The sequence below is a fragment of the Amblyomma mixtum genome, chromosome 10 (assembly GCF_055824585.1).
Source record: "Amblyomma mixtum isolate Tamu chromosome 10, ASM5582458v1, whole genome shotgun sequence".
NCBI classification, from domain to species: Eukaryota; Metazoa; Arthropoda; class Arachnida; order Ixodida; family Ixodidae; genus Amblyomma; species Amblyomma mixtum.
Genome location: NC_143021.1, coordinates 137,475,838 through 137,764,195, shown reverse-complemented (window position 1 = coordinate 137,764,195; position 288,358 = coordinate 137,475,838). Strand labels below are relative to the sequence as shown.

General features: G+C 48.4%; 4 protein-coding genes and 1 pseudogene across 4 annotated transcripts; 1 reads left to right on the top strand and 4 right to left on the bottom strand.

The window, feature by feature from the left end:
• Positions 1-3,069: 3,069 nt before the first annotated feature.
• Positions 3,070-4,377, top strand: LOC149327066 (uncharacterized). The gene has a single exon (XM_089564775.1). It carries the CDS (start codon positions 3,070-3,072, stop codon positions 4,375-4,377), a length of 1,308 nt encoding a protein of 435 aa, XP_089420901.1.
• Positions 4,378-9,709: 5,332 nt separating this feature from the next.
• On the bottom strand, positions 9,710-20,033 carry LOC149327065 (alpha-tocopherol transfer protein-like). Its single transcript, XM_089565047.1, has 5 exons — positions 19,772-20,033; positions 18,488-18,727; positions 16,774-16,967; positions 11,061-11,171; positions 9,710-9,940 (listed from the first exon to the last, which is right to left on the bottom strand). Exons 1-5 carry the CDS (start codon positions 19,926-19,928, stop codon positions 9,710-9,712), a joined length of 933 nt encoding a protein of 310 aa, XP_089421173.1. The 5' UTR covers positions 19,929-20,033.
• Positions 20,034-72,781: 52,748 nt separating this feature from the next.
• LOC149327062 (retinaldehyde-binding protein 1-like) lies at positions 72,782-282,952 on the bottom strand. The gene is made up of 5 exons (XM_089564773.1): positions 282,583-282,952; positions 270,451-270,702; positions 91,569-91,762; positions 78,692-78,802; positions 72,782-73,018 (listed from the first exon to the last, which is right to left on the bottom strand). Exons 1-5 carry the CDS (start codon positions 282,737-282,739, stop codon positions 72,782-72,784), a joined length of 951 nt encoding a protein of 316 aa, XP_089420899.1. The 5' UTR covers positions 282,740-282,952.
• Positions 80,868-84,755, bottom strand: LOC149327064 (uncharacterized). The gene is made up of 2 exons (XM_089563425.1): positions 83,930-84,755; positions 80,868-81,364 (listed from the first exon to the last, which is right to left on the bottom strand). Exons 1-2 carry the CDS (start codon positions 84,753-84,755, stop codon positions 80,868-80,870), a joined length of 1,323 nt encoding a protein of 440 aa, XP_089419551.1.
• On the bottom strand, positions 240,879-248,709 carry LOC149327063 (uncharacterized; annotated as a pseudogene).
• Positions 282,953-288,358: the final 5,406 nt, after the last annotated feature.

The window sequence follows — 288,358 nt, the reverse complement described above, 5'->3', positions numbered from 1 at the left end:
AGTCCGGCACCTGTATTCTTTAACTTTAACTTTATTCTTTAACTTTAGAGATAATTATCTCTACGTAAAGACACGTAATCAGGGTTGGCTATATATTTGGTTCTGTCTATTCCAGTTCTAGAATGAAATATATTATGAAATAATTTTAAACGCATTACTTTCCTACGTTTTTGAAGTGAGTCCCACCCCAAAGATTTTTTCGCGCTCGTTACACTAAAATATCGCCCATAGTTATTGAAAACAAAACGAACGGCCAAATTCTGAACTCTTTCTAGCTTTTGAACGTCAAGCAAGGTTTTCGGATCCCAGACTGTGCAAGCATACTCAAGTATGCTTCTAACGTTTGTATTATACAGCAGTTCTTTAGTCTTTAAAGGGAAAAGTTTAGCGTTACGTCGCAGGAAACCTAAAACACGACAGGTTTTGGCAGTAACGAAATGCACGTGACGATGCCAAGACATTGAACTTGTTAAATATACACCAAGATATTTAAATTCCAACACTGAAAGCAGTCTGCTATTATTTATGTTATAAGTGAAAATATGGGGAACCTTCTTTTTAGTGAAACACATATGTACATATTTTTGTAAGTTAATATGCATTCTCCAGTTCTCACACCACTGGGCCAACAGACCGGATATTTCTGAGTAGGAAGCATTTTCAAATGCTGAAAACCATGAAGCCATCTCTTGACCAGAGCGCACGTGATGTGAACCGATAGCTGTAGCTGATTTTAGTCTTAGTCGTTCGCTGGCCCAGATTTACTTGCCCAGCGAATATCCTAAGATCGCTATACCGCGATCAGCAGCAATAAGCTCCCCATGTTTCTTTGCAAGCTCAGTTTCATTGGCTTTCGCAAACATTTTCTCCTCCTGCGGGAAATGCCCTTCCTTTTGCCTTCAGTCCGGAGTTGTCCCAAACGAGACAGTGCATGCTGCGAAATGAGGCGCCCTTGCAACTCATCATATCTGGTACTTATCCTTGAAGTGAATAAGCACCATGTTGGTTCCATAGACTTTTAAGCAATTCTAGCGAGCCTATACCTTTGACAGAGACTGGTGCTGATACCGAGCCCAGTACTGTTTTGTTCGAAGGCCCACTATAATCTACGTATTCGCTACATAGTATCTGTCTTTAACTTCATCGCAACTTTTTTCTACTTTAGTGTCGCAGTAGTTGCTCTTTAGCTTAGCAGTTTTGAATTCACATCAGATTTGATTCAACATATCGCGCCTGAACTCGAGGTTTGTAAAATTATTGTAGGCAAAACAGAATAGAGCTTGTATCAATGAGAATGTGTTGTACCAATAGGTTCGTAGTGCTTGTTATACACTTTTTCTTTAATGTTCTTTCGTTTCTTTACTGTTCTCTAGTGAGCGTCTCTGTAATCACCAAAGCGTTCCATGGCATTCAGGCTGCTTTGGTCTCTCCAAATCTTTCTTCTTATTGTGTGCGGTATAGTCGGCATTCATTGTACCTGATTTGTACGTTCATACCATCCGAAAAAGCGCCAAACATGGGTAGAGCTTTATAGCGAGAAATAAATCTATTCATCATCATCATCAGCCTGACTACACCCACTGAAGGGCAAAGGCCTCTCCCGTGTCTCTCCAATTAATCTTGTAATAAAGAATGTTTGCGCCAGTGATTATTGAGAGATAATTATTTTAGGACCAAGCCACATGTGGGGCAAAACGCCACGCTTTCACATTATAAAGATATTAAAGCGTATGTAATAGTTTTATTTGTTTTTTTATATGTAAATAAAAATAAAACTGTCACACACGTTTTAATATCATTATAAGGTCAAAGCGTGGCGTTTTTTCCCACATGTGTCTTGCTCCTAAAATAATTATCGCTCAATAATCTGTGGCGCAAACTTTCTTTAAACGGTTCAAATGATAACAAAGTTACCCACTATTATAATAACAAAATAGTTGCATTAAATAATGACGCCAGCTTTGATTTCGCTGGTCAGTTTTTCGAAAATGCGGAGGGGGTGAATTCGCCCATTTTTGTGTCTACTTTCTCGTTTACCAAGACTCAATTCTCAATTTTTTCCTCGGCATAAAATAGTCGAGTCTGGTCAATTTCCAACTCAGTTGTACGAGACATGAGCTGGCTTATGTCACCCAAATATCAAGTTGATACGCTTATTGTTTTAAAACATAGTGGGCGCTAAGTATCGAAATGTCGAATTTTTCCCGGTGTCGTGCATTTCCTTACTCTTGCCTAATCATTGTACATTATAACAAGCAACCGCATTGGTTTACGCTGAAACTAGTGCTAACTGCTGTTTTCTTTTCCACCTCTGTTTTATTCCCTTAATTTATTTTTTCTGTCCTAATCCTTAAGGGCACTTATCCTCTGTTCTTGCAGCCTTGCTTTTACTTTAGAATTCGTTGCTTTTTTTCTCGCAGTCACCATGGTCTCGCTGTAGTCTGCTTCTATCTCCGCGGCGTGAGCAATAACCTGCAGCTCCCCGTACCAACAAAATCATAGCAGCCGTCGCCATAGTTCTCCTTGGAATTGGCCTGTTGGTACTCTTCGCATTTATTCGTGGCTGGCACCACCGTACTTCCCCACATTGCGTAGAGCCTGTGTGCAAGGAGTTCTCCAAGCTCATTGCAGAAACCGTTAACCATTCCATCGACCCATGCATCAACTTCGACGCGTACGTGTGTGGCGGCTGGCGGGCGAGACGGAAGTATTCGGTGCACTCAGAGCTTGTCTCCAACGCTCTAGACCAGATGACAGAAGCTGTGATCAAAAATACTGATTCCCCGGTCGCCGGTCAGAACCTCCTGCAGAAAGCAAGCCTCTTCTACCGCTCCTGCGACGTGCTCTGGCGAGGAGAGGGCGACGAGCTCCCCGTAATACGCGAGTGCTTTCGGCGGGCGGGAATCGTGTGGCCACGCCGGTCGCCGGCACCCGACGTGATGCGCACGTTGCTCAGCCTGAACATCGACTTCGACTGGGGCCGTGATCATCAGAGTGTGGCAAGTGGAACAGACGCTCTGGGTATTCGTGGCGCCCTCTTTCGACTTTGCGGCGGAGGAGGAACGGAGGATGGGTGGCCTGGAAGGAAAACGCCGCAGCTTTGAATTCCTCCGAGCGCAGTTCTCCGAAGGTGGCGTGGAAACGGCTGTTACGTTCGAAGAAGCTAGAGAGCTGGAAGAGTCTCTTTTTCGTCCTCTTGATGACGAAAGAGTCCACAACAAAGCTGAAAGGTTGTCTGCTGCTAGCCCGTACGTAAATAGGTTGAGTCAGTCACTGGCGAAATTCAACGTTACCAACGTGTCCATATTTATGACCTCCAACTTGAAGTTCCTCACGAAATTCTTCGACCTCTGGAGAGAGTTCGGCGATGATAAGACACATGTTTTCCTTTCGTGGATGGCGGCGAGATACGCCAGCCTCTTCGCAAATCGTGACTTAATCTCCAACTACTACGGCACAACAAATCAGGAAATGATTAAATACCAGCACGGATGCCTCTGCTATCAGCTCCTGTACATGCATCTCGATGACTATCTTTTCGCTCCATACAATACAGAGGTCTTTCAGAGTGACTTGCGTCAAGATGTAGAACGCGTCATCCTATCGATCAGAAACGAGTTCGGTGCCCGCCTTGCCTATAAGCCACCGTTCGCTAATGACTCCACTATGACCGTTCGGTGGAGCTCATTGGACACCGTCTTGAGCGCACTGACCAGAACGATACCCCGGGATGAGAACGCAAGCAGTGAGGCTAATTCGCTGCTTCCGGACATGAATGCCTCGCTTGTCAGAAACTGGGAGGCTGCATGGAAAGGGTCGCGGATAAGGACCAGAAATTCGGCGCCGCGCACTCTCGGCTGGTACACAATCTACAAGTTCTCCGCCTATTCACACTGGTACGACGACTTCGTGCTCGCTCCGTATGTCCTCTCGTTTCCCCTTTACCACCCGACCCTCGTGGACGCCGTGAAGTACGGGGCCCTCGGAGCACACGTGGCCAACGCGTCCGCTGACATCGCCATCGCTCACTACAGCAATATCAACGCAACGACCGGTGCAATTAGAGAAGCCCTGAAGTGTGCCAACAAGCAGAACGCCACAGATAAGTTGGTCGCACTGTCCGACCTGGCCTCCTTGGATGTTCTGGCGGAAGCTTTTCAGGCTCACGGCTCCCACGGCACCCTAGAAGTCACCGACCACATGACCGCGATGCAGCTGTTCTTCGTTTCCTGGTGCTTCATTCGGTGCCGCGGATATACCGAGAGACTTGGCGACAAATGCAACGCGGCAGTGCAGCACGTGGCTGCCTTCAGCTCAACTTTTTCATGCGCTGTGGGCAAACCACTCAACGCGGAGATAAAGTGCATTGTCTTCTAGAGCGGCCAACAAGAAGCGCCTAGTGTACTGCAGCTTTCCCGCAGTATCGCTTAGGATTCTTAACTTTTTTGTGAAAGTGCTTCATATTGGCCTTCTTGTCTGCTTTTTTTATCTTTTAAACCTCATCGAGAAGAGCGCTTGAGAAAAAAAAAGGAGTTTGTTATCTAAGACGCGTATTGGGTGGTTGAAGTTGCAGCGGTGTCACGTAGAAACTGTTTTTATTGTGCGAATTATGGCTTAAGGTCAATAAAAAAAACTTCGTTACGTAGATGGTACGTTGGTGCAAGCGCTTCAGTCTGCTGTTTTTCGAAGTAGTCAACAACTTTTCCATTGACCCTTTTTTTAAAAGCCTTAATTGAAAAGTTAGGTAATTAGGCTTAACAAATTATTAATTGAAGGAAAAATACTTCAAACTGGGTCATGCGACTCTAAATAATTATTCAGTTGGTTTCACGCGGCTAGGATATTGCGGGTTTTTTTTTAAATGTTTGGTTACATTTAGCTGGGACACCTGGTCCCTAATTTTTAGCTGGAACAGCTGGTATATAGCTGGTTGTGTAATTGTAGACATGCACATCTACATATATATATTCCACCAGTGCTCAGAGTTGGATGTCAATGGAAACTCGAAATACAGTCGAAAGCTTACTCTGCACAGTAGGGAGGAAAAAGCGTTGGAATGACCAATCATGGAACTGCGAGACCCAAAGCAGTGTACGCCACCCAACCTCGGCAAAGGCTAAGTGTCGTGCGCTCTTTAATTCGTCGATAATGTTTGGTCAGCGCCTCCTCTATACTTTCTGTGCCTGGGCGAACGCTCTCCTCAGGCCTTCGGGCGCCGGCTCCGCCGCCGCTCGCGGCTACCGCAAGGAGGCGCTGTGTGAGTAGAATACGTCGCGCGCGGCGGGTGCCTTGATGTCCGCGCTCCTCGAGAATACGAGAAGCTCGGCTACTGCTGATCGGCCGCGCATACTACGATTCTTGTTTCTTTTTCAAGCATCAGGCTGGGCGCACTTCTGCCGTGTCATATTCAGCTGCAGGGCCAACCATTACGTTCGTGAAGAACGTTTATTGGTGGTTCGTGCTTCACGGCTCAGCAACACGACGCAGCACATACACCAACATTTTCCGGATGCTCGCCAGTTCGACGACAGTGCTGATCCGCGGCTTGAATGGCTTGAAGTCACTTTCCCTATGTATTTAGAAGGGCTAAAAAAAAGATCTGGGCATACCCGTGAATTTCTCACAGACGAAACATATCAGGCAATTCTGATCACTAATCACTACCTATTTATTCTACAGTGGCGTGTGTCAAATATCTGCAATATGATCGTTGCTGAATTTTCGGGTGGGGACGAAAAAGAACTCTCAGCATGCAGACTTCTGAAAACTTCTTTTTCGTCCCCACCCGAAAATTCAGCAGCGATCCTATTGAATCGCTGTTTGGTAGTTTGCTAATGTCATCCGGGTGTAACATGTTGGATGTTCGGGCTGCATCGTCAGGTCTCGAAAAGCTACTGAAGACCGGGATCGCTGTGTCTAATTCAGCATCCAATATTGCCCACAAAGAATGTGCTTTGATGCCAAGACTACCCGCTGACGTCCTTTCTTCTGCGCAACCAACTTCTACTTCAGCTCCAAAGCTTCCTCTGACGTCGACTGTGCAAGCAGCGCCGAAGCTGTCAAGAGCAAGATTGGTGCTTCTGAGGCTTACTACCACAATTTTGCCACAGCAACTGCCGTCGCTTCAGATCTCGGCTACCGCTTATGTGGGCGGTTGCATTGCACGAGTTGTTGGCGAGCATATGGATTGCGAGAACTGCTTTACTTTGTGTACGAAGCCGGTTAGCAACCAGCCACTCCTTCAGTTCACCCGCAGCCAAGACCGAGGTGGGTTGCTTTACCCGTCATTCAACTTCTCTTCTTTCTCGACACATTAAGAGCTTTTGCTGACCGCGCCCTGCAGGACGATCAGACCTTGAAAAAGCCTATCACTACATTAGTAGAGCACGCTGTCCCAGCCCTTTGTGCTTCAATGTTGCTGAAGTGCAAGAGCGATGGCGTCGACGAGCTCATGAACCTTATATCGGTTCGTTTCCTGAGGCCGCTTCTCTGCAACTACGCATTCAATGCCAGTGACAAGCATGACGTAGTTAAACATTTCACAGAAAAGCCCCTTTCGCGAAAGTACGCGAGGCTCTGAGGATGGCCTGATATTGAATGTATGAACCTCTATATCTGCGCAGCGTTATGTGCAGGCAGATGATGCAGCGACTGACAGCAGGGCGCATTTTTCGCGCCTACCATACACGCTCAAGTTGAGCGTCAACGATGCGACTCGAGACACCATGCAGTCTTGCAGGAAGTGCGCGGCAGATCAAATGATGAAACCAGTTGGCAAAACTCCAAATTTTCTGGCGCCAACTCTGGCTTCGGTGGCGACAATGGTAACTCTCAAAAACATTACGAAGGAAACGCGGGATCAGGTACCGCTTTACGTGCTACTTACATGAGTAAACAACAGCACGCGACGGAGCTCTTTCAGAGCCCAAGCTTTAAGTATTAGCTGCTGCTAAGCACTGCTTTCAAATAACGACCCTCAGACAAGCGAACTTAAAGGTGACAGAGCAATTTTCCACGCAGTGGATTTAAGCAGGCGCGCGCTGTCATATCAGCGCAGCAGACGACGCGCGAGCGCATTGCACAGCAGTAGCAGCGAAAGACACGACTAAAATGGTCCGGTTACCCTTAGCGACAAGTGCTTCTGAGCTCCCTTTTAAAAAAAGTTTTGGTTGTACTTGAAACGACATGAATGCAGCCAAACACTCAACGACAGAACAGCTGCGAACGGTCTGCGTTTCTATGAGCGACGGTGCGGCAGTGATCCTACTCCGGTGGCGGCGCGTGGCGGCGAAAGGCCGTACTAGCCTCGACGGCGGGCTCCCATTGTTCGCCTCTCGTTCTCCCAGGCACAGAGAGTAGGTTTGGTTCACGCCTGAAGTTGGAAACACAAATATGTGCGTATGGTGTAAATTTTGTTCGGGATTTTCGAGAGCTTTCGGGATTGTTCAAAGATACAAGTCCATGGTAGACAGCCCTTGGCTTGCGACAGTGAAGATCTCCAAGCAAGGCATTATAATCTAGGCTCTGCATATCCAACATTCTTGGACAATAATTCTGAATATTCGAAAACTGTCAGTTACTGGTGCAGGAATATCTAAGGTGATGCTCCGCTCTTCCGGTATATAGCAATTTGTTTGTGTTTCCGTCACTCGCATCGAGAAGTTGACTGCCATAAAAAACTACTGGCGAATGCTTTTGACGTATGCATAAATATTAATAGCAAAAATTGGCTCTGGTTTAGCCCTCGCTAAACCTGGAGTGACGCGAGAGCTCCTTCAAGCTGCCTATTTATACAGCTGCGACAACTCTTCCGCTCTCCACTACGCCCCCCCCCCCCCCCCCCCCCCCACCTCTCGACACGGCCAATGCGCACAGGCGTTGTAGCTTGGTTTCGCCGGTGCGCCGCGCCGCCGGTGGCAGCGGCAGCTGCTCCGCACCACGTGACCAACCGGCTCAAGGCCACGGAGCTCAAGGGGTGCCACGCTGAAGGCTCGAAGAGCTGGCGTAGTGTAGTTCTCGCTGCAAAATATGTAAGCCTGCCTACGAGAGATGTGCGGGTAAAGTGATTGTTTTAGGAAAATTTGAAAAGCAGCAAAAAATTGCGCTCATAAACTCTTTGCCGTTCAAAAATAATTTTGTCCAGAATTATTGGGTAGTGGCATGCCACGTAGAGTTTACTCTCCCGAAGTTGCACATGATCTATGATAGACGCCGTGTTGATGGTTTCAGACTGAGTTAGACATCCTAGCAATACTTAACAGGCTCTACAATAGCATACCACACGGGCGTTTCTGCTAGTCGATTGCATCGAAATGCAGCCGCTGGGCCGGGAATCGATCCCGCCGTATGCGCCCGGCCGCCATGTTCGAAGCGCCGAGCCACCGATGCACAGAGGAAGGGCATCGCAAAACGACGAGAGAAACCCTGTGAGGGGCAACTTTGCATAGGACAGTTGCGTCGTCAGTAAATTTTTCGCAGTATTAAAGTAGTCAGCTGGGTCAGGTAGCTCGCAGTGGTAATTAAATGCTGATTCCATGCAGCAGAATCGCCGCTCCAGCGTTGGACCGCTCATTGATTTCTCCCTTAAAATTTTTCTTCCTCATGGGCCATGCAACTGCACTGACCTGTTTTTGCTTAAGTACTGCACAACGTCCTCACATTCATGGCAATCCACAACAGCAGCCGGAGCCATCACCCTGACATTGTTCACGGGCAGATTAGCAACAGTCGTGAGGGCAATGACGAACAAAAATAAATTAGGCCCTCAGAGCTACTCCCAAGGGGCACTATTGTGTTCTATTCTTGAAAGGAGTTTCAGTAAAACGATCTTTTGGGCAAATCTGTTGCTTTTCTTTGAATTAACTGCAGAGCGAAACTTTAAACGATTTCTTAAATCTAGCCGCCTCTCTTATTCCGAACTGAGGTAACTTGTGGAAGGTTGCGATGCTTTAGTGTTTAGATTAAGAGGCTGGTACAAAAGTTACCCCTGCATAAAGACGCTGCGAAAAAAAAACTGCAATGTATGGAAAGAAAATGCGATTGTTGTTTGCTCAATTAGTAGAAATGTATTGATACCAAACATTGATTCCAATTATACGAAGTTCAAGTTGCAGGAAGCCTTTTATTAGTCTTGATATGCATGGGAAAACACAATCAGTTCGACCAAGCTGTTATTCGAATTAAGCGAGTTCGAGCGGGTGGTATCACGCGGTGTTAGCTTAAAGGGCAATTAGACGGGAACTTGAAGCTCTGCATTTCAGCTCCCTGGAGAGAACACAAAGCCGCAAAAAAAGCACTATTTCTCTAAGAACTGGCAAAACGCGGTAAGTAGGGGATAAGGGAGGGATCGTCAGCTTCTGCAAGCAATTAACTGACGCGCATCACCTCGGTCATTCAATTTGACTTTCGAGGAAAAAATAGCGATGATTAGCAAGCCCCATCTGCGTTGGAAAACAGCTTTAATTACATATCTTAAGCAGATAAGAAAAGAGCGCTCGGGCTCAAACCTAATTTAAATTTTAGTTATTAAATTCACTGCATGTTGTGTTTATTTTCAGGCCTAAAGTAATGAACGGTGAGTCACAACAAAAAAAAAATAAGATCTGGCATATATTTTTTTTATTTTGAAGGTCTGAGGTGCTGGCATTGAATGAACATCTGCAAGTTCGACACACACCTCACTCTTCGCCCCTCATTCTCTTTTTTACTCTTAGAAAAAATCCAGGTCTTTTTCTATCTCATCACGTGTGGCGAAATTTCCATTATACTTGTTTGAGTAGCCGTAGCGGTTATCAGCTTCGAAGATTTTTTCTAGCTTTTCCATTTCATTCCAGAATCCGTCGTAATCCAATGGTGGACCATGACCTCCGAACTGTTGCGGCAAATATTCCGGCGAAATTTCCTTGTGAAAGCTTTGGAAATTGTGTCCATGGAACCGAAACTTGCAAAGAAGAAACAGAGCGGTAGAACACCGGTATTAACAACCAGGTCATCATCAGGCACGGTTAACTCGCAAAGAGTGGATGAATGTTCCTAAATGGTACTGCTCGAGGAAGATCGTACGAAGGAAACGAGTCTGACGATAGCTGTGAGCAGTAAAGGATCAAATATTGTGTGCTTCCTGTTCCGCGCTTTGAACCCGATTTCATTCCTCCCTCATAAATATACAGCCTACCAACCCAGTGATGCGAGCAAGTGCGAAAATAAAAAAAAAGCATGCGCGGTACTGGAACCGCTTTTTCTGGCACACCGGTCATGCCCGTTGTAAAGAACTTCGCATTTTAGAATAATTATTACAGTGTTAGTCTCACGTCACTCTCAAGGGAAAGCTTGGTAGCTGATTAATGCATACTAATATCAAGTTCATCAAACCTGGTAGTTGATACAAAATAATAGCAGTCACAATATAATGTAGGTTAAGAAATTGAGCGTGTGTGTAAGTCGCACGCGCAGTGCTATGGTTAAGTGTATTGGTGTGATGTTGGCTGTTAAAAGGTGCACAAACCACTTCAGCAAGCTCAAACTTCCTCAAAGCATTTTCAGGCGCTCAAGTGTTATGATTCAAGGGCGCGTGCTGTATTCAGGGAACACGGCATAGCCGCCAGGTATAACTAAGACAGGTAAAGGAACAGGCGTGCCACACTGTCGCGCGCACAAAGTACAGCGCGTGCTTTTAAACTGCAGACGGCGAACTAACCTCCGTCTTTGCATTGCTAGCGAGAGTTTTGATATTCAGTTAACGATCATCGTACAAGACACCAACGGACAACCTCATCTTTATACCTGCTGCTGCGTGTCTGACTTCTAGGTAAATTTTCTTTTGGGGCTGATCACTGCAACTTGGTTTTTTTTATTTTTGGAGGAGGAGGAGGGGGAAGTAACACTGATGTTGTAAGTACTGTTATTCACTGCTAGTTACTGTTAGGACGTATGAGCGGCCAGCTGGATTAGAGGGTCCAGTGCGCAGGCCCCATTTGCTGGAGGCGGCTTTGGTGTTCGGCCAGTAAGACTACTTAATGAGGAAATAATATTTGACGCGCTGGTTTCGCATTGATACCTACCCGTCCGGCCAGCTTGCTCTTCAGAAAAGGCTTCATGATGGCGTAGAGTGCATCAAAGGCATGCGCTTCTCGCACAACATGGACCAGCTTCAACCTCAACGGCATGCAGTCCTGAAGAGTTCCACAGGTTGTCGGTCGGCAAAAAATAAGAAACAAAACAAGACAGCTGCTAATTCGCTTGTTTCAAGAAATTGGAAAATGGTTTTCTATTTTATTACATTGAACGCTTCCGAAACGTCCAAGCTGTCGTAGGCCGACTATCACGCTACATATCATCATCAACATCATCATGATCAGCCTGACTCCACTGCAGGGCAAAGGCCTCTTCCATGTCTCCCCAATTAACCACTTTTTTCGATAGTTCTTCCGTAGTTCTTAACGAAAAGTACGCGAAGTGATGTCAAGTGATGTCAAAACGCGAAGTGATGTGAAGTAGGTAACACATTTGCAGCTGGAAATAACAAGACCACAGGTCATTTTCGGCGCACCTTATCTGCTACCGAAACAACAGGCGGAAATGTGCACTGCATGCTGCTTATAGTTCTTTCACCGGATCATTTTAAAAATGTTGCGCACATTGAGTCTGAAGTGCTCGCTTGCGCGTCAAATGAGAAGGCGGTCCTTTATCCAACGTCCTTTAGCGCGAGCGAAATGCTCATTGCGAGGAAGTCGAGAAACGACACCCACATGAGCCGAGTAAATGGGCGTGCAAGAGCTATTGCCTGCAGATGAAACAAGGGTCTACAATACATCAAGATGTAGGCGCATGCTGTTGCATTCACAGCGCACGTATGCGCAGTTCTTGCGCTATTTGCTGTAAGATGCGCACCACATCGCCTAATTCCCGCTGTCTCTTGTGTTGGGGGGGGAAATCTGACTGTGCAGCCTGCTCGTGGCCCCCCCCGCCACCGAATACGGGCCGGTGTAGTTTCGGCTACTAGGCTTTGTTTCGGTGCAATGCCAGCAGTGGGGATGGGATGGCCGGGACCCATCCTCTGGGGATGCAAACCCCCAATGGGAGTGGCAGCGACTCCCAGACGACTGTGAGGGCCAGTCGTGCACGTGAGGTCCGATGCCTGAGCGGAGGCAGGCCTGGGTTTATACTCAGGTTGGACCCACGAAATCCGGCCCGGAAGGCATGTCAAAACGCCAAAAGGTTTTCGAATACATGCTACCTTCCTTCCTCTGCGCGCGGGGGCGTGCAAGTCTGGCTACCGACGCGTCGGTTTCTGGTTACGGAGAAACCAGGTCCGCGCGGGGGTTCATAGTGGCCAGGCTCTGAGGACCGCCGCCCCGGGGAAGCGGCCTTACGGCCGGCCGCAGGCTTAATCGCCTGCGGGATGCCGGGGGATGAGGGCTTAGTACTGCCTCGTAAGAGTCTGGCGAAAACCGAAGATGTGTGGAGTACCGGTGGAGTAGGCCCGGGTCATCTCATCCTAAGCCACGTTCTTGGTTAGTGGCCCGGTCGCCCAGCCTTGAACACTCTCTCCTCAGTAGGAGAAGAGTAAGCTAGGAGAGGAAATAAGTGCATGGATGGTTGGAGGAAGCACAGATGGGCCCCCCGGAGTCTGACCGGTTCTGAGGCCGCGAGGCCGTTGACGAACTGGGCGTCCACTGGCGAGGACAATCACACATACTTCCGGTGTCCGAAAAACCGCGAAAAACCTTCAACGGCTAGTAGCCGGCAGGTGGGAAAAGCCTTCTAGTGAGCGATGAGGAGCCCCAGGTAGCTACTGACCCCGTGTTAGGTTTTCCTGTCTCCGACGGTCGGAGCCCGTTGCGTATGGTGGGTGGTCGGGCATCCCGTGAGTGGGGCCGCACCATTGGGCAATCTCGATGCTCTCCCTGCCCTGGCCAGGCGGGCCAGTAATGGAGTCGAGATAATTGAAGGATCAGAGCAAAAATCTCGCTGTCCCCATTCCCTTCCCACGTCCCATTTCCCTTTCCGCTACTTCCCAGGGGAGGTCAGGGGAGCCTCCCCGGGCCCGCTCTCTCGGCTGTGGGTCGCTAATGTAGCATTATCCCTAATATTTTATTTTTCCACCCACGGGTGGTCAAATTACAACTTGCCTACGGGCATCCTCTTTTATTTTCCAATTGGGTTAAGCCTGTTGTGTGTAAACGGTGCAGGCAGGGGCCTATTATTTTTATTTCCTTTTCGGTTGCCCCAACCTATTCAATGTCTCTTGTGTTAGCCCGTTGTGTCGTATGACGGTTCGGGCAGGGCACTTTTTTTCTTATTCCTTTTTTAAGCCCAAACTAATATCTGTCTCTTGTGCTAACTTCGTATGTCAGTCTCTTCTGCAGCGTAGAAGGCTGTCCATTTGTTTTTTTTTTTTTTTAAGCGAAAAGCTTCACTACACGCAGCACAGCCGCGCTTCGCGTGAGCCGTCGGAGCCAAGATTTGCCACAGCTGCGCATGCGCGAAACCGAGTGACGTCACAGGCGGCACAAATAAAAAATAAATAAAAGACAACGTGAGCCAGGAAACTCATTTCTCGGTGGACACTCGAACCGCGCAGTAAGGGATGGGAAATGAAAACAAGATTGGTTTTAAGGAAAGGAAACGACGCCTGTCACACTTATATCTCGCTGAACACCCTAACCGCGCCGTAAGGGTCGTAAGGAAAATGAAATGGAAATTAATTTTAAGGAAAGGAAATGCCTGTCTCTCATATGTTGGCGTACACCTGAAAGAAATGGACACCACAGTACATGTCTCTAAAGCAACCTTCTAAGACAGCGCCGTATTCACTACACGCGCGTCTCCTCCTCCGCCTCCGTACAGGCAGTGGGTGGAGGGCCGAACGCCTCCACCGTTATCGTGGTGCTCCCAGTCCATTGTTCGCGAACTGCGACAGCCATGACGTCAAACCAAGCACAACTACAGCTTTTCGCTTTTATATCCAGGCTTAACGAAAGCTAAGCCACTGCCTAATTTTGAAGCGAAAAGCTTCACTACGCTAGTCAACACCGCGCTTCGCGTGAGCCGGCGTATGTCGAAGCACGAGTGACGTCACGCACGGCGCAGGCTACTGCGCATGTGCGCCGCCGCCTCTCCTCCTCGCCACCGTTGACCTTTCGCCGCAGCTGTGCACACTGCGCATTTGAAAAGAGGTGAGGCGCACTTGCCCACAGAGCAGGCGCACGCTGCCACGCGCTATGCGTCATCATTTGACGTTCGCCGCAAGCGCGTGTTTACCGCGGATCGCCGCAGCTTTTCGCTTCGAGATAACCAGGCTTAACCTTAGCTAAGCCCCAGCTATTTTTTTTGTGACCGATATGACGGCCTATGCTAACACACATTCCTTGCAGTAGAGTTTCAGGGAGTTCAGAGAATGTCAGTATATCAGTGGGACTTTTCACGTGCAAGAAAACTTCAACAACCGGTAACTTAATTTTTAACTTTTTCTATGCAGGCATGCGTCTGTTTATGCGCATGTCCGGCCTGCGCTGCTTGAGGCTTTCAAGACATTAAATATTTTGTTATGTTCCAGCACTGTCCATGTGTATTTCTTCGCCGTGTGAACGCGTCCTGTTTTGATGGTTTTTCTATTCCTTTCTGACGTTCCTTTGGTTTTTGTGAAGTTTATTGTAATTAGGAAAAGTTCAAAAATTTTCCAGTAAGCACGAATTTTAGTATTCGTGCTTACTGGAAAATGCAATGCAACCAAAGTTTTAAATAAAATTAATCGAAAATTTTTTCTGGATCTTATTGGGGGGTCAAAATTTTTTCTGCATTTCTAAGCAGAATACTACCCGCATAATGATGCTTCCTTCCCAAAGTTTTGAAAAAAACTTCGTGTTTTTTTTTCATGTCTCGTTGACTGCTACCGCAATGAGCGTGCAAATTGTTGGTCGTTGTCTTTAACTCTAATGTACGTTTTTGTTGCATCTTTTTGCTGCAAGTATCTGGGTCGGTTGCGAGACAACAGCTCAGGGTTACCCCAAGTTTCATTTTGCGCGCTTTGTTCGTATCACACAGAGATCAAAAGAGATGATTGAACCAATACAGTTGGCGTAATCGGTGAGATATTGTTTCGTAATTCTTCTCAGCCTTCCACCGCCTTGCTGAGAGATTCTTTATAACCGTTTCTCTGAAGAGGCAGAGCACCTGTAGTCTCATTCAGAAATGCAGAGAAAGAGGTTGAAATAAGAAAGGAAGACGTACAAGGAAGTTTAACCCTGCATTTATGCTTGAAGCTGGGTATAGAAATTTTCTATCTTGTTTGATGTATTATTGCTATAGATAATATTGTTTCCGGAGCACAGAAAAAAGCATGAAGATTCAAAGACAGAATGCTTCTGCAAACACGCATGCATTTATACGAGCTAAACAGTTGAAAACAACTCGAGGACTTTTCAGTGCTTTTCAGTGCACGCATTCGTCCCTATGATGTCCGCGAAAGCAGGTAACCCTTCGGCGTGTTACTTTTCCGCTGCTATTAGGTTTACAATGCCCCACAACCTCACCTCGTTAGATTTCTACGGGCGACAATGTGGTTGCTTCGTAACTGTTTGTTTCCTGCCATTTTATTGCCACTGCTCGCACGATCAACAACACATACATGGCCTTTTTTGATCATCGCACAAGTATTTATCCGGGGTCGCCACTAGCAATTCCTAGTTCAACTAGTAAAAAGGACCACTATAATTGTTGCTATATTTTCCAGCCACCTCCAGCCACGCAGCTCAGCTCCCGTTTCGGTTTTCTGGTGCTGCAATTAAAAATTGTCTGTTCACTATTTGAAAATGTTTTCTTCCTGTGCAAAGAAAAAACTGCGCCCACGCACTTATGTCTAAGTGAACTGACTCGTGCCGACTGTTAGGCAGGTGATGGTCGCCCTTCTAAATTCTCAACTGAGAACCCGAAAAGTAAATATTTTGGCTTTCTCCTCCAGAGAAAATTTCCTCCTCCTGAGAAAGTGTTAAGGACACAGCAGAGATATCAAGAGATATCGCTGTTACAGTTTCATTTGTTTTTCTTGTAAGAGATTGTGAATCGTACACGTTCTAATCATAGCGGAATCCCGTTACCTGAAATCCCACCGTCATTGTTTGCTATATATTTACAATGCGGATTCAAACTACTCTCTCTGGAGTACATGGTAGAGAGAGGGTGTGGTAGATGGTCCTCGACGATCACAAAATGAACAAGGGAGGGGAAAACCTCAGGTTGCTTGAGCCAACGTTTCGACAAGGGGACTTTTCTTCGTCTGGGCAAAGCGTTCATCATTGGCAGGGATTAAATAGGGCCTTCGTTCCGAGGAGGAAGGCCCCGGGGGTGGGGAAGGAAAGTGGTGTGAGAGGAGAGGCGTGTCAGGAAGGGGAGGGAGGTGAATCTTGATTCGTTAAGCTGCTATAGTGGGAAAACTTATACCCAGGGGGTGTGTAATGAACAAAGGCTTTGAAGGGGCTGCGACGGGGGGCAGGCGCTGGGTGTACCTGGAAAACTCAGATAAGAGGATTAGTCAGCGTGGTACAGGGAAACGAGAACAAGGCAAACAAAATAGGCTGGCACTGGAAGAAGAAAGAAAGGGAGGCATTTCCAAGGGAGGACAAGGCAGGGGGGGGGGGGGGAATGGCTCGAGTTCAGAGAAAGCCAAAAGTTGGGGCGGAGGGGGTAACAGGAATGTCATGGTTTCCGAGAACTGAGTGGCTTTTGTAGCACATTATAGCGCTCCATTCTCCCCCACTGAGCCGTTTTGCTTACCTGAATGTACTCCAATCCTCTCTTAACGAGTCCGGGCTTGAAACACAGCGCGTTTTCTGCTGCAAACTCGCTGCAATCCATGAGCATGACAATGCCCAGAGCCTGAGCTGAGGAGTCAGACGCCAGAAGTTCAAGGCATAAGATGCAGGCCCGCTGAAATACGGCTTGCGAAATTCGCCTAGGCGTCCACGCTCCTGAAAAGGAAAAAAGAGCAGCAACGCCAATGCTTTTGTCACTGCTTCCAACAGCTATTACATCTGTTTTTCGAGCGAAAGCTCTACTCTTCGCACTACAACTCCCAAGGTGAAGTTTGGTGCGCGTTTGAAGTTGAGCAGGCGGAGCGGAGGTGTGGCAAGTGACGTCATACCGCGTGACTTGTTGTGGTAGAGGCGCTGCAGCTGCGATCGCTCGTAGCCTCGCTACAGCGGTAGATACCACCAGCTTGGGGGGGGGGGGGGTATAACAGCTGCTTTTATGGCGCTCGGTCGCTCAGTCTAGCGATGGATGAGGCGCGTGCCTGACCGACTATGGCGTCATACTATGTGGTAATCATGCTTAACACAGTTTTCGATCGTATCACTAGGTTTAACATGCGCTAAACCTCTCAGAATTTTTGTTCTACTGATGCATGACGAAATAAATGAAGAACACCGTTGTTAAAATGCTTGGGCGACATCAGTTTTTCGTGTCGATGAGCCGTAACAGTGCTTTTGCATTACATCTGATTGTGGCAGTCAATGTTTATTCTGTTTGCTGTCAGATTAAAGCAATAAAAATACATGGCACAAATGGGCCCTGTCCAGGCAGCGAGGTTACTTATTAACAAGATTTAAATGTGGTGGAAAAAGTCTAGTCCTCAAAAGAATTCTCCATAAATCGAATCGTCGAGATTGAAAGGGGTCATACTAAATCGCATGATTGCAGCATGGATTAATGCTATCCCTATACCCAGGCATACCCCACGGCCCTAGTTGTATGTGCGGACATACCGTGGCTCTGGTCGGGAGCGGTAGAGAGCAAGACAGCGTATGTGTCAGTCTCCAAACAGGTGGCATGTAAATCCGCTAAAAATTCCTTCTGTATAGTTCTTCGATAAAGCCCTTTGTGTCTTCCCACTAACAAGGCAATTCGTCCTGAAATCCCTTGATGCGAAGCATTGTATGGCTCATCGGCAACGAAACCCAGCGCCGGCTTTGGCCAGTCGCTCCTAAAAATCATAGATGACGTCACCATGGTGTCAAATAAGAATAAAATTTCGAAGACGATGGAAATTACTTTCAGTCAGCCAGACGAGCTCGCAGCCCCTAACTCCAAAACCGCGTTGCTTAGGGCCGAACAAAGTTCAACCCAGTATACCCACCGCCTTACAACTGAATGCCAATGACTACATGTGTCATTAGAAAGGAAGAGAAAAATAGTGAAATAAATAAAAGGGAAAGAGCAATAAAACACAATGCGTTCGCTTTCAAAGCGCGTAAGTAGTCTTAAGTGCCCTCAGTAATTTTTTTTTTGTTTTCATTCTTGAAGAAGGAATCATGAGCTGCGGTTGAGAGAAGTAAAAAACCAGCGTCGATGTAAAAACGAGTGTAGCGTGCTTCGAAGCACACGTGCTGAAGCGGCTGTGCTGGTTCCTTCCCGAAACGTCCTGTATTAAAGATATTTTTTGCGTCGTTGCACTAATTCGACCAACATGGTAAAAACTGATTGTACTTGCCTAGATTACAGAGAAGTATGCTGCGTCCTTGCACGTCCTTTCCTGGCATCACCGTGATCAATTTGCGAGCTTCAGCGGGCAGCGTCGACGGTAGGAGATCAAGGTAGAGCGATTCGCAGGTGCACCGATTGTAGTAGTAGTTTCTGATGGTCTGCAACGCGGCCTCCACGTTGTACTTCCTCACTCGCAGGAAACGGAGGAGGAATTCCGTGTCTTTTCTCGAATTTAGATCGGGCTCCTCTGCGTTCAATGTTGGTTTGCAATCGTCAGATCAGCACGGCGCCATGCTAAAGCATCGGACATGATGGCGGTTCCTTGCCCAAAGTTGATAGGAATATCTTGAAAAAACATTTCAGCGATGAGTGCTCCGCCTTCGAAGAACGGACTAGGAACATCGTGCCAACTGGAAGAATTATATCTTGCCTAGGCTGATGATCTTATTTACCGGGTCACGAAATGCTATGCCCCACTCGTTTAAGTGAAATTCAAGGAATGTAGCAAGAGACAGTGATTGCCTACTGGTTGAGCATCGTCTTCGAAACTTCCGCGCCATTTCGTGTCTCTAAGGAAACTTGTGAAATCGCTAATCTGTGCTTAGGAGTTTTTTTACATAAGGCAGCAAGCGCTTCCATGCGGCAACAAAGGAAAGCTAGACAGCTGTCCCAGAAACTTCGAGGTTCAAGAAAAATTCATCCTGGTGGGTGCTCGCACCTGGCACCACCGCCTATGCCGGACAGTCGCTCTACCATCTGAGCTAATCAGAACGGCTTGCATATCAGATGGTACGGTCAGAAGGAATCAATAAACTACTTGAAACGGAAGTGTCGTTGGTCCAATAATGAGGGAAGCCCCCAAGCTGGAGCACGTTTCAAGTAAGGGAGTAATTTTTCATTAAGATCCAGCCAACCGCACCATACGACTACACAGGAAAACTATTGAGCTTTCACGGAAACTCTGTTGATAAAGAAAACTTTGTCTTGCTACATGATACATTCATTCATTTTTTGTTGTTCTGCCTCATTATGAAATACTATTGCATATTTGCAAAACAGTTTACTTCCGAATGAGGAAAGAGGATCAGAGCAAACGGATCACGTTTGAGCTATTTCGCATACCATTTAAAATTCCTTTCAATGCCAGTTTTTTGCGTATTTTCTTAGTCTCGCGTGCAAAGCAATGTGGTGGTTACAAGAGGTAATCGTTAGTGCCGCTGACTTTCCATCGAAAGAAAGAAAAAAGGAAAACGATGCCAAGCATTCACTGCAGGTACTTCTGGTGGCTTACCTGATAGAAGCTGTGCGAGTTTCTCCACTGACTCTTTTCTCCTAGCAGGAGTTTCGCCGAGGTCGTCTTCAGCGATGCATTGTAGATGAAAGGGAAGCGCTCCTGCGGAGGTGTCATAGGTGTCTTCGCTTGATTTCCTCCTGTATATCCCCCGCATTGCGGATATGCAACTACTTTGCGGAACGAACGCTGCGATTCGCACACTACTCTTGCAAATCTGGTTCTCTTGTGAGTGCGAGAGTTTACACGGTGAATTTCTGAAACTAAGTATTTTCACAATTATCATCCACCCTGTGCCCGCGGTCTACTTCGCTACAGTGTAGGCCGATGTGGAAAAGCTCAAAAGCCCCGTTCTTCAGACATCTGATGACCTTTGTGCGTAGTGAATTCAGAAAGAAAAATACCTTATAATTGTGCCCTTACCTCTGTAGCCCGACATGCCACATGTGTGCATCGAGCTGTTCACCATGTAATTGGTTTCTGGTCTACGTTCTAAAAGGACGCCTTTATGGTGTCTTCTAATTCTTTTTCAGAACTTTATAATTAGTTGGTCTCAAACACACGCCCCGAAGCCCATCCATTTCTAGCGGTGCTCAGTGTAACGCACACGGCCACGTTGGAATTTCGAGTATTAGTTCCAAAGTCATGCGCACGCTGTCCATTATGAAGGGTCTGTGCTGTCAAGTTTTAGACCGCGCCTGGCTGCCCAATTACCGGAAGCCTACATGCTGTGCGAGGCACCGGGCAGCTACTGACTTACGAGCGTTCCCTGCATACTTTTACGCAGTCATAGCTGAATCACCTGCTTGTCTCATTTCCTAAGGAAACATTTTAATTTACTGCAATCCAATCATACACTAGCAGCTATGCAGCTGTCGACCACTAAGGTCAATCTTCCTGCCTTTACTCTTATTGATTTATTATACTTCTGCCTCTTAGACTTTCGCTCTAAAATGTTTGGTTTGGTTTATGGGGTGTAGCTTACCAAAGCAACTCAGGCTATGAGGACGCCGTAGTAAAGGGCTTTGGAAATTTCGACCACCTGAGGTTCTTCAACGTGCACTGACATCGCGCAGTTCAATGACCTCTATAATTTCACTCCATCGAAATTCTACCGTTGCGGCCGGGATCGAATCCGCGTCTTTCAGATCAGCGGCCGAAATTGAATACGGGAGTGTTGGTTCAATTCAATTCAATTCAAAACTTTGTTTCAAACGACTCGTTGGGGCTCATGAAGCAAAAAAACTGCCATTCGCAGCTTGCGGGTGCCTGATGCCCGTACAAGGCAGCTGCATATAGCCAACAGAAAATTCTGAACACGTGTGCAGTTCCACTTTCACACAAATTGACTGATCGAAACAGATTCGAAACACATCAAAACACAGCAAGAAAGCATACAGTAGGAAAATTTGAAAGGCAATGAAAATACAGTGAATACCATTAGCTGCACAAAAACTGTCATGAGAAAAAAATTTCACGCGTCTGTTTTGTATTACATGCGCTTAAGTCAAAATTTTCAGACAGGAATTTGTTAAGCAAGCATAGCATGTTGTGCGTCAGCGTGGTATCAGCCACGTCTCAGATCCACGGGTGCGACAATCACTTTTAGGTTTCTGCAACTGCGAAAGGTATCTTATGAGGCTCTTCAACTTTTCATCGGAAAATAAGTATAAGTACAGTAGACAGAACTCGTACATTTTTTCGACGCTTATTATGTTATATCGTGTGAACAATGGTGCAGATGAATGTAAATAGGACACATTTACAATGCAACGAAGTGCTTTCTTTTCAGGAAGGAGCAGTGTTTGAATATTTGTTTGCGTGGTAGTGGCCCAAACAAGTGTGCAATAATTTATGTGAGAAGAAAACAGTGTATGATAAATCTGAAGTTTTGCTCTATCTGGAAGAAAATGACGGCACCATGGAAGTGCGCCGTCTGACGTAGATAGTGTTTTTGATAACGATTGAATGTGATGATTCCATGACATGTCAGCAGCAAAGGTCACGCCAAAAATTTTGTTTCTTAGCAATTTCTATGGGTGCATCTCCAAGAACCAACCTTTCTTCTATCTGTGCTTTCTTCCCTCTAGCCATGAATAATATGGCCTTAGATTTATTTATTTATTTATTTATTTATTACAATACCTTCAGGGCCCCAGTGGGGCGTTACAGAAAGGAGTGGATAAAAAAGTAAAAACAATGCAGCAAAATGAAAACAAAAAGTAAATGGAAAATGTAATGTAATACAGCAAGGAATGAAAAAACGTAAGCTTGAACAAAATACAGATCAGATTACGTAAGAAAACAGCCTAGTCAAACACATATTTTTCCGGGGCATTTTTTAATAAACAGATGTCAGAAATGTCGGCAACCAAGGTGGGCAGATGGTTCCAATCGCTCGCCGTCTTGGGTATGAACGAGTTAAAATATGCATTGCTTCGGCAGTATGGAATGCGTACCTTGTGGCGATGATCCGTGCGAGGTGATATGGACGATGGTTCAGATAGAAGATCCCGTTTTGGCTGATGATTGTGGTAGTAAATGTTGTGAAAAGTTAGTATTCGCGCGAGTTTTCTACGAAGGGAAAGGCTAGGAAGGTTCAAAGTATTTTTCATTGTAGTTACAATAGCAGTGCGGGAAAAGTTAGACAAAATAAATCGGGTGCTACGATTCTGTACTGACTCTAACTGATTAGTAAGAGTTTCAGGTCCCGGGTCCCACACAGAGCACGCATATTCTAATTTCGATCTGACTAAGGTTTTATAGAGTAGCAGTTTTAAAGAAGATGGAGCCATGGAAAAATTACGACGCAAGGAGCCAAGCATGCGGTTAGCATTGTTAACAATATAATCAACATGTGCCTGCCATGAAAGGTTAGCAGTTATATGAACACCTAAATATTTATATGTGGTAACTTGCTCAAGGAGAGAACCTGAAATATTGTAGAGAATAAGATTTTCGTTAGCAGACCGGTGTGAAATACGCATGACCTTACACTTGTTAGTATTCAGTCTCATGAGCCAAATATTACACCAACTTTATACCTTATTTAGGTCACTTTGAAGTAAGGATGAGTCTGAAGCGGATTTGGTTACTCGATATATAACGCAATCATCTTCGAAAAGCCTGATTGTGGAGTTAATAGAAATTGGTAGATCGTTAATGTATATTAGAAACAATAGCGGCCCGAGCACGGAACCTTGAGGCACGCCGGCGGTAACAGAGCATGGTGAGGAATCAGCGTTATTTGCAGTGACGAATTGAGTTCTGTTACGCAAAAAACTCTCGATCCATGAAAGAATGTTTGGGTCGATGTTTTGTTTACCGAGCTTAAAACAAAGTAGCTGGTGATTAACAAGATCGAATTGTTTCTGAAAATCTAAAAATACACAATGAAAAATCCCTTGTCTAATGCATCAAATAAATCATGGGTGAAGAAAATGAGTTGCGTTTCACAAGAAAATGATTGACGAAAGCCATGCTGATGAGGGGAAAAAACGGATGATTTTCTAGAAATTTAACTAGATTAGAATAAATGACATGTTCAAAGAGTTTACACGGGACACTCGTTAATGATATGGGTCTGTAATTAAGAGCACAATGAGCATCACCAGACTTGAATAACGGTACCACCTTACCCACCTTCCAGTCCCCGGGTAGCTGTCCTGAATTCAAAGATTGCGAAAACAGTGCACACAAGTAAATGGAAGAATAAACACTTGTATTCTTTAAAAATTTTGTATTTATGTCGTCGATTCCCGAAGACGAAGAAAATTTGAGATTATTAATTAGACTTTCTATACCAAGACTGTCAAACACAATTGGGTCCATTAATGGATTCTGCACAGGCTGAAAAAAGGGCCGAGAAACAGATGATTGCTGTAAAAAAGTATTAGAGAAGGCATCGTTTAGCACTTGAGGGCACTCTGATGAAGGAATGGCTGCGCCGCTGCTATCGTTCAGAGCTATTGCTTGATGCTTGGGTTCAGAGCTATTGCTTTATAATTGCTATTCATTTTTAAACAGTTCTTACTTGACCAATCCCGAATTATTGCAAGCTCTTTTTTGGCTTCTGTTAATAGTTCGCCTACATTTTTACCGGTGAAAAAAATGCTCGTGTCGTCTGCGTAGAGGACGTATATTGCATTGCTTTCGTTTTGCACGATATCGTTGACGTAGATATTGTAACGAAAGGGCCCTAAAATACTTCTTTTGTGGTACGCTGGAAGTTAGTAATCTGTGTGACGAGTTATATTCAGCGATAAAAACGCGCATCTGACGATTCAAAAGAAAAGACTTAAGTAAAGCGAAACCAACTCCTCGGATACCATAACTGAGCGGGTTGTCTAGATATATTTCATGGTATAGGCGATCTAATTCTTTGCTGTAGTCAATGAAAATTCCGACGGAAAGTCTGCCTTCATGAATATTGGAAACTATTAATTACTTCTGAGTTAATAATGCTGTTTCCGTTGAATTTCCTTTGCGAAAGCCATGTTTACCGTCTGAAAGCATGTTATGTTTAACGAATAGGCTCTTCATGCGCAAAAGAATAATGTTCTCTAAACCCTTAGAAAATAGAGGAAGCACTGAGACAGGTATGTAGTTGTTAACGTCATTTTTATTGCCCCCCTTAGAAATAACTGAAACTTTTGCGATTTTCATCCTGTCCGGGAAACAACCAGCTGTAAGAGCCAGATTGAACATGTATGCTAGATGCGGCGCAATAATATCGATAACATATCTCACCGCCTTTATCTGAAAGCCGTCAATATCGCTGGCATTGCAGTTTTTCCAGTTTATAAATGTGCGATAGATTTCTGTTTCATCCGTTGGGTAAAGAAATAATGTTTGGTTTAGTTTATTAGGGTTTAACGTCCCAAAGCGACTAAGGCTATGAGAGACGCCGTAGTGGAGGGCTCCGAAAATTTCGACCACCTGAGGTTCTTTAACGTGCACTGACATCGCACAGTACACGGACCTCTAGAATTTCTCCTCCAAAGAAATTCAACCGCCGCGGCCGGGATCGAACCCGCGTCTTTCGGGTCAGCAGCCGAGCACTATAACCACTGAGCCACCGCGGAGGCGCTAAAGAAATAAGGTCTCCTTACACTGGTATTGAAGCAAAGCGCTAGTCGAGTTGTCGACTGCTGGCTTTGCTACATTGACAAAGTGCTCATTGAAATACTCGGCTAGAGGAATTCTGGATAATTTTTTACCACCTATTGTCAATTTAGAAGTGTGTTCTGGTGTTAATTGTCTATTTAGGGCTTCGTTGAATATTTTCCAAACTTTGTCCGGGCGCTCTTTTCTTGCAGTATTGAAAAGGTGGTTGTAGTAGTACTCCTTTGCTCTTCGCAATTACGCGTTTAGTTTTGTTCCGATACTTCTTAAATATTTCAAGTTTATCTAGATCTTTTGTCTTGAGGAAGGCTTGAAAAAGAAGGTTTTTTCAGTTATCATTTTTATGTGTTCTAGTCTCAGCCAAGGTTTCGTTATTTTTTCCTTAAGTTTAACATTCTGACATGGAAACGACAACTCATACAGCTGACGGAATATTGACAAAAACTCACATTAGGCGTCACTGCTGGAGACCTTGTCAAAAACGGATGACCAGTCCGCATTGAATATTCGTCTGCGAAACGTTTGATGCTTCTCATTTGACAAGCATCTGTACTTTATCCTGTTTGAGCACTGTTTTTGCTGACTGTATTGATAGAATAACTGATATATATTGGACAATGGACACTGATATCAGTACTGATTGTACCAGCCGCTAGAACAGGTGTGTCTGTATTAATAACAAAAAGACCGAGAAGTGTATGATTTGTCGACGTTGACGAGTTGGCGTCGTTATGACGTTGTGGAACCTAGAAGCAAGAAACTTGTTTCCTAATTCACGAGAATGTTGACTATCAGTCAGCATGTCAATATTCATGTCACCGCCAAGTAGCAACCGATATTGGTGAACCGAGGCATGTTCAAATATTTCTTCTAGAAAATTTATGAACCCGTTGCGATTTCCAGAATGAGGGCGGTAGATGACAAGAAACAGTTCAAGGCCGCATGTCATACACAGGGCTTTGTAATAAGTTGTGGCACGTGTGAATTACTTGAACGCCTCTGTTGACATGCACCGTTTAACATGTAGTACAACGACCCCTCCAAGCATGCCTGTTCTGTTGAGTTTGTAATGGGCGTGGTCATCTATGATAATTACAGGGCTGCTATTTTGATAGCAGGTTTCCGAGAACATGATGACGTCAGATATGAAATGGAGGTTACTTAGGAACAAAGCGACCTGGTCTTCTTTACAAGTGAGAGAGCGTGCATTAATATGAATAGCAGAGATGCTATTCTGCGTTTGACCACAGTGAAGTGTAATGTCGAAGGGTAAGGCGCATTTCTTATGCATGAATAGGGGGTAAAAACTTAGAGAAAAATACAAAGAAAAAAACGCTCAGTCAGTCTTACATAGGACCCTATCAGAAGCAATCTGTATGGCATCGCTCCCCTCTTCTTTTCGCTTATAGACCTTGCCGTTCCGCACCCACATCCGCGTTCAGTCTTTTTTGTGCTAGCTAGGTGCAACAGGCGTTTCAGTGCAGGACACAGGTGTTCATTTACGAAGACCCACGCTTCATTTTGGGTTTCACTTTGGATTCCGAGCTGGCTGTGCTTGATTACAGTTCGACGTGCCCATTCAAGAAATGCACCTCTCCTTTGTTTGCCTTTGAACTGCACCAGTACATTGCTCTTTCCCTCTTCTCGAGGCCGCCACGGTGGCTCAGTGGTTACGGTGCTCGGCTGCTGACCCGAAAGACGCGGGTTCGATCCCGGCCGCGGCGGTTGAATTTCTTTGGAGGAGAAATTTTAGAGGCCCGGGTACTGTGCGATGTCTGTGGACGTAAAAGAACCCCAGGTGGTCGAAATTTCCGGAACCCTCCACTACGGCGTCTCTCATAGCCTTAGTCGCTTTGGGACGTTAAACCCCATAAACCAACCAACCAACCTCTTCTCGAGTTGGTACACGGTGACACACCTCGGTGTCGGCAGGACTTACAGGCTCGCCTATAATGTCTCATCCTGTTTCTCTTGGATGCCTCGGATTTCTACGTTGGTCCTACGAGAGTACTGCTCACACTGAACCATTCTGCTTTCAAGTCGTTTGAGGGCGGCGTCGCTTTCCTGGCATTTAGCGTGTAAACTTTTATTTTCCTTCCTTAGAGCAAACGTTTCTGTCCGCGCCTCAGCCAGTTCGTTCTTCATGCTCTCAAACTCGTCGCTCATGAATTGCACGCTGTCTTTCACCGTATTAATCTCTGCACGAAGCTCGAGCAGGTCGGAACGATTGTCCCGGTCTCAGGCCTGCGATGGGTTAGGCATTGCCACTTGCTATGAGGAGATGCACAAGCCGTACAAACAAAAAGATCAATAGCCTCAATAGCACTGCAGAATAAACGCAAGCTTGGCAACAGCAACAGCAAAAATAAAAAAAAAGCTAAGCAACCAGCCACAGGATAGCTTCGCACCAACCTGAAGTGCAAAATGCGCTCGATAAGTCGAAGTGCCGGCGCCCGTGATCAATCGACGTCCGTGAGAACAGGTTTCAGAAAAGCGCCTCGCTCTGCCAGCTTCAAAAAGAATTTTGCTCCCGCTTTTTAATTGTGCCAGCATGATCTTTTATGGGCAATTTTAGTCTGGCAGTTTCCTACCAATGCACCTTTGCTCTTCAGCGCGCAGTTAGAAAATTGTAAAAAACAAGTCGTGAAATTCTTTTCGTGTGAACATTACCGCACAATAAAAAAAACATTAATTTTCAGTTAAGAAAGTCCTTGAGGTGATTTTTTTAGCAACGATGAAGCAAACACGGATATGTGAAGGGCGGGAAATGAGCTGGTCTTGGAATTAAAGTTACAAAGCTAGAGTCATTTTTAATGCGAGATCATTGCTTGCCTCGTTGCGCTAAAACTCCGCGGTCGCTAGAAAGCACAGGCAGAAACACGGCACGTGAATGAGGTCATCACCCTACCTGGTGCAATAGGCCACCACAAGGCAGGGGTAGACCGTGAAAGCCAAGTCGACTTTCGCTATGGGTGAAATCAAGTTTTGAGGCACCCCTCGTTCTCCCTTCAGTGTCTACACAGTGTGTATATATATATATATATATATATATATATATATATATATATATATATAAGGAAAGAGTTGAAGTACACTTCTTAGAGAAACATTTATTTACCGACGGTTTCGGATGGTGGACCGTCCTTCATCAGGGTAAGGTCTACCCTGATGAAGGACGGTCCACCGTCCGAAACCGTCGGTAAATAAATGTTTCTCTAAGAAGTGTACTTCAACTCTTTCCTTATGTTATCAGCAGTCGAGCAAGTTTTTTCATCGTAGTATATATATATATATATATATATATATATATATAGAGAGAGAGAGAGAGAGAGAGATTTTCTCTTTTTTTGCTGCATTATATATATATATATATTGAATTGTATTGAACGCGCCTGAACCTCGATGAACGCGCCTCATGTTGCCTCGATGGCACACGAAGAAATTGACGACGAAGGGGCGGCGCGCGGCTCAAGGTCTCTGGCTGTCTAGACGGACTGATTTTGCTGCCGTCCGCTAAGCTGTTTTGTTAACTGTATCGCCGAGTTCACTAGTACACGAACCCCGTTTCAATATACATATGTTGTCACGTCGTAGTGACGGTAGTCCAGCGGTCAGGAAGACACCAGCAAGACTAGGAAACGAAGCTCTTTATTTGGGCTGACTTGCGCCCGCAAAAGTACTGAATCACTCGGCGGCGTCGTAAGCAACAAACGGGCTCGTCAGTCGTCGAACTACGAATGCGCGCTGCTCGCGGCATCGTTCAATTTAAAGCCGGCAAAGAAACTTCGAGATAACAGGTCGAGATCATCTAGAGTAATCTGGAAACTCGTAGATGCCGCTCTTCATGGCTGTGATTAATCGAGATTAGTCCGGTCGCTTCTCGCGGCACGAACAAAAATGATAACACCCCTTTCCTGCGGCCTTGCGCGAACGAACGAACACCTCAATGATACATGGCAATGTATACATTATATACCAGGTGTCCCAGCTAAATGTAACCAAGCTTTTTAAAAAACACTGGGTGTCCTAGCCGTCTGAAACCAAATGAGGGTTGTTTAGAGTCGCGTGACCTAACTCCAGTATTTTTTTCGTTCCTCAAGGTTGATTATTAGTTAAGCCTAATTAGCTAACTTTTTATTTATTACTTGAGGAACAAAGTGTCAATGGAAAAGTTGTAGATCGCTTTGAGAAATGGCTTGCTGGTACCCTTGCAGCAAATTAATATTAACGTAAGGTAGTTTTTTACCGGCCTTTAACCATAACCCACACAATAAGAAAAAGCTTCCACATGACAACTGTGCCACTTCAACATTCCAAGACGCGCATTAAACAATAAAATCCGTTTTTTCTGAAGTCCTCTCCTCAATGAGACTTTGGGTACACATTGGGGCAGAGAAGTGAGCGAGCAGCTGGTCACGTGACAACTTTCTTGTAAGGCCAATAAATGAAGCTACGTAAGTCGTAACTTGACAGAAACAGCACTACTAGCGCTTTTTCGAGGCGATCTAAAACTTTTTCATTGGCACTTTCTTCCTGAAGTCAATAATTAAAAAGTTAGCTAATTAAACGTAACTAATTAATTTACTTTGAAGAGCGAAAAAATACTCAAGACTAGGCCACGCGACTATGAACAACCCTCAGTGGGTTTCACTGGACTCGGACACTTCGCCTTGTTTAAAAGTTTGGTTACATTTAGCAGTGACACCCGGTATATATAATGTAATAATGCGGTAGCAGCAGGCGACGCAAGCAATGAAACTAGGTCTGGAGTGCTACGAATTTGCTGATATTTATTTCTGACTGATGCCAAGTGCACGGATACCAGCACAAACACTACAAGAGAGGAAGCAACAGTTCTTCATGGAAGAAGCATTCATCTCGGTGGGGTTGGTTCGGAGCCAACGTCATTAGGACACATAGTCGAAAACGAACCGCCCAATGGCGCGGTGCGCTTCTATTGAAGGTATTAAATTGTGAACAAACGTTGTGGTTCCCTGAAGCCCGTCTTATGCCGTCGCCGAGCTGTCGATGAGCGGCGCCTTGCTCCGAGAAGAGCCTAATATACGTCGATGTATAGAGTCGAATGCATGTCTTCGAACTATAAAGATACGTAAAGGATATCTCGCTGCTCTCTGCAAGGGAGATCGTCAGCGACGACTTGAGCGTGTCCTATATTGACGAGGAGAGACCGACGTTTATTTATTTATTTATTTACCCTCAGGGCCAGAGGGCCTTACAGAGGGGAGTGGGATACACTAGACAAAATGAGAATTGAACAGCAGCCACTAGTGACACAAAACGTGAAGAAAATATGGCTGGCGCAAATGAGTAGGTTACAGCACATACAATGAAACGAAATAAGTCATGAACACGAAATTATGAGCAGAGAATAAAAGTGAAGTATACCACATAAAAAATAAACACAAGGAGCATTTTTTGAAATAGGCAGGAAAAAACAGGTGCACATATTCTGCCATGCCCTTAAACAGCAGAATTTGTGAAGAAAAAAAAAGACCAGGTTTCTTTGAACCACTACATGAGCTGAAAAGGATAAACAAATAGCAGTCCGCAAGAATTCCATATACAATGTTACCATCAGGTTAGTTAAAGCTGATTTAAACACAGAATGGTCATATATTTCGACGACGGATATAGGAAGGTGATTCCATTGTGGCGATGTGCTGGGGATGAATCAGTTGTAAAAGTGGCTTGTTTGGCATTAAAGAATACCAACTTTATGAAGATGATCAATCCGAGCTGAAACGTAGCAAGGGGGCATTATAAATTTGGTCTTAAGGATGGGGTTATCATAGTAAATCTTATGAAATACACAAAGCCGGGATGTATTTCTACGTTGCGACAGTAGTGGTAGTGATAAGGTTGATTTCATGGCACTGACACTAGAGTTACGGTGATAATTCGAGAGAATGAACCGGGCCGCATGGTTCTTTTTGGATTCGAGTTGGTATATTAGTGTCTCCTGATAGGGGTCCCAAACGTATGCAGCATATTCGAGTTTAGTACGAACCATCGACTTGTATAGAAGTTTTACGGAGCTAGAAGAAATAATAAAGTTACGGCGTATTTAGCCCAGCAAGCGGTTAGCGTTGTTGCTAACATGATCTATGTGTACTTCTAAGAAAGATTATGTGAAATGAAGACACCTAAATAATTGTAAAAAGGCACAGACTCAAGGCTGCAGTAATTATGACGATCTGAAGGTAATGTGGTGTTACGACGAGAAACTCGCATGTACTTGCACTTTTTTATGTTTAGTTTCATGTTCCATTTGTTAGTTCACTCAAGAGCATGATCAATACAGATTGAGAAATAGCTACGTCAGAGTCACTGTTAATTTCGCGGTATATCACGCAGTCATCAGCAAAAAGATTTTATGTTGAACATAGGTGTTCAGGTAAGTCGTTGATATATATAAGAAAGTGCAGGGGCCCTAGAACAGAGCCTTGTGGCACTCCAGATCCAACCGGAGAAGTGAAGGAAGAAGCATTATTAGCGGTGAAAAATTGTGAACGATTAGTCAGAAATGAATGCAGCCACATAAGAACGTTAGAGTCGCGGTTAAGTTTACTGAGTTTAAGAAAAAACAGTTGATGAGAGACCTTGTCAAATGCCTTTGAAAAATCGAGGAATACGCAGTCGACAACAAAGCCCCTGTCCAGAATTGAATTTAGATCATGCGTGAGGGTTAAAAGCTGTGTTTCACAAGAAAACATATTCCGAAATCCATGATGACTGACAGTAAAAAAAGTATTAGAATCAAGGAACGATGCAAGGTGAGAGTAAATAACATGCTCTATAATTTTACAAGGAATGCTGGTAAGTGAGATGGGTCGATAATTATGCGGGGAATGTTGATCACCAGACTTATGCAGGGGAATCACCTTCCCGACCTTCCTGTCATCAGGTATGCAGGCTGTTTCGAGAGATTGCTGAAATATGTGAGAAAGTATTATTGCGCTGTACACTTTTGCTTTAATCAAGAACTTAGAACTAATGTTATCAACACCACATGATGAAGAAATCTTTTCTTTTTCGATTTTTTTTCCACTCTAGCGGGATCAAAGACAATAGATTCCATCGGTAAAAAGTCAGCACTGGTATAAGTAGGGGTTACAGAACACAGATTTTTTGAAAAAGCTGAAACGAATACACAGTTTAGGACATTTGCACATTCATTAGGTTGGATAAGCTCGTCACTGGAGTCTTTAAGGCTGATGGATGAATCGTCTTTTTTGTTAACTATACTCCAAAATTGCCTAGGGTTATTTATCAAATGGGAATGTAATGCGTCATTAAAAATAAATATTTGGCATCCTTGAGTGCACTTCTATATTCAAGGGCCGCGGCCTGATAAGCAGTGGAAAGTTTTAAGAACCGTTTATTTTTGCAGAGCGGAACATGCGTTTTATTTTTATTACAGAGCCGTTTGAACGATTTAGTGAACCATGGTGATTTACGGTTAGAAGTGATGACTAAGCGTGGAACATGCTTTTCAGTGAGCGCAGCAACTTCTCTCTAAACAACCTGCAGTTAGCATTCACGCAGCGATCATGAGAGCTTAGTAAGTGATAGTCTAGGAAAACAGACAGTTCACAGTTAATCGCAATAAAATCAGCCATTTTGTAATCATAGAAGTATTTATTGTGGTTCCGTTGATGGGGAACTGCGCAGGTCAAAGAAAAATGAAAGAGTAGATGATCTCTTAACCCTGGCAAGTATGATATGGGCTGGAAAAGATCAGGCGATGGGGTGAGTACCAGATCGAGGATATTAGACGCAGTAGGTGAAATTCGAGTTTTTGTATCACAAGCTGGGAATAGTTAAAATCACTCCACAAATTCAAGAACATGTCGCATTCACTTGAAAAGAGATCACAATAAGAACCTACATTGGACCACACTATATTGAGGAAATTAAAATCGCCCAGTAAAATAAAGGGACTGCTGGGATAACGGACTGTAGTCATATGAATGACATTATGAAGATTGTTGAGAAAGGTGGGGGAGGTAGACGGCGGACGATAGCAAACGCCCACAATCAATTTCCTAGAGCATATGCGAATTTCGACCAGGATAAGTTCCAAGGAGCTTACAAAATGAATCGGAAGAGATATAACAGTACCAGTAACAGCTAGAAGCCTGCTCCGCCACATCTAGAACCCCTGTCGCCACGATAAATGTTATATCTCTTTTTACAGGTAAGCAAGGTTTCAGTCACACATACCATGTCATTAAGCATAGAAAGTTGGGCTAGTTTGGTTGGGTTGGGTTTTTATTTTTTCACATGTATCACAATAGTAATACCATGTCAGAATCGCAAGCATCAATAACAGAACAAAGATCATCGCGTTTGGGTATTATGCTACGAATATTTGTGAACGAAAAAGAAAGTAGGGTAATGGCCGGGGACTTAGTTCCACTGCCACTCGCGCAGTGCTAATCGATAACAGGTTCGGTCGGTGGCGTGGAGGCGCTGTGGGTATCATTCGTAGGGTCCTCAGAACGGTCGGTTGGCAACGGGAAGGCGCTTGCGATTTCATGAACGGAGTTATCAGAGTGATTGTAGGAGCATCATTTATTTTTTATGTAAAGCTTATTGAAGCGAAGCTTGAAAGTGAGTGGCCGGGATTTGCCAAATTCGACCAGTTTTTTTCTAGCGTGACGAGTGCCGAAAGAATAATCCTCACTAAGCGTAATTTTTTCATCTGTTAGCATGGAACTATTAAGAAGTATTTTCTTCTTTTCCTTGAAAGATGAAAATTACGCAATAATTGGTCTACATTTTCCCGATGCGAACCCATGGAGCCTGTGTGCTCTATCTATCAAAATTTCAGACGACGGAATTGCCAAGCAGGATGAAAGAACATTGACTAGCTTTTCTTCAGACTGTGCCCTGGACTGATTGCGTGTCAAGTATGCCATAGAATAAAAGGTTATCGCGTCGCTGCCTGTCTTCAAGCTCTAACAGGCGTGCGCGCTGTTGAGCGTTTTCACTTGAATGTTGCTCAACTAACAGCTTAAAAGGATGTACTTCCCTCTCGACTACGTCAATGCAACAGTTTTGCGCTCAACGTCCGTTAATATATTGTTCATTTCGATCCAATTTTCTTCTAATTTTAGCTGGGACTTGTTAAGTTCATCAACAGACTTTATAGAAGCCTTTTGGTCCCGTTGCATTTCCTCAGTTCGCGTGTTCACAGTTTCTAGCATTGCAAACATAGAGAGAGAGAGAGAGAGAGAGAGAGAGAGAGAGAGAGAGAGAGAGAGAGACTCTTTAATGAAGAGCAGAGAATTTGGCCGGCGTTTAAAAATCGCTGGCATGCTACTCTGCGTAGGGAGGGTAATTTGGGAGATAAAGACGGAAGGAGAGCAGAGTGGAAGAGGTAAAAAAAGAACGAAGATAAAATGCGGCCATGAAATGGGTAGTAAGGATGCAGTAGCGAGTATTGATGTAACCTATGGAATGATGGAGTGCATAGTCCGTCAAATGGGCTGACGAAGTTCACTGCATGAAGAATGCATGAAGGTAACGTGCAAGTGAATTTAGAGCTTATCGAGATGTCCAATGTCTTTTAAATATGTGAATAGAAAGTTCATTGCAAGTCTCTGTTGCCTAAGGCAGACTAAGGGACCTAAAACTTTGTCCATTGTTAGGGGCACTGAGCAGAGCTTCTGCATGCAATGTTCATAGTACGCACGCTCGTTAGCATACGCAGGGCACTCAAGCAAGATATGCTCCACAGTTTCTATCGCGGCACAGTTGTCAAAGTGCGGACTGTTCATTTGTCTAAAACGGTATCGTAAGCCGTTTGTATATGCAGCATTCAGACGAAGTCGATGGTAAAGTGTTTCCAGATGTCGAGGAATTCTGGGTGAGAGTCATGATCTAAGATGTGGGTCGATTGAGTAAAGAAATTGGTACTGATGTGTCGGCAAACTGCAAAGCCGATACGATTCTTTGGAAGCAAAACTTTTAGCCATCTGGGACGCATCAGATTTCGTGAAAAAAGTTGTAATGTATTTATTTATTTATTTATACAATACTGCAGGCCGTTAAGGCCCAAGCAGGAGTGGGATAAACATACAGAGAACTCCGACGACCAGCAGAAGACGACGCCAACAGCAGAATGCAGTAGAAGCGATACGGAGCATGAAAATAAAACAAGTCGCAACAAACAACAAACAATAGTTAACGGTCAAGTACTTGTTCAATGGCGGAAAGCACATTTTCGGGTACAAACACATGAGGGGGTAGGTTGTTCCATTCTGCTATAGTTCGAGGAAAGAAAGAATATTTAAAGTTATTGGTGCGGGCAAACAAAGGAGATAATTTATGCGGATGGCAATGCCTTGTTACTCTAGTTGTTGAAGGTTTCACATACAATGAAGGGTCAAGACGGAACTGAGAATGGTAGAGTTTAAAGAGGAATTTAATTCTTGCTAGCTTTCTCCAGTACTCTAAGGGTTTGATCTTGTTGATTCTCATTAATTCAGATGGGGAGTCATGTCGTCGGTACCGGTTATATATGAAGCGAACTGCTGATCTCTGAATCCGTTCAAGTTTGCTAATGTCTTTTTTAGTGAAAGGGTCCCAAACCTCGCATGCGTACTGCAATCTAGATTTGATCAGTGTGTTGTAGGCCAGAAGCTTTACATGGGAGGGGCTATATTTGAGTCGGTGTCTTAACTGGCCGAGTTTGCGGCGCGCCGAGGAGGAGATATTGTCAATATGAGCGGACCAGCTTAAATGTTCTGTAATCGTTACACCCAAATATTTAAAAGAGTTAGTTTGAGTTATGGGGATCTGCTTGATAGTGTACTGGTGAGCAAGAGGAGACTTTTTGTTTGTGATACGCATGAAAACAGTTTTATCAGGATTCAGTTTCATATCCCAGCGATCACACCAACTGGAAACAGCATTAAGACTTTCATTAAGCGCAGCCTGATCATTGATATTTTTAACAGCCTTGAAGAGCAAGCAGTCATCCGCAAATAATCTAATACTGATGCTTTCATGTATGACGGAGGTTAAGTCGTTTACATAAATTAAGAAAAGAAGAGGGCCTAGGACGCTGCCCTGCGGGACACCAGAATTGACAGAGAGGACGTCGAATGGTGCCCTTCGAAATCAACAAATTGCTGGCGCTTATCAAGATATGACGATACCCAGTCAACTACAGTTCGTGGCAAACCCAGCTCGTCCAGTTTGAATAACAGACCGGAATGAGTAACCTTATCGAATGCCTTGCTGAAGTCCAGGAATATAACGTCAATCTGACCGGAACTATCGAGAACGGAGGAAAACGAATGAATTGTGGAAACTAGTTGTGTGGTTGTCGACAGGCCTTTGCGGAAACCGTGCTGGAAAGGAGAGAGTATGTTTTTACTATCGAGGAAATCAGTGATGTAGTTGGAAATGATATGTTCCATGAGTTTGCATGAAGTGCTGATGAGAGATATCGGTCGGTAGTTGGTTAACTGAGAGCGGTCACTTTTCTTAAATACAGGCACGACACGTGCGAGCCTCCAGTCAGATGGGACATCGGCACTAGAAAAAGACAAACGAAAAATGACAACAAGAAACCGGGCAAGCGATTCAGCGTAACGGCGCAAGAAGGCGTTTGGAATACCATCAGGGCCGCTCGATGATTTAGGATTAAGATTTAGGAGCATAGAAAAGATGCCCTCATAGGATATAAATTCAGGGCTGACACTGCTCGTGCCGTTAAAACAAGAGGGTCGGGGGCGGGAATGTGAAAAAACTGACTGAAAGAAAAGATTAAATTCTGTGGCTATCTGCGGCTTGTCGCCTACAGTTTTTTTGCCGGTCTTGATGTGATCGATGGATTTGCGTGTATCAGAGGTAAGGTGGCGCCAGAATTTGGCAGGATCGCTCTTGATAAACTGCGGTAATGTGGAAGAATAATAAAACTGCTTACTAGAGCGAAGTTTTTCTGCAAGTAAAGGTCTTAAGTTTAGAAGCGCAGGGTTGTTCTTCGTGTGCTTTCTGAGCCGTTTTACTCTGCGTAATAAATGAATTATTTCGCGGCTGATCCATGGGTTTTTACGACGCACATTCTTAGTTTTGCTCGGAATGAAGTGTTGAATACAGAAATGGCAAGCAGATTTGAATTTATACCATAGATTATTGACATCATTTCCCGTGAATTTTTCTAAGGCCATTTCGAGGTAATCAAGAACTGACTCATCGTTAGCCCTACTAAAATCTTTAACTGTGCTCCTGTTTCGAGTAGACGAGTTATTAGATGCGTGTATTCTGTATGTGAAAACTACAAGCTTATGATCTGATATTCCGTCTTCAACTGCAACACTAACGTCATCGAGAGATCTGGTATGAAAGATAAGGTCTAAAACAGATGATGATGTTCCCTGCACTCTGGTTGGAATATTAACCGCTTGGGTAAGGTCACAAGCTAGCATGATATCTGAGAGGATACTTTCATGGAGAGAATTTGATGATATGTCGGGCCAAACAATGTCAGGTAGGTTGAAGTCTCCGGCTATTATTATGCAACTTTTACTTTTGCAATATTTAATAAGGTGGTCATGCATTTTGTTCAGGAAGTCTATGGACGCAGAGGGCGGACGGTATACTGCAAATAATATAAATGAGTGTCCATTGTAGTTTATTCGTAGGCAAAGACTTTCATGGTCAACGACTTGTTCTAGCAGAGACGCTTGAACACCGGAACTTAGAATGACGGCAACACCGCCACCACGGGAAGGCCTGTCTCTCCTATAAATACTATCAGAATTTGGAACCAAATCCTGGTCACTTATCTCTTCGTGAAGCCACGTTTCAGTCACTACAGTCACATGGGGATCGAGAAATGACAGTATACTTTCAATGTTGATGGCCCTTACGGGCCGCTTCATCTGCTTTTTCATTAGCCTGAATGCCACAGTGAGCAGGTACCCACTGAAATGTTATGCAGTGGCCTGCAGCAATAGCTAAATTATGTAGGTATCCGATGTCCAGGGAAACTGGCTGGTGATTCGTTTTCTTCAGCAGGTTGGCTAGGATCTGCGGAGATGCTTTCGAATCGGTGAAGATAACCCAACGGCCGCCGGTTCGGCGCAGGATGTAAGAAACAGATTCCTTAATGCCGTGAAGCTCAGCTGTCGTAGAGGATGTCCTCCGCTGCAGCCGGTAAGAAAGGGCATGGCTTCTTGAGGGCACATAAAGGCCACATGAAGAGGTTTCTTTAGTAGTTGAACCATCGGTGAAGATATGGGTGTGCTGCCTATATTCCTCCGTTAAGTAGGCGAGAGTAGTTTGCAGAAGCGCTGCCTGTGGCATGCGGCTCCTTGCATTCACACCTGGAACAAACTTCTTCACCTTTAGAGGAGAGAGTGTCCATGGAGGAAAGGCCAGAGGTAGTAGTTTCTGTGGCTGATTAATAGTAGGGATGGGCAGGAGCTGCACTGCCTGGCCAAAGCTAGAGTTGCTGTGAGTTAGGTGGACACGGTGCAGGAAGTGCTTCTTCCCTTGGAGAACATGGCGGAGATGGGTACGCATAGTTTCCTGGGCGGCAATCACCTCTAGTGGGAGACATCCTGCCTCCGCTATTGTTCCTGATGCAGAGGAACCTTTTGGGAGGCCAAGACATATTCGCAGGCAGTTGTTCCGTGCGGCAACGAGAGACTTATTGCTTGATGTAGATAATCTTTGAAACACTGGTAGACAGTAGCGCACGGTTCCTTCAACGTAGGCTTTTTCAAGCAGAAGCATTGATCGGCAGTTGCTACCCCACCTTGTTCCCGCCATGAACCTAAACACTTGCGATGCTGCAGTGATCCTCTCGCGGAGTTTTTTGATCTGAGGTGTCTATGACAGATTATAGTCGATTACAACACCCCGGAATCGCTGAGATCGTACATATGGTAGCGATCGTCCGCCTAGGAGCAGCGAATATCGGGTCATCGTTTTTCTTGTAAACACCATTGCAACACTCTTTTCTGGTGAAAGACGAAGACCTCTGGAAGCCAGGTACATCGAAATGTGCAATAGCGCTCTCTGTAGACGTTACTGGGTGATATAGCGCGAGCGTGATGCGGTCCAGATGCAGATATCATCAGCATAAATTGTTATACGGGCCCCTCGCGGAAGGTTTCTTCTTATGTGTATAAGGGCAATATTGAACAGGAGAGGGCTGAGCACCGCTCCCTGTGGTACGCCCCTCTCCACTGCGTGAAAGCGTGTTGGACCGTTTGGAGTGGTCATAAAAATTTGCCGTTCTTTCAAATAATGCCCAATCCAATTGTATAGCTTTCCTCCAAGGCCAAGACTGGCAAAGGCGGCGAGAATTGCATGGTGAAAGACAGAGTCAAAGGCGGCCTTGATGTCTAGGAAAACGGCTGTCGGGATGTACCCAGCATGAAGGTACTCCTCAATTGATGAGACGAGGGCGATAATATTGTCAGTCGCAGACCTGTTTTGACGGAACCCGTTCATTTCTTGGGGGAACTCATTTCGGCTTTCTAGGAACCAAGTTATGCGTTTGCAGATCATGCGCTCCATGAGCTTACCTACGCAGCTCAGTAGGGCAATGGGCCGGTATGATGGCTTGTTGGCTGCTTACAGGGTTTCAAAACAGGCACAATTTTCGCCAGCTTCCATTCCGCGGGGACCTCACCAGTCATCTAGGAAGAATTGTAATACTCCAGGAGTCGAAGACGGGAGGTGTGGGGTAGCTTTGCAATGGCTTCATAGGTCACCTCATCATGACCCGGAGACGTGTGTCTATTTGTCTCCGCGATAGCTGTGGATAGTTCTTCCATTGTGAAAGGCAGGTCTAACGCTGGCACTGCCGCCTTTGGGATGCCTGATTGACCATCTGCGGAGAGTGTCGAATGCCCTGACCCTGCCGACAGTAGCCTGCAGTATTCTTCTGAGACTTCTTTTATAGGTTCTTGTTCGTGAAGGGAGAGTGCGGCGAAGGGGTGGAGTTGTTAAAGTGGCGTGCGCATACCTCTAACTATCCGCCAAATATTGGTTACTGGTCGGCGCACATCCAGCGTAGAACAAAAGTCACGCCACTTTTGCAGACTCAGTTTATCCATATAGCGTCGAATGTGACGTTGTGCCCGTCGGCATGCACGTAGGTCATCGGGGCTTTTTATGCGCAGAGCTTTCCTTTCAGCTCCCCTGCGTATACACGCTTTACAGCGGCGTATCATGGGGGCTGCCATCTTTGATCACGTGATCACGCCGCCATTACTCGCCTCCTGACCGCTCGGCGCGCGCCTCGTCGCGACGGCTGCTGCATCTGATGTTTCGGTTCCCGCAGGCAGTGTGTCGGCTGATACGGTTGTAAAGGAGTGGGAAGACGACACTGTGGTTGGTCCGAAGCTTCGAAGGACATGTGAAAACCCTAATTTGATCACTTTAGGCGTGAAAACGTGATCGGGCTTCATGTCGCGAAGAGCCGCTGAGCTCTCCGCCTGATCGAGGCAACGGGTGGATCGCCTGAATGCCGCGGAAGGCTTTGCTTAATATTTTTTTATTGGTATTTATCTAAAACAGCAAGGTTTAATGACCCTGCGGCTGCGCAGGTGGTTGTTGTATTGTGTACATGGATGCGGAGACTGCTCTAAAACGCTCACATGCACATCGTACTCATTTGTTTACAACCTGTTAAAGGTGCTTAGGAAGCCTAAAATATTTTCTGTTGGTTTGCTAAACAAGGGAAGGCGACAAAAATAAATAAACAAACAAATGTTACCCAATCATGTAAGCAGTACCATGCATCAAGCAGCCATCACAAGCTTGCATGCAATAGTTTAGAAGGATTCCGCGATATAATTGTTATAACGCGCGCATGGTAGAGCGTTCACTACAAGAAGTTCACAATTATATCAGCCTCAGATAGTATAAAATTGTGGCACGCTACATGCTCGATATGCGGACATGAAAATGTTCGAGGTCTCGTTGGTTGAAAGTAATCACCGGAGTCACTTCTAGTGACTGTCTCACGTGGATCGCGAGGAAGTGACAACCGGAGAGCACAGAGCACAGCTGCCGTAACACAAATGCGTTATTCCGATTGTGGTCCACGAAAACGGCGCTACTTGGAGCGAAGTTCAACAGTAGCACCAAGACGGTGTGTAATACACGAACTGACGGTAAGCGTTGTCCGCTCGCACGGCTATGCAATGCAGTAGCGGTATAGGAGCGTAAGTCGTTTTTTTTTTTTTTTTGTGCCGTTTCGGTGGCGGGACAGCTTGTTCATGCGGCTATGTTGCGCACTTACCCTCGCAGATTTTCGAAGATCGAGACATTTCCTTCTATATTCGCTGTCTAGCGCTGGCGAGCATGTGTGTGGCGTTCGCCCGTTTGGAAAGGGTGCACGGCGAACGGGCGCGAACAGGGGCAGTACGTTCTTGTACAGTTCGGTTCCGTGAAGCTTGCAAACGATCGCATCCCGCCCCTTTAACTGTTTGTCGCAATTCTTGCAATGCACAACAGAGCATGTATTTTCTCTTTTGCATTTCCACTGCTGTGTCGAGGCATACACGCCGGCGATTTACGAGGCAAGTAATGACGCCGTGTTCTGAGCGCACCGGTGGCGCCATCTGGTTTCAAACGGAAGAACTGCGCGCTGTAAACGGTCTATAGCGCAGAGCCTTTGAAATGTGTCATCATTTGAAGGTAGGCTATCATTTTTAGTTGTAATTTGTGTACTCGCTCTCAGGCAATACGCCATTGTCGATGCTAATTCCTCATTGCGAGTTGCCGCAGTAACTCCTCTGCTTGCAGCGTCCTTGTATGCGTCCCAGTCTGTAGATTTTTTAAGGAATTTCTTTGGGTTCCTCTGCGCATGGAAAGCTGATATGAGGATTGGGTAATGGTCGCTTCCGCGTGTCTCCAAATCAGTGCACCAGCCAAAGTTGTGGGCGAAAGAACTTGTGACAAATGTCACGTCGATGCTGCTGGTAGTCGTCGGGCCTCGGAGGTGGGTGATGCTGCCGTCATTTAATGGCTGAACTTGGAGAGAAGTTTTGCAAGCTTGGCACCTCGGGCACATGTATGTGAGCTGCCCCAAATTTCATTATGAGCATTGAAGTCTCCGCAAATAATATGCGGTGAGGGCGTCCTTGCTATCAAGTTATCAAGTCTCATAGCATCAAATGGCGTGCCTGGCTCAAGATATGCTCCAATCAGAGTGTACTGTTGTCCGGCAATAACTGTGACAGCGCACACGTATTCATTGTCGCTGTGAGGCAGGATATCAACCGATGTGGCTGGGATATCCTTGCGAAAGCCTATCAGCAATCTGCTGACGTTATCTGGTCGTTGTGAATGATGGAAATAGTATCCGTGGAGTCGGAAAGTTTCCTCGACGCGTGATTCACAGATGACTATGAAGGGGAAGCAGTACGCTCGCACGAGCTGTCGGAAATCTGAGAGTTTAGAGCGTAGCCCGCGAGCGTTCCACTGGAAAATGGTGCATGTACGAAAGATGTTGTGGATTGTCAGCTGCGGCGATGTTCTTGCTGTTGAAGCCATGATTACTGAAGTGTGGTATTACGCCCCTGCGGAGCGTAGGAGACCGACACCAACGGCTTCATTGCAAGGACAGCTTCTACTTCTGGGAGTCCTCCTGACGAGGGGTTTGCACGGATAAGAGCCTTGATGGCTGCAAACAGCATCGGAATGAGTAGGCTTGTGATATTTTGTTCAGAGCTTCCGGTTTGCTGCCTGTCGCTGATCTTCCTGTCATGTTGTGGCGCCTTAGGCTCAGAGCGAGCGACGCTGTTTGTCGGGTCTTGTGCAGTGCGCTGCAGCAGCTTTGATGAAGGAGAAGAACCAACGAACTTCCCACGCTTCTTTTTTACTGCATCTGCGTAGGCCTTGGGAGCTGCTTTGCCACGCTGTGTTGACTGATTCTCGGAAAGAGGTGCCGTAGTCGTGAAAACTACGTCGGGGTTAGGTGGTGGTTCATGACGCTTAGGGGGTTTCCCTTGTGTTTGCTCTGCGGTGCGAGCAACTGTGGCTGCTTTCTTTTTATAACACCCTCCATAGGAAGCAGGGTGTGGGCCACCACAGTTAGCGCATTTAGGTTGTGCTCTCGAAGTGCATTCGTTGCGCGAGTGGGGGCCAGCACACACTTTGCAGCGCACGGGGCCGTTACAGTGTCTTGATATGTGGTCATGCCTTTGACATTTATAGCACTGAGTTGCTGCTCCGACGTATTCAGTTACAGGGTAACTACAGAACCCAAGCGTTACTCTTTTTGGTAGCGGTGCATCTTTTGCGAATTCCAATATAACTGTGCGACGGCGTACCTCTGATCTTTCCACCATCCTCAGGAGTGTAGGCGGTTAGCCTCCTTGCTGAAAGGACACCTTGGTCGCGTAGATATTCCTTCAGATCTTCGTCTGTGTAGGTGACATATTGTATTTTGCCATAGCTTGCCATGTAAGAGTATGGGACTTGGGCCTCTACGGCCACTCCAGCTAGCTTAGTTACCGTGAGCAGACGGTTGGCGGCGGGCAGCGTCGATACTGCAACCATCAGGCTCCCATCCTTGTGAATGCGATGGCTGAGGACTTTTTCTTGTGCCGATGCTACAACCGCCGAAGCCACAGTGTTCGGGTTGGCTTTCCATAGGCTTCCGCCTTCCTCGGTGGGCCTGAAGACTACAGGAACACCGGTAGCACTCTTTTTCTTGTACGAGACAACTGTGAACGATGCTTGGTCCATGTCCTCTGGATGGTCGGTCAGAGGCTCGTTGCTGGCTTGGTCGTTACGCAGCCTCTTGTTTGCCGGGCCCTGGTCTGTAGCCGCAACTACCCGCCGCTGCCGCTGCTGCCATTAGTGCAGCATGGAGTTCAGCTGGTGGTGATGTTCCGTGCCGGCGTTGATAGGGCGCACAGCGCCGAGGAGGTCGCTTGACGTGCTTTTGCCGGCGGTCAGGGACCCCCAGGTCGTCGCACGTCGAGAACACACGCCACAAAAAAACTGAAAAACTTCTGAAGTGAGAGAATAAAGCCGAAAATTACGGACCGGTGTCAGACAGCCGGCCCACTAATCATCGTCTTCTTCGTCTCCTTCAGCATACCGTGAGCTATGCCTGTGTTTACCGTGACGCAGCTAGCGCGATTTCTTCTTGCAAACACATCTTCCAACTGTTTAGAATGGACGTCAGGAAGAGAGCCCTATACCTGGTGCTTCGTGTTAAGCCCAGGGTTGAGCTCGACGTCCCCGAACAACGCTAGCAATTGGTTTGCAATATGAAAGCATTCACTGAAAACACAAAGCAAAACTCCCGGGCGTGGGAGGAGCAACAGCCACACGTCATTTGATTTCTTAGCGTACAGGGAAGTAACAGAACTAACCTGCACGAAGAAGCAGAGCGGATTAGCTGGCCGCATCCTGGTGCTGTTCTCGTGCCACTTTCAGGTCTTCAAGCTTCTTTGTTGCTGCTTATGCACCAACATCGTTATGGGGGAAGTCTGCGTGCAGCTTCCGGTCGCCGAGGGTGCATCGTGCCTTTTCCTTCCATAGTTCTCTCGGGGCATAAGTGGCGTGACCTTCGCGGCTAGTCGTTGTTGTTATTCTGCATCATTACCCCACTACGTTTGCTTTTTCTTCTATAGGCATTTGTAACATCCGCACTGAAATGTTGGTACGAGAGAGCCACTAGATTACCCTCCTTCTCGTTTTTTCATGTTGCGCGCGCCCTCCAAGTACGAAAGCCCGAACGCTGAAACCGGGCAAAAACTGCTCCATAGAGGCATCATTTGTATAAGCATATTAAATGCCGGCTCTCGACTTAATTTTTTTTTTGTTTCTCTGATTGATTTTTATTTATTTATTTATTTATTTACAATACTGCTGGTCTTATTGCAAGACCGTAGCAGGGGCAATTAGTACAGTGCAAAAAACAAATATAAACATGTTATTCAAAGGTAGCAAACATGGCATAAAAGCAAAGGTAGGGAAAAGTGAATTGGCCATAGCAAAAGGATATACAGAACAGATCTTCGACAATGGTAGGCACAATTTCAAAATGCACTCAAAATCGCATACATGACAAGCTAGAAGGGGTTGCCTTCTTGCCTAGATATGCAGTCACGGTTGCTGCATCGCCACTGTGCATTACGACAAATGCTCTATCTGTGACACGAATGATAATAAGGATTTAGTGCAGGTGATGTTACGATCCAAGCGATTCCATTCACTAATGGAGAGAGGGAAAAAGGAGTGCTTAAACGTGTCATTATGGCACAAATACTCGGTTAGTGCGTTCGTATGTTTGTGCCGTGAAGGTGGCGATTGTGAGTACGCCACGTATTTTTTCACATCTATCCTGTACTGCTCGTGTAATAATTGAAACAAAAATTTTAAGCGCGCTTGTTTTGCTCTTGCGGATAATGTTTGGAGACCGGATGAAGCTGCAAGCAATGTTGGGGAATCTGTGCGCTTGTATTTATTGTGAATTATTCGTAGGGCTTTGCGTTGTATAGCCTCCAGTTTTGTGATGTTAGTTATTGATTGGGGGAACCAGACTGTGTTCGCGTATTCTAAGACTGGCCTTACAAGGGTTTTGTAGGCCAGGAGTTTAGAAGATACTGGTGCGGACCGCAAGCGTCTCCTGATAAAGAGAAGTTTCCGTAAAGCAGTAGACGTGATGTTAGCAATGTGAGAGTCCCACCTCAGGTCAGAAGACAGCGTAATACCTAGATATTTATGGTGTTTAGTTTTCACTAATGGAACGCCGTTTACAGAGTAAGAAAAGCAAAACGGGAATTTTTTTCTTGTTACTGTCATACAAACGGATTTTTTAGTGTTTATTGTCATTTGCCACGTGTTACACCATTCTGTTATTTTTTTTAGAGATCTGTTTAACGACAGATGGTCTTCGCGGTTGTTAATAGTTTTGTAAAGAATGCAGTCATCTGCGAAGAGCTTAATGTTGCAATCAATGTCATTAGTTACGTCATTGATGAAGAGCAGAAATAACAATGGACCAAGGACTGATCCCTGAGGAACGCCCGACGTTACTGGAACTGTTTTGGATGAAACATACTCAAAAACCACAAACTGAGACTGATTTGACAAAAAATCTTCTAACCAAGATAGTAAGTCGCCTTCCCCAATAACAGTTTTTAGTTTTCCTAGCAACTTATTGCGTGATACAGAGTCGAATGCCTTTGAAAAATCGAGCAATATTATGTCTGTCTGGCTACAGTTATTAATATTAAGTGCTAGATCGTGTACAACCTCTGTTAGTTGAGTAACGGTTGATAACTCGCGTCGGAATCCATGCTGATGGGGTGTCAATATACTATTGCGCTCCAGGAATGAGGTTATGTGCTTCGAAATTATGTGTTCCAAAATTTTACATGATGTACTTGTAAGAGAGATTGGCCTATAGTTTGAGGGTGAGGTAGTGTCCCCTGATTTATGAATAGGTATGATCTTTGCCATTTTCCAGTCTCTGGGCAGCCTTGATGATGAAATAGACTTGCGAAAGATAATACCAAGGTACTTGCTACACCATTCGGCATATCTTTTTAAAAACTCATTTGGAATATAATCCGGACCTGCTGATTTTTTTGGATCTAGGTTCAGCAGAAGACTGAAAATCCCGTCATCGGTAATTCTGAGAGGTTCAATATTTAGCAGGGGCAAATTGCAGGTGTCGGTGATGATGCCGTTATCTTTAGTAAAGACTGAAAAGAAGAAATCGTTGTACATATTAGCAGTATTGGCCTTATCTTCTACAGAGAGACCGGACTGCACCGTTTTACGGCCACGAAAATGGCTCCAAAACCTGTGTGGATTATTTCTCAAAAAACTTGGGAAAGTTACGTTGAAGTAGTAGTCTTTCGCTTGTTTCGTGAGCTGTTTGAGCTTTTTAACGGCACTGCTTAATTTAGATTTCCTCAAATGACTACCACCTTTGGTCTTGATAGCTTTGCGTAACCTCTTTACATGACGCTGCGCGTGAATGACGTCTCTAGTGATCCAAGGGTTATTTTTAGCGATGCGTTTGATCATGAGTGGGACAAAGTTAGTCATACTGCACTGTACAGCGCGTTTAAAGATAAGCCATGTAGCGTCTATGTTTGTAGATCTATCTGATGCGCTCTCGGCAAAGCTGTCGAATTCATGGGCGAGATAAGTTAGGATAGCTGCGTCGTCTGCCTTTGCAAAGTTTTTTATGGTGGTGGTTGGACAGTGGCATGTCATGGTACATTGTAGCGGTAATTCACAAACTGGGATTTTATGGTCTGAGATGCCTTCAATGACGTGGGTTGCAACACGATGGACGGGGAAATGTTCCCTGATTAAAATCAAATCAAGAATGTTTTTTGTTGAGCCTTGTACGCGTGTAGGATCGAGAACTATTTTATGGAGGTTAAAGTTTATCATCAAATTAATTACAGCGTCGGAGATAATTGAAGTGTGATGCATGGTAGTACAGTCGACATCTGGTAGGTTAAAATCGCCCATTAGAATGATTCGCGAGTTACAACAGTATTGCTGGAGGAAATCTTGAATTACCGATATGCATTCGTGTCCAGAAGAAGGGCTTCTGTAGAAGCTGCCAATTATAATGTTGGTGTTGTTGCAAATAACTTTGCAGAAAACAGCTTCAGCGCCGGTTACTTCAGGAAGCATGACAAATGGCATGCGCTTTTGTATCATAAGTGCCACGCCACCACCGCGGGAGGCGCGATCCTTTCTTACAAGTTCGTAGTTCGGTGGAACAATTTCATCGTCGCTGACATCTTGGGAGAGCCAGGTTTCAGTAATCGCAACTATATCTGGTTCGTGCTCAAGCAGAACAGTCTCTAGGGATACGACTTTATTTATAACGCTTCTCGCATTGATGTTGATAACCGTCAATTCTTTGACCGTGCTCCCCGTCGAGTCATTGGTGGGCTTAGATCGGTAGAGTTTTTTTCCAGAGGTGGTTGTTTGGTCTTCCCATCATGTTCCTTCAGAGGTACTCGATTATTCTTCTCATAGTCCCAGACATATGCACGGCCGTTGATGAATAACTTGTCGAAGGCCAAGGACACCTTTTCTTTTCTGTCGCGTTCTTCTATCGCGCTCGCCCAAAGATTTTTCCTGATTTCACGAATTCTGGGGGGGAAAAACTTCGCCAATACAGAATCTTGTGTCCTTTAGCTTCCGACCGTTCTTCAATATAGCTGTCTTCTGTCTCGAATCTCATAGTTTAAAGATAACCGGGCGGATCTTGTTGCTCTCTGGTCGTCCTAATCTATGAATTCGTTCGATGGCGACCTGGTCAAGCCCCAGAGTATCTTGAATAATTTTTTTGTTAACAGCCTGCTCTAGAGTTTCGCTGTTCTCTTCCTCCTCCTCTTCTAAGCCATACACTATTAGATTCGATCTTCTGCTCCGGTTTTCCAAATCGTCAATCCGTCTTTCTAGTGTATCAATAATTTTAGTCATGCGGGAAACTTCATTCTGGCAAGACGTAATCTTGGTTTCTAACACTGACAATGCATCCAGTTTCTTATCTATTTCTGTGAGTCGTTTTTCTTTTATGTCGCAAGCAATGTCCTTTAGTTGTTTTGCAATCTGCGCAAGTTCAGGGCCAGGGTTAGTTTCCACATTACCTCCTAAAAGCAAAAATTTTCCAAGAAACACTGCAGTATCGTGCACTATACTCTGAAGCTGCGGGCAAGGCAGCACTAGTAGAAAGCGGTCATCTGAACGGTAACAATTTCCAAATTCTTTTCTTACCTGCACAATGAAGGCAAAATGATTATTCCACCGCATGCCGGTAGTGCCGCCGTGCCCAGTGACAGCGTGATGCTCGGGGAGGCAGTATATACTGTTGATCTGCGGTGGCGCTGGTAGCGATCCGTGCGTGCAGTGGTCCGCGCATGTGCCGGTAACGATCGGTGTAGCCAGTTAACATCCAGATGCGGTGTCAGCGCGTCTCGCACGTGGAACTTGGCGGTGGTGATTCCGCGATCGAAGGCATTTTCCTCGGGCAAGTGGCTGATGCTGGCGCTGGTCGGAGGCAGCGCTCCGATGACCATCTGCACAATGAAGGCAAAATGATTATTCCACCGCATGCCGGTAGTGCCGCCGTGCCCAGTGACAGCGTGATGCTCGGAGAGGCAGTATATACTGTTGATCTGCGGTGGCGCTGGTAGCGATCCGTGCGTGCAGTGGTCCGCGCATGTGCCGGTGACGATCGGTGTAGCCAGTTAACATCCAGATGCGGTGTCAGCGCGTCTCGCACGTGGAACTTGGCGGTGGCGATTCCGCGATCGAAGGCATTTTCCTCGGGCAAGTGGCTGATGCTGGCGCTGGTCGGAGGCAGCGCTCCGATGACCATCTGCACAATGAAGGCAAAATGATTATTCCACCGCATGCCGGTAGTGCCGCCGTGCCCAGTCGTGATTTCACATCGTTTCTGAAGAACCGTAGGGGTAGCTCATCTAATAATACTAAGCAGAGTTTTCAAGCGCTGTTCAGGTTCATACAGCTCTTGGCGCAATCAGCCTGAAGTATGTCGCGGCCACAGTCGTGCAGCATATTTAAGCGTGTTCTTTAAAATTAAGATAACTTTCAAGTTGTTCCCGTTTCCTCTGTTTCAATAAATGTTTGCTCACAGTTGAAGTACCTATGCTCTCGAAGTACTGCTGATTAGCTGACCTTTTTTAAAGCAATGACTGCTTCACAAAAATTTTATTTTAGTTCCGAAGAAGCGTCGAACCAACCGTTTCAGTGAGTTAACGCAAATTGCTCTGCTCACGCATAACACGCGAGGATAGTGTACCCAATGCCTAGACGCAAAAGCGCGCTGTCAAGCCGTTATGCAGCAAGTTCTTTTTGAATAATTACTGGCCACCGCCACCTATTCATTGCACACTGCGGCCTATGGGTGGCGCTGGCATCGCGACCTTCACACTGCGAAGCCTAGTGCGGCAAACTCGGCGATCACAGTATCACCTGCCCGGGCTGGTGATGCTTCCCACTTAGTTTATAGTACACCGTTTGCGCTCTACCGAGGCCACGGAATGTGTTTGCATGATTTATTAGTAGTTAGAAGGAAAGCTGTCTTGCAATTGGTGGATAGATGGAATGTCGCGTAAAGAAAGTTATTTAGCAGTCAAAGGGGCAGCTATTTCAGAGCACTGACGACGGCTACACTCTTTCTCGATGAATTTAATGCCCTATACTGTCGTTAACAGCCGTGTCGGCAGCCGTGTGGTGTCCGCGTTTTGATGGTCGTCCACCGAGATATGCGAGACAGTTATGCGTAATTTCCTTTCCTCAAGTACAATTTTTAGTTTTTTCATTACGGCCCCTCTTTCTCTTTCATCCTCGACTCCCACATCCTCCGTTCCTATACGGTGCGGTTCAGGCGTCCATCGAAATGACAGAGAATTACTGCTCCATTTCCTTTCCTCAAAAAGCGTTGCGTTCAAAGGGCAAGGCATCGCGCCTAACGGGTAGTGGCGTTCCGTGGACTGCCTGGCAGCGCTACAACACGCTTTCGCGTTCCACTCCGAAAGGCGAAGCTTAAGAGTCATTAATTAGCAGTCAATTAGTATTTAGTCATTAATCAGTAATTACCCAAACATTAATTATCATTAATTCGTCATGAATTATGTGTGACGACATCCAGTGGTGACGTCACCAGTGTCACATAGGCAAAGTGGAGCGGAAAACGCTTTCGCCTCTACGCACTTTAGACAGTCAAAGTGCCCCCTGAATTTTTATTAAACATGTCATGGCCTGACCAACTTTGTACCTACATGAAAGAAAATTTCAGAGCCACCCCACTCAACTTCTTTTATCACATAGCAACCTATTTTAAGAAGAATGCAAACAATTCATTTCTTTTTATTTTTATTTTTTCCGAGCCGTAAATACCTCGAGAAACAAAAACACGCCGGATCGCGGCGCACACGGCATGCCAGGCTCTGGGGCACAACTTATCAAGCGTAATAAGCTTCGCAGCTATGATTGGCAGTTCTGTGTAGCAGTCCTGACCGGCATCATGTTTTTGTTTTTTCTGAGGCTGCGTTTGTCTGTAAATTTTATCTGCTATGCTATATCAAATATTTCACCTCTGCTGTCATGTTAAAGAAACATTCCAGGCAAAGCCAGGTGCATCACTTGAATTGGTCTTCTGATTGGCCTTTATATTTTGATTTATTTCTCCCTTCTCTGCTTAATGCAAGTATTTGTTGTTGTTGTTTCTTCACTTCTGATCGCGGCCTATGAACAAGAAACCAGGTGTTCGCAATAATTATTCTGACAAACTGTTCATATCTCGAATGGCTTCAGATTGAGCGTGGGGCCACTAATGATTTCAAGGCATATGGCTTGAAATAATGCAGCGAAGCATTTTTTTCTGCGCTGGTTTCTCTCAATAGCAGTCGTTTGCCTATTTTCGCCCCACACTGGGCATTCGTTGTAGCGCATTGTTAGAGCGAGTGAGAAGTGCCCATTGAAAGTAACTGTTTCATCTGCGTGTTGCGTTGATGCAACCAGCTATGAAAACGAATGGTTGGTTTTACTGAGTACTCATTTTATAACATTCAAGGTATTATCTCCGAATACCTCGTGTAGAACCCGTGTTACAGACATTCTAGGGTGCCGAGAAAAAGTAAAATAATCGATAAAATGAGAGCCACTTCCATGGTGCCAAAATTCGTTATTTCATTTGCTCATGCGAGCACCTGAAATACCTCGGGAAGTCAATGACCGCTGTTTTTTGTTGAGTTGTGATTCTTTTGATCCTTACGGGCCTAGACAAGCTGGATTGCGGACGAAGAATCCACGGCTTCGTCAAATTCTTCCTGTCCGAAAGAACTGCCACCATCGGCATAGGAGACCTTCGATCGGACAAAATTCGCACTCCAAACAAGGGAACACCCCAAGGGTCCGTTATCTCACCCCTACTCTTCAAAATAGCTATGATAGACCTAGCTCGAAAACTAGAGAACATCGAAGGCATCAGGCATGCAATGTATGCTGACGATATAACAGTCTGGAGAAACACGGGCTGTCTCGGAGAGAAGGAAGAAAGGCTACAGCAAACGGCCTCTTGTGTAGAGCAATACCTCGCAGAAAGAGGACTCGCATGCAAGACCGAGAAATCGGAACTTCTGAGAGTCTGGAGAGGCAAGCAAAACCGGATCGTCAAAACCAACGAGGACCTAAAACTCGACGTCTACCTAGACGGGACACCCATACCCGAAACGACAACAATAAGAATTTTAGGCATGTGGGTTCCATCCAACCAGCGCAGTACTCACACTTTTACTCTCAAAGCAACAACGCTACAAGTCGCACGCATGATCACCCTCATCACCAACAGGCGACATGGCATGCGTGAAGAGGACGCACTAAAACCAATCAGAAGCCTTGTAGTTAGTCGAATCACGTACAGCCTACCCTACCAGTGCCTCAACAAAAAAATTCGCTGTGGCTTAGCTTGGTTAAGCCCGGTAATTGCGAAAGCAGTATCCGTACGTACGCCATGGTACAGCTGGTAGTGTAGCTTTTGGTGGTGCTTGTGGTTAGACTTGTGGTGATGCATCGGTTATATAATCCAATCCACTCTAAAACAATCCAATCCAATCCACTCCACTCCAATGCAATCCACTCCACTCTAATCTAATCCAATCCACTCCACTCCAATCCACTCCTGTCGTATCCAATCCAATGTAATCCAATCTAATGTAATCTAATACAATCCAATCCAGTACACTCCAGTCTAGTCCAATACAGTCCAATCCAATCTAATCTAATCCAATCTAATGCAATCAAGGCCGAATGAAGGTCAATGGTGGTCACCGCGGCACGATGGTGGTCACCGGCCGCGGCACGGCAAAGGCGTGAAAGTGCAAGTAGTATTGCTTTCGCAATAAAACGAAATACAACAAGCGGATGCCCTGCTACGCAAAGCGTATAAGACAGCGCTCCGACTACCGCCCAACACGTCTACAGAAAAACCTCATGGCCCTGGGATTACATAACACCTTTGAGGAGCTACGAGAGGCGCAGTTTGAGTCGCAAAAACTCAGGCTGTTGCAGACAATGACTGGAAGAGCGCTCCTGCAGAGGCTCGGATACCGCGAGCAGATGCGAGAAATGACGAGGACGGCAGCGATCCCCGACGAGGTTCGCAAGACCCTCAAGGTAGCGCCAATACCAAAAAACATGGATCCCAACCTCCGTCGAGGCAAAACAATAGCGAGGGCCGAATTCATCGAGAAAACATACGCTCCTCAAGCCACGACCGTGTATGCAGACGCGTCTTGGAGAGGAGGAGACGCCAAAATCGCTGTGGCGGCGGTGGTCGATCCGTCTTTACGCGAAATGACCAGCGCGTCTCTCCCAGGCTGCACAGCTGCAGAGTCCGAGGAAGTAGCCGTTGCTCTAGCGGTGGCGGAGGGCTACAGAACCGGGCGGTCGCTGACAATACTCACGGACTCTCAAACAGCCTGCCGAAATTACATGAATGGCAGGATAGGCCGTCACGCGCTCCGTATACACCTCACAGCGAGCGACAGAATTTAAAACCAGGGAGAGCAAAACGACAAGATCCCACACAAAATTGTGTGGGTACCGGGGCTCTCGGGGGTGGCAGGGAACCAAGAGGCCGACAGGATAGCTCGAGGATACATTACTTTCCGAGCATCCGACGAGACCGCGGAACTCGCGCCAGCACCCAGGGAATACTCGGCCATACTACAAAACTATAGAGGCAGAAGAATGCGATATCCCCCACCGCACAAATCTCTCAGCAGAGAGTAAGCTTTCACTTGGAGACAATTACAAACAGGCTCTTTCCGAAACCTACACAAACTAAACAAAATGCACCTTACGATATACGCGGACAAATGTCCCTGGTGCGACGAAAAACCTACTCTCTATCACATCACATGCGCCTGCCAAAAAATAGACGTGGTCCACAAAATACAAAACCCGAGTGCGGACCAATGGGAGACTCTGCTGTCCAGCGACCGTTGTGAAGACCAACAAGGTCTGGTACAGCGAGCTCAACGGACGGCAGTGGCCAGCGGAGCCCTGGACTGACGGCAACCGACCACTGATTAGAGGCGGACGACTTCGACAGAGAAGACTCCTGGGGAAAGAATCAAGGAGAAAACGTCTCTGAAGATGCCCCCAAACCGCACGAAAAAGGACTAGAGTAAAATAAAGTTTTCCCTTCCTTCCAAAGAGCATATTGACAGCCATTTGACGGTCTCTTCAGTTCGTAGTAGTGTGAAGCTAATAAAAATTTACGCAATCCGCTCCACTTTCTGTGTCATGAAACGAATTTCAATCAGTTTTCATGAAAAATTCTCTGTCACGTACTTGAGTCTGGTCATTCTGCATCAGGAATGCTTACAGATTCGTGTTAAGCGAGCAGGCAGGTGCTTTAGAACCCTAAACTCGTGACTAATAAAGGTAGCTCATATGAAACAGCAAAAAAAAAAGTAGAAAAATCGCTCTTAACTGTTCAAGTACAACACTGATAACGTTCGAATGGCATTGCTTCATCGAGTATTAATAACAGTCTCAGTTGAACGGCAGAAAACATTACAACGTTGTGAGGCGTTTAAATGGTGCTGATTTTCCGACTCACGGCAATATTCCACGATGACAAGTACGCATTAGCCTGGAGAAAACGTTCGCACCTTTCACTTATTGCTCTGAGTAATTCTCCAATCAACTGAAAGTATAGAATCAAATTTCTGTATAAAAAATCTCCGATTTCTTTAGGCATACGAGAAAATTCTGGACTACTCACAACAGTGTTATGCTATACTTCGGAACTTCTGTAATAGATCCTTTCTTCCGGTTCAAATTTTGCTATTTCATGAGTCCTGTCTACTGTTCTCTGTCCAGCTCCCTCATGACGCTTACCTCTCAAGGCAAAAAGATCTCCTAAACAAATTATCTACATGAATACTTCAAACTGTTTCATGAGGCTTCGTTGCTGCTTTAATAAAACAGGTCCAATTGTCAAAAAAGCATCCATGTTCACGTTTTCCCGCTTTTTCGTCGCCTCCTAAAGCGATTGTTTTGATCAGCTGATTTCCGAAATGTTGCTTTAAACAGTTACGTACTGTTCAGCTTTTAATGAATCTGGTTGCGTTTTATTGATGGCTGCAAGATATTCAATATGATTAATTAAAAGCAGCGGGAGCGGCATGTATTTTTTACCACATTCGATTCCAAATTGTAAAAAATTTTCATAACAAAATTAAAAAAAAAGCATCAAACACGTCGTCGACGCATTTCTTGGTGCGAATTCCAGACATAGTGGGAATGGACTTGCTCTCAGAGTCACTGCGTGCGGGTGTGATCGCCGAACCTGCTCTGGAAACGCATTGTCGCTTGGCCGCAAATGTACCGATTGTGAGAGGCGAAAAACAGCGAGCAGGTGGCCACGCACTCCGCTGTCGAACGCCACTGCTCATCTGGCGTGACAGACAGGGCTGCAAGGAATACTGAAAAAATCAGTAACGTATGGCATGCCCTTAAATACAACGTGCCGCCAGCAGCAGTGCGGACCGCAGCATCACTGCGAGCTTTCTCCTTAGTGAAAGCCACGTTAACTCGCGCTTATTCAACTGGTAGTGCCACTGTATGTGAGGAAGGGTCACGCTGTAATCGCTAGCGCCTTGGTAATGCTGACAAAAAAACTGGCACTGGTGGCGTTGGTCGGCTCGTGAGCGGGTATGCTTTCGTTAATTATTGTTCGCTCCTATAAAACTCCTAGAAAGCTAGAACCCTTTTAGCTGTTATGAAGCGATATTCACAACACAAGTTTCGGATTAAAGCAAGAGGTGTAATTCCACGAAATTTGCCTCCATCATTTGCTTGAATGCATCTGCTCCTATTCGGACAGAGTAAACTCCTCAAATTCGTCTACAGTACCTTGCTTAGTAGCTGCTTCCCTATTGGTGAATATTACGGACATAATGCGTGAAAACAGCAGTGACATTTTGTTATTTTTACAGAAATCATCAGGACAACAATACGTAGTGAATAAGTGCGCTGGGGGCAATATGAGGCGGCTTAAAACGAAATTATTGCGAATTAACGCTTCATTAATCATGATGTGGTATCTTGTTATTTCATCATGCCCCAGCCTAACGTCATTAAAGAAAATATGAAGTCAGTTTTATGTTCAAATTTAGGACTAATAATTTGTATAAGTGGGTTTAACGTTGAGCTGAGCTGGTTAAAAGAAGAAATTCAGGTGAGCATAGAGTACGCCCGGTCCCTTAAGTGTAAGGAAAAGATGCCTCAACTGGACCTTTTTAGCAACGGTTTCATTGTTCCAATTTGTCTTGAGGTTAAATGGTTTGGGCAAGCACTGCATAATTAAATCACAAGTTCTTTTAACAGAACAATGTTTTTTGCTGCCTAAAATATTTTCAGGGAAGTCGGCAGGACCCCAGAAAGCGCCATTTGTTTTAAAAGCACATGTTGCTAAAGGAATGCTGTGGATCAATTGCAGCTGCCCTCTATTGAATAAATAGAGGTGAACCGACCATCTAGATAGTGCAACAAAACAATTGTACACAGGTTTCGCCATAGATGGAAATAGATACAAATAAATGCCATTTCCTGAGCAATATTGGAGTCTTCAGTTGTCGGGCGACTATGAGCATAACTAGAAACAGCATGAAAATCTATTATTACTTAGAAAAATCATTGGTTGGATTTAACCTTAGTAGTGTTATTTAGTATTTTTATTTATTCCTTATTTATTATATTTATTATTATTTCTGTTTATGATTATTTATTTATTTATTATTTACTATACTGCTATATAGAAGAGGTTAAGTAGTGTACCTATTGAAAATTTTAAATGCAACTTCGCGCAGAATGCTTCCGCTTGTATTGAGGACAACGAAAACTTATCACACAATATGTAAGAAAAGCACTAATTGCTGAACAGAAGCATCTACACTATGTATTGCTTGCAAAGAGGACCAAAAAGAAAAAAAAAAGTAAGTAATGCTACCATCTGCACCAAGCGGACCTCAATAGAGCGGACACGTCACATACAAGTCAAGCACGCATAGAGTTTAATATTATGATGCCGTGGAAGTAGGCGCACATGCCAGCTCGCAGAAAAGGCATTGCACCTGCAGCATTTTTAGCAATGAAATTGCATTTCATCACCGTCAAAAAAAAGAGAAAATGCGACCGGCTACCGTGACATTCTTCCCATTAACTGACAGGGTCATGACGTCACGCACCACGTGTTCAGGGGAGGCTCGGGGCGGGCGATTCGGCAGTCGGCAGCAATGTGTGGACGTTACAGTGTCTCCGTTTGCATGCAGCCAGAAAGTGAGGCGCTGCACGCTATGGGAAATCCTCGCAAACGGAGTGGGTTTTGCCTTTATGCGTTGTGTGATGCACTAGCAGTTGTTTAATAGTCGCACGGAGTAGCTATGCTCTCGCATTGTCACATGTATTGATAATTATTCACCCCCCCCCCCCTCCCAAGTTTTTTTTTTCTGTGGGATGGGGGGAGGGAGCCAAGAAGGCCTTCCAAGCTTCTGTGCCATAAAATACGCGGAACACCTCCAAGTTTGTTTGTTTGTATTTTCTGTTGTCAACTTTGGTATCGAGGCATATTGTAAGAATGCAGCGAATCAGCTGGTAATCACTGCGGTTCCACTTCGGCGCATTCTTGTGATGCCTAGTATCAACCATTCGTGACCACGTTATGCCGAACAGCTGGCCAACTCAGCACAAAATGATGCCGTGGAGCGCTACCACTACTCCCCGCTATCACGAATTTCGCCGGGGTCTGTCCCAAGCCGCACCGTGATCTTGAAAGGTAGCCACGCTCGGCTTAGCCACTGAAGTGGCGGTGCAGTCGCACAGCTGCAGCCAATGAGAAAGCAGCTGTATTGAGGCTGCGGCCGTGTAGCGCCCGTCAGCAACCGTTCAGAAGATGGTGTGGGATCCTCGATGCGGACTCCGGACGGAGAGGACTTGTGTCGAACGCGCTCCCTCAGGCAGTGCTATCACATAGGCTTGCACTCAAAAAACCCGGCAGAGAACTGCTCGGAAAGATCTATATTAATCTGCCCTATACGACAGACCAAAGGTAAGAGGTACCACGCGATGTGAGGAGACGCATCAACGTGTACCCCATTCCGCGGAATCTGCATCCCGCATATAACACCGAAAGAAGAAAAGCAAGAGGGGTAGCCCTGCACAAGAAATAGGACGAGCATCGTAACACCCTTTACGTGGACGCAGCAGAACCAAAGCATGGAGTGATGACTATTGTGGTCTCAACGCCTTCAGGATCGATGGTGAAGTGCGCATCGATGAAAACCTCCAACCCCACTTACGCAGAGGCGGCAGCCATTGAATTAGCTGCAGCATCTAACCTCAAAGCCGTTGCGCTCACTGATTCCTAGAACTGGTTTCGCAACTTCAATAACGGATTAATTCACAGGTCAGGGTTGTCAGTGCTGCTTAAGCATCCACCCAGCCAAGCCTTAGTCATCTGGTTTCCAGGTCACCTGGAACGACCAGGAGGAAACGAAGCCGCTCACAAGCATGCCAAAGCTCATCTATACCTGGCGTTTCCCTCTGATGACCATGAAGGGTGCTGCGACCTATTAGCTTCAGCAGTGTATGCTGAAAATCTCGCGCCATACAGAACAGCCAGGAAGGAGTACCCAACACCACATAAATCCTTCAATAAGTTAAAAGATAATAAGTCGCCCTTCAATAAGTCGCCCTTAGGCGACTACAAACCAACGCATATCCAACGCCGGTGTTACGTCTCGCCTCCGTCGTGGGGAAGACAACGACATGGCAGCAGCGAAACGCCGACAAACCCCGAGACGCGCGTTGGGTGAGCGCCTGGATTTCCACGGAAGCCGCGTCCGTCTGCCCGGTTGAGCGAGCGTTTCCCCTCCACCGAGTGTGAACGCGCGTTCGTAATGCGCGGGAACGCCGCTCATGGACATTCCGGCGTCTGCGCTACGGTGATGGCATCGTTTCCCCCTCTCCCAGCGCGTGACGGCGGTGTGATCTCTCGGGAGTGAGTGAGTGCGTGCGTGTCTGTGATTGGTGCCAGTGAGAACTTCCTTCCCCTGCAGGCCCGGCCCCCATCTAGGGACCCTAGGGAAGGGAACTCTTAAAAACCCCGACAGCGGCACGGCAGAGGAGTTCTTTGTCATCGAATGGTCTCCTGTTGAGCTGTCGTCATGCAGCGTTCCTGCAGCTCACTTGTAAATATGTAAATTCCTGTATAAAGTCATCCCTCATTGCCTTTTTCCAGCAGCCTCGTCTCAGACGTCCCTCATTCCCTCTCCGGCACACGACCATGCTACCTCGTCTTTAACAAACTGGTGGCAGCGGTGGGATGCTGCTACCTCGTATGTAACAAACTGGTGGCAGCGGTGGGATGCTGCTACCTCGTCCTTAACAAACTGGTGGCAGCGGTGGGATGCTGCTACCTCATCCTTAACAAACTGGTTGGCAGCGGTGGGACGCGAAACATCGGACGCCAGCGGAGAGTTGCGGACAATGGGATGTGAAACATCGGACGCCAGCGGAGAGTTGCGGAAAAAGGGACGCTGAGCAGCAGAACGGCGAGTCGGAAGCAATGCAACAGCCCTTTGTGATGACTGGTTGCCTGCAGCGGAACGACTGCGCTGGATTCTTGGCTGCGAGGTTTGGTGAGTGCGGGACTTTCTTCTGCTGAGTTTTGCCAGGCTTTTGTAAGTGTCAGGAACAGAGCTGGCAATTGGGTTGTCGTTGCTGCTGGGTTAGTTGCAGCAAGACAATAGCGGGCAGTAGAGAAGCAGCACTCGGAGCAGCCATGGATTTGAAGACGCTGCGCATACCAATGTTACTGGAGCTTGCGAAAGAGTTGGGTCTGGAGGTATCAGACAAACTCAGAAAACCAGAACTGCTGAAGGCTATTCTTCCGTTAGAGGCTGAAGAGGACGAGCTTGCGGAATGCCTTAAGACCATTGAGGAGAGAGAATTGGCAAAAACAGAACAAGAGGAACTTGAACCTAAAGAAAAACAAGAGAAAGAGGAACTTGAACCTAAAGAAAAACAAGAGAAAGAGGAACGTGAGCGTCAATACGCTTTGGAAATTAAGCGTCTCGACATAGAGATGGAACGCGAAAGAAAGCTACGGGAACAGGAATACCAAAGAGAGATGCGGGAACTCATGCGTGAACTTAATGCCATCCGAAGTATGAGAACGCGATCTCGCTTAAGTTTTTTGAGAAAAGGCGAAAATTTCAGAACTTTTCTAGAAAATTTTGAGAGAATTTCCATGGAGGAGCAGCTTGACCAGAGTTATTGGCCAACTGTGTTGATGGGATTTCTTCCATGTGAACCTTGTAATGTCTGGGCGAGGTTGTCTGACGAGGACGCCCACAACTATGCGATAACTAAAAGTGCGCTCCTCCGATACTTTCGTATTCCCGCGGAGGCAGATTTGGAAGGCCAAATTGACGGTGGTAAGCTACACCGCGATAGTGTCAGGGACCGAGTTAGAAGCTCCGCTCAGTCGCCGGATGACACGAGTGCTGTGCAGAAGTGGCGGCATAGGATAGGTTTGGTCCAGGAAAGAAAGGCCACTTCGGCAGCGAGGACCGAGGAGTTCGGTCGAAAAGCTAGCGAAGAGTGCAGATCCACAAGCCGTTAGGGCTTGGGGGATAATGCAGGCACTAAGGCTAGCAACGAGGAAGAGTGCAGATCCGCCAGCCGTGAGGGCTCGGGCGATAATGTAGGCACTGCTAAAAATAAGGAAAGGGGCAATGCGTTGGTTTTGAGCACAGAGAAGCATGCACTTTCCGGGAAGGAGGCTGATTGCTGCGATCGAGAAGGTAGTACCCAGGACAATAACGCTACGTTAGCCGAACAGCGTCTCATAGTTCAAGTTCCGGGCAAGAGCGTTAGGGTAGTAGGATCGATTAGGAAGCCTCAGGAGAGTAAGTTATGCTCAGCAGGAGATAAAGTGCTGTCGGAACAGCTGGCTACTGCGACCTGCGGTGACTCACCGAAAGCACGAGCCGATAATTCGAACTTAAGCGCGTCGAACTTAAGCGGTAAATACGGCTCGGTGCTGCGCCAAAGAGAAGATGCGGAGGGTGAGGACACCGCGAGAAATGGAGGCGCGCAGGGCCGTTCTGCGAAGGCAGTTTTAAGAAGGCGACCACGCGCAAGGAGAGCCAAGACGAGGGGTGCTCTCGAGAGAACGGACGAAGTACGGGCCGAGGACATTGTAAAGTTAAAGGCCGGCCAGCAGCGTAATCGTCCGAGACTGTCACCGCGGCACGCCAGACGCGATAAGCGCCAGCCACGTGACCCATTGTGGCGACGCTGCGGTAGCAGGACGCGTAAAACTCGGAGCGGGCCACAGAGAAGCCCGCACAGCTACCGTACGAAAGAACGCCGCAGAACGCGCTCCAGACGAAGGACATTGCCGAATCAAGAAAAGAGTTCTCGTAGGCGTTTCCTTCATGCGCGACCGTCAACCCCTCGCTTTCAACTGTTCATTGGTTGGTAAACATTTATTAAAACAGTCAAGGGGCCGAACGCCCAGATCTAGGGGTCGGCCAAGACTCCTTGGAATCTGGCAGCCTCTAGAGCGAGACCGATGAGCGTTCGTTGGTCGTCTAGGGTAGAGCTGCGTAGACGAGCCTCCCAGGTATGTTGTGTGGGTGTTGGCATGTGTTGTCGTGGACAAGTCCAGACCATATGAAGGAGGTCTGCTGGGATATTGCAGTGTTTACACATCGGCATATACCGTTCAGGAAATATATTATGGAATCTTTTGGGATTGGGGAAAGTGTCCGTCTGGTGTTGGCGCCATGTGACGGCCTGTGTCTTTGTAAGTTCTTGGTGCGGACCTGGATAGAGTTGGCGAGAAAGACGATAGTGCTGGAGCAGATCGCGTGAAGTGATTATGGTGTCCTTCCTGACCAAGGCGGGCATGTTGGGGGCGGGGTGATAAGCTGCTCGGAAAGTGGGCCCTCGAGCTAGCTCATGTGCTCCCTCATTACCCTTCAGACCCATGTGGGCTGGAGCCCATATCAGTAGGGTCAGGTGTTTAGGAGGATTTGATACGAGTACGCGAAACGCTTCGACTGAAATACGGCCATGAGTAAAATTAAGAATGACGCGCTGTGAGTCACTTATGACTACTCCAGCTTTAGAAGTGGACAGCGCGAGAGCAATAGCTACTTCCTCCGCTGTAGTGATATGTGAAGTGCGTACGGAGCAGGAGGCATGAAGACTCATGTTCTCATCTGTGGCAACCGCTGTTGCAGCAGTCCGAGTAGGATGGTCTGCCGCGTCTGTGTAAAGCACGTCAAGTGGGCCAGCATATCGCTGCTGGAGTGACGCGGCCCGAGCTTCTCTGCGATCTTGATGATGAGTTGGATGCATGTTGCGGGGGAGAGGGAGAGTCTTGATGTTGGCCCTGATGGCAGGTGGGAGATTGACCACCGAGGATGGTGGACGGAAGGGAGCGATGCGAAGTCGTTCGAGGATAGCGGCCTGCGGAAGTTAGGGAGAGGCGTTGGCGCTGGGCCAGGAGGGCCGCCTCAATGAGCTCGTCAACCGTGTTGGAGACACCAAGGGCGAGGAGCTTGTCGTTGGGAGTAGAGAGAGGAAGACCAAGGGCTGTTTTGACGCCGCTGCGGATAAGGCAATCCAGGCGGTGCTTCTCCGTGAGCGTGAGACGTAAATACGGAGCAGTGTAAGCAATACGACTTACTACAAATGCTTGAAAGAGACGAAGGAGATTCGCCTCCTTCATGCCTTCCCGCTTGTTGGAAACGCGCCGTATGAGACGGGCTGTCTGCTGTGTGTATCGATGCAAGCGTTGTATTGTGTTGGTGTTGGCTCCATTGGCTTGGAGGTGGAGGCCGAGAATTCGGATGGGTCGACCGTAGGCACGGGAAGGTTGTTAACAGTGAGGCGGATATTTGGAGATGTGGGGGGTTTCCGGGTGCCGGGATAACGCACAAAGAAGAGCTCAGATTTTGCTGCTGAGCACTTAAGTCCTTTCAACTGTTCAGACGCCGCTCGGGTGTTGATGACACGCGGCCGGGCTGCGGAACAAATCGTAGTTGCATGGCGTCTGGGGCTCGTAGGTGTCGAAGAGCAGTTGATTTTTGTCGATTGTCAGCTGCTAAAACCACTGTTGGTGTGCGACCGCGCAGGGCGCGGTTGAAGATTACGCGACCCCTTTGAGCCGCAGCGCGGCTCGTTAGCAGCGGATTCCGAGGATGTCTCTGCTGTTTGCTTTTTCTCTTTTGAGCGATTCGTGCAGACAAAAAGTTTTGCAGAAAAAAAAAAGTTTTGAGCAGGAATAGGTTCCCGACGCGTTGTTTGTATTGAAAGCGTTTCTTTTGATAAAGATTGTTTCGAAAATTGCACTAGTGGTGCCCACGTGTAGCAGCGTCCGTTAAAACGCGAAGTGCTAGCCATACGGGCCATTTAGGCCACTAGCATAAGCGCCTGGAGTCGCTTGATTTTTTTGGAATTTGGGAAATTAAGATGACTTTGGCTTCGATGTTGAGCGAATCTTTTATTTATTTATTTTATTTATTTCGTGTACCCTCAGGGCCAGAGGCATTATAGAGGGGAGTGGTTACAAAAATTTCAGAAAAAAAATGTACAGTGCAGCAAACTAATTAGTAATACAAAAATGATTGCTCCTAGTTATACATTATTAACTGTTGGGTTCTTGGTGTGCTGGTTAATAATATATAATACACAAAATACAGCGCAGCAATACAGTGAAAAACAGTGGGATATGCAATACAGTGGGATATGCAAGGTGACGGCAGTATGCTGCTATGCAGAATGAAATGTTGTGGTCATTACTAATCGGAATACATCACAAAAAGGGGAGTCTCAAAGGTAATGCCTGTAAGTATGCGCACTGTCATGTTAACACGTGCCCTTACGGTACCAAGTGCGCATGCTCATGCTTGTACCTGTCCTTATATAAGCAGCCGCTTGTCTGATAATAAACACACTTTGTTCCCTGCCTCCCGGCCGTTCACATGGTGTCAGCAGTGGGGCGGCGACGCGTTTCGCAAGCCGCGTTCACCGCTGTTCTTCGCCGCCCCCTCGTCCAGCTGCACCCGTAGTACCCTCCAGAGAAAGAAGCATGGCCTCGACGGTTCTTCCACCGCCAAAGCCACTGGAAAGTACGGGTGACGCTTACCAGAATTGGATCATCTGGAAAAGTGAGTTTACTCTGTTTTCTACGGCGACCGGACTAAGGAAACAGCCTAAAGACGTTCAGGCAGCAACCCTTCTTGTGACGATTGGAGAAGAAGCAAGGCGGGTGTTCTATACCTTCGATTTCGCAAATGAGGACGAAAAGAAAGACGTCGATAAGCTGATTGAAAAATTTGAGGCCCACTACAAACCAGCGAAGAATTTAACATTCAACGAGTTTCGTTTCGGCTCCCGAGATCAACGTGAGGGCGAATCTTTTAACGAATGGCTAATCGATATCCGAAGTCTTGCTCGCTTGTGCGAATTCGGAGAGCTGGAGGACAGACTACTGCGCAGTCGAATAATTCTAGGAGTTAAAGACAAGGACCTGCAGCAGAAACTTCTGTCTGAAAATCCGTCGTATGCCACAACAGTGGAAATATGCCGAGCAAGGGAACAAGCGAAGGAGCATTTTAACGAGATCAGGGAGGCAAAAATGAGCGGAACAGATGAGGCCGCCATACATGCAGTGAAATCGAAAGCTAGCCTCGGAATTTGCCCGAACTGCTGTTTCACGGAGCACGGAAAAGGAAAGTGTCCTGCGCAAGGACAGCGCTGCAACAAGTGTGGAGGCCGAAATCACTTCGCGCGTGGATGCCGTCAACAAGCAAGACCGAGGGGCCAAGGATGCAAGATAAAACAGGTCGAAATGGCAGAGGACGAGGGTTACTTCCTTCAAACCTTGGAAGTCAATGCAATTGATAACCAAGACCGCTGGTCAGCGACTGTCGACATCGCAGGTTCCGCCATACGCTGCAAAATTGATACTGGAGCCAACTGTTGCGTCATGCCCGAAGCGACGCTCAGTAACATAACTACGAAGCCAGCACAAGACTGCTGCTCCTACGCTACGGTCGTTTTTCGGGCACATAGAAAAGGCGACGAAGAAGATTGCGCTTCCGGTCGCCAGTACAACGCAGGCTACCACTGCGCTATTCTTTATCGTTAAACAAGCAGTTCCTGCTACATTGAGCGGCAAGGTGGCTGAACGCTTAGGGCTGATTGGCCGCATAAACACCGTGGACGCCTCAGAAATTAAGGAAATAGTAGAAAGATTTGAAGATGTTTTTCAGGGTTTGGGAGAAATCAAGGACGTAGCCTACCACATGGAGCTGAAACCTGAAGCTCGAGGCGTCGTCAAGCCAGCGCGACGAGTCGCCATCGCACTTCAGGAGTGCGTCCGAGCTGAGCTGGACCGGATGGAGCACGACGGCGTCGTTGCTAAGGTAACAGAACCGACTTCCTGGTCTAGTCACATGGTTGTAGTGGTAAAGAAAGAAAAAGTACGCATATGCTTGGACCCTTCTGACTTAAATAAGGCACTTCTGAGGGAGCACTACCACATGCCGACGTTAGAAGATATCCTACCGCAGCTGCATGGAGCGAAATTCTTTTCTACTCTTGATGCATCATCAGGATTCTGGCAGATTAAGTTGGACGAGCCGAGCTCCCGCCTATCCACAATGAGCACGCCCTACGGGCGATACAGATTCCTGCGCATGCCGTTCGGCATCGCTTCAGCACCGGAAATTTTTCAGCGGGTGATGCACCGGGTACTAGAGGGCTTGAAGGGCGTTGCTGTCGTTATGGACGACATATTGGTTTGGGGAAAGTCGCGAGAGCAACACGACAGCAATTTAGTAGCTTTGCTGTCCCGATGTCGCGAACACAACTTGAAGCTCAATAAGAACAAGTGCAATTTCCTCCAGCCCAGAGTCCGCTACATGGGCCACATTCTGACTCCAGAGGGGCTGTGCCTGGACCCGAGCAGAGTCGAAGACATCATGCAAGTTCCTCAACCACAAAACCGTAAGGAACTGCAAGTTTTCCTCGGCATGATCAACTTCGTGGCGCGGTTTGTTCCTAACATATCCACGTTGTCAGCGCCGCTTCGCGAGCTGTTGAGAAAGGACGTCGCGTGGGTCTGGACAGACCAGCAAGATAGCAGTTTTCTTCAGCTTCGAGCGACTCTCACGAAGGCGCCAGTCCTTGCCTATTTTAACCAAGAAGAACCAGTCACCTTGTCAGTAGACGCCAGTCAGCATGGTGTAGGAGCCGTTCTTCTACAGAATGGGCAGCCAGTTGCGTACTCATCCCGTTCGGTAACAGAAGCACAGCAGCGCTACGCGCAGATCGAGAAGGAAACATTGGCAATTGTTCATGGTTGCACAAAATTTCAAGATTATATCTTCGGGCAATCAGAGGTTATCGGCGAGTCTGATCACAGGCCTCTGGAATCTATATTCAAAAAGCCACTTTGTGAATGCCCTCTACGATTGCAACGCATGAGGCTTGTTTTGCAAAGATTCCCAATCAAGGTGACCTTCAAACCAGGAAAGGAGTTGTTTCTAGCCGATGCGCTTTCTCGCTTCCCGAGTACTAAGGAACTAACCGACGAGACAGAACAATTTCAAGTCAGCGTTGTTTCATCGCTTCCTGTGTCCGACCAGCAGCTCGAAAGTATTCGGCATGAAACTAACAAAGACGCTAGTATGGCTGAACTGCGCCGTTACTCGAGCACAGAATGGCCGGAAATGAAGGACCATGTGCCGCATGCCCTGCGTCCATACTGGTGCTACCGCAACGAGTTGCACGTTGAGGAAGGCCTGCTACTCAGAAGCAACAAAATAGTCATTCCTCCTGCCAAGCGACCGGAAATTCTGCGATTGCTGCACACCGCACATGGAGGCGAAGAAAAAATGAAGATGAGAGCTAGAGAAGTAATGTTCTGGCCCGGCATGAACGCAGACATCTCATCTCTAGCTAAGTCATGTGCAGCGTGCGAAAAGTACAAGCGCAGGAACACTAGACTGCCTATGCTTAGCCACGAGATACCAGGCCTGCCATGGCAAGTAGTAGGGCTTGATATTTTCCACCACGATGACCAGTCCTACCTAATCCTCGTGGATTTCTACTCGTTCTTTTTCGAGGTTCAAAAGCTACGTCAGACAACAGCGACAGCGGTAAACAATGCGTGCATGCTCGTCTTCGCGACTCATGAAATCCCGGCAAAGCTGTGCAGTGATAACGGCCCACCTTTCAACAGCGCCTGTTTCCGCTCTTTTGCTGCGCAGCTAGGAATTGCCCACGTAACGTCAAGCCCGTACTATCCTCGTGGTAACGGCATGGCGGAGCGTGCGGTGCAGGAGGCGAAAAAACTGCTCACGAAGTGTCCTTTCGCAACCCTGGAATTTTACAGCGCCCTGCTGGAGTGGCGAAACATGCCAAGGGACGAGCAACTGAAGTCTCCCGTTCAAAGGTTGATGGGCCGCCAAACAAGGACCCAGTTGCCGGTTCTTCCCCAGCACCTCGAACCACAAACTGTGCCATCACAATCCGTTCGCAATCGCCTCCAGGAAATAAGAGAAAAGCAGCGCGTCTTCTACAACCGAACAGCTAAGCGTTTACCACATCTTCGCAGCGGGTCTCAAGTATCGGTGTACGACACCATACGCAGAACATGGTCGCCAGCTGTGGTTGTAGGCCCTGCAGGAACACCTAGGTCATACACCCTACTTACAGACAGCGGACAAGAGCTGCGCCGCACCAGGGAGCATCTCAGTTCCAAAGAAATGCAACCAACGTCGGACCCTGAAGCGACCATTTCTCCGGAGTCTGTATCCCAGCCTGACCAGATGGCGGAGCTACAACCTGAGGGCATCCTTCGTAGAAGTGACCGTCAGCGTAGACCGCCACAACGTTACCCCCTGCCAGAGAGACCGCAGCCTTAGGTCCCTGACATGTGAATTTGGAAACTGTTTTTCATTTTTTTTTCTTGTTTCTTTTTCTTTCTCTTCGAAAAGAAGGAAGATGTAAGTATGCGCACTGTCATGTTAACACGTGCCCTTACGGTACCAAGTGCGCATGCTCATGCTTGTACCTGTCCTTTATAAGCAGCCGCTTGTCTGATAATAAACACACTTTGTTCCCTGCCTCCCGGCCGTTCACAATGCCGATAGCTTAAATTGGGGTCCCTAGCGCAAGAGTCAGCATCATAGTTGCAGTTTGCTGGTATTTTCTTCCTGATGTAGGATTTTGCACCTATTGGTTTTGTTTATTGTTTTAAATTGAGATGCGCTTTGTGGTGTAATGTGCCGATCTGTGGCAGTTTTCTGAGTGCTGCTGGACCACCCCCAGGGACAAATTGGCTTTGTAAGAGGGAAAGAGCCTGGCATTGCTTAGTGGGGATTGTGTCGTGCTTGCGGACTGAGCGGTTGGGTTTTCGGCGTGGTTCTAATGCTAGCGGAGCACGAGTCACTTTGCAGTGCCCTTTAGGAACCTGCACCTGCAAAGGAAGACTTCGGGGTGCGCTGAGCTCCAGAACCGCCGAGAGAGAACCGACTCCGGTTGAGACCAGCCTCAAGCAACATCCCTCCGGACAGCGGATGCTGTCCCCTGTCCATCGGGATCTACTTCCCCCGGCGGGGCAGTCTGTTACGCCTCGCCTTCGTCGTGGGGAAGACAATGACATGGCAGCAGCGAAACGCCGACAAACCCCGAGACGCGCGTTGGGTGAGCGCCTGGATTGCCACGGAAGCTGCGTCCGTCTGCCCGGTTGAGCGAGCGTTTCCCCTACACCGAGTGTGAACGCGCGTTCGTAATGCGCGGGAACGCTGCTCATGGACATTCCGGCGTCTGCGCTACGGTGATGACATCATTCCCCCTCTCCCAGCGCGTGACGGCGGTGTGATCTCTCGGGAGTGAGTGAGTGCGTGTGTGTCTGTGATTGGTGCCAGTGAGAACTTCCTTCCCCTGCAGGCCCGGCCCCCATCTAGGGACCCTAGGGAAGGGAACTCTTAAAAGCCCCGGCAGCGGCACGGCCAAGGAGCTCTTTGTCATCGAATGGTCTCCTGTTGAGCTGTCGCAATGCAGCGTTCCTGCAGCTCACTTGTAAATATGTAACTTCCTGTATAAAGTCATCTCTCATTGTCTTTTTCTAGCAGCCTCGTCTCAGACGTCCCTCATTCCCTCTCCGGCACACGACCATGCTACCTCGTCTTTAACAAACTGGTGGCAGCGGTGGGATGCTGCTACCTCGTATGTAACAAACTGGTGGCAGCGGTGGGATGCTGCTACCTCGTCCTTAACATCGGCTAGGTTACACCAGTGGTACCGAACACTATACTCTCCGCAGTGCCCACACTATGGGTAGGTAGCTAACCTCTACCACATGGTGTGGGCATGCCAATTTAATCCCATATTTGACCGCATTCCAAAACCCTCAGAGAAGCAGTGGGAGGCTATTCTGCTCAGCGATGATCCTGACCGTCAACACTGGCGGTTGGGGACGGCCAGCGCAGCATCATTAACCAGTGGACTACCGGACTAGGCGGCTCACCCACATGTTCTACGAATACGAAAGATGTTTTCAATCAATCAATCAATCAATCAATCAATCAATCAATCCGTGTGCCCCCCCCCCCCTTTGGTTTTCCTCCTCTGCATGCCCTCTTTAGTTTCTTGGCAAGATGCGCTGAATCGCTTCTGGACCTAGTGTGGGAAAGCCTGCTACACGTGCACGTCGTTGTTCTTTCTGAGAAATGTGTGCTTTTCTCAGGGAGCACCTTTCTCTGTAGGCGTTCTGAAGACGCATAAGGACAAATGTCGGCTTGAAAGAATTATAATGTAAGAAGGGGAATGGCGGAAAGTCTTTTTTTTTTCAGTGAACGTCCAGTCCAGTCTTTGGGCATAGTTTTTAATGGGGGGTGGTTTTAAAGGTTTTTAGGTACGTGGACGATTTTTTAGTGCTTTTAAAAAAAAAGCAGACTTCCTTCACCTACCCCTCTACAGTAGGTGAAGTTTTAAATGCTTTTAACAAACATGGACTTCGGCTCACGTTCACCCATGAACTTCCTGACACTAACGTCTTACAATTTTAGATCTAAAACTAACCTTTCTTGAGAGACATGTTTGCTGGGGCTATTACCCGCGCGCGAAGAAAGATCTTTTGCCTTATGATTCTACGCACTCAAAGACGGTGAAAAAAGCAATAGCGTCGCTTTGCTTGGAGTCTTCTTTGAAAAAGTCGTGCCCGCATCGGTTGCAGGCTAGCTTCCAGAATCAGGTGAGCCGGCTTTCGGCGGCTGGGTTCCCCTGCTCAGTGTTGACTGCTGTCTGCGAGACCCTTCTAAAGAAACTTAAGCAAGGAACACGAAGAAACTCCTGAGAGGATCGTTGCAGGTCACAGAAGCCGTTGGTGGTGCCTTACTTGCACAAAACTGCTCACAACTTGAAGAAAGTGGCCAACAGGCATGGGGTGAGTGTCGTTTTTTCCGCCCCCAACAAGCTGAAAAAGCTGTGCCCCCGTATTTGCAGCTCAAGAAAGCGGGGTTGCCAGATAAGGCACGACTCTCCATTCATCATGTGTTCCGCAGGAGTGGTCTATGCTATCCCCTTAACGTATGGGAAGACCTATGTCGGCCAGACTGGGCGTTTCATCAACGAGCGCTTGGGGGAACATGCCCGAAATTTATCAGATTTAAAGGATAAATATGCACATTTGGTAGCGCATATTATGGGTTGCGACGGATGCGAGGCACGATTCAGTCAGACTAAGATTCTTGGCAAAAGCGCATATAAGAAGGCACGTGAATGTCTGGAGGCTTTTCACATAAGAAAACTTGGCAATAGGTGTGTCAGGACCCCATCTGTTACACTTTTTTCAACCGAGTTCGAATTCTTAGATGCCACCCTGAAATAATCTTTGTTAACTTTTTTCTTTTTGTTTTGGTTACCGCTTGCTCATGTGTGCTCGCTGTGATGGTCGCTTTGATATCTTTACCTTTCCTGCCCTCCTCCCTCTTTTTCAGTGAAACTTCGCCATATAAAGGCGCGGCCTGGTTTCAATAAAATTAGTTGTGAGTTAGCGCTTTGTGTCTCGTCCTTGTCTTTTCGTGGTTTGCATGCTCTGGCGCTATTTTCTTCAAATCAAGTATACACCAACTCACCCAAGAAGAAGTGTTAATGCCGAACAAATGTCCACCCAGTCACCAAAAGCTAGCCCTGCTTTCTTCTACGTGATTCAATGTTGTATAGAGGTCGTAAATGTGTGTGCAAAGAATGGTTAGATTGCCACTAACAGTGCAAGCCGCCAAAAGGGGCAGCTTAATAGGATCATATGATCGTTAACATGTGTAATTAGATTTGTCTGCATGCACGCCTCTCAAGGAGGTGTGTACAGTTTTGCAGAAAAGACTGCAAGAGGAGTGCAGTCTTGCACTACCTTCTATAAAGAGTTCGTAAAAGGACAGCTCACACTAATTTTATACTCATATAGGTGTATTCGTGTTTAGAGTTTCATGCTCCTCGGTGTTGCAGAAAACTTTTCCTCTGTATTGCACTAATAGTGAGGTGAATACACATTTCGAGTGCCCGTTACAACGCACGCTCATTTTGGGCGGAAGTGGCGGCGACACATAATCAGGTAAAAGGCGAATGATCTTTTTACCAAGAGTATAAGTTTAGAGACTGTCTTCTGCTCCCTAGTTCAAAAAGGTAACACTCTATAGCAACATTGGTCGGCTATACCTGGTTGAATAAGCTTTCGATAGTCACTAAAATGCTGCTTTGCATCCAGGTGCAGTTTTTCTCCAGGCTTTCACTGTGTTGCTCATTATGTACGCCTCTAATTATGTACGCAGCTTAATAGGATCATATGATCGTTAACATGTGTAATTAGATTTGTCTGCATGCACGCCTCTCAAGGAGGTGTGTACAGTTTTGCAGAAAAGACTGCAAGAGGAGTGCAGTCTTGCACTACCTTCTATAAAGAGTGCGTAAAAGGACAGCTCACACTAATTTTATACTCATATAGGTGTATTCGTGTTTAGAGTTTCATGCTCCTCGGTGTTGCAGAAAACTTTTCCTCTGTATTGCACTAATAGTGAGGTGAATACACATTTCGAGTGCCCGTTACAACGCACGCTCATTTTGGGCGGAAGTGGCGGCGACACATAATCAGGTAAAAGGCGAATGATCTTTTTACCAAGAGTATAAGTTTAGAGACTGTCTTCTGCTCCCTAGTTCAAAAAGGTAACACTCTATAGCAACATTGGTCGGCTATACCTGGTTGAATAAGCTTTCGATAGTCACTAAAATGCTGCTTTGCATCCAGCTGCAGTTTTTCTCCAGGCTTTCACTGTGTTGCTCATTATGTACGCCTCTAATTACATCGGAATCTTAGATGCCGAGCACTACCACCTCAGAATAATTTCTGGTCGCGCGCTGGTTGCCTGGTTCATGAGACTGTTGTTGTTAAAACGTCGATTAAGCAAAAAATGTAAACATTTAAGCTTAACTGAAACGGGCTTTTTTTTTTAAATTAGCTATGCACCTTTCAACACTGCGGTAACCACAGCCAGTCAACGACAAGATGCCCTGGAAGAGTACAGTTATGCTGGAGCCGTGCTCCATTCAAAACTAGCAATAAAGGCCAGCCCTGAAATTCGGAGCTATGCAGAAGGAGAAAATTACACTGCGCAAACACGGAACCTTCTCAGCAGAGTAAATAGAGCTGATACGATTTATAAAATTTCACTTAGTTCTTTTTTAGACTAAAGGAAAGGCTATAGTTGTTATTCATAGTTGCATAAAGGTGAGCTGCTTTTCGATTTCGGCATCGATGGATAAGTCTCCATGGTTAGTCCTGGCATAGCCGTAGCTGTTGTTTTCCCTGTACTCGTCGTCGTAGGCCTCCAGGTCACTCCAGAAGCCATCAAAATCGACGGTTGGCGCATGGCCTCCGTATTCTTGTGGAAGTATCTTTGCCGGAATCTCTTTGTGCAGATCCTCGTACTTTTCCCCGAAGTGGCGAAACTGCGTTCACAACGGCGAAACCGAATGGCCGACAAACAATTTGAAAAGCCTCAACAGCAACAGCTTCCTTTGAACAAAATTTGTTATTTTCCTTTTACCGATACTTCAGGACCTGCATAACTTGTCAGCATGTGTAGGACATAGAAATGTGTGTCTTAAAGGGTCTACCATCATTCAGTATCGAACAGGGGACGTCCGCTTCTCCTGCAACTCTGTATAAGAACAAATTGAAACGGCCTATGCGAGTACGAGGGGGTACCCAAAAGAAACCGGACTAAATTTTTTAGTCGGCAAAGCTTCTGTGGTACCGCCTTTTGCCACTAGGAGCGCATAGAACGAACATTCCAGAGTCAGTAAGCCGAGTGACGTCGTTGAGGAGGTCAGAATAGTTTAGGCAGAGTTTTAGAGTGACGACTGTTTCGTGTGAATGTCGTTTTTGCAATGGCTGATTTTCTTGAACAGCGTGCGCCGGTGAAATTCTGATTTTTGCTCGGAAAAAGTTGAATGAAAACTCTAGAAATATTAAGAAATACGTACAAGGACGATGCTATGGGGACAACTCAAGTGTTCCTGAATCGAATCCTGAATTAAAGCAACAATCATGCCAATGGAAAACTTCAAATTCACCTCGCCTCAAGAAAGCTCGTCAGGTGAAACGAAACCTCAAAAAAATGCTGATTTCTTTTTTCGACGTGAGAGGAGTCGTCCATTGAGAATGTGTTCCGCAGGGTCAGACAGTTAGCCAGGCTTTCTACTTGGATGTTTTGAAAAGATTGGGCAACAGTGTGTGGTGGAAGCGGCCAGATTTGTGGCGTTCGGGTGACTGGTTTTTCCATCATGGCAATGCCCCTGCTCACACAGCCCTGTCTCTACGACAATTTTGGACCAAAAATGGCATGACCCCTATTCCTCAACCCTCATACTCTCTCGACCTTGCCCCGTGCTACTTTCTTTGTTTCCTATAGTGAAAAAATAGGTAAATGGAAAGCGTTTCGCTGATGTTGCTGAGGTGAACAAAACAACGACGGAGGCACTGTCAAGCATCACAAAAGATGAATTTAAACAATGTTTTGAAAAATGCAATGAAAGATTCGACAAGCGTGTCATTGCAAGTGGGGATTACTTTGAAGGAGATTGAAGGTCTGTGCTTAAAATGTGAACAAATAAGTTCAAACAAAAATAACTCCGGTTTCTTCTGGGTACCCCCTCGTACACTCCGGCGCCCTTCTTTGTTAAGCCATGAAAGAACTGATATGGCTGGTGTTCTAACTTGAACAGCTATGTGCAATATACCAGGTGTTTCAGGGAAGGCAATCAGTAATTTTCAAAAGTAAGGTTTTGAGGTAAAGGGAAGCTATTTGAAGGATAGTAATTGCAGTGCTGACGGAAGTATAAAAACAGGCGAATTATGTTAATTAGTAAAGTTTTAATTAAATTCTGATAGTTAACCTTTTAACTACTGTCGATAGGCGGCCGCTTCCATTTAGTGATTTGTAGCCAACCGTTAGTAATAACCACTTCCATTTTTAGTATTTCGAAAACGCGAATCTACTTGTTGCTACGCGGCAAGATAATCTGTGCCTTCGCGGCGCGTGAAATCGAAACCGCGTGGCCGATGCGGGCCTACAGCCACACCCACATGCTCGCGTCACTCAAGGGTGCAGTCACGTGGCTTACTGTGTCCCGCCCATCTACTGCTGTCTTGCTTTCTAAGCGAAGCTGAGTCACTGGCTGCCGCACTTGACGAACGAGTCGCTTGGCCTGAATGGCCTGAATGCACGGCTTGCGGCTTGGTCTAGCTGCAGTGCAGAGCTGTTTGCGTCTTGCGATTTTTGTTTATCTGTGTATCAGTTTTATCCTGCCCATTCCTACATACCAAGAGCATGAACTGGCAACACCGACCGTTTTCCTGGGAAAGCACAGGCAGGTGAAGTTCTTGTCGTTCCGGCATTTATAAAATGAAGTAATGAGCGCACTATTTTTTTTTTTCATTTTTGCCGTGCAAGTAATTTTGAGGCAAGAAATACGAGCTCAACGGTTCTTTTCCTTGCGCTGTCACTTTAAACGCAGAGAATTATCTGCATATTTTTTTTCCATTTCACATGACTCCTTTTTTGGGAGGGTCGAAAAAGGTTGGTTTGAGAAAACCTTTTGCTCGAAAGGTTTTTCTGGCGCCACCTGACCTTCGTTGCCTTCGCTCTTCTTTCCCGTTCATCTTTGAATTTTTTAATAGTTTTTCGCAGGCTTTGATATTTGTTAAAGCCTCCGCCAAGATAACTCAATAACTATAGCGTTCACAACAATAGCATGAGCATGTAAGGGCATGAGCAGGGTTAATTGGTTTTACGTTAAAATTAACAAGGCAGTGACTCGTTCGTATTCAACAAAACGTGAGTCAGCAAACGACACGTGTAAAGTCTTCTGTGATGATGTCTTTTTCCAAGCGATTGTTTGTAAAATAAAAAGAAAAGAAAACACAGGACTTAACAGTACGCCGATATTACAAGGCTCCAGTGCAATAACATATTTTAGTGACATATAGGCTGACGGTAATGGCTCTCAAGCGGACTAAATAAACTTTGAGCCTTTAAAAACGGTGTCCGACGTATCCTACTATGCAAACATTAGGAATAAAATCCTATCTATAAAGATCTATTTATTACACGGCAGGAAATTTGCGCGTATGGAAGCAAAAAAATGTGCGTGCCCCAGTCAGCAATTACGCTGTGTGTACGAACGCGATGGAAAGAGACGCAAATAACCCAACGCCTACACTCTCCGCTGTTCGAATTTCTTTTCATGGCGCTTTTACCTCAGTGGTAAGAAAAACACCTAAGAGGTGTCCTGGAATGCCTCACGGAAGAATGTAGCGTATTCCTGCTACCACCAAAGTAAAAGCGCGATGAAAAGAAATACGAATAACGGGGCGCCTGCGCTCTGGTTTGTTCGAATTTCCTTTTATCGCCCCCCTACATTACAAGAGGATTACATCACGTGTTCGAAAAGCTGTCCTTCCATGGCAATGCACAGCAAAAAACGATATTTCATCGCACGGACAGAGCGCTCAGTGATATCCTGCGAAATTCTTGTCAAGGCCACAATAATTCAATGTTTCACAAGGCTGGAGGGTTGCGACGTATAAACCTTATTCTTCACGTACCCCCGCGAAAGAAGTCAAGGGGAGGTAAGTCTGGTGATCTAAGAGGTCAAGCAGTCGGTCGGAGGCCAAGCAGGAGCAAAAAATCTGCCTCTCCCGTTATCGAGAGTGGAGTAAGCATGAAATGTTTACGGGCATAACACATTGGTTGTACATGGTACTAGTCAAAATCTTGAAATGGGTTTAGTGTTCAGCACACCACACCACACTCTTGTTGTTCCGTCGAAGCGATCGACTGCAATAGTGCGGGCAGCCGCGAACCGTGGCGGCCTGGTCGCTTTCGAGAGCGGCCGCATAATCATGGCGTTGTCGGCAGCGGCGAGCAGTCTTCTGCTATGGCGCACCACTCTCAAAGCGATCGCTTTCCGCAAGACGCTTCCTCCCTCCCATTCATCAGGCTCCATTGCTCGGCTTAAACAGCTGTGACGGTGGCGACATAGAAGTGCAGGACGATGCAGAAGCATACGCGGACACGACGAGACGCAGGCGTGACAAGAATGTATAAGCAGCGCGTTCTAATAGCTGAAGTGTTGTTGTTGTTGCGACTAAGAGAAGGATGAAAAGGAAATTTGCACGGACCTGCCAACTGGCTCCAGCCGAGCCACCACCGCTGCCACGTCCAGATAGACGAGAGTTAAAAGACGAGAGGAAAGAGAAAAAGGAAAGAGAAGACGCGCGTCGCAGCAACAACCGCGTCCGCCGAAGCAGACGCTGGCTGAAAAAACAGATAAGCGGCCGAAGCCGCGATTCGTCACCACCTCCCCATGAGCTGAAGGCTCAGCGGCCGGTCTTTTACATGAGCGAGTGTGGGACTGCAGCGCCATCGTTGGGGGCGGCGCGGAAGCGGCCCTCCATGGCGCTCTCTCGTGGAGTCTCGTTAAATTTCGTACGGTGCCCGGATGCTCTCGTTTCAGTGCCCGGATGAGTGGCATTCAGTGCCAGGACGTTGGCTCCCGGTCTCGGCGTGACGTCACCAGACTGCCGACAACGGGAGCTAAAAGCATTTCAAGCTTAAAACGCCCATAGCACGAGAGAATGAGGGTGGTGGAGCCCCGTCATGTTGAAACCACATCCCGTTAAGCTGGAGTTCTGAGGCGAAGTTCATCATTTAGTATGCGCTCGGTGTGTCCTGCCGGTGAGGTTCCAGTCGATAAAGTAGGGGCCTACGTACCATGCGTCCTTGAAGTATCCTTCACCATACATTTCCAGACCACCGCACCTGATGTCTTTTTACTCGTACCTATTATGGGTTGGCGGCTGACCAATAATGGGCGTTGTGCAAATTTACCGTGGAATCTCTGACGAAGTGCGCTTCATCGGTCCACATCACGCTGTCTAAAAGTTCAGGGCTCTCCTCGCATTTGATTAGGAACCAGTTACAAAACAGCCGGCGCAGAAAATCAGATCCAGTGCTTGATGCAGGCATACTTTGTACGAATACATGTTGTCCTTTTTAAGAACTCTCCAAGCAGTAGAGAAACTGCATTCCAATCCATTGCCAATTTCTCCCAAGCTGGCCTGTGGGTTGACGTCCACATAGGCCAAGACGCCAGATTCAAACTCTTCGGTCAAAACTGAGTTACTTCTTTAACGTTAAGGGTGCAAAACGACTGAAGACTCTTGTGAAAATGCAGTGAGAGGGCACACATTAACCAGGATGCGAATCTTCGTACATCTAGTCAACAATTAGTCTTCGAAGATAGATATATCAACAGCTTCTTCCTATATAAATTGTTTTTCCCCTAAACTTTTTACGCTCTGGTGAGAGAGTTTCTGAAGGAAGGCTTTTTTTTTCTCATTGCGTAGCAGGCTGGGTGCGCGGGTACCTCTATGCTTGCTTTAAACGCTCGCCTCCGATTAAGGTAGTGTCTCCGCCTAAGGTTATTTCAGAGCATTTCCCGGTGCAGTAAGGAGGTTGGGTACGTCATCCGAAACTACCGATACAGTTGTGATTAAGGTGGTATTGTGTGAACGGACGCAAAAGAAGAGCTTAGTGCGGTGGCAGGACTACAGCACACGCTCCCAAAAGGTAACGTAAGGAGGAGCAAAAACTGCAGACGCATCCCGTTTGTTGCACCCTAGAAGCTCTCAGCGCCACAAACCACTTATTAAAATATCCGCTTATTGCGATGCTCTACAGGATTGTTTTTGAAAGCATGCGAAGTTTTTATATGAGAAAGCGTTGCCAGTTTCAGGCAGTGATGCACCGCCTTGCTTCACCCTTCGGGCAAACCGTAACGTGAATGACGACTCCGGCATGCGTAGTGGAGCAGAGCACGTGGAGGGCGAAGTGCACTGCAAGCCGAGTGACGGGTTTCAGATATAATAAATCTAGTCGGCTGTTTTTCAGGTCAAAGCTCGTGTACAATACCGTATGACTAACCAGAGGATGAACTGAAATTTATTACTTTGTGAGTCACCAAAACCTGGATTTGTTTAATTTTGTTTCATAATAAATATCAGTTTAGAAGAGAATCTTAAGCATGTTTCGCATAACATGATTATGAGCAGCTCACCCTCTCTGCCACCTTCGTCTTGAGGAAAGGCCGGACGAGTGTGAAAAACATGTCGAAGCCTACGCTCCGCCTCACGTGGTGCATGGCCTTGAGCCGCATTGGCAAGCAGGCCTGGAAGGAAACAAAGCACGGCTGGCTGCGCAAGTTTTGACGCTACACAGATATGGTCGGTGAAGGCATTTAAACGTTAAACAATATGGCGGACGCATAACCAAGAGCGCAGACGGTCACTTCAATACGGCAGAGACTCTAAGCGCCTTCGAGAGAATTGAGTGGAAATTTGTGGCACTCACAAACAGCTAAAATATTCCCTGTCAACCGCTCGCGATTTATTCCGGTTATCGAGACCTGCATTGGTTTATGACCGAAAGGTTGAGCGCTGTGATTGTGTTTTAAAGGGTATTCAGGATTGGATGTAAATCAATTTCAAGAGTCAGTAAAATTTCTTACAAGGCCAAAAAGGATTGTTATTTAAACTGTGAGATGGCTCTCAGAAAAATGTCAACACAATAGTCAAGCATGAAAAAAAAAACGCGTCAGCAGCAGAATTCTCAAGTTTTCGGATGGGAATTCAATTACTTTTGTTAATAACTGACACTGTACAAGATGATAGCGTAACAGAGATAGCGCTTTCTTTTTTGACGGAAATCTTACTGCCACTTTCCATTGCCGTAGTCTAATGAAAACAGTAAAATTCGATAAAGTTGTATGGTTAACTTCTCCTACCATCTATTAAGATTCGCATCTGTCCGAGGGAGCGATTCCGATTTGGAGAGAAGCATTGACATTTTTATAGACGTTCGGCTGCTACAATATGAATTAGGTGTCAATAAAAAGCATGACTGCAAGTGCGCGCGTACTGCGGCCGCTACTGTGTGGAGTCATTCGGGACGAACTACGCCTGGCAGCACAACAGCCCAAAAATTTCTGAGGTTCGTCGCCGGCTTGATACAAGACCCACGTATGCGTCCATGCTACGTGAGGCCTTTGGATACGATGCCACCACCGCGATTCCAGTAGTGCTCCCACCCAGCTTCGTTCGCGGCCACGATATGCCAGCCTACCAGCAACCGCGAGAGAGTGATGTGTGGTGCGCCCTGGATCGTCGGCCCCACTGCTATCAATGTGTCGAGGCGGGTCACCTATACAGGGCATGCCCATACCGTCGCGTGGGCCTGCGTGCTTTCGCGCCGTACGACCAGTGCCCACAGGACGGGGAACGACCACACGAGATAGCATCTCATCTCTCGTCACGCCAGAACCACATCACTTCAGGCAACCGAGGGGCTCGATCCCCGTCGCTGAGGTGCAACCACTCCCCAAGCCCCTGTCAAGCTGCAAGCTACTCCTGACGCCGTTCTCCCAGTCCATGCCAGGAAAACTGATTCCAGCGGCCTCTCGATGCGAGGACTTGTGAAGATCCTCCTACGCCACTACTATGCGACGATGTTTCTCAGGCAGCCAGTAGCGACCGCATCCAACGAGTTACCTGTGATTTGTGTGTTACAATTGATGGAGTCGACGTGACCGCTTTGATGGATACACGTGCCGATTATTGCGTCATGTGCTTTGCCCTTTCTCTGGAACTGAAGAAATGTTTGACGCAGAGGTCGGGGCCTAGCATTCGCACTGCTCGGGGTCACCTGACAATCCCCGCCGGCACGTGCACAGCTCGTGTCGATATCCGTGGTTTTGAGTACGTCGGCGAATTTGTAGTCCTCCGTGAGTGTTCCAGGGACTTCATCCGCGGTCACGACTTTCAGCAGACGAACGGCGCTGTCTGTGGTGTTTCGCAGGACGACACATCGATGAAGACTAGTGCGTGGCCCCCAGGCCCACGCCCAAAGGAAAAAGCCCCGTTTATTGCAACCTGACAAGTATATATACAGACACGGAGTACGTCACGCATGCGCCGAGCATCACAAGAGTACACGTGCACTTGCTACGATAGATACTATCACACGAGGATCGATAACGCCACATCTTCCCTTTCCCTTTGAGAAAACTAAAGCGGCAATTTGCAAAACAAAATACAACAACTATTCAATGGAAGCGGTTCCATGAATGGCATTCACAAATACCGTATCGTTCCAGCTTTCTTACTTTTCGACCAAAGCGTGTCACATGTTCACCCTGTACCGCACGCGAAGAGGTTTCCGGTGGCGGCTGCAACGGATCACTTGTGAGAGCTTCCGTTCCGTTCTCCTCGGGACCGTCTGGGACAGTTTGTGCAATGGAAACAGCTTCCGTTCTCCTCTGTATCATCTAGGCTAGACAGAAATTCATACTCCCCGTCCCTGGAATCCAAGCCTCTGTTTGGCGCCTGCTTGATTAGCGCTCGCCGGTTGCGTTCAATCTGGCCCCCACTCTCCAAAACCACAATATACGAGCGTGGCCGCTTTGCGCGCTGAAGCACCACACCTTTTCGCCTGTAGTTCTTGACCCAAACAGAATCACCTGGCACCAACGGGAACATATGTGGGGCAGCATGCCGGCGATCATAATTTTGCCGCTGAGTCTCCCTGAAAGCTGCGTCTTTTTCCCGTGCTTCCTTGAGGTTGGGTGTCTTTGGTGCCAGCTTCTTCGGGTGGAGAGACAAGGTAGTGCGAAGGCGCCGCCCCATGAGTAGCTCTGCTGGCGTTTTTCCTAGGGGTCCCGGCGTGTCCCTGTATGCTAACAAAGCCAGATGTAGGTCACCAGATTTTAGCAACAGCTCTTTCACAGTTTTTACCATTCTTTCTACCTCCCCATTTGCCTGCGGGTACCTAGGGCTACACGTCACACGCTTGAATCCATAACAGTTCGCGAACTGGCTGAAATCCTGGCTGACAAATTGAGCACCGTTATCGGTTACCAGCGTTTCTGGTATACCGTGAGTAGAAAACACCTTCTTGAGATGATAAATAACTTCTGTGCTGCTAAGAGAGGTCAGCGGACACAATTCTGGAAATAGAGATAAGTAATCAACTATGAGCAAGTAGTTACAGCCTTTCACATGGCAGATATCCGCGGCAACCCTTTGCCATGGCCGAAAAGGTGTCTCGGTCGGGATCATTGGCTCGCACGGCTGGAAGCGAAATTGGGAACACGTGCGGCAGTCGGCAATGAATACAGCAAGCTGAGCGCTTAAACCTGGCCACCACACAGACTCCCTTGCCCTTGCTCTACACCTTACAACCCCCTGGTGGCCCTCATGAAGCAGTTTTAACATTCTGCTTCTAAGGCAGTGTGGCACAACAATGCGAGTGCCGTGCATGAGGACACCTTCACATACGCTCAAAACGGCGCGGTCCTACCAATAGGGCCTCAAAACGGCCGATAACGAAGGTAGACTAGGCCACCCCTCACGGACGTAGCGACACAACATACGACAAGTCTCGTCCTTCGCCTGTTCTTCGGCTACTAGCCCGAAGTGCTGCGACTCGCTCAACTCAGCTAACACGCCGGAAACGTAACAGTTGACTTCGTCGACCGAAAGAAAGTTTTTCGTCTTTTGGCCTGCCACTGGTGCTCTGGAGAGTGCATCAGCTATTTCGAGATTTTTGCCCGGGACATACTGCACCTCAAAGCTGAATCGCATTAGCCGCATTCTGAACCTTTGAATGCGAGGCGGAACCAGATCAAGTGGCGTCTTTCCTAGCAAAGTAGCCAACGGTTTGTGGTCTGTTTCCACAGTAATGTGCAGTCCACGCACATAGCTTTCGAGACGTTCCGCGGCCGATGTTATAGCTAAAGTCTCCTTTTCAATTTGCGCACAGCCCATTTCAGTTGGTGTCAATGACCTTGAGACGAAAACAACTGGCCGCTTTTCTTTATTGGGTTGTACTTACAGTAACACTGCTCCTAGGCCGTACGACGAAGCATCTGCAGAAATAATCGTTGGACGTTGTGCATCAAACTGAGCCATACACCTATCTGAGCAGATAGCACTCTTCACGCTATCAAAAGCTATCTGCTGAGGCGCCGCCCAGACCCACTCAGTGTTCTTTTGCAGCAGTTGACGCAAAGGCGTCGTTTGCTCAGCCAAGTCTGGAATGAATCGTGAACAATGATTAGCAAGAACTAAAAATCTGCGCATTTCTGCAACGTTCGATGGCTGCTTTAGATCTGCAATTGCGCGAATCTTCGCTGGATCCGGGCGTATGCCATCTTGGCTCACGCGGCACCCAAGAAAACAAAGCTCTTTTACACTGAACTGGCACTTTTCTTTGTTTAGGTTCACACCATTTTCGGCTAAGCGTTCCAAGGTGCGAAACAACCGTTCGTCGTGTTCCTTCTGAGTAGAGCCAAAGACAAGGACATCGTCCATTAGGTTCACTACGCCCGGAATTCCCTCAAGATTCTTGCACATTTGGTTTTGGAAATACTCCGCAGCCGAAGTTATGCCAAAGGGTAGCCGCTCAAAGCAATAACGGCCAAACGGAGTAATGAAGGTTGTGAGCGGCTGACATTCCTTTGCTAACCTCACTTGATGGAAACCAGAGTTTGCGTCGAGTTTGGAAAACCGGACGGCACCGCTGAGCAACCCGAGTGTCTCATCAACAGTGGGGAGCACAAACCTTTCGCGTTGCACCGATTTCTTTAGTTGAGTCAGGTCAACGCATATTCGCACTTGTCCTGACGGCTTCAAGACGGGCACTATGCCAGCACACCACTCCGTAGGCCCTTGAACTTTACGAATGACCCCATTCCTTTCCATCTCTTCCAGCTCTTGTTTCACGCCATCTCGCAGCGGGATGGGTATGCGACGAGCAGTGTGAATGGCATAGGGCACGGCATCTGGTTTAAGACGAATACAGTATTCGCCTTTCATGGTCCCCAGACCGCGGAACAAGGAACCAAATCGCGTCTGCACTACCTGATGAACTGATGCTTCGTCCACAAATTTAACTATTCCCAGGGCTTCTATTGCGGGTAAGCCAAGAATCGCATTGCTCACCGAATCGACAACAAACACATCCTGTCTAACCGAGGCACGCTTCCACAGAATGTCGGCAGTAAACTTTCCCTTCAAGTTCAACCTGTCACCGCCTGGTCCCATCAGAATAACATCAGTAGGCTGTAGTACCTTCGGCAGCGCTGGAAACGACCCTGGGACAACATTTACCTCGGCTCCCATGGCAAGTTTCGCCGAAACCACTGCATCATTAATAGCAATCTGAACAAAGTGAGCCTTTGCAGATGACACAGCCAAATCTCCCACGGAAAATGTCACACAGTTCATGTTCGGTTGCTCACCCCGAGGACTACGGATGCCTACCTCTGAAGGCCATGCTTCGGGTTCCGTAGTTCTTTGTGTCCGTGAGCAGACAGCTGCGAAATGTCCCCGGCGCTGGCACACGTAGCACAGTGCTCCTCTGGCAGGGCACGACGACCTCGAATGAGGGCCCCTACCGCAAGCGGCACACGTCTGGTGATCCGGACGTCTCTGGTTCGATGTCCGCCTATGAACAGTGTCGACTTCAGCCCTCGTCAGGGATTCATGCTCTTCGCGGTCCACAACGCTCCGAAGATCCTGCTGCTGTCGCTGCACAGCTTCTTTCAGGCGTGCCTTGGTGAGAGCACTTTTTATAGTCAGCGCCGCACCCATTTGAAGAGCTTCCGACAACTTTGCGTCCCGTAGTCCAACTACAAACCGGTCGAGAATCATCCGCTCTTTCATCTCCCCGTAGTCGCATCTATCAGCCAGCGTATGTAACTCCGTAACATACTGATCTACAGACTCGCCTGGATCTTGGTGGCGGCGGTGGAAGCACGCACTTTCGTAGACTAAGTTTCTCGTGGCGACAAAATGGGTGTCGAACTGTGTCTTCACCACGTCGTATTTCTTCGAGTCTTCCTGGGACAAGTTGAATGTCTTGAAAATGTTGCGTGCCTGTCGTCCCATCGTGTACAGCAACGTACGCACCTGAGCCTCTTGAGTTCGCTCATTAAGTCCTGAGGCGAATCGGTAGTCATCGAATTCTTGTATCCACCCAGGCCACTCGGACGCCTTGTCGAAGTTGAAGCTCGCTGGCGGCTGCACCAAAAAAGGCTGAGACGAAACCTTCGTTTCTTCCGACATTTTCTGGGCTGTTATCCGGCTGGTATACGATGCTGATGGCGGCCGGCCACAGGCGGTAACCTTACGTCTGCCGTGGGTCCCATATCACCTGGGCAACCACTTCTGACACCATGTGGTGTTTCGCAGGACGGCACATCGATGAATTCTAATGCGCGGCCCCCAGGCCCATGCCCAAAGGAAAAAGCCCTGTTTAGTGCAACCTGACAAGTATAGATACAGACACGGAGTACGTCACGCATGCGCCGAGCATCACAAGAGTACACGTGCACTTGCTACGATAGATACTATCACACGAGGATCGATAACGCCACACTGTCATTGTCCAGCACGAAGGGGGGATCATGTCCTCGAAGAAACGGGCCGTGGCGCGCACTGACCAGATGGTTCACGTTTCAGTGGTATCGTTACGGAGTGCGCCGCAGAAGAAGGTTGTAGGATGATTCGACAGGATACCGGGAAGATACCGCAGGAAACTAAAGATCTCACTAAAAAACGCCCAATAATTTAATAAATAAGCGCATGCTTGCTGACATAAGGAAGTTTAACATGTATAAAATCGAGCATGCTCTCAAGAACGGAGGTAGCTTAAAAGCAGTAGGCATAGGTAAAAACCAGATGTATGCGCTAAGAGACAGACAGGGCAATGGAGAATGTCCTTTGCAACATGGATAAGATAGTTAAAGCAGGCGAAGAGTTCTACAAAAATCTATACAGTAACGGATATAATCAGAACGTAACTGAGAGAGGCAGTCAAGCACAGCAATAGGACATCCCGCTGGTAACGAAGGGTAAAGTAAAGAAAGCCTTAGGAGCAATGCAAAGGAAGAAAGCAGCTGGTGAGGATCAGGTAACAGCAGATCTGTTGAAAGACGGAGGAGAGATTGTGCTACAAAAACTATTCAGGGGGACAAAGGGGCTCAATAAAAAACACGGACATAGAAGTAGGCAGAGACGAGCGCTTACTATCAACAGGCTTTATTCGACGTAGACCGTTAATATACCTTCGCTTTACCCAAGCGCCACTGTGCGAATCACAAGCACGTGGGTACCAGAGAAACAAAAAGAAATCAAAAGGCAGGCGATTACAGAAATCTATCTAAGAAAACCATTTCAGATCGGCGAAGTATCACAGAGGAGCCACTAATGCAGTTATCTCCTTTTTTTCTAATGTAATAGGCTTCCACCAGTTCAGTGACTCATCTGTGATACTTCGCCGATCTAAAATGCTTTTCTTCGATAGATTTCTGTAATCGCCCGCCTTTGGATTTATTTTGGTGTTCTCCGGTACCCACGTGCTTATGATTCGCACAGTGGCGCTTGGGTAAAGCGAAGGTATATTAACGGTCTACGTCGAATAAAGCCTGTTCATAGTAAGCGCTCGTCCATGTCTACTTCTATGTCCGTGTTTTTTATTGCGCCCTTGTGTCCTCCTGAAAAGTTATGAACCAACACGCCCAAATAGAAGTCCTTCCGAGAAAAACTAGCCCCCTGTATACGCAATGCCTTGTGACCTCGAGCATACCACGAGCTTGGAAGAACGCTAACATCATCTTAATTCATAAGAAAAAGACGTCAAGGACTTGAAGAATTACAGACCAATCAGTTTATTGTTCGTTGCCTACAAGTTATTTACTAAGGTAATCGCTAATAGAATCAGGACAACCTTGGACTTTAGTCAACCAAATGATCAGGCAGGCTTTCGTAAAGGATACTCGATATTAGACCTTATTCACGCTATCAATCAGGCGATAGAGAAATGCGCAAAATATATCCAACCCCTAAATATAGCCTTCATTGATTGCCAAAAAGTGTTTGACGCAGTGGAAACCTCAGCTGTCATGTAGGCATTGCGGAATCAGGGTGTAGAAGAGTGTTATCTAAAAATATTGGAAAATATAACGATTGCAGATACTTATAACTGTAGTCCTCCATGAAGTTAGCAATAAAATTCTAATGAGAAAATATCGGGCAGGGAGACATGATCTCGCCAATGCTATTGACCGCCTTTTTACAGCAGGTATTTCGGGACCTGAAACGGGAAATGTTGAGGTTAAGAGTTAATGGAGCATTGCTATGTAATTTGCGATTTGTATATGGCATTTCCTTGCTAAGTCACCCAGGACATGAGCAGAAAAGCATGATAAATGAGCTAGACAGGCAGAGCAGAACAGTGCAGATAAAAATTAACATGCAGGAAACCAAAGTAATGTTCAACAGACTAGCAAGAGAATAGCAGTTCGCATTTGGTAGGGAGGCGCTGGAAGTAGTAAGAGAATGTGTCTATTTAGGGCAGGTAGTGACCGCTGATCCCGAGCATGAGAGGGAAGTAATCAGAACAATAGGATTGGGGTGGAACCCATAGGGCAGGTTCTCTCAGCTCATGAGTGGCAGTTTACCAATATCCCTCAAGAGAAAAGTATACAACAGCTGTATTTTACCGGTACTCACCTACGGGGCAGAAACATGGAGGCTAACAAAGAGGGTTCAGCTTAAGTTAAGGACAACGAAGCCAGCTGTGGAAAGAAAAATGATAGGTGTAACGTTAATAGATCAGAAACGGGCGGAGTGGGTGAGGGAACAAACGCGTGTTATTGGCATGCTAATTGAAATCAATAAGAAAAAATGGGCTTGGGCAGGGCATGTAATGCGAAGGCAAGATAACAGCTGGTCCTCAAGGGTAACGAAGTGGATTTCAAGAGAAGGCAAACGTAGCAGGGGGCGGCAGAAAGTTAGGTGGATGGATGAGATTAAGATTGCAGGGATACGGTGGCCGCAACTGGGAAAGGACAGGGTTAATTGGAGAGACTTGGGAGAGGTCTTTGCCCAACAGTGGGCGTAGTAAGGCTGATGATAATGCTCTGCGACTTGTTGACGACGATGTAATTGTGCCACCCCGGTCCAGTGTGCTCGTTCTCGTGAAGAATGATTGCTTCCACGACTACGAGGGCAGCGCTGCCACCAACGTACACCTGCTGCTCGAGAAGGGAGTAGCCGTCGCTCGCTAGCTCGTCCAACTACAAGACAGTTCTGGCAGTTTGCTCCTTGCAAATTTTGCCGGCGAGTTACAGCATCTCTCACCAAGGGCATGGCTGCACCAGATGCTCCCTTACGTTACCTTTGCTTATAACAAAGTGATTGAGAGAACAACCCGCTTTTTCCCGTTCCGTATTTTTACAGAAGAGCGCGTGACGTCGATCCGATGCTTGTGTGCACTGGTGGCAACCACACACTACACGCGGGCAGCTTCGCCGAAAAAGCCATTAAACCCGTCAGATCGCTTGCTTGCGCACCAAGACAAAGGAAAACACAGGCTCCCGAAATTACAACCTCCGCCCTAGGTAAGTGCCCTATAAACAGGTGAGGGCGTGTGGGTGTGGGCCCATGTAAGCCAAAAATGGTTGTCCGAATTACAGTTTCTCCGCTATTAAGGACCGTATAAAGTCTTCCGCCACGTCGGCAACGTGAATTATAAAGTCGTTCCTGATGGAAGTGCGCCCGTCGGCGACTACGAACTGATATTGTTCCTTCGGGTGGTTTAAAATCGCCGCTCTCGGGTGACTGCAGTGCTCTTCACTCCGTATTTTAAACTGCGCACTCGCTCTCTGCATGCTATTCTTAACTTTTGTTTCCCGTCCTTATCGACGGCATTTTTCAACTTTCCTCTGTGGTTTTCCTGTCCACATTGGTTGTTTTTTTGCTTTTCTCTTTATTTGTAAATACTTTGCTTCTCATCAACACGATGCTTTCCTTTTACGGAGGAGCCACTACTGCCACTCGCCTCACCACCTCTACCTTCGCGCTGATTCAAGACGACGACTAAAAGGACACAGTCGCATTAGAAGCGGTTGGGCTGGGCTAGGTTTTTGGGAAGGAACTTTGCCGCTCAAAGGTTTCCGTCTACGTCTGCCGCTGGCATTCTCCTGCTTCGTCACAATATTGATGACCACGCTTTTGCATTCGTGCCACAGATTGCTGTCTTCCACCCCCAAGCTTGCACGCTTCGAACATATGGGCTTCTATAAAACTCACGCTACCAGTATATACCTGGGGGACCCGGGCTGAAGTTAGACGCGTCGAGTTCAGCGCCGTGAAAAACAGCCAGCGAGAGCAGCAAGCAGATTTCGTTGCACTCGGTGAAGTATCTGAGCTGCGCCGAGAGAAGCTAGGCAATAAATGCTATCTGCCGAACGCCGGCCTCAAATCGTTTAGTGTGTGCTCGCGGGTTTGTAGACGAGCAAGCGGCTGAGATCGCCAGTTTTTAGTCGCCAAATAGAACAACTCCAGTGCCGCATGTGCCACGCGGATTCTCTATACCTTTATCTCACCTTCCCCGAAAGCCGCTACCAGAATGACTTGCTTAAGAGACTGAGACGTGTGCGTCGATCGGTAAAGCCAGTAAGGCACCCGTTTTGAAGAATGACATTGTCCTCCTGCTGCCATCGTGAACACGTGCCGTTTGTTTCTCTCAGCTAGACCACTCGACAAGATTACTTTTGCGCCCCCCCGACAAAAGAATAATCCCGTGAAAGGGCGGGTACCTAGCCAGCGAGCGTTAAAGAACGAAGAGTTATGAAGACAACCAGCCAGTAACTTGTTATAGAGGCGCTGGTAAGACCTTAACGCATATGCTTCTGAAAATTGCGGCACCTGGTTTCATATTATGTATATTTTTGTACGCATTTTTTTTTTTCATTTTGCGAGCGCTTGACAGTGCTTCTTCTGAGGTAAATACTTCCGCATCTTTCATAAAATCTATGCCGCATGACAAAGCATAGAATGGTAGAGTGCCTTTGAGTGACGCCATGAGTACATTGCGCCCGGCAGAGGGCGTAACGCCAGTAATTAGATCAAACCACCTATAAATACGGCCTGAATAGAACGAGATGTATCAGCAGCAGCACTCAGAAGTGCAGTTTTAAGCCGCACATCTACTTGTGGGCAACGGAAACAACTGTGCCAGGGAATTTATTGCGTTTGTGAACTTATCGAGAGGGGTGTGCACTTCCTTACGTAGACGAACGCAGGCTAACCATCGCCGCATCAGTACCACAACTCGGCTCCTCAATGGCGGATATCCAGATGTAAAACCTGCAATTTCTGCTGCGTGGATTCCGTGCAGAGCAACTGTTGCGCTTGGACAAAGAGAACTTGTCGTGGTTGCCGCTACTTCGGGAACTGCCGCCCTCCGATGTTCACGGTGCGTTATGCGAAGCTACCCAAGCTGCTGAGAGCGACGAAATCCGTTTCCGGCGGATAGCATGCCTACTCAGCTGGATGGCGCAGCGCCAGCGCTTAGTTGCGTGGCGGGTCTTCCGTCTTACGACTGTGCCTACTTTTGATGAGGGTCCCGCTCTGCTAAGGCGCATTGCGGCTGCGTTGGTAGTTGGCGGATGCGAAGCAACTATCGGCTGGACACTGCACAGAGCTGTGTGCACCGCCTGCTTGCTGATCAAAGAGCCAGACTGCCCGATAGAGACGTACTGCGAAGTGTATGTAGCTCTGTGGCCGGGGCAGCCTTTGCTGGCCGCCGACTACCTGCCGATCACCATTCAGCAGCCATTGCTGACAGCTCTACGCGCAGCGCTGGGATACGATCCACGCTTGCTGATATGCGTGAATCACGACAACATTGACAACGTCCACCGCGACGGCTATCTTGCCCTGTGCGATGTGGCAGACCTCCACCTGTGATTCCATGCAACATGTAATTCTACGGCGGATGCGTGCGCTGGAAGTTCTGTCACCTCGTCAATTGAAGAAGGCAAGTGTACGACATAATTTAGATTCTTTTCTTCCCAAGAACCTTTTAGCTATGAAATAATGTTAATAATGTTAAGAAAATATACATTACGGTTTAATATAATAGTTACATTATTTTAATACTAATTATTAAAAAACTCTTTAGGGACACTTTAGAACATGTTAATGTGGAATTAAAAAAAAAATTCAGAAATGTACACAGTCGTCCACATCCAGCCTGAACGTGACTTCATGCCGCCGCCATAACGCGGAACGCCTCTCGCTGATTCTTGTGGAACTATTGCGCAGATCCGATGAGAGCCGGAGGCAGGTCCTCTGCATTCGTCGTCGGCTTCAGCCTGCTACTACAGCTGCTAGGGGCCGAGGCAAGCGCAGGGACCGACTGTATTGGCCGACAACGCTGGTGCATCCGCCTTGTGATTTCCCATGACCTCCTGGATTTGATGGCATTTTGGAATTCTTTTTAGCCACACACACAGGTTGTTGTTGTTGCCTGTATTTTGTTTTGTTCTCGTTGTGCGTTTTCCCTTGCCTCCGCTTTCGCTTCGCCGTGTTGACTCTAATTTTGCTATGAATTAAAGAAGCATTCTGTACTTATTAACTTCGTTACTCCCTTCAGCGTTTGGCTGCATGACAGTGAGATTTTGCTGGTATGTGGCCTTCAGTAATAAAGTTGATTGTTTGCGTCAGGGCTGCTTTCACTTTCATGGTTCCTCAAGCCACTGGGCTCTTGGCGTATTGGATTGTATATAATATGGCCCGTTTGAAAATGAAAATTTATTTGGTACTTCAGCCCTGGTGCTGCGTTCTTGTGTCTCTCTTTCGTTCTTGTTGGTTTGCGCTGACGCTTTCCCCGATTGTGCTGAGCTGGGCTAGTTTGGCTCGTCTGTCTCTTCTTGCTTCTCCTTTCATTATTTTGCATACATCCCCCTATAACACAGAGGTAAATGATGTGAAGGTAATATTTGTGGGATATCAAAAAGGGTGCTCTCTTCGGTTGCTTCTATCTACTAAAAGTTGAATTCTTCGCGGGATCTCGACGCCTCTAGTTACCTGTAAATATTCGAAGCCACGCCTGATCAAGCCCACATTAACGGCGAGAACTTTGTCGGGTGTGAAGCCTCCGTAGTCAAACAGGATAACCATGACCAACGTTTGGGCGGTTGGATCCTTAGCCAAGTGTTTCATGCACAACACAATGGCCCGGTGAACATCGACGTATGAAGATTCATCTAGATTCCATGAACCTGAGAAAAGAGAGAAAATGCGGCTGTTTCAAATGGAGTCTACACGTCAAGTCGTAGGTGCCAAATATTTCTTCTGTATTCAGATATTTTTACTCTATCACCGGCACTTCCTTAAAAGTATTCGTGATTTTGGGATTAATTATGTGCTTCAGGTAGAGGTGGAGCCACTGCTCGAGTACATGACTCAGCTTATAAAGTTTTTTTTTGTAAAATAACTACGAACTGGAGGTTGCGAAAAAAGAGCCGACCGCTCTCTAGACGTCAGCATAAGCTTCTCAGCACAGTTGCGATGACTCTGACTGAAATAGTAGTCTGTGGCCTCAGGTGTCTGAATATTTCCGTGTGGCACCTGAATTGGTCAACGGCCTGTTTGTCGGCCGTGTAAAATAATTACTTGCTGCGCCGAATCGAGTAATATTACAAACCTCTCTTTAGTAGGCATGCAGCATGCGCTTTAGACTAGAACAATTTCTCTGTGTATGCTACATCAAGCACTGAGCGTAATATCTAAAACATCTCCAATACTAAACACAGCTCAGTTTTTAACGGAGACACCAGAAATGGCATGCAAAACAGACGCACCTTTTAGCAGGCTTTGTCGCCATTCTTTTCGAACACGCCATGAGCGCTCTTTTCGGAAACCTTCTGGAGGCCAGCACAACACTACATACTGTCACCCGTCAGCGTAGTTCACCGTCTCCTCCGCGCCGCGAGTCACGATCGCCTTCTCCACGCCGGTTTTCGCTCTCTGGGTCCCGTTTCGCCTCAGGACAACGTGGTTCCTCGAGCCCTCATCGGGAAAACTAGCTCCGGCGGCCTTTGGAGGCGAGGCCTCCGAACGAAAGCTTCCACCACCGCACCAACCGAATCGCCCCGACGTCGCACGCCGCATCGCTTCACAGTTTTCCCCGACGCGCCTTTCGAATCGCCGTGATGCCGCAACCCCATCGCCGACCATCTTCCGCCGCCGCACCGACCAGATCGCCCCGACGCCGAACGCCGCATCGCCGATGAGTTTGCCCCAACGTGCCGCTTGAATCGCCCCGAAGACGCCACCCCAGTCGCCGACCAGCTTCCGCCGCCGCATCGACTGAGTCATAAACAGGGTCTCCTTGGATATCCCTGTTCTCGTCGACACAAAGGAGGTCAGCGCGTTGGTCGATACGGGCGCAGATTACTCTATCCTTAGCGGACGGCTTGCGACGGCCCTGAAAAAAGTGACGACACCCTGGGACAGTCCCGACATACGTACGGCCGGCGGACATACTGTTGCACCACTCGATATGTGTGCGGCCAGGGTTACCGTTCGAGGCTGCATATTCGTTGCCACTTTTGTCGTTCTGCGCGAATGTTCTCGCAATGTCATCCTTGGCATCAACTTTCTTCGCAAGCACGGTGCTATCATAGACCTCCCGAATCACTTGGTAACGTTTTCTACCTCCAAGGCCACAGAAGAACCTGCGCACCAGGGTCCTCGGTCCGCCCTGCGAGTCGCCGACCATGCCATTACGGTGCCACCCCGCTCCAGCATTCTCGCTAGAGTTACCTATGACGACCCACATTGGGGACTCCGGGTTGTCGAGCCTAATGTCTCCCTGGGATGCGGTTTGGCCGTTCGTCACCATCGACTATAATACCGCGACGCAGGAAAGCGCCCAGTTTACCCCGTTCCGTCTCGTGTATGGCAGGGAGGTCCGCGTGATTTTAGACGCCATGCTCCCGTACGCGCGACGCAGAGCTCCCCCCTTAAGCAGGCCACTTCGTGGAACAAGCAGAGCAGGCCCGTCAGCTGGCCCGCTTGCACATCAAGGACCAGAAATCCGCCGATGCTCGACACTATAACTTTCGGCACAGGGACGTGCACTACTAGCCGAGTGACCAGGTGTGGGTGTGGACACCCGTGCGGCGCAAGGGGCTGTGCGAAAAGCTTGTCAATAGGTATTTTGGCCCGTAAAGAATCCTGCGCCGCCTGAACAGCGTCAACAACGAAGTTGTGCCCCATGAAACTGTGATCGCCTGCACTCAGCGTCAACAGCCTGAAATTGTGCATGTAGTGCACTTAAAGCCGTAGTTTTCGCGTCACTGAGCGCTGTTTTCACGCTGTGTTTCGTACCTTTATCCCCTTACCCCACGTGCGAACTTGGCTCTTCCCGCATCTCAACTAGCGCGAATTGTATAGTTCAGCTCACCCCTATTATTTTTTTCCTCCTCCTTCTCTCCCCGTACATATCCCATTTCACATCGAGACGTTGTTCACTTTCGCAGGGGGGAATAATTCCACGCGCCTAACCCGCCGCGGGGCGTCCGCGCTGAGTCGAAAGCGACGACGCAGCGGCGGTGGGCCCTCGAAGCGCGCTTGTTCGGTTCTTTGTCCTGGAACCTGGCTCTACAATTAAAAGAAGTCTCCCAGTCTTGGGTTCTTCCCGACGCCTACCTTCACGGCTCATCTGATCGTGACAATATAATTATACCTCAGGTATTAACGCAGCAAGAATATTTTTTGCTACGCACCGTAGTCTTCTGAGTGGCTGCCGCAACTGACGTGACACGTAGAGCTAAAGACTCGCGTGCTCTTTGATTAACCATTAAATGACATATTAGATAGCACTGTTGCGGAAGACCTTCTCGCCAGGTGCGCCCGCGAGCCTGTATACGTGTACATCCGCGCCATTCCCGAAATGCACTTTGGCTGCACATGTCACAAGATAGGCGTATCTTGTTTTAAAGTTTCTGTTCACTCCAGAATTTCTTTACTGATGCGTACAAATGCTGGCGCACTTGAAGATCGCAGTATGAGACGGCAACGTCTCACTTTTTCTTTGGTTTCCGAGATTTTGGCACGATAATAGCTGGCCACTGGGTTACCAACGCTTTTCAATAGGTGGAAACAACGAAGCCTTCTACCTACATCAAAATGATCTCTACATATGCTCGAACAGTTCGCTACAATATGATGGCAGGGTGCTTTGGAAACATAACCAACCGGGTTTGAATAGGAAGATACGGCGTCCATGTACGTCCTTTTCTTGCTTGACCATCATAAGTTTTCGCGTGGCCGGAGACACTTTGGAGGGCAGAAAGTCCCGAAAGACCGGACCGCTGGTTTTCCAGATCTTGTAGTACTTGCCTTACTCTGCAACTAGAGTTCTTGTCTTTCACATTATTTTTCCTAGCTTCTGCTTATTTATCGAAACCCTGGGCTGAGGCATCCACTGAAAGTGAGGAAATTTCTGCGTCTTCATTTTTTGCATACAAACTACTGCCTGCTGTCACTGGAAAATATTCGAAGCGTCGCAGACTGCAGCGTCGCATGCTTTTGGTTGCAGATTGAGAGCACTCAAGTCTTCAGTTTTAAGCCCTTAGTTGCGTGGCAACGTTTGTAAGGTATTTTTTCTTTATCCTGCGTCATAGATGCCTCCTTTGTGTCCTCTAGTTTTTAAAAGGAACGATTACTTTTTAAAAATCCGTTTCCACCTCTAAAATGAAAAAAAAACAAAACATGCGCCGACACAGCGAAAAGCTAATTGTCCCCATAAATACCTGCATTAAGTAAAGCAAACTAAACGTTTTTAAGATGATTACGACAATAAATAAAGGACAGTTTGAGCGCGGCTTTGTAAAGCTTTGATCTTGCAATATACTCAGGTCCTCTTTAGACGCACCCTTTAGACGCACGTGTAGGAGTTTACAGTTCCAAAAGTTTCTTTATTTTCAGCACAAACTCGTTTGGAAAAAAGACAAAGGTCCTCGGTTTGGGATGCTTGCATTGCTGATTATTTTTAACATGAATAACCAGAAGATGAAATTCACAAAGATTTTCAGATGGCAGCCGTTTTGTACCTAAATCAAAACTGAATGACAAAGAACACAACACGCAGCTTGTATCCTGACATATCTCCCTGTTCTTTTCGAAACCGCATAGTATTTGGTGATGACGATGATGCGCAATGCACCGAGCAGCTGCGTGCTGTATATGCCACTCGAACAGAGCTCAACAACGAGCGTGTGTTGCAGTTTAACACCACGTGTGATCGGTTGTGAGAATGTCTCTGCATAGCGGAATAGTGTGTGTGGAATAGTTAGTCGTATACAGTACTATGCGGCGGGCATGCATTGTGCAATCGTGGATTAGCGGACAGACGACAGACGGGAACTAGGTGTGGGATTTCTAAACAATCAGTATATTGCTGGCAACATGGAGGAGTTCTACTGTATTAACGCGAGAATGGCAGTTATCGCAATTAGGCTTAATGAGAGGTACAAGATGAAGGTGGTGCAGGTCTACGCGTTTACATCCATCCATGATGACCAGATTGTTCGAAGATTCCATGAAGACGTGGAATCGGCAATGAACAAAGTAAATATGCAGGGGGCACTTTGGTTCTCCAAAGTCCTGCAAGGGCAAACGGTTTCCTGGCGCACTTTGTTTTTTTTTTAGTTCTCATATATTATTTTTACTTTTTGTTTGTTTTATTTTTATTTTTACTTTATTTTTATCTTCGTTTGTTCTCTTTTTTCCTTCTTTACGTTTTTTATTTTATTTAGGACGCCCACGCATTCACTAGATGCGCCTTTATTCATACCCAAACCCTGAGCCTTCGTGGCGGATTGTTAGCGTCTCCACTTCAAATGTCAAATGCCCTGGTTCAATTTTGAGGAAAAACACAGCGCACTCCTAAGACACGGACAAAGAAAGGCAAGACGATACAGCGCTGACTTCAACTGATTATTTTATTGTGGAGCAACATATATATATACGTTCCGTTATATATACGGAGCGTACATATATATACGCCTGGTTCCATTCCCAGCCTCGGCAGTTTTTTTTTTAAGTACTGACGCCGAAATGCGGACACATTTGCTAACATTCCTTGGTCACGACATTATGAGGCATAAAAGGCTTTCGCCTTAAAATCACAGTACACTGTACTAATCTGTGACTTCAGTGCGAAGGTAGGCAAGAAGCTGGCCAGAAACTATGCAGTAGGCTACTATGGCGTAGCCTCCAGGAAGAGCATGGAAAAGTTATTAGTAGAGTTCACTGATATAAATAACTTACTGATCATCAATGCCTTCTTCCTGAAAAGAAAGAACAGAATGTGGGCGCGGAAGAGCCGCTATGGTCGAATAAAAAGGAAATATATTTTACACTATGCGCTCACCCTGGCATCGTAGACGATGAGTTGGTGCTCGCAAAGGTGCGTTGTAGCGATCACAGAACGGTAAGGTCTAGAATTAGCACAGACCTGAAGAGAGAATAGAAGAAATCAATGAAGCGAAAGCCCATTAACAAGTTAGCGGTAAGAAGGAAAGTAGAGTCATCCAGAATGCTGCTGCACAACAGATATTCCGCTCTATCATACGAAGGCGATATTAAAGTTCAAGCAATCTACAATAATGTCATGGTTATCACTACGGAGTTAGCAATAGAAAGACGCGGTAGGATCGTTGGACAGGACACCGGGAAGCTATCTCAGGAGAAAAAAAGTGTAATATAGAAACGCCAGAGTTTGAAACAACTAACCCCATGGACAGAACAGAACAGATAGAGCTATGAAAGTTAATAATTAAGCCCAAGGCAGCCGACATAAGGCAGTTTAATATAGAGAAATAAAGCATGCTCTCAAGAACGGAGGTAGCCTAAACGCAATGAAGAGAAAACTGGGCGTAGGTAAACACGTGATGTATGCGCTAAGAGACAAAAAAGGCAATGTCATTAGAAATATAGAGAAGATAGTTAATGTAGCTGAAGAATTGTAGACAAATCTATGCAGTCACCAACGTAATCAGAACATTAACGAGAGTTGCAGGAGTGCAGAGCAACGGGACATGCGGCCAGTAAAGAGGAAGTAAAGAAAGCCGTAGGACCAATGCAAAGGTGCAAGCAGCTCTCTTGAAGAATGGAAAGTAGCTCTCATTCTCTTGAAGAATGGAAAGTAGGTTGTGAGAAAAACTAGCCACACTGTAGACTCAATGACCTACGACCTCGAGCATACCTATGCTTCCTATGCTACCTACAATGTATTAGTCCTAATCAGTGCGATAGTGTGTTTTAGTGTATAAGCAGGTTTCATTGTATAGGAAGAGCAGGCCATTGTCAGGTGCGAAATTACGTTTTGCTTGCTTTTCCTTGATTTGCGCAATGTAGGCCTGAAATAAACAAGAACAAAAATACGAAGAAAGCTAACTATATCTCAATTAATAAGAAAAGCGACGGCAAAGCCTTGAAAAACTTTAGACTGATCAGTTTCTTCCCGTCGCCTGCAAGGTATTTAGTGATGATCATGGCGATTTATTACGGCCCAAGGACATCTGTAAGGCATTTACTAAGTTAATCGCAAATATAATTACGGCAACCTGAGATTTCAATCAACTAAATGATCACGCAGGGTTTCGGAAATGATACTCGACAATAGACCATATTCACAATATCAATGAGATTATTGAAAAATGAGCAGAATATCACCAACTCCTATGTATAGCGTTCATTCGTTACGGGAAACCATTTGACTCCGTGGAACCGTCAACTGTCATACAGGCATTGCGGAATCAGGGTGGAGATTAGTTTTATGCGAAAATGCTGGAAGATATCTCTAACGACTGAATTCAGCAATAAAGACAGCAATAAAATTATATTAAGAAAGGGTGTCAGGCAAGGACACACGATCTTGCCAATGCTATTGACTGTCTATTACAAGGACTTGTGCCGAGGCCTGGATTGGGAAAATTTTGGGATAAGTGTTTATGGAGAATAGCTAAAAAATTTGCGATTCACTGATGACATTTCCTTGCTAAGATACCCAGGAGACGAGCTGGACAGCAGGGGCAAGGAGTTAGGCAGCGCAGAACAGTGGGTATAAAAATTAACATTCAAAAGCCGTAGTAGTGTTCAACATCCTCGCAAGGGAACCGCGAGGTGGGCGCATTTGGCATGTTTTTTGAGGTGATGAATGCAGGTTACCAATATCCCTCAAGAGAAAAGTATAGGGCAGCTGTATGTTACCGGTACTCACCTATGGGACAGAAGCGTGGAGGCTTATAAAGAGGGTTCGCCTTAAGTTAGGGACAATGCAGCGAGCTACGCAAGGATAACTGATTTGTGTAGCTTTGAAAGCCATGAAGCGTGCAGAGTGGGCCCCGGATCACACGTGGTAATGACATCCTAGTTGAAATCAAGAGGAAGAAATCGGCCTGGGCAGGGCATGTAATGCGAAAGCAAGATAACCGCTGGTCCTTAAGGGCAACAAAGGAAGAAGTAAAGAAAGCCTTAGGAGCAATGCAAAGGAAGAAAGCAACTGATGAGGATCATGTAACAGCACATTTGTTGAAAGACGGAGGAGAGATTGTGCGAGAACAAATAGCCATCCTGTATACGCAATGCTTTGTCACCTCTAGCGTACTAGGAGTTTGGAAGAACTCTAACATTATTTTAATTCATAACAAAGGAGATGTCAAGGACTTGAAGAACTACAGAGCGATAAGCCTACTGTCCGTTGCCTACAAGGTATTTGCTTAGGTAATCTCTAATAGAGATAGGACAACCTTAGACTTCACACACCCAAATGTTCAGGCAGGCTTTCGTAAAGGATACACAACAATAGACCATATTCACAGTATAAATCGGGTGACAGAGAAATGCGCAGACTATAAGAAATCCCTATATATAGTCTTCATTGATTAGGAGAAAGCATTTGACTCAGTGAAATCCTCAGCTTCCATGTAGGCATTGCGGAATCTGGGTGCAGAAGAGTGTTATGTGAAAATATTGCAAGAAACTTGTAACGACTGCTCAGATACCATACTCCAGCATAAAGTCAGCAACAAAATTCCAATAAGGAAAGGTGTCCGGCAGGGAGACACGATATTGACAATGGTATTCACCGCCTGTTTACAGGAGGTATTCCGGGGCCTGAAACGGGAACAGGTGGGGAGAAGAGTTAACGGAGATTACCTAAGTAATTTGCGATTCGCTTGTGACATTGCCTTGCTAAGTCACTCAGGACATGAGCTGCAACGCATGATCATTGAATTATACAAGCAGAACGGTGGGGCTAAAAATCAAGGTCCAGAAAACTAAAGTAATATTCAACAGTCTAGCAAGAGAACAGCAGATCGCTGTTTATGGCGCGGTGCTCGAAGTAGTAAGACAATATGCCGACTTAGGGCAGGCTGTGACCACTGATGGCGACCATGAGAGGCAAGTAATTAGAAGAATAAGAATGGGGTGTAGCGCATATGGCAGGTTCCCTGAGATCATTAATGGCAGTTTGCCAATATCCCTACAGAGAAAAGTTTACAAGAGCTGTATCTTACCGGCACTCACCTGTGGGGCACAAACGTGGAGTCTAAAAAAGGGGGTTCAGCTTAAGCACAACAAAGCGAATTATGGAAAGAAAAATGATAGGTGCATGTTAAGAGGTCGGAAGCGAACGGAGTGGGTGAAGAAACAAACGCGTGTTAATGCCATCCTAGTCGAAATCAAGATGAAGAAATGGGCTTGGGAATGGCATGAAAAACGAAGGCAAGATAACTGCTGGCCCTTAAGGGTAACCGAGTGGATTGCAAGAGAAGGAAAACGCAGCAGGGGGAAGCATAAAGTTAGATTCTTGGGAGACGCCTTTGCCCACCAGCGGGCATATTCAGGCTAATGATGATGATGCTCAGCGACTTGTTGACAACGGCGTAATGGTGCCACCCCGGTCCAGTGTGCTCGTTCTAGTGAGGAATGATTTTTTTTCCACGACTACGATTGTAGCACTGCTAGCAACGTACCTCTGCTGCTCGATAATGGAGTGTCCGTCGCTCGCGGACTTGTCCAACTGCAAGACGCCTGTGGTAATGGGCTCCTTGCAAATTTTGTCAACGAGTTGCAGCATCTCGGCAAGGGCACGGCTGTCGCCTTCCTGTATGACTCGCTATGTTTCCTCAAGTGTGCGCCCTAGAGACAGCCCCTCAAGACCGGGCTCCAGCATTCCGTGCCCTTCCGCCCGTCAGAATCAATCCGGACTTGGCGCTGAGGAGCAGACTCTTCTCTCGGTGCTTTGTGCGGATTGCTTATCAGGCGCGCCAGTGGACCTGGCTTCCCCGGAAATCATTGAAGATTTTACATTTTTTATTTCTGTTAGCGCAAACGATATGGCGCAGCTTCAAAGGGCGGACGCAGAGGTACGCCGCTCATCGCGTACCAAGAAGGCTGCGATGGTCCCCGTGTTCTTCGTGTTTTCCTTCGTGGGCTGCATTCATTCCCTCAACAAAACGGCGTTCTCTTCAATCGCAACCTTGACAGCAACACCGTAACAATTCTACTCGTAGAGCCGTCACAGCTGCGTTCCGATATCTTGAGCGCTTGCCACGACGAACCATCTGCCGGCCACATGGGAGTCAGTCGTACCTTAGCAAGGATTGCGCAGAGGTACTACTTTCACAGATTACTTCCATCAGTGCGGTCATGCGTCAAAACCAGTCGTAACTGGGCCGTAAGTCACCACTCTTCAAAGCCACCGGATTTCTTCACCCCATAGCGTCTCCGAAAACGCCTTTCCAACAAGTTGGAATGTACGTACTCGGCCCATTCCCGCTGTCACGCGCTGGAAAACGTTGGATTGCTGTCGCGACAGATTATCGACGCGGTACGCTGAGACAACGCCGCTTGCGAACCGAGCTGCTTTCCAAATAGCCAAGTTTTTTGTACGCAACATCGTGCTGTGTCATGGTGCCGCTGAGGTTATAATTCCTGACCGCGGAGCTGCTTTCACGGCCCGCTTGAATAAGGCGGTCTTAGATCTGACCCACACCAGCCATAGGCGTACTACGGCGTATCACCCACAGACAACTGACTTGGTGGAACGCCTTAACAGAGCCTTGGCTGACATGCTCTCGATGTATGTGGATGTGGAGCATTAAACGTGCGACCAATTTCTCCCATACGTAACATTCGCGCACAATAAAGCCTTTCAAGAACCAACGTGGCTCACACCCTTACAGCTTGTTTTCGGTCGTCCAGTTATTACGTCTTTGGATGTCATGTTGCCTGTCGACCCTCATTGTGACCAAGAGCCTGATCTTGACGTCACCGCTTTCGTTCAGCGGGCTGAATAAGCACGTCAACTGGCCAGGCAGCAAACAGAGCGTCAACAGCACGTCGACGCTACCCGCTACAATCTCAGGCGGCGATTTATTACTTTCGAGCCAGGCTACCTTTTGTGGGTTTGGACACCAATTCATCATCGTGGGTTTTCTGAAAAATTACTGCGTCGATACATCTGACCTTACCGTGTTCATAGCCACATTCTCGACGTGACATACAAAGTTTCACCGGCAACCCCAGTCCGTTCAACGAGCAGACCACCGCGTCCGGGTATTGTGCACGTCGTTCGTGTGAAGCTCATCAAGGCGATGCTGCAGAGGAGGAAGCAATGATACAGCTCAGAATTGGAGGAAGTAGAGGAACATCGCCTTCTTGCTTTCGACCGCTCGGAAGCCTGGAGCAGTTCTTCGGTCCCCGATTGTGTGGCGCGTAATATTCGTGACAATATATTATAGGTTTTCGCCAGTTCCAAACAACGGTTCGCTGCAGTTTCAGTGCAAAACTGATTTTATCTAAGCGACGCCTAGCCAGCACTCTGTCGCCAGTGCACCCGCGGCTGCACATCCGTATAAAAGCTTGTAACTAGCGCGCCTAGAATGTAGTAGAACTTTTTGACGGGTTAGTTGGTACATTGTCTTGAAAGAATGTCGTACGCCAAAAAAGCACGAAACAGGAAGGAAAAAACACAGAGCAGGAAAGAGGCGCAACTTCCAACTTTAATAACAATTCTACTATTCCTTTCCTGTTATTAAAGTTGGAAGTTGCGCCTCGTTCCTGTTCTGTGTTTTTTCCTTCCTGTTTCGTCCTTTTTTGGCGTACGACATTCTTTCAAGCCTAGAATGTATTCGTGCTGCTAGATTGCAAAGAGGCTTATCTATCGCGAGTTTCTTTTTAACGAATTATCCATAGCTGAAATTATTTTGCGATACCCTTAGAGCTTAGTATTAGGGGATCGACTGTATAAGTGTAAATGTCTTCGTAGTCATTTATTTGTATCTGATGGCCGATGAATAGAGAACTATTCCGAGATACATTGCATTCAAAGTGATTTTATTGGCAGGCTCACGCTCCGTGTACCAGTAAAAGGTGTGGCCAGAGTCTTTATGGTGTCTTACTAAGCGTCTGAGCGATTATTCCTTTTGAAGACGTAATTTTAGAGCTACCTTATTCATCTGATGGACAATTCTCTTTCACCTATGTACGCCGTGAAACTATTATGCTGAGAAATGGGGACGTCCAAAAGACAACTCAAGCTACACAAAACTGACCTCCCAAAGCAATGGTTGCTCAAATGCTTCAGCGAAATACCATAAAGACACTGGCCATGCCATGAATTGGAACGAGGCATGTGTGACTGCCGGATAAAAACAAATATCCGTGAACCCGCGATCGAATCCGACCGCGGCGGCCTCGTATTCTGGGGGGTGCAGCTCAAAAGGCGCCCGCGTGCTGTGCAATGTTAAGCATGGGGACCGCCTATCCGGGTCCCCAGGCGGTCGAAATTATTCTGAAGACCTCCACTACGGCACGTCTTTTTTTCTTCTTTAATTACCTCCTTTATCATTTCCTTATGGCGTGGCTCGCGTGTGCACCGACGTATGTGAGGCAGTGACTGCGTCATTTCCTTTCCTCAAAAAGCAATTTTCAACGCTTGGTCACGGCACCCCTCTGCATTAAGACGAGAGAGAGAGAGAGAGAAAAAAATTTATTGTACAAGAAATTCGGGGCACGCCCCAGGGTCCCTGCACGACCCCACTGCACTCAAGTGTTTATGTTCCTAAGGTCCAAAACACTGGCCGCCCGGCCGGTGGCGATAGTCTGCACGGCCGGGTCCTCCGAGCGCAGCCGGGGCTTCCAGTCGTCCCAGGTCTTGAGGTTCTCTGGGTCCCGCGGGGGAGGGTCCACCGGGCAGAGGGAAAGGATGTGGAGGGAAGAGGCGAAAGGTTCTGGGCATAGGGCGCATGCCGAATTGGGGACGGAGCGATGATAGTGGGCGAGGGTAAGGGGTGAGGGGAGAGAGTGTGTCTGTAGTCTGCGTCAGAGTGTTGCCTGTTTGTTATCTAGGGAGGGGTGCGGCGGGGGATAGAGCTGGCGTGAGGCTCTGTAGGCCTGCGTCAGCCCGCTGAATGAGTGCATGCGCTTCTTCGTGAATCCCCGATCCGACGCCGCCTGAGTCCGGTTTAAAGAACCTCGGGCTAAAAGGTTGGCGGGCTCGTTTCCGGGATTCCCGGAGTGCGCAGGCACCAATATCAGCTCCACTTGGCGGAGTGGGGGTGCATCGGACGAGTCCAGTATGCCAAAAGCAGGGACATGGAGTCGGCCTCATGGAAAATTTAGAATCGCAGTTTTAGAGTCACTTAAAATGTACCGGGCTTCCGTTCGGGTGATAGGAAGTGCAATGGCGGCTTCCTCTGCAGCCTCTGCAGAGGTGTCTGGAGGGAGAGGTAGTGTGAGGAGGGTGGATAAAGAGAAATCCACCGCAGCTGCTGTCGCTTCATCACCCGTGCAGGCAGCGTCCAACCATGCGGCGTCCGGCTCAGGGCTATACGCTCGATGGAGTGCCTTCGCACGGGCTCTGCGGCGCTGCTCATGGTGAGACGGGTGCATATTCCTCGGGAGCGGCCTGATGAGAAGCTCTCGGTGAAGGGATCGTGGGATGGCGAGGAGGGTTGGGTCGTTGGCCGGTATTCTGATTCCGAGGGAGTCCAAGATATACTGACCTGTGGAAGTTTGCGTGAGCCTGATGTATTGGGCCTCTCGGTGGGCCTCCACCAGTTCACCGATCGTGTTGTGGAGGCCCAGGCCTAGTAATCTGTCTGTGGGTGTGTTGAAGGGAAGATGAAGTGCTACTCTGAATGCCTTGCGAATCAAAGCATCCAAAGCGTTTATGTCATGTTTGGATAGTTGTAAGTATGGGGTAGTGTACAGTACACGGCTGAGGACAAAGGCATGAATGAGGCGACATAGGTCGCGCTCCTTCATGCCTCTATGATGTCCCGAAACCCTGCGGATGAGGTGCGATATCGCGCCTGCAACCTGCTTGAGTTTCTTGAGGGTAGTGGTGTTTTTGCCATCGTTCTGGATGTGCAAGCCCAATACACGGAGGGTGCCAACCTCAGGTACCGGGTCACCATTCAGTTCAATGGCAATGGGGGAGCGGGGACAGCGGTGGTTCTTAGGACGGATGAGGAGCAGTTCGCGCTTCTCTGGGGAGCAAGACAGTCAGATGGTCCGTGTGTAATTTTGGGTGAGTGTGGCTCCTTCCTTTAAGGTGCTCTCTATGGCGCCGTCACTGCCGTGGGTGGTCCACAGGGTGATATCGTCGGCATAAAGAGTGTGCTTCAGTTGCCAATTTTGCCAATTTTCGGGCCAATTTTCGGAATAGTTGCCAATTTTCGGGCGAGGGGGATGAGGGTAATGTTAAAGAGAAAGGGGGAAAGGACGGACCCTTGAGGGGTGCCGATACTCTGAAGCGTGTAGGAGGGGGAAGACAAAGGGCCCAAGTGTATGTTAGCCGTGCGGTCTATGAAGAATGCTGGAATGTAGGCATGCGTGCGCACACCCACATTCAATGGGGATAGGGCAGTCATGATCGCCTGTTGTTCAATGCGATCAAAAGCTTTGGAAAGATCCTAAGCTAAGACTGCCTTGAGTTGACCTGGAAGAAGCGGGTCAAAAAGGCCGTGTGTGAGTTGCAGCATGGCGTCCTGTGCGGATAGATGGGGGCTGAATCCCACCATGCTATGCGGTTAAAGATTGTTGTCCGCCATGTGACTTGTGAGTCTCGCTAACACAACATGCTCGAGGAGCTTCCCGAGGCATGAGGTTAGTGAAATAGGGCGAGGGTTTTGAATCATAAGTGGCCGTGCACACGAGATGTTTTATCTGCCACCCTGCAGCACGCATCATTCGGTGTTGCACTCCCGACCATAAGATAAACCTGTCTGGGTACCCGCCCACGCGGGAAGTCCTGGAAACGAAGGGATCGACCGACTAGCCTAAGAATAAGCAATCGGGCGGTCGGCCCCACGGTCGCAGACGGTCTTTCAAGGATCCCTAGAGCTTTGCCGAAATCATCAACATCCAGGAATAGACGAGAAGCCAATTCCCGCCTCCCCAGCCCTACTTAAATTGAGCGCAAGTCACCATGCTCCGCAGGTTCCAGACACAATCGATCTTTAGCTATTTGAAAATTTCACTCATCACAAACGGGGAATACAAGCCCGTACACCAAAATTATGATCAGGGAGAAATCGCCACCCATGCGCTCATCCTCTGGAGTTTCGCGAGAAATAAATAAATAAATCCTCTACGTCGAACCTTACTGCCAGCTCCATCCCAGGAGGAATGGAACAAAGTTTTCAGAAGGCCTGACAAGACAATGCAACTGGCACTCCTTTCGTGGGCTCAGGAAGTCGCCCCCAGCTGGGGGTGATAGCAATCCCAGCTGCCTTTAATGCCTGCACGCTAAGGCGACAGAGTTGTTTCCCTCTCCCTCTGCCTGAAAAACCATCACGATGCGCGGCACTCCGTTTTGTCCTATTTTGAACAATGTCCCGGTACAGGCGCCCAAACGCCAATAGCTTTGTTTAATGCGAGTGCAGCAATCCGGAAGGTAAACCCGGAGCATGGTCTTGCGATGTTTGTATGCTAGCGGTCTTTGTATTTGTGGGTTTGTGCGAGCTGAAATAAATAAATAAATTGAATTAAATTAAGCATCCGTGACTGGGATTCAAACCCGCGATGGCGTCAACAGACGCTCTGCTGGCCACTGCGCGAGAGCACTAGGCTTTCTTCGGAACCGAACCCACTTCGCGTTAACTGCAACACACTCTCGCGCTGTGCTCTGCACGACAAAAATATTTGAAGATGTTTATGCTTTATGGTTTATGGGGTTTAATGTCCCAAAGCGACTAAGACTATGAGAGACGCCGTAGTGGAGGGCTCCGGAAATTTCGACCACCTGGGGTTCTTTAACGTGCACTGACATCGCACAGCACACGGGCCTCTAGAATTACTCCTTCAAAGAAATTCAACCAGCTTCGCTTTAAAGTGTGTGTTGAGGATTTGTGGAGTCGCAGCGGAGCCCCAGAGCAAGATGACCAGCGTGGCAGGCTTCTAGTTCCGAACAGCCCGCACCGGGCGTGCGCTCCGAGCACGCGCTGTACATCTTTATTTTCCTCTATCGCGGGAACGCCGATCTCGGCGCCTGCGCTTTATAGCGTCGCCGGGTGCTATAGGGGCCCCCGCCTAGACGGAACGTCGAAATGTACGCGCCGACAGGGCAGAAATGAAGCAGCCACGGCAGGCAAGCAGGCAGCTAGAGGAACAGTGTCCCCACAGGGTCGCCACAAGGTCCAGTAAGTTCATGTCAGGGCCGGGAAGAGCCGTCGGGTGGAGAGGGGCGCGGGCTCAGGTGGAAGAGCCTGGCTGCGGCGCAATGGGCGAATGATGCAGGGTGCCGAGCTAACAAAGGATATTAGGGCAATGGAGGCCATGGTCGAGCCGTCACCGACTGTAGTGCTGCCCGCTGGCACAAGTGTCATTGGTGTTGGACCGTTGCAGCTGATGTCGGCGGGAAGCTGGCACACAGAGTACGCCGTCGCAAGCAAGGGAGCGGCCAAATAGGTGGAAATGGCTGGCTTACATGGCTCAGGTGCCCCTGATGTTGGGCGCGAGCAGTGCGGGCCGGCCACTAGGGTTGCCACAGGTGTGACCGACGAGACAACGGTGACAGGTGTGGTGATGACGGAGGAAGTTGCTCGGTTCAATGCCAGGTGCTTGGGTAAAGCGGGAGTGGCAGTCCGGAGCGGCTGGCCAGTGCTGATGCGCGTGTGGGCATGGTCGGGCTTGAGATCAAGCGCTGACACTGGGTCAGGAACTGTTTCAGGCAAAGTGGGGTTGGAGGCAACCGCCATCCTTGTTACTGCTGTCACCGGGTCGGCCTTCTCAACCTGCGTCTGATGCTCCTGCTTCTGATGAGTGCTCTGTGGAACTTCTGAGGGGCTGGGAGTGTGACAAGCAGGCTTGGTCGTTGTCGAGGGCTCTTGAGCATCAGCGGGCGACGGCCTCAACCTCACAACAGAGGCCTGCAGAGCTGTTGGCGGTAGTGACGAGGTAGATGGAGATGCCGAAAGCCTCGGCACGGCTGCTGCCACAGAGTCGTTCTTGGCTGCAGGAGGCTGTGGCGACAACGCCACTGAAGCGCAAGGAGGCAGAGCCAGAGACGCGGGTAGGATAGTAGTGGGAGCAGGACGCGAGGCGAAGCTCGTGCGGATCCCAGCTGATGTGGCGTCGAGAGGGACGGCCGGGCTGGAAACGCTGTGCAGGAGTGGCGGCGAGGCGGCGAGGGGCTGCTGAGGCGAGCTGGGTTCTGATGAAGGCTGCGTGGGCGCGAGCGAGGCCGGAGCAGGGCCAGAGGCTGGCGGCGGCGAAACGGGTCCGCTGCGTCATAGAGCGGCGGCGGAACATAGTAGGCGCCGAAGTCAGCCAAGACGGCCGCACGCAGCTCATCGTATGGCCGGCAGCCGAAGGCGGAGTAGGTGAGCCGACGCAGGAGGTCGGGCGGGAGGATGTCGCAAAGGACTGCGTGTTTAAACGGCTGGATGGTAATGCCTTTCCGGTACGTCGCAGCCTCCAGTTGGGCGAACCACCCGCCGACGCCTGCAGGCCGGAACGCTGGGAGCGGCGGGCCGAAACTTGGGTCCTGCCAGTACGCCATGCTAGGACGCCGCTGAGATAGAAGGCACGGTTCGCCGGGTCACCACTGTTGATCATTTGCGGAGTCGCAGCGGAGCACCAGAGCAAGATGACCAGCCTGGCGGCTTCTAGTTCCGAACTGCCCGTGCCGGGCGTGCGCTCCGAGCACGCGCTGTCCAACTTTATTTTCTTCTATCGCGGGAACGCCGATCTCAGCGCCTGCGTTTTATAGCGTCGCCGGGTGCTATATGTGTAACACGACAGCTTGCTGCAGCTGTGCCAAGGAGTCCACGGAACGCCATCGCCGGTTCTGCGTGACGCCATGCCCGTTGGATAAATCGCTGGGGGTCTCTAGGTGCGTTGAGTCAGTACAACATAAGTAGCGCTCTCAGGTATGTGGTGTCGGTTCCAGCGTAGAAAAAGCTGTGTATTCGCGCAATATTTAGCGCAAAGCAATGCTAAACCTCATCAGCTTTAGAGTGTTGCCTCTAGTGGCCATGATTCGAGGCTGCGAGTTATTTTGATTCCACGGATAGAATTAAAGATGGCGGCCTCCATACCAACGATATTCTATTAGAGCATCAAGCTATTCTAGGGTTGTAGGTCTCAGTGTTATGCGTTATAAAGCGAACCATAACCGTAACCCAGTGGTTGCCATGGTAACCGGGGTGGTTACATAATAGAAAAAACAATCACACGCTACAGTGTGATGCCCAAACACCAAAGCACAAATCTATGTTAACCCGGTTATGGCATCCGGCTAGCAGGCGCCAAAATCGGCCCACCTATTCCGGAGATTCGTGTAAAATTTGGGGGCCAACCGTTTGCCGCAGAATGTTCCGGTTGACTTCGTACGGTTAAGCGTTTTGTGCTGCCTAAACTTACTGTTAAGTTACAGCCTAGCTCCTGGCAGGGATTCGAACCGGCGACCTATGTACCCCCAATTCCACGCCTTTACGAATTTTGTGATGAGAATTTTGGTTCAAATGGTTGTGGCACAGTGTTCGCCTGGTGGCATCAAGACATGGATGAGGAAGAGACGAACTCCGGATGACTGGGTCTTAAAAAGAATGGCTGAAAAAGTCGCTGGCGGATATGATTTCCATGGACGTGGATGTGGAACACAAAACATGGCACCAGATGCTCCCATACGTTACCTTCGCGAATAAAACCGCGGTTCAGGGAACAGCGCGCTTTACCCCGTTCCGCATTTTTGCAGAAGGGCGGATGACATCGAAGCGGTGCTTCTGCCCAAGCAGCACAGGATCTCGGCCCAATAATGGGAATGCATGGCTTCAGAAAGGTCCTCTGTAGGACCGGCTTTTGCCACTATGCTTCCAATATTGGTCTGATTATCTGTGCTGCCTTGGTGTGCGCTGATGGCGACGTCGCACTAGATGCGGGCAGCTTCGCCGTAAAAGTCATCAGGCCCGTGAGCTCGCTTGATTCCGCATGAAGCCGCAGGAATACACGGGCTCCCGATATTACAACCTCCGCCATAGGGAAGTGCCCTGTTATCAAGTAAGCGCGTATGGGTGTGGCCCCTGTAAGCAAAAAGGGTTGTTATAAACACAGCTGCTCCGCTCTTAGGTTTGGTTTATTGGGGTTCAACGCCGTAGTGAGGGGCTGCGGAAATTTTGACCACCTCGGGTTCTTTTACGTGCACTGACATCGCACAGTACATGAGTCTCTAGAATTTCGCCTCCATCGAAATTCAGCCGCCGCGGCCGGGATCGAACCCGAGTCTTTTGGGCCAGCAGCCGAGCGCCCTAACCACTGAGCCATCGTGGCGGGGCGCTCCGCTATTAGGACCGTATAAAGTCTTCCGCCGCGCCTCGAAGTCGTGGCCTAGAGGCTTGGTCATCCGCCTCGGCTGCGGGAGGTGGTTGGTTCGAAACCCACCGCCGGATACCCGCCGGTAAAAATGGGTACACGCCACCCCCGGCCCGGCGCCCGGCATCTTCAGGGGTTGTGCGCTTGAAAGAGGCTCCGCAAACCCCGCTGTGTCCCTTCGGGGGCAGAACCAGTTTCGAACACCATCATCCTGCAAGGGTGGTTCGTGATTCAGTTCAAACTTTACAGTTTCGACGGAGTTTGAAGAGTTCGATGAAGTTCAAACAAGTTCGCTCTAACGTGAGCTCAGTGGCACTGCGCCAACTTGAGAAACTGAAAAGCAGCGCCTTTTTTATGACTGCTGCTGATGCTGCTGCGGTGAGCCAGCGGAACAGTGCAAGAGTTGGGCGTTCTGTGGCTAGAACTGCAGGACGGTGTGTGTGTACAACACCGTGGCGCTGAGGGAGGTTTTCCCTGCGGAGGGGATTTCTTTCTCCTCGCGTAGAGTGAAAGGTCGTTGCGCTAGGGCGTGCGTGCGCCCAGTGCCAGCGTTACGGCTTTGCACGCGTTCGAACCGCGTTGGCCGACGGGTACCTACCACCTTTAACAGGATGCGAGGTTGGTCGAAACTGGGCTTGGCCCGCAAGGGGCACAGCGGTGTTTACGGAGCTTCCCCCAAGCGTACAGCCCCAGAGGAAGCCGAGCGCCAGGCCGGGGTACGCTTGTAGCCATTTAACGGTGGGTGTCCGGCGGTGGGTTTCGAACCAACCACCTCCCGCAGCCGAGACGGGCGCTCAAAGCACTGGGCCACGACCACTGCGCCACGGCAACGAGAATTTTAAAGTCGTTCCTAATGGAAGTGTGGCCAACGGCGGCTACGGACTGTTGGTGTTCTTTTGGGTGGCTTGAAAACGCAGCTCCCGCGTGACTGCAGTGCTTTTCACTCTGTATTTTAATCTACGCTCTCGTTCTGTGCATGATATTCTTAACTTTTTTTCGGTTTCCCGTCCTTATCGACTGTATTTGTAAACTTTCCTCTGTGCTTTTCCTGTCGACATTTCCTTTTTTGCTTTTCTATTTATTTTTAACTACTCTGCTTGGCATCAACTTGATGCTTTCGTTTTACGGTGGAGGGACTAATGCCACTCGCCTCACAAGCGCTACCTCCGCGCTGATTCAAGAAGAGGACTAAGAGGACACAGTCGCATTAGTGGCGGTTGGGATGGGCTACGTTTTTGGGAATCAACTCGGCCGCTCAGAGGTTTCCGTCTAAGTCTGCGGCCGCCATTCTTCTGGTTAGTCACAATATTGATGGTATCACTTTTTCAATCGTGCCATAGAATGCGCTCGCTTCCACCCACAGGTTGGCATATTGTCACGTTGTAGTGACGGCAGTCCAAAGGTCAGGAAGACACCAGAAATACTTGCAAACGAAGCTCTTTATTGGGCTGACTTGCGCCCGCAATAGAACTGAATCACTCGGTGGCGGCGTAGAAAGAGAAGTTTATTTTTTCTGTTTTAACATAGAAAATACAAAGCAAAACAGATGAACTTAATTCTCTGATCAGTCAAGCACATGCGCAGTGACGCAGCACTGAGCACGTCAGTAATGCAGTAAAAATGCCGATACTCGACCGCCGCGCAGGACGATAAAGTATGTCGACCATTTGCGCAAGAACTCAGCCTCGCTCATTGACAGAGCGTCCATGCATGCTTGTTCAAACAGGCGCGTGCGCAGACGCTGCAACATTGGGAACATTGTTCTTTGCGGACGCCCATTTAAGGATGCCACTCCACGCTGCCGCCACAAAACGTACATGCCGACACACAAGAGCATATTTTGAAACACTTCGGGAGAACTAGTGCGCGCTTCCAGGCGGGTTAAAAACATGCGTGACACTAATGTCCAAAAGGTGCGCGCAACTACACACTCAAACATTGCGTGCTGCAAAGTTTCAAGCAGACCGCACTGCGGGCATCGGGCGGAGGGCGCCACGCCCCACGCCGCAAGGCGGTCTCTTGTGGGCAGGACCCGCCAGCCTCGCAGCCAGCCGAAGTCTCTGACATCTGCAGGAAGCGTAGCTGAGGTCAGTTGGCGCCAGCGTGCCCGTCTCGTTTTCTGGAGTTGTTCGCGGCTCAGCGCAGCGACCGTTAGTGCTTCGCACATTCTGGAGGGCGGGGTTTCATCAACATCCAGATCGGGCACGCTGGCAGTCAACGACGTCAGTGTGCGACGCACATTAACGAAAAATGCCGGTGGCTGCTCGGCTGTAGGGCCAACCACGTGTTGTGAAAAAAAAACACGTTACGTGCTGTACCCAGAAAATATGTGAGGAGTGTTCTCCCGGGATAGTCTGGGTTGCGTACAAGATCTCGTACTCCTCGCAAGGCGAGCACATTGCACATGGTGCGGATACAAGGTATACCAAACCCACCCATGTACGATGGAAGGCGCATGAACATTCGTGACACAAGTTCGGTTTTGCCCGCCCAAACGAAAGAGCCACAGGCCGAGGTTAGCCTGCGCGCAAACGTGCGCGGTGGGTTTGCGACGCGGGCGACAAAAAAACATGCGGCTAGGATTGTGGACTTAACTATATAGCAGCGCTCTGCCATTGAAAGGCGGAAAGTTGACGCCACCGAGAGGCGTTTCTCAGCGTTCGTGCGGAGGTTAGTCCAGGTTTCGCGGGCTACTTCTCCGCTGGCGAGGAATACTACTCCCAGGACTTTCACTCCCTGCACCCACTCCACCTCGCCCGCAAGGTTCGGTGTGAAGGTGCCAAACCTTAGTTCCTTGCTTTTTCCCCTGTTCAGTAGGGCCCCAGATATCTCGCTGTACTCGAGAAACAGCCGCGAAAAAGCGGCGTAGCTATCCTCGTCCTTGAGGAAAAGCGACACGTCATCGGCGTAGGCCGATACCTTGATTTTGGCCCTGGCCAGGCAGAGGGAAGCCGCGTATGGATGGGCTGTCGTTAATGCGCCGGATGAGTGGATCCAGGCACAACACGAAGAATGTTGGGAAGAGAGGGCATCCTTGCCTTATGCCCCTGGTGACTGAGAAGGGAGCGCTCTGGTGGCCGTTTACGGAGAGACGAGCATTCAGGTCTGCGTAAAGTAAGCGCAGCCTGCTGACAATTTGCGGAGGGAATCCGAAGGCTTCAAGGACTCCGAACAGATACGAGTGTTCCACCCGATCGAATGCTTTCGCCTGGTCTAGTGAAACAAAGCACCCGCTGAAGCCCGACCTGCTGGCAAATGTGAGCAGGTCTCTAGTGAGTGCCAATGCATCAAACACAGAGCGGTCAGGGACGCTGCTGGTTTGAGCCCGGTGGATTAGGTGAGGTAGGATCGTCCGCATTCTTGTGTTCAGTAAAGATGTGACTATTTTGTAATCTGCGTTTAAGAGGCTTATGGGCCGCCATGCTTGCGGGTCGGAGGGGTCACCGCCCGCTTTCGGAATGAGTATGATGCGACATTCGCGGAAAGAGTTTAGACGTAACCCATCCGCGAGGAAGCCGTTGACCATTTTCTGCAGTGCTCCTTCGATCTGGTAAAAAAACGTTGAATAAAAACTTGTTGGAATGCCGTCTGGACCGGGGGCAGAGGCTGCATTCATACTCTGCAGGATGGCGTGCAGCTCTTGGCTTGTGGCTGGTGCGCAAAGGTTTTCATGCAGCTCTTCAGCTACTCGTGGCAAGTTTCCAAAAAAGCTTTGTAGAAGCCCGTCATAACCATCTTGAAGATTTAGCCAACTGTCCGTAGAGAACAGGTTCGAGAAGTGACTTGCAAAGATCGTGCAGATATCGGACGCGGTTTTGCTTTGGGTGCCGTCTGGGAGTGTCACGAAAGGCACAGTAGCGGGAGCTAATTCCTCTGCCGTGCCTGCGCGTACGTGTCGTAGCACAGCCGGGTCTGATATAGGCCGCCCGAGCTGGTGTGCACGACTAGCTGCCCGTGATGACTGGCAGAGCAACACGTGGTAACGTGCTTTAAGTAGACTCAGGTAGTCGCTCATGGCAAAGGTTAAGGGTGCTCCCCTTTGCACTATGCGGATGCGCTTGAGGGTGTCATTCAGTGCATGAGTTACCCGGCGTCTGCGGTCTTGACCGGCCGCCACCAGAGTTGCCTGCCAACGAGCCTTGAGTGTGTCCCATGAATCAGTCGCAACGAAGCTCTTGCACGATGCTGCCAACGCCGTACGCAGCGACGCCACGCTTTCCGGGTCCGCCAGTAGGCTCGTGTCCATGCGCCACGTAACAGTACGTGGGGTGTCCTCACCAAAGTCGAGCCTGACTGACAAGGGGTGGTGATCGGAAATCACCGGCGTGCCTGCAGGGAACGCGAGAACTTCGCAGCTGACGACGAAAGAAGCGAGCTCTGGTGGAAAATAGAATTTGTCTATCCGACTCGCTGACTGTGCTCTCTCAAACGTCGCTCCAAAGGCATCCCCGTGAAGCTGCACCCACGCGTCAGACAAGCGGAACTGAGTCACGAGATCGCGAAGCGCGGGGGCACCGCAATAACGGCGACCGTGACCCTGTCCGCGGACGTCACGGTCGATGTTAAGTACACAATTGAAGTCACCGACGATGAAAGTGGGGTAGGGATCAAGGAGAAATGAGTCGAGGCGCTCAAAAAAACCAGAACTACTAGTCTGCCGTGCTGGCGCATATACAACCAACGCACGTACCCGCCGCTGGTTTAGTGTGAAGTCGACCGCAAGAGTGCGGCCGTCCAGCCCGAAAGTGCAATGAGCACCCGCGCGCAGGCAGGGGTTTACAAAAACGACACCAACACCGCACATATGAAAATCAGTCAACGAAAAATAAGCAAAAACAGAAAACCGGGTGGTGAAATTCAGCACATCAAGTGAAGTACGGAAGTTGCATTCCTGTAAAAACAGGATGTCGACGCCCCTAGCCCTGGCAAAGTGCATCACCTCTCTCTGTCTGTCTACGGATTGAAATCCCCGAACATTCAGGGAGAGGAGATGCACAACCGCCATGACTGCCAAGAGCACCGACGGCATAGCATACAATCTAAAGAGCGCTGCCATGGGCGGCGCTTGGCGCGAGCGGCACTTTTTTGCTAGAACGTTCGTTAACAGTCCCTTCGGATTCCGATGATTGGGGGTGGGCACGTTTGAAGTCTGGTCGGGAAAAGTCCATGTTTTCGGGGCCGTCGGCGCTTGTGGCCTCGCTCACCGGTTGCTGCGTGGTCTTGGCGACGCTCGCAGCTGAAGCCGATGCCGACGCCAGGGTCGCCGATGGGAGGGTGTGGCTGGCTGGTGACGGGAAGCGCGCGTCGTCCGCACCTCCAGGGGTCGTCGGTCCTGACACCTGGCCGCACGTCAAGTCGCCTGTCAGGCGAAGCGGCGTGACTTTGTCCGGTACGTCCACCAGGTCGCCCGACGCCACGCTCGACTCATCGCCGCTGCTGCTCTCGGTGTTGAAAGAAGCTGTGCGGTGTAGCGGCGGCAAGGGTTCCGCGAAAACAGCACCGAACGGCTCCACCTCGTTTGAAGGCGTCCCCTCGAGCTGCTCCTTCACGGGCACCTCCGTCGCAGGGATGGGCTCGGGCTCCCTCGTGCTGCTGGTCGTAGGGTCCGCGTCGGCAACAGGCGTCCGGACAGTTGGTGTGCTCCGCGTTTCTGCGACCACGTTGTCCTTGCTCGGTTCCTTTCTCGAGGCGGCGGCCGCCGCATAGGACCGTGGTCGCAGGCAGTCCGCTGTGGCGTGGCTTCCACCGCAGCGCCTGCAAGCCGCTCCGCATCCGGCCGTGTCGTGGCCGAACACCTCGCAGCGAGAGCACCGCGGCGTTCGACACGCCGCGCCGATGTGGCCGTCCTGCCCGCCGCGGGAACACACCTTCCGGACGCCTCGGTAATCAAACATGACGCGGTGGCCCTGGACGGTCAAGAAGTTCGGCACCGCCTGCTTCATCTCGATCCGGACCACGCGCGTCCCGTTGCCGACGTGACGACGGCCCTTGAGGACGGGATGGGTCATGTCAAACACCTTGCCGTAGGAGCTCAGTGCCGCTGCCAGCGCCGCGTCTCCCACGAACAGCGGCACACGAAAAGCCGTCACGTGGACCACGGCAGGACCCACGCAGGCTACTGGGACGGAAGTGCCGTTCACGTTGAAGGCGCCTTCCACGAGCATCTTCTCCGCCGCCGCAGCCGAGGCCATGGCGACGCAGAACTTCATGCCTCCATGGTGCTGGAGGCTCTCTAGCCCTTTCGGGCCGACAACCAACTCGATGCCGTCGACGATGTCGTCAGCTGTCGCGTCGGAACTGTGAACGAAAAACAGTGCGCCTTTGGGGGCGGCGCACGGTACACCGGAGGGGCAGCAGGTCCCGGGCCTCCCATGACGTCACGGGCGGCCGAATGGGCTGCTGCTTGAAGGTCTCGAAGTTGCCCGAGCACCGGCAAAGGCACGGCGCCTGGGCGGGGAGGCTGGTTGCGGAACCTCGGGGTCGCAGTGGATCCGAGGCCCGCCTGCACTTGACGAAACTTCTCAACAAGCCAGCGCCGCAAAAACTTCGCTGGGTCTGGACGAGCTCGGGCGTAAAAAGAGAAGTTTATTTTTTCTGTTTTAACATAGAAAATACAAAACAAAACAGATGAACTTAATTCTCTGATCAGTCAAGCACATGCGCAGTGATGCAGCACTGAGCACGTCAGTAATGCAGTAAAAATGCCGATACTCGACCGCCGCGCAGGACGATAAAGTATGTCGACCATTTGCGCAAGAACTCAGCCTCGCTCATTGACAGAGCGTCCATGTATGCTTGTTCAAAGAGGCGCGTGCGCAGGCGCTGCAACATTGGGAACATTGTTCTTTGCGGACGCCCATTTAAGGATGCCACTCCACGCTGCCGCCACAAAACAAACATGCCGACACACAAGAGCATATTTGTGAACAGTTCGCGTGAACTAGTGCGCGCTTCGAGGCGGGTTAAAAACATGCGTGACACTAATGTCCAAAAGGTGCGCGCAACTACACACTCAAACATTGCGTGCTGCAAAGTTTCAAGCAGACCGCACTGCGGGCATCGGGCGGAGGGCGCCACGCCGCAAGGCGGTCTCTTGTGGGCAGGACCCGCCAGCCTCGCAGCCAGCCGAAGTCTCTGACATCTGCAGGAAGCGTAGCTGAGGTCAGTTGGCGCCAGCGTGCCCGTCTCGTTTTCTGGAGTTGTTCGCGGGTCAGCGCAGCGACCGTTAGTGCTTCACACATTCTGGAGGGCGGGGTTTCATCAACATCCAGATCGGGCACGCTGGCAGTCAACGACGTCAGTGTGCGACGCACATTAACGAAAAATGCCGGCGGCTGCTCGGCTGTAGGGCCAACCACGTGTTGTGAAAAAAACACGTTACGCGCTGTACCCAGAAAATATGTGAGGAGTGTTCTCCCGGGATAGTCTGGGTTGCGTACAAGATCTCGTACTCCTCGCAAGGCGAGCACATTGCACATGGTGCGGATACAAGGTATACCAAACTCACCCATGTACGATGGAAGGCGCATGAACATTCGTGACACAAGTTCGGTTTTGCCCGCCCAAACGAAAGAGCCACAGGCCGAGGTTAGCCTGCGCGCAAACGTGCGCGGTGGGTTTGCGACGCGGGCGACAAAAAAACATGCGGCTAGGATTGTGGACTTAACTATATAGCAGCGCTCTGCCATTGAAAGGCGGAAAGTTGACGCTACCGAGAGGCGTTTCTCAGCGTTCGTGCGGAGGTTAGTCCAGGTTTCGCGGGCTACTTCTCCGCTGGCGAGGAATACTACTCCCAGGACTTTCACTCCCTGAACCCACTCCACCTCACCCGCAAGGTTCGGTGTGAAGGTGCCAAACCTTAGTGCCTTGCTCTATTTCCTGTTCAATAGGGCCCCAGATATCTTGCTGTACTCGAGAAACAGCCGCGAAAAAGCGGCGTAGCTATCCTCGTCCTTGAGGAAAAGCGACACGTCATCGGCGTAGGCCGATACCTTGATTTGGCCCTGGCCAGGCAGAGGGAAGCCGCGTATGGATGGGCTGTCGTTAATGTGCCGGATGAGTGGATCCAGGCACAACACGAAGAATGTTGGGAAGAGAGGGCATCCTTGCCTTATGCCCCTGGTGACTGAGAAGGGAGCGCTCTGGTGGCCGTTTACGGAGAGACGAGCATTCAGGTCTGCGTAAAGTAAGCGCAGCCTGCTGACAATTTGCGGAGGGAATCCGAAGGCTTCAAGGACTCCGAACAGATACGAGTGTTCCACCCGATCGAATGCTTTCGCCTGGTCTAGTGAAACAAAGCACCCGCTGAAGCCCGTCCTGCTGGCAAATGTGAGCAGGTCTCTAGTGAGTGCCAATGCATCAAACACAGAGCGGTCAGGGACGCTGCTGGTTTGAGCCCGGTGGATTAGGTGAGGTAGGATCGTCCGCATTCTTGTGTTCAGTAAAGATGTGACTATTTTGTAATCAGCGTTTAAGAGGCTTATGGGCCGCCATGCTTGCGGGTCGGAGGGGTCACCGCCCGCTTTCGGAATGAGTATGATGCGACATTCGCGGAAAGAGTTTAGACGTAACCCATCCGCGAGGAAGCCGTTGACCATTTTCTGCAGTGCTCCTTCGATCTGGTAAAAAAACGTTGAATAAAAACTTGTTGGAATGCCGTCTGGACCGGGGGCAGAGGCTGCATTCATACTCTGCAGGATGGCGTGCAGCTCTTGGCTTGTGGCTGGTGCGCAAAGGTTTTCATGCAGCTCTTCAGCTACTCGTGGCAAGTTTCCAAAAAAGCTTTGTAGAAGCCCGTCATAACCATCTTGAAGATTTAGCCAACTGTCCGTAGAGAACAGGTTCGAGAAGTGACTTGCAAAGATCGTGCAGATATCGGACGCGGTTTTGCTTTGGGTGCCGTCTGGGAGTGTCACGAAAGGCACAGTAGCGGGAGCTAATTCCTCTGCCGTGCCTGCGCGTACGTGTCGTAGCACAGCCGGGTCTGATATAGGCCGCCCGAGCTGGTGTGCACGACTAGCTGCCCGTGATGACTGGCAGAGCAACACGTGGTAACGTGCTTTAAGTAGACTCAGGTAGTCGCTCATGGCAAAGGTTAAGGGTGCTCCCCTTTGCACTATGCGGATGCGCTTGAAATGTCATTCAGTGCATGAGTTACCCGGCGTCTGCGGTCTTGACCGGCCGCCACCAGAGTTGCCTGCCAACGAGCCTTGAGTGTGTCCCATGAATCAGTCGCAACGAAGCTCTTGCACGATGCTGCCAACGCCGTACGCAGCGACGCCACGCTTTCCGGGTCCGCCAGTAGGCTCGTGTCCATGCGCCACGTAACAATACGTGGGGTGTCCTCACCAAAGTCGAGCCTGACTGACAAGGGGTGGTGATCGGAAATCACCGGCGTGCCTGCAGGGAACGCGAGAACTTCGCAGCTAACGACGAAAGAAGCGAGCTCTGGTGGAAAATAGAATTTGTCTATCCGACTCGCTGACTGTGCTCTCTCAAACGTCGCTCCAAAGGCATCCCCGTGAAGCTGCACCCACGCGTCAGACAAGCGGAACTGAGTCACGAGATCGCGAAGCGCGGGGGCACCGCAATAACGGCGACCGTGACCCTGTCCGCGGACGTCACGGTCGATGTTAAGTACACAATTGAAGTCACCGACGATGAAAGTGGGGTAGGGATCAAGGAGAAATGAGTCGAGGCGCTCAAAAAAACCAGAACTACTAGTCTGCCCTGCTGGCGCATGTACAACCAACGCACGTACCCGCCGCTGGTTTAGTGTGAAGTCGACCGCAAGAGTGCGGCCGTCCAGCCCGAAAGTGCAATGAGCACCCGCGCGCAGGCAGGGGTTTACAAAAACGACACCAACACCGCACATATGAAAATCAGTCAACGAAAAATAAGCAAAAACAGAAAACCGGGTGGTGAAATTCAGCACATCAAGTGAAGTACGGAAGTTGCATTCCTGTAAAAACAGGATGTCGACGCCCCTAGCCCTGGCAAAGTGCATCACCTCTCTCTGTCTGTCTACGGATTGAAATCCCCGAACATTCAGGGAGAGGAGATGCACAACCGCCATGACTGCCAAGAGCACCGACGGCATAGCATACAATCTAAAGAGCGCTGCCATGGGCGGCGCTTGGCGCGAGCGGCACTTTTTTGCTAGAACGTTCGTTAACAGTCCCTTCGGATTCCGATGATTGGGGGTGGACACGTTTGAAGTCTGGTCGGGAAAAGTCCATGTTTTCGGGGCCGTCGGCGCTTGTGGCCTCGCTCACCGGTTGCTGCGTGGTCTTGGCGACGCTCGCAGCTGAAGCCGATGCCGACGCCAGGGTCGCCGATGGGAGGGTGTGGCTGGCTGGTGACGGGAAGCGCGCGTCGTCCGCACCTCCAAGAGTCGTCGGTCCTGACACCTGGCCGCACGTCAAGTCGCCTGTCAGGCGAAGCGGCGTGACTTTGTCCGGTACGTCCACCAGGTCGCCCGACGCCACGCTCGACTCATCGCCGCTGCTGCTCTCGGTGTTGAAAGAAGCTGTGCGGAGTAGCGGCGGCAAGGGTTCCGCGAAAACAGCACCGAACGGCTCCACCTCGTTTGAAGGCGTCCCCTCGAGCTGCTCCTTCACGGGCACCTCCGTCGCGGGGATGGGCTCGGGCTCCCTCGTGCTGCTGGTCGTAGGGTCCGCGTCGGCAACAGGCGTCCGGACAGTTGGTGTGCTCCGCGTTTCTGCGACCACGTTGTCCTTGCTCGGTTCCTTTCTCGAGGCGGCGGCCGCCGCATAGGACCGTGGTCGCAGGCAGTCCGCTGTGGCGTGGCTTCCACCGCAGCGCCTGCAAGCCGCTCCGCATCCGGCCGTGTCGTGGCCGAACACCTCGCAGCGAGAGCACCGCGGCGTTCGACACGCCGCGCCGATGTGGCCGTCCTGCCCGCAGCGGGAACACACCTTCCGGACGCCTCGGTAATCAAACATGACGCGGTGGCCCTGGACGGTCAAGAAGTTCGGCACCGCCTGCTTCATCTCGATCCGGACCACGCGCGTCCCGTTGCCGACGTGACGACGGCCCTTGAGGACGGGATGGGTCATGTCAAACACCTTGCCGTAGGAGCTCAGTGCCGCTGCCAGCGCCGCGTCTCCCACGAACAGCGGCACACGAAAAGCCGTCACGTGGACCACGGCAGGACCCACGCAGGCTACTGGGACGGAAGTGCCGTTCACGTTGAAGGCGCCTTCCACGAGCATCTTCTCCGCCGCCGCAGCCGAGGCCATGGCGACGCAGAACTTCATGCCTCCATGGTGCTGGAGGCTCTCTAGCCCTTTCGGGCCGACAACCAACTCGATGCCGTCGACGATGTCGTCAGCTGTCGCGTCGGAACTGTGAACGAAAAACAGTGCGCCTTTGGGGGCGGCGCACGGTACACCGGAGGGGCAGCAGGTCCCGGGCCTCCCATGACGTCACGGGCGGCCGAATGGGCTGCTGCTTGAAGGTCTCGAAGTTGCCCGAGCACCGGCAAAGGCACGGCGCCTGGGCGGGGAGGCTGGTTGCGGAACCTCGGGGTCGCAGTGGATCCGAGGCCCGCCTGCACTTGACGAAACTTCTCAACAAGCCAGCGCCGCAAAAACTTCGCTGGGTCTGGACGAGCTCGGGCGTAAAAAGAGAAGTTTATTTTTTCTGTTTTAACATAGAAAATACAAAACAAAACAGATGAACTTAATTCTCTGATCAGTCAAGCACATGCGCAGTGATGCAGCACTGAGCACGTCAGTAATGCAGTAAAAATGCCGATACTCGACCGCCGCGCAGGACGATAAAGTATGTCGACCATTTGCGCAAGAACTCAGCCTCGCTCATTGACAGAGCGTCCATGCATGCTTGTTCAAAGAGGCGCGTGCGCAGGCGCTGCAACATTGGGAACATTGTTCTTTGCGGACGCCCATTTAAGGATGCCACTCCACGCTGCCGCCACAAAACAAACATGCCGACACACAAGAGCATATTTGTGAACAGTTCGCGTGAACTAGTGCGCGCTTCGAGGCGGGTTAAAAACATGCGTGACACTAATGTCCAAAAGGTGCGCGCAACTACACACTCAAACATTGCGTGCTGCAAAGTTTCAAGCAGACCGCACTGCGGGCATCGGGCGGAGGGCGCCACGCCGCAAGGCGGTCTCTTGTGGGCAGGACCCGCCAGCCTCGCAGCCAGCCGAAGTCTCTGACATCTGCAGGAAGCGTAGCTGAGGTCAGTTGGCGCCAGCGTGCCCGTCTCGTTTTCTGGAGTTGTTCGCGGGTCAGCGCAGCGACCGTTAGTGCTTCACACATTCTGGAGGGCGGGGTTTCATCAACATCCAGATCGGGCACGCTGGCAGTCAACGACGTCAGTGTGCGACGCACATTAACGAAAAATGCCGGCGGCTGCTCGGCTGTAGGGCCAACCACGTGTTGTGAAAAAAACACGTTACGCGCTGTACCCAGAAAATATGTGAGGAGTGTTCTCCCGGGATAGTCTGGGTTGCGTACAAGATCTCGTACTCCTCGCAAGGCGAGCACATTGCACATGGTGCGGATACAAGGTATACCAAACTCACCCATGTACGATGGAAGGCGCATGAACATTCGTGACACAAGTTCGGTTTTGCCCGCCCAAACGAAAGAGCCACAGGCCGAGGTTAGCCTGCGCGCAAACGTGCGCGGTGGGTTTGCGACGCGGGCGACAAAAAAACATGCGGCTAGGATTGTGGACTTAACTATATAGCAGCGCTCTGCCATTGAAAGGCGGAAAGTTGACGCTACCGAGAGGCGTTTCTCAGCGTTCGTGCGGAGGTTAGTCCAGGTTTCGCGGGCTACTTCTCCGCTGGCGAGGAATACTACTCCCAGGACTTTCACTCCCTGAACCCACTCCACCTCACCCGCAAGGTTCGGTGTGAAGGTGCCAAACCTTAGTGCCTTGCTCTATTTCCTGTTCAATAGGGCCCCAGATATTTTGCTGTACTCGAGAAACAGCCGCGAAAAAGCGGCGTAGCTATCCTCGTCCTTGAGGAAAAGCGACACGTCATCTGCGTAGGCCGATACCTTGATTTGGCCCTGGCCAGGCAGAGGGAAGCCGCGTATGGATGGGCTGTCGTTAATGCGCCGGATGAGTGGATCCAGGCACAACACGAAGAATGTTGGGGAGAGAGGGCATCCTTGCCTTATGCCCCTGGTGACTGAGAAGGGAGCGCTCTGGTGGCCGTTTACGGAGAGACGAGCATTCAGGTCTGCGTAAAGTAAGCGCAACCTGCTGACAGTTTGCGGAGGGAATCCGAAGGCTTCAAGGACTCCGAACAGATACGAGTGTTCCACCCGATCGAATGCTTTCGCCTGGTCTAGTGAAACAAAGCACCCGCTGAAGCCCGTCCTGCTGGCAAATGTGAACAGGTCTCTAGTGAGTGCCAATGCATCAAACACAGAGCGGTCAGGGACGCTGCAGGTTTGAGCCCGGTGGATTAGGTGAGGTAGGATCGTCCGCATTCTTGTGTTCAGTAAAGATGTGACTATTTTGTAATCTGCGTTTAAGAGGCTTATGGGCCGCCATGCTTGCGGGTCGGAGGGGTCACCGCCCGCTTTCGGAATGAGTATGATGCGACATTCGCGGAAAGAGTTTAGACGTAACCCATCCGCGAGGAAGCCGTTGACCATTTTCTGCAGTGCTCCTTCGATCTGGTAAAAAAACGTTGAATAAAAACTTGTTGGAATGCCGTCTGGACCGGGGGCAGAGGCTGCATTCATACTCTGCAGGATGGCGTGCAGCTCTTGGCTTGTGGCTGGTGCGCAAAGGTTTTCATGCAGCTCTTCAGCTACTCGTGGCAAGTTTCCAAAAAAGCTTTGTAGAAGCCCGTCATAACCATCTTGAAGATTTAGCCAACTGTGCGTAGAGAACAGGTTCGAGAAGTGACTTGCAAAGATCGTGCAGATATCGGACGCGGTTTTGCTTTGGGTGCCGTCTGGGAGTGTCACGAAAGGCACAGTAGCGGGCGCTAATTCCTCTGCCGTGCCTGCGCGTACGTGTCGTAGCACAGCCGGGTCTGATATAGGCCGCCCGAGCTGGTGTGCACGACTAGCTGCCCGTGATGACTGGCAGAGCAACACGTGGTAACGTGCTTTAAGTAGACTCAGGTAATCGCTCATGGCAAAGGTTAAGGGTGCTCCCCTTTGCACTATACGGATGCGCTTGAGGGTGTCATTCAGTGCATGAGTTACCCGGCGTCTGCGGTCTTGACCGGCCGCCACCAGAGTTGCCTGCCAACGAGCCTTGAGTGTGTCCCATGAATCAGTCGCAACGAAGCTCTTGCACGATGCTGCCAACGCCGTACGCAGCGACGCGACGCTTTCCGGGTCCGCCAGTAGGCTCGTGTCCATGCGCCACGTAACAGTACGTGGGGTGTCCTCACCAAAGTCGAGCCTGACTGACAAGGGGTGGTGATCGGAAATCACCGGCGTGCCTGCAGGGAACGCGAGAACTTCGCAGCTAACGACAAAAGAAGCGAGCTCTGGTGGAAAATAGAATTTGTCTATCCGACTCGCTGACTGTGCTCTCTCAAACGTCGCTCCAAAGGCATCCCCGTGAAGCTGCACCCACGCGTCAGACAAGCGGAACTGAGTCACGAGATCGCGGAGCGCGGGGGCACCGCAATAACGGCGACCGTGACCCTGTCCGCGGACGTCACGGTCGATGTTAAGTACACAATTGAAGTCACCGACGATGAAAGTGGGGTAGGGATCAAGGAGGAATGAGTCGAGGCGCTCAAAAAAATCAGAACTACTAGTCTGCCGTGCTGGCGCATATACAACCAACGCACGTACCCGCCGCTGGTTTAGTGTGAAGTCGACCGCAAGAGTGCGGCCGTCCAGCCCGAAAGTGCAATGAGCACCCGCGCGCAGGCAGGGGTTTACAAAAACGACACCAACACCGCACATATGAAAATCAGTCAACGAAAAATAAGCAAAAACAGAAAACCGGGTGGTGAAATTAAGCACATCAAGTGAAGTACGGAAGTTGCATTCCTGTAAAAACAGGATGTCGACGCCCCTAGCCCTGGCAAAGTGCATCACCTCTCTCTGTCTGTCTACGGATTGAAATCCCCGAACATTCAGGGAGAGGAGATGCACAACCGCCATGACTGCCAAGAGCACCGACGGCATAGCATACAACCTAAAGAGCGCTGCCATGGGCGGCGCTTGGCGCGCGCGGCACTTTTTTGCTAGAACGTTCGTTAACAGTCCCTTCGGATTCCGATGATTGGGGGTGGGCACTTTTGAAGTCTGGTCGGGAAAAGTCCATGTTTTCGGGGCCGTCGGCGCTTGTGGCCTCGCTCACCGGTTGCTGCGTGGTCTTGGCGACGCTCGCAGCTGAAGCCGATGCCGACGCCAGGGTCGCCGATGGGAGGGTGTGGCTGGCTGGTGACGGGAAGCGCGCGTCGTCCGCACCTCCAGGAGTCGTCGGTCCTGACACCTGGCCGCACGTCAAGTCGCCTGTCAGGCGAAGCGGCGTGACTTTGTCCGGTACGTCCACCAGGTCGCCCGACGCCACGCTCGACTCATCGCCGCTGCTGCTCTCGGTGTTGAAGGAAGCTGTGCGGGGTAGCGGCGGCAAGGGTTCCGCGAAAACAGCACCGAACGGCTCCACCTCGTTTGAAGGCGTCCCCTCGAGCTGCTCCTTCACGGGCACCTCCGTCGCGGGGGCGGGTTCGGGCTCCCTCGGGCGGCTGGTCGTTGGGTGCTCGTCGGCAACAGGCGTCCGGACGGTTGGTGGGCTCCGCGTTTCTGCGGCCACGTTGTCCTTACTCGGTTCCTTCCTCGAGGCGGCGGCCGCCGCATAGGACCGTGGCCGCAGGCAGTCCGCTGTGGCGTGGCTTCCACCGCAGCGCCTGCAAGCCGCTCCGCATCCGGCCGTGTCGTGGCCGAACACCTCGCAGCGAGCGCACCGCGGCGTTCGACACGCCGCGCCGATGTGGCCGTCCTGCCCGCAGCGGGAACACACCTTCCGGACGCCTCGGTAGTCGAACATGACGCGGTGGCCCTGGACGGTCAAGAAGTTCGGCACCGCCTGCTTCATCTCGATCCGGACCACGCGCGTCCCGTTGCCGACGTGACGACGGCCCTTGAGGACTGGGTGGGTGATGTCCAGCACCTTGCCGAAAGAGCTCAGTGCCGCTGCCAGCGCCGCGTCTCCCACGAACAGCGGCACACGAAAAGCCGTCACGTGGACCATGGCAGGACCCACGCAGGCTACTGGGACGGAAGTGCCGTTCACATTGAAGGCGCCTTCCACGAGCATCTTCTCCGCCGCCGCAGCAGAGGCCATGGCGACGCAGAACTTCATGCCTCCATGGTGCTGGAGGCTCTCTAGCCCTTTCGGGCCGACAACCAACTCGATGCCGTCGACGATGTCGTCAGCTGTCGCGTCGGATGTAACTGTGAACGAAAAACAGTGCGCCTTTGGGGGCGGCGCACGGAACACCGGAGGGGCAGCAGGTCCCGGGCCTCCCATGACGTCACGGGCGGCCGACTGGGCTGCTGCTTGAAGGTCTTGAAGTTGCCCGAGCGCCGGCAAAGGCACGGCGCCTGGGCTGGGAGGCTGGTTGCGGAACCTCGGGGTCGCAGTGGATCCGAGGCCCGCCTGCACTTGTCAAAACTTCTCAGGAAGCCAGCACGGAAAAATCTTCGCTGGGTCTGGACGAGCTCGGGCAGCAACAAGCGTGCTCGTCGGTCGTCGAACTACGAATGTTTGTTGCTCGCGGCATCGCTCAATTTAAAGCCGGCAAGGAAACTTCCAGGTAGCAGGACAAGATCATCTACAGTAATCTGGAAAAACCTAGATGCAGCCATTCGTCGCTGCGATCAATCGAGATTAGACCGGTCGCTTCTCGCGTTGCGAACAAGAATGATAACAGCCCTTTCCTGCAGCCTTGAGCGTGAACGAACAAACATTGCAATGATACGTGGCAATACATTGAACGTATGGGCTTTTATATGAAATGAGCACTACCAGTATATACATGCGGAAGCTGCGCTGAAGTTTTCCGCGTCGATTGCAACGCCATAGCATACACCCAGCGAGAGCAGCAAGCAGATTTCGTGGCACTCGGTGAGCTATCTGAGCTGCGCCGGCAGAAGCTAGGCAATGAATGATAGCTGCTGAACGCCGGCCTCAAATCGTTAAGACTGTACTCTCACTTTTGTAGCCGTGCAAGCGGCTGACAGCCCCAGTTTTTAGTCGGCAAGTAGAACAACTCCAGTGCCAACTGTGCTGTGGTAGATACTCCACTTTTATCTTACCTTCCCTGAAATGAGCTATCAGAATGACTTGCTTAAGAGACTGCGACGTGTGCGGCTATCGATAAAGCGAGTAAGACACCCGCATTGAAGAATGGCATTGGCCTCCAGCTGCCGTCGTGAACACGTTCCGTTTGTTCCTCTCTGCTAGACCACTTGATAAGATTACTTTTGTGCCCCGCCGACCAAAGAATAATCCCGTGAAAGGGCAGGTAGTTAGCCAGCGAGCATTAAAGAACGAGGAGTTATGTGAACAACCAGCCAGTAACTTGTTATAGAGACGCTGGTAAGCCCTTAACGCATATGCTTCTGAAAAATGCGGCACCTGATTTCATATCATCTGATAAATTTATTGTACGCATTTTTTTTCTGTTTTGGGCGCGCTTGATAGTGCTTCTTCTGAAATAAATACTTCCGCATCTTTCATAAAACCTACGCAGAATGACAAAGAATAGAATGATAGAGTGCTTCTGAGGGACGCCTTGAGTACATTGCTCCTGGCAGAGGCCTTGACGCCAGTCATTAGATGAAACCACCCCTAAATACGCCCTGAATAGAATGAGATGTATCAGCAGCAGCACTCAGAAGTGCATTTTTGAGCCGCACATCTACTTGTGGGCAGCGGAAACAACTGTGCCAGGGAATTGATTGCGTTTGTTAACTTATCGAGAGGGGTGTGCACTTCCTTACGTAGACGAACGCCTGCTAACCATCGCCGCATCAGTACTACAACTCGGCTCCTCAATGACGGATATACAGATGTTAAACCTGCAATTTCTGCTGCGTAGGTTAAGTGCAGCGCAACTCTTGCGCTTGGACGAAGAAAACTTGCCGTGGTTGCCGCGACTTCAGGAACTGCCGCCCTCCGATGTTCCCGATGCATTATGCGAAGCTGTCCGAGCTGCTGAGAGCGACGAATTCTGTCTCCGGCGGATAGCATGCCTGCGCGGCTGGATGGCTCAGCGGCAGCGCTTAGATGTGTGGCGGGTTTTCCGTCTTAGGACTGCGCCTACTTTTCGTGAGTGTACCGCGCTGCTGATACGCATTGCGGCTGCCTTGACAGTTGGCGAACGGGATGTAACTATCGACTGGACAGTGCACAGCGGTGTGTTCACTGCCTGCTTGCTGATCAAAGAGCCAGACTGCCCGATAGAGACGTACTGCGCCGTGTATGTAGCTCTGTGGCCGGGGCGGCCTTTGCTGGCCGTCGACTACCTGCGGGCCACCATTCAGCAGCCATTGCTGACAGCTGTGCGTGCAGCGCTGGGATACGATCCACGGTTGCTGGTATCCTTGTATGACGACAACATTGAAAACGTCTTCCGCGACGGCTATCTTCTCCTGTGTGATGTGTCTGGCACACCTCCACCTGTGATTCCATGCGACATGTAATTCTACGGCGGATGCGTGCGCTGGAAGTTCTGTCTCCTCGTCAATTGAAGGCAAGTGTACGACATAATATAGATAATGTTAATATTGTTTAGAAAATACGGATTACGGTTTATTACAATACTTAGATTAATTTAGAATTATTATTAATGAACTGTTTAGGGACACTTTAGAGCAGTTGATCAGGAATTTAAAAAAAAAATCAGAAATGTACAGAGTCGACTTCATGCCGCCGCCATAACGCGGAACGCCTCTCACTGATTCTTGTGGAACTATTGCGCAGATGCGATGAGAGCCGGTGGCAGGTCCTCTGGATTCGTCGTCGGCTTCAGCCTGCTACTACAGCTGCTGGGGGCCGAGGGAAGCGCAGGGACCGACTGTAGCGGCCGACAACGAAGGTTCACCCGCCTTCTGATTTCCCATGACCTCCTGGATTAGATGGCATATTAGAATTCTTTTTAGCCACAGACACAGGTGGTTGTTGTTCTCTCTATTTTTTTGTTCTCGTTGACCGTTTTCCTGTGACTGCTTTCGCTTCGTCGTGTTGACGATAATTTTGCTGTGGATTAAAGACGCATTCTGTACTTATAAACTTCGTTCCTCCCTTCAGCATTTGGCTGCACGACAGCGAGATTTTACTGGTACCTGGCCTTCAGTGATAAATTTGAGTGCTTGCATCGGCGCTCCTTGCACTTTCATGGTTGCTCATGCCACTGGGCTCTTGGCGTTATGGATTGTATATAATATGGCCCGTTTGAAAATGAAAATTCTTTTCGTAGTTCAGCCCTTGTCCTGCGTTCTTGTGTCTCTCTTTCGTTTTTGTTCGTTCGCGCTGACGCTTTCCCCGATTGTGCTGAGCTGGGCGAGTTCGGCTCGTCTGTCTCTTCTTCCTTTGTACTCATCCCTTTGTTGAGCTGAATTTTCCAAGGTATCCAAGCGCTATGCGAAGAAATTCGGAACGCCTCGAGGCGCCCTCAGCAGAGGCGAGCGCTTGGAAAGAGCCAGCCGAATGTAGTAAAGGTGCCTGGTTTCAGCCGGTCGAATGTGCTCCGTGCCTATTAGCGCACAGAGCGCTCTAAAACGAACAGCATCAGATATTATCAGCCTCTCTAATAAAGGAACAAGCAAAATGTTTACTGTGAGATTCGCTGCAAACGCTGAGCATACTGCATGCAGTTAACGTCACGTGGATCGCTCTGAACATTCCAAACAATGCGATAACTGCAGAAAACAACCGCCAGCCGTGCGCAGCTTAAGGAACATACTTACAGATGACCGTGACCCAATCGTGTGATTTGTGCGCATGCTGCCACTCTCGTGGAGCTTGCCGACTCGTTCCATGATAGCGCACTGATCTACTGAGCAAACAGTCGTAGCTCGAGTGATATTAAAATAACACGCAGTACAGTTTCTTGCTCTCTGCAAACTTTTCAGACCACCGATAATTTTTTCGCCTCACTGTCTAATGTAAGGTGCGTGATCACACCCTGAAAAATTATCCCCGAGACACCCCACTACAAAGCAATGAGTTGTCTCGGCTGCACACTAGCTGGTCGCTAATGAGGAACTTATGTAGCAGCGCACACGCCCGACCTGCCTAGCTGCACGATAACTTGAATAGGCCTGCGCGCTAGAGTAGCCCTTTCTACTACTACTACCAGAGCTTCTGCTGCTCTGATTTCGTTTCGTCAGCAGCGTATTTCGCGCCGCAGCCGAATCGCACGAGCCATCATATTTCAAAATTCGAATTGTTCGGATGGAACGGTGTACGTAAGAGAGAAACTTCACTGCATTGCCGATGAATGTTGCCAGCGAACATCGCGCCAGGGGATCAAGGGGCAAGGTGGATAACACCGTCATATTTGACGTGTAGCATATGTCATGCATACAGGAAACACGCCAACGCGCGGCCCGCGATTCTGTGAGCGGAAGCGTAAAAGAGAAGTTTATTTTTTCTGTTTTAACATAGAAAATACAAAACAAAACAGATGAACTTAATTCTCTGAGCAGTCAAGCACATGCGCAGTGACGCAGCACTGAGCACGTCAGTAATGCAGTAAAAATGCCGATACTCGACCGCCGCGCAGGACGATAAAGTATGTCGACCATTTGCGCAGGAACTCAGCCTCGCTCATTGACAGAGCGTCCATGCATGCTTGCGATTCTGTGAGCGGAAGTGTGGCCAGATGGCGAAATTTTGCGCATGTGCGGAAAGCTCGAGAGGCGGCACCTATAACGCCTTTTCTAGTCAGTCGTCGCGCTCCTACTTGGCGGTTCTCGCTAATTTGATATGGCAATATCAGACAGAGAAGCAGGCGACGGCGCACAACAAAACAATGGACGACATTCCAAAACCAGGACCACAGGTAATCCAAAGTAAAACGTCCATAGAAAAAGCAGTGTCAAGGGTAAAAGGATAAATACGAAGACAATGGAACAATCAGAAAGCAACAGCAAGAACGAGAACATTCCTGTATCCACAAAGTCTTCGAGAAACGTTATTTACTCCTATGATAACGAAACTGGGAGCGTGCCAACCTATCTGTCACTGGCTTTCAGAAGAATCGATTGGTGGGCGATTTGGTACATGACTAGATGATAGAAAGCGCAAAAGGGACAGGAATCTTTTTTATTTACGATCTTGCCTTGATAGCATGGTGCAAGGAAAAAAACAACGCAACAGGCACGCAATCAAAACAAACGACGGTTTTGACGAAATCTAACATCGATGCACACTCTCGCCCAGTACACAAGTTCCTTTCTTGTCAATGCCACAGAAGGGTTGCTAACACATGCTTCATCAGCTTTTGTGATTAGAAATGCTTCGACAATTTCCCTGGTGTCCTTTTGTTTGTGCCTTGTGACGACACGTGCATCGGAGAAGATAGGGTTACATCCTTCGCACCCTATGTAGTGTGACAAGGTGGCCTTTGATGGCCACATTCCTCATGTCATTATTATGCTCAAGCAATCGTTCATTAAAACATCTTCCAGTTTGTCCGATGTACTGTCTCCCGCAAGACAAAGGAATGCTTTAGACAACCCCCACCTTCATAGTACAAAAGGTTCACGGCGTTTTATGGGGCACCGTTTAGGTGATGCCTCTTCGCAATTAACCTTCGCGTACAGTCTACCGAGCTTTACAGGTGCCGAGAAAAAAACTTTTACGCCAATCCTGCTTGCAATTTTCTTCAGATTGTGGCCAACAGTATGCATGTACGGAAGGACAACCGTCTTCTTATTGGTGTGATCCTGTTGATTGGCCTCACTTCCCTGATGGTGTTTTTTAACAAGCGGCAAGCCACAGAACAGAGCAGTTGTTGACACCCAGCGGCTACAAGGCGCGAAACTTGCATGTCAAAACTATGGCTTTGAAGGTGATGGCAAGACTTTTCAATGGCATTCCTAAAACACAGGCTGATGATTCCTCTTTTCACTACTTTGGAATGCGCAGAATCACTGGGGAGGAGGGGCTTTTGGGCTCTGGGCTCATAGCACCAGCATACATGGTTCGTTGAGAAACGGATGTGGAGGTCTAGGAAGCGTATGCTATCATTTTCTGAAGCTTCGAAGGTTAAAACCAGAGGTTGGAGGCTCTCCTTAAACGTAGACACAACAGCAGCAGTGGAAGCAGAACATTCATTGCGACCTTCCAAAAACACCGAGTAGTCATCAACGCATCTAAAAATTTTTGCAATTCCCAAACCTGATAGGCTGATAGACAATTTTCGGTTGCAAAAGGACAAATAAATATTGCTCAGAACTGGAGCGAGGCACGAGCCGATACAGACACCTTGTTTCTGTAGATAAATAGAATCCCCCCACTCGGCGTAAGTAGAGGACAGATACAGCGACAATAGTTTTAAAAAATTATCAACCGTGATGCCAGTATAGTTCTGAAAGCTTACAGCGCCGTAATTGTCAATGGCATCCTCTACACATGTTAGAAGTCCTTTGTGCGGGAGAGAATAATACAAATCATTGATGTCCAGTGAGAAGCCATGAAGGCCTTTCTTACAGTTGTCATTTAAAGATGTCACCAGTTGGTTAGAGCTGTTAATCATGTAAGGGTCGTCAATTGGTAATACCTTTAGCTTGGATTGCAGAAAGGATGCTAATGACTTGACTTTTGCCAGCACCCATTCTCAGAAACAAAAACATAAGTCACATAAGTCAGGATGTCCCTTCAGAGTCATGGTTTCTGTGAATGAAAAAACCACGCGAAAAAAAACCACGTGCTCTTCGCTGCCAAATAGTTACGGTCACATCCTCGCACCCAGATATTGCGCTGCACAATCTGAAAGTTCAACGGAATAATCGCTAGGACACACGTGTCGTTTATTCCTTTGTAATACAGGGCACGAACAACTCTCAGGTACAGCGTCGCTGTGCCTGTAAAAAATGTTTGTCTTGCCAGAAAGCGGAAGGCGCAACTTCTCCGGTTTTTTTTTTCCACGCACAACAGTGCTTTTTTACGTGGGAATACTCACCAGAAGACAGACTGTAAAATTCTTCCTTTACCAACTTTCACACAAAAAAAATCAGTTGTCAGTCTGTCCGCGTCCCTTCCACTTCTGTATGTGTTGCTCCTGTTTTTCTCCAGCTACCTTGTTTTCAAGAGGAACGTCAGCTCTTTCGCTTTCTCTTTGAAAGACCAATCCACATTGACCAATATAGGAACTGCTGTGTGACAAATAAACTTCGTGCACACTGCTAGTTGCGCCTTTCTTGAATGGCCCAGTTCGTCATTATCTGAATTTGTGGTTCTTTTTCTTGAACGCGATAGGGAAGAATCTTGATAACTTGCATGGTGCAGGAGACATCATTTTCGTGTTTTCTCCTGGTCGCCTTTCTTAAATTATTCAGAAGCTTGTGACACAGAGGATCTCATATAGACGCTGAAGTTTTAGTATACAGCAGCTGTTTATATCTGTTCCCCATCGAACTATTGCTTGTGCCTCAAAGCTATCTTTCGCTTAATGATGACAGGCTTTTTTTTCAACCAACTCCAAGGCTGTTTAATTGTATGCGGAGTTGCAAAAGCTTGTACGAGAAAAACACTTACAATTCCAGGTACATAGGGATACAAAAGTAACAAAAACTCGCATAAAGAATATAAATATCAATTCTTTTTTCTGTCGTCCTATGGTGAACGAAAGCATAAAATTCTACCTATGTTTCGAAACTAACAACGCAGATGCATACGCAGCTTAGTATTCTTTAGAAAGGGCAAGGCGTGTTGATTCGAAACGTAAATACTACACGTAGTTGTACTCTTTTTCGTGTCTAATTCTATGATTATTTTCATTACTACTTGGTCAGCAGCTCACCACAACTATGACCATCCATATAAACTTGTGCTGCAATGTTTTTGTAAATTGCACTGCCAGGATTTAATAAAAGCTAGGTGGTCGCAGGAGCCTTACTCTACAACTAGAGCGCTTGTCTCTCACATTCTTTTTCCAAGCTGGTGCTTATTTATCGAAACCCGGGGCGGAGGCATCCGCCGAAAGTGAGGAAATTTGTGCGTCTCCCATTTTTTTTTGCACATGAACAACTGCCAGCTGTCACTGAAAAATATTTGAAGCGTCGCAGGCTGTTGGTTGCAGATTGAGAGCAGTCAAGTCTTCAGTTTTAAGCCCTTAGTTACGTGCCAACGTTTGCAAGGTATTTTTTCTTTATCCTGTGTCATAGATGCCTCCTTTGTATGCTCTAGCTTTTAAAAGGAACGATTATTAGTTTAAAATTCGTTTGCACCCGTAAAATTAAAAAAAAATACCGTGCGCTGACAAAGCGAAAACCTGATTGTCCCCGTAAATATCTGCATTAAGTAATCCACTCTAAACATCTTAAAGACGATTACGATAATAAATAAAGCAAAGTTTGAGCGCGGCTTTGTAAAGTTTTGATTTTGCAATATACTCAGGTCCCCTTTAAACGCACCCTTTTGACGCACGCGTTGGAGTTCACAGTTCGAAAGTTTTTTTATTTTCAGCACAAAGTCTTTTGGGAAAAAGACAAAGGTCCTCTGTTTGGGGTGCTTTCATTGCTGATTGTTTTTAACGTGAATAGCCAGAAGATGGAATTCAGAAAGATTTTGAGATGGCAGCCGTTTTGTACCTAAATCGAAACTAAATGACAGAGAACACAACACGCAGCTGCTATCTCCTCACATATCTCTGTTCTTTTGGACACCGCATGGTATTTGGTGATGACGATGATGCGCAATACACTGAGCAACTGTGTGTTGTATATGCCACTCGAACAGAGCTCAACAACGAGCGTGTGTTCCAATTTAACACCACGTGTGATCGGTTGTGAGAATGTGTGTCTGCATAGCGGAAAAGTGTGTGTGGAATAGTTGGTCGTGTACAGTACTATGCGGCGGGGATGCATTGTGCAATCATGGATTAGCGGACAGACGAGAGACGAGAACTAGGTGTGGGATTTCTAAACAATCAGTATATTGCTGGCAACATGGAGGAGTTGTACCTTTTAATGGGAGAATGGCAGCTATCGCAATCAGGCTTAATAACAGATACATTATGAAGGTAGTGCAGGTCTACGCGCTTACATCCATCCATGATGACCAGAATGTTCGAAGATTCTATGAAGACGTAGCCTCGACAAAGAACAAAGTAAATATTCAGGGGGCACTTTGGCTCTCCAAAGTGCTGCAAGGCGAAAGTGTGTCCTGGCGCACTTTGTTTATTTTTATTTTTACATCATTTTTTGTCTGTTTTTGTACCTTCGTTATTTTTTTATTTTATTTAGGAAGCCCATGCATTCACTAGATGCGCCTTGATTGATAACAAACCCTGAGCCTTCGTGGCGGATTGGTAGCGTCTCCTCTTCAAATGCCAAATGTCGTGGTTCGATTCCCAGCCCCGACAGTTTTTTAAGGCGGAAGCCTTTAATGTCTCATCGTTGCAAGCAGCGGTTGTCGACAGAAAATGTCACCCTTTTCAATTGGTGAAAACGGTCGTGACGTCACTGTGCGCGAATTTCAAACGGGGCCAATTGCACTTTGGCTAGTCACCATACAACCAATTGAAGGGATCGTATAGTGATGCTCCAAGTAAGTGGGACTGAGATTAGTTAATTGCTTAATTACCCAATTAGCCTAATTAGCTTTACTAGTCAGGCCATATAAATAAATAAAACCGATTAAGAAATTGGTCGAGCTCAGGAATCGAACCCCGGTCTTCGGCGTGAGAGACGAGCACGCTATCCACTCCGCCATGCCAGCTTTTTTTTTTCTTTATTGCCTGTCTTTGGCTCCGCCATGCCAGCTCGATGGTTTGAAATGAACAAAGGCGCGTCTAGTGAATACGGTGTCTTCACATACTGCCATCCTCCTCGCTTCCCTTCCGGGGAGGTTTAGGTGTCCACCGAGATATGAGAGACAGATACATTTCCTTTCCTCAAAAACCAATTTACCGACGAGTGAGGAGTAGAACCGAATGGGCGATGTCGTTCTATGGACTCCTTGGCAGCGTTGCAAGACGCTGTCGCGTTCCACTCTTAGGGGCGAAGCTTAACATCTTAACCACACATCAGTGACCACACTTTAGGTCAAAAAAGTGCCCCCCTGAATTTTGACGGGTGTCCACCGAGATATGTGAGACAGTTACTGCGTAATTTCCTTTCCTCAAATACAATTTTCATTTTCTTCATTACGGCTCCTCTTTATCTATCTTCTTTCACTCCCACCTCCCTTTCTCTACGGTGCGGTTCAGGTGTCCACCGAGATGACAGAGAATTACTGCGCCATTTCCTTTCCTCAAAAAGCGTTACGTTCAAAGGGCAAGGCATCGCGCCGAACGGGTGGTGGCGTTCCGTGGACTCCCTGGCAGCGCTACAACGCGCTGTCGCGTTCCACTCCTAAAGGCGAAGCTTAAGCGCCATTAATTAGCAGTTAATTAGTATCCAGGCATTAATCAGTAATTAACAATTAATTAGTGATTTGCCATCACTTAGTAATTAGTACTCAAATATATGTGACGCCACCAGTGCCACAGAAACAGCGAAGGTGGTGCGGAAAACGCTTCCGCCTCTACCCACTTTAGACAGTCAAAGTGCCCCCTGAATTTTTTTTTTAAGTATTGACGCCGAAATGCGGACACATTTGCTAACATTCCTTGGTCACGACAGTATAAGGCATTAAAGGCTTTCGGCTTAAAATCACAGTACACTGTACTAATGGGTGACTTCAGTGCGAAGGTAGGCAAGAAGCAGGCCAGAAACCAGGCGGTAGCCAGCTATGGCATAGCCTCAAGGAATAGAATGGGAGAGTTATTGGTAGAGCTCGCAGATAGAATTAACTTACTGATAATCAATATCTTCTTCATGAAAAGAAAGAACAGGAAGTGGACGTGCGAAGAACCTCCATGGTAGAATAAAAATGAAATATATTTCACACTAGGCGCTCACCTTGGCGTCGTAGAGGTCGTGGTGGCGCTCGCGAAGGTGCGTAGTAGCGATCACAGAATGGTAAGGTCTCGAAATGGATTAGGCCTGAAGAGAGAATGGAAAAAAACAGTGAAGCGAAAGCCCATTAACGAGTTAGAGGTAGGAAAAAAAGTAGAGGAATCCATGATATCACGGCACAACAGATATTCCGCCCTAACTTATGAAGATGATCTTAAACTTCAAACAATCTACGATAATGTCACAGTTATCATTAGGAAGTACAGAGTAGAAGTAGGCGGTAGGATCGTTCGACAGGCCACCGGTAAGCTATCTGAGAAGGTAAAAACTCAAATGTAGAAACGCCAACTGGCAGAGCTACGAAAGTTAACAATTAGCCCAAGGTGGCCGGCATAAGGAAGTTTAATTAATACAGAGAAATAAAGCATGCTCTCAAGAACGGAGGTAACCTAAAAGTGGTGAACATGAAACTAGGCATAGGTAAAAACCAGATGTATGCGCTAAGAAGCAGAGAGGGCAATGCCATTAGCAATATAGAGAAGATAGTTAATGCAGCCGAAGATTTATACACAAATCTATGCAGTCGCCCACGTAATGAGAACGTTAATGAGAGTTGAAGGAGCGCAGAACGATGGGCCGTCGTGCCAGTAAAAAGGAAGTAAAGAAAGCCGTAGGAACAATTCAAAGGGGCAAGCATCTGGTGAAGATTAGAAAACAGCCGATCTCTTTAAGAACGGAAGGTAGGTTGAGCGAGAAAAACTAGCCACACTGTAGACTCAATGCCCTATGGCCTCGAGCATACCTATGCTTCCTATACTACCTACAATGTATTAGTCCTAATGAGTGCAATACAGTGTTTGGTGTTTAAGTATGTCTCATTGTGTAGGAATAGCAGGCCATAGCCAGTTGCGAAACTACCTTTTGCTTGATTTTCCTTGAGTTGCGCAATGTAACTCAGAAATAAAGAAAAATAAAAATACTATGAAAGCTAACTGTATCCTAATTAATAAGAAAAGCGACGGCAACGCCTTGAAAAACTTTAGACTGCTCAGTTACTTCCTGTCGCCTGCAAAGTATTTCCTGATGATGACAGTGAATTATTACGGCCCAATGGCGTCTGCAAGGTATTTACTAAGTTAATCGCAAATAGAATTTCGGTAACCTGAGATTTCAATGAACCAAATGATCAGGCAGGCTTTCATAAAGGACACTCGAGAGTAGACCATATTCACAACATCAATCAGATTATTGAGAAATCAGCAGAATATTACCAACTCCGATGTATAGCGTTCTTTCGTTACGGGAAAGCATTTGACTCCGTGTAAACGTCAGCTGTCATACAGGCATTGCGGAATCAGGGTGTAGAAGAGTTTTATGCGAAAATGCTGGAAGATATCTCTAACAACTGAAGTCAGCAATAAAGTCAGCAACAAAATTACAGTAAGAAAGGGTGTCAGGCAGGGACACACGATCTGGCCAGTGCTATTGACTCTCTATTACCAGGACGTGTTCCATGGCCTAGATTGGGAACATTTTGGGATAAGTGTTATTGGAGAATACCTAAAAAATTTTGATTTGCTGATGACATTTCCTTGCTAAGTCACCCAGGAGATGAACTGGAAAGCAGGAGCAATGAGTTAGGCAGCGCAGGACAGTGGGTATAAAAATTAACATTCAGAAAACCATAGTAGTGTTCAACAGCCTCGCAAGGGAACCGCGAGGTGGGCGCATATGGCATGTTTTTTGAGGTCATGAATGAAGGTTACCAATATCCCTCAAGAGAAAAGTATAGAGCAGCTGTATGTTACCGGCACTCACCTATGGGACAGAAGCGTGGAGGCTGATAAAGAGGGTTCATCTTAAGTTAGGGATGCAGCGAGCTAAGGAAGAATAAACGATTTGTGTAGCTTTGAAAGCCATGAAGCAAGCAGAGTGGGCCCCGGATCACACGTGGTAATGACAGCCTAGCCAAAATCAAGAGGAAGAAATCGGCCTGGGCAGGGCATGTAATGCGAAAACAAGATAACCGCTGGTCCTTAAGAGTAACGAAGTAATATGTAAAGAAAGCCTTAGGAGCAATGCAAAGGAGGAAAGTGATGAGGATCATGTAACAGCACATTTGTTGAAAGACGGAAGAGAGATTGTGCGAGAAAAAATTGTCATCCTGTATACGCAATGCTTTGTCACCTCTAGCGTACTATGAGTATGCAAGAACTCTAACACTATCTTAATTCATAAGAAAGGAGAAGTCAAGGACTTGAAGAACTACAGAGCGATCAGCCTACTCTCCGTTGCCTACAAGGTATTTGCTAAGGTATTCTCTAATAGAGTCAGGACAACCTTAGACTTCACACACCCAAATGTTCAGCAAGGCTTTTGTAACGGATACTCGACAATAGGCCATATTCACGGTATCAATCGGGTGACAGAGAAATGCGCAGAATATAAGCAACCTCTACATATAGTCTTCATTGATTACGAGAAATCATTTGACTGAGTGAAATCCTCAGCTGCAATGTAGGCATTGCGGAATCAGGGTGCATAAGAGTGCTTTGTGAAAATATTGCAAGATATTTATAACGACTGCTCAGATACCATATTCCTGCATAAAGTCAGCAATAAAATTCCAATAAGGAAAGGTTTCCGGCAGGGAGACACGATCTGGACAATGGTATTCACCGCCTTTTTACAGTAGGTATTCCGGGGCCTGAAACGGGAACAGTTGGGGATAAGAGTTAATGGAGATTACCTAAGTAAATTGCGATTTGCTTGTGACATTGCCTTGCTAAGTCACTCAGGACATGAGCTGCAAAGCATGATCATTTAATTAGACAAGCAGAACGGTGGGGCTAAAAATCAAGGTGCAGAAAACCAAAGTAATATTCAACAGTCTAGCAAGAGAACAGCAGTTCGCAGTTTGTGGCGCTGTGCTGGAAGTAGTAAGAGAATATGCCGACTTTGGGCAGGTTGTGACCATTGATGGCGACCATGAGAGGCAAGTAATTAGAGGAATAAGAATCGGGTACAGCGCATATGGCAGGTTCTCTGAGATCATGAATGGCAGTTTGTCAATATCCCTGAAGAGAAAAGTTTACAAGAGCTGTATCTTACCGGCACCCACCTGTGGGGCACAAAGGTGGAGTCTAACAAAGAGGGTTCAGCTTAAGCACAACACGGCGAACTATGGAAAGAAAAATGATGGGTGCACGTTAAGTGGTCGGAAGCGAACGGACTGGGTGAAGAAACACACGCGGGTTAATGACATCCTAGTCGAAATCGAGAGGAAGAAATGTGCTTGGGCAGGGCACGAAAAACGAAGGCAGGACAACTGCTGGTCCTTAAGGGTAACGGAGCGGATTCCAAGAAAAGGAAAACGCAGCAGGGGGTGGCACAAAGTTAGGTGGACAGATGAAATTAAGTTTGCGGGGATACGGCGGCCGGAACTAGGAAAGGACCACGTTAATTGTAGATTCTTGGAAGACGCCTTTGCCCACCAGCAGGCATATCCAGGCTAATGATGATGATGCTGTGCGACTTGTTGACGACGGCGTAATGGTGCCACCCCGATCCAGTGTGCTCGTTCTCGTGAAGAATGATTTTTTTCCACGATTGCGATTGTAGCACAGCTAACAACGTACCTCTGCTGCTCGAGAATGGAGTGTCCGTCGCTCGCGGACTTCTCCAACTACAAAACGGCTGTGGTAATGGGCTCTTTGCAAATTTTGCCAACGAGTTGCAGCATCTCGGCAAGGGCACGGCTGTCGCTTTCCTGTATGACTCGCTATGTTGCCTCAAGTGTGCGCCCTAGAGACAGCCCCTCATGACCGGGCTCCAGCATTCCGTGCCCTTACGCCCGTCAGAATCAATCCGGACTTGGCGCCTAAGGAGAAGACTCTTCTCTCGGTGCTTTGTGCGGATTGCTTATCAGTCGCGCCAGTGGACCTGGCTTCACCGGAAATCATTGAAGACTTTACATTTTTTCGTGCTGTTAGCGCGAACGATCTGGCGAAGCTTCAAAGGGCGGACGCAGAGGTACGCCGCTCATCGCGTACCTAGAAAGCTGCGATGGTCCCCGTGTTCTTCGTGTTTTCCTTCGTGGGCTGCATTTATTCCCTCTACAAAACGGTTTTCTCTTCAAGCGCAACCTTGAGAGCAACACCGTTACAATTCTACTCGTAGTGCCGTCAAAGCTGCGTTCCGATATCTTGAGCGCTTCCCACGACGAACCATCTGCCGGCCACATGGGAGTCAGTCGTACGTTAGCAAGGATTGGGCAGAGGTACTACTTTCACAGATTACTTCCATCAGTGCGGTCATGCGTCAAAACCTGTCGTAACTGGGCCGTAAGTCACCACTCTTCAAAGCCACCGGATTTCTTCACCCCATAGCGTCTCCGAAAACGCCTTTCCAACAAGTAGGAATGTACGTACTCGGCCCATTCCCGCTGTCACGCGCTGGAAAACGTTGCATTCCTGTCACGACAGATTATCGACGCGGTACGCTGAGACAACGGCGCTTGCGAACGGAGCTGCTTTCGAAATGGCCAAGTTTTTTGTACGCAACATCGTGCTGTGTCATGGTGCCGCTGAGGTTATAATTCCTGACCGCGGAGCTGCTTTCACGGCCCGCTTGAATAAGGCGGTCTTAGATCTGACCCACACCAGCCATAGGCGTACTACGGCGTATCACCCACAGACAACTGACATGGTGGAACGCCTTAACAGAACCTTGGCTGACATGCTCTCGATGTATGTGGATGTGGAGCATTAAACGTGCGACCAATTTCTCCCATAAGTAACATTCGCGCACAATAAAGCCTTTCAAGAGCCAACGTGGCTCACACCCTTACAGCTTGTTTTCGGTCGTCCAGTTATTACGTCTTTAGATGTCATGTTGCCTGTCGACCCTCATTGTGACCAAGAGCCTGAACTTGACGTCGCCGCTTTCGTTCAGCGGGCTGAACAAGCACGTCAACTGGCCAGGCAGCAAACACAGCGTCAACAGCACGTCGACGCTACCCGCTACAATCTCAGGCGGCGATTTATTACTTTCGAGCCAGGCTACCTTGTGTGGGTTTGGACACCAATTCATCATCGTGGGTTGTCTGAAAAATTACTGCGTCGATACATCTGACCTCACCGTGTTCATAGCCACATTCTCGACATGACATACAAAGTTTCACCGGCAACCCCAGTCCGTTCAACGAGCAGATCACCGCGTCCGGGTATTGTGCACGTCGTTCGTGTGAAGCTCATCAAGGCGATGCTGCAGAGGAGGAAGCAATGATACAGCTGAGAATTGGAGGAAGTAGAGGAACATCGCATTCTTGCTTTCGACCGCTCGGAAGCCTGGAGCAGTTCTTCGGTCCCCGATTGTGTGGCGCGTAATATTCGTGAGAATATATTATAGGTTTTCGCCAGTTGCAAACAACCGTTCGCTGCAGTTTCAGTGCGAAAAAGGTTTTATCTAAGCGACGCCTAGCCAGCACTCTGCCGCCAGTGCACCCGCGGCTGCACATGCGTATAAAAGCTTGTAACTAGCGCGCCTAGAATGTATTCGTGCTGCTAGATTGCAAAGAGGCTTATCTATCGCGAGGTTTTTTTTTTAACGAATTATCCATAGCTGAAATTATTTTGCGATACCCTTAGAGCTCAGTATTAGGGGATCGACTGTATAAGTGTAAATGTCTTCGTAGTCATTTATTTGTATCTGATGGCCGATGAATAGAGAACTATTCCTAGATACATTGCATTCAAAGTAATTTTATTGGCAGGCTCACGCTCCGTGTACCAGTCAAAGGTGTGGCCAGAGTCTTTATGGTGTCGCACTAAGCGTCTGAGCGATTATTCCTTTTGAAGACGTAATTTTAGAGCTACCTTATTCATCTGATGGACAATTCTCTTTCACCTATGTACGCCGTGAAACTATTATGCTGAGAAATGGGGACGTCCAAAAGACAACTCAAGCTACACAAAACTGACTCCTCCCAAAGCAATGGTTGCTCAAATGCTTCAGCGGAACACCATAAAGACACTGGCCATGCCATGAATTGGAACGAGGCATGTGTGACTGCCAGAGAAAAACAAATATCACTGAACCCGCGTTCGAATCCGATATTCTGGGGGGTGCAGCTCAAAAGGCGCCCGCGTGCTGTGCAATGTTAAGCATGGGGAGCGCCTATCCGCGTCCCCAGGCGGTCGAAATTATTCTGAAGACCTCCACTACGGCACGTCTTTTTTTCTTCTTTAATTACCTCCTTTATCACTTCCTTATGGCGTGGCTCGCGTGTGCACCGACATATGTGAGGCAGTGACTGCGTCATTTCCTTTCCCCAAAAAGCAATTTTCAACGCTTGGTCACGGCACCCCTGTGCATTAAGACGAGAGAGAGAGAGAGAAAAAACATTTATTGTACAAGGAATTCGGGGCACGCCCCAGGGTCCCCGCACGACCCCACTGCACTCAAGTGTTTATGTTCCTAAGGTCCAAAACTCTGGCCGCCCGGCCGGTGGCGATAGTCTGCACGGCCGGGTCCTCCGAGCGCAGCCGGGGCTTCCAGTCGTCCCAGGTCTTGAGGTTCTCTGGGTCCCGCGGGGAGGGTTCACCGGGCAGAGGGAAAGGATGTGGAGGGAAGAGGCGAAAGGTGCTGGGCATAGGGCGCATGCCGAATTGGGGACGGAGCGATGATAGTGGGCGAGGGTAAGGGGTGAGGGGAGAGAGTGTGTCTGTAGTCTGCGTCAGAGTGTTGCCTGTTTGTTATCTAGGGAGGGGTGCGGCGGTTGATAGAGCTGGCGTGAGGCTCTGTAGGCCTGCGTCAGCCCGCTGAATGAGTGCATGCGCTTCTTCGTGAATCCCCGATCCGAGGCCACCTGAGCCCGGTTTAAAGAACCTCGGGCTAAAAGGTTGGCGGCCTCGCTTCCGGGATTCCCGGAGTGCGCAGGCACCAATATCAGCTCCACTTGGCGGAGTGGGGGTTCATCGGACGAGTCCAGTATGCCAAAAGCAGGGACATGGAGTCGGCCTCATGGAAAATTTAGAATCGCAGTTTTAGAGTCACTTAAAATGTACCGGGCTTCGGTTCGGGTGATAGGAAGTGCAATGGCGGCTTCCTCTGCAGCCTCTGCGGAGGTGTCTGGAGGGGGAGGTAGTGTGAGGAGGGTGGATAAAGAGAAATCCACCGCAGCTGCTGTCGCTTCATCACCCGTGCAGGCAGCGTCCAACCATGCGGCGTCCGGCTCAGAGCCATACGCTCGATGGAGTGCCTTCGCACGGGCTCTGCGGCGCTGCTCATGGTGAGACGGGTGCAAATTCATCGGGGGCGGCCTGATGAGGAGCTCCCTGTGAAGGGGTTGTGGGATGGCGAGGAGGGTTGGGTCGTTGGCCGGTATTCTGATTCCGAGGGAATCCAAGATATACCGACCTGTGGAGGTTTGCGTGAGCCTGATATATTGGGCCTGTCGGTGGGCCTCCACCAGTTCACCGATCGTGTTGTGGAGGCCCAAGCCTAGTAATCTGTCTGTGGGTGTGTTGAAGGGAAGATGAAGTGCTACTCTGAATGCCTTGCGAATCAAAGCGTCCAAAGCGTTTATGCCATGTTTGGATAGTTGTAAGTATGGGGTAGTGTACAGCACACGGCTGAGGACAAAGGCATGAATGAGGCAACGGGTCGCGCTCCTTCATGCCTCTATGATGTCCCGAAACCCTGCGCATAAGGTGCGATGTCGCGCCTACAACCTGCTTGAGTTTCTTGAGGGTGGTGGTGTTTTTGCCATCGTTCTGGATGTGAGGCCCAATACACGGAGGGTGCCAACCTCAGGTACCGGGTCACCATTCAGTTCAATGGCAATGGGGGAGCGGGGACAGCGGTGGTTCTTAGGACGGATGAGGAGCAGTTCGCGCTTCTCTGGGGAGCAAGACAGTCAAATGGTCCGTGTGTAATTTTGGGTGAGTGTGGCTGCTTCCTGTAAGGTGCTCTCTATGGCGCCGTCACTGCCGTGGGTCGTCCACAGGGTGATATCGTCGGCATGAAGAGTGTGCTTCAGTTGCCAATTTTGCCAATTTTCGGGCCAATTTTCGGAATAGTTGCCAATTTTCGGGCGAGAGGGATGAGGGTAATGTTAAAGAGAAAGGGGGAAAGGACGGACACTTGAGGGGTGCCGATACTCTGAAGCGTGTAGGAGGGGGAAGACAAAGGGCCTAAGTGTATGTTAGCCGTGCGGTCTATGAAGAATGCTGGAATGTAGGCATGCGTGCGCACACCCACATTCAATGGGGATAGGGCAGTCATGATCGCCTGTTGTTCAATGCGATCAAAAGCTTTGGAAAGATCCTAAGCTAAGACTGCCTTGAGTTGACCTGGAAGAAGCGGGTCAAAAAGGCCGTGTGTGTGTTGCAGCATGGCGTCCTGTGCGGATAGATGGGGGCTGAATCCCACCATGCTATGCGGGTAAAGATTGTTGTCCGCCATGTGACTTGTGAGTCTCGCTAACACAACATGCTCGAGGAGCTTCCCGAGGCAGGAGGTTAGCGAAATAGGGCGAAGGTTTTGCACCATAAGTGGCCGTGCACACGAGATGTTTTATCTGCCACCCTGCAGCACGCATCATTCGGTGTTGCACTCCCGACCATAAGATAAACCTGTCTGGGTACCCGCCCACGCGGGAAGTTCTGGAAACGAAGGGGTCGACCGACTAGCCTAAGAATAAGCAATCGGGCGGTCGGCCCCACGGTCGCAGACGGTCTTTCAAGGATACCTAGAGCTTTGACGAAATCATCAACCTCCAGGAATAGACGAGAAGCCAATTCCCGCCTCCCCAGCCCAACTTAAATTGAGCGCAAGTCACCATGCTCCGCAGGTTCCAGACACAATCGATCTTTAGCTATTTGAAAATTTCACTCATCACAAACGGGGAATACGAGCCCGTACACCAAAATTATGATCAGGGAGAAATCGCCACCCAGGCGCTCATCCTCTGGGGTTTCGCGAGAAATAAATAAATAAATCCACTACGTAGAACCTTACTGCCAGCTCCATCCCAGGAGGAATGGAACAAAGTTTTCAGAAGGCCTGACAAGACAATGCAACTGGCACTCCTTTCGTGGGCTCAGGAAGTCGCCCCCAGCTGGGGGTGATAGCAATCCCAGCTGCCTTTAATGCCTGCACGCTAAGGCGACAGAGTTGTTTCCCTCTCCCTCTGCCTGAAAAACCATCACAATGCGCGGCACTCCGTTTTCTCCTATTTTGAACAATGTCCCGGTACAGGCGCCCAAACGCCAATAGCTTTGTTTAATGCGAGTGCACCAATCCGGAAGGTAAACCCGGAGCATGGTCTTGCGATGTTTGTATGCTAGCGGTCTTTGTATTTGTGGGTTTGTGAGAGCTGAAATAAATAAATAAATTGAATTAAAGTAAGCATCCGTGACTGGGATTCAAACCCGCGATGGCGTCAACAGACGCTCTGCTGGCCACTGCGCGCGAGCACTAGGCTTTCTTCGGAACCGAACCCACTTCGCGTAAACTGCAACACTCTCGCGCTGTGCTCTGCACGACAAAAATATTTGAAGATGTTTATGGTTTATGGTTTATGGGGTTTAATGTCCCAAAGCGACTAAGGCTATGAGAGACGCCGTAGTGGAGGGCTCCGGAAATTTCGACCACCTGGGGTTCTTTAACGTGCACTGACATCGCACAGCACACGGGCATCTAGAATTTCTCCTTCAAAGAAATTCAACCAGCTTCGCTTTAAAGTGTGTGTTGAGGATTTGTGGAGTCGCAGCGGAGCACCAGAGCAAGATGACCAGCGTGGCAGGCTTCTAGTTCCGAACAGCCCGTGCCGGGCGTGCGCTCCGAGCACGCGCTGTCCATCTTTATTTTCTTCTATCGCGGGAACGCCGATCTCAGCGCCTGCGTTTTATAGCGTCGCCGGGCGCTATATGTGTAACACGACAGCTTGCTGCAGCGGTGCCAAGGAGTCCACGGAACGCCATCGCCGGTTCTGCGTGACGCCATGCCCGTTGGATAAATCGCTGGGAGTATCTAGTTGCGTTGAGTCAGCACAACATATGTAGTGCTCTCAGGTATGTGGTGTCGGTTCCAGCGTAGAAAAAGCTGTGCATTCGCGCAATATTTAGCGCAAAGCAATGCTAAACCACATCAGCTTTAGAGTGTTGCCTCTAGTGGCCATGGTTCGAGCCTACGAGTTATTTTGATTCCACGGATAGAATTAAAGATGGCGGCCTCCATACCAACGATATTCTATTAGAGCATCAAGTTATTCTAGGGTTGTAGGTCTCAGTGTTATGCGTTATAAAGCGAACCATAACCGTAACCCAGTGGTTGCCATGGTAACCGGGGCAGTTACATAATAGAAAAAACAATCACACGCTACAGTGTGATGCCCAAACACCAAAGCACAAATCTATGTTAACCCGGTGATGACATCCGGCTAGCAGGCGCCAAAATCGGCCCACCTATTCCGGAGATTCGTGTAGAATTTGGGAGCCAACCGTTTGCCGCGTTTTGTGCTGCCTAAACATACTAGTTAAGTTACAGCCTAGCTCCTGGCAGGGATTCGAACCGGCGACCTATGTACCCCCAATTCCACGCCTTTACGAATTTTGTGATGAGAATTTTGGTTCAAATGGTTGTGGCACAGTGTTCGGCTGGTGGCATCAAGACATGGATGAGGAAGAGACGAAATCCGGATGACTGGGTCTTAAAAAGAATGGCTGAAAAAGTCGCTGGCGGATATGATTTCCATGCACGTGGATGGGGAACACAAAACATGGCACCAGGTGCTCCCATACGTTACCTTCGCGAATAAAACCGCGGTTCAGGGAACAGCGCGCTTTACCCCGTTCCGCATTTTTGCAGAAGGGCGGATGACATCGAACCGGTGCTTCTGCCCAAGCAGCACAGGAACTCGGACCAATAACGAAAATGGATGGCTTCAGAAAGGTCCTCTGTAGGACCGTACTTTGCCACTATGTTTCCAATATTGGTCTGATTATCTGTGCTGCTTTTGTGTGCGCTGATGGCGACGGCACGCTAGATGCGGGCAGATTTGTAGTAAAGGTCATCAATCCTGTACGCTGGCTCGATTCCGCATGAAGCCGCAGGAATACACGGGCTCCCGATATTACAACCTCCGCCATAGGGAAGTGCCCTATTATCAAGTAAGCGCGTATGAGTGTGGCCCCTGTAAGCCAAAAAGGGTTGTTATAAACTGTCGTGTCCGGTCGCTGTGTTGAATGCAGCGAAAGACGCACACGGTACTTTAAGACTTCGTTTATTTAAAGCCGATGAGGGTGCGACCAGCGTCGACCGAGGCAGGAGCCGAACAGGCCGCCCGAAGAAAGGAGGGAGCTGAGAAGCGTCCACGGGAGGGAGTGGCTTCCCAGAACAGGAGGAGGGTGCGGGGGCGCACCGTGGGGGGGCATCTGGTGACAGCGTGCGACGAGGGGCAAGTGTCGTTAGGAGGAGGATTGAGTGGTCGTTAGGAGGAGGATTGAGTGGTCGTTAGGAGGAGGATGCGACTGTCGTTAGGAGGGGAATGCGAGTGGTCGTTAGGAGGGGGCGCACACACACAAAAGCAACAAGGGGACACAACACTTCCTTCCCCCTTAGAAAGTTGCCTGGTATCGTGCAGGGGGTCGGCGCTCACGCGTGGAGGCGCGCTGGCTTTGTGCGCTCGGGGGAGAAACACTTGTAGGCTGGCTGTTGTTCGCTGTGTCTCCTAGGTCTGTCCTGGGCGAAGTCTCTTCTTCCGGGAAGAGGTGCCAGGCTATGTGGGAAGATGGTGCACGTGCTCTCTCCGCTGGCGGACAGCTCTCAGACGGCGTCGTAAATCTACGCAGCTGGTTGAGATGTCGGCGTGCTACTGTGCCATGTATGTTGACGAGCCAAGAGCGCAGGCCTATGCGTCTGACAATTGTAGCTTCCTCCCAGCGTGGCTTTTTCAGAAACTGTCGGGCGAGGACGCGCTGCCCCTCATTAAGCGTGCCGCAGCGCGGAATTGCTTTTTCTTCCCGGAACGTCTCTGCCTTTGGCTCGGGGAGGATGGCTGTGAGCTGGGTTCGCATTTCACGCTCGAACATCATTTTCGAGGGGGTCTCGCATGTTGTGCTCTGAACCGTCGTGTGCTGCTTGAAGAGAAAGCGTGCAAGGCGGCGCTGCAGCGAGCCTGTCTGATCTCTCTCAAGGGCGCGTTTTAGCTCGGCTACGTAGCGCTCGGCTTGTCCGTTTGTCGCTGGGTGGTAGGGGGCCGATGTAACTGATGAGATCCCGTTGTCGCGATAAAACTTGAGGATCTCCGCAGACACAAACGGTGTTCCGTCGTCCGACACTACCTTGCGCGGCAGGCCGAACGTTGCAAATAGTGATCGGAGGTTGTCAATGACTGCTGCCGAAGTCGTCTGTCCCATTTGCCTTATCTCAAGCCACTTTGTGTAGGCATCTACGACCACAAGGAAAGTGCAGCCCTCAATTGGTCCTGCAAAATCAATGTGCAGTGTGTGCCATGGTGTGTCTGGCTTTTCCCATTCTGGGACAGGAGCTTTCGGCGGGGCGCTCCGGCTGCTCTGGCAAGGCTTGCATTCTCGCACCACTGTTTCGATGTCGTTGTCAATGCCAGGCCACCACATGTAGCTTCTGGCACACTTTTTCATTGCAACGATGCCCCGATGTCCGGCGTGGATGAGAGACATAGCTTGTGCGCGTAGTTCTCTCGGCATCACAACTCGGGACCCAAATATGATGCAGCCGCGATGGGTGCTCAACTCTGTAGCTCGCCTGCGGTAAGCGTCGAAGTTGTCCCCTTTGAGTTTATGCACGTTGCCTTGTTGAACAGCTGTGTAAACTAGCCGGAGAGCTGCGCACTTCTGCGTAGATGCTGCAACTGTGCCTGCTGTAAGCGGAGGTTCTGGCAGTGCTTCGAACATCAGGACGTCTCCTGGTGGAAATGGTTCGTCAACAGTTGCGTCTAGTGGCAGACGGCTTAGCGCATCGGCGTTTTGATGTTTACTAACCATGTTCTGGCTCGGCGTCTGGTGTATGCCGCATATCATCACGCCTAGTGGAGAAAACCAGTTTCTCCCTAGAAGGCTTGATCCTGTGCCCTTCACAACAAGCAGAGGTAGCGTATGGGTCTGGCCGTTGTAGTTAACCTGCACGTTGGCAGAGCCCAATAGTGGCAGATTCTGTCCTGACCACGTTCGCAGGTGCGTGTCGTCTTGTTGCAGGGCGGGTGCGTCAGATGGCCATGAAGTTCGGAACGTGTCCTCACTGATCAGAGTACAGGCTGCGCCGGAGTCCACCTCGAACTTAATCAGCTGGTGATGTACGCTTACTTCTGTAAAAATCTTCGGTCGCGTGCCGAGATTCATGGTGTTCAGGTCGTACAACACAGATGGTGTTGCTGATGTTGTTCCATGGAGATCAGATAGCGGCGTATTCTCTGAGGCGTTGACGCTGTGATTAGGCTGGGAAGGTGACTTTATCTTGGCAAGTCTCCGTTTCGTAATGCATGCTCTTTCGATATGCCCTCGCTTGTGGCAAAAATTACACGTGGCTGACTGGAATCGACATCCCTGGGGGTTGTGTTGGTCGTCACACCGCCAGCAGCGTTGTGCCTTTTTGACCGATTTTACAACAACAGAAGGCTTGCCCACCTGGTTGCTTGTCTGGTGTACCGGCTCGGTGTTCCGGCGAATCCCTCTCTGCTGGTGACCGGCGCTCTCCGCTCGAACGGCGATGTCGTAAGCTTTGCTGAATGTGAGGTCCTTCTCAGCGAACAGGCGCTGCTGCAGTGACTCGTCACTCAGTCCGCACACAAATCTGTCGCGTAACATCACGTCCAAGGGAAGCATGGTGGTGTTAGCAGAAGAAGCTGCGTCTCCCTCCTGCCCGGTAGCTGTTGTCGACAGCGTTCCAAAATTGCAGTCGGCAGCGAGCTTCTTGAGCGCGGCTACGTAGGCGCTCACAGTTTCTCCTCCCAGTTGATCTCGTCGTTGGAAGCGAGCCCGGCTGTAGACCTCGGATGGCCTTGGGTCGTAGTGCTTTTGCAGCGCTTTTACGATGTCGTCGTAAGACACTGCCGCTGGTGTGCTTGGCTGGATAAGGGCGCAGACAGTATCGTAGGTCTGCTCCCCGCACAGCGTCAGCAGGTTGGCCCCCTTCAAGGCTGGGTCTGTGATGTTGTTAGCTTCAAAGTAGAACTGAAGGCGTCCAACCCACGATGACCACGATGAGCCGTTGAACTCTGGTATCTGATTGGGAAACCCTCGCGTAGCCATGGCTTGTCAATAGCGTTGCGTAGCGCGGGTCGAATCCACTTTCTCGTCGCCACTGTCGTGTCCGGTCGCTGTGTTGAATGCAGCGAAAGACGCACACGGTACTTTAAGACTTCGTTTATTTAAAGCCGATGAGGGTGCGACCAGCGTCGACCGAGGCAGGAGCCGAACTGGCCGCCCGAAGAAAGGAGGGAGCTGAGAAGCGTCCACGGGAGGGAGTGGCTTCCCAGAACAGGAGGAGGGTGCGGGGGCGCACCGTGGGGGGGCATCTGGTGACAGCATGCGACGAGGGGCAAGTGTCGTTAGGAGGAGGATTGAGTGGTCGTTAGGAGGAGGATTGAGTGGTCGTTAGGAGGAGGATGCGAACTGTCGTTAGGAGGGGAATGCGAGTGGTCGTTAGGAGGGGGCGCACACACACAAAAGCAACAAGGGGACACAACATAAACACAGCTGCTCCGCTCTTAGGTTTGGTTTATTGGGGTTCAACGCCGTAGTGAGGGCCTGCGGAAATTTTGACCACCTCGGGTTCTTTTACGTGCACTGACATCGCACAGTACATGAGTCTCTAGAATTTCGCCTCCATCGAAATTCAGCCGCAGCGGCCGGGATCGAACCCGAGTCTTTTGGGCCAGCAGCCGAGCACCGTAACCACTGAGCCATCGTGGCGGGGCGCTCCGCTATTAGGACCGTACAAAGTCTTCCGCCGCGCCTCGAAGTCGTGGCCTAGAGGCTTGGTCGTCCGCCTCGGCTGCGGGAGGTGGTTGGTTCGAAACCCACCGCCGGATACCCGTAGGTAAAACTGGGTACAAGCCACCCCCGGCTCGGCGCCCGGCTTCTTCAGGGGTTGTGCGCTTGGAAGAGGCTCCGCAAACCCCGCTGTGTCCCTTCGGGGGCAGAACCAGTTTCGAACACCATCATCCTGCAAGGGTGGTTCGTGATTCAGTTCAAACTTTACAGTTTCGACGGAGTTTGAAGAGTTCGATGAAGTTTAAACAAGTTCGCTCTAACGTGAGCTCAGTGGCACTGCGCCAACTTGAGAAATTGAAAAGCAGCGCCTTTTTTATGACTGCTGCTGATGCTGCTGTGGTGAGCCAGCGGAACAGTGCGAGAGTTGGGCGTTCTGTGGGTAGAACTGCAGGACGGTGTGTGTGTACAACACCGTGGCGCTGAGGGAGGTTTTCCCTGCTGAGGGGATTTCTTTCTCCTCGCGTAGAGTGAAAGGTCGTTGCGCTAGGGCGTGCGTGCGCCCAGTGCCAGCGTTAGGGCTTTGCACACGGTCGAACCGCGTTGGCCGACGGGTACCTACCACCTTTAACAGGATGCGAGGTTGTTCGAAACTGGGCTTGGCCCGCAAGGGGCACAGCGGTGTTTACGGAGCTTCTCCCAAGCGTACAGCCCTAAAGGAAGAAGAGCGCCAGGCCGGGGTACGCTTGTAGCCATATAACGGTGGGTGTCCGGCGGTGGGTTTCGAACCAACCACCTCCCGCAGCCGAGACGGGCGCTCAAAGCACTGGGCCACGGCCACTGCGCCACGGCAACGAGAATTTTAAAGTCGTTCCTAATGGAAGTGTGGCCAACGGCGGCTACGGACTGTTGGTGTTCTTTTGGGTGGCTTGAAAACGCAGCTCCCGCGTGACTGCAGTGCTTTTCACTCTGTATTTTAATCTACGCTCTCGTTCTGTGCATGATCTTCTTAACTTTTTTTCGGTTTTCTGTCCTTATCGACTGTAGTTGTAAACTTTCCTCTGTGCTTTTCCTGTCGACATTTCCTTTTTTGCTTTTCTATTTATTTTTAACTACTCTGCTTCGCATCAACTTGATGCTTTCGTTTTACGGTGGAGGGACTAATGCCACTCGCCTCACAAGCGCTACCTCCGCGCTGATTCAAGAAGAGGACTAAGAGGACACAGTCGCATTAGTGGCGGTTGGGATGGGCTACTTTTTTGGAATCAACTCGGCCGCTCAGAGGTTTCCGTCTAAGTCTGCGGCCGCCATTCATCTGGTTAGTCACAATATTGATGGTATCGCTTTTTCAATCATGCCATAGAATGCGCTCGCTTCCACCCACAGGTTGGCATATTGTCACGTTGTAGTGACGGCAGTCCAAAGGTCAGGAAGATACCAGAAATACTCGCAATCGAAGCTTTTTATTAGGGCTGACTTGCGCCCGCAATAGAACTGAATCACTCGGTGGCGGCGTAGAAAGAGAAGTTTATTTTACCTGTCATAGCATAGAAAATACAACAAAACAGATGAACTTAATTCTCTGATCATTCAAGCACATGCGCAGTGACGCAGCACTGAGCATGTCAGTAATGCAGTAAAAATGCCGATACTCGACCGCCGCGCAGGACGATAAAGTATGTCGACCATTTGCGCAAGAACTCAGCCTCGCTCATTGACAGAGCGTCCATGCATGCTTGTTCAAAGAGGCGCGTGCGCAGGCGCTGCAACACTGGGAACATTGTTCTTTGCGGACGCCCATTTAAGGATGCCACTCCACGCTGCCGCCACAAAACGAACATGCCGACACACAAGAGCATATTTTGAAACACTTCGGGAGAACTAGTGCGCGCTTCCAGGCGGGTTAAAAACATGCGTGACACTAATGTCCAAAAAGTGCGCGCAACTACACACTCAAACATTGCGTGCCGCAAAGTTTCAAGCAGACCGCACTGCGGGCATCGGGCGGAGGGCGCCACGCCCCACGCCGCAAGGCGGTCTCTTGTGGGCAGGACCCGCCAGCCTCGCAGCCAGCCGAAGTCCCTGACATCTGCAGGAAGCGTAGCTGAGGTCAGTTGGCGCCAGCGTGCCAGTCTCGTTTTCTGGAGTTGTTCGCGGGTCAGCGCAGCGACCGTTAGTGCTTCACACATTCTGGAGGGTGGGGTTTCATCAACATCCAGATCGGGCACGCTGGCAGTCAACGACGACAGTGTGCGACGCACATTTACGAAAAATGCCGGCGGCTGCTCGGCTGTAGGGCCAACCACGTGTTGTGAAAAAAACACGTTACGCGCTGTACCCTGAAAATATGTGAGGAGTGTTCTCCCGGGATAGTCTGGGTTGGGTACAAGATCTCGTACTCCTCGCAAGGCGAGCACATTGCACATGGTGCGGATACAAGGTATACCAAACCCACCCATGTACGATGGAAGGCGCATGAACATTCGTGACACAAGTTCGGTTTTGCCCGCCCAAACGAAAGAGCCACAGGCCGAGGTTAGCCTGCGCGCAAACGTGCGCGGTGGGTTTGCGACGCGGGCGACAAAAAAACATGCGGCTAGGATTGTGGACTTAACTATATAGCAGCGCTCTGCCATTGAAAGGCGGAAAGTTGACGCCACCGAGAGGCGTTTCTCAGCGTTCGTGCGGAGGTTAGTCCAGGTTTCGCGGGCTACTTCTCCGCTGGCGAGGAATACTACTCCCAGGACTTTCACTCCCTGCACCCACTCCACCTCGCCCGCAAGGTTCGGTGTGAAGGTGCCAAACCTTAGTGCCTTGCTTTTTCCCCTGTTCAATAGGGCCCCAGATATCTCGCTGTACTCGAGAAACAGCCGCGAAAAAGCGGCGTAGCTATCCTCGTCCTTGAGGAAAAGCGACACGTCATCGGCGTAGGCCGATACCTTGATTTGGCCCTGGCCAGGCAGAGGGAAGCCGCGTATGGATGGGCTGTCGTTAATGCGCCGGATGAGTGGATCCAGGCACAACACGAAGAATGTTGGGGAGAGAGGGCATCCTTGCCTTATGCCCCTGGTGACTGAGAAGGGAGCGCTCTGGTGGCCGTTTACGCAGAGACGAGCATTCAGGTCTGCGTAAAGTAAGCGCAGCCTGCTGACAATTTGCGGAGGGAATCCGAAGGCTTCAAGGACTCCGAACAGATACGAGTGTTCCACCCGATCGAATGCTTTCGCCTGGTCTAGTGAAACAAAGCACCCGCTGAAGCCCGTCCTGCTGGCAAATGTGAACAGGTCTCTAGTGAGTGCCAATGCATCAAACACAGAGCGGTCAGGCACGCTGCTGGTTTGAGCCCGGTGGATTAGGTGAGGTAGGATCGTCCGCATTCTTGTGTTCAGTAAAGATGTGACTATTTTGTAATCTGCGTTTAAGAGGCTTATGGGCCGCCATGCTTGCGGGTCGGAGGGGTCACCGCCCGCTTTCGGAATGAGGACCGGTCTAACCGGGAATCCACGCGAAGCTTCCATGACATGAATCATGGGAGGGCATAGCTCCGACGAGGTCCAGTGAAATACGAGGGAGTGGGGAATAAATACGTAAATCCATAGATATTTCCTCCGACAATAATTAGCCATGTCTTTCCGAACGTTCCGCAGGAATGCCTAGCGTATACTACAACCACTTCAAAGGAATTCTGCACCTAACTCACGTGCTAGGTGCACATCAATATATTTTATACAAGACGTCAAACTGTAGACTAAGCTTATATCAAAAAGTGGAAAAAGTATCTCCCGTTGAGTACGTCTTGCTGTGACAACGTGGCGATCTGCGCGCGCGTCTGGAAGACCAAGCGTTTGTGGCTGCACTACGCCCACTCGGGAGTGATGCACATTGGGCTGAGAAATCAAGTGCAGATATACAACATTGGAAGCAGAGACGTCGGTGGTAATCAGTTCACTCCTTAAAAAGAAATCGGTTCTGCTCTCGCAGACAATTCACGCCAATGTATAACTGATTTCATCGACAGCAGAGCCTAGACGCGAGTTACCCATTGAACTTCATGGGAGGCAGTATATGCGCGATAAACCTCAGCAAAGAAGAAAGCTCAACAGGGAAGCCATTCGCCCAAGTCATGCCCCGCACGAACTTGTTGCTAGGCAACCTGTAAGAAACAAAACAATCTAGCTTTGCTGTTTCTGCAGTGGCATGGTACCGCCGTCGCTTACAAAATGTTAATTGGCTTGATTTATTCCATGACCGACGGTGTGGTAATTTACTGACAAAAACTGTAGGTGCACAAAAATAAAAAGAATGCGAATGTGGAATTGCGTGCAGTGCACCCCCGCCGTTGTTGCCTCCTATCGCACTACCTCCAGTTCTGGAAGAATTTGTTTTTTAAAATCAAAGAAGGACTAGGGTGTTTCAAGAATTGCCTTAGTAGCCTGCTCCTGATTGACTTCGACCCTATACGTACACGAATAACCCCAAACATTCAGCATACAGCACTTTTCGCATTCGACCCGATCGAAATCCGGCCCTCATATCTTAGGTCAAAATCAGGAAAACCTTCATTCATGTGTGCGTCCATACGCTATGTATTCTTGAAATAGAAATATACTGAAATTAGAAAAGAAAAGTGAGCTGCTTCTTTTCGGACGCGACCAGTCAAATTTTTGCCTCTGAAAAATAAGGATGTTTACCACTTTTTATTCATTCCTTTTAAGTCTTAGATAGCAAACATCTCCCCTGTGTCGGAAGAATTATTAAAACAATCTTTTTTTAATGATATTTGTAAAGAAATCTCTGGGAATGGTTTGCTCTCTGAAGCAGCTCTGCTCATTAATGATGTCAGCTGTTGTTGCCAAAACAGGGCGCCATTCACAATTATCTGATTAGTGCATTTTATTCATTAAAAGACATATTCGAATAAAAATTCTTTTATGCCAGCTCATTCAAAATCATTTGTTCGAATTTATATTGGTGGTGGAGTCAGAGGCCCGGACAAAATTCCTTATGAAAACAAACTTGCGAGCCACACCAAGTGCACGGATAATGAAGGAGGACGGAGTTTTTCGGTGCAGCTATTATATACTGCGAAAGCATTATTCCAAAGTTTAAACCTTGGCGTCTTGCGATGCTGCAGGGTCTTGCGATATAACACCTGGGAGGACTGGGAGACCATACTGCGCTCGGGGGACCCGTCCGTGCAGATCATCGCCACCGGCCGGGCTGCCAGTGCCTTAGGAACATAAACACTTGAGTGCAGTGCCGTCGTGCAGGGACTAACGGGAGTACCCCGAACTCCTTCACTTTTTTCTCTCTCCGTTTTTCTCTGTGTGTGTTCGCGCTGTTTCTGTATTCGTTCCAAGGTAAATAAGTAAATAAATAATAAATGGCGGGCGGTTTGGCATTACCAGGCACAAAAAATTCTGCGGAAGCACAGTTTTGGCAGGTGTACACTACCGCCACGTACTTGAAACTCAACTGAGTGGTCGACTGACCCAGCTAGACCATATGCGTGTCTTCAACATTTTCATTGTCAATTTCACCGTACCTAATTTACGACGGCGGCCTATGCTCGAGTGACGCGTTTCTCCAGCAATGTTGTCAACGCGAACGTGTTTTGCTCTTGTGACATGTTTCTCAATGCAATCAAGGCGGAACGCAGGGCTAGTTGGTGTGCCATCAATAATTAAAAGACTAGCGCATAAAACAAGGACACAGACATAAAAGGACACAGGACGAGCGCTAAACATCTACTGAGGATTTACTGCGACAAACGGGTGCATAAAAGCACTTCGGTGGCACATGAGCACGCTGAATCAGAAGGAGCACAAACTAATAAATGGGGTAAACTGCTCTGAGATATATTTCTTCCTTGCCCATGTGCCCACATCATCCTTGCCCACATCACTTGCCCTGTTCAAGAATGAACAAATCTACTTCAGGTCAGTTTGCCACATTTTTATCAGTTTGTGCTCGTTCTCACTAAGTGTGCGCATGTGCCACCGAAGTGCTTTTATGTACCTGTTAGTCGCAGTAAATCCTCCGCTGATGTTTAGCGCTCGTACAGTTTCCTTCTGTGCCTGTGTCCTTGTTTTATGCGCTATTCTTTTATTTAATAACGACACGTTTCCGACGCAACGTTGTCCATTGCAACACATGCAGCACATACCTCACGGTCACTACCACCACATAGCAGCACATACCTCACGGTCACTACCACCACATAGCTCAAAGCGGGCTTATTAGTTTAGTAGTAGTGTTAGCTGACGAAGAATAACATGTGCAATGCACTGCGAGTCTCGCGCAGTGGCGTGTTTGGCTGCTGCGGTAGCCTAGTGCTCTCAAGCAGTGGCCAGCGAAGCAGATCTGATCATGCCGTCACGGGTTCGAATCTCATTAACGGATACTCCATTTACTTTTATTCCTCCTTTCAATTGGCACAAACCTAAAACATCGCGAGGTCCTGCTAGGGATTAACCAATCGGAATATTGCTTCCGCACTAAAAGAAATGAAATAAATATCCACGACTGGGTTTCAAACCCGCGGCGGCGCCCAGAGATAGGCTTCGCTGGTCACTGTGCGAGAGCACCAGGTTATCGTCGCAACCGAACTCGCCTGAGGTTAGGCTCTCGTGCACACACTCTCGTGTTGTGCATGGCACATAGTCGTTGTCATTAACTAATACTACTCTCAAACTAATTATCACGATTTGAGTTCTGTGGTGGTAGCGACAGACAGATGTGCGCTGCATGCGTTGGCGGGAAGCGCTGTGACAGAAACACTGCACTTCAGCAAAAATTCCAGGGGGAATTTTGTTGACCTAAAGTGTGGTGAGGCGAAAGCCTATTAGCGCGGTGTTGCTTCTTGTGTCACTGATGTGTGGTTAAGATGTTAATTAAGCAAACAATTGTTTGTGAATTTTAAATGCTGGAGACACTTAAGGGCGTTTGGGAAGCATCCGTCTGATCCGTCTGCGGAACGGAAGTGTGGTGGTTCGAATCCCGTCTTGCGCAGAGATTTTTTTTCCTGGTCTGATTACAAAAGCCTGACACTTCTGCTGATATCCTTCTGCTGACAACCTTCAGTCGACAATGATGAGGCATTAAAGGCTTTCGCCTTAATATTTGTTGGCGTCGACTACACTGCTGCAGAAACGGGGCAGTGGACCATAGTCGCGACGAAAAAAAAAAAGGTCAGCACTATGACGTGCCAAGGTAGCGGCACATGCCAACGCTCGGCGCTGCGAATAGGAACACGCCGATAACAAAAGTACCAGGCTTGTTCGCGAAGTTCAGCGTTGTGCAAGCCGCACGGCGAGATTTTGCTCGCTGCGGTGACGTCATTGTGCTAATCTTTATCGCCCCTGTACACTGGCACTGACGATGAAAAGTTTAAGACGCGCGGAGCTGGCTTCCTCGTCCTGTGGTTCTCAATCGCGATTTCAGGTACGCTGGGTGGTGTCTCCCTCCAACAAACAGTGCTTCCGCACGATATTTCGTGCTTGTAGGTGCTAAATCGGCAGCCGCTTTTTTTTTTCCGTGCACAGTACTCGTCAGTAGGACCGTCTGATTTCGCCACTTCCAAATTTTCTAACGAATGACGCAATATAGAAATATTTCGCTAATAAGATGCGATGTTACTGAAAGGCTGAGAATTAGACATAGCATAATTGCTGGTTTTTTCCTCAAAGTTTGTTATTCCAAGCTTTTTTGTTCTCATGAATGCAGTTTGCTTAGTATTTACATCAATTCTTTCTTCGCGCATTTTAGTTGTGGGCTCTAACTGAATTATTCTTCTTTGTCCGAACTTAATTTGCAGTACCTCTCATTTGCATCCCTTTTCGTTTGTGTTTTCAAGGATACAACTTCTCTCACTGCAACTCCGAATTTAGTCTGGAATTAAGATAAGTGAAGAAATTAAACTGGAGCTTCGGTCCTTGAAAAAATTGTACACAAAGCATTTCAGTTTTCAATTCAATTCAATTTATTTATTTCGCATGTACACATGAAGAGGGTCAAGGAAAAAAGCTGGAAAAAAGCCAGAAAAGCCAGAAAAGGCTCGAACGGCCCTTTAAGGAAATAAAAAGCCAGAAGAAAGCCAGAAATGGCAGAAAAAGCCAGAAAGGGCCCTTAAGGAAATAAAGCTAAACTGAGCTGTACACAAATTAAATTTTGTAATAAAAATTTTCATTAGCTCCGACTGGCTTTGATTAACCTGCGCAACAGTACAGGGGAATAATTACAGCGCATTGAGCTGCAACTTGAAGTTTTTTAGATGGTGTATAATTCGAGATAAATTGCGACCCTGAATAGATCGCTTCCTAACAAGGCAGTCAGATTGGTGTCGACTAAGATGTTCGTTTTTGATACCTCTTTGCAAACTATTAGGAACCTGGCACAAAAAAGGTCGCCGCCATCTGGAAGATATTGAAGTAACAAGTGTTAGCTGTTTTTTTACTAAAATTTACATGAATGAGATTAAAGGGAGGTACACCAATGCAAATACGAATTTTTAAGTTTATTTCCCGATGTGCTAAATACACTCACAAACATTTTACTTTTACATATTCCAACGAACTATCACAGAAATCAGTGCTTAAAGTCTTCACTGGCACCTTCATTAAATTCTTCATTTAATTGGTCAGACCAACTGTCTTCTTCAATAACACTTTCGTAGTCATCCATGAATTCGCATTCTTCTTCTGGGCTCTTCTTAATTAGCACAAATACAATCGTATGATCTGTAAAGTAGTTAGCTACGGAACACATTCAGCCCACGACGAATTCCGCCCCCCTTCTAACGAAGTCACAGACAACCAATTCCAACGCAGTTCCCCACTGCGTGGTCGGCTCGTTACCGTTTTATTCTGGTTTCAGCCCAAATCAGTCTTCTCTTCTTGCGTAAAACTTTGCGATTGAAATCAGCCACGAGTAGCGCGGGCAGACTTCCATTCGTGGAAACACACTTGGATACCACGGCGACGGTATCTTGAATGCCCGTGACGTCATCATTGGCACGCGGCAGGTGGTTCTTTCTACAATGCTATTGTAGATGGCGCTACAGGTCTCAACGCTAGATGTGCTGTTTTCTAGTTGCTGCCACAGATTGTGCCGTAGTCTCAGAGTGGTAGCAGTCCCCACGAAATCTCGAAACGTGATGATTAAGAGATAGTGCTCTTAAAATCGCCCTCTGTCAACATCTGACGTTTAACAGTCACTGTTCTAACCTGCAATACTGCGGACACAGTTGTTACCCTACGGCCTTACAGGCTGATCCCGTCCTCTAAACCGCGCCGTAGGGATAGACAAATCCTCAAAGAATTCCTCAAATTCCACCAGCCGTTCAAGCAATAAACGCATGTCAACGTCCACAGTGTCGGCCAATGCAAAGTGTGACACTTCAAAGGATACCTGGGAAGGAGGATCGCTGATACTGCTGACACTGATACATTGCGTTGCAATGCATGCTTGTGTTCACTTTTGAAATAATATGCATCCATCCCTGCTGATACTTTTATAGACACTGAAACGAAAAGAACTAGTAATTTGGGGATAAGTATTCTGCAGTAAAGATGCTAGAAGGGCCATTTGGTTGAGATTCATTATGAGACACACCATATATACATTAATTTACTAAAATGAAAAATTTAATGCCTTTAAAATTAATGCCGGACTGAAAGCTCGGAAGCTAAAGGCCCCAACCCTTCAGCGATGTTTATGTAGAGAATAATGGCGTGCGAAGGGCAATGGATTTGATCGTTTTTACTTTGTGGACTTTTTACCGGAGCCCTTCCTTGCTGGTGCCCCACTGATGCCCGTCCGGTGCCGGTCCCGCGCCTCGAGCTAACTTCGCGGTTTTCAAGTGGGGAATGCTCTCCAAAAAAAACTACAGAAAATGTCTGCTCCTCCAGTGCATTTAGCCCGAGTGTTGCTCGCCATGGAAACTCCGTCTAATTAGCTGAAAAGAACAGCACCTAACGCCTTGAGACGGTTGTCATGAAAGCATACTGCGTTGTCTTGGATGGCGTGGCATCCTGCATGTGAGCCTGAGTAGCACTAGTACTCGCACTTATAGCCGCCTGCGATGACGTGCACCGAAAGTGGTTTTCATTCGCGCGTCATTCGCGCGTCACCCGACAGACGCAGCCTCTGCATCGACACATCCTCTTATGGTATCTACGGCAACAAGCCTGCCAGAACCGAGGCCTTCGTTAAGCTATTCAGCCCACAAGGGAAGGGAAAAGAGGGGCTCGTTATGACATGCATGAAGGAGGCGAACAGTTACCGAAAACGACGAAACATAGTGGACCTTTCAAATTCTTTTCTTTCTATGGTGTTGATGAGTGACAATTTTTTAGTGTAATTATTCTATCACCAAAAGTTAATTGATTGCAACGCAAATGACAATACACCACATGCTTGCGTTTGGGATGCAAACCCATGCCTCTCAAATTTCTTTTTCCAATAGTTCACTTTCAGATGTATATGTTTGCGCGTAACCTAACCCTGAAACAATTTATACAGGGGGTGGAAAGCGTGAGGAACTTCCGACTCGGCTAAGTGAGCACACATTCCCTTTAAGGAGAAACTGTGCCTCCGGCCGCTGTGATATTAACTCAAGGAGTAATTGGTTCTCGCGGCTATGATAAAACACAAGATTGAACCGCACGAAGTTTCTGAAAGGAGAGAAGATCTGTCTATCTCTATACCTTTTGATTTCTGAGCCGCACGGCCTTGCAACCGTCGCGCATCCTTTTCCTGTTTCGCGAACTTTTTCAGCCGCGTTATTTCGGGCGCTGTCGCCTGCTTTGGGGCGCTGGTAACAGACAATGGCGTCGTGTTCCTCCTGTATTAGTAATGTCGGTGCTGCCACAGCTGCGGTCGTTTTCCGTTCTTGAAATTGCGAAGGGGGCAGCGATATCTGCTCGCATAAGAAGCGAACCTCTGCCTGCGCTCGCCTACTCGGAAGCCACCACTCATTTCGGCTCTGTGGATCATGAACTATACCCTATTCACTACTGCTGACAATCATCGTGCTTGCTCGGCAGAAGGGTTCGCAAATTGTGGGAAGCCATTACGAGCCTGTGTGTTAATATAATTCTATTCATATCTCTCAGCACTTCGCTTATTTTAGCGTGCGTTCCCGACACCCTTAGAGCGTGGGGAGGTAGCGGTCTCGGTCACAATGCGGATGGCCACTTCAGAGCGTAGCAGTCTCAGCCAGAGAACAGCTACCAAGCGACGAGGGGTTTGGTCGTTTGGTGCCCAGCTTTCACAAGCCCCAAGCCAGAGAACAGGTCGGAGCCAAATGTTCAAAGAGAAAATATACTTTATAGAGCAGAGAGAGGATACAGAGAATTTCACAATCACTCGTAATAGCACATGCAATGTGATTGACGAAATAATGCAACTCGTGCAAAGTTAGACTCGAGAACGATTACAAAAATGAATTATTGCACCTAGAGCGCACGAACACAAGAGAGAGAGGCAAACAAACAAACAATTTCTTCACCGGTCACTGCCACACTTCGATGACCAGAGGTTCACGACGGTGCGTCTCGCAGACAGGCGTGCGCTGCCTAGTTGGTCCGTGGCTGGGCTAGTGGTGTTGTTGCGGGAGTCGAGCGGGCGCGCTTCTGTGAAGCTTTTAAAGACGCATCTCTATGGGCCCATCAGAGGCGCAAGAGCGCAGGGCCTACGCGTAAAAGCGTACGCCGTCGCTGGCCTGCGCATGGGCCAGGCGCAGACGCGAGCTGGCACTGGCGCTTGGCAAATATCTGTCCATGGCAGATAATAGCGCCTCACTCGCGCCGGCGCTTGAAGTGGCTCGCTTTATTTCGGACGGTGTAACCAATCAGAGAACGCGTTCTCTAGGCGTCCGGTACGGCCCTTCGCGCCGTTTTCTTCGCTAAGCTGAGCTGAGCGCGAGTCCCAGCAACAGGAGGTGGCAGGCCATGCATTTGCGTATGTTTCCCGACGCTTGTCGTGGCGTGGCGGTGGGCGCGTAGGCGCTGCGCTCGTGCGCCTCGGATGTGTCCATGGAGATGAGAATTTATTAAACGGTGGCTCGGGCTCACAGACAGCGATCAACGCCCTTCATATATAGGTAAGCTCCGCGTCTGTTCGTTCTTCGCTCCAACAGACGCGCACATACATACAGTATCATCTGTGCAATTTCATCCTCTCTCGCACCGGGCGCGCGTCCCCAAGGGTCAGGCGCGAAGACTAGCTTCGATATGCTTGGAGATCATTCTTGTGCGCCGGCGCCGTCGGGGCGCCGGTGAATGGAGATGGGGCATCATTTAGCACACTCAAGGCTGCGCCCTCTCCGTCAGCATTGAGTAGAAACTATTCCAACATTCTGGAAGAACCGACGGCTTGCGCTGACGTAATTTCTTGGCGCCGCGCTGCGAGCGATGCTGTAGAGGGCAGCAACACACACAAGGCTAGGCGTTCTTCAAAGTTCCCTTCTCTCCTGTTATAGCTGCGCGCGCTGTCGAGATCGCTTTCGTGCGGCACTGGTTTTTTTCATAAATGCGGCGAATTTTGTGAGAATGTCGCATATATTAGCATGGACACTGAAGGCCTTAGCAACGTTTTTAGATCCCTTTCAGTTTGAAAGCTGCGCTGCGCGGATTGTCGCCTTTCCGTTTCCTTCCGTGCGGTGGCGCTCGCCACGCTGTTTGCCCGACCAGCGTGGCCCTTCGCGTCTACGCCATGGTCGCCGCCGCCTGATTTGGAGCAGCCAGCAGATATCAGCATGGAAGATATCAGCTGTCCTGTGCCAGTTGTTGGCAGTGACGCTTATCTTACAGTATACAAAAGCTTCAAGCAAGGGTGCTTAAAGCATCCCACCAAAAAGATGCTAGAGTTTACCAACATTGTAAACAAAGCAATCCCGATTTCTTTGATGGAAGGTCGCGTTTTTGAAAGGGACGTTTTTTGGGAGCTGCTAGACGAGCTTGAATTGCAAAACCTTGTTCGGCTTGGATGTGCAGAGCATATGGCCACTTTTACATGCCAAGTGCTGCATTTTGTCATAGTGGCACGCATCCACTTCTAGGCGAGAGACGTGAACCGTCGGCTAGAGAACAGAGAAATATTGTCGTTGCAAATAAAAAAGCTCGCCTTCAAGTAGCCATTCCCTCCGTGCTTCCGACTTAGTGTGTCTGCATTTAATGCTTGTCTGTGTTCAATGAAATTAACATTCTAAAAATGACAGTGCAGTACGCTGCTCCTGTCTGTGCTATCACTGCAAATAAAAAGCTCTTCTATAGTTATTCCCTCCCTGTATCCAGCTAAGTGAGTCTGCATTTATACTTGTGTTCTCTGAAATTGGAATTCTAAAGAACGAGCAAAATGCTGCTCGCATGTGCGGTGCTTCGTTGATAATATAGCGCGGAATTTCGTGACTGATCTAGAAGAGGAACATCGCTAGTTTTATCCTTTCATTAATGTTTCGTGCATTCTCCCGAAGAAATATTGATAGCTCTACTCCAACATACGCATATCATCAGCGCTAAACGTCGCAAACGTGATGCGATAAAGCGCAATGCAAACGATTGGTTTTTTGCGAACTGGCATCAGCCTGCTCTTTATCTCACCCTTACTAGCCAGGTGAAACATTTCTTTAACCATGAGGCTGAAGTTTCAACGTGACAGCTCCAAAAGTACAGCAAATTTGAGTTCGACGTGTTCGCTCCCAATGTTATCGCGGATGAGAACAGGCTGTCACAGCAACTGCCAAGCGCGAGCGCTCCGGCGCCTCCGGGCCGACAGCGACAGCAGCGCCGCGTGGTGAGTGGAAGCGGACGGGGGCCGCTTTCTCGGGCGCGGCGCGGGGGAGCTTGCAAACTGAAAGGGATCTAAAAACGTTGGGCCTTAGTGCTAGCGGTTTGCTTTCACGTGTTTGCGTAAGTACAAAACAAATTTTTTTGCTATTATCTACGATTGGAAGGTACATCGTGCATGCATTAAATTGCGTGAACTCACTGTGCACAGAATGATCCTTCTCAACTGAGTGATCAGTATGCGCGAAATGTCTGCAGATGTATTGCATCAATGATGCCCAAACTTATGGACTTAGAGTGTCAGGGGTGCCGTTTGCGATAAAGTTAACACCTCTGGTCTGTTGACACGCATTATCTGCATTGTGTGGAATGCGGTAACCGAGGCATAGTGCATTTTAAGAAATATCTCTTTTAGACTAAATGTACCGGTAAGGAATATGCGTCAATAAAATTATGGAGGGCTGTGTTCTCTGCTCTTCGTACAATAGGTCAGAGCCCCGGTTACTGCGGTCGACTAGCAGCGCAGCCAATTTCACCATGCCACAACAGCAAAGAAACGGTGCAGAAAGGCCTATAGAGAGCGCGGCGGACGGTGCACTGCCACAAAATACACACGCCGACCTCCCTTAGCAGGCCCGATTTTTACCACTCCGTGCATAAAGCAGTTGCCTTACCAGCAACTCCCCCACGCCCACGTGTTTTTGGCGTCCATTGCCAGATTTCGGCCCCCGACGGCTATGAACGCGAGTGAGAGAGGGTTTGGCGTTGCGTCAGTAATTCGTGGCCGCGGGAGGATATAGGAAGTTTCACCTCCTTGGTTAGTATGGTTGGTTGCAATGCTTGCAATGCACACTCCTGATTTCCCTTTTCTTATCTGCTTACACACAATACGCAAGCTTGAAAGAAATTCTTAACAAGCAGGTGCATCGGGGCCAAGGCAAAAGAGCAGTTTGATGTGCCGAAGTTGCAACTTATTCCTTCCCGGGCCTTCTGATGTCAGGAAAAACTAACTTGCGGGGTTGCACGAGGTATGGTTTAGTTTCCTGTGTGCGGAAATAAAAATATACGCTTCGCCGTTGCCTAATGCCATTTACTTGCTCTCAGAGTACACGGCTGTTATATTGGTCTCGTGCCTGTATTCGCAAGAAAAAAAATTTTACAGTAGTCTCAGGAATTTTTAATAGGCACATAACTGCTTGAGAATATTCAAGAAGGTTGAGAAGAAAGTAAATTCCAATCGTCCACTCAGTGTTGATTCTTGAAGAAATAACATTAATATCAGGCCTCCGCATTAAGGATCTCGAGCAGGAATTTCATGCACTGATAGCTGTGCCACGGCCGTTCCGCATTCCTTCGACTAGCATTCTTAGGCTTCGATCGGGCGCGATGACGCCGCGGCGCTATGACTGAACATGTTCGTTCGCTTCACACACTTCATATGTTCGCATGATGATGACGCATCTTGCGTCCGTCTCATCGCGGGCGGAGTATGCGTGAAGATACGGGTGCACGAAGAGCCAGTGATTTTCAGCAGTGGTCAGTTTAGTGATGAATGACGCGGCGCCACGGCTCCTGACTTCTGACTTCTTGGGCGTTCAACAAATGACACTTGCGCTTAGTTTATCTGTGCTATAACCAGAATCTACGCAGGTGGCCGCAATCGCTTACTGCAGGTGAAGTGTCAGTGCAGTAATGCAGAGCGCTGCGGTATCGAGTTAAAGTTAATAGGAGTGGTTCACAACCTGCCACAACAGGAGAGCACACACCCGGAGAGCCTTCAATATGTGTGCGCTTGCTAAGCTTACGACGTGTAAATTGCGAGTGCGCACAACTGCGACTCGGTTTAGTTCAAGGTAAGCGTAGCGGGGGGCGCCAGAAAAGTAGATGGGCGGATAAGATTAAGAAGTTTGCGGAGACATGGCTCCGGACTGTTTTGATTGGAGAGATGTGGCGGAAGTCTTTGCCCTGCAATGTGCGCAGCTAGGGTGATGATGATCATGATGACAACTGTGAAATTAACTAGGGCTGACGCAATTCTACGTATGAACGAGCCTTGTGTCGTACTCACCCACTTGCGGTCAATCAGCACATTATAGACCACGGATTTCTAGACTCAGGAACGGCTGCACAATAGCGGTACGTGCTCCACTGAAGCGCACTGAAGCTCTGGAGTGGTAGGGTTTTGCGTGTTTAGCACCCCGAGGCTGTACGTAGGGTGTGGACAGTACGGTATTGGAGGGCTCTCGATTAAGCGTGATTAAATATCTTGGCCATAATAAATACGATATCAGCGTTAACTATGACTGCAATGGAGTAGCGCTTGAGTAAGCACGGCAATGCAAGGCTGTGTCATCGTATTAAACACACCAACCCTACGCCCGTGCTAACCCATATTTTTTATCCACCTGCGATTCATTAGCGCACTCCGACAATGCGAAACGGATTTTCGTAATTTGCCTCAATAGAAATGGGGAAAGATTCGACCCTCGACCGTGGAAGCAGAACCCTGGCCCTAAATCCACTGAACCGCCGCGGAAATGGAAAATAAAAAAAGCATCAGAGCGTGCTGAGAAAATGCGGTACGTAGGCACGAAGAAAACCTGAAGCGAATTTGTGCCACAGTTTTGTTTGAAGACAGCTTTGAATTTAAGTTTTTATTTCTCATACTACGTGGTTATTGCCTCTCGACGAAAAAAAACGGGCATGGCAAAAATTAGCACGCTTTTGCGCACTTTTATGGAAGCCGCAAACACGACGTACACTTTCTCTAAAGAAGTAGCGCACGCAAAGCAAGATTTTTACGGCTGCCACGAAAGTTAGTCGTCTTTCCCTATAAAATATGTAGAGTCGCTGAGACAAGGCCCTGTTCACTGCCGTCCGCAGCGTCCTCTAGCATGGTTCTCTGCCGTCAACATTTCCTGAAGTGGCCAAGGCATGGAAGACAACCACATGACGTTACTCGTTAATTGCAGCGCCAATTTTATCGGGGTATTGTGATGGTTCATAGCGAATCTAACTGATATGCCATGTGCTCCTGTGCCATCGCCACATCCGTATAGATAGGACGCTCTAGATATCAAAGGAAGTTTCTTGGGCCGGCCAACATGCTGTTGGCTACCTCCATTACGATCTGATGCACAAGCTATCACGAGTACTACGGAGAAACGTATAAGACATAGATAGCCGTCGGCGCTTTGATATATGTTATTAGGAAAATATAGATATGACCCGACAATATATAGTCGTCAGCATTGCGACCGATTATATTCTATGGGATGAACCTTTGGATGGACATGCAGGAACAGGTGAAAACCATGTCCCTTTCCAAAGCAATGTAGATGTAAAAGAATTCAACCTGGCGGTCAGCTGAAATGCAGCATTACTGTCTAATCGGAGAAGTCGCGCTGCCGTCTTCCTTGAAAAAGAGGTCTCCTATGTTCTATATGCAGCTAGAGACGAGCACGAGACTGAAGCGAAATAATATTATCCTGAATCACTAGAAGAACCTGCCAGGATGGAGTGAAATTGATATACAGGAGTAAATATTCCTTCGGACAAATATTTCACCATGTTACAAAATGTACTTCTTAACTGCTATAACATTATAAACTATTGTTTGTGACAGAACTGAGGCTGAGACCAAAAGAACTTTTAAAATGAGTGTTTATACATGCAGAAAACTCATTTATCCTCCATCAGAAATACGGATTCGTCGCAGGCACTCCATCTGCTTCAGGTGCATCCTCTGCCTGTGACTTCCATCATGGTGACAGGATAGCGTTGATCTGATTTCTAATGCGTGGGCTCTCCCTTACATCCAGTCGTGCATCGATGACCGCAAGCAGGCACAAGTTCGCTAGTGTGGGTTCCAAGTGCAACACGTGAAGATCGGTCAGAGCCACTGTCTCCTCAAAAATCTCTCCTTCCTCCTCGTCTTGTACCGGGCCATAACCGCCGAATAAAAACACTCTTTCGCCAGTAATGCAGCAGCCTGAAAACCACCTGGCACATGGGCCTAAGCCCCACGGCCTCACCACAGTCCAGAACGATGTCTCAGGGTCGTACTTGTGCATGTATGCACAGAAAGTGTCCATAAGTTGGTTGTACCCCCCAAAGATGTACAACTCGCCTCTGTAGACAAACGCTGAATGCCCGTGCCGACCCACGGGGGGAACGCCCTGTACTTGAGGGCGCACCCAGGTCGAGGTGGTTGTCTCCAGGTAGAATAATGAGTTCTCGTTTTCAAAGCGACCATCGAGAAAAGTAGCAGCTAAGCCGCCACCCCACACGTACATGCAGGTCCCGATTGCAGAGGCCGTGTGGAAGGATCGCGGAGGAGGGACCTCTCCATTGGTGGGGACACGATGCCACTCCATGGTATCCAGGTCAAGCGTGCTGACGTCTTGGGAATCATGTGGGTCACCAAAAATATACATTCGATGACCAACCATGCAAGCTGAGGCGCCGTAATGCGGTGTCGGCGGCTCACCATTCACTTGAGGGCAGCTCCATGTCATGGTGTTGGTGTCGAAACGATAAAGGACGCTTTCCGCCTGCGCGCCGTTCCGTAAGCCCCAAAGGTACACGCAGTGACGGTAGGCGACAACAGTGCGACAGAAAATGTTATTCGGCTGGCCATGGAGCGGTGAATGTGTTTGCACGATATCCCACCGCGACGTTGCAGGGTCAAAGATGTACACTTCGATGAGGTTCCTTAAAGGGGTGGAGACACCAAATTTTGAAGCTATATAAAGCCTGCTATGGGATTCCTATGTACGCAAGGGCAGTCACAGCCAGGTGTTGGACGCAACAAACGTTTAAAAAATATTTTAATTCGGTTCCAAAGATTACCTAAATGCTCACTCTCACGATCTAGATCCCATCGCTAGCGCCATCAACCATGACGTCACAAGGGGTGTAGAAAAATAAAGTTTTAGTGACGTCATACCAAAATACAGTGACGTACGATGAGCGGGGCACAGCCGCGTGAGCGCAGTCGACGCACCAGCGAGCCGCATTTGCTGCTAACCGCCACTCGCTCGGTTTGCGGCGCGCCGTTGCGAACAGCGTCGCAACGTCCGATTGCTGCTCGTTGCCTGCGTCCGGCCTGCTAGATGTCAACGGCGGGCCGCTCGCGGCAACAACGACGGGAAGCGGCAGCCAATGCGAGCGCGGAGAGAGGCAGCGTCATGATGACATAGGGCGCACTCCTTGGAGCAGGGCGGCCTGCGCCAGTCTTCGTGCCGAACGCCGGCATCTGAAGAACGCGATAGTATTGTTTGTTCACGTTCATAGCAAACCCTGGTATATATGAATATCAAAAATGCATCGTTTCTGACGATCGTTGGCAAATACCGAGTTCCTGGTAGAAGTGATGACTGCGATGCAAGCAAATTTCATCCCATAGCCGTTCGCCATAGCGGTTCGCCTGCCGTTTGCTAGCTCTGTTGCTGAAGACGTCGTGGAAATCGAGCATATTGCTACGGGTCGACTCCGAGAAGATGAGGCCGACGAAGTGAGAGGGCGCTTGGCGCGTGCTCGGGCTGTGAATTCTGGACGGTGGCCTGTGTTTTGGCATCCGGTGCGCCCTGTGCTTGTGTTCTGTTTAGCGTGAGTGCACCAGTGTTCTTCGTGGCGTGAACGCCTCCTGCCACGTAACATCTTGGTGGAGGTGAGGACTTTCCCCTTCCTCTCGTTCTGGACTATCCCAACACGGAGCTTCGCAGCGGTCGCTACACCGGGACCGCTACAATGACGAAGCCCGGCGACTCGCCAAGTGCCACTGCCCCTACATTCATGGTCATGGCTCATCCCCGTGACCCCGACATCTTTTCCGGTGCCTCAACTGAAAACGTCGAGAGATGGATCTCCATGTACGAACGTGTCAGCACCCATAACAGGTGGGACCCCACCGTCATGCTGGCAAACGTAATTTTCTATTTATCTGGCACAGCAAGGCAATGGTACGACACCAACGAGGACGAACTAACGAGTTGGGACATCTTCAAGGAAAAGCTTCGCGCTCTGTTCGGACCTCCGGATGCTTCGAAGCTCGCAACCCAAAAACACCTTGAGTCGCGTGCTCAGTCCTCCAGTGAAGGTTACGTCACGTACATACAAGACGTCCTTGCCTTATGCCACCAGGTTGACACCTCCATGTCGGAAAACAAAAAGGTGGGCCACATCCTGAAGGGGATCGCGGACGACGCTTTCCATTTGCTTCTGTGCAAAGGATGTGATACCGTGGATGCCGTTATTAAGGAGTGCCGTCTCTTCGAGCAAGTCAAGAGCCGGCGCATATTTCCACAGTTTGCACGACTTCCCCATACGGCCGCCACATCTACGTGTGCTTTGCAGCAGCCACCACCTAGCCCACCTCCAACTTCGCCTCTCAATATCACCGACGCAGTCACCCGGATCGTTCGCCGCGAAATGGAGGCCTGTGCACCTGCGGCCCCTCAACCTACCACCCCCAGTCACCCCTTGCCCGATGTCTCCCTCATTCAAGCCGTCGTGCGAGAGGAACTCGCAAATTTGGACCTCTCACATGCTATCTGTTCCATCGGGAACTCTAGCGTCCGACCACCAACCAGGAATGTTTTCCGTCCAAGGGCTCCGTACTTTCGTCGCTACCGTAATCCAGCAGAGTGGCGGACGCCTGATGATCGCCCAATATGTTTCAATTGTTCCTGTGTCGGCCACATTTCCCGGCACTGCCGCAATAGATGGTTTCCGACTCCTCGCACCGAGCTTTCCTATGCCAACCGTTCAGATATGCCCCCCCGTTTTCCGCCCCGACCACCTCATGACCAATCAGATTCGGCCAATGATCTCACCAGCTCCCGACCACGTCGTTCTTCCCGCTCTCCATCTCCCCGAGGCCGGCGATTCCGATCCCCGCAGCACCTTCGATCCTCGGCAGCCTCATACGACCGCTCTGACTTGGAACACTAGCTGATGCAGCTCCCGGAGGTGACGCTGCATCCACGACCAGGCCCACAAATCCTCTACAGACCTCCCACTTGAACCAACTAGACGTTTGTGTTGATGGTGTCCCCGTGCGTGCGCTTATCGACACTGGTGCGCATATCTCTGTCATGAGTGCCCAACTTCGTCGTCGTTTACGTAAAGTTCTCACGCCGGCTCGGTCTCGAGTGCGTGTCGCGGACGGTGGAACAGTTAGTGTTGACGGACTCTGCACTGCACGCGTTAGTGTTGCTGGCCATGACCTTCCGGTGCAGTTCACTGTTTTGAACCCTTGTGCTCATGACCTCATCCTCGGCCTCGATTTCCTGTCAGAACACTCCGCCCTGATCGACTGCTCGCAAGGCGTCCTACACCTCGATCTCCCAACCATCGATCCTGAACCCTTGCATTCTCCCCGACTGTATTCGCCCGACCAAGTTTCTCTGCCCTCACTAGCCGCCTTATTCGTTACCCTACGTCCTACCTCATCAGTGGCCGATGGTGACTACTTAGTCGCCCCTATTTCAGATGTCTTGCTGCACCGCAACGTTGCACTGCCCCATACTGTCGCTACAATCAGGGGAAACAGCGTGTCCCTACCGTTAATTAATTTCAGCTATTCAGCCCAAGTCCTTCCACCTGGCATATGCGTGGCAACGTTCTCCCCTCTTGGCTCCTGCCCAGTTGCCCCATTGGACCCTGCCCATGCATCAGCTCCTGCAGATCCTGTTCACGCTCCTACTTCGACTGACGCGATCACGGCAATGATGCCCTCCGATTTGCTCCCTGCTCAATCTTGTCAGTTGCGTGCGCTTCTCGAGTCCTATTCCGACATCTTCGACCTCCATAACAGCGCCCTTGGCCAAGCTCTTACCGTTACGCACCGCATCGACACCGGCGACGCTCCTCCGATCCGCCGCCGACCATACCGGGTCTCCCATGCAGAACGACAGGTAATCCAGGCGGAAGTGGCAAAAATGCTGGAGAAGAACATCATTGAGCCCTCTCACAGTCCTTGGGCTTCGCCCGTCGTCTTGGTCAAGAAGAAAGATGGCTCGTGGCGCTTCTGTGTGGATTACCGTCACCTGAATAAGATCACTAAAAAAGATGTCTATCCGCTTCCTCGAATCGACGATGCCTTAGACTGCCTCTACGGAGCCAAATTCTTCTCCTCCATAGACCTACGCTCTGGCTATTGGCAAATTGCTGTGGATGACCAGGATCGGGAGAAGACTGCTTTTGTTACTCCTGATGGATTATATCAGTTTAAGGTTATGCCTTTCGGCTTATGTAATGCCCCAGCGACTTTCGAGCGCATGATGGACTCCTTGCTGCAAGGATTTAAGTGGTCCACTTGCCTCTGCTATTTAGACGATGTCATTGTGTTTTCTCCCTCGTTTTCGTCTCACATGGACCACCTCTCACAAGTTCTTTCCCTCTTCCGTCATGCCGGGCTGCAGCTCAACTCTTCAAAATGCCGTTTCGCGCGTCGTCAGCTCACTATACTAGGCCATGTCGTCGATGCTACAGGGGTTCGTCCCGATCCAGACAAGATCCGAGCAGTAAAGGACTTCCCAGTACCCCGTACGAGCAACGACGTTCGAAGTTTTTTGGGTCTTTGTTCTTACTTTCGTAGATTTATTCAAGATTTTGCCGACATTGCTCAGCCGCTCACCGATCTTCTTAAAAAGGATGTCAATTTTTCCTGGGGGTCCTCTCAAGACCACGCCTTTGCCCACCTTATAAGGAAGCTTACCACTGCACCGGTATTGGCACACTTTGATGTGTCAGCTCCTACGGAAGTCCGTACTGATGCTAGTGGCCATGGAATCGGGGCAATCCTTTCCCAGCGTCAATCCGGCACACATCGCGTAATTGCCTATGCTAGCCGCCTCCTATCCCCTTCCGAGAAGAACTACTCCATTACCGAAAGAGAGTGCTTGGCCCTCGTCTGGGCTGTTGGCAAATTTCGACCCTACCTATATGGCAGGCCATTCACAGTTGTTACAGATCATCACGCACTGTGCTGGCTCTCTTCTCTGAAGGATCCTATCGGTCGCCTCGGTCGTTGGGCGCTACGACTCCAAGAATATGACTACGTTGTGATCTACAAGTCCGGACGGTTGCACAAAGATGCCGACTGCCTCTCTCGTTACCCTGTTGCCCACACTAATACTGTGACGAGCGCAAGCGCTATTGACCTGTTCTCTCTATCGCCGTTTACAACTATCGGCGAAGAACAGCGTCGGGATGCGGAGCTTCTCTCCATCATCGATCGCCTAACGTCCGCCCACACCGACCCTTCACTGAACCGCTTTGCTCTCGTTGATGGTATTTTATACCGCCGGAATCTTCAACCAACTGGTCCTGACCTTCTCCTCGTCGTCCCGAAGCACTTACGAACAGTCGTTCTCCACGAACTCCATGACCTCCCGACTGCTGGCCATCTAGGCGTTACTCGCACGTACGACCGCATCCGCCGTCGGTTCTTCTGGCCTGGCCTCTACCGCTCAGTGCGCCGTTACGTTGGTTCTTGCGATGAGTGTCAGCGTCGCAAGCGCCCTGCATCTGCTCCCGCTGGCTATCTTCAGCCCATTGACATCCCTCCGGAGCCGTTCTACCGTGTCGGCTTGGATCTTCTCGGCCCCTTTCCTGAGTCCACTTCTGGGAACAGATGGGTTGCAGTAGCCACAGACTATGCCACCCGGTACGCGATAACACGTGCGCTCCCCACGAGTACTGCCGCTGATGTCGCCGACTTTCTTCTTCAGGATGTCATTCTTCATCATGGAGCACCCCACCAACTGCTCACCGACCGAGGCCGCACCTTCCTTTCAGCAGTGGTAAACGACATTCTTCGCGCGTGCTCAACTAAGCACAAGTTGACGACCGCTTACCACCCCCAAACTAATGGCCTCACTGAGCGACTCAATCGCACGCTTACCGACATGCTCGCCATGTACGTCTCCTCTGATCACCGAGACTGCGACGTCGCACTCCCATACGTTACATTTGCATATAATTCATCCCGCCACGACACTGCCGGCTACTCTCCGTTTTACCTCCTGTACGGCCGCGAGCCTCAACTGCCGCTTGACACATTGTATCGAACATCTCGTCCCCCACATTCTGAATTCGCCCGTGAAGCCATTGCCCATGCCGACCATGCTCGCCAAGTCGCCCGTTCCCGCTTGCAAGCCTCCCAAGCTTCTCAGCAACAGCACTATAACCGCCGCCACCTGGACAGTGCCTTCTTGCCTGGGTCCCTTGTATTGCTCTGGGTGCCTTCTCGCCGTGTAGGGCTCTCGGAAAAGCTTCTTTCTCGATATGTGGGCCCGTATCGTGTGCTGCGCCAAGTCACAGCCGTCACATACGAGATTGAGCCTGCCTTCCCCGAGTGCACTTCCCGTACTCCACCCTCCGATATTGTGCACGTGTCGCGCCTCAAGCCCTACCACCTACCTTCTTCTGACACTCGCTAAGCAGCACCGCGACGGTGCTTTTGCGCCCGGGGGTCATGCTACGGGTCGACTCCGAGAAGATGAGGCCGACGAAGTGAGAGGGCGCTTGGCGCGTGCTCGGGCTGTGAATTCTGGACGGTGGCCTGTGTTTTGGCATCCGGTGCGCCCTGTGCTTGTGTTCTGTTTAGCGTGAGTGCACCAGTGTTCTTCGTGGCGTGAACGCCTCCTGCCACGTAACAATATCTTTTATTATGGGACGAGTTCACAGTAAAGGGGTGCCGAGCGGAGCACGTTTCTGAGCGCTGGCCAGTCCCGATGCGCCCTCAGCTGCGGAGTCGATATGCGAAAGCAGCTAGGCCTAGCGACGACTAGGGCAGTCTAGGGCGCGCAGGTCGTCGGCCGGCGTTGCCGCAGGCAGTGTCGCTGCCGAAAGATCCACTTTTAGCACGGTCATGCTGTCGTATCTCGAATCTAGAAAGCATCCTTTCTGGTAGCATGGCTGTTTTGTATTTTCTTGTGCGGACGTGAAGTACGCCGAGTCTGCCGGCCGGTAGGTCAGCCTGGATACCGTCTGCCAACGTCATAAAAGCGAGCTAAAGAGTGTTCTTGACGTAAATAATAAACCATGGGACAAGAAATGTGAAAAAAGTGTCATTTTTGAGGATCGCTGACCAATACTGAGCTGCTAGTAGAGGTAACAACTGTGATATGAGCAAATTTCTCACAACCGCGCCTAGCAGCTGCCGCTGGCGCGACGTCGGGGTCCGGCTCGCCTGGCGCCCGCTAGCTCCGCTGCCGAAGGCGTCGAGGAGATTGACCATGCTATTATTTTATTGTGAGATGATTCTGTTAACACTACAGCTATTTGTGAAAAGTAGGCCTTTTATTATAGCGCAGGCGACTTCCGAAGCGCCGGCCGCTTGCTAAACAGGCTATAGGCCTAGCGACGACCACGGCAGCCAGGCAGCAGCAGAGCTCGTCGCCCGGAGCGCCCGCGAGCGGTGCCGTTGCCGAAAGCTCCCAACATAAGCAGACATGCTTTGTCGCTGCTCGAGTATAGCTGGCAGTTCTGATAACAAGGCGATCTTGTCTTTTCTTGTGATATTTGTACACCATCCCAAGCAGCGCTCCGGTACTGCTGCACGGCAGCGAAGTGTGACACCGTTTGTGGGCGCAGCTTGGGTAGAGCGGCGCAGCGATGCTTACTGGCATTTTGCAAAGTGTTTCGCATCCTCACGCGAACCCGCGAAGACGATATTAGCGTGCGAACAAAAAAAAGTCGATGTCCTCACTCGTTGGAATCAGATCTGTCAGAATCCGAGCTGCTGGGTCTAGATGTGCAGTTGTTTGTTTTCATATGCGCTGGTCAGCACGTGTGTGGGAAAGCAGACGATGCAGTAGTAGGTGCGTCACAACTTTTGTGGGCCCACGTGACCAAGCGGAGCAGTTGAGCTTCCCCCTCTGTGACGTCACTGTACAACTCGGCGTTCCGAAACCGAAACCGAAAATCGTTCACCTAAAAATGCTATAATAAATTATTCACTGTGAATATATGAATCTTTGAGTGTGTATCATGCTTCCTGGAGCCATAAGAAACGTTTTAAACTAAGAACGCGCGAACCACAAATTTGGTGTCTCCACCCCTTTAAGGGGTGAGCCCCGTCCTCGTGAAAAGAGCCGAACGGTATACCTTGTCGTTGATGGAAACGGCACGGTGGTTGACTTGGTCTGGAACAGCGCTCAGTCGCACCGTCCACATCTTGAAGGGGCAGCTAGTGCTCTGGGAAACGCCGCGCGATCGTTCCAGTGATTCTGCCGACCTCACGTGGCCTTTCCTGAAACAGCGATATGTTGACCGGTTTCCGCGGCGCGTGCGGCAGCGATGATTTGAAGGGTGACTATGTTTGTCATATATTAGAATATTTTCGTTATTTCATGATACGCAAGTGGATTAACGTTGCAAGAAGAAACTGCATACTGTAAAGTTTCTGTCGCCGAGAAAAAAGAACGAAAACCGTCATAACATGTTAAGTGCTATCAGAAAGGCGCTTGAAAGATTTTTCCAGCCTGGTCCTGACCGTAAATTTTCTGGACGCTACGAGCCACGTCGTTAATGCTTCCCAGTTGACTCTTTATTAGACACTTTTTGCTGAGCTGACCGGTTTTGCGGCCCTCTAAGCAGCTGAGCGGGGCGGACGCTCAAGTTCTACACTCATTTTCTACACTGCACTTGTTTAAAGCACTTCAAAATTGACAAAGATTGCGGTTTGCACTGCGACGTAGTCAGGGTGAATCGTTTCGAGCGCCTGTGAGCGCATGTGTCACAAACTGCAAAATGCCGCAGTCGGAACCAAGCGCGATTGGACGTTGCGAGCTGCGAAAAACCGCCTGGACCTCGGTACGGGCTACACCAGCAAAATGCAGAGCAAATTTGGGAAAGTCGCCCCCTTCACGCATGTCTCAACTTATTTTGCTAATGAGCAGACGTTTGTGCCATCATATCCAGAAGTGTTCACCCCGAGAAACTGCAAGTGTTTGCAAATGAAGTGATCCTCTATTTATCTCCAGTTTAGTAGCGCCAAACGGATCATGCACTGCCGCAGTCTGAATTCTTGTCGTGCGCAGTGTAGAAAAAAGGAAAAACACTAATATAGTGCCTGACAGCGGCGCCTCACACAAACAGTGGGCATTGCTCGGTGTGGATCAAACTACCAATGCAAGTCGCGTTTTCTTTCACTGAGCTGCCCGATCAGGTGTCCTTTAAATACGCTTGTTCACTTAACACTTGTTAGGTTCCAAGCAAACAAAAACAAAGAGATATGAACTGATCATCGTCATCACCCTGACTACTCCCAATGGAGAGCAAAGGCCTCTCCTATGTCTCTCCAATTAACCCTGTCCTTTGGAGTTGCGGCCACCGTATCCCCGCAAACTTCTTCATCTCATCCGCCCACCTATCTTTCTGCCGCCCCCTGGCAGGTTTGCCTTCTCTTGGAATCCGCGGAGTGGATATGATCTAGAAGCACAAGTTTCGATTTTGTTCATCAAATCGGGTCTATTTTTCACCGCTAGATGGTGAAACCACTGTGCTTAGCCTTACCAGTGAAACAATTTGCTTTTATAAAACATGCTCGCCGCACATCCGCTATGCTTATGATGAGCACGCCAGCGTAAGCGGAGGGGACCGTAAAACCGGCGAGCTAGAACTGTTTTATGGCATCCTTCATAGCAAACCCCAGTGATAGGGGATAAACTTTAGGCGACCTTATAAAATTATGTGAACGATATATTGGTGACATTCCCCTTCCGATGTTTTCAGAAATAGCGCTTCTTCTTTTAGTTTCGCATCCTCACCATGAAGCAACCTTACTATGTACCAGTCCCGATTACAGTTTTCACAAAACGCCAGCCCAATCCCATTGTGATCAATAACCTATCTGTCCGGCTGTGCCACAATACAAGAAAGAACGTGAATGGCGGCTAATTAACAATTGCGTTTCTGCTTCTTGCATGCAGAGCCCGAATGGCTGAATAACCGCGCATGTTTCTTGAAAACTGGCGTCGCGTCTCTCGATCGTGTGCTTCTCATAGTACTGCTAGTGAAATAAAAAAAAAAACATTATCACTGCAAAATTTTGCTTTGCCGTGAAGCTCGCGTGCAGTTCTTTAGCAGCTGCTTCGAACAGTAAGACACATTTCCTTTTCTAATACAGCTCACCTGGTAAACGTAGGCTGGAGATAAGCTATCAGCTGTGCTTGGTACAACAACCTTGCGCTCCAAATTAAATTCATTCACGCTTGGAGAGAAGCCTGAAAAGAAAAAGGAAAATAAGGCTAGGTTTTGTTTGTCTTCAACAGTTACGGTGCTGACAGTAATTCGTATGTAAACATCGCAAAAGTTTTTCGAGATGTGAGGGCGAGAGCTTTTTACGTACATCGAATCTCAAGCACGCGCTAACTTACAGCCTTGCTATGGAATCCACCAGAGCGTCAGGAAGCCGCTTTCTTTTCAAAGACGTGCGCTTTAGAACCAGGGTTACCACCATCTCCGCCTACATGTCCTACTGCTGCAGCACCACGTCTAGAACTGGGAAGGGCCGAACAACGTGCAACGCTCTGGCGATAAGCAACCAGTTTTCCTGCACTCCTAGCATATAACACCTGTTACAGGAGGTATAATTGAAAAACTATCCACGGTATGAGAAGAAATGCTTGTCATTCCATATATTGGGATCATGACCACTATAGTGCGGTAACACCTATAGTGTGGATTCCCTGTCTTTAGCCGATGTGTTTTTGTTTGCCGGTTCCCTCAGATTATGAAAAGCAGTTCATCACAATCCTGCGAGAAAGAAGTATACAACAGCTTTTTCTTACCTGTACTAACCCATGAGGCAGGAACGTGCTGGGCACTGATGAGGGTTCAAATTTATTTAAGGACAAGACAGCTAGGTTCAGGAAGAGGGCAGAGTGGGTCAGAAAACAAACCGGGGTGAATGGTATTCTAGGCGAAGTGAAGAAGAAGAAATGGACTTGGTCAGGACATGCAATGCGACGGCGAGATAAACCGTGGTCATCAGGCAACGGCCTCGCGGCACCCAACTCTGCGCGCTTTTAAGCGTGAAGCTCCCAGACACCCTAAGAGTGTGTGGGGGTAGCGATCTCGGACTCAAAGGAGATGCCCTCGACTCAGCGTGGCAAGCTCAGCGGAGACCACCTACCTAGTGACAGGAGGTTTTTGGTCGTTTGGTGCCCAGCTTTCGCCGGTCGCAAGCCAGAGAATTGGTCGGAGCCAAAGGTTCACAAACAAAACAATGTTTGTACAGCAATGAGACGATACAGAGGATTTCACAATCACTAGTACAAACACATACAAAGTGATTAACAAAACAAGGTAACTCGTGAAAAGGTAAACTCGACAGAGAATACAATACAAAGGCAACATTGCACCTAAAGTGCACTAACACGAGAGAGAGGCAAGCAAACAAAACACAGTTCGTTCACCGGGCACTGCGAAAGTCCGACGACCAGAGGTCCACGATGATGCCGTCCCGCAGACTGGCGCACGTTGCCTCATGGTCCGTTGCTGGTCGAGTGGTGTGGTCCCGGGAGTCAAGCGGGCGCGCTACTCCGAAGCATGACGGCGGCTTGGACTAATCTGACAGCAGTCAACGCCCTTCTTATATATGCTCGGTCCGCGTCTGTTTGTTCTACGCGCCAAAGTAGGCGCGCACATACATGTGGTGTCAGCCGAGCAGTCTCCCATCGTTTTTCTCGCCGGCCGCGCGTTTCTATTGGTCAGAGGTCGGGAGCCGCTCCTCGAAGGTTCGGGCTAGTTCTGGCGTGGCGCCATCGCCGACGTCCGAGTGCAGGGGAGGGTACATGTCTTAGCGCACGCAAGGCCCTTTTCCCCCGGTTAGCAGTAGAAGCGACTCGGACGTTCGAGAGGAACCTTCGGCATGGATTACACACTCCCTCCCCGCACGCCGTGTCGGTGGTGGAGGGAGCAGCAGCGCACAGCAGGCTAGTCGCACAGCGGGGGTTCCGTTCTCCTCCGTTTTACGTTCGCGCCGGCGAGACGCGGCCATGCGGCGCTGATTTTGTTTCTTTGTTTCCAAAATGCGCCGAATTTTGTGACACCTGGATAGCAAGAGAATGCAGGCTTAGCAGGGAAAGACATAAAATTTCGATCGGGAGTGAAATAAAGAGATTTGCGGGGATAAGGTGGCACCAGCTGGCAAAGAACAGGGATAATTGGACAGGTATGGAAGAGGCCTTTGTCCTGCGGAGAACGTAGTCAGGTTGATAATTATGATTTGCTTGTTTGCTTGTCTGTTTGTCAGGAGCCTGTCTTGTGTTTTATTGGTTTAAGGGGGTTTTACGTCCCGAAGCAACTGAGGCTATGAGGGATGCCGTAGCGATGGGCTCCGTTAATTTGGACCACCTGGGGTTCTTTAAGGTGCATTGACATCGAACAGCACACGGGCCGCCAGAATTTCGCCTTCATCGAAACTCGGCTGCCGCGGCCGGGATCGAAACGGCCTCTTTCGGGTCAGCAGCCGAGCGCCGTAACCACTGAGGCACCACGGCGGGGTACCTGCCTACCTTGAGTCAGGCTGCCAACCGTCGCTCCGGGTTGTGGGCCACCCGCCAAGAGTGTATATAGCGGGTGTTTCAGCGAACACTTTAAAAATTTTTCAAAAATAGGTTTTTTAGGGTAAAAAGATGGCTTTTGTGATATAGTATTATCAGCGTTGACGGACACCATACAAGCGATGAATATTCTTAAGCAGTAAGCTGGTTAACTAGTTATTATTAATTAACTTTGCAACTAGTAAAACTATGTGCCTAGTCGCAACTGTAGCCGGTCGTTTTGTAGACGGTCGTTGGTGATAGCCCTATCAGAGTTTAGAATTTCCAAAACGCGATTACCTTTGCCGCTGTGGGTCAAGAAATTTTGGCTTTTTTACCTGCACTGGAGGGGTTGATTTGCATGCATGCTTTCGAAAGCGCATGTATTTGCGCACTGTGCAGTGAAACTGCCGTTCTTTTTCTTTCAAATACACCGGTGGACTGCTGACACAATCGTCTACTCTCTCAGCAATTTCAGAAGCTTCCGCTATCTTCCTCGCCACTTTGTTCACGTAGTTGTGAACTATCGTGGTTCTTCCAAAGAAGAGCGCTAATTTTTTGGGAATGTCAAAACCTGCAGTGAGTCAGGAATGTGGGGATTTAACTCCGGCCTCTTGGGTTCGTGCGTTAGTTTTTATGCGAAGCATATTGCTAGAGCTATGCCCCACGCCGTCACCGTGGCTGTACGCGCCCAACCACGTGACACGATGACGTCCACCACGTGACACGATGACGTCATGACAGATGAGAAACAGGTCCCCCACCTCGCGCCGTCGCTCGGAGCTGTACGCGACCAACCACGTGACACGATGACGTCATGACAGATGAGAAACAGGTCTCCCACCTCGCGCCGTCGCTCGGAGCTGTACGCGACCAACCACGTGACACGATGACGTCACACCACGTGACAGGATGACGTCACACCACGTGACACGTTGACGTCATGACAGATGAGAAACACGTCTCCCACCTCGCGCCGTCGCTCGGAGCTGTACGCGACCAACCACGTGACACGATGACGTCACACCACGTGACAGGATGACGTCACACCACGTGACACGTTGACCTCATGACAGATGAGAAACAGGTCCCCCACCTCGCGCCGTCGCCCGGAGCTGTACGCGACCAACCACGTGACACGATGACGTCACGACAGATCGCCGTCACGTGCTGGGAGAGGGAGAACGGTGCCATCGCACAGACGCCGGAATGTCCTCGAGCGGCATTCCCGCGCATTTCGAACGCGCGTTCACACTTGGTGTAGGTGAAACGCTCGCTCCACCGGGCAGGCGGACGCGGCTTCCGTGGCAATCCAGGCGCTCACCCAACGCGCGTCTCGGGGTTAGTCGGCGTTCCGCTGTAGCCATGCCGTTGTCTTCCCCCACGACGAAGGCTTCTATTGGTTATGTTAAAATGACCAAGTATTCAACCAAGGAAAGCCATGTATTACAAAGCCTAGCCATCAATATGCTTCGCATCTGACAAGACTTAACCTTAGCTAAGCCTCAGCCATTTTTTTATCATGGGTTTGCTTGCCTGTTCGTGAGAAAGTTTGTCCTGGTGCAATGCGATGGCGGTGCCAGATAAAGCGTGACATCTTCTCCTTTTTCCTTTCGTTGCTGCGCATGTGCGCGATAGGGTATATGTCTACGCTACGCGCAGCAAAAAAAATGGAAAAGGGGAAAATATCACGCTTTATCTGGCATGTATGCGTTGCACGCAGCAATAACGTTTTGCTGAAGTCAGCACATTGAGATGTTTCCGTACTTGTCCGTGTTTGTCTTTGCGCTCTGGAAGCATGATTTTCCAACACACCCAGCAAGTGGTGATAAAATGATGATAGTATGACACAAACGACATATCTTTACTCCAAAAAGCCTTTTTTAATAGAAAATTTTAAGTTGTCCCTGAAACACCTTGTATGTAATATAAAAAGGAGATGCAGATTTGTGCCAAAGACAAAGATGAACCTACGCTTGAGCGGCATTGCCTCGCCGCGTGTTTCTGTGCTTGATCTGGCTTCTCTCCTTTCTTTCTTCTTTACGACTTTTATCTGCCTGCTAGAGTAGATACCACGCTCTCTCACCAACCCGGCGTCTCCGAAATAAACTCCTGTTCCTGAACACGCTAAAGATGCCGACCACTGCCGCCAGATCTCCCGCCGAACCGTGACTGACACCCAGCATCGCCAGAAATGCTTCTCTACTCGCCATCTTGTGGGAATTTGGATGCTGACAAGCACCCTTGGATTGTCCCATACGCAGTGCCCACCATGGAGGGTGGCAGTTCAGTTAATGAATGCTCCTAAGAGGTGCTCGGGAGGAGACACCAAAGTCTCCGAATTTCCACCGTTGCCTCACCTGCCATCGCAGGGCTGGGCCCCAGTGCACCAGTGCAACCAATGCAATCATTCCAGTGTCACTTCCACGAAACATACACTTATTCTGCCTGACCTTTCTCTGTGTCTCAACAACTTGCGCCTGTCTTTTTCATAAAATGTACTACTTTATTCTATTCCTGAAAAAAAAAACTTTTCACCGCACCCAGCTACACCTTATCTCGCATCGATCAACACAAAGTTGGAGAGCCAACTTGCCGTGATATTTCGAACCATTCTGCCTTTTGGCCAAGAACAGCTACTGAATGGCACCACCTTCTCGAATACATAGTCTCTATTTGTGATGCTATTGACTTCAAGATCGTGGTTGAAGTGTCTTAAAGTTTTCTTTTGTTGTTCTTGTTCTGCAACTAATGTTACAAACTCACCACTCCTTTCTGTAGTGTCTACGGGCCTTGAAATCATGCGTAATAAATAAATAAATAAATATAAAAACTGGTCAGTTAAGTCGTCGCCTGTGAACTGACCAAAGCAATGTCTCTTGACAGCCCTTTAACGGTCGCCTAGTATTGCCGGCGAAGCCTTTGCGACTGGCATAATGGAGCCACCTGTCGCCCCTTCGCAAATAAGGCGATTGAACTAAAAACAAAAATCGGCCACTTTCTCTGAATTTTTGCTAATGATGTGACAGGAATATCGACCTGCCTAAAAACACATAGCTGGAGCAAGGATTTCCTGACATTTGGAAGAGTTCATTTTTTCAGAGTTCCTCACCGATGTCCAGCAGCTTAGACATCACCATATTGTGATCAATGCGAGATAGTTTGGTTTGTTGGGGTTTAACGTCCCAATGCAACTGGAATGCGAGATACATAAAAAAAATTATTTCCGTTCTGCTCTGGAAACGACTTGAATATTCACCACACACTGCAAAGACGGCCACGCAAGTCTGGAATATTCCGTCAATTCGCAATCATTGTCGATGCTGGAACAGCTGAAGCAGCCAGTCCTTAACGGCACCGTTGAAGAAGAGCGAGGACGGTGAGGCCAAACACTTCACCCGCATTGTCAGGCGGCCAGAGGCACGCGCAATGCGGAACGCTGACGTGAAGAGCACGCCTCACGTAATTATTCGCCATCGGTCACCAGCGTGGAATACGAAGCAATTTAGGGTTCACAGCTACCGCTCACTGCCGCTTCATGAAAAGTGAGCGTTCGTGCTCTGAATGGAGAGGATCTAAAACCTCATATGACCACTTTATCCGCACCGATTGAGTATTAGTTGTGCTAATCGCTAGCTATTTCTGACAACCTTATGTTCTCGTGGATTTTGATTACAGCTCCCGGAGTTTTCCGATGGCAGTGCCTTTTGCAGACGGCTTGGGAATATCTGTGGTTTATCTCGGCAGATCAGGGCTGTTGGTCCTTCCGAGCTTGTCCGAAGTTACCTCGTGTACAGAACTGAAGGCATAAAGTTTGCTACAGCTTGGGCGTCTCCAAGGACAGCCATCGGCTGATCCTGGTTCATATAGTGCCACAAACAGTCATTTCCTATCAACGTATAATGCCTGTCAATGCAATAATAGTTCAAACGCTTTAACGGAACATCAAAAGACACTGGCCAAGCCATCGGCTGGGACGTGGCTCGTGTGACTGCCAAGGAGAAATCTTTATCAGCACGCTTGCTCACGGAATTGCCCTGAATTCACATGATACACCAACATGATCGACCAACACGACACAATCTTCCAGGGATACACATATTGTTACGACGCAGTGGAAGTGGAAGACGAAGTGGACTCCCGCGAACAATATTATCTTCCACGAAAATTGTCGCAACATAAGGCAGTGAGGAAAAACACAGCTCACTAATAAGACACGGACAAAGAAAGGCAAGACGATACAGCGCTGCATCGTCTTGCCTTTCTTTGTCCGTGTCTTATTCGTGCGCTGTGTTTTTCCTCAAGATGAACTGCCAAGCAGCCCGCTCTTCCACCCTTATAAGGCAGTGGCCCATTTGCTCATTTTAGTTTGATCAGCGTACCGGTAGGGGTGCCGAAAGGTCCAGTTTTTTCTTTTCTTTGAAACGGTTGAAACGGTTGTCATGAAAGCATCCTGCCGTGACTTGACGTCGTCCCGTACGTCGAGTGGGCCTCTTTAGCACTAGCCCTCGCACTTATGATGCAGCCGTCAGTAGCGACGTGGAACGAAAGGAGTTTTAAACGATATCTCGCTTGGCAGGCCCTACCTATGATGCCTACAGATGTCCTTATAGGGCCTACGGCATTAAGACTGCCAAAATGAGGCTTTCGTTAAGTAACTGAGCCCACAAGAGAAAGGAAAATAGAGGATCGTTATGACATACTAGAAGCAAGCCAACAGTTACCGATAACCAGGGGATATAGAGGACCTTTCAACTTTTTATTTTGTAGTGTTTATGAACGGAAAATTAATAGTGCAGTTATTTTATCGCCAAAATGTACTTGTCTGAAATGCAGAAGACAAAACACAGCATGCTACCGGTGATATGCGAAACCACGACCTTCAAATTTCCCTTTCCTATCTTCAATTTTCATGGGTATTTATGTTGCGCGTACCCTAATCCTGAAAGGATTCATACAGAGGGAGGAGAGAGCGAGGAATTTCCTTAGCGGCTTATTGGAGGAACTTTAGCTTAAGCTACATAAGCCATATTTTATTCGGGTGAAAACTGCGACACATAAAAGAACACATTCACAGGACGAGCGCAAACTATAAACTGATTTATTAAGGGGCCGAGACCCTAAATATAGAAAACAGCCGCACATGTGCGCAAGGTATACTCACGACAAGCCCTGATACACGTGTACACTCATCGAACCCTAAAAGACAGCGCTCAAAAATGCCAGCTCCTTGTTGTACAAGCCAACTGACGCACCACTTACACAATTGCTATCGTTCCTTATTAGAAACGCTTCCAAATTTTAGCGTGCAATGACACTACTGCCCCTGCCAAGAATCTTTGTCTCATGAAAACATGGTAGATATTTGCAATCTCTGCAATGTTGAGAAATTTGTCCTGCTACCCTTATCTCCTCATGAACGCCCACACTCACCTGTACGATAATTTACGCACCGCCCTGTCTGGCATATATAGGTCTTTCACATGTCAGTGGCATTTTATAGCGAAAGCTACATTGGCCACGAACCTGCGATTTCCCTACGGGGGTGCTCCCAGGAGCCACAGAGACCGACCTTGAGCCGTTGCCTAGCAACCGCCGGAGCTGGCGGACGTCGCGCGCTCGTCGCGCCATCAGGCATGAGTTCGCACCGCGCGCCAATTTTTGTAAACCACTCCTGTCGCACAATCTACAAAGTGCTTCAGGTGCCTTTTTCGACAACCACTTTTCCTCTCCTTATGCTTTGCCATGCGAGAGCACAGCTCTTCTAGCCTCTTTGGCGCTGAGAATTCCATCGGTACTTCGCACCTTTGCGGGGAATAACGCGCTACACACGGACAAAAAGAGCCATTGAAACGACGGACGCAGGACAAGCGCGCTTATTCTTTATCCGTCATGTCAGTTGCTGTTTTTCTCTTGTACCGCGCGTTATACCCCTCAAATGTACAGTCAACTAGCCCACATTGCTGCCTTGCTTACTTCGTACCTGCTGGCCACTTTCTTCAGTTTGTGCACGATAATGTGTACCTAAGGCATCACAGCAGCTTGCGTATCATTGTTTGTAGCCCTTTTGCGCGCTTTTTTTTTCAACTTCTGGAACTTCTGGAGAAGAGATTCACATACCGCTGTCCCGCTAGCATAGGGGTAACCTGCAGCGGCCGATCTTGAAATTTGGTTTCCAAAGCTATCACTCATTCTATGCTTGCGGAACCTTTTGATCGCTTACTCTAGACAAAGGGTAGCAATGCCTCTCTAGGCAGTTTTCGAGTGAGCTCAATCGATTGGAAGTAAATCCTTCGCTAGCCTGGGATGGAGCATTAAACATAGGTGAAAATCGGACAGGACCAGTTAGCTGCATGTCCAAATACTGTAAAGTGTTCGCGGTAAATGAAATGAAATGAAATGAAATTTATTTCAGCAGAATCGGGGTACATATACTTGGGGATTTTTGTTTTTATATCTGCTGAGGTTCACGAGGCAAAAGGCGTCCATATGGCGCCTGACGGGGCCTCGTGACCTTCACGCACGCTGTGCGGCGAACAGTGCCAGTATTTGCTGAAGGAGACCTTGTACACTAGAGAAGTCACATGCTTAGTCTTTTTCAATTCAAAACAAAAAGAAATAAACATAAGTAATAAAAGCAAAAACAGAGCATCGACAAGAAAAAGCCAACAAGACAATCAAAACAAAAGAAAGAAATATACATAAGTAATGAAAGCAAGAACAGAGTATCGACAAGAAAAAGCTAACAGCACAAAACAGTTTCACACATTCTTTGGTGACGTCTCGGGTAACATATCAGTTTGAAAACGTTATCAGGGTATAACTCGCCAACAACAACGATTGAAGGCCAGTCCTGGTTCTGAGTTAATATTCGATATGCGCCAGTTCATATTAGTTGTCTTTTTTGTTTTTTATTTCAGGTTTTTCTTTTGAGGTCACGATAAAATGAAAATATTATCGCGACATTTGATAACAATCTGCAACCTTTAGCAGTAGTGCTTCTTTCACTCGTTTTTTAAAAGAATAGCGTGTTTTAGAATAATTTGCGATGGAATGCAGTTCTGGAAACGTGTTCAGTAATAACGGTAGCTGATAATCTATTGACTCCTCACCGTAGGTTGTTCTAGCGCGTTGTTTCACGTATTTTTCTTCTCTTAACATATGACCACAGTCTGGTCTTCTATATCTCGTAACGAAATTTTCTCCGTGTGATTTTATTTTTAAATACAGGTAGTTTGCCAGACTCTGTTGGAACACATAAGTAATGGGTAATGCTTTATATTTTAAAAACAAAGGGAATGCATGTTCATATCGCGATTTATTTGCTATATATCTAATACACTTCTTTTGCAGGCCGTACAGTTTTTCTATGTTACCCTTACCAGTGCTGCCCCAAACTAGTATGCAGTAGTATAGGCGGGAGAAAATCATTGCGTAATAGAGTTTCTGTTTAAACCAAGCTGGCAAAATAAACCTTAACCTGTTGAGGAGGCCAAGCGTTTTTGAAACGTTTATCCGCAGTTTTGATACGTGATGTGTCCAGCTTAGATGTTCATGGAAGTACACGCCTAGGAACTTATGTACATCCACTCTATTAATTTGATGGCCCTGAAATGTTAACTTTATATTATTGTGAATTAACTTATTCCTTGCTCGGAATATTATATAATTGGTTTTTTCTACATTAAGCGCTAGTTTGTTTGAGGATAACCATGTCGACAGAATACAAAGCCACTCATTTGCCGTATTCATTACTTCCACAAGATCGGGACCACTGAAAAATACATTTGTGTCATCTGCGTACAAGATAATGTTAGGTGTCTGCGGTATCATTACAATATCGTTTATATAGAGAAGGAACAGTAATGGTCCTAAAATCGAACCCTGTGGCACACCATATTTTATAACTTGCAAACTTGATTTAACGTTACCAAACCCAACGTACTGGAGTCGATTCTGCAAATAACTCTTGATTAAACATAGCGAAGTTCCACGAACACCGTATCTTTCCAGTTTATAGAAAAGAATGTCATGCTTTATGGAGTCAAAGGCCTTCTTGAAATCTAAGAATATGCCTACTGTGTAAAGTTTATTTTCAATGTTCGAAATGATTTTTTCTTTTATGTTTAACAAAGCAGACTCTACTGATTTACTTTTCTGGAGCCCGTACTGCTGCGGTTTGATGACGCCCTTGCTGTGTAAGAAGCTACCCAATTTACTGTTGATTACGTGCTCCGCTATCTTTGAAAACATCGGAAGTACGGAAATAGGACGGTAGTTCCCGAAAACGTTCTTGTCGCCTCCCTTGTATACCGCGCAGACGCGGGCAATTTTCATTTTTTCAGGAAACAAACCATCACGCAAGATACAGTTACAGATGTGTGAAAGAGGTAAGCTCAGCAGGCTAGCCACCGCTTTCACTGGACGAGCTGCTTTGGACTTCGTGCGTGAAGGTCACCCCTCAGCAAGTCTTCTGAATTGATCTAAAATATCAGCCTTCAAGTCCTCACACTGCACATCATTCTTCCTTGCTAAAAGAATTAAAAATTCATCTACAATCCTCAATACTTTTAAAATTTCGAAGCCATCTAAAGCCGTCGTCAAGGACTGGTCAAGGATAAAAAAATGTTGCACAACACAGGTGCCACACATGAGCCGATACATATACCAAGCCTTTGCAAGCAAAACCTGTTGACCTAAGTTATGAAGGTGCTGTTCAGGTAAAATTCCAGCATAGCGATAAAATTGTGTGCTGTCATCCTTGTTGAGTTCTGTAGGGACACTTCTTCATTGTCCTCAATGCATGTTTTAACTCGCGCCAGCAGCTCAGCATGCTGGATCGAGTAAAAAAGGTCCTCTACAACTATAGAAAACGTGTACCAGATATTATCCAGCTTTTTAGGTCGCCTGCTACATCCTTCGAATTTTTGACAGCGAACGGGTCAGGTATATATATATATGTGTATCAGCAGCGCGAACACAACACAGGAAGAAGCAGAAGATAGTACAGAGCGCCGAACTCCCAACTTTTATTGTATGTATGTTATTATTTAATTGTCATGTATGATAAGCTTTTACGAATGCTTTAGAAGACACAAGCTGACCTGGCTTTGCCAAGAACCTGTCTCGCTCACTACAGTCGCGAACGCAATATCTATTTTATGAGCCAAGCCATTTTCTGAGCATTTTCTGCGCGGGTTTCCATGCATGAGTTTTACTAAAATTTAGGGGCTCGCACCTGAATAAATCAGTTGATAGTTTGCGCTCGTCCGGTACTTGTGTTATCCCCTTATGTGTCGTAGTTTTAGCGCAATATAAGATGGCTTATGCAGGTCACCAACAGCTGTTGTTAAAGCATAAATCGCTTAAGCCGTAACGGTGCCTCCAGCCACTGTGAACTTAAGTCAAGAAGTTATTGGCTCTAGCGGCTATAATAAAGACACAAGATCGAACCGCAAGAAGTTTCTGAAAGTAGAAAAGATGTCTCTTTCTCTCTATCCCTTTTGATTTGTGAGGCGCGTGGCCCTTGCAACCGTCACGAATCCGTAGCGCGTTTCGCGATTTTGTTCAGTCGCATCATGTCGGGCGCTGGCGCCTGCTTTGCGGAACCGGTCACAGACGCTGGCGTCAAGTTCCTTCATGTATTAGTTATGTCGGTGCTGCGACAACTACGGTCGTGTTCTAGTTTGTGCTCTTGACATTCCAAATTGCGAAGGGTGCAGCGAGACACGCACGGATAAGACGGCAACCTCTGCCTATGCTCGCCTCCTCGGAACCCACCGCTAATTTCGGCGCGGTGGTTGTGAACCACGCTTTAATCACTACCATTGACGAAGCAGCCATCGTGCTTGGTCTGCTGAAGGGTTGGGATATCATCTGAGCCGATTGTGCATCTGAATGTTAATTTAATTCTATTGATGTCGCTTGTAAAACACGGACAGTGAAGACCTTAGCGTGATAGTGGTCTGCTTTCAAGTGTGTGCATAAGTAGTAAAATGCTTTTTCAAAGTTTTTACGATTGTAAGATACATCGTGCACGCATTAAATTGCGTTAACTCACTGTGCACAGAAGGATCCTTCTCTATTGCGCGAACAGTATGCGCGAAATGATTGCACACTTATTGCGTGAACGATGCCCAATTTGATGGACTTAGAATGTCGGGTGCGCCGTTTGCGATGAACTTAACACCTCTGGTATGTCTACACAGATTATCTGCGGCGTGTCGAATTCTGGAACCGAGACCAAGTTTATTTTGAGAAATATCTCTTTTAGACTGAAAGTAACGACGAGGACATATATGTCAATAATATCATGCAGAAATGTGTTCTCTACTCCCGCTACATTACACTGGACTCCGGTTACTACAATCAACTAGCAGCGCAGCCAATTTTACCACGCCATAACAAGAAATAAATGGTGTATGAAAACCCGTATAAAGCGCGGCGCACGGCCACGCGCAGAGCAGGCAGACAACGCTACATCCGCCCAACATCCATTAGGTGGCCCGATTTTTACCAGTCCACGCCTGAAGTAGATGCCTTGCGAACACCCCCCGCGCCTGCGTGGTTTTGTCGTCCGTTGCAAAGGTGATTAATATGAATTATTCCGCCTCCAACTACTTTCAACGCAATAGAAAGAGGAATTGGCGCTAGCGCTGCTTGTTCGTGGCCTCTTGGGAATATAGAAAATTTCACCCCTTGGTTGCAATGCCTCCCATAACATGCCCGTCATTTTTCTTGTCATGTCTGCTTATACGCAATATGCAAGCTTCGCAGAAATTCCTAACAAGCAGATGCATCGGGACTAAAGCAGAAGAGCAGTTTTAAGGGCGGAAGTTGCAAAGGATTCCTTCCCGGGCCTTACGATGCAATGGTGAGAAACTTGCGTATTTGCACAATGGTTGCGTAATTTTGCTGTGTGCACCAAAGAAATATATACGCTAAGTTGCCCATTTGCCACTGTACACATTTACTTGCTCTCAGAGCACACAGCTGTTATATAAGACTCGCCCCTGTATTCGGAAGGAGAAAAACTTTAGAACAATCTCAGACATTTTTAAAAAGGCAAATAACTGCTTGAGGATATCAGAGAAGGTTAAGGAGAAAGCAAACTCTAATCGTCCACTCAACGTTTATATTTGAAGAAATAGCACCAATACCAGGACTCCACACTAGGGAACTAGGACAGAAATTTCGCTACGCCTATTAACACTGGTAGCTGCACCACTACCAGCCCGCATTCCTTCGCATAGTATTCTGAGGCTTTGATCGGGCACGAACACGCCGCGGCGCTTTGACTGACCATGTTCACTTGCTGCGAAGCGCTTTCTATGATCGCGTTGAGCTGGCGCCTCTTGCGCCCTTCTCTTCGCGGGGGCGAGAATGTGGCGAGAATGTGTGCAGATGCCCAGCTGCTGCACCAAGAGCCAGTGCTGTTCAGCGGCGGTCAGTTTAGGGATGAATGACGCGGCGCGCGGCTACCTAAAGACGAGGAAGCGGCTGACTTCTTGGACAATCAGTATATGACGCATGCGCTTAGCGTGTCTGTGATTTCTCACAGACTCACTGAAGCGCAAAAAACCTTTGGAGTGGTAGGGTTTTCTGTGTTTAGAGCAACGAGCCTGTACGTAGGGTTTGGGCAGTACCGTATTTGAGGGCTCTGGGTTAAGCGGGAATTAAAAAAAAAATCTGAGTCATAATAAACACAATATAAGCGTTAACTACGACTGTACAGGGTCTTGCCGGGTAAGCACGGTAATGGAGGGTTGTGCTATTGTAATGAAAATGAACGCACCAGCCCTACGCCAGAGGTAACATCATACTTTTTAAGCACCCGGGATTCATTAGCGCGCACCGACATTGCGAAACATGTTTTCAAAATTTGCCTCAAACGAAATCGGTCAACATTCAACCCGCGACAGTGTAGTCAAAACCCTGGCGCGAAAGACACTGAAAGACCGTGGCCGCTGAAAGACGCACTGAAAGAAAAAAGTATCAGAGCGAGCTGAGAAAATGCAATACGTAGATACGAAGACAACCTTAAGCGCATTTGTACCGCAGTTTCGTTTAAAGATAGCTTTGAATGTCAGTTTTTATATCATACAGCCCGTGGTTATTAAGTCTAAACAAACAAAAAATGGGTTTGGCAAAAACAGCGCTTTTGGGCAGTTTTATTAAAGCCTCGAACACGAGCTGCGCTTTATCTACAGAAAAAGCGCGCGCAAAGAAATAATTTTTCGACTAGCACGAAAGCTACCCTTCCTTCCCGATAAAATGCGTAGAGTCGATCAGACAAGGCGTTGTTCAATGTCATCGGCAGCGGCTTCCTGCCAGGTTCTCTGCTGTTCACATTTCTTGAAGTGGGCAGGCAAGTGGGCAACACAGCCACATGACGTTAGTCGTGAAGCGCAGAGTAAATTCTGTTGGGGCATGGTGATGCATCGTCACGAATACAAGTGATATGCCATGTGCGCCGGCGCCACCGCCACATCCGTATAGATAAGACATGCAGATATGAAAGGAAATTTCTTGTCCCGGCCAGCATGCTGCCGACTACCTTCTATACGATCTGATACACAAGCTATCAATAATACTACCGGGCAAGGTTAAGACATGGATCGCAGTATGTTCGTTTAGAGATGTTATTAGGAAACTATAGATATGACCCGACAATATAAAGTCGTCAGCATTCCGACCGATTATATTCTATGGGATGAACCTATGGATAGACACGCTGGAACAGGTGGAAACCGTCTCCCTTTCCGAAGCAATGCAGATGTGGAAGAATCCATCCTGGCGCCCAGCACAAATGCAGGACTACTGTCTAATCCAGGAAGACGCGCTGCCGTCTGCCTTGAAAAACATATTTCGTATGTTCTATATGCAGCTAGGCACGAGCTCGAGACTGAAGCGAAATAATATTCTCCTGAATTGCCTGAAGCAGCAGCCAGGATGGAGTGAAATCGATATGTAGGAGTAAATATGCCTTCGGACAAATTTTTCGTCTTGATAGAAAATTAATAAACTGCTACATCATTATAAAGTGAACACTACCGATATTGCTGCGTCAGAATACTGAGGGTGAGACGAAAAGTTTTTGGAGTAAAAGTGTTTATGGACGAGATAGGTATGTAGGTCGAAAACTGATTTATCGTCGACGGGATATATAGATTCGCCGAAGGGGCTCCATTTGCTTGAAGTACAACATCTGTATAGCGAATTCGATTAGGGTGAAAGGATAGCTTTGATCTGATTTCTAATGAGTGGGATCTCGCTTATATCCAGTCGTGCATCGAGGACCGCAAGCAGGCATACATTCCCCAGTGTCGGTTCCAAGTGCAAAATTCAAGGGGGCGCCTTGTTGACCTAAAGTGCAATGAGGCGAAAGCCTTAAGTGTGGTGGTGTTGCTTGTGTCACTGATGTTTGGTTAAGATGTCGAGCTCCGCCACTAAGAGTTGAACGCGACAGCGTCTTGCAACGCTGCCAGAGAGTCCTCAGAACGCCATCGCCCGTTAGGCTCTAAGACCTTTCTTGTCGGTAAATTGGTTTTTGAGGAAAGAAAATGTATCTGACTCGCATATCTTGCTGGACACCTCAACCTCGCCGTAAGGCAATGGAGGAAGATTGGAGTGAAGGAAAAGACAGTATTTACTGGACTCGCCTTTGTTCATTCCAAACCATCGAGGTGGTGTGGCGGAGTGGTTAGCGTGCTCTTCTCGCAATCCACAGACACTGGTTGCATTCGCCAACTCAACCAATTTCCTGCTCTGTTTTATTTATTTATTACTTGGAGCATCACTATACCGTCCCTTTGGTTGGTTCCATGGTTACTAGCGAAAGTAGGATTAGCCCCATTGAATTTCGCGCACGGTGACGTCATGACCATTCTAAACATGCCTTCGGAGAAATTTTTCGTGTTGATAAAAAATTAATAAACTGCTGCATCATTGTAAAGGGAACGCTACCGACACTGTTGCGCCAGAATACTATGGTGAGCCGAAAAGTTTTTGTAGTAAAAGTGTTTATTTACGAGATAGGTATCTAGGTCGAAAACTGATTTATCGTCGGCGAGAAATATAGATTTGCCGAAGGCGCTCCATTTGCTTGAAGTGCAACATGTGCCCAGCGACTTCGATTAGGGTGAGAGGATAGCGTTGACCTGATTTCTAATGAGTGGGATTTCGCTTACATCCAGTCGTGCATCGATGACTGCTAGCAGGCATAAATTCTTTAGTGTCGGTTCCAAGTGCAACACCTGAAGATCGGTCAGCGTCGCTTCCTTCTCGATAATCTTCCCTCCCTGCATGTTCGCTATCGGGCCATAGCCGGCGAAGAGAAACACTCTTTCGCCAGTAATGCAGCAACCTTGAAATGCCCTGGGAGACGGTCCTGAGCCGCACGGCTTCACCTTAGTCCAGCACGATGTCTCAGGGTCATACTTGTGCATGTCTGCACAGAAAGTGTACATAACTTCATCGTACCCTCCAAAGATGTACAGCTCGCCTCTGTAGACAAACGCTGAATGCCAGTGCCGACCCACGGGGGGAACGCCCTGTACTTGTGGGCGCACCCAAGTCGAGGTGGTTGTTTCCAGGTAGAACAATGAGTTGACATTTTCAATGCGATCAGCGAGAAAAGTGGCAGCTAAGCCGCCACCCCACACGTACATGCGGGTCCCGATTGCAGAGGCCGTGTGGAAGGATCGCGGAGGAAGGACCTCTCCAGTGGTGGGGACGCGATGCCACTCCATGGTATCCAGGTCGAGTGCGCTGACAACTTGGGAATCATGTGGCTGACCAAAGACATACATGCGCTGACCGATTATGCAAGCTGCAGTGCCGTAATGCAGTGTCGGTGCCTCACCACTCACTTGAGGCCAGCTCCATGTCATGGTGTTGGTGTCGAAACGATAAAAGACGATTTCCGACTGCCAGCCGTTCCGTAAGCCCCAAAGGTACGCACAGTGACCGTAGACGACAACGGTGCGACGGAAAATGTTGTACGGCTGGCCACGGAGCTGTGAATATGTTTGCACGATATCCCACCTCGACGTTGCAGGGTCAAAGATGGACACGTCGACGACGTTCCTTAAGGGTTGAGGCCCGTCCACTTCAAAGGAGCCGAATGAGTAGACCTTGCCATTGATGGAAACGGCACGGTGGTTGACTTGCTCTGGAACACCACTCAATCGCACCGTCCACATCTTGGCGCGGCAGCTAGTGCTCTCAGAAACGCGACGCCATCGTTCCAGCGATGCTGCCGGCCTCACGTGGCCTATTCCTGACGCTGCGATACGGTGACCGGTTTCAGCAACGCGTGCGACAGGGATGACATGAAGGGCGACTATGCTTGTCATATATTAGAATATTTTCGTCATGTGATGATGCGCAAGTGGATGAACGTTCCAGGAAAAAATTGTGAAGTTGCGGTCGCCAAAAAAAAGTCCTAAAACCATCTGATCATTTATGGGAGCTGAGGAAGGTGCTTCAGTGATTTTGCGAGCCTATTTCTGAGCGAACTGTCTTGACGCTACGAGCCACGTGGTTAATGCTTCCCGATTGACTCTATTAGACACTTTTAGCTAGCCGGTTTTGTGGTCCGCTACATGGCTGAGCGGGCGCTGAATTGCGCATGCGCAGTACTCAGCCGCCAGCGGAGCGGCGCCTCCGTTCTGCAGGCGCGCCGGCTTAGTGGAGCGTCGTATCCTATGGCAATGCTTCCAGTTTTCCGGTTAGTTCAAGATGTCTGCCTTTGGCTCGACGGTTGCGTCTGAGAGCGCTTTCCAGTTTCACTGTATCAAGGGCTCATTTTCTACACTACACTCGTTTAAAGCGCTTCAAAATTGACAAAGATCTCTGTTTGCACTGCGGCGTAGTCAGGGTGAATACTTTCGAGCGACTGTGAGCTCATGTGTAAACGGGTCTCTGAAAATGCCGTAGTCGTAATCAAGCGCGATTGGACGTTGCGAGCTGCGAAAAACCGCGTGGACCTCCGTACGGGCTACACCAGCAAAATGCAGAACAAATTTGGGAAAGTCGCCCCCTTCACGCATGTCAATTTATTTTGCTAATGAGCAGACGTTTGTGCCATCATATCCAGAAGTGTTCACCCCGACAAACTGCAAGTGTTTCCAAATGAAATGATAGTCTATTTATCTCCACTTTAGTAGCGCCAAAGGGAACATGCACTGCCGCAGTCTGAATTCTTGTTGTGCGCAGCGTAGAAAAAAAGGAAAAACACTAATATAGCGGTTGACAGCGGCGCCTCGCACGAACAGTGTGGCATTGCTCGGTGTGGATCAAACTATCAACGCAAGTCGCGTTTTCTTTCAATGAGATGCCCGATCAGGAGCCCTTTAAATACGCTTGTTCACTTAACTCTTGTTAAGTTCCAGGCAAACAAAAACTAAGAGATATGAACTGATCATCCTCATCACCCTGACTACTCCCAATAGAGAGCAAAGGCCTCCCCCATGTCTCTCCAATTAACCCTGCCCTTTGCAGTTGCGGCCACCGTATCCCAGCAAACTCAGCAATCTCATCCGCCCACCTAACTTTCTGCCACCCCCTGGTACATTTCCCTTCTCTTGGAATCCACGGAGTGGATACGAACTAGAAGCACAAGTTTCAATTTTATCCATCAAATCGGGTCTATTTATCACCGCTAGATGCCAAACCACTCTGCTGAGCCTTACCAGCGGAACAATTTGCTTTTATATAACTTGCTCTCCGCACGTCCGCTATGCTTATGATGAGCAGGCCAGCGTAAGCGGAGGGAACTGTAAAACCGGTCAACTAAAACTGTCTTATGGCATCCTTCATAGCAAACCCCAGTGACAGGGAATAAATTTTAGGCGGCCTTATAAAGTTATGTGAACGATATATTAGTGACATTCTGCTACCGATCTTTTCAGAAATAACTCTTCTTCTTTTAGTTTCGCATCCTCACCATGAAGCAACCTTACTATGTACCAGTTCCGCTTACTGTTCTCATAAAGCGCCAGCCCAATCGCATTGTGATCAATGACCAATCTGTCCGGCACTGCCACAATAAAAGAAAGGACGTGAATGGCGGCTAATTAACAATTGCGTTTCTGCTTCTTGCATGCAGAGCCCGAATGGCTAAATAACCGTGCATGTTTCTTGAAAACTAACGTCGTGTCTCTCGATCGCTGCGCTTCTCATAGTACTGCTAGTGAAATAAAAAAAAACATATCAATGCAAACTATTGCTTTACCGCGAAGCTCGCGTGCAGTTCTTTAGCAGCTGCTTTGAACAGTAAGACATATTTCCTTTTTTAATACAGCTCACCTGGCAAACGTAGGCTCGAGATAAGCTATCAGCTATGCTTGGCACAACAACCGTGCGCTCCAAATTAAATTCATTCACGCGTGGAGAGCAGCCCGAAAAGAAAAAGGAAAATAAGGCTAGGTTTTGTTTCTCTTCAACAGCTACGGTGCTGACTGTAATTCGTATGTAAACATCGCAAAAGTTTTTCGAGATGTGAGGGCGAGAGCTTTTACGTACATCGAATATCAAGCACGCGGTAACTTCCAGCCTTACTAAGGAATCCACCAGAGCGTCAAGAAGCCGCTTTTTGTTTTCAAAGACGTGCGCTTTAGAACCGGCGTTACCACCACCTCCTCCCCCATGCCCTACTTCTTCAGCACCACGTGTAGAGCAGGGAAGGACCAAACAACGTGCAACGCTGGGGCGATAAGCAACAATTTTTCCTGCGCTCCTCGCATAGAACACCTGTTACAGAAGGTACAGTTGAAAAACTAGCCTTGGTATGAGAAGAAATGCTAGTCATTCCATTTATTGGGATCATATCCACTATCGTGCGGTAACGCCTATAGTGTGGATTCCCCATCTTTAGCCGATGTGTTTTTGTTTGGCTGTTCCCTCAGATTATGAAAAGCAGTTCACCACTATCCTGCGAGAGAAAAGGATATAACAGCTTTTCTTACCCGTACTAACCCATGAGGCAGGAACATGCTTTGTTTGGTTCGGTTTATGGGGTTTAACGTCCCAAAGCGACTAAGGCTATGAGAGACGCCGTAGTGGAGGGCTCCGGAAATTTCGACCACCTGGGGTTCTTTAACGTGCACTGACATCGCACAGCACACGGGCGTCTAGAATTTCTCCTCCAAAGAAATTCTAGCCGCCGCGGCCGGGATCGAACCAGCGTCTTTTGGGTGGTTGTGGTGAAAAACATTTATAATGCAATAAATATTTATAGAGAGGTGATTGGGGTAGGCCCTATTGGCCCTTTCCCCCAACAATACTAGGTGGAGCCCCTATTCCGGGGCCCCATTGGCAAGCAACGCCGCCCGCGTCCGGTGAACCAAGGCCTTTTGGGTCTTTAGGTCCTGACAGCCGAGCAGGGCCGCCTCCCAGTCCTCTCTGGTGGGGTTGGGGTTGGGGGGGATAGATGGGTTTGACTGACACGCCCAAACCATGTGGAAGGTGTCAGCCACCTCCCCACAGAACTGGCACGCGCCATCAAAGGATGTATTGAAATGTTTAAGCACCGCCGGGCACAGTACAGTGTTAGTAAGAATTTTAATGAGGAGGCGCTCGTCAGCGCGATCCAGACCCTTACAAGGGGCCGGGTAGCGCCGGTTCTTCTTCTTGTAGTAATCGGTGATTTGTTTGAATGTAATGGCCAGATTGTCTGATTGGGAGTACCCTTCCAAGGACAGGGAGATAGCTCGGGGAGAGAGTGCGCGGGCGGCCTGATCGGCCTGTTCGTTTCCCTGGAGTCCCTGGTGACCGGGGGCCCAAATCAGGTTGCGTGGAGTTGGATCTTCAGATCGACAGCTATATTCCAGTATGCGCCAGGCAAGCGGGGGAGCCCAGCCCAACTCGTAGTTCCGACAGGCCCCTCGCGAGTCGGTGATGATGTGTTTCGACTTGGGAGTAGTGAGAGCAAGAGCAATGGCAATCTCCTCCGCGTGTGTTGCGCTGTAGGCTTTGAAAGTGAGCCCGTTGACTGTGTTTGTGTTGTGTACGACTGCGGCCGTGTACCACACCCCGTGGTGTGGGCCGGCAACGTCCACGTAATACACATGTTGTTGGTTACCATAGTATCGCGCCAACGCTTCCGCGCGCGCCTGGCGACGACCGCTATGGTCTTCTCTGGACATGTTGCGGGGAAGGGGTCGGACCCGGAGGGTGCGTCTCCAGGGTTCTGGCACTCTCTCCCTTTCCTCAATATGGTAGTCATGTTTGATGTGTAGCCGGTCCAAGAGGCGGCGACCGGACGTGGTCTGTGCAAGACGCGTGTATTGGTTGACTAAGTGGGCCTCTCGAAGCTCCCGAAATGTGTTCACCACGCCCAAGGCCAGAAGTCGCTGGTTGGACGTGGTGACCGGGAGGTCGAGAGCCCGCTTGATGACTTTCCGGTGGATGACCTCCAGTTGGTCATCATCATGTTTGCGCAGGTGCAAGTAGGGGGTTGAGTAGAGGATTCTACTCGTTACAAAAGCATGGGCAAGCCGCAGTGCATCCTTGCTTCGTAATCCGCCCCGCTTGTTGGAGACCCGGCGGACCATGCGGCCCACCTGGTCTCCCACCGTGCGAAGTTTGCCTAGGGTGGTGTCGACTCTGCGTTGGTGGTGTATGAAGAGACCAAGGACGCGGATCTCCTTGGACTCCCGGATCGGTCCCGAGGGGAGACTGATGCAAAGCGGAGTTGTGTCCCGAGGGGAGGGACGTATGTGCACAAATTCTGATTTATACGGGGCGCACTGGAGTCCGCAGTGGGCCGCGTAGTCGTCGACTAGGGTCGCCGCTGCTTGCAGGCAGGATTCCATGTGGCCCAGGTTACCTTGCGTGGCCCACATTGTAATGTCATCCGCATAAAGAGCGTGATGTATCCCGGGCAAAGAGGACAATTTGGAGAGAAGATGAAGCATTGCCAAATTGACGAGGAGGGGAGACAGGACCGCGCCTTGAGGTGTTCCCCTCGAGCCGATGGTGTATGGCCCGTGTTCCGCATCTTGTATGCGTATGTACGCTTGACGGTCTGTAAGAAATTGTTTTATGTAGTTGAATGTTTTGTGGCCACAGTTGGTGTTACTGAGGTGGTCCAGGATTACTTCGTGTTTGACGTTGTCGAATGTGCCTTTAAGATCCAAGGCCAGGACCACCTTGTCGTTGTGGGGACATTCGACAGGATCTAAGATGTCGTGGTGAAGCTGCAGAAGTATATCCTGTGCAGACTTGTGAGGGCGAAAACCGAACATGGTGTCCACGAAAGTGTGCTGTGTTTCGAGAAAATCGGAGTCTGTCGCGCACCATCGTCTCCATCAGCTTGCCGACACAAGACGTGAGGGAGATGGGGCGAAGGTTCTCCACATCAATAGGTTTGCCGGCCTTCGGAATAAAGGTCACGAGAGCCGATTTCCAATCGTGAGGGAGAGAAGTCTCTCCGTCCCAAATGCTATTGATGTGTTTGAGGAGCGCGGCGTAGGCTGCGTCGGGAAGGTTGGCCAAGAGCTTGACCGTAACCTTGTCGCGCCCGGGTGCAGTGCCCCGCTTCATTTTGCTCAAGGCCGCCCGGAGGTCGTGGAGCTGGAACGGCTTGTCCAGCTCCGTGTTCTCTTCACCTGCATACGAGTATGCCGCCTGCCGGGGGTCCTTAGTGGTGCACAGGTAGCGATCCCTGAGCGTGTGCGCTAGTTGTTTTGTCGTTCCTGTAAAGTTGTGCAAGGCCCTATGTAATTGGCGTTGGGTTTCCGTGCGTGTTTGTATTGGATCGATGAGAGCGCGGAACAGGCGCCACGTGTTGCGGCCAGACATCTGGCGAGCAGCCGCGTTGCACCGGTCCCCCCAGTTAGTGTCGGCTAGCGGAGTAGCATATTCCGCTGCCTGTTGTGTGAGTTCGAGGATGCGGTTCTTTAGGCGTCTGTTATGTTTCGGTTTCTTCCATCACTTCGTGAGGCTGCGACGGGCCTCCCAAAGGTGGAGAAGGTGGTTGTCCACGTCTGTTTGTGTTTCTGTGAGCTGTATCTGCTGTTCGTGTTGTGTGAGTGCAGACGTGAGCGATCTGGACCAGGCGTCGTATCCCGACTGGAGGGGGTCTACAATAGGTAGAGAGGTGCGGAAAGTCGTCCAGTCAGGGATACGAGCTTGTTTTAGTGGGCGTTTCAGGGGACGCATGTAAATGGTTGTGCTGATTATACAATGATCACTACCTAGAGTGTCCTCTGTATTCAGCGAGTCGGCATGTAGTATGTTGCGTGTAAATGTGAGGTCCGGGCAAGTATCTGGTTGAATGGAATTGCCGACACGTGTTGGGTTGGCGGGGTCAGTGTGCAGGGTGAGTACAAGTGTGGGAAGAAGTTCCGAAAGCTTCCTCCCACGCCTGTCCTCCTGGGGGTATCCCCATAGCCTGCTCGGGGCGTTCAAATCGCCGACGATTAGGAGGGGATCCCTACCCGCCACCTGCATAGCTTGACTGAAAATTTCATTGAACGTGACATTCTTAATTTTCGGTGGGCAGTAAATATTTAGAATATGTACAGGTGGGTCAGACCGCTTTAGGGGCAGCACTGAAACCATCGTGTATGGGAAAGACGGTGTTGTGGAAGTGTGACCTCCTACGCAGTGTATCGCTTGTGAACAAGTATACCTGTCTGCGGGTTGTGTTGAAATGTAGTGTAGTTTGTTAGTTTGGCACCGGCGCCGGGTTCCTGAAGGGCAACCACGGCGACGAGGAACACAAGGTTCTCAAGATAGAGGCGGAGATGAGTCCGCTTCTTGCGGTCCTTGAGACCTCGGCAGTTCCACTGCGTTAGTGTAAGCGGCTGAGTTGTTCTTGCTCGCGACTTAGGGTCGGGGCCATGGTCGGAGGCGGAAGGTGGGGTCACGTTGTTAAGACTCCCCAGTCCGCTAGTGCCCGGCGCAGACGTGCAGGAGTCTTCCGAAAAGTCAAACTCATCGGGAATAGCTCTATTGAATTTTGAGGGGCGGTTAGCGTCCCTGATGGGTCCTACGCGTTTAAGGACGCGCGGATTATCTTTTATCCATTTTTGGATAATGTGCGTTACGGCTTGTGTCACCTGTGCGATGACACTCTCCACCTGACGCGCGATGGTGTCATGGATAATTTTGGGGAGGTCAACCAATTGTGTTTCAATTGCGGTCCCCCGGGTCTCCAGGGCCGTGGCGCGACTCTCCACAGGAGGCGGGATCTCCCTGTCTGTTATGTTTTCTGCCTCGTCGCTCCACGCGGGCGGAGTACGGAATTGGGATTTGAGCGAGTTAAGCTCGCTGGCTAGTTTTTCGTTTTGAGCTCGCAAGAGGGCGAGCTCGCGCTTGAGTTCCTGTGTCTCGGCGGTGCTGGTGGGGGAGGAGGGGAAGGAGAGGAGGCGACCCTCGCCCAGCTGCCTACCATGGGTTGGTTGCAGGCGGCGCCGCCAGATGAAGCGCTGAGAGCTGGGAACTCCGCTGCTCCGGGTGGTGGCGTTACTGTTGCTGTCTTGCCAGGGGGAGGCATCACGCCACGCCGTGGCGTCTTCTGGTTGTTTCGCTGCCGCCCTCCCCGTGTAGCGCCGGCATTGGCTCCCTTGGGTAGCGTCCTGGGCCCTGGTTGCGGCAACTTGATGAATTTCGCGGTGCATTCGCGGGAGCTGGTGAGGTGCGGGCCCCCGCAGATTAAACAGATAGGATTGCAGACGTGGGGGGCCATCCCCTCAGTACCAAGCCCCACGTTTTGGCCACAAAGGCCGCATCTTTCCTTGACCGGGGTGGGAAAGTTGTCCACCCGGTGCCCCAGTGTGCCGCAACGGTAGCACGCTGGCACTGTTTTTTTTTTGTACTCCTTGACGGGAGTCAGTTCTGCGTTATAGTGGACGTAACGCGGAACATTGCGTCCCTCGAAAGTCAGCACAGCTACGTTTGATTGTCCCAGCTTGCGCACATGAACTAGTTCACCACCGCGCCACTGCACATTATGTTTTAGTGACTCACTGGTTTCTAAGTTGTGAACAGATATCACACCGCGACACACATCACCGGTGAGCTTGAGGTGGCCGTGAAATGCGAGCGATCCTCTGCTGGTGTTAAGTTGAATGTCCGTGAGGAGCTTTTTAACCACTTCTGGGTTCTGCGTGCCACAGACGATGATGTTCTGTTCCCAATTTGGTGAAATGGTGATGGTGTTCATGTGCTGCCTACCGATGAGTTGCGAAATGGCAGCGCCGAGCTCACCTTGCTGGAAGGCCGTCTTGAGGGAGACCGTACTGCGTGGCGGCAGCACGACCACGTAGTCGTCAGGGTCCATCCTGACCGTTGGCTTGGGAGTCCACTTCGAGACTGGTGAAGAAGTCTTCTGTGGAGGTGTAGAAGACGGAGCTCGAGCGTCTCCCGTTATTGAATTGTTGAGAGGAGTCTTGGGTGTTGCCGCTCCTCGTGCGTTCTGCCGGCGGCGGCTCTCAACGACTTGGAAAAGGGCAGCTTGCTGCGCCGAAATGGTGGATGGGCCGTCCTCTGGCTGGCTTACAGGAACAGATGACCACGACAGAGTCGTGGGGTCGTATCCGCGTTGTTCAGGTAGAGCCATGTTGAGAGGTTGGCCGGCAGGCGTCTCCGCAGCCAGCGGCGGAGGAGCCGGAGCCGTTAGGCTTAGCTCGACCGCTACGGAGGGCTGTTCGAAATGGCTCGAATTTCGAGCAACGGAGGGTTGCTCGAAATGGCCGAAAATTCAGCGTACCTGGGTGTGATCGGGTTCTCCAGGATCCTGCTTACTTCACGGTTGCAGTCGCACAGGTTTGATAGGCGTTACATCAGGTTACCGCGGTTCCAGCCGAGAAATCGACGGAGCCGATGCACCACGCGTCCGATCACTCCGCGCTCAAACGCGGCGTCCCCTCTTTTGGGTCAGCACCCGAACACCATAACCGCTGAGCCACCGCGGCGGTGAACATGCTTTGTAACGAATATGATTCATACTTAGTTGAGGACGAGAGAGCTAGCTCGCGGAAGAGGGCAGAGTGGGTCATGAAACAAATCGGGGTGAATGGAATTCTAGCCGAAATGAAGAAGAAGATATGGCCTTGGTCAGGACATGCAATGCGACGGCAAGATAACCCGTGGTGATCAGGCAACGCCCTGGATAGCAAGAGAAGGCGGGCGTAGCAGGGGACGGCAGAAAGTTAAGAAGGCGAGTGAAATAAAGAGGTTTGATGGGATAAGGCAGCACCAGCTGCCAAAGGACAGGGTTAACTGTACAAGTATTCTAGATGCCTTTGTCCTACAGTGAACGTAGACAGGTTGATAATCACGATTTGTTTGTTTGCTTGTCTGTTTTTCTAGAGTCTGTTTTGTGTCCGGCTGCTAACCGTCCCTCCGAGTTGTGGGCCACCCGGCAGGCTTTTAGATAGCGGGTGTTTCAGGGAACACTTTAAAATGTTTTGAAAAATAGGCATTTTGGGGTAAATATATGTCTTTTGTGGAAGTATTATCTGAGTTGGCGGACACCATAAAACCGGTGAATATTCTTAAGTAGTTAGCTGGTTAACCAACTGTAGCCGGTCGGTTTGTAGACGCTTGTTGGTAATAGCCCTATCAGAGTTTGTAATTTCGAAAACGCGATTACCTTTGGCGCTGTGCCTCGAGAAAATTAGCCTTTTTCGACTAGTTACCTACACTGGAGGGGTGCTTTGCATGCGTCCTTTCGAAGCGCATGTGTTTTCGCACTATCCAGAGAAATTGGCGCTCTTTCTCATTCAAAAACATCGTTGGAGTGCTGACACAATGGTTCGTCCTCTCAGCAATTTCAGAAGCTTGCGCTATCTCTCTCGCCACTTTGTTCACGTATTTGTGAATTATCTTCGCTCTTTCGAAGAATAGCGCCAATGTTTTATGAATGTAACCTGCAGTGAGCCACGAATGTGGGGATTCAATTCTGGCCCTCTTGGGTTGGTGCGTGATAGCTTTTTAGCCTGTGTTCTGGTTGCCTGTCCGTGGGAGAGTGGGTCCTGGTGCAACGCGATGCCGGTGCCAGATAAAGCGTGACATCTTCCCTTTTGTCTTTCGTTTCTGCGCATGCGCGCTATACGGTATATGTATACGCTGCGCGCAGCAATAAAGTTTTTATTTTATTTATTTATTTATTCAATACTGCCAGCCTCCATTTGGTGGCCCAGGCAGGAGCGGTACAAGGACACATCGTACATCGCGACAAAACGAAGCAAGTAAAAATGCGAATAAAGAAGCAAAAGCTAACACACAGGGTTTTATAGAAAGACAAAGAGCAAGACTAAAAGCACTCGGTTACCTAAAAATACAAAAGAAAGCAAACAAAAGTGCATGAATGAATACACTGCGCTTAAAATGACGATATGACAGCAGATAAAAAAGACTCCTGATCTGTCAAAGGGACCACGTCACACGTAAGCCCGTTCCATTCAAATATCGTTCTTGGAAAAAAAGAAAACTGATACGCTTTCGTTCGGCACCGTGGCACCATGATTGTCAAATTGTGCTGATTGCGCGTTGGTCGTGAAGTGTTGTATGCCATGTAGGTCTGGAAATTAATGTTTGTTAAGTTATTAACAATCCCATGCAACATTTTTAGACGGTGCAACTTGCGACGAGATTGAAGTGTCTGCAGTTCAGATTGCCTCAATAGATTAGTAACCGAAACGTGCCTTCCATATTCGTTGTAGATAAATCTAAGTGCCTTCCTTTGAACGCCTTCAATGCGCTGTACATCTACTTGGGTGTGCGGATCCCAAACCACATCTGCGTATTCCAGTAATGGCCGTCCGAGTGCAGTGTAAGCTGCAAACTTAGTTTTAGATGTGCAGTGCCTTAGACGATTTCTTAACAGCCAAAGCCTGTTGGACGCCTATGAAACTATATGCCCGATGTGCGAACTCCAACTCAGGTTACTACTGAATACAACCCCCAAGTATTTGTATTCGTTTACGGGAGAGACAGCTGCACCGTTAATTGTGTATGTGTAATTAAGAGCGCACTTTTTGCGCGTAAATATCATTTTTGAGCACTTAGACATGTTTAGTGACATTTACCAGACTAGGCACCACCTTGAGACTTCTGACAGGTAGTCATTCAGCACACGGTGATCTTCCGCATTTTGAATAGGCAGATATACAACGCAGTCGTCAGCGAAAAAAACGGCACCGTACAGTGGAGTCGAAGTTTAAGTCGTTTAAGTAAATAAGGAACAATATTGAACCGAAAACGGAGCCCTGGGGTACTCCCGAGAGAACTGGAGGTGGCATAGAAAATTGGAACCTGAGATCTGGACGTTCTGCTGCCGTTCAGAGAGGTAGGAATCGAGCCATTGAACATGACACTGATTTTGTAATAGATGTTTGAAGTCAGCGCTTTGTGGTGTTTCCGTACTTGACCGTGTTTGTCTTCGCGCTGTGTAGTTGCAAGCAAGACTTCCAACACGCCCAGCAAGCGGTGTTAAACTGGTAATACAAAGGCACAAAAGGTGTGTCCGTATCCCAAAAAGCCTTTTTAAAGACAACTCTAAGTCGTCCCTGAAACACCCGGTATACATTGTAAAAAGAAGACACAGATTTGTGCGAAAGATGAAGATCAACCTGAGCATGAGCGGCATTGCAATTGCCGCGTGTTTCTGTGCTTGACCTGGCTTCTCTCCTTTCTTTCTTTTTTACGACTTTATCATCCTGCTAAAGTAGATACCGTTCTCTCTTACCAACTAGGCATCTCCGAAATATACTCCTGTTTTGGAACTCGCGCAAGGTGCCGATCACTGCCGCCAGATCTCCCGCTGAACCGTGACTGACACCCAGCACCGCCAGAAATGCTTCTCTACTGGCCCCCTTGTGTGACTCTGGATGCTGTCAAGAACTCTTGGACTGTCCTATGTACAGTGCCGACCATGGCGGGTGGCAGCTCAGTTAATGAATGCTTGTGAGAGGTTCTCGGTAAGAGCAACCCCATTCTGACCTTTCTCTGTGTCTCAAGAACTTGCGCTTATGACTTTTTCATAAAATGTGCTTCTTTAATTCATTAATGAAAGAAATCTTTTCGTCGCATCCAGCTACACTCATCTCGCATCGGCCAACAACCAACAACCCAAAGTTGCAGTGACAACTTCTCGCACTAATGCGCACCATTCTCCCTTTTGGCCAAGAACAGATACTGAATAGCACTGCCTTCAAGCCTCTACAGTCTTCATTTGGGACGCCATTCACTTCAAGATCGCGGTTGAAAGTGCCTTAAAAGTTTGTGTTGTTGTTGTTGCTCTGCAACTAATCTTACAAACTAACCACTCATTTCTGTAGTGCCTACGTGCCGTAGAAGTATGCAGAATAAATAAATAAATAAATAAATAAATCAACTGATCAATGTAGTCGTCGCCTGTGAACTGACCAGAGCAATGTCTCTCGATAGCCCTTTAGCCGTCGCCTAGTATTGCCCACGAAGCCTCTGCGATCGGCATAATGGAGCCACCTGTCGCACTATCGGCGTAAGGCGCTTGAAATAGAAAAGTAAATGGGCCACATTCTCCCAATTTTTTCAAATGACGCGACAGGAATATCGGCCTACCTACAAACACATAGCTTAAGCAAGCATTTCCTGATATTAGGAAGAGTTTATTTTTCCAGAGCTCCTCCCCGATTTCCACCAGCTTAGGCATTACCATGTTGTGGTCCATGCGAGATACATTAAAAAATCATTTCTGGTCTGCTCTTTAAACGACTTGAATGTTCACCACACACTGCAGAGACGGCCACGAATGTCTGGAATATTCCGTCAAATCGAAATCATGCACGATGCTGAAAGAGCTGTAGTAGCTAGTCCTTGATTAACTACACCGTAGAAAAGCGAGGACGGTCAGGCCAAGTCCTTCCTCCGCATTGTCCGGTGTCCAGAGGCACGCACAATGAGGCACACTGACGCGAAGAATAAGGCTCACGTAATTTTTTGCCATCGTTTACAGCATGGAGTACGAAGCACTTCTAGGGCCCCCAGCTATAGTTCGCTACCACATCACGAAATGTGAGCGTTCGGGCTCTGAATTGCGCGGATCTGAAGCCTAATATGACCACTTTATCCACACCAATAGAATATTGGTTGTGCTAATCGCTAACTATTTCTGACAACCTAATATTATCGTGGGTATTGATTACATTTACCGGAGTTTCTGCGGTGGCAGCGCCTTTTGCAGTCGGCTTGCGAATGTGTGTGGTTTATCCCAGCACATCAAGGTTGTTGGTCCTTCCGAGCTTGTACAAAGTTACCTCGTGTACAGAACTCAAGGTATAAAGTTTGCTACAGCTTGGGCGTCTCCCGGCGACACCCATCGGCTGATCCTGGTTCATATCTGTCAATGCACTAATATTTCAAATGCTTTAACAAAACATCAAATGACACTGGCCAAGCTATCGTGTGGGACGTGGTCCGTGTGGCTGCTAAGGGAATATTTATATCAGCACGCTTGCTCACGGAATTACTCTGCATTCACACGACAGAACATACGATCAACCAACACGGCACAATCTTCCAGGGATACACATGTTCCACAAAATTGGTCGCTACTTAAGGCAGTGGCGCTTTTTCTCATCATAGTGTGATCAAGGTACCGGGAGGGGTGCTTAAGCGACAGTAGTTCTTTTCTTTTTTTTCTCAACCTTTTTCGAGTGTGTCTTTTGCCAAACGCTGTGTTTTTTTTCCATCGTGTAGGATTCCGGGGAACACTGTGTTTCACCGTGTCTTCTGTCTTCGTCCACGTGTCGCGTGCAGCGCTGAAGGCTGAAACGTTCATGTATTTCTTTTTTGCGAACATGACGATGTATGTTATACCACAGCGTAAGCTTTAACAAATATGTACACTATCACGTAATTCTTTCTTCATATTGATGGCCTCGCTTACTTCGCCACTCACATCTGAGATTGTGCTGCTGTGTGCCCTCAAGCCGGCATGTTTTGAACTTAAGGCCGTCTGCGAAAGATACGCTACCACTGTATGCCTATCCTGTGCGGGCTCGTGTATATCTTTATTTTTTTTAGTCTTAGCATAATCTGAAAACTTTAAAAGGGCGCAAACACACACGACCACAAAGTACAAGAGACGAGACACAAGCGCCGACTGTCAACTGATTTTTATTGGAGCAAGGGAACACCTTATATACACAGCAGCATACACAAGATAAGAAGTTGCAGAACGCACGTGCGAGCAAGAGACACTGCGGGAAAAATAATCTATGTATATCTCTCCTGTGGCACAGGCTGGTACTCTTTATTCTTATATCTTTTTCTTAGTGCCAAATTAATTTTATATCAATCTTTTGGTGTTCTTCACCGAAAGCAGCTGCCCAATTGTTGCGTCACGGCAAGCCGATGAAAACCCAATGACCTCACGGATAGCGATGGCATGAACTAATGGCCGCGGGTATAGCACGTCCCTCAGTTGTCACAAACCAGGACGAGATTGTCTCCACATAATTGGGGTTACAGAAAGCCTGAACACGACGCTCGCGGATATAATTTCTATTTAGGTGGATGCGGAACTCAAAACGTTGGATCAGATACTCCCGTATCTACGTGTCCGTTACCGACGTGGTTAACACCGCGATTCAGAAAATATCCTGCTTTACCGCGTTCCGTATTGTCTACCGGAGGGAATGGTGGATGATTCCGGATGAGGTGCTCTCGAGCGCGGATGACGACGTCGCACCAGACGCTGGCACAATCGTCGCCCAAGCCGAACAAATGCGTCAGTTGGCTCGCTTACTCATGAAAAAGCAGCAAAAGACGGACTCCCGACATACAGCCTCTGCCGTAGAGAAGTTTCTATATCCCATGTGACCGTATCTCAGTGTCAACCTTGTCCGCCAAAAAGGATGAAAAATTCCTGCACTACTAATTCAATCTATATGAAGTCATCGGCCACGTCGACAGCATGAATTGTGAAGTCATTCCTTACGGAACTGTGGCCGTCGGGGAGCACAAATAAATGTTGTGCACGTGGTCCACTTGATCCCGCAACTCTCACGTCACTGCACAGCTTCCACGGCTGTATATTAAACCCCTCTCCCGCCCTATGCACATTATTCTGACCTTTGTTTGTCTCAGCTTCTCATCCTTATGAATTACGTGTCAGTTTTACACTCAATTTTTTTTGTCTACATTCCCGGTTTTGCTTTTCTCGTCTTTTGTAATTACTCCGTTTCGCACCTGGATGACGCTTTTCTTTGAGGAGGGTAGGGTAGACTAATGCCAAAAGCTTGACCCCCGCCACCTCTGCCCTGAGCAGAGAGGACGACGATGCGGACACGGTCGCGTCAGGAGCCCTCGGGCTGTCTAGGCTTGTGGGATTGAACTCGACCGCTTTGAGGTCTCCCTCTACGTCTGAGGTCGGCCTCCTTCTAGTTTATCATCATCATCATCATCATAATCATCAGCCTGACTACACCCACTGCAGGGCAAAGGCCTCTCCCAGGTCTCTCCAGTTAACCCCGTCTCCAATTAACCCCGTTGCCGCCACTTTATCCCCGCAAACTTCTAAATCTCATCCGCCCACCTAACTTTCTGTCGTCCCCTGCTACGTTTGCTTTCTCTTGGAATCCACTCCGTTACCCTTAAGGACCAGCGGTTATCCTGCCTTCGCATTACATGCCCTGCCCAATCCCATTTCTTCCTCTTGATTTCAACTAAGATATCATTAACCCGCGTTTTTTCCCTCACCCACTCCGCCCTCTTCCGATCTCTTAACGTTACACCTATCATTTTCCTTTCCATAGCTCGGGGGCGTAGTTATTAACTTAAGCTGAACCCTCTTTGTTAGCCTCCACGTTTCTGCCCCATAGGTGAGTACCGGTAGGATACAGCTGTTGTATACTTTTATCTTCAGGGATATTGGAAAGCTACCATTCATGATCACAGAGAACCTGCCATATGCGCTCCGCCCCATTCTTATTCTTCTAGTTATTTCCCTCTCATGATCCGGATCTGCGGTCACTACCTGCCCTGAGTAGACATATTCTCTTACTACTTCCAGCACCTCGCTACCAATTGCGAACTGCTGTTCCCTTGATAGCCTCTTGAACATTACTTTGGTTTTCTGCATGTTAATTCTTAGCCCCACCGTTCTGCTCTGCCTGTCTAACTGATTTATTATGCTTTGCAGTTCTTGTCCTGAGTGGCTTAGCAAGGCAATGTCATCAGCAAATCGCAAATTACTCAGGTATTCTCAATTAACTGTTATCCCCAACTGTTCGCGTTCCAGCCCCCGGAATACCTCCTGTAAGCAGGCAGTGAAGAGCATTGGCGAGATCGTGTCTCCCTGCCTAACACGTTTCCGTATTGGAATTTTATTGCTGACTTTATGGAGAACTATAGTAGCTGTGCAATCGTTATAAATATCTTCCAATATTTTCACATATCACTATTCCACACCCTGATTCCGCAATGCCTGCATGACAGCTGAGGTTTCCACTGAGTCAAATGCTTTCTCGTAATGAATGAAGGCTATAGATATAGGGGTTGGTTATATTCTGCGCATTTCTCTATCACCTGATTGATAGTGTGAATGTGGTCTATGATCGAGCATCCTTTACGAAAGCCTGCCTGATCATTTGGTTGACTGAAGTCTAAGGTTGTCCTGACTCTATTAGCGATTCAAATACCTTGTAGGCAACGGACAATAAGCTGATCGGTCTGTAATTCTTCAAGTCCTTGACGTCTCCTTTCTTATGAATTAAGATAATGTTAGCGTTAGATAATGTGAGCCTTCTAGTTCATGACAGTATTATTATTTACAGATACTGCTGTCTGGGTATGTGACATTGCAGGAATGGTTACATAGAAATGAAAATCACAATACATAAGTCGGCATTTCTTTCAAAAACTGCTCAGGTGGCAGCTGTCGGAACGAACCATCAAGTTTATTCCACATTTGAACTGCATGCGCGAAAAAAGAAAATTTATTGCAACCAAACAAACACCGGGTGTGATATTCATAGGATCGGTCCGGCACATCACACGTGCAGAATGCCTAGTGAATAAAATGGGGCACCTAAGAAACGCACTTGCGCACAGTTTTGTGTCGCATGATAAGCCGGTGACATTTCCGTCGATGCTCGAGGGAATTCGGTGATAACGCATGGCGAGGATTTGAAGGGGGAAAAGTTGCGATCATAGCGGTCAAAGTGTAATCTGATTGCTTCTTTCTGTACCGACTGAAGTTTATCTTTGTCATGCACTAGATGAGGTGACCACACGACTGACGCGTATTCAAGAAGAGGCCTGACCAGGGATCTTTAAGCTGTTTGTTTATTTATTTATTTATTTATTTATTTACTTTTTTCTTTACTCTCCAGTCCCGGAGGCATTACAGAGAGGAGGGGCATACAAAATCAGAAGTAATTTTCTTGAAATGTTCGACATCGGTGATGGCAGCGATGAAGGCAGAGAGGTGGTTCCAGTCAATTGCAGTTCGAGGGTTATAAGAATTCAAGCAAAAGATGGTTCTGCAGTGCGGGATTCTTACCTTAAAACTATGGTCAGTTCGCGAGGATATATAAGATGGAGGAAGCAGTAACTAATATTTGAGAATAGGGTTAGTATAATAAATCCGATGGAAAAGACATAAGCGAAAATATTTACGGCGCAAAGAAGGAGCTGGAAGACCAAGATTTGACTTCAGTGTAGATACGCTTGCTGGTTGTGAGTAATTTGAAACAATAAAGCGGGCGGCGTGGTTTTGAACTGTCCTTAAAGTGTTAATTAGATATATTTAATTAGGATCCCAAATAGAACATGCCTATTCTAGTTTCGGTCTTATTAACGTCCTGTACAAATAAAGCTTAACAGAACTGCATTCTGAGAAGTTTCCATTCTTTAATTGCGCCTTTTAAAGTTCTTTTATTTAGCCTATATTTTGGTTTGGTTTATGGGAGTTTAACACCCCAAAGCGACTCAGGCGATGAGGGACGCCGTAGTGAACGGCTCCGAAAATTTCGACCACCTGGGGTTCTTTAACGAGCACTGTCATGGCACAGTACACGGGCCTCTAGAATTTTGCCTCCATCGAAATTCGACAGCGGGGGCCGGGATCGAAGCCGCGTCCTTCGGGCCAGCAGCCGAGCGCCGTAACCACTGTGCCACCGCGGCTGGGTGGTAGCCTATCTTCTCGAATGATATTGCGCATAAGTATTGTAGCCCTCGCTTTTCTATTCACATCTGAGAACTACCTGACTTCCCTCCACCAGCCACCATGGTTTGAACGCATGGCCTTCTACGATGGGCATGTTTCCACTATGTACAGGTATTGATATTTTCCTGGCTTTCACGAAAGCCGCCGATCACAATGGTTGCCTTAGGAAACAGGAGCGTGTGTGTCAACCGATGCAGCGAGGGAAGGCATCCGCGCTGAAAGAAAGGATCTCCTGCCTGTAGCCGCCGTCGTGAGCACGTGCCATTTGTTCCGCTACTATCCGTTTGGCAGAGAAGGAAGAGCTAGAGCCCTCAATTACTTTCTTTTTGTCACCGGCCGACAAGCGTAATCACGTAATAGGGCAAGTAATTAGCTTGGCAGCATGAAAACACTTGGGGATATGCGTACAACAAGCTAGGAACTTTGTCTCCAGGGGCTCGTGAGCTAAGATATGCTTCTGAAGATCATGTCGCACGTATTAATCATACTTGATAGCTTTGCTGAACGCATTTTTTTCCTTTATTTCGGGAGCGCTTGGAAATGTTTCTGATGAGATAAATACATTCGTATCGTCCAAAAAATTAGCGCAGAATCGCAAGATATAGAATGATAAAATATCTTTGCGTTACGTTTTCAGGACATAGCACCAGGCCAAGAGTTTGAAGTGAGTTATCAGATGAAACCATTCCAGCATGCGACACAAATGAATAAGATTTATCAGCAGTATCACTAAAAAGAGCGCTCGGAGTGCTCCTCCAATAGAAGTACATGAAGCCTCACGTCTATACGTATGTAATGAAAAAAAGAAATGGTGTCAGTGAGCTGATAACGTTTCTTACCTCACCGAGAAGAGTGCACACTTGCAAACACAGACGAAGGCTGGCTAAGGATCAGCGCATAAGCTTCGAAAAGCGACTCTTCAATGGCGGCTTTCCACATGTCAAATCAGCAATTTATGCTGCGTAGTTTCAATGCAGCGCACCTCTGCATTCTGGGCGACGAGAACTTGTGGTGGCTGCCGCGGCTCCGGGAACTGCCACCGTCCCACATTCACCATGCGGTATAGGAAAGTGTCCAAGCTGCTGAGAGCGATGAATTCCGTCTCCGGCGGATAGCATGGCTGCGTGGCTGGATGGCGCATCGCCAGTGCATAGATGTGTGGCGGGTGCACTGCCTTGCGATTTCACCTCCTTACGATGAGTGTCCCGCACTGCTGATGCGCATTGCTGCTGCCTTGGGAATTGGCCAACGCGACGCAACACTTGGCTGGACAGTGCACAGGACTGTGATCACCGCCTGCTTTCTGACCGAAGAGCCGGAGAACCCGGCCCAGACACACAGTGCCGTGTATGTAGCTCTGTAGCCGGGGCAGCCCTTACTGGCCGTCGACTACTCCGGCAACACCATCCAGCAGCGAGTGATGGTAGCGCTGCGCACGGCAATAGGTTACTCTCCTTGGATGTTGCTCTGCGTGCAAAAGAACAACATCGAGAACGTATACCGCGTCGCCCACCGTGCCCTGCGCGAGTGCCTATCGCAACCAGGCATCGGCCTACCACTCCAAGAACCACGTAGTTCTACGGTGGATTCCCGCACTGGAAATTCTGCAGCCTCTTCGGTTGATGAAGGCAAGTATACGCCACCCTTCAGGATTTTTTTCTTCCAGATAGCATTTATAGAATTAAAATATATTTTTAAAACTGACATTGCACTTGATATATTTGTATCAGCATAACAATTACAATAGAATGTACATATGCAATTTATCAGCTGGTTAGGGACTGTTCGCAGTAAATTATTCCGGAATATAAAAAAAAGAATGGAAGAGACACCAAAGCTACGCCTTAAGGGTATGACATGGTAGCGTAATGGGTTAATTGCCCTATATGCACGTTATTCACTGGTTTGCATTCATGGATCCCTGGGAGTCCTCATACCCCTCCTGGCGAAGTGGTGCAGCGTTTAACCGATGCGCCACGGCCCTGCGATGGCGGTGCTCGAAACAATGGGCATTGTGTGACTGTGGTTTGTGTTCCACTGCTTCAGCCTGCGGCTACAGGCCAAACCAAATGCCTGGACGTGCATGTGAGGAATAGCAGGCGCAGCGCGGAACAGAGGTGGCAGGGAGTCAGGTTCAAGCTGGAGGTTGAGGACGATGTACAATGACCATCCGCCCCAAGGACAAACGGCTGCCAGAAGATTTGTTTTAAAAAGACATTTACCTTTACATTTCTGGCGGCTCTTAAACGCTTCCAATCACTGTCACTATTTTTTATGTACTGTTGCCTGAACATCGACCTTAATACTGGTTCCCATTTGAAAAATAGCGATGCCTGTAGAAACTGCAGGCCCTCCTGACTTATTCTCGTTGAACTATCGGAACCTTTAGAAAAACGAACTAAATTTACTTTTACAAAGAAAGTCGATCACTGCCTGAAATTCACAAAACCATTTTATTGTAATTTCTCAGGTAAGATTTTCGCGAACGGTAACTCACTTTGCAAATTTCAGAACATCGAAAGAGCGCCTCTGCTGCGATATCTTTCGGTCTGATTGGGCGCCCAAACTTTACCGGCCAGCAGTGTATAAATCATGGCACTCAGAGATTTGTACCAGTGATTATCAACAGCACGAACAGGAAAGCACAGATAACACAATCCGGACCACATGCGCCTCTCCGCGCATGCGTCGATGGTCCTTCTTTCCTTCTTTCTCTCTTTTCTTTTCTCTATATATTTCCGAGCTGGAAATAAAGGGGCGTCTTTTCTGCTCTGCGAATCGGCCTGTTTTCATCACGTTGCTGCCGGCCTTTGGCCGGTAGAACGTAACAGTGGCGACGAGGATTCTGCTGCAGCAAGGAAGCCAGCATATACGCCCAAGCACGACAGCGAAGCAGAAGGAGCCCACCACCAGCAATGGCACACAGGCTACCGGAATTTGAAGACGAAAAAGATAAGTGGCTGGCGTACCTAGTCAAGGTGGAAGCCTATTTCGAAGCAAATGATGTGAAAGACGATGCTAAGAAAAGGGCCTTGCTGGTAGCTGCGCTTGCAACAAGAACGATAGAAATTTTGAACGGGAAGGTAGCAACGCAAAAGCCTAGCGCCCTGACCTACAAAGAAGTTGTGCAGGCCCTAAACAGCTACTACGACCCGGTAGCGAATTAAATTTCTGAAAGTTTCAAGTTCTTCCATCGCTGCCAGCAAGGAGAATCTGTACATGCATTCATAGTGGCAATACGGCAGTTGGCACTCAATTGCAATTTTGGAACTGCGCTGGACAGAATGATAAGGGACCGTATTGTGTGCGGCGTCCGGTCCAAGAATGTGCACAAGCAGCTGCTAGCGACGAAAAATCTGACTCTTGAGGAAGCCGAGGCTCTTGTCCTTGCCGCAGAGAGCGCTGAGCGCGATTCGCAAGGTATTGTTACGGACCGAGAACACGCGAGATTGCTAAAGCTCTCTGGTCAATACGAGTCGCGCACGAAGTCGCAGGGCGTGCAACAATGCAAATGTTGCGGTAAGCATGGTCATAAGAACAAGGCTTGTCGACTAATCAAGCGCAAATGTTACAAGTGTGCACGGCCAGGGCATTTAGCTAAAATGTGTCCGGCAAATGAGCGAAGTAGAATGCTAGCACTAACGGCACAGACGACAGAAACCGATAAGAGTGATAGCAGCGCGTCACAAATTTGGTCCTTGACCGCTCCGCGCTCTCATACCCCCCATCAGGAAACATTTTACGTGGAATGGCATCGAAATAATGATGGACATGGATACCGGCTCTCCTGCTTGCGTCATTCCCAAGAGCATTTACGAATTGCACTCTCATCGATGGCCGCAGCTACAGAAGTCTGAAGTACAGCTTTCATGCTATCTGGGAAAGTTGCCGCTCCTCGGTGCATTGACAATGCCAGTTTCATATGAAGGTACAACAGTGCAGTACAGTCTGACTGTTTTAGACTGCAATGGCCCCAGTCTTTGCGGTCGAGACCTGCTGAACAAATTAACAGACGAACGCATTCAGGTGCTGAGCGTCTATTCGAAGGCTTCCGTGGCAAGACAAACCTTGGAGGACGTGCCGACGCTGCTCCAGCAGCACTCCGACCTCTTCACTGAGGGTGTTGGTCTCATGAAAGGCCCGCCAGCCCGACTGCACATCAAGACTGGAGCAAACCCAAAGTTCTTCAAGGCAAGGAAAGTTCCTTTTGCACAGCGTGATAAAGTGTCTAAGGAGCTTGACAGATTAGTCTCAGCAGGAATAATGTCGCCAGTCCCTCATTCTGAATGGGCAACGCCCATCGTGCCAGTTTTGAAGAAGGACGGAACAGTGCGCATTTGTGGGGACTTCAAGTCGACACTAAACCCTGTGTGCGATGTTGAGCAGTACCCCTTGCCTGTCATCGACGACATTTTTGCAAACCTATGTGGAGGAAAAAAATTCAGTGTGCTAGATCTTCGCGATGCTTACAATCAGGTCGAGCTAGATGAAGACTCTCGGAAATTAGCGGTGATAAGCACACAAAAGGGGGTACCGTTATCCGCGACTATGGTGCGGGGCAATCCAAACCTGCTAAACAAGGTTTGCATGCAATCAGCAGTGGCAGTAGCGGTTGCTCGAGATATTGGAATGGCTTCTATCCAATTGCTGTGAGCGTCGACGATTACCAACAGCATCTTGTTACCAATAGGCCCTGCGTTGTCGGCATGCCGTTTGATACCGTTCTCGCGGAAATTAGCGGTGATGAGCACACAAAAGGGGCTCTTTTGCTACAACAGGTTACCGTTTGGAATCGCATCAGCGCCAGCGATATTCCAACGGAAAATTGAATCGGTGTTGCAAGGACTAAAAGGGACTCAGGCTTATCTAGACGATGCCCTGATAGCCGAGAGCAGCGAGGCTGAAAACGTAAACCTGCAAGCGGTGCTACAGCGTTTCCGCGAGAACGGTATCAAACTTCGTTGCGACAAGTGCAAGTTCGGTCAACAATCAGTGACGTATCTTGGCAATCTTATTGATGCTGAAGGATTACACCCGCTCGAGAAGCACGTGGATGCAATCAGGCTAGCCACTTTACCGCGAAATGTTGCCGAGTTGCGGTCCTTTTTGGGACTGGTTACATTTTTTGCCAGTTTACAGTTTTTGCCAAATCTTTCCACTATGCTGGCACCGATGTACAGCCGTCTTGAAAAAGGTGCAAAATGGGTTTGGCAAGAAAAAGAAGACTCGGCATTTCAGAAGGCCAAGGAAGCTTTGTGTTCAGCCCCAGTGCTAGCATACTTTAATCCGCAGCTGGAGTTGTTGTTGGAATGCGACGCTTCACCTTACGGTGTCGGAGCTGCCCTTTTCCACCGAGTAAATGGAGAAGACAGACCAATTGTTTTCCGATCACGGACGCTTACATCAGCTGAGAGAAAATACTCCCAAATTGAGCGAGAAGCTTTAGCCCTGGTGTTTGGCGTGACACGGTTCCGCGATTACCTGTTGGGGCGTGAGTTCACGCTTGTAACGGACCACCGCCCCTTGTTGGGTCTTCTCAGACAGGATCGTCAAACTTCTGTCATGGCTGCCGCCCGAATTCAGCGCTGGGCGCTTTTTCTCGGGGCATACAAGTACAAGCTCGTCTGCAAACCTGGCAAACCGATGCTAATTTCTGACGCTTTAAGCCGTTTGCCTCAATCGCTACAGGAGCCGCAAGCGGAAACCGAAGATCTGTCGGAAATGGTGCTTATCATGGACGAATGGGACCAGCCAGCCGTTTCCCACCAAGAGATTCAAGCACTTGCAGCAGCTGACGGGTTTTTGCAAGCGATATGCAGGTACGTGACAGAAGGATGGCCCTCCGTCATGGAAGGTGACAACAGGGAAATGGTGGAATTCCGGAAAAGGCGACATGAGTTGTCTATGGAGAAGGGGCTGTTGTACTGGGGCCATCGTGTCGTGATACCAAGTGCGGCGCGTGAGAAACTGTTGAAGATGCTACACGAGTCTCATCAGGGTGCGTCTACCATGAAGACAAAGGCGAGGGCTAGTTTTTAGTGGCCCGGTCTAGATCAAGACATTTATAGGATGGTCTCAGAGTGTCGAAGCTGTGTGCAGGCGCAGCCCATGCCACCTGCACGGAACCCCGTCAGCTGGCCGATTTCGCGCGAGAGGTGGTCACGGCTGCATGCCGACTACACAGGGCCTATTGGTAACAAGATGCTGTTGGCAATCGTCGACGCTCACAGCAATTGGATAGAAGCCATTCCAGTATCTCGAGCAACCACTACTGCCACTGCCGATTGCATGCGAACCTTGTTTAGCAGGTTTGGATTGCCCCGCACCATAGTCACGGATAACCGTACCCCCTTTACCGGGTCTGAGTTTACTGTATTTCTGCAGAAAAATGGAATCGAGCATATCCGGACCCCACCTTATCACCCTCAAAGCAATGGTCTCGCAGAACGGGCCGTGAGAACTATCAAGGAGGGTTTGAACAGAATGCCTGGTGTGGAGTTGGCAACTGCTCTGGCGAGAATTCTTTGTAACTACAGGAATTCGCCACAGGCTTCAGGGTTTTCACCGTCCGAACTTCTTCTTGGGTACAGTTTGCGTACAAGACTAGACATGTGTTTTCCTCCTAGGAGCCACGAAATGCCCAAGAATCCAGCGGCTGATTCCACCAGTTGGTACTTCGTCAGGGAGATGCCGTTTATGTGCGCAACTACGGCGTCGGAGAAAAGTGGACACCAGGAAAAGTGAAATCTACGAGTGGTGCCCGTCTAGTCACTGTAGCAACTGAGGACGGAGTCGTTCGACGCCATGTCGACCAGATCCGAAAACACTCATCCGACACAGACGGAAGCTGTGAAACGTCGCGTCCTGAAGAATCTCCTTCTACGGCCTTAAGAACACCGAATGGCGAAGCTCAAGACCTTCCCGAGGGGCCTGTTCCTGAGATACGTCGGTCCACAAGAACCAGAAAGCCAGTTGAGCGCTACGTCTACTAGGAGAAAGGAATGCTGCAGATAACACAATCCGGACCACATGCGCCTCTCCGCGCATGCGTCGATAGTCCTTCTTCCCTTCTTTCTCTCTTCTTTCTCTATATATTTCCGAGCTGGAAATAAAGGGGCGTCTTTACTGCTCTGCGAATCGGCCTGTTTTCATCACGTTGCTGCCGGCCTTTGGCCGGTAGAACGTAACAATTTACTTTTACAAAGAAAGGCGATCACTGCCTGAAATTCACAAAACCATTTTATTGTAATTTCTCAGGTAAGATTTTCGCGAACGGCAACTCACTTTGCAAATTTCAGAACATCGAAAGAGCGCCTCTGCTTCGATATCTTTCGGTCTGATTGGGCGCCCAAACTTTACCGGCCAGCAGTGTATAAATCATGGCACTCAGAGATTTGTACCAGTTATCAACAGCACGAACAGGAAAGCACAAAAAGTGCCACCGGGATGTGTGCCACACCAGCCGCGGTCGCTCAGTTAGGTGACTTGGCTACTTATCCGGCGTGCCTGGCTTCGAACCCGACCGTGGCGGCCGCGTTTTGATGGAGGCGAAACGCAAGAAGGCCCCCATGTCCTGTGCGATGTCAGTCGACGTTAAAGATCCCCATATGGTCGAAATTTTTCCGGAGCCTTCCACTGCGGCACCTCTTTCATCCTTTATTCCTTCACTCTTTTCCCTTCTTCCTTCCGGTGCGGTTCGCGTGTCGAAGGAGATATCTGTGATTTATTGCACCATTTTCGTTCCTAAAAACCAATTTTTTCATCTGTGCTACAAATGCACGGAATCCGTGGTTGGCTTTGTCATTTAAAGTTTTTAATGAGGGCGGAGCGAAAGAATAGCGCTCACTAAAGAGGAAATCCTGATACTATTCGCAAACATATCTTTAAGGAACGGCCCATTTATAGCACAGCCATGCTCCATGCGAAGTAGAGGTGTGCTCTTGATTGAATGTGGTGTGTGTTTGGTTATGGTGCACACATTTTTGCATTTTATGTTTAATCTGCGTGTATTACTATGCGCCTTGTATGCAGACCTCTCAGTGGTTTCCGCAACATCACGTAAGTGTCGACTGTTCGCGTCATCAGCGGCCTACGACGGTGTGAATAGGCCAACTCGGCGAGAACTGCCTACTGCGCACAACGCAGAGGCCAGGCTCGCCGTCACCGGCTAGGCTGTTCCTGACGCCGCGCTCATCACGAATTCCTCCAATAGCCTATCGCATTGTTTCGCATACCCGGCACCGAAAGCCCAATATTACCGGATGCATTTCGTTCTGTTCATTTAGAGTTGAACTTTGTCATTTCCGTTTATATTCCCGGTGAGCATAAATGCAGGTCTGTCTAATCCGCTGCCGTAATCGTCTGAAAACGTACACGCGCACTGCATTTGCAGAGACATAACGGCGAAGTGGCAAAGGTGTATCATAAAAAAGGCAGCCACCAAGTCACCATAGAAGGCAGCTGTATTCCTCCTTTTCCATGCCTTCCCTTTTCCATTAGTCCTTTTTCACTGACGTTGCAGTGCAGGTGATCTCTGCCGCTGCGCACGGCGAACAAACGTTAGAAAACTGTGGGGGATACAGATTTAATTCGTTTCATTGGAAGCTGTGCAGAACTCGAGTTAAACAAGAAGAGGCTGTCACAGCCACTTCGGCGCACGCCAAGAGCGACTGCTCCATCGTATCGCTTGTGTGCTGGCGCTGAGCCGATTGGTTGCAAGTGCCCGAGTTACCGAGGGTGCGCAACCGCACTGAGAGGAAAGTAACAAGGCATTGAGGCGCTCTTAGCAGAAGCGAACGCTCGGAAAAAGCCGAATGTTGTAACGCCCGATTTAGACCACCATGATGTGCTAGGTGGCTCCTCTCATAGTGCACAAAACACTCTCATATGAACAGCCTATGATAGAACAAGCTTCTCTAATATAATTATGAGCACAAAGATGACTGCGAGATTCGCCAGAGACGGTGAGCATGCTGCAAGTAGTAAACGCCTCGTGACTCACCTTGAACATGCCAAACACTGCGATTATTGAATATCGGGAATCGCGGTCTGCGCGCAGCTTAAGGAAGATGCTATGAGACGACGGGCGCCCAGCCGTGTGCTTCGTTCGCATGCAGCGACTCCTGCTGAGTTTGTCGATCCGCTCCATCATAGAGCACTGATGGAGAGAACAGTCGAAGCTTGATTGGTGTTACTAAAATAACACAAAGGAATACAGCTTCTTGCTCCTTGCAAACCAATGAAACCAGAGATATCGTCTCCATTTCAGCGTCTAAAGTAAGGTGCGCGATCACTGTCAGAAAGAAAAAAATCACCGATGGGACCCATGAAAAAGCATTCATTTGCCCGACTGCACATTTTTGCTTGGCCAGTGAGCAACACGTGTAGCGCATTAACGTATAGTATCAGAACTGTGGTTCAACTCGTGCTATGCTAACTGGAATAGACTGGCACTTTGGCCACTGTCATCCGGCGCGACGAGAGCGCCTTGTGTTATCGCGTTCACCTACTGCCATGGCTTCTGCTCGTCTTTCTTTTCACTAGCGCTACACTTTCTCGAAACATACGAATAGCTTCACCAATCCTTGCCACAACTGGAACTGCTCGCCTGGAATGGTGTCCGTTAGGTAAAAATTAACGGTGCATTAGATTTGGCTAACCGAGTGAGAAGCGCTAGCTTCACGATGGTTTAGCGTAGCAAAGTCTTCTTTTGGTGTTTGCGGGGCGTTTCATTGCTATTTTCCGGGCTAAACCACCGTGATGCTACTGCTTCCCACTTGGTTTAACCAAAGCTAAAGCACCGTTAGTTTTTTATGCTCGCCTGAACGCGTGACGTTACTGCTTAGCACCTGAACACCCCTTGTAGACTTCATGCATAGGCGCTCCGCCGCTCAGGCGCCTAGCACGCGAACACCACACGTGCACTTCGTGCCAGGCGCGCCGGTGCTAATCCCGTTATGTGCTTTTCCCGTACAGCCATACTCCCGTTGTGTAGATCTGGTGAGCAACCGTTCGGTAATGCGCAGTTGCGCAGCCTGCGCGCGTACGTAGATCACTGGGAGGGAGCGCGCGAAGTTTAAACGACTAAAGGGGCCGTAGAGCCCTCCAAAATATAAATATGATTTTGGCGTATTAGCATTCTTGTGTAATAGCAAAGTCGAAACGAAGCTAACGTATCAGCCACTGGTCTTAGAAATAATCTAGGCTTCTATCACCTCCCTCCCACGCTTTTGTTGGGACGGCGTGTAGCATTATTTTTTGCCACCTCTGCTGCAATGGAGCGGCAAGCTGGGCTAGTTCATGCGTGTTTGTCTTGTAAATGGGATTATTGCTCCAGAAAACACGCACATCAGAAACAGAAGTGTACAAGAGGCGCTCAGCCTCACGACTGAATTTATTGAATGAAAGATGACATATATACAGTGAACAAAACCACGTGCTGAGCGCTATCCTTTTCCTGCTGTCACAAACGCTTCCAGAAACAACTCACAATCAGCAAGTACAACTGAAGGATTGCTTACATATGCACGCGTTTTTTTTTCTTTTTTTGGTAAATTGTTTTGTTTTTGAGCGAAGGAAATGTCGCAGAATCTGTCTCACTTACGTCGGCGGACACCTGAACCGCGCAGTAAGGGAAGGGAGGAAGGTGGGAGTGAAAGCGGAAAGGAAGGAAAAGGTGCCGTAGCGGAGGGCTCCTAAATAATTTCGACCACGTGGGTATCTTTAACGTGCATTGACATCACACAACAGATGGGTGCCTTTTGCGTTTCGCCTCCATAGAAACGCGGCGGCGGCGGTCGGGTTTGAACCCGGGTACTCCGGCTCGGTAGACGAGGGCCTTAACCACTGCGCCGCCGCGGCGAGTAAGTTTTTTTTTTCTTTTTTAATATAGGCCTCGAACAACTCTCTTGTACTATGGTCCCTATGCCTGCGTAAAATTGTAGTCTTGTCTAGAACCGGAAAGCGCACTTTCTTTTTTTTTTTTCAGAGGCACTGCAAATGTATTATAACTTGGGATACTCATCGGAAGAGAGATTATTGAAGTTTTCTATTATTACCTTTCCTCCAAAAAACTTAAGCGGTCAGTCTGCGCGTGTCCTGTCCGCCTCTGTTTCTGTTCTCCGTGTTCGTTAATGTCCTTGTTTTCAAGGTGAACAACGTCTTCTGCTTTGTTATCTCATTGAAAGACTACTCTAGATTACCCATTATAAGAACTTAATCATGACACAAACTTCGTGCACTACGCCAGCTGCGCGTTTCTTGGCTTGCACGGTGTGTCATCAGCTGTATTTGGCGCTTTCATTTTTTGAACACTATACAGCGAAATGTTGATAGCTAGCGTGGTGCAGAAGACAGCATTTGTGCGTTGTGGCCCCCCGCCATTATGTGAAAGCTTGTGAAGGTGCACGTTCCTTTAGAGACGCTGGCTTTTTTAGTCTGCAGGGACTGTTTACTTTCGTGTTTTTTGTTTTTCAGTACTCTCCCCAAAACAGTGGATATCACCTTTGGTAGACAGCCGGCTATCTAAGAACGCTTCGCTTGTGCCTCAGGGCTGAACCCAATGCACTTATGGCAGGTTTTTCTCAACCTGCTTCAATACTGCTTCATCGTATGCCGCGTTGGAAAAACTGCCAACTCACATAGACAAGAGCCCCGCCGCGGTGGCTCAGTGGTTACGCCGCTCGACTGCTGACCCGAAAGACGCGGGTTCGATCCCGGCCGTGGCGGCTGAATTTCGATGAAGGCGAAATTACAGAGGCCCGTGTAGTGTGCGATGTCAGTGCACGTTAAAGAACCCCAGGTGGTCGAAATTTCCGGAGCCCTTCACTACGGCGTCCCTCATAGTCTGAGTTGCTTTGGGACATTAAACCCCAATAAACCAAACCAATCACATAGACAAGACCAATGTTAAGTTTTGTTCTGAAGCCCTTTAGTTTTGAAAACAACAACGCAGATGCATGCGCAAGATAAAATATTACAAAAAGGGTAAAGTGTGTAGTGTCGAAGCGTTTGTAATACCACGTAGTTCTGCTGTTTCATGCATAACTTTCTGCACACGTTCTTTATTAGATGTTGCGCAACGTAGTGCAACACCGTCCAAATAAACACCTGCTGTAATGTTTTCGTAACTTCTCCTTGCTTGATGCAATACAGATCAGGTGGTCGAATTAATCTACGCCCTGCAACTGAAGCGCCTGCCCCTCACCATATTTAGCTGCCTCTTCCTCATTTACGTAAACCCATAGCTGAGGTAAGCACCCAAAGTGAGGCAAATCCTCCACTTCCTGTTTGTTTTTATAGGTAATTGTAGCTAGCCGTCACTACAAAAGTAACTGAAGCGTGGCAGCATAGAGTAACTTGCTTTCGTCACGGCAAATTCGTCGCAGGGTGACAACGCTAAACCCCTCAGTTTTAAGCCCACAGTTGTGTGCAACCGTGTGCATCGTTTTTTTTCTAATTTTTCGTGCGTCCTCTTTTGTGTATCGTGGCTTTTAAAATGAACTCTTTGGAGTCTCAAAAATGCTTTTTTCATGAGTAAAAAATTAAATAATAGGCAGACATGGTGAGAAGCTAATTATTATGCTAATACCCTCATTAAATAAGCGGAAATAATAAACTTGCTCTTTCCTGCAATCTGCCATCGCATGCACATCTCAAAAGTAAAAGTGTACAATTCTTGGAGTGTGCCATTTGAATAGAATTTTATCTGTGGGCGTGTCTTCCACTCATTCTTCTACAAATTTCTTAGTCAAGCCAAGTTACCCTTGCCTCCATGACGATGAGGACTGGCCCCCAAGTCCTCCCGGTACACAGTACAGCAGCTGCGTACCAGCCGCCGCGGTGGCGGAGGTGTTATGACGCTTGGCTCCTGAAAAGAAAGACGCCGTTCGTTCCCGGCCGCGGCGGCTGAATTTCGATGGGCGAAATTCTCGAGGCCCGTGTAGTATGCGATGCCAGTGCACGTTAATGAACTCCAAGTGGTCGAATTTTCCGGAGCCTTTCACTACGGCGTCCCTCATAGCCTCAGTCGCTGGCCGTAACAGCCCCATAAGCCAAACCAGCTGCGTGATGCATTCATTCTGCGAACGGTGTTAGGGGCCACCTGGAGCTCATATTTCGTTTCCTTTTGACTTGAGGGCACGACAAGTCCGATAAATTTAATGAAATGAAGGCAAATAGGTCGGTCAATACTCTTCAGGGAAGAGCTGCGTTAAAACTCAGAGCAGTTTCACGCGGATCGTTACCGCTTTAAAGGGTCATTACAAAGAAAAGTTCAGAATTCTTTTTTTTCATCAGCCTATAAAAGACACTAACGCACAGCACCCTCGCTCTTTTGGCTACCTAGTGATTTATAATAAATGTGCGATCTGTTCGAGCGTAGTATGCGGTGGGCCACCCACTATTACCATTCTGAAGCCGGCTGATGTGGTCCTAACACATTTACAGTGTTATCCTCAAAGACTGCTGAGAGTGAATGTTTGTTACTTTTTCCCTAAACTTTTCAATTGTTCGCTTTCCATCTAATTGCAGCGGGAGCTGTTCAACGTGTGCTGTTTACCTGCGACAAGTGCGGCGGTAGCTTCCCTTCGAGGGAGCACCGGGAGTGGCACTGGTGGAACCAGCACCCCGATTAACCTCCGATGCAGCACTGCAACGCGGATCAGAAGCATGAATTCCTGTAGCGCAACACATGGGAGAAGGACCTACAGCAGTGGTAGTGGAGCCCGTATTTTATTTATTTCATAAATACTGCCGACTGCCCTTTGGCGGTACAGGAGTGCACAAAGACAAAAAAAAATACAAAGTAGTAACAACAAAATAAAGGCAACAAAAGGCGATTACAGTACGAGGACAAAATTCAATAAGACCAACGGGAAGCAAAAAAAAGTACAGGCAAATCATCCGACGTCAAACAGCCTAAGTGAACAGAATAAAAACAAGGAAACCGAAATCCACTGTGTACTAGACGCGCTACGGCGATACATGAGCCGAAACAGCAGACAAGAAAGATTCTGAAGATACCAGGTTGGTGATTTCGCTTGGCAGTCGGTTCCATTCGGAAATGGTGCGTGGAAAGAAGGAACAAGAATATGCTTTTGTTCGGCATCGTGGCATCATGATAGTTCTTTCGTGTTTGTTATGGGTGGGGCGACCTGCTGTGCCACCAGTGTTGATTTCTGCTGACGTGACTAAGATGTTCATCAAATAAATGAATTTTTTTCCTGTATTTGTTCCTCGGGCAGTGTCAAAGAGATGACTAAGAGCCTGACGTTGCCTTGACCCCTTGTACAGGTTCTTGCATCAATGACCGGAACTGCAATGATAACGCTTCGGTCAGTAGTAGGGATACAATGTAAACAACTCTTTAAATGTATCGTCCTGTACATCAAACGGAAGCGATCAGACGTTGGAATCACACGAAAGAAACCCCGGCTTCTGTTTACGCATCCAGGTTTGTATACAAAGAGCACAGGCAACAGAAAACACTAAGTGCGAAACTGGCACTAGGAACATAAAAAAAAAATACACGAGAAAAGCAAACCTACAATACTTGAACAATTTTGTGGCAAGCATTACATACATTTTCCATGTGTAAACCGTGGAACTCGGAAGGGCAGTTCAACCAATTTGGTAACAGTCTAGTTAACAATAAGCCCTGAGTCGTGTACAAAATTACTGAATTAACCACGAAGTGTCTGCATTCACAATTAAAAATAGTTAGATTTGTTGAAATGTATGCGGATTCCAGAGGTATTCAACAGTTTATTAGACTGAAAAGTAAGCCCGTAGCGACCATAATTAGTTTGTACATGGGCGCTCTCCGTTTAGGATCACGGAAAAGGTATATACTGCTAGGTTCTCTTGGAGGGATAAGCAGTTTGTTTCGGTGGACAGATCGCAGCAGTTTAAAGTAATTGACCTGGATTGCATTTAGCATGTTGTTTTCAATGAAGTGTGGCCCGGTCCGTAAGTTGGGCTTTTCGCCTTTATCGTTCTCACACTAGCGTAGTACGTTTTTTCGTGCGAAAAGTAATTTATTATAGTTATAGGTTGTCGTCGTTTCCCAAATTAGTATTTCGTAACCTAACCTAGAGTAAAGAAAGGAATAATATAAAACCTGGTTTAAAGCAGCGGATACAAGATTCCTGATTTTGTAGATGCTCCAGTTATTAACGCTAAATCAGCTTTTAGTTTATTAACATTGGCAGTCTATGAAAGCTTCTCGCTCAACCATGCGCCCTAAAACCTCCGTTCTTTTGCCTGTTCTATGAGAATTCCATTATAGGTTATGTTTATGGCTGTATAGTAATGCCTATTTATCGGCTTGAATGTTATGCACTTTGTTTACTTGTATTTAGACTCAAGTTGTTTTTTATAAGCCATCTTTATAATTTCAGTAAGTATAGATTAGCAGCTTTTTTTCAAACTTGCTTTGTTTGCTCCAGTCAAGAAGGCATTGGTGTCATCCGCATTTAAAACTTTGTCGGTAAAGCCCACGATGGAGGTAATATTTATATACAGTAGGAATAAAATTGGCTCTAAAATTCATCCTTCGGCCACACCCTGTAGAATTTGAATTTCAGTGGTTGATGTGCTATTAATGTGAACATCGTGGTCGTGACCACATGTTGTTCACTAATTAAATTGATTGCTATTCCACGTACTGCATACATTTGGAGTTTATTTCATCAAAACATTGTGCTGTACAGTGCCGAATGCTTTTTTAGGCCCAAAAATAAAATTAAGGTCAAAAGTTCGTGTTCAATATTTTCCACCATATTTCTTTAATATGAATCAGAGACATTCCAGATTATTTTTTTTGGAACCTGTATTGGGCAGGAGTAACAATCCAATGCTTCTCAATGAGGGCACGAGCCGGTCACTTATACCTCTTTCAAATATCTTCGAGAAAACTGGAAGGCCGGAAATCGACCGAGAGGTATTGATGTCTAATACACCACCACATTTATACAGAGGGCGTGACTTTGGCAATATTTAGTACTTCAGGATAACCTTGAGACTTAAGCATCGCACTGATAATATGCGCTAGTATTGGGCTAATAATAGGTGTAATGTATTTTAGCTGGAATGCTTTTATTCCACTCTCCACAGCTGTTGCATCATTTTCAGTTGCGCTATTACTGTCTGAGTTTCAGCAGGAGTAGATGGCAAATCATAATTGATTCCAGCAGGCTATGTCCTTGCGGGCAGTTTTCCGCGCGCGTATTTTGCCCGAACTGAAGATTGATTTTATCTGCCAGTTCCTGCCCATCCCTATGCTTGTTGTCTTTTATTATTGCTTGCACAACACCACAAGTCTGCTTTCAACACATAAGGCGGTTAATTATGTGCTATACTTTTTCTGGTCTCCGTTGATCTGGATAAACTCGTCATAAAATTCACATTTTGCACCTTTCAGGTCCGAGTTCAGTTTATTCCTCATATTTTTGCACTCCAGAAGCAAAGCAGGATTACTATTTCTTTGAAGCATTATACATTTTTTTCTTGGTGGGTACAGCCGAAATAACAAGACGCAAACCCAGAAAGGAACACGTAGAACGTAGACGAAGCTGACTGTCAACTAAAGTTTTATTGGAAAACCCGCGCTTTTTGTTTCCTTGCCAAAAAGATCTTGCTTTTATCTCCCGTGGGGTTTGTTCAAGAAGGAAATTTCTTTTCTTGATAGAGAGCTTGATGGTGTACTAACGCACCCCTGTCCTGTTTCCCGTATCGCCAATGCTTCCAGGATCTCACGTGTCACTTGGTCTGCAAACCTTTTCATGACTTGAACTTCATGCAACTTGGGCTCACACTTGCGCACTTTTTTTCCTTTTTTGTTTTCTTTACAATCTCTGCAATGCAGGGCTAGATTGCTGCTTGGGGCACCTGATAGCGATGATGCATGTTCCCTTATCCTATCATTAAGGCACCTTCCCGTCTGCCCTATATATTGTTTGCCACAAGCCAGAGGGATATTATAAACCACACCTTTGACACACTCGCTGAATCTTGTTCGGTGTGCGATCTGGCATTGCTGCTTTTTTTGCCTGTTGACTCGGGCACACATGCTCATTGCCTTGTTCGGTGCAGAGCAAACAACCCGGACCCCGTGCCTCTTGCCAATCTTCATGAGGTTGTGGGTCAATCCATGAACATACGGAACCACTGCTAATTTCTCCCTTTCATTGCCTTCTTCAGGTCCACCTTTCCTTGCTTGCACTCTTTTCACTTTCCGCAGCAAGCGTTCAGCTACGCTGCTGAGCATCGGAACGGGGTAATCCGCATGTTTTAGCCTATCAATCTGCCGCCGAAAACTTATCTCCATCTGATGCTCACACGATTTCTTCAGAGCTGACGAGAGAGCAGCACTCGATATTGCCCTTTTCACGGTCTTTGAATGGCTTGATGAAAAAGGGGAGAAACTGTTTCTTCGCCCTAGGCTCGTACCTCCAACATAACTGTCCGGGTTGGAATTCAAGGCGCAAGTCCAGGAATTGGAGCGAATTCTTGGCTGGAAGCTCGTGGGTGAATTTCAACTCTGGGCAGGTTTTGCGAAAGGTCTCCAGTACGCTATCCTTGAGTCGCTCAAAGTCCGTTGAATCCACTGTTCTGCACAGAACCAAGAAATCATCCACATAACGAAAAATCCGTGTGACGCGATTTTCTTTCACAGATTCTTGTATTCTCTTGTCGCATGCGGCCAGGTACAGGTCACTGAGTAGTGGTGCTACCTTAGAGCCGATGCTGACGCCTCTTTTTTGGACGAACAAGGAATCCTCATGAGCGACGATCGTAGAGCCAAGATAGGCGCGCAGCAGCTCTAGGAACCCTTCCACCGACACTCCGGCCGAGTTTTGAAAAGAAACGACTCCCTGCTCTTCAATGGTTTCTCTAAGTATGGTCATCAGTTTCTTGTGCGGAATTGAATAATACATTTCTTCGATGTCAATCGAGAACCCGTACATTTCGGTCGTTTTGAACTCTTTTATCTCAGACGTTACTTCTTCCGACTTCCAGATTCTAAAAGGATCTTCTACCCTTAACAGGGAAAGTTGCTTGAACAGGTGCTCTGACACCAACTTCTGCCACGTGTCTGCTTCTTAAACGATGGCGCGGAAGGGGGTACCAATTTTGTGTGTTTTTGCGTTGAAAAACACCGACAAGGTGCAAATCTTGGTAGATTCTACCTTGGTATACAAACGGCTCATATTATTCTGTTCAAGAAGCACCTTGACTCTTCTTTTAGCTTCCTTCAGTTCTTTCTTCTCGACCTTGCGGAAATTTTTGTTGATGGCTTCTAATGCTCTTGTGTTGTAGCTGCCGGAATCGAGCACTACAAAGCCGCCCTCTTTATCTGAAAGACATAACTTTAAGTTATTCTCCTTAAGCTCCTTTACAGTCTTTTCAAAACTATGCTTATAATGTCCGCGTTCCTTTGAACGGGCCAAGACGTCAACACCTTCAGCCACAACCCCGCTAACGTCCTCTTCATTCGCTCTTGTTGCGACACGTCTTATAATGGCGAGCTTCTCTGCGGCGTGAAGTTTTGGGGGTAAGGCAAATTTTGGACCAAGTTCCAGTACTTCTTTTGAAGGACGTGAAAGCTGCACAGTTCCTATTGTAACTACTGGGTTCTTGCTTGTCGTAGCATGCTTCTTCCGGCCTTGCATACATATTTTCAAACTCGGTAGGAACCAAACATTCCACATGTGCTCCGTGCTAAACCTAGCGTTGGCCAAATGAAAACGATGAGATTTTTCGTCACAACACCTCACCTTGAGGAAGCCGGTGAATAAGCGGATTTGTCGCCACAACTCAGCTCTGATGATCTTCATAACTCGCCTTGCGTGTCCTTCGGAGGGCGAAAATTCTCCAAATACTGGCTTCAATTCTTCACACAGTAAGTTCTTCTTGATGCAACGTGAATAGAAGCGGGCACGACAGGTGAAGAAAGCGATGTGATGGCACAATTGTTGCGGATACAAAAGATGCGGGTAACATAAAGAAACGCTCAGAGTGCTAGAAATGAACGTTAAAAGAGTAGAAAACTGAGCTAGTTGGTTCATAATTCTTGGTGGGTACAGCCGAAATAACAAGACGGAAACACAGAAAGGAACACGTAGAACGTAGACGAAGCTGACTGTCAACTAAAGTTTTATTGGAAAACCCGCGCTTTTTGTTTCCTTGTCAAAAAGATCTTGCTTTTATCTCCCGTGGGGTTTGTTCAAGAAGGAAATTTCTTTTCTTGATAGAGAGATTGATGGTGTACTAACGCACCCCTGTCCTGTTTCCCGTATCGCCAATGCCTCCAGGATCTCACGTGTCACTTGGTCTGCAAACCTTTTCATGACTTGAACTTCATGCAACTTGGGCTCACACTTGCGCACTTTTTTTCCTTTTTTGTTTTCTTTACAATCTCTGCAATGCAGGGCTAGATTGCTGCTTGGGGCACCTGATAGCGATGATGCATGTTCCCTTATCCTATCATTAAGGCACCTTCCCGTCTGCCCTATATATTGTTTGCCACAAGCCAGAGGGATATTATAAACCACACCTTTGACACACTCGCTGAATCTTGTTCGGTGTGCGATCTGGCATTGCTGCTTTTTTTGCCTGTTGACTCGTCCAAAAAAGAGGCGTCAGCATCGGCTCTAAGGTAGCACCACTACTCAGTGACCTGTACCTGGCCGCATGCGACAAGAGAATACAAGAATCTGTGAAAGAAAATCGCGTCACACGGATTTTTCGTTATGTGGATGATTTCTTGGTTCTGTGCAGAACAGAGGATTCAACGGACTTTGAGCGACTCAAGGATAGCGTACTGGAGACCTTTCGCAAAACCTGCCCAGAGTTGAAATTCACCCACGAGCTTCCAGCCAAGGATTCGCTCCAATTCCTGGACTTAAGCCTTGAATTCCAACCCGGACACTTATGTTGGAGGTACGAGCCTAGGGCGAAGAAACAGTTTCTCCCTTTTTCATCAAGCCATTCAAAGACCGTGAAAAGGGCAATATCGAGTGCTGCTCTCTCGTCAGCTCTGAAGAAATCGTGTGAGCATCAGATGGAGATAAGTTTTCGGCGGCAGATTGATAGGCTAAAACATGCGGATTACCCCGTTCCGATGCTCAGCAGCGTAGCTGAAAGCTTGCTGCGGAAAGTGAAAAGAGTGCAAGCAAGGAAAGGTGGACCTGAAGAAGGCAATGAAAGGGAGAAATTAGCAGTGGTTCCGTATGTTCATGGATTGACCCACAACCTCATGAAGATTGGCAAGAGGCACGGGGTCCGGGTTGTTTGCTCTGCACCGAACAAGGCAATGAGCATGTGTGCCCGAGTCAACAGGCAAAAAAAGCAGCAATGCCAGATCGCACACCGAACAAGATTCAGCGAGTGTGTCAAAGGTGTGGTTTATAATATCCCTCTGGCTTGTGGCAAACAATATATAGGGCAGACGGGAAGGTGCCTTAATGATAGGATAAGGGAACATGCATCATCGCTATCAGGTGCCCCAAGCAGCAATCTAGCCCTGCATTGCAGAGATTGTAAAGAAAACAAAAAAGGAAAAAAAGTGCGCAAGTGTGAGCCCAAGTTGCATGAAGTTCAAGTCATGAAAAGGTTTGCAGACCAAGTGACACGTGAGATCCTGGAGGCATTGGCGATACGGGAAACAGGACAGGGGTGCGTTAGTACACCATCAATCTCTCTATCAAGAAAAGAAATTTCCTTCTTGAACAAACCCCACGGGAGATAAAAGCAAGATCTTTTTGACAAGGAAACAAAAAGCGCGGGTTTTCCAATAAAACTTTAGTTGACAGTCAGCTTCGTCTACGTTCTACGTGTTCCTTTCTGTGTTTCCGTCTTGTTATTTCGGCTGTACCCACCAAGAATTATGAACCAACTAGCTCAGTTTTCTACTCTTTTAACGTTCATTTCTAGCACTCTGAGCGTTTCTTTATGTTACCCGCATCTTTTGTATCCGCAACAATTGTGCCATCACATCGCTTTCTTCACCTGTCGTGCCCGCTTCTATTCACGTTGCATCAAGAAGAACTTACTGTGTGAAGAATTGAAGCCAGTATTTGGAGAATTTTCGCCCTCCGAAGGACACGCAAGGCGAGTTATGAAGATCATCAGAGCTGAGTTGTGGCGACAAATCCGCTTATTCACCGGCTTCCTCAAGGTGAGGTGTTGTGACGAAAAATCTCATCGTTTTCATTTGGCCAACGCTAGGTTTAGCACGGAGCACATGTGGAATGTTTGGTTCCTACCGAGTTTGAAAATATGTATGCAAGGCCGGAAGAAGCATGCTACGACAAGCAAGAACCCAGTAGTTACAATAGGAACTGTGCAGCTTTCACGTCCTTCAAAAGAAGTACTGGAACTTGGTCCAAAATTTGCCTTACCCCCAAAACTTCACGCCGCAGAGAAGCTCGCCATTATAAGACGTGTCGCAACAAGAGCGAATGAAGAGGACGTTAGCCGGGTTGTGGCTGAAGGTGTTGACGTCTTGGCCCGTTCAAAGGAACGCGGACATTATAAGCATAGTTTTGAAAAGACTGTAAAGGAGCTTAAGGAGAATAACTTAAAGTTATGTCTTTCAGATAAAGAGGGCGGCTTTGTAGTGCTCGATTCCGGCAGCTACAACACAAGAGCATTAGAAGCCATCAACAAAAATTTCCGCAAGGTCGAGAAGAAAGAACTGAAGGAAGCTAAAAGAAGAGTCAAGGTGCTTCTTGAACAGAATAATATGAGCCGTTTGTATACCAAGGTAGAATCTACCAAGATTTGCACCTTGTCGGTGTTTTTCAACGCAAAAACACACAAAATTGGTACCCCCTTCCGCGCCATCGTTTAAGAAGCAGACACGTGGCAGAAGTTGGTGTCAGAGCACCTGTTCAAGCAACTTTCCCTGTTAAGGGTAGAAGATCCTTTTAGAATCTGGAAGTCGGAAGAAGTAACGTCTGAGATAAAAGAGTTCAAAACGACCGAAATGTACGGGTTCTCGATTGACATCGAAGAAATGTATTATTCAATTCCGCACAAGAAACTGATGACCATACTTAGAGAAACCATTGAAGAGCAGGGAGTCGTTTCTTTTCAAAACTCGGCCGGAGTGTCGGTGGAAGGGTTCCTAGAGCTGCTGCGCGCCTATCTTGGCTCTACGATCGTCGCTCATGAGGATTCCTTGTTCGTCCAAAAAAGAGGCGTCAGCATCGGCTCTAAGGTAGCACCACTACTCAGTGACCTGTACCTGGCCGCATGCGACAAGAGAATACAAGAATCTGTGAAAGAAAATCGCGTCACACGGATTTTTCGTTATGTGGATGATTTCTTGGTTCTGTGCAGAACAGAGGATTCAACGGACTTTGAGCGACTCAAGGATAGCGTACTGGAGACCTTTCGCAAAACCTGCCCAGAGTTGAAATTCACCCACGAGCTTCCAGCCAAGGATTCGCTCCAATTCCTGGACTTACGCCTTGAATTCCAACCCGGACACTTATGTTGGAGGTACGAGCCTAGGGCGAAGAAACAGTTTCTCCCTTTTTCATCAAACCATTCAAAGACCGTGAAAAGGGCAATATCGAGTGCTGCTCTCTTGTCAGCTCTGAAGAAATCGTGTGAGCATCAGATGGAGATAAGTTTTCGGCGGCAGATTGATAGGCTAAAACATGCGGATTACCCCGTTCCGATGCTCAGCAGCGTAGCTGAAAGCTTGCTGCGGAAAGTGAAAAGAGTGCAAGCAAGGAAAGGTGGACCTGAAGAAGGCAGTGAAAGGGAGAAATTAGCAGTGGTTCCGTATGTTCATGGATTGACCCACAACCTCATGAAGATTGGCAAGAGGCACGGGGTCCGGGTTGTTTGCTCTGCACCGAACAAGGCAATGAGCATGTGTGCCCGAGTCAACAGGCAAAAAAAGCAGCAATGCCAGATCGCACACCGAACAAGATTCAGCGAGTGTGTCAAAGGTGTGGTTTATAATATCCCTCTGGCCTGTGGCAAACAATATATAGGGCAGACGGGAAGGTGCCTTAATGATAGGATAAGGGAACATGCATCATCGCTATCATGTGCCCCAAGCAGCAATCTAGCCCCGCATTGCAGAGATTGTAAAGAAAACAAAAAAGGAAAAAAAGTGCGCAAGTGTGAGCCCAAGTTGCATGAAGTTCAAGTCATGAAAAGGTTTGCAGACCAAGTGACACGTGAGATCCTGGAGTCATTGGCGATACGGGAAACAGGACAGGGGTGCGTTAGTACACCATCAATCTCTCTATCAAGAAAAGAAATTTCCTTCTTGAACAAACCCCACGGGAGATAAAAGCAAGATCTTTTTGACAAGGAAACAAAAAGCGCGGGTTTTCCAATATAAATTTAGTTGACAGTCAGCTTCGTCTACGTTCTACGTGTTCCTTTCTGTGTTTGCGTCTTGTTATTTCGGCTGTACCCACCAAGAATTATGAACCAACTAGCTCAGTTTTCTACTCTTTTAACATTTTTTTCCTTTCATTTATTCTTTTGTATAGGTGTTCGGTTGCGCATGGTTTGGGTAACCCAGCCCGACCAAAACGCACGACAACATGTTCCGCCGCGCATCTCTCACGCGACACATTTCTGTGTCGCGAGGCAAGCTTTTCAGTCGTGCATTGTGTCGCACGACAGAGGTTCGTGTCGGGAGTTCTTCCACACGACAAAGGCGTTTGAAGTAGGTTCGGTCGCACGACAGATATCTATCCTCTATTTTGCCGTGCGAAAAACGCACCTGTCCCAAGGTTTTTGCACGACAGGCTTCTGTCGCAGGTATTATCGTGAGACAGAGATAGTCGTGTCGCGCGACAAACACTACGTCTCTCGGCAGAGTGGCGTGTCGTGGGATCAGTCGCTAGAGAAACTTCAAGCACGCCTATCTTCACGCGACAAAAGTGCCAGTCGTGCTGTCTGTCGCACGACACAAGCGCCTGTCGTGGCCTCTATCGAGCGATAGATTCTTGTCAAGGGATCTGTCGTGCGACAGATCCCCAACGAGGGTAATCCTGTTTTACTACAGAATTTCGGAAATACCATCGCGCCGTCGTGTTTGAGCGACAGGCATAAATTGCCCAATGGTGTGTTAAAGCGCATTCACACTGGCTGCGAAGACAATGCGAGTTGCTCTGGTCGTCTGGTGACGCATATCGAGCAAAAGGAAGTGTTAATTGACACAGGCCAGTCAACATCAAGACCAAACGGCCTTGGTTCAACGGTCATTGACAAGCAATGCGGGCGGCGTTGCTTGCCAATGGGGCCCCGGAATAGGGGCTCAACTTAGTATCGTGAGGGGACAGGGCCAACAGGGCCCTGCCCCAATCACCTCCCTGTCACAATTTAATGGATGGTTATTGTTTTCCACCACCACAACCGAGATCAGGCTATCTCTCCGAAAAAGCACTGGCGGTGAGAGGCAAAGCCACCTAGACTACTCAAGGCCTCTCCGTTTGTTCAGTGACGTCACGCTAGTTGACCGTCCTCCGCTCGCGACTGGGGTGGTTCGCTGGTAGTTTTAAGCGCATTATTTTACTCTCCGAGGTACAATAGCTTCATAAGTGAGGCAATAAACATTAATTAGCGACTAAAGGACAGCTTTTTAACCGCTATATTTCCTGCTCTTCAGTTCATTGCATTTAGTTCATATTAACTTCAAAATATTCTTTTCTTAGACATAAAAGCAGTAGAATGATGCAGAATGCATGAGATGCAGTACCTGCTGCATCTCATGCATTCTGTTGCTTTTTAAAGAAAGGTACGTTTTTTTTGTCATTTACGAAAACGGATGGCGTGTCAGAGATCAAAATAAACAAAATGAACGAAGTCATGCAAAGCGGTAACATGAAAATCTTTATGGGCATTTTATTGGTCTCAGTGCTCAGCATTAAAATATTTCAATTCTTTAATTTTTTGTTTCCTGGCAGCTGCCTTCTTCTGACTGCTGTCCTGAATGGCGTCATTCTTCAATTTACAAAAAGTACTAAGCACAGTGTTGGCTGCGGCTTTTACCGTGAGCTGCAGAAGTGATTTAATTGTATGTCCGTGTTCGCACTCGCTGACCGGGAAGTCTTCTTGAACCAGGGAAGCTTTTTAGGAAGCTACAATGGAGTGTTGATTGCGGCTGAACAAAAATCTTTCTTGATTTTCCCCTCTTGAAAGCTTTTCAACAACGACCTTGCAGACAAGAACCATATCAACAACACGCGGCTGCGGAAACTTGAGCCTACCTCTGGAAAGATGGTGGATTATGCTCACGTCTTGAGCTTCCAAAACTCTGTCCTCTGTCCCAATTATTCTGTCCAGAACAGAATAATTACCGGTTAAATAATAGTGGAATTGACTCCGTGTCGTGTATAAAATATCTGGGAGTGTTTTTCAGTCAGAACTTAACCTGGGATGCTCACATTGAATACATAACTAATAAAGCCTTTAAAAAAATTGGTCTCTTGAAACGCCGTTTACCCCTTGCGAACGCCGAAACACGGCACAGCGCTTATACAACGCTTATCAGGTCATCTGTTGAATACGCTTCTGTTATATTGAACCCCTCCCACGCGATTCTTACAAATGCTCTAGAAGCAGTACAAAATAAAGCCGTCAGATTCACACTGTCATCCTACTCACGTCATCAAAGCGTATCAGCAATGAAGCAAGCCATGAATCTTCAACCTCTTGCTACACGTAGAAAGTTCGCCCGGTTGTCATTATTTCACACCTTATACTATAGCGAAGCGCCATTCTCCCGAAATCATATCTTTCCTGCACCTCATTGTTCAGCTCGCCTGGATCATGCGCATAAGGTACGTCCGATTTTCGCTCGCACGCTAAAATATCAGAAGTCACCGCTGGTTTTGTCATTAAATGAATGGAACTCATTGCCATCCAGCATTGTCGGCCATACTGAATTATCATCGTTTCAAACAGCTTTACTAACATTTTTGAACACGGAAAATGCGTCATAGAGTGCTAGATGATTTACCGTGTCCGTGACTTTTTGGCGGTCCTTTTTTTGCTTTGCCATTTCTTGTGTGCTGAACAGCTCCGGAGCCTCTTTTGTGTGGCATTGTATTTTTAGTTACTTGTTTTTCCCTAATTATTACTCACTTGTTTGAACGTGTTGAATTTTGCGGTTTCAATGTGTTATACTGCACTTAACCAAATGTTACCCAAACTCTGCCTTCTGTATATTTACCATCATTTGTTATGAGTTGATTTGTTATGTGTGCTTTCTTTTAATCATTCCCCCCTATGTATAATGCCCTCTTCTGGGTCTTTAGGGTAAATAAATAAATAAATAAATAAATAAACTGCTCTGGCACACGAAGAACAGGAAAGGTTATTTAGGGCAGCATGTGCGCAATCGCCAGCTATGTACGCTATCACGTCCATGTCACACTTTGACAGAGTAATGTCGTTCTCTGTAATAACAACAGAAAATTTATCCCTGTCCACAATTGCTTGGTCGTCCTCTTTGGTGCTTGTTGAAGTCGCTTCAGTTGGCAATGTCAGAAGCTTTTGTAGCAAAACTTCTTTTCCGACTCCTACACCTGACGCACCAAAAATGGTAGTTCCTGCCAGCCAACTTGCGATAACTACCGAAACGTTCTTCCAAAGCATCTGTTTGGAATTTCCCAAGCTAAAAGTGCTTTAACTTTAGCTTCTCCAAACAGTATCGTGACACTTCCACCAGAGAATAGCAGGTCAGCCGCAGGGCAGTGTGGGTTTCCCTGGTGAGTGTGCCACTTGACAAGTTAACTTACTTCCAGGCGTCAAGCCAGTCTGTGATTCTACTGAGAAAGGTCAGCTGTTGATCTGTGACTGATTGTATTAGTTCTTGCAGGCAGTCCTTGACTCCTCGGCCCTTGTGAGTTTTCACGTTCACTATTCTCCACCACGCCAGCACAGTTTCGCGGAGCTCCGGATCCTGGGTCTGTTCATCAATAACAAACTTAGGCCGGACTCTACTACAGCGAAACTCAAGAGCATAGGTGAACAGGTAGGGCGCATGATCCGCCGTGTTTCCAACAAGCGGGGTGGTCTGCGGGGCAGGGACGCGCTACGGCTCGCCTATGCCTTCGTGACCAGCCGGATCCTCTACGCCGTGCCGTACCTACGCACCACCAAACAACAAGACGAGCGCATTGACGCCATCATCAGGAAGGCAACAAAGCGAGCACTGGACCTTCCGGTGGCTACCTCCAACGCCAAACTGAAGGCGTTGGGAGTGGTAAACTCCTATCAGGAGTTGCGGGAGGCCCACCTCGTGAACCAATATACGCGGCTATCGCAGACGGTGCCTGGGCGCCGCCTGCTAAACCGCTTACACATCCAACACACATGCATACCAGAGGGGACGGAGAACATCCCGGTGCTGTGGCGCCACATGCTCTTGGTCGCTCCGCTCCCGCGTAACATGGACATGGCTTCACATGAAGGCAGACGACAAGCGCGGGTTCGCACGCTTGAGAGGCAATATGGGTATAAAGAGGGCGTCTATTACGTGGACATCACAGGGCCGTCGCCCGCGGGATTCTTCACGGCTGCCGTAGTCCACCGGGGAATGAATGTCGATGGGCTATCTTTTCGGGCCCCAAATTCAACACGAGCGGAGGAAGTCGCAATAGCTCTCGCTGCCGCCGATCCAAAATCGAAAACGGTTATCACAGACTCTCGCCGGGCCTGTGAACATTATCTTGCAGGCGAAATATCACCTCTGGCCTCGCAAATTCTAAGACGCGCTCTCGCCGATCCAACTCGCACAAAAGTGATCTGGGCTCCTGGCCACCAGGGTCTACGAGGCAATGAGGCCGCTGATGCGGCCGCCCGAGCGCTCACACACCGAGCTCCTCATCCTAGCTCTCATGGCTCAGAAGCTCATAAACCGCTTCTGCGGTTCCGCGAAATCCTAATTTATTATTGCGACAGCCACCGTCTCTACCCGGCACCTGCCAAGGGGCTGAGTAAGGCGGAGGAGCGAACTCTGCGGCGCCTGCAGACAGGAACCCTTCTCTGTCCTGCAATAGCAAAACACTTCGATCCGAACACAGATGGGCGCTGCCAGCACTGTGGAGAGATCTGCGATATCTTTCACATGGTGTGGGCCTGTACTCAGAATCCTCACCTTCCCCCCTCCCCCACCCCCACCCGAGAGGCATGGGAGACTGCCCTCCTCAACTGCTCCACACTGGAGTCCCAAAGGGCTCTGGTCAAGCGGGCGCGAGACGGGGCCTCGTCATGCGGTGTCCCGGACTAAGGATACCGACCATGCAGCAGGGTTATTTTCTTTTTTTTTAACCCTCAAGCTCTCTCTGATTAAAGTTTTTCACCACCACCACCACAGTGTCTATGAACAAGGCGGTTGAGTCGGCAAGCGGGATCATCAGCACTGATCCACGAGTTTGGAGAGCATTCGAGACAAAAGAGTTGATAACATTCAGAACCAGTTTCACGTTCTGGCGCTCCATAACTGTTGGATTTACAGCTTTCGCGTTAAGCCGGTAAGCAGCTTTCCCGAGCGCTGTTTTTTCTGATGAATGAAGTTTCCTAACTGCTTGAAAGAATGCCGCTTTCATTCGCGGGGGCCCGTCAGGCACAACACCAGGCAAATGAACTTCTGGGAAATAGAAGCATGTTGCAGGATTTTTTTTATTAATCCAATTATTTCTTATACATTTCAGTAAGTGTACCGGATCCAGAATGTAAAATAGCAGGCGTTGGTTGTCTACTGGGTGAGGGTACACAGTGCGATGAATAAAGTTTCCTATTAGCTTCGAAGGAAGCCGCTTTCATTCGCGGAGGCCCGTCAGGCATAACACCAGAAAAATCAACTTCTGGGAAAAAGAAGCATGATGCAGGGTTTTTTTCATTAATCCAATTATTTCTTATACATTGCAGTAAGTGTACCGGATCCACAATATAAAATAGCGGGCGTTGGTTGTCTACTGGGTGAGGGTACACAATGCTCAGTTCGGGCTCTTTTGAAAATAGGGGCATCATTTTGCGGCTCAGAGGATTGTCCGTTATGACAGCTATTACTTTTATCCCCATTTCTTCAATGCCGACTATTATCTTCCTCGTGTACTCGTGCAGGGTTTCAGCATTTATTCTACACACAGGCAGAATATGTATGTCATCCTAGTTTAAGGAAAGCAGTTACTGTGCCATGAAGACATGGGCTGTTGTTGCTGGCTCTGACGAATGGGCTGATGCTCCAACTATTGCTCCTGCCTTGAAATCAAAGAATGGTTTAAGATGTATCTAGTCAATCATTAGTGTTACGGTTTTTTCATGGGGCTTCAATAACTTCGCTCGTCCTCGTATGTACGAAAAGAAATTTACTTGGTGCTGTTCCTGGCTGGGGTCACCTTGGTATTTAGAACAGACACGGCGTAGAGTTTATGGATGCGGCAAAATTAAGCTAGATGCAGATCTTGCAAAGTGATAAGCATAGGGCGAAATGGAGGGAAGAATGCTGGCAAAAACTAACATTTCTGAACTGTAAACACGCTTATTCATGAGGAAAATGCTGATTCGTTCATTTACAAATATCAAGAGAGCAATATCTTCCGTTCTTTCTTCAGTGTCTTGAATAAATTCGAATATCAGAAATCTCAAAAATGTCAGAATATCACGTTTCTGGCCGCCTGATTTTTCGGCACTTTTACGCAGCTGACCTTCAAGATTTTCAAGCAGCGCAGACAAGGCTGTTACTTTGCAAACCGTCTCTGGAACTGACACATGCTAGTGAATGCAGCCTCACCATGCGTATAGACAGATATTGCAAGATCCGGAAGGACTCTGACAGCACAATTCACATATGGAGATGGCTCACGTTCTACACGTGGAAACATGACGGACTTTTCATTCGCAGTGACTGTCCAGAACTTGGTGTCGCAGACGTGGCTAGCTTGCTTTGCAATTCTTCAAACGAAGACAAACACAGCGCACTCCTAAGACACGGACAAAGAAAGGCAAGACTATACAGCGCTGACTTCAACTGATTATTTTATTGTGGAGCAACATATATATACGTTGGAAAAGTGGGCGGGAAGACATGAGTAACATCTGCTGTGTTTGCACGCGACCGAAAGATAGCAAACTGCAATTGAAAATAACATGAGGGCAAGAGTGACTCTTGGAGGCAACAAAAAATGAAAACTAGGCAAGATAAAGAGACAAGTGGAGGGGCGATTAAACGGATCACGCTTAAAAGGATGACGCTTAAAAGGATGACGCAAGCAGGCAGTACAAGAGACAAAAAACACTAGGAGATGACAAGTGAACAGAATGCACTAAAAGGCCAAAAAGACCACTAAAAAATTTTTAAAACCGATAAAAGAACCAAAAGGGACGTTAAAAGCAGAAGACAGATAACAACCTTGTCCAAAAGGTAAAAGTGGCTAAAAGACGAATTTCGGAATCCTACAGATTAAAATTGCTCTATGCCTGGCTCAAATAATCTAACTCACGTTTCGTTAGCGCTATCGAGGGTGTGCTAACACAATCATCACCTATCTTTAGAATGTGGGCGGCTTCTATAATTTCGCGTGTGGATTGATGCGCGTTTCTCGCGATGACCGAGCAGTCATGAAGGAAAGGCTCGCAGGAACCGGAGGGACACTTTAAACAGTGAACACCCAGGTTTTTCTTGACGGTGTTAGAGACAGTATTTGAGTGCTCCATACGACGCTCATTGAGGCAACGCCCGGTTTGCCCCACGTAGGCCTTGCCGCAGCTCAAGGCTATCTTGTAAACTACACCAACCTCGCAAGGAACGAAGGGTGCACGGTGCCTAACAAGGCAGGCTGGCTCTCTCACAGCCGGGGCATTTACTCTGCGACAAAGCTTGGATAGCTTGTCGGGCGCCGAGAACACTACTCGGAGACCTGCCTTTTGTCCAATTCTTTTGAGCCTGTGAGAGAGAACATGCAGGTACGGCACCACAGCGACTTTGTGTTGGTGGTCTGGGGCAGCACTCACTTGGCTTCCTTTGAGTTTCCCCAAGAGGGAGCCGGCTGCTGAGATCAGAAGGTGCTCGGGGTAGCCAGCTTTTATCAGCCTCCGATTCTGCTCTGCCTGCATCAGCCTGCATGGTCTCTCTCACAGGCTCAAAAGAATTGGACAAAAGGCAGGTGTCCGAGTAGTGTTCTCGGCGCCCGACAAGCTATCCAAGCTTTGTCGCAGAGTAAATGCCCCGGCTGTGAGAGAGCCAGCCTGCCTTGTTAGGCACCGTGCACCCTTCGTTCCTTGCGAGGTTGGTGTAGTTTACATGATAGCCTTGAGCTGCGGCAAGGCCTACGTGGGGCAAACCGGACGTTGCCTCAATGAGCGTCTTATGGAGCACTCAAATACTGTCTCTAACACCGTCAAGAAAAACCTGGGTGTTCACTGTTTAAAGTGTCCCGCCGGTTCCTGCGAGCCTTTCCTTCATGACTGCTCGGTCATCGCGAGAAACGCGCATCAATCCACACGCGAAATTATAGAAGCCGCCCACATTCTAATGATAGGTGATGATTGTGTTAGCACACCCTGGATAGCGCTAACGAAACGTGAGTTAGATTATTTGAGCCAGGCATAGAGCAATTTTAATCTGTAGGATTCCGAAATTCGTCTTTTAGCCTCTTTTACCTTTTGGACAAGGTTGTTATCTGTCTTCTGCTTTTAACGTCCCTTTTGGTTCTTTTATCGGTTTTAAAAATTTTTTAATGGTCTTTTTGGCCGTTTAGTGCATTCTGTTCACTTGTCATCTCCTAGTGTTTTTTGTCTCTTGTACTGCCTGCTTGCGTCATCCTTTTAAGCGTCATCCTTTTAAGCGTGATCCGTTTAATCGCCCCTCCACTTGTCTCTTTATCTTGCCTAGTTTTCATTTTTTGTTGCCTCCAAGGGTCACTCTTGCCCTCATGTTATTTTCAATTGCAGTTTGTTATCTTTCGGTCGCGTGCAAACACAGCAGATGTTACTCATGTCTTCCCGCCCACTTTTCCAACGTATATATATGTTGCTCCACAATAAAATAATCAGTTGAAGTCAGCGCTGTATCGTCTTGCCTTTCTTTGTCCGTGTCTTAGGAGTGCGCTGTGTTTTTCCTCAAGATGAACTACCAACTAGCCCGCTCTTCCACCCTTTCAAACGAAGACACTGAATTTTTGCGTTTTTCCTCCTCGCTTCCCTTTGAAGTATTCTTGATGGTTTCCTGGATGGCGTCATTTTCCCGACGTGCGCTTTTCTTGCTGGGGATTCGCGACATGAAGGTATAGAAGAAAGGTACGATGGGAAATTAGCGAACACCGAAGGCACTGCGCCCTTTTGAAGTTGAACACGATCGCGCTTGAAGCTCTATGGTTCTTCCTGTTTCTTTATCATGCTGTGAGAGCTTGGTGATGAAGTCTTGCTCATGGAAATGATGCTCGCATACCTGGATGAGAAAGCTTAATTATAATTACATCCTGCTCTCTCGAAATTATTCTTCAAGGGCTTTTAAAGTTACAGATGGCTTTTGCTTCTTGTTGGGTTTTATGGTACATAAGCTAAGGCTATCAAACGGAGTTAAATTTCAGTTACTTACCTCGAAATGTATGTTTAGCGTAAAATCCTTGCGAGGAACTGCCCTCATCCAGGCTTTTCTCTGAGCTTCATCTTTGGGAAAACCAAACACACTAATTTTTGGGCCACCTTCATGATTTCCGCGGAACCGCGGCATGTTGCAGCGATTACAAAACGTGCTTTTCTTCAGCACCACAGCAAGATTTCAACGTGCGCAAGCCAAGAGAAAACGGTTTGACGCACGGCCGCTCGAAAACCTAGAAGCGAGAAAAGAGAAATGTCAGTACGTTCGCTGCCTAATTTAACCACAGGCACGGAAAGTGGCAACATCCGCCAAAGCATCCGCCTGCGTTTCTATGCTCCTGTTATGCGTTTCAACGAACTTTCACCGTCGTTCGCTTTTGGGCAACTAGTATGACGTAGCCCCTGTGGAGAGGAGGAGCGACCAGGCCTTGTCTAGTCTAGGTGGCTTTGGGAGAGGCCCCGCTCGCTCGTCCTTTTCCCTTAAATTCAAACATGACGGTGTAACGAAAGAAATAGTGGTCATGCATGCTCAAGAGTAATGCTGCTTTGAAAGCTGAGAGAGCTCTAATGCACCGACGACGCAAAGCCAGATGTGTCTGTGTATGCACCCGTGCTTACGGTGGCGGAAAGTAGCCATCCACGCGAGCGTCTGCATGCCAATCGGCGGGTGCAGGACGAATGCAGCTAGTGAAAGTCATAGTCCTCCTGGCTGCTTTGGCGTGTCTGTCTCGCCATGTAGCATGCTCTACGTCTGTGATGTGCACACCACACTGGTGAGGGATTTTTGGAACGCGGCCTGTCGGCAGTGGTGCATCGGACAGCGGAGCGCCGGACGTGCCAGCCCCGCGTTGCGCGTGGGCGCGTGCGAGTGGTGTACGCGAGGCAGGCACGAGGAGCGTAGAGCTACGTGTCAGCAAACCGAGGTGTTGAGGAAGACATCCTAGCACAAGTCTGGTCGTTCAAGCGTGGAAGTGGCAGCTGTCGGACGTTGGGTTCGAGCTTCCGGTGACTTCCCTTGAATCATCGACTCAAGATCATTAAGCCTCAATCAAGCCTGGAGGTGGCAGCCGTCAGACTTCGGGTCTGTGCTGCCGTGGACCTCCCTTGAATCAACGACGCAGGCCTACTGCGATCGCCACTTTGCTGCCGCGGCTTCCTGGGATAGGCTGCACATGCCTACGGTGTTCGCGGAACGCCGTCGACAGGACCCGGCTACAGTTCTCCTGCTGCAGCTGCCCAGTTCTTGGCGGCGACTGACAAGAGTTCGTCAGCGTCTCCCGTGTCATCTCCGTTCCTCATCTCCTGGCTCTCTGGCCATGGTCTTTATCCCCGCCCGTGTAAAGGTCTGTCGAAGGCGGAGGAGCGGCTTCTGCTCCGCCTGTATACTATTACTTTGCTGTGCCCGGCAGCTCTGAAACACTTCGACCCTTCTTTCTCGGGCAGCTGTCCGCACTGCACTGTGCGGAGAAGTCTTCGGACATCTACCACATGGTGTGGGCCTGCCCCTCCAACCCTGCTATCCCCCCTCACACCAACCCAACCCGGGAGGACTGGGAGGCGACTCTGCTCGGCTGCTCTGACCTGCAGGCCCAACGGGCCTTGGTCGGGCTAGCCTGGGCGGCGGCCGATGCCACTGGGGTCCCGAACTAGGGACCTCCACCTAGTATTTGTAAGGGCTGGCCCCCTCTGGGTCAGCTCATGCATAACCTCCTGTATTATACCTGTACATAAATGTTTTCCACCACCACCACCGCCTCCCAGGCGCAACGCCAGCGACGAATCGCAACTCGCCAACCCGCGTCTGTGCTACCTGCAAGGCATTCCCGCACCACCTGGGACGCTTTGTAGCCGGTGTACTCTCTCTCTCTTTTTTATCTGTTGTGTTTTACGCGTCCCTAGTGTGTGTTTTCCTTAATGTTTTCGTTCCTTTCATTGGCTCCTTTCCTTTAAAATATAAGCACGGCTTCGGTTTGTTTTGTTTGATTCGATTCCTTTGTTCTTCGAACCTGCACGCGAAAACGTTCCCCTTCAGCAGTCGGGGACGCGTCCACCCGATTTACGACAATATGGCGTCCGCATGACAGGACGAAGCCGTGTTTTTTTTCCTCTTTCCTTTCTTTAAAGAAACGATGGCAACACTAAAGGAGTTGGTTGAATTAGGCGAAAAAATGGGGTTGAGAGATTCCGAGCTGCGGTCGTAGGATTCCGCTGAGCAGGAGAAGGAACGCGCTGCACGTGCAGCAGAACGCGAGCACGAAATGTCCCAAGCAGAAGTCCAACGCGCTGCAGGTGAAGCCGAACGCGAGCATGCAAAGTCGCTAGCAGAGGTTGAAGAGCGCAGATTGCAGCTCCAATTAAGGCTCGCAGAAGCTGGTGGTGGTAGTCGAGAACCTGCACCGGGGCCCTCAGCAGCAGTTAGCCCACACAAGGTGATCCCGCCTTTCGACGATCGCAGGGATGACTTACATGCATACCTGAAACGTTTTGAGCGTATCGCAGAAGGGCACAGCTGGCCTAAGGAAAAATGGGCAACAGCACTAAGTATGTCTTTGACTGGGGAGGCTCTCCGTGTGTTCGGTCGACTATCTCCCGCAGATTCAATGTATTATTATAAGGCAAAATTAAACCTGCTCCAACATGTTCGGTTCACAGCAGAGGGTTATCGCGAAAGGTTTCGTGAGAGTAAGCCGCTAGATAAAGAAACAGGGAAGCAATACGCAGCGCGCTTGCTCAGTCTTTTCGATCGATGGGTCGAGATGTCGGGAACGGCCACGACGTACAATGATCTACGTGACTTGGTGGTGGCTGTACAGTTCATGAGGAACTGCCATACTCGTCTAGCGATTTTCCTGCGAGAAAGAGAATGGAAGACGCTGGACAAAATGCCTGAGGCAGCAGACAATTTTCTAGAGGCCCAGCGGCAAAGAAACTTGTCTATGTTCAAAGAACCTTTCGAGGTGGGCATTCCGAAAGAGAAGGATGCTCCATCAAATAGACAGACAGTAAGGTGTCTCATTTGTAACCGTCTAGGATATAAGGCTGCCAACTGTCGCTCAAAGCCAAAGCAGCTTTATTGCGTTTATTGCCGGAAAACAGGGCATGATGCAAGTTCTTGCTCAAGAAAGCAGGAAAATCAAAAGCAGTCGTCCTGTTGTGTTCAGCCAGAGAGTATTGCGCTTGAAGCGATGTCCACAACAGCAGATATGATTGAACCAGCTGAGGATAAGGTGGTGGTCGGGCTTGTCCGGGAAAATCTTTCAGACGCGCAACACATGCCTGTCTTAGAGGGAGAGCTCCGTGGCCTACCCGTACGTGTTTTGCGGGACACGGGGAGCAATACGGTGGTTGTGCGGAGAGCCCTAGTTCCTGACTCAGCTCTCACTGGCTCGAGATCTGCGGTGTTCCTCATTGATGGTAGTAGTTTGGAAGTTCCCGAGGCAGAAGTCTATATCGCTTCCCCTTATTTCACTGGGACGGCCCTGGTGAAGTGCATGGAGACACCATTGTATGATGTGATAATTGGAAATATACCAGAGGCCCGTGAGCTGTCAAATCCAGATATTAATTGGAAGAAATCAAGGCCCGTAGCTAAATTACGTCCTGGCATATTCAATGACGGAGGATGATGCCCAATGTACAGTCAGGCCGGAATGAAACGCGAACACGCATATGTCATACATTTCTGCTTTGCAGCGAGATATTCCTTTACAACCTATTTTCGATTATGCATTTCAGTAGGCCCTTTACCCAGACACATGAATCAGGCTAGTTGTACACTTCAGCTGAAAGTAGGCAGGTAAAATATTGTTTTCTTGACATGCTCTGTTCGCGTTTCATTCCGGCCTGACTGTACATACAGTGCTACTATCCGGTGTTTGTAATCTGTGCAAATGCATTGTAGTAGAAGTTGTGCTTTGTTTACTTCTTCTTTCGTTCTCAGGTGATGGATTGTTCAGTGTGTACATATTCACTTGTATGGTATAGACAGTTTAAAGTTTATCTCTGATGTTTTGTATAATTTTCATTTTGCGTTTGCCAGATGTACGAGGTCTGTTAGAAAACTATCCGACCTTTGGCCGAAGAAAAAAAACTGGCATAACTGGAGCGTTAGAAACCTAATAACCTGCAAATTAGTCTCCTTGGGGCTCCATATACATCTCCCAGCGGTGCTGCCATTGTTGGAAGTATTGGAAAAGGCCCTTTTCGGAATGGAATTTAGCTCTGCTGTCATTGCAGCCATAATGTCCATTCTTTTCTGAAATCGCGCTCCTTTCAATGGCATCTTGATTTTAGGAAACAGCCAGAAGTCGTAGGGGGACATATCAGGAGAGTAAGGAGCCTGTTGAAATACAGGAGTCCGGTTTTTCGCCAGAAAAGTCTGTATCCAATGCGATGATGAAAACGTTTATTAAAGCCTTAGTTGAAGGGAAGGCTGATCGGGTCCCTAGGCCGGGACGCCGTTGGTGAAAGCCGCTGCCCGTGCTCTGGCGACGAGGGCTCGTTGTTCTTCGAGGTCCGAGCTGGACAGGGCCGCCTCCCAGCCCTCCCGCGTTGGCTGATTTATGATCTCAATGCTGTCATTTTTCTGACAAGCCCATACCATGTGGTACAAGTTTGCCTTCTGGCCACAAAATTTGCACTGTGCCGAAAAGGACTCGGGCTCAATGGCGTGAAGCGTAGCTGGGTTATTGAAAGACATAGTTTGTAGCCTGCGAAGGTGACATTCCTCTGATTTACTGAGACCCTTAGCGGGCCTCGGAAGTGTCTGCCTTTCAAGGCGCAAATGTTGCAATATTTCTGAATATGTCGTTAGCGGAGAGGGGGAGCCAGAATCAGGAAGGGAGGACGTAGAAGGATGCCGGGGAAGAAAAGCTCGGGCCGAAGCGTGTGCGCGTTCGTTTCCTTCAACTCCCTGGTGACCTGGTACCCATATTAATTCCTTCCGTTCAGCTGAAGTCCTACATTGACTAAGAATTTTGCAGGCTAGCGGCGTGATTCTGCCACGCATATAGTTTCTATAAGCCGCCTGGGAATCTGTAACTATGTATTTAGATTCGGAGTGCGTTGCGGCTAGGGCTATTGCTACTTCCTCCATAGCCTGTGTATCGCCGTTACGAACTGAAAGCCCGTCCACGACTTGCATTTGGTGCACCACTGAGATTGTTGATATTCCTTGTACAGGACCCGCAGCGTCCACGAAGAAGGCTCCTTCTTTTGTTGAATAGCACTCGTTCATCTTCTTGCTCCTCGCCACTCGTCTAGCATGATGGTGCTCCGGGTGCATGTTTTTGGGAAGCGGAAGCGTAAGGAATTTGCTCTTCCACTCTTTAGGTATATCTTGTCTCCCAGCCACTTGCTGCGGAAAGCTAATGTTTAAATCTTCTAAGACCCTGCGGCCAGTCGTAGTTGTGGCCAGTCGCACTACCTAGCTTGTAAGATGGGCGCTAATCAATTCATCAGCCGTGTTGTGTACCCTAGTTTTAGTAGACGCTCCGTAGATGCTTTCATGGGTAGACCGAGTGCCTTCTTATAAGCCGTTCGAATGATAACGTCCAGGTGGTTTAGATCGGTCTTCCTCAAACGAAGGTACGGGGCCACGTACACTATCCTGCAGATGACAAAGGCCTGTATTAGTCTAAGGGTATCCTGTTCTTGCATGCCGTTTTTCTTGCTTGTGATCCGAGATATCATACGGATGACTTGTTCGCACACCGTTCGGAGCTTGGTGATCGCTGCTGCGTTCACACCCTTGTTGTTAATGAGCAGCCCCAAAATCCGTATTGTTTCCACCTCGGGAATAGGTGTATCATGGACCGAGATTTCCAGCGATGCAGTATCCCCCTTCCCTCGCAGGACGAGGAGCTCCGACTTGTCCGGGGAACAGCGCAGTCCGCATTCTTCAGCATACTTTTCAACCGTACTGGAAGCCTCTTGGAGGGCCTCCTCCATCTGTCCCATGTTTCCCTCCGTTGTCCATATGGTTATGTCATCCGCGTATAGGGCGTGGCGGATTCCCCTTATGGCATTAAGTTGTTCCGGCAGATGCATGAGGGCAACGTTGAAGAGCAGTGGAGAAAGGACTGCTCCCTTTGGCGTCCCCCTGGTGCCCATGTGTATCGCCTCGGACCTCGTGTCGCCAATCCTGATGTGCGCTTGCCTATCTTGCAAGAAAGCCTTGATGTAATTAAAGGTACGCTTTCCGCAGTGAGTACCCTGTAGATTGTCCAGAATCTTGGAATGCTTCACGTTGTCGAAAGCCCCCTTCAGATCTAATGCTAGTATGGCCCTACTGTTTCGTTTGCGCGGGGGATCGATAACCTCCATCTTCAGCTGCAGTAACACGTCCTGGGTTGACAAGTGTGCCCTAAACCCAAACATTGTGTGAGGTATAATATTGTGGTCTTCTATATACGTAGAAAGTCGCATGTGTACCGCCTTCTCCATCAGTTTCCCGGCGCACGACGTAAGCGAGATGGGCCTGAGGTTATTGATGTTCACCTCCTTTCCAGGCTTGGGAATAAAGCTGACATCAGCCGTCTTCCATGCCTTGGGTAACTGTCCACTTTTCCAGCATTCGTTGATGTACTGCGTGAGATGTTCAAGCGCTTGCTGATTGAGATTGACAAGCAATCCCACCGTCACCCTGTCGTTCCCTGGCGCCGTGCCCCGCCTCATGGCCATAAGCGCCGCCTGTATTTCCTCGACTTCGAACTCTCTGTCCAGGTCCGGATTGTCCATGCCCTCATAATCCCGTACTGGCTCGTTGTCTTTCACTGTACAGAGGTACTTGCTCACGAGGGCTGCAACTAGCTGCTGGTCCGTGCCCGCGAAGCCGTGTAGGGCTCTCTTGAGGTTACGTTGCTGATCCCCGCGAGACTTAGAGGGCTCTATCAAACATCTAAGAAGACTCCACGCCGCCTTGGTGCTGAGGGTGCCTTTCATGGAGTCGCATTTGGCCAACCAGTTGTTTTTGGCCAGGGATCGTGCATACTCTTCTGCTTGCAAGCTTAATTTTGCGATCTTGATCTTGAGCTTTCGGTTATGTTTTTGCCTTTTCCACCGCCGTGTGAGACTTCTTCTGGCCTCCCATAGATGTAGTAGGTGGTTGTCAATAGCCGGGACTTCTTCTGATGTCTGAAGCGTACGTGTGAAGCGGTCCCTGACTCTCAGCAGCGACTCAGCCCACTCCTCGTACTTTTCAATGGGCGCGTTGAGCGTAGAGTCTTCCGCCTGTCGGAACAACGACCAGTCCGTGAGCCGTGCTTTCCCTCTCGGTCTGCGATGCTTATTGTAGTCGAGGCAGATCTTGAGAATGCAGTGGTCACTCCCTAAGGTCTCCTGAGTGTTGTGCCAATCATAGTTTCTCGCTCCTTTAACCAACGAGAGATCTGGACATGTATCTCTCGAGACACTGTTGCCAATCCTCGTGGGATGCTGCGGGTCAGTAAGAATCGTCAGTGCTAGGTCCGATATGGCCGCAGCGAGTCTCCTGCCCTTAATATCCTCCTTACTATATCCCCACAAGAAGCTATATGCGTTAAAATCCCCCACAATGATGAGAGGTGCACTTTTTGCCAATTGCGCGGCCTTTTGGAAAATCTCATCGAAAGACGCACCCCTGTTCTTCGGTCGACTATATATGTTCAACACATACGCACTTCTGCTAGTGCGTACGTTCGGTAAAAGCTGAATAAATGTATGTTCCACCTCAGTGGCTAAATCCAGCTCAATTGTCACAGCCGTGCAATCCTTATGCACCAGAATGCAAGTGGATGAGCTGTTTTGATGCGTGCTGTATGGTCTGAGTTTGGCTTCCGTGTTCACGCCCTGCAGTGCAATAATATCTGGTAATTTATCCAACGAATCTACGTATTGCTGTAGCGAATCCCTCTTCTTTCTGAACCCCCGGCAGTTCCACTGCAAAATCTGCAATTTAGGAGGGCGGGCTATGTTGAACACTAAAGGAAATCGCGCTTGGCGCGTCCGCCCCGGTGTTGGGTGAATCATCAGCTGCAAGCTGCCTATTAGTCACGCGGCCAGTTAATTTTGGAACCTTCGTCCGCGTACACTCCTCAAGCTCCTGAAGTTTCCGATCGATTCTGATTTCAAAGGCTTGCAGCTTAATCAGACGGGGCTCTAAGATGCCCTGTAAGACCCGCTCTACCGCTGCCTGAATGCCCCTCTCAATAGCTGCCTGAACGTGTTTTTCAATAATAATTTGTAGAGTTCCTTCGAGGCTCGCCTGCATATTTTGCGTTATGCGAGCTTCCAAACGCGGAAGGTCGTTCAGCAAACATCGCTCCACAATAGCCTCAATCCTGGCTTCTTTCTCTCTGACACCGGCCCCCTTATCGGTCTTCGTTGCCACTAGTCTTCGTTGCCACCACGGTCTTCGTTGCCACATAGGCTCACTGCCATGTGCAGATAAGCATGCAGAACACCACATGCGACTTTACAGCTGTACCTCAGCTTATAGTTACATTAACTGTAAATTTGTACAAAATATACTCGCTCACGTAGCTCTCGATACAGTGCTGTTAACAAAAAGTAGTTGAGCCTGCTTCAGGTGCAGGGACTATTGTTCACCTATTGTCTGTTATGAATATGGGCCCACGAAAAGGACCAAAATGCTTGTTTACACCTTTAGAAACATTGTGGTCTACAACAATACTTTAATGGTGTTTTTGGCACGTACACCAAAATGTCACTCGGTATGTAACATTGCACGGTGACACCAATTCTTGTATGGCATAGCATCCTTGCAGTGTACTCGGCAAGCTGCTGCCAGCAGAGATGTATTGCTGGTTTATTGCTACGGCATGTGGTTATAATGTACAGTTTGTTCCTCTACGTTCTGAAAGCTGTATCATTGAAAATTTTAAAATTGGTTGAAATCACTCTATTAAAAAAACCGCCGGAATAAGCTTACGCGATAAAACGATGGATGCCGCCGAGATTTTGAGGCTCCAGGGTGAATTTATAAGAACAACCGCTTTTCACTCCCGGAAAAAAAGATTGTCGTTCCTTCGAGATGTGTTTGACCTAGCCCTGGTTTTACAAACGTGTTACATGCCCTGCCTGTTCCGTCAACTTCCATTTTCTTGCATTGTTTTAGCTTTTAGACTTCGTACTAGTTGCTTAATTTCATTTTTGGATATCATATCTCTCGGTTTTACTGTACATCGTCTTCCACTTTTAGCCGTGTTACTTGCTGGCTTCATCTTTGTTGCTCAATTCTCGTTTGCTAACCCAATCGCCATTTTGTTTCTACCGCATGTTTTCTATTGCTATTTCACCATTCTTTTTTCATTACGCTTGATATCTGTTTGCTTGTATGGTCTTTAATCCTTTTTTATCGGACCAGTTCTTGAATATTCTTTTGGTCAAATCTATCCACTGTTTGACGTATTGGCGGTCTTTTAAAAATGACTTGGTTAAAAAATTTTTCAACTTGTTCTGGTTTTATCCTTCCTTGCTCTATCGTGTGGTTTTTGTTTGTAGTTGTTGTTTTGCCACCACTTGTCATATCACTTCTTGTTGCCACGAGTACACAAAATTGCTACCTGTTGGCGCCTGTGTTTTTGGTATATATGCTGTGTGTCGGCGGTGCCTTTTCTCTTTCTGTCCCTTGTCCATGTGTCTGAGTGCTGTCAACCACAATCGATGCATTGAGCTGACTGCTCTGCAGCTACCCATGTGTATGCAACGAAGTGGCTCCGAAAACAAAGGAGTGCATGAAAAAAATGATTGCTTGCAATTTGCCGCTTCTTTTATGTTTTTCAGGAAAGCATTTGGCATTTAAAAGGCTAGGTGTGTGCTCTAAAAATAAAAAAAATTATTTCCGTCTTGTGGCCTTTCCTGAAATTTCACCTCACCTCACCTTCTAGCTTGTCAGCATAAGATCCGAGCTGTTACCCACAGTTTGCTTTTTTTTTGCTCATTTATTGGTGACCCCCATGTCTGAGAGACAGTGTCATAGGGTTTGGGAGACAATCTGACGTCTGTGTTCGCCTGAAGCGCGAGCTTTTGGATGGGGGGGGGGGGACAGGTTTAGGGAGCAAACTTGTTGGCTGTAACTGCGGTTTGGCCATGATGTTTTGGACTGTTGCATGTAAAAAATGAGCGTTCATTATAACTACTGCCATTATAAATGTTCTTCACTAAAGTGGGTATCTGCCAGCATTCAGTATTACAATAATTAGTTTTTTTTTCAGCAAATACAAGACAACTTTTCGTGGTTCATAGGAGATGCAGCTAGGAATCTGATCCAAGGAGAGCACTGGAGAGGGTGCGTGAGCAAGCTTAAAAAAAGCATATAACAATAAATAAATTTATCATTTTTATGTGAATCAAGCTATGTGGTATTATGCATGAATTACTCTGGAATGCGCAAATTTTGTGGCAATTGACAGGTGTCTTTTAACAAGCTCTGCATTCCTGTGCATGACTTCAGAATACATAAAGCTGTGCCAACTGACAAGTGACGGTTACCACAAGAACTACAGAATAACGACCATGACAGAGCGTATGAGGCACTACACAAGACAGACTACAGAACACAAAACAGACTACACAAGACAATAGACTGACTGCAGTAGACAGAAGACATGCCGAAAATACGACAAGACTACAGACTACAGACATTTTATGTCTTAGAATCCTTTAGTGAGTTTTGACTTGGAGGCGCCACTGTGGAGAGCTTCTTATCAGCTGGTGTTAAAATAAAAGCTCCATGAGGGAAGGAAACAGAGTTGCGAAAGTAAAACTAGGCTCCACAGAAGATCTTCATGCAAAATCTAATTCGCTTGTTAAACTGTCAAACATGACACTGAAGTAGAGGGAGATCAAGTAGACTCTGAGAAGTATATTAATGTGCAACCACTCTCCTGCAGAAATTGCACATTGACTCTGTCTGAACGCCTGCACTGCTGAATAAAATCCGCCTTGCGACCTCACTTGATGTGCTCGAGCCGCTCGGTTGGCCGGTGACGCAAAACTCTTTGTTCGAGAGCATCCGTGTACTTTGTTGGAGCGCGAGACTAATCAGAGCAGCCTCTGCAGATAGGGTCGCTCTGGAGTGTGTAGCATAGATGGTATGTCCGTTATATACAAGAATTGAAAGAGGTGGTAATAAGGATGCTTTTAGATTTTTTAGGGGTGTTGTGAAGCACATCGAGAGCGCAAACTCGCTCAATCCCTTCGTTATGTTCTGATCAACATCTGAGGCGAACAATGCACTTTTATAAGCAAAAGAGAAGCCACAATAGTGGTCGAAAATTGGCGAGCCCTTTCCGGCGACTTTTCATACTCGGGCTTTTGTCTGTGTCACGTGTTTGTATATGTCGGTTTGAGGAGGCTATAGGTTAACTTCTTTCAGACATTACGCAGTTACTACAATCGCCACCAGTCAGTCGCTTCGCTATAGGTACGTCAGTGTGTTAGCACACCCTCGATAGCGCTAACGAAACGTGAGTTAGAGTATTTGAGCCAGGCAAAGAGCAACTTTAATGTCTAGGATTCCGAATTACGTCCGTTAACCTTTTTTACATTTTCGATAAGGTTGTTTTCTGTCTTCTGCTTTTAACGCCCCTTTTGTTTCTTTTATCGATTTTAAATTTTTTTTTACTATTTTTAATGGACTTTTTGGCCTTTTAGTGCGTTTTGTTCACTTGTTGTCATCTCGTAATGTTTTTTTTTGTTTCTCTTGTAGTGCCTGTTCACGTCATCCTTTTAATCGCCCCTTCACTTGCCTTTTTTATCTTGTTTGGTTTTCATTTTTTGTGACCTTCAAGGGTCACCCCTCATGTGTCTTTTCAATTTTAGTATCTTATCTTTCGGTCACGTGGAAACTCCGCAGCTGTTACCCATATCCTCCCGCCCACTTTTCGAACACATGTATATATATGTTGCTCCACAATAATATAATCAGTTGAAGTCAGCGCTGTATCGTCTTATCTTTCTTCGTCCTTGTCTTAGGAGTAAGCTGTGTTTTTCCCCAAGATGAACTACCAACTAGCCCGCTCTTCCGCCCTTGCAGGCTCCGCACCCCGCGGAATTCCCGCACGCCTCGGCAGCCGTTAACGAACTAATTAATTAATGAAATTTTAACTCCGTATACTCCTCTTCACTTTAATCCATGTTAGCTGCTGACTTCATACGGAGGGTTCTCGAGAACTGCCACGAAAAAATAGTACTTTGCAAATTTTAAGCGTGTTTTCTGTCGGTGCTTTAAGCGACAAAACTTCTGCTATGTTTTTGAGTGGCATTTTACTTTAACACTTCGTAGGTTTTCACAGGAATAAGCAAGATTTGTATCCTTTTTTCGTTGGCAGGGAAATCTTAAAGAGCTGTGTGCACTTTTACACATTTATTTTTCGCTTCGATTATGTCATCCCCTTGGCTTCGTGTCTGGTTCTCCTGCTGCCTTTGGCTACGCTTTCCACGGGAATCGAGCCAGTGCTTCGGCGATATTTCGGAGAAAAAAGTAGAAGTTTATTGCTCAGATTTAGTCGAAATTTAACGACGTCGACAAACATAACAAGATGACGTTTCGGCTCCCTCATAGGAGCCGTCTTCACAATTAGGGTGAAACGAAGAGTCGTCGTTTTAAGTATGGTGTATGACAAATCCTACACAAATATGTGTGCACTGGAAGAAAATTACCATCATAGCGGTTTATTCTGTGTTGTGTAGTCTGAATAATGAGTCACTCAAGATAGGGCCACAGAACCATGTTCTCTTCTTCGGCAATCACGCGTGCCTGCGCCCAGTCGCTGTGGCTGCTAGATACCACATGCTCGGCAAGCGCATTCCAAGCCACTCGAAGATTTTCTACATCAATCTTTCTTGTTATCCCGAAACCTTCATTCAAAATGTACTGATTCGTCGATGCACACAGATGCGCAATCGGCACTCGGGAATTCGTTCCCGACGACTGGGAACTTTTTTTTCCCCGAGTTTACCTTTTACATGTACCAGCTCACTTCTGAGCTCTCGGGTTGGCACTTGCACAGTCTGCACTTCGTAGCGGAGTGAAATATACCTGCTTGATTCTCACTAATTCCTGGAACGCACGAGATCAGAGCTCGCTTCTGGACAGCTGTAGTTTGGTGCAGCGTAGGACGGGCAAGGTCACGCTCAAAGGAATCAATGCAATGCTCTCTCGTCATTCTCTTGTGCGCGTGGCACACAAAAACTTCCCTATTTTCTTCCTGCTATTCGAAACCACATCACCTCCAGCCATGGAAAAAAAAAATTCGACAACAGTCATCCTGAGTAGTGTCTGCCTTCGTCGGTGCTGCGCCTTTAGATCTTTTGAAATGTATCGCTGTATCACTTCTCACGCAGTGCACGTGCTTGAAGCTGGATCCCTCCGGAATCTCGAGATGGTATGAAGCTGCAGAGAAGAAAATGGCGAGGAATGGCAGGGATGCCACTCTCGCTGCTCTGGCGCAATGGCTGCGGTCAAAAACACCCAACCAGAGCTGTCTCGCGAGACAAGGAGTTGTCGGTTCGCTATAGTTGAGCATGCCTCCCAACCAAACACCAAAATTCAAACAATGGAAGGGGGACCCCTCTGTTGTGATGGCGATGACGATGAATTTCTGTGATATATTATGCTGAATTGACGAAAATCTGGAACTAAAATTCTACCCTTGAGAAAGCATAATTTTCCTTCGTTTCAAGCGTCATATTCCGGAGCGTGTCTGGAGCTGATTTTAAAACAGGCCTTTTTTTTGCACGGAAGAGCGTGTATGCACGGTGCGACCGTAATATACACAAGGTTTTAGGCGCTTTTGTCTCCAGCCGCCGCGGTGGCCCAGTGCGCATGGCGCTCGGCTGCTGACCTGAAAGACGCGACTTTGATCCCGGCCGCTGCGGTTGAATTTCGATGGAGGAAAAATTCTAGAGGCCCGTGTACTGTGCGATGTCAGTACACGTTAAAGAACCCCAGGTGGTCGAAATTCTCGGAGCCCTTCACTACGGCGTCCCTCATAGCCAGAGTAGCGATGTTAAACCCCATTAACCAAACCTAAACCAAACTCTTGTCTCTGCTTCCGTAGCCATGCAGAAAAAAAACGAGGTCATAGAATTGCATGCTTGTGCCCAGCGTAATTTATTTGTGCTAAGGTATTGCTCGCCGCTGCTTGCATACGCTTTCGCAACAATTCAACTTCTGCACGGAAAGAAAGGGTTACTAACTTCTTTATTTGATAAAAATCGTCGTGATGTCTGTAAAACTAAAAGCAGTTTTCTTTCGTGGTCGAGGCTAATACGAGTCCCGCGCTGCTGGAGCTGATCGCTTCAGTCCATGAATAAAAGAAATAATTCTCAGCATTGCAACAATGCTGCGTCACTTGTATCTAGAGATGTTCGTGCCACTGATGCCAGTCCCGTTTTTGAAGATTTGAGAAACAAGCAGCACACTTGTTGCATATGATTACGTCAGCCACTGTAATTGGAAGAACAAAACAGAATTATCTTCAATGTAGAATATCCTAAAGAAGCTGCCATATTGTGAGCACGCATTTCGTCTCAACCTTGATTTGGTGCACGCATGGGAAACAACAGATGGCTGCTGTACAATTCGGGGCGCGTTTAAAAAATTTCAGCAAGCTAGGTGAACAACATGAATATACGGGCATGTCTTTTAAATGCTGTTCCGAATGACTTTCACAACACGCAAGCAGGGCAGAGACTACGAGTAGAAATTTCGACGTTGTGTCAGACAGCTGCAACCGCGGAGATCACATCGCAGATGTGAACTCCATTTATGAGTTCACACCATCAATATCAGATGAAGTCATCACAAATTGCAAAATATAGCAGGATTTAATTCACGACGTTTCTGTTGTAGAATCAGCGTTTTCGAGAATGCATGTGTATACTAGATGTATACATTCAACTCGCCGAAACACGATGTCACATATAATTGAGTCCGAAAAGCTCTAAAGACTTTTTCCCATTCTTTAACCAACTTATGATCAAAAAATATAGTGGTGACAAATCCTCAAATTATTTTGGAGCTGTCATCATCACCTTCAATTTATTGGAAGAGTTAGCCTAGTGGATCGAATGAGATGAGACCTATGACATAAGACTTCAGATATCTGCCCATAGCGATCGACGAGCACTAATCACGAACCGCTGAATATCTCACAGGTAATTTTTTTATATATATACCCTAAGTGTGTTCATTTTTTTAGCTAACCAGAAAACACAGGTAAGCTGACATCATCTCGATAAATGTCGTTGGTTACTCAGCCATAAAGTTTGCAATGTATTTTTGGAGCAACTGCTAAATGCCTATCATGTGCGCGAATCACCAATGTGAATTAATTTTAATAACTCGTGAAAAAAAAATTCTCACCCTCCGTTTATGTTTTTTATAACCACCGATGGACAATTACAATAGCTCACATTGTCATCATGATGATGAAGAAGAATGATGCCTGAGATGAATACGTTTATGATACGAAAGTGTACTTGCCCTCTTTCACCAAAGAAGCCGCCGAAGTTCCAGCGTGAGAATCCGTTGCAAAATGCATTGGCTCTTTGAAACGCCGTTCGAGTTCTCGTTGCGCCAAGCGCTCGCTCTCCAGACCATTCATGACACGCAAAGTCTCGGCGATATTAACGAGATATACGTGGTCGACCTTCTGAGGCTCGCATCGCAAAACTTCATGCAGAGTGGCTGGCATTCGCCGTCGAATACTGACCCCCGCGTGCTGGACTGCGAAGAAATGCCGCGCCGGCCACAGGCCTACGTACAAGACGCTTTGATCCTGGGTCAGGTAATCTTGGTATTCGGTTAGCAAGCAGGCAATGAGTGCTCCTTTGTACACTCTCCAACCGAGCGTTGCTGGGTGGTCGCCAAGCCGAAGCGCAAATGCCATTAGCTCCAGTATCTCGAGGCACTCGTCCCAGGACAATGAAACAATGAGGGAGTGGATCCGCCACCCTGCGAGGCGGTGCAACGGTGACAGCCTGCAGCGCAGCCGCGCTATGCGCCGGAGGCAGATTTCTTCTGTCTCATCCCGGTGCACACCTAGACAGATGCAACTCAGGATGTCGTCAGGTGGTATTTGTTTCAGGCGCGGGAGCCACGACATATGCGCTGCGTCCAGGCTTTGCAGCTCGGCTGGTAGAAAACGGGCAAGCAGACGACGAAGACTGAGCGCCTGTCTTGCCAGTGCCGTAGATGCCATGGAGAAGCACAGATGGGACGATTTTCAACCAGCGGTCGTCGATGAGGTCACAAAAGTGAGCCGATCACTGCCGCTGATGTTTTCGTTGCAGGCTGTTGTGCCGGAGGCATCGCAGGTTTTTATGCGAGAAGAGCTTCCGTGCGCTGCTACCAAAACGGCTGCTTCCAGTTCCACCGCATTTGGAAGCGGTGCAATTTCCAGACGCACTCGAACCCCTTTCCCGGGCCCACTATCCTAACATAATGGTGCAAACACCCTTTGTCCTTCTTTTATAGATGAATCGGAAGTTATCTTTTGAAGGAAGGAGCGTACTTATCTAAAGTGGAGCACTGCCATGAACGGAGAAAATGTAAAATGCACAGAGTATCGTTATCAAGCCTGATAAACATGCCTCGCTCATTTGCGCGAAGAACGTCAGAACTGAACAGGTCTCCTGTAACTAGTTCTTTGCGCGTTATAATGAAATTTTTTCGTGCATTCGTGCACCTGCGCTGTCGGGGGCTACGCTTGTTATCCTGATATTGAGCAATCTTGCGTTGCTTTGTTGGCAAGCGTGACACAAGAGGAATAGGCCTCATGTTTTCGGGAAGCGTAATTTTGGGCGCGAGCTGCAATATTACAAGAGCCAAAAGGGGAAGCGTCAATCTCACGCCCCAGCTTGGATGACGTCACTGCTCTTTGTGCAGGAGAAGACTGTTCTATAAATAATTTATGCCGCTTAAAGCGACACGGATCGAGTCAGACTTTTTTTCCCCATGTACGAGTTCCTCCTAGCACAATTTTAACATTTATTGTGACTGTAACAGCGGAATGTTTTTTATTCTTCTCCCAAAGAGATTTATTACTCCCTACATTGCAGGCATACGCAACGTATCTTGGTAGAAGCTTTGAACCTAAAGGATAATAGGCGGTGACAATCGTATTTATTTACGCTGATAACAGGGCAAAAAAGACAAGTTCTGAGTTCGCACTCACGTGTGTGCAGAAAGCATTAAGGGAACCAAGCTTCCAGTCATGGACTTGGCGCTGAAGTCATTAATAAATATCACGAATTGTGTTATTGGCGGACGCCCTTTCTTAACGGTATTTTATCCATTTCACTTTGAAGAATTATGGTCTCTGTGCTACCGTTCAGTTAAAAACACTACATTTAAATATGTCCCTTCTATGCCCGCATAATAGTATGCATGCATGTCTGCCTAGCTTCGACGAGTCAACGGCTTATTGAGAATTAGGAATACTATATAGAGGTTGGTTATCTTCTGCGTATTACTCTTTCACTTGAATTTAAAAATTAAAGCGGTCTATTTTCGTGCATTTCTTACAAAGCCAGCCGGGGTTTTTGGTTGACTGAAGTCTAAAATAGCGCTTACTTTGTAAGCAATTAACTCAGACCTAGTATGCATATACTCATATGAATACATACCATCGTGGGAAATAACAAGCGCCGACCAATCGTTAAACTCTAACAAAAACAAAAAGAGACGTTTCGGCTCCGCTACAAAATGAAAGGGAGAACGAAGTGAGGGTTCATTTTAAATGCTTCATGGTGTGACGTAAGCAGCGCGTGTAGATCGGGGATAGATTTCCTTCGTTACGGTTTAGCGTCTGTGACGTGTATTGGATATGGATGGATTCCGGGGAAAACCTTGTCGGCTTGTTCTTTTCTTTTCAAATTATCCTCGCGCCATCTCAGTCGATGGCATGACCCGTGGAAACAGCATGTTCTGCTAGTGCGCTTTTCGCCACGTGCCGCTTGTTTACATCATTGTTGTGCTGTTGCAATCGTTTGCGGAAGCCGCCCGTTTCACCTATGTACGCTTGGTCACAGCCAGCGCAAGGGATCCTGTAGACAACGCCAGAGAACTTGTCTCTTTCCAGCTTATCTTTCACTTTCACTACCGCGTGTCTAAGCTTGCGCGTAGGAACGTGGGCGATGTCGACCTCACAGGACCGGAATATGCGGGACAGGCTCCCGCTTATGCCGGGTACATAGGGTATTGCGACCCTTTTCATTCTTTCCTGTCGCCGGGGTTGTTCCGGTGCTGGATGCGCCAAGCGATTTTCAATGGTCCCAATAAACGAACTGGCATAGCCCGAGTATAACAGGTCACGTCGTGTGGTCGCCAATTCAGCCTCTCGCGGCTTCGGGGTTGAGCAGACTTTTTCTGCCCGGCGTACAAGAGAAGCAACCACGGACTTCTTTTGACAAATCGGGTGCACTGAACGGAAGTTCAGGTATCTGCCTGTGTGCGTGTCCTTTCTGAATACAGTACAGCTAAATCCAGATTTGTCGCGTTTTACCAGCGTGTCCAGGAATGGTAGCCGGCCGTCGACCTCTTCCTCTCTCGTGAACTGTATGGCTGGTTCTATGCTGTTCAGATGCAGAAGGAATGCGCTCACCGCCGATTCCTTAATGACACAAAAACAGTCGTCCACATACCAAAGGAAGATCTTTAGGCGCGGAGTGAAGCTGGAGAGGGCGCGAGACTCTAGCGACTCCATTGTTAAGTTCGCTGCGGTGACAGAAATACATACCAGTATTCGTTGTGTCTTGCATTATGAAGAGTGCTATTTTCCCGTGTATTAGCAGGGTCCTTTAAAATTTAGTGTCGCTGTGTACTTGAAATTTATACAGCTGAATCACACGATACTGATGGATGACCATTGCATCCATATTGCTGCATTGTAAAATTAAATACTTGCAGTGCCTAAATATGTAGTACCTGCTATTGCTCTCACTGCATTTTTGTAACATTAAAGCCTGAATATTAGTTTGCGTAGTTGTAGCGTGAAGCCAAAGGAAAATAATTAACATAGAGACAAACAGAGGATGATAGATTACAACTTTTGTCCTACCTTTGGTTAAGTTCTCCTACCATCAATTCAGATTTGCATCCGACCGAGGGAAGAATTCTGATGTGGAGAGAAGCACTGACATTTTTAAAGGGGTTCGGCTGCTTCAATATGAATTAGGTGTCAATAAAAAGCATGACTGTGACTACGAACGTACTTTTAGCATGGAAGGTCCTGTTCCGGAAGCGTTAATGGATGCACTTCCTCCTGGAAACATTGCTCTCTTAATACTTTAGAATGAGCAGTGAGTTACACAATCTATAGGAAGGAACTGAAGGCGTTGAAATGAATTCGATATGTTTCTTGTGCTCTACGCCTATCATGAAATTAGCCCCATAATATGCAAATTATTGTTCAGAAAGGCAACAAGATGTTCCTCTCTCTGTGGAGCACGTAGGCTTTCTTTTGCCTGCAGATAAAGTTTTTAACTACGCTGTTTTAAATACAGTCGTTTTGATCATATAAAACACTGTCATTCAATGAGCTAACTGAAGTACTCGCTAAAGCAATCTAAGGCGGAATGTATTGGGTTTCCCAAGATTTCAACCAGTAATGCTATCTTTCCCTCACTGATCCAGAAATTGTTGCTTCGAGTTTTTTTTACTTGCCGCTGCTCGTTTCACTACCGGCGCTCAAACTTGATGACTTCGTTTATATCAGAATCCTAATTAGCACACCTTTCAAAGCTGGACGCGATAGTATTGGTTGCGAAATATAGCTCCTAGTCTTGTTGACTAGGAGCCATATTGGGATATGGTTTGTGGGAGTTTAACATCCCAAAGCGACTGAGCCTATGAGGGACACCATAGTGAAGGGCTCCGGAAATTTTACCACCTGGAGTCCTTTAACGTGCACTGAATCGCAGTGTACACGGGCCTCTAGAATTTCACCTCGATCAAAATTCGACCGCCACGGTCAGGATTGAGCCCGCGTCTTTTGAGTCAGTAGCCGAGCGCCATAACCACGGAGCCAGCGCGGCGGGTCTATAGTGGGATGTACTTCCTATGTGTGGCGAATAGAAAATAACTACTACAAACACTGAACTAGAAAAAAGCATTGATGAACAAATAGAATTCCAGAGATTCGCGGCCATAGACTTGGCACGCGATATCGTAAATCACTTCTACGTCGCCAGCGAGACCTTTCCATCGTGTGAAGCCCTCTCACCGGATCGCGGAATGCCAGCCGGGACACACGGAAGAATTGCTTTTGCTTTCATTCTTTTGCATATATCCCCCTATAACACGGAAGTAAGCGATGTCCAGTTAATATTTGAGGGCAATCAAGAAAAGTGCTCCCTTTGGTTGTTTCCATCTATTAAAAGTTGAAGTCTTCGCGGGATCTCGGCGCGTCTACTTACCTGTAAATATTTGAAGCCCCGCCTGATCAAGCCCAAATTAATGGCGAGCACTTTGTCGGGTGTGAAGCCTCCGTAGCCATACAGGATAACCATACCCAACGTTTGAGTCGTTGGATCCTTAGCCAAAAAGTGTTCCATGCACAGCATGATGGCCCGGTGAACATTGAGGTAAGAAGATTCATCGAGATTCCAAGAAACTGAGAAAAGGGAGAAAATGCGACGGTTTCGAAAGGAGTCTACGCGTCAGTTCGTAGGTGTAAAATATTTCATGTGTATTCATATTTTTTTACTGCATCACCGGCACCTCTTTAAAGTTATTCGTGATTTTAGGATTCATTTCGTTCTCGAGGCAGAAAAATAACTGCGAATTGGAGGCTGCGAAAAAAGAGCCGACCGCTCTCGAGACATGATGCCAGCATAAGTTTCTCGTGAACATTTGCGATGACTCTTATTGAAATGACAGTCTTTCGCCTCAGGGGTCTGAATATTTCCGCCCCAGAATGGGTCAACGGCCTGTTTTTTGGTGGTATCAAATAATTACCTGCTGTACCGGCTCGAGTAATATTATAAAACTCTGTTTAATAGGCATGAAGCATGCGCTTTAGTCTAGAACAATTTCTCTATGAATGCGACATCAAGCACTGAGCGTAATAACTATAACAGCTCGAATCCTAAACACAACCCATTTTTTAACGGAGACACCAGAAATGGCATCCAAAAAAGATGCATCTTTTAGCAGGCTTTCCGCCATTCTTTTCAAACACGCCATAAGCGTTCTTTTTCGAAGCCCTCTGGAGGTCAGCACAGTAATACATATAATTATACCTCGGGTATTTACGCAGCAAGAATATTTTTTGCTACGCACCGTAGCCTTCAGAGTGACTGCCACAACTCAGGTGACACGTAGAGCTAAAGACTCGCGTTCTCTTTTATTAACCATTATGTATTTATTTATTTATTTGTTTATTTATTTATTTAATACTGCGGGGTCGCTTAACTCCAAGCAGGCGTAATCACAGATACAAATAAAAAACACAATATGCACGAGCGTCATGCAAGAGCATGACGTTCACATAGATAGCACTGTTGTGGAAGACCTTTGCGTCAGGTGCGCCCGCGGACCTGTATACGTGTACATCCGCGTCATGCAGGAAATATACCTTGGCTGCACATGTCATAAGATAGGCATATCTTGTAACTTTGTTTACTCCATATTTTATTTTACTGTTGCGTACAAATGCTAGCGCACTTGAAGATCGCAGTATGAGACGGCAACATCTCACTTTTTGCTTTGTTTCCGGGATTTTGGCATGATATCAGCTGGGCACTGGGTTGCCAACGCTTTCACTAGGTGGAAACTACTAAGCATTTTACCTACATAAACATGGTCTGGATATATGCTCGAACAATTCTCTGCAATATGATGTCAGGTTGCTTCGGAAACATAACCCACCGGGTTTGAACAGGAAGATACGGCGTCCATGTACGTTCTTTTGTTGCATGACCATTATGAGTTTTTGCGTGGCCGGAGACACTTTGGGGGGCAGAAAGTCCTGCAAAACCGGACCGCTGGTTTTCCGGATCTTGTAGTCTTTTTTGTAGTAGTTTTTCACGGCGCGCAGGGCTGCTTCAACGTTGTATTTCCGCACGCGTAGAAAACGCAGAAGAAACTGCGCATCCTTCCGGGAACTGAGATCATCCTCCTCTGCAATAGAGCGGGTTAAAATTTTGTTCTCAGTAAAACATCCGCTCTTACATCCTAACCCTACAATCTGTAATTTTTTTAATGAAAGATTCCTTGCCTGGGCACTCCATGTGGCTTTCTGACCGCTTTTACAGACACAGACTGCGTGCAGACCAGTGTGATGACTAGAAAGTTATTAGCATTAGCATTATTAGCCTTCGTCGGCGCAAGCCGCTGGGGCAGCAAACCCAAACTCTGTTTAATACAATACTCTCGGGGTGAAAAGGCGCCATCCTGGCGGCCTAAGGGCTCGAGACAATAGCTGGGTCGTAGTAGGGCTTCAGGCGGTTTAGGTGCACAATTTCACGGCCGTGGCGGCGATTATCAGACGAAGGCGTGATGGGCTCGATCAGATAGTTAACTGGGGATGTCTGCTGAACGACGAGATAGGGGCCTTGGTATTTGCTCAGCAGTTTTGTAGACTGCCCCGAGCCGGAGGAGGGCACCCAAAGCCAAACCAAGGATTGAGGAACATAAGACGGCGGCAGACCGGGGGAAGCGGCGCGGGCGCTTTTCTGACGGTGCTGGTCATGAGAAGTAAAGGAACGGGCCAGTTGACGGCATTCTTCGGCGTGCGCAGCGGCTTGAGAGACGGTGGTAAATTCGGACAAATCAGGGCAGTAAGGGAGTATGGTGTCTATGATGGAGGAAGGCTCGCGGCCATAGAGAAGAAAATACGGGGAAAAACCAGTAGTGGCTTGCGTTGCAGAATTGTAAGCGTAGGTAACGAAAGGTAGAACGCAGTCCCAGTCTGAGTAATCGGCAGAAATGTACTTGGCCATCATATCGCCGAGGGTCCGGTTAAAGCGCTCGGTCATGCCCTTCGTCTGCGGATGTTACGAAGACGTGGTGCGGTGAACAATATGACACTCCCGAAGGAGGGCTTCCACGACGCCGCACAAGAAGACGCGACCCCGATCGCTGAGCAATTCTTTAGGCGCGCCGTGACGAAGAATGATGTTCTGAAGTATGAAACGGGCTGCTTCAGAGGCAGTCGCAGCTGGTAACGGTGCAGTTTCCGCATAGCGCGTTAGATGATCAATGGCGACGATGATCCAGCGGTGGCCGGCGGCAGTGAAGGGAAGAGGCCCATAAAGGTCAATTCCAACACGGTCAAATGGCCGGACGGGGCACAGTAAAGGTTTCAGAGGAGCAGGTGAGTGCGGTGGTGGGTTCTTGCGACGCTGACATTCCAGGCAAGAGCGTATGTACTGGCGGACAAAACGGTACATGCCCCGCCAATAATACCGAAGGCGTAGGCGGGTAAAGTTTTCAGCAGACCGGCACGAGCGCTTTGCGGGTCGTCGTGATAACTGGCACAAATGGCGGAGCGGAGATGCCTAGGAATGACGAGCAGCCAATTGCGACCATCGGGGAGGTAGTTCCTACGGTACAGCAGCTGGTCACGCCCGACAAAGCGATGAGCTTGACGACGGAGCGCTCTAGAAGGGATGCGCGCTGAGCGGTTGGCTAATAAATCCAGAAGAGAAGTAATCCAAGGATCCTTGCGCTGTTCAGAAGCCATATCAATGTTGTCAAGAGAAGGTGTGAGGCCGGGATAGATGGCGGGTCAGAATCAGAGGTCACAGGGGAGCGCGACAGAGCGTCGGCATCGGGGTGTTTACGACCGGAACGATAAATGACCCGAATGTCGTAATCTTGCAAACGGAGAGCCCAACGAGCGAGGCGGCCAGATGGATCTTTGAGTGAAGACAGCCAGCAAAGGGCATGGCGATCTGTAATGACATCGAACGGGCGGCCATATAACTAAGGAAGCAATTTTGTGATTGCCCAAATAATCACCAAACATTCTTTTTCTTTGACGGAATAATTAGTCTCCGCTTTTGTGAGTGTACGGCTGGCGTAAGAAACGACGTACTCATTGAAACCAGGCTTTCGCTGAGCTAGAACGGCACCGAGACCAATGCCGCTGGCGTCCGTGTGGAGTTTTGTAGGCGCGGAAGGGTCGAAATGGCGCAAGATCGGAGGAGAGGTGAGAAGCTGGCGCAGCGTTGCAAAAGCTTCGTCGCATGCAGGGGACCAAGCCGACAAGTCTTGGCTACCAGCGAGAAGTTGCGTCAGCGGGGCGATAACGGCAGCAAAATTCTTGATGAACTCGCGAAAGTAGGAGCAGAGTCCAAGAAAGCTTCTGAGTTCTTTAAGGGAAGTGGGCTTCGGGAAGGCAGCAACTGCGCGGAGCTTGCCAGGGTCCGGGAGTACACCATCCTTGGACACGACGTGGCCTAGAATAGTCAGCTGTCGGGCGCCAAAGTGACACTTGTTTGAAGTTCAGCTGCAGGCCAGCGTCACTGAGACAGCGAAAAACACTCTCTAGGCGCAGAAGATCAGACGAAAAATTCTGGTAGAAGACGACAACATCGTCCAAGTAGCAGAGGCGTGTCTGCCATTTAAGCCCACGGAGGATGTTGTCCATCATACGCTCAAAAGGGGCAGGCGCGTTGCAGAGACCGAAGGGCATCACATTAAATTCATACAGCCCATCAGGTGTGATGAAAGCCGTTTTCGGGCGATCGACTTCGCCCATCGGCACCTGCCAGTACCCAGAGCGCAAATCCAATGAAGAAAAGTACTCCGCTCCCTGCAGGCAATCCAGCGCGTCATCTATACGAGGCAGGTGGTAGACGACCTTCCGAGTAATTTTGTTTAGCCGGCGGAAGTCTACGCATAATCTAATGGAGCCGTCCTTTTTCTTCACGAGCACGACCGGAGAAGCCCACGGGCTGTGAGAGGACTGGATCACGCCGCGGTGTAGCATGTCGTTCACCTGTTCATCAATGATGCGGCGCTCGGCGGAGGAGACGCGGTAGGGGTCTTGGCGCAAGGGTCCATGGGTGCCAGTGTCGATATAGTGGCGAACGGCTGCTGCACGACCCAACGGTGCTTGAGGGGAGTCGAAGGATGCGCGGAAGTGCTGCAGCAAAGCGATGATCTGGTCGCGGTGGTGAGGTGGTAGAGCGGCATCGACAGAATGGGAAAACATAGCCGGGGAGGACGGGTCGGCGATGTCGGCAGGAGGAGTGAGGGTGTTCATGTCATGGGCGGCAGGCTCATCAAGGACAGGAGAAGCGTCGTCGAGATCGATGACATCAACTGTGCCAAGCGATTCTCCCCGAAGTAAAGTGGTGGGGAAAGGCAACGGGTTCGCGACGTACAGGGCACCACAACCACCAGAAAGTGCGAGCATGGCATGAGGCAGCATGACGGATTTTCGGTGCGCACAAAGAGGAGAGGGTGAACAAAGGTTTGGTTTAGTTTATGGGGATTAACGTCCCAAAGCGACTAAGGCTATGAGAGACGCCGTAGTGGAGGCTCCGGAAATTTCGACCACCTGGGGTTCTTTAACGTGCACTGACATCGCACAGTACACGGGTCTCTAGAATTTCTCCTCCAAAGAAATTCAACCGCCGCGGCCGGGATCGAACCCGCGTCTTTCGGGTCAGCAGCCGAGCACCATAACCACTAAGCCACCGCGGCGGCGGTGAACAAAGGACAGCAGCGTCAGAGAGGGCAGCACAAGTCAGCGGCACGAGAACAGATGAGAAAGCTGGCACGTCGACGTCGTCAGCGGCGAGAATAGGCGTGGCGGTAACAGGGGAGGCGTCCAGAAGAGCACCACACAGCGGCGACAAGTTAATTTCGGCACGTCCACAGTCAATGATGGCGTGATGCGCGGACAGAAAGTCCCACCCGAGGATGATGTCATGAGAGGAGCGGGTGAGAACGAAGAACTCAATGGTGTAGGAGAGGCCATGGATTACGAGGCAGGCAGTGCACGCTGCCAGAGGGCGAATGGGGTCAGCGCTGGCGGTGCGAAGCGAAAGGTCCGAAAGCGGTGTCATCAATTTTTTTAGTCTGCGGCACAAGTTGCGACTAATGATGGACACGGCAGCACCAGTGTCACTGAGCGCGTGAACAGTAACACCTTCAACGATCACTACACTAACATTCATAGGAGCGGTGATAGGGCTTGAGACGGTCGTTGACGGCGCAGTTCTTGTCTCCGGAATTGCGGCGCCTAGTTTTCCGCTTGGAGGGGTGGTGACCGGAGCCGCATAGGAGAGAAAGAACGGCGTCGACGAGACGGCGACCGATGGGTTCGGTTGTAGGAGTCGGAACTAGACGGGGAGGGATTCTGAGGAGGCAGAGCAGAAGAGACAGGTACGGAAGGCAACGGAACGTCGTACGTCGGCGGGCGCCCGTAGTCGTGAGAACCGGGTCCGCGCGTGCTGCACCAGCGGGCCACATGACCAGCGAGACCGCAGGCATAGCAGATCGGGCGGTTATCTTTGGTACGCCACGGATTCATAGGGCGGGGACCGGTTCGAGGCAGATGATGGTGAGTGAGTGGCAGTGCAGGGGCGAGCTGCCGCTGAGGGTACACGGTGACAGGTGGCGAATAAGCATGCACAACTGGCTGAGGTCGTGGCCGGGCGACTGCTTCTGCATATGTCAGTGGTGCAGTGACAAGAGGGGGTGGATTAGTGGGCGGCAGGACCTCAGCTACCTGCTCCTGGATGACAGCTGAATAGATGGCGACAGCGATGGCGTTGGGGCGGGTTGACAGGTAACTAGCGATAATTGACGAGCGACCTCCTCCCGCAGAAACTGCTTGATGTGCTGAAGAAGTGTCGGCTGATCGTGGGCAGGACCGCCTACCGCCAAGCTGCAAAGGCTGTCGTCCGGGCAAATGGCAAGCCGGGTGACATGACGCTGTTTGCGAAGCTCGTCGTAGCTTTGGCACAAAGAGACTACGTCGGAGACGGCTGGAGGATTTTTTGACACAAGCATTTGAAATGCGTCGTCCGCAATGCCTTTCAGAATGTGTCGTATTTTATCGGTTTCGCTCATAGATGGATTGAGCCGCTTACACAAGTGAAATACCTCCTCGATGTAGCTGGTGAAATTCTTACCATTCTGCTGGGCACGACTGCGCAAACGTTGTTCGGCACGAAGTTTTCGGACAGCGGAGTGGCCAAAGAAATCAATCAGGCTGGTTTTTAGAGCCGCCCAGGTAGTAAAATCCGCTTCGTGGTTGCGGAACTACAAGTTGGCGACATCGGTCAAGTAGAAGATGACGTTCGTGAGCTTAACGACGTCATCCTACTTGTTGCAAGCACTCACGCGTTCTCAGGAAGCCAACCAATCTTCTACGTCGGCATCGTCCGTGCCGCTGAAGATCGTAGGGTCGCGCTGACGGACGGCACCGGAACAGATGACAGCGGTGGTAACGGGCTGGGCCGAGGAGTCGGTCGTCGTGGTAGAGCCTGGTAGCCTGGGCTTCGTGGCGTAGCAAGGAAAGAGCAGGCAGCACCTCCACCAAGTGTAATGAGACGACTCGCACAATTAGTGTGGACGGCCGGTCTTTGTTCAAGCGGTGCTGCTCAGCAGGCCAGCGTTCGCAAGCGCGCAGTTGTTGTTCTTGTTGTAGCCTTTTACAGAATGGCACATACGCACACTGGGGGATAGGCCAAGAATCGGGAGGTAAAGGTTGGTGTTCACCTGTACGTAATAAAGGAAAAGGGGAAGCACACGGGAGAGGAACACCGGGGGAGCCTACCATAAGAAGGGCAGGGAGAGGATGAAAAAAAAAAGAAAAAATAATGATAATTTTAAATAATAATAATAATCATAAATATATATATATATATATAGGAGTTTGGATTAGAGAGAGAGTGAGAGAGAGAAAAGAGAGAATAATTCGAAAAATAATGAAGCATAAAAAGGAAATACTGAAAGCTTTAGCAAGGCAGTCGATGAGATTCCCGCAAGAAATTTTGAACAGCGTCACAAACAGACCTGTGCCTGAACCCAAGCGTGGTGGCACCAAATGACAGCAAGTGTGTGCTGCTCAAACTAAGGCCAAGTTGCTGTAAGGGCAACTCCAAAAGTCTTCTTCTCAAAGAGGTGAAACGACGAAAATGTAGCCAAAAATGATTGATCGATTCAGGCTCATGGCAAAATGCACAGAGGGGAGATAACGCCAAACCAGATCTGTGCAGTTAGAAATTTACCAGAGCTTCGTCGTTGGTTGGTTGGTTGGTTGGCCTCAAGAAGAATGGCACATACCCACTACGGGGGAGTGGCCAAGACACAGGCGGTGAACTGTTGGAATGATGGCGGAACCGATTGGTTGGTTGGTTGGCCTCGAGTAGAATGGCACATACCCACTACGGGGGAGTGGCCAAGACACAGGCGGCGAACTGTTGGAATGATTAGGAGCTTTAGAGGAAAAGGAGAATTAATAGGGTATAGGCTGACAGATTGGACGACGCAACGAAAGGGGTCCTGTTAGCTGGGAGATCGAAGATGGGAGGACGGCATAATGTGCAGATTTGAATACAACATCTGGAATGGTTCAATTTTGTATTGACTGAAAGAGAGGCAGAAAAAATAAAAAAGAATAATAATAAATTAAAAGTTTGATAATCAGAAAAATGAAAACAAAAAGGGGAAAAAAATAAATAAATAAATAAATAAAGTAAAAAAAAATTAGCATGGGAGTCGCTGTGTTTCTAAAACAAATTTTTGAACTGCACAGCGCGCACTCCTGTTGCTTCGTCCAAGCGAAGTAGCGCCAAAGGAAAGAACAACCTCAGTGGACACAGGCAGACCCAGCTGATGAAACGGAATTTCTAATAGGCGCCTCCTCAAAGAAGAGAATCGGCGGCAGAACAGCAGGAAGTGATCCACTGTCTCAGGCTCGGAACAAAATGGGCACAGTGGAGAAACCGCCAGACCAGATCTGTGAAGGTAGAAATTTAGCAGAGGAACTCGGCATCGCAAACGCGTGAAAGAGACCTCCAGTCTGCGCGAACTCCAGTCTTTGCTGCTCCAAGGGTGCAGAAGATGCTTGTATTCGGGGGATGAAGTAAGCGCCGAGGCTGAAAATTCCTGAAATATTGTGTAACTGCGAAACCTCACCGCAGCTGTATATGCGCAGGTTGGCAGGACCGCAATTATTGGGCCACAGAGAGAGGCCCTTGCTAATGAATCAGCAACCTCATTTAACTGAATGCCCACGTGACCCGGTACCCAAAGCAACCTCACCGAATTTAGATGAAGCGGGATCAGCTGCTTAAAGAGGCGTAATGCCCGAGACTCAGAGGGAGATGATAATGAAAAGCAAATAGAGAGTCCGTCATAACCATGACTTTGGAAACGGCAGGATCTAATTTACGTAAAGCTAGAATGACAGCTAATAATTCGGCCAGATAAATTGGAGTGAAGTCAGGGAGACGGAGAGAAAAGGACCATCCCAATGCAGGAGAAAAAATGCCCACACCTGCCTTTTCACGATCCTGCGAGGCATCGGTAGCAATGAGAATATGAAAAGGAAAGGATCTTAGGTGGTCCTGTAACAAACCGAGAAGGAGAGGAAAGGGCTGGAGCTTGGCATTCGATGGGAAAATGTTATCAAATGCAATCTCGACTGAAGGTGAGAAGTTATGCAGAGGATGGATATCTGTGAGCTTAATGTTTAAGGGATCGAGGAGAGACTGCACGAAACATATCTGCGGAGTATGCAAACGAGACCAGGTGGCATTTAAAAAGACTGCGGGCTGACTAAGAAATATTACATTGGATGTGTGGAGAGGAGAGTCGCACAAATTTAAAAAGGTTTGCACTGTTAAAAGGCGAAATCTGGCTAATAAAGATGGAATTCGCGCCTCAAGGTGCAGGACAACATTAGCTACATACTTCGGAAGTCCCAAGCAGAGGCGCAACGCCTCACGCTCCAAGTGCACAAGCGGTCGAAGTTTATAGGCAGGAGCTCCTGAGAATAAAACACATCCGAACTCCAAAATTGGGCGGACATACATTTTATAGATCAGCAGAAGTGTGTGCCTTCTCATTCCTGACCTAGCGCTGCAAAGACGACGCAGGATGCCAATGGCCCGAACTCCTTTTACAGAAACTTGCTCAATGTGAGGCCGCCAGGACATAGTAGAGTCATAGATCACTCCAAGATACTTCACTGTTTGAACCTGAGGAATTATATGATTTCTATAAGAAACGCAGATATGTACAGGATGAGAAACCGGGAAGACCAACAAGGCGCATTTGTTCACATTGAGGGACAGATGAATACTTCCTAACCAGTTTTCAAGAATATTGAGGTAATCCTGCAAGATCTGATACAGAGAGTGAATATCTTTTGCAGAAGCAAAAAATGCGATGTCGTCAGCGTACACGTAAGTTGACACATTATGGATGCATGGAATGGAGCTTAGAAAGATGTTAAAAAGAACAGGGGAAAGAACTGAGCCTTGAGGGAACACCTCTTGTCTGTCGGAATTTCTTTGAAGAAACACCATTTCGGCAGCAATAAAATTCTCTGTTTTCCAGGAAAGCAAAGATCCAGGCTACGAAATAGTTTGGGAAATTAAGGACCTGTAATCTGTGTAACAGCATCGAGTACTCGACGCTGTCGTAGGCTTTACTGATATCCAGTGTGACAAGCGCGGCAAACTGTTTAGTGCTGCGAGCTAATTTAATACGGCTCTCAAGGTCAGTATGAGCACACCAAATCGAACAGCCCGGCCTGAAACCAATTTGACAAGGATTCAAGATATCATTTGCAGAAATGAAATACATGATACGACGAAGCAGGACCCGTTCCACCAATTTCACTAAATTCGATGTTAATGAAATCGGGCGTATGTTGTCAGAAGTGAAACCCTCCCCTTGTTTTTTAAGTATTGGAACTATTTCCGCAAGACGCCACTCATGGGGTATCCATGGACATTTAAGGGAATGGTTAACCAAAGCCAATAGATCTTCAGGAGATTCGGTAAACAAAATTTTAATCATAGATGTAGTGACCTTATCGGGGCCAGGAGCCGCTGGAGATAGGCGCAAAACAATTTGCGAAAGCTCAGGCATAGTGACCTCAATGAAATCACTGGAGATGCATGAGAATGTAGGTGGATAATGAAGTGCAGATGTGAATCGACGTTCTAGGCCACCCGCAATTCCCTCTAAGGCCTTAGCGATGTCAGCAGGGGATTGAACGAGGGATTCAATATTGACAGCCGGTGGAATCACTTTCCTTCTCCTCATAAAATTAAACAGGGCCCGTTTATTCCCTGACTGAGAAAGAAAATCAGAATGACTTGTAATATACTCCTCCTTCGCGCGGGAGATAGTGCGCTTAAATGTTGCTGCGACATACTTATAATCCAACCAATTTTTAGGGCATTGATTTAGGAGGAGTTTCTTCCAGGCTGCTTTCCGCCGTCTATAGGCACGCGTGCACTCTGCATTCCACCAATTATTGGTGATTGCATCCTTGGATCCTGTGACTATGAATTCAGACTTTTGCCTTGCGCGTTCCAACACTGTGCATATATGTGTAGCTTTACATTCGGAACTCGTAGTGGTGTTTCGGTCCGAATCGATTGTGAGAGCTGATTTGAGAGTGTCTTTAAAGCGAACATAATTTATGAAGGTGCGCTGTTGTCGTTCGGGAAGAGTTAAGTTACACGCAACCCTGAAACTGATCGGTAGATGATCACTGTTAGTCGCGCAGTCAACAGGCGCCCAAGACGAGACAGAGACTCCTGGGGAGGAAAAAGTTAAGTCTAAAACAGAGCGGCATATACCACGTACAAATGTAGGCATGCCTGAATTGTTGCAGACTATGTTGTTGTCGCAAATCCAATCAAATAGTCTAGAGCCGAAACAATCTGTTTTAAACCCCCACGTCACGTGGTGCGAATTAAAATCCCCAACTAATAAAACCTGAGATCTGCTGCTAGACATCAATGAGTCAAGGGGCAGAGTGTCATGCACACCTGAAGGGAAATATGCGTTAGCTACAGTAAAGGGCTGTTGACCTGGGATATTGAGATCAACCGCAAGTATTTCGCACTGACTGTCCGCATACTGAAAAGAAATGAAGGCCCTGTGACAAAACTTTAAGGAAATTAGCAGCAACAACCCTCCCCCTCGTGAAGACCTCTCTAGCCGGAACGAACGGTAATGTTTGAGATGATAATTAATATCTGAAGTAAGCCATGTTTCCTGTAACGCAATTACATCCGGTTGAAGTTGAGTACATAGGCATATTAAATCTGTTGAAGCTGAGGATATAGATCGGCAATTCCATTGGAGAACACTTAACGACCCTATCTTGGCGGGAGAGCTGCAGCGGCAACTGCCGCTTCGAGAATCCTGGTCTTAGGATTTTGATTTGCATGACTTTTCTGGGACTTGGACTGGTGACAAGATGGATCCGGGATACTCAAAGGAGACCCACTTCGTTTTTGGGCGCGGGTATCGAATTCCATCTCAACACATTCATCAGAGGATGCGTCCTTAACGCTGTTCGGGAGAGATTTTTCAGGAGTCGTTTGTCGCTCATGCTGACTTTGGCCCTGTGGAGCGCTATTGATGTCCACAGATGGTGGAGGAGCAGCCGAAACCATAGAGGACAAGAGCGGAGCGGCGTGCGCTTGCAGCATATTAGTCATCTGGGTAGCTACTACCTGTGAGATGCACGTGGATACCGTTTCCATAATACGTTCCATTGCATTCGCCACTGCTTTTTCAACCGCAGCGGCAATTGCTTGTGTCCAAGAGGCGTCCATTGCAGGTGGACATTTGGCAGCCACACTAGAATAGCATGAGGCTCTTTCTTTGACGGCTGCAAAGGCCTCTCGTCGCGTGCATCGACGTTTATCTATTATCTCTAGAACCTGCACTTCTTGAGCTCGTGCAGGACAATCAGGACAGTTGGCAGAGTGGGCACCACCACACAGGCAACCTTTTTCTTGCTGTTCAGGGCATTCTTCTCTTGCATGGCTTTCGCCGCATGCACAGCACCGTGAGCCCGATTTGCACGCTTTGGCGCTGTGGCCAAATCTCCAACAGTTCTGACACTGAAGGGGACGAGAGTTAAATGCGTCAACTCGAAAGACTAGCGGCCACACTTTGATCTCTGAAGGGCACACTACTCCTGCGAATGTGGCTATGACGGACTCTGTAGGTATTTTCACCCCCTCTACCATTCTGCTGCAACGATGGACCGCAATGACGCCCGCAGACGAGAGGTTCTCCAGCGTTTCTGAAGGGCTCAATCGAGAGTCAACACCTCGGACTAAGCTCTTGGAACATGCTAAATGAGGCGGAATAAATGCGCTCACCGGGTGGTTGGCGAAGGAGGTACACCTGAAAAGGTCGGCGACACAATCCTTGTCCGGCGACCTGCACAATATCCCACCCTTGCCGAACTGCCGCACATCTGTGATTCGCATCAAATGTGGCGATGTAGTCTGAAGGGCCACCTGCACCGCTTCCGGGTTATTCAAACGAATGGCGCCTCCATCAGCTGGAACTAAAGCCACAGGAATGCTGGTGACTCCACTGCGAAAAAAGACATCGATTGGGAGCTGGTCCTGTGGAAGAGAGGCCGACCAAGGGGAAAACCCTTGGCCGGGAGAAGAGGTAGACATTAAGCCGTCGTCCCGCGCCCTATCACCCTATAACAGGAGCAGGCACAGAAAACAAGAAGGACAAATTGGGCAAGCTAGCACAACACCGCCAGGTACTCAGCCGCTACCGCCTCTTCCTCTCCTTCGTCGGCGCTAGCCGCTGGGGCAGCAAACCCCAACTCTCTTTATTACACAACAAATAACCGGCGAAGTGGGTAAGCTTCCCGCCAAAAGTTATTCTAGTGACAGCATAAGTTGCTTGTGTGAGATAACGTTTAAAAAAAAAACGAAATATAAAATTACCCTCCCTCTGGCACTTTGTACAGCCGCCTGGAAAACGGCTGCACTCTCGTTCACTCATTTTTAGGCAGTCGAACTTCTACCTCACCTGATAAAAGCTGCAGAAGTTTCGCGAGGGATTCCTTTCTCCGCTCTGGAGTCTCTCCAAGCTGATCTTCGGCGATCTGTTGGAGCCTAACAGGGAGGGCATCCTCGGACGTATCGAACACGTCGTCCGTTGACTCCTTCATGGGCACACCAGCCATCTCAGATAGCAGTGCCAATGAAAGTAGCAGAATCAACTTCGAGGGCACCGCACAGTCGAAGCGTTCTGGAACGCTCTAAAGGATGCAGACACTCTCAGCGGAGAAAGTGTCTGGGCGGCACGGGGCACTCCGGATGGCCGAGTCGGAGCTGTTTGGAAACCGGTTGCTGCGGCCGCCAGAGCCGGCGCAAGCCTTGATAGCGATATAGGTGCACCCGAGCGCGCATGAGCTGCTTCTGGCTCCCTGAAAGATGGACACCACGTTAGCCTAATTGTCCTGCCTGTACATCGGTGGGCACACTCTCCTTCGCACAACGTTTAACGACGGGGATCAAGTAACACGTTGCCTTATGGCACGTCCCTTTATCGTCATTAGAGAATTTTCTTTGAAACCAAAGACAGTCGCCAAAAAATGGTGCAAAAGCTGACATTTAATAACGCTGTGTCCGCTCTGTGTCGTTGTTTGTTAGCGCCTGGATTTTTCATAATGAACTTAAAAACACTGCTAGCGGTTGTACGCCTTCAATAATTTTATTAAGAAACAGGTGCAAAGGGAACCTTATATCACTGCCAGGGCCACTCACTGACCTTTTTTCCTTAATTTAAACGTCTGTACGGTCCTGCAATAACACCAACTCCCTATTGAAAAATCCGGTATCGCGGCAAACCGGATTTTACCGGAACATATCGGTTTCATACCGGTCCGGTATCACTCTCATACCGGCGAGACCCGTCCGGTTTGATGGCTATACCGGTTCATACCGGTCCGGTATCGATCCCAAACCGGACAGACCGCTCCGGTACGGAGCTCATACCGGACAGTCCATTCCCGGTTCGAAACTCAAACCGGACAGACCAGTCCGGTACGGAGCTCAAACCGGACAGACTAGTCCGGTACGGAGCTCAAACCGGACATACCAGCCTGTATTCAGAGCGATATGTGCCGCGGTTTTGGTGCTTGGTCTGCAGATTGACTGTTGTACGCCAGCAGATATTTTTTAGGGGAAAGGGGGGGGGGGGGGGGCAGCGCGCGCATAAGTGCGATAATCAACACATACACGGTTTTGTTGAAAGGGCTAGGAAAAGAAAAGGGCTAAGCGTGAGCTTCGCAGTGGCAAAACATGCAGTTTGTGCATGATTTGGTGATTTGAGGGCAACCGCCATATTGGCTTCCCGTGCAGCACCCTGACAAAGTCAGGGCGGCTGTGTGCGGGCACACGGCTAGTATATATCCGAAAGCAGCCTTCGTAAGTCCTGCGCAGATTACTCTGGATTTCACAGTGCAGAACTTCACGACTGGCTGATAAACATGGCGAGCCTCCGGTGACTGCGCCAGAGGCTCCAAAAGGTTTGTCACTGTCGCGTTCATTGCAGCAGCTTTTTTAATGTTCGCTAGCGGCAGTCTGTAGCGACGCATCGATGAAGAAAGAAAATTCTTGGTTTTCGTGCAGGAATTCTTTGCACTTCTTCTTCGTCAAGTGATTGCCCATTGATAACGCAACTTGTCCAAGTGCCATCCCGAGCGGCCCCACCCTTCACTTTATCAGGAAGGCATGCTAATCACACATCGCCCAGAACATTTCTATCGACGAACAAGAAAAGGTTAATTCAACGGAGCCGGCAGCTTGCGGTGTTCCCTTAAGGGCGACGCTTCGTGCTAGCTAGAAGATACAGCGCTCGAGAGAACAAAATAAAAACAAAAACCACCTGTAGAAACCTTACACGAGTAACCCGTCTTTACGCAAATTTTTTAAAGCTTTTTTTTTCTCTCATCACCGCCTTCTCTGCTTTTCCTGGGTCCGTCACAACAAAAAAAACCTGCGCATTCCTGGTTTTTCTATCGGGCTTTGTTCCTTCCCCTTCGGCTCCTCTGTGTCTGTCAACCCACGACCGAACATTTTAAGCCGCCCTCCCGACCACGCTCCCCGCGACTTCCATGAAGTGGCGAGGAGGTTCCGATTCTGCTTGTTCACTGTCCCCGGCCGCTTCGCGGTGACTTTCTGCAAAAGTGCCCCCCCCCCCCCCCCCTCCCCCGCCTTTCCTGCGTTTGTTTGGAACAGGTTTTTACTTCTCTCCTGCGGCTGGGTTGAGTGTCAAGCGATGAAGGTAGCTGGGAAAACACGCTGGCACTCGCTCGTTGGCGTTGAATTTGTGTTATACAATTTTTTGCGCCTTTCTTCGTGTTGCCTTGATCAATCCATGATCAAAGATGACATCGCCTTTCATGCGTACGTCCAGTGCAAATATGGTGGAACCCTATCATCCTTGTCTCAGTGATGAATGACTTCGCTCCGAAAGACGTGAGTGGTGAATATTTGACCGGTGGAGGCCGGTGGTGAACATTTGACCGGTGGAAGGCGGATTTTATGACGGCGACGTCGTGCTGCTAGGACGTAAGTACGCATTTTAAATCACTCTGTTCTTTAAGTACTGCCTCCGTCTCGGTTATATGCTCGGCGTCAACAGAAACGTTCTAACTGTTCAGTGTCTTTTTAACTAAAACTTTGTAGACTGCACAGCGTAGAGGGACGAAATAGCGCAAAATTTTCTTTCAGTTACATACCGACATTGCTTGTCCTTCATGATAGCACGACTAAAATTAGTTTTATAGTTTGTATTATTTCTTTACAGAGGCACATGGTGTATACGTGCGAGAGCAATCATTGATAAACGTCCTGAGGGGGAGCGGCTCAAGACCTTGAACAAACATCACGCATCGCATCGATGCTGCGGTATGTGCCGTAAATAATGGAGGATGACCACGCAAGCATCGCAATCGTCTGAGCAACCTGTTTACACACCAACAATGTTACGACGCAGATTTTCAATACATTATTGATTCAAATATGGAAGGCGGGAGGTGCATTCACGATACTGAGCATTGCCAATGCTCAGGGCCTGGCGTCTTGAGACGCCTGGCTTGTCTGTGGCTTGTCTGGGCCCGCGGGGGCCCGCAATTCAGAGCCCCGTTTGTGCTACTGGGGTATGCATTTGTTATTGCATACAGGTCCACCTCGGGAATGGAATTTTTATTCCTTCGGCAACGTGCGCAGCAGTTATGGTGGCACCCAAAGATTCGCGTTTCTGTAAAGACGCAGCCTTTGGACGACTCCACAACTCCTGGAAAGGGGCGTTACAGGGCAAGCTTGCCATTGGAACCTGAAGTGAGAAGCCTCCACAGTGGGCAGAAAGCCAATGACCCCTGAAAAGCTACAAGCAATTGGCCGTAAGTTGCATGTCACCGTGCTCAATGCATTATGTTGTGTGTCAGTGCGCAATTAAATGATAAGCTGGGGGCATTATGTACTACCAATCATATTTTCTTTTCTGCAGGTGCTTTTGACTACTTCATTGGCGAGCACCCTGTAGAGACCCCAGCGCCGGTAGATCGTCGCAAAGGGTTAAATTATTACCTTAGTGAGCTGGTTCAAGACATGCCGAAAAAATAAACATCTTTTGGAGTTTTTGATGCATTATAATACTCACCAAGCTACCAATACTTTGGTAAAAGGTGGGAGCAAATAACACAATGGCACATCGACTGCAATGCGAGTTGCTGATAATCGCAGATTACCAGTTTCTGAGGCTCTGTATATTTCAGCATTTGGCATGTACACTTATGGCCCCAGTTTTTGGGTAGATTTAGTCCAAGTGGGATATATTTGAAGCATTTTATTCTGCCTTTGTCCTGTGATACAGGGCCCTCCTGTATAATACGGGCCTAGCCTGTTTAATACAGGACTGTCCTGTATTCCGGTATGAATTTTAAACCGGAACCGCATACCGGGTTATTGTACAGGATTTGCGATACCGGAGTATCCTGTACAAAACAGGAGAGTCCTGTATTATACAGGACTTTCCTGTTTTATACAGGATATTCCAGTAATCCGGTATCGCAAATCCTGTACAATAACCCGGTATGCGGTTCCGGTTTAAAATTCATACCGGATTTTTCAGTAGGGCTGCCTTTTTAAACTAGTAACAATGATTTCACTGCAATAATATTCCCTAACAGGTGCAGAGACAGAAGTGCGTCGTAATATCAAACTGCCACGTTCTTTAGTGCGTCTGAAATATTGAAAGTTTAAACTGCAGCTGTTTGCTTGCACACGCCAAAAATCTAACCTGCTTTTTGATTGTGGCGAAGAGAAAAAGCGTATGATGTGTTTAGATTTAGCCGGACAAAACACACAAATTCTTAGGAGAAATGATTCTTCTTGATGAATATCGCATAATTCGCTCATTCATGCAACATCTGATGCTTGACAGCGCGTCATCTTCGAAACGTTTAGCGCTCTCTGTGCAGATGGGGACAGCGACGGGGAATAACCGGAGTGACACTCGTGCCACTCATTTAATACCGTTCCCTCCACCCCATCCCCTCCATCTTTTCTCCCATTTCCCCCACAACGCTGAAAAATTCTGTTTTGTATATCTGTTGCATGTCAAAACTCTTGCAATTCATTTTTTTTTTTCAATTCTTGTTTTTCACTACGACTCCATTCAGTTTTCGCGCTATGGCTGACTCGTGGACCACCGCACTGTAATTATTCTGCCAAGTCTTCTCGTAAATGTGTCCAACGTCTCGAAGCCGGCGCCATGTGACTACATGCTCGCTGTTCTCAGCCAGCGCGTTTTCGGACCGCAGCTGCATTCCGGCGGCATCATAGAGTGACATTTTGAATGAATAATGAGCGCCGCAACAGCAGAAACAAGGCCAGGAACAGTTCATTAACCGAAGCGTGCAAAATGCTGGCTAGAAATGACTTGGAAGAAAATCAGCCTCTGCAGTTTCGACTGGAAGAGGCAAACACCGTGCTGAGCGTCAGAATGCAGTATAGCCTGCTGCTTGCCGTGCGTAGTCTAGAGAGAGACATACCGGCGGCCAAAAAAAAATGAAAAAAAGCACTGCCCCGCCGCACAGCCGCCCAACAGGCACTGGCTCAGCGGTTAAACTGGCGGAGTTTTTAGAGTGCTGGCGCGTCCACCGCGCAGCCCTGCGCGAAGAGAAACACAAATGTCGTGGTGAATCGCGTCACAGCCGCGGGTTGCGGCATCCTTTCGCACATTTTGACAAAAAGCTGGGCCTGTGAGTGCTTTATGTTTTCGAGATTAAGCAGAACACAAGAGGCACTGAGGAATACAGCATACATAAATAAATCTATCTGAAAAGTATGTTGATGTTGAGCACTCATCGTAAGTTGGCGATTGGCTAGAAATGTGCGCTAGCCAAAGCTTGAAGAAAAGAAAACCTATTGATGTTTCGGTGCTCATATCCCTTATATGGTCAGAATGAGATGCAAGAATGGGTCGGTGCATTATATGAATACGATCATTCAGGGCATGCATGTTGAGTTGAACCCAGATATATCGAACCCGGATTATTGGAATTATTTCCTACATAGTGCATGTAATTATTACCTTGCAAATTTTATGCAAATGTTCAGGAAAGGCACGCACTCTATCAATGCAATTGCACTGGCTGTTCCGCATAATGAACTACGCACTGCAACTTTGCAAGTTGCGCTTTTGCTAACCGCGTCGCTCGCGTAGACGTGTCGGCTGCGTGTCCTTGGCCGCCGGCAAACAGCGCTTGCGGTGTGAAATCATAATGCCATAT

What these genes read in the sequence shown, in the direction of transcription:
- LOC149327065 (XM_089565047.1), bottom strand. Translation starts at nt 19,928, where the DNA reads ATGCGGGGGATATACAGGAGGAAATCAAGCGAAGACACCTATGACACC. An exon ending in CATACTTCTCTGTAATCTAG is followed by an intron (nt 16,968 to 18,487) that starts GCAAGTACAATC and finishes TTTCCTTTTCAG; the next exon opens with GAGCGTGGACGCCTAGGCGA. An exon ending in GAGGATTGGAGTACATTCAG is followed by an intron (nt 11,172 to 16,773) that starts GTAAGCAAAACG and finishes GGAACTCTTCAG; the next exon opens with GACTGCATGCCGTTGAGGTT.
- LOC149327062 (XM_089564773.1), bottom strand. Translation starts at nt 282,739, where the DNA reads ATGGCTGGTGTGCCCATGAAGGAGTCAACGGACGACGTGTTCGATACG. An exon ending in GTGGCTTCGAATATTTACAG is followed by an intron (nt 78,803 to 91,568) that starts GTAACTAGAGGC and finishes GTTTCCTTCCAG; the next exon opens with GCCTGCTTGCCAATGCGGCT. An exon ending in AGACGAAGGTGGCAGAGAGG is followed by an intron (nt 73,019 to 78,691) that starts GTGAGCTGCTCA and finishes TTGTGAACGCAG; the next exon opens with TTTCGCCACTTCGGGGAAAA.
- LOC149327066 (XM_089564775.1), top strand. Translation starts at nt 3,070, where the DNA reads ATGGGTGGCCTGGAAGGAAAACGCCGCAGCTTTGAATTCCTCCGAGCG.
- LOC149327064 (XM_089563425.1), bottom strand. Translation starts at nt 84,755, where the DNA reads ATGTCGGAAGAAACGAAGGTTTCGTCTCAGCCTTTTTTGGTGCAGCCG. An exon ending in AGGCATCCGTAGTCCTCGGG is followed by an intron (nt 81,365 to 83,929) that starts GTGAGCAACCGA and finishes TGGCTTTGTTAG; the next exon opens with CATACAGGGACACGCCGGGA.